Source organism: Rattus norvegicus, chromosome 6 (genome assembly GCF_021556685.1).
Source record: "Rattus norvegicus strain SHRSP/BbbUtx chromosome 6, alternate assembly SHRSP_T2T, whole genome shotgun sequence".
Taxonomy (NCBI): Eukaryota; Metazoa; Chordata; class Mammalia; order Rodentia; family Muridae; genus Rattus; species Rattus norvegicus.
In genome coordinates, this window is record NC_141539.1 from 110,658,720 (window position 1) to 110,945,061 (window position 286,342).

Here is a 286,342-nt window from a genome sequence, read left to right on the forward strand (position 1 = left end):
AGCCCAACAGAAACCAGAAGTGGGAAAGCGATGACAGTGCTTTTAGACTCCCCCTGTACTGCACATTATAGTACATGTTAGTGTCAATCTTTTCTAGTTAAACAAGAGACTAAGCTGTCCATTTAACAGTGGATACTTATCCTCAATTAAATTCAACATAGTCCAAGAGTGCTGTGGATATTGGCATACCATTGTAAGTACTTTTTAAGAGAACAGGGGCCACAGTGGAGCTCACCAGTGGAACGTTTGCAGGGAATTTCGAGACTCTGGGTTCAATCCTTAACACCCCAAAAAGTAATGACAGGAGGCTGTGGAGATGGCTCACCTGGCACAGGGCTTGCTGCTCAAGAATAAGGATCTCATGTAAAAGCTGGACTCAGGAGTGAGAGTCTATAATTCCACTGCCTGAGAGAAGAAAACAGATCCTGGAGGCTCCTACTCAGTCTGTCTAGCCAAAATGGTAAGCTCCAGATTTGGTGAAAGACCTGTCTCATAAGATGGAGAGTAGTGGACAAGGACATCTGATGCTGACCTCTGGCATGCACATGTGCACACATGCTGGCCCTGCCTCCCAAACGCTGGTGGCCATTTTGTAAGCATCACACCACACCAGCTATATCTACCTTTTTTTTTTTTTTTAGAAGGCTTTGTCAAGACACTCTCCCTCCAAACACACAAATTCTCTAACCCTCATATCCTCTGACACAAGCTGTGTTTATAGGTTGAGGATGGACAGTCCAAGTTCCTCATTGAGTGCATGGCATACGCCATGAGCTAAGCTTGTTCCCACATTCACCAACACCTGGCCATGCTTGCAGAGGTCCTGTCCTGGGGCCCCATCAGCTAGGCCTCCTAGACCTCTCTCCGGCACATCTTGTCTCAGTGGAAAGAGGCTGCTCCTACATAAACACGGCTCTGGCACAGATCTAAGACAACTGGAAAAGGCCTGTGGCCTGTCACTGCCCATATGGTTTGTTCTCAGTGAGACAGAGAGAGGGTTGCCAGGGTGAGCTGGTATGTCATGAAGGCGCCCACATTTCCAGCCAAGTGATGGACTTGGCTTTTACCCTGAGCTTTGAAACAGCAGCCCACAGCTTGGCCGGCTCTTGTGCTTTTGCTTTCTTCCATTCTCCACAAGGGCCTGGAGCTGGACACGGGGCTAAGGCTCTTCCCCAAACATTTGGGGATTGAGAGGTGGAAGGATGCCAGCTGCCCTGGAAGGAGCAGCAGAATGTTCAAGCACGTCCCTGAAATGGGCAGTTAAGTCTCGGGGTGTAGAGTGGCAGGATTGGCTGGGGACAGGCCCACCAGATGGCCCCCTGCAGACCCAGAAGTCAGAGGCCCACACGGTCTGCCTCCTTGCCAGGAGGATGAACAACGTTCTGGCCACTCTCTTACAGGGATTCTCTGGACTTGGCTCTCTGCCCCCAAGTCACCTCATTTGAGCTTGTGTGAGGTGAGGTGTTTGGACCAAGCTGACAGAAGACTCATCTAATAGACATGTAACCTTGCAGGTTACTCCTTTGTGCCTCAGTCTCCTCCTGTGAAACAGAAATACTGAATGTAGCTTGTAGACGGACGTGAATACAAACCAAGTCAACACAAGCCAAATGCTTACACATTTTATTCCACATAGGGTCTGTGTGGAATAAACACGATTTAAAACATCACCTGTCATTACACAAGTTCTGAAATTTTCCCTTTAGGTTATGTTCTTTTACTTAGCAATGGTCTGAGAATCAGGACAAGTGCTGGAGAAACAGCTTTAGCCTCCTGAAACCATTAGGGATGCTGTGATTGACAGCTCCTCTGGCTGCTTCTCACTGGCCACCCAGCGGCAGGCTAGTTTTAAGGCTCCAACTTACTTGTGTCTGTTTCAGCTTAAAAGCCAGGCAGAGGTGTTTAAGGACCCATTAGCACCTCACTGCTTGTTTTAGGCACTAACCACCTCTGTGGGCTCCCTGGACTGGCTGAGCTGCCTCTGAAAACTAGGACTGCCGTGGTCCAGGCTTTCTCCAGCTAGTCACAATTTCTTCCCCCTGGACACTCCCTTTACCCAAGAAAGTGAAACAAGTTAGTGGCTAGATTTTGGAGGCACATGTGCATATAAAAGATTGTGTGTGTGTGTGTGTGTGTGTGTGTGTGTGTGTGTGTGTGTGTGTGTGTGTGTGTGCACGCGCACGTGTGTGCAGCTTCCTAGTCTGCTGTACCACCTGAAAGAGATCTTAGGGCAGCTTTACCCAAAACCTTTTCTTCTTCCCCACCCGACACCTGCAGGCCCACCCTCTCTCACTACCCATGGTTTAGTATGCAATCAGGCAGAGAAGCAAGGGCTCAAATTGGAAGCAGATGTTTGGGATGATGATTGAAGCTGGGGTGGGGACAATAGAAAGGATGTGGACCCTTCTAGAACTCTTGCTCTGACGTACTGCCAAGGCTGAGGGAAAATGAGTGAGTGTTCCTGGTTAAATACCCAGCTATTCCCTGTGCCAGGCTTTCCTGGGCCTCAGTCCTTGGAGGTTCTGGCTCCGCTTCCAGAGTTCTCCGTATCCTTGTGCCAACCACTATCTTGGCCTCCTGTTCTCATTGCACCAAGCCCCTAAGCCCAGGCTCACCTCAAAAGTCAGGGCTGGAGTTTTGCTTCCTTTTGTCTCCCCATAGCTGATCCACAGTGACATTTTTAAAATCAAAACTCAAGATATGGTCTGACAAGAGAGATTTATGCTGGTTCCTGGTGTGAGAGGCTGTCTGGAAGACATAACTTAGATGCCAAGACAATAGAATTTTCAAGGTTCTGGGGCAGAAATAGATGAGAATCATTATGGAGTTTGCAGATGGATGGCTGCTACCCGGCCCCTCCCACAAGGTTCCCAGGGCAGCCCACATGAGCCTTCCTGGATTCGTTCAATGTTTATTTCCCTGAGTGAGACACAAAGTACCCTCTACTTTCATTTCCGGGGTCTGTCTGAAGAAACCATGTTGGTACTATCATGAACAAGGCTCCAATGAAATCGTTTTAAGGGAGCAGACAGTATTCTTGAGGTAGGGTCCAAACTAGCACCCATCTAGCTGTTGAATTAACTAGAACTACCCAACCTCCAGGGAGGAACAAGATGGTCACAGCGCTCATCAGAGAACTCAAGACTCATTTCCTGGCTTGACTGACATTATGGGAAAACTGGAATGGAATTCGATGTTCCCACCCATGGTGGCCACAAACCAATGTCATGGCTCTTCAGTGTTGATTCACTTCTTCATGCTTTGGGGTTCACTGAAAATGGCTTGGTCTTTCCTCTGTCATCCAAATTATTTCAACCAAGCACAAATCTGTTTGATTGCTATTAATGTTGAAAATACTCCCTTTCCCCATTCACTCAAGATTTTAATTTCATTCACTGAGCTGCAGGCAACTAGCCAGGTCCCTGCTGCCAAAGTCAATATCCAGGTCTTCTGTGTCTGGGAGAGCAGGTTAGAGGAGAACTGGCCTTCAGATCATTTAGTTCCCTCTTCCTGTCTGGTCCAGGATCTACTAGGTGATAGACTATTTATGGTACAATGAGAACTTGCCCCCTGGGTCTATTTGAGTCCATCTTTATAAGAGTCCTTTCTTCTCTGAAAGTCAGTAAGGAGAGTAATTTCCCTTTGTAAAGAAGCTAGACATTTCATTTGTGGCTGTTACTGCTTGATACTGTCTCCAAACACATAAACATTCCCTACCCCCGTGAAAATAAAACAGAATGTCACACATGGAGACATGTGGCCCTGAGTCTGTATGCCTAAGCCTCAGGGAAAGGGAACAGAACTGAGGTACTCACAGGCTGGGACCACACTCTATCTAGTGTCCAAAGCTTTCTGTGGTGTCCCATATACAAGGCATGTTTGCTGAAACACAGCTGTGGGCAGGACTAGAGGAAAAAGGAGACTACAAGCCCAGGAGTGGAACCAGATTCCAGGAGTCTTCTGCAAAAGTTGAAAATGACAACTTGGGAGAATTAAACCTAGGACTTGGGAGACCCCAAAATGACACATAATCTTCTTACACAATAACCCAACATTCTGCATTCAAAAGAGCCTAAGAGTCGTCCACCTTCTCCAGCTGGCTTGCAAGTTCTGACATCCCTGACTCTGTTAATGGGCAGAGGAATGTCTTGGCAGCTTCTCTGAGTGGGAGTTCTAGAGAGAGGGAACTCTTGGCCTGTAAGGGAGAGAAAGCTTCATTCTCCATCTTTGACAAAACAGTAAACAGTGCAGGTGAAAAGTGGGGGCCATCAAGATGAATTCATCCCCAAGAGGTACAAGTCCCTCTCACCAGAGACTGACCCTCTTACAGCTTCAACAGATCGTGGTGTCGATGGCTTGCTGGGGACGGTTGTTTCCCTTTCTCTAGCACTCTTGAAACTCCGATGCTTGTCAGTGAAGTGTGCTCCAGGAATTTGGCCTCTACTAATTGGTGCTGTTTCATATAAGGAAAGTATAGACAAAAGGTCTCTTCAAATGAGGCTTTCTCTGCAGACACAGTTACCAGAGATAAACATCAGAGTACTGTGTCTGACCTCATTGTAATTATCCCATTTGCATGTGACTAAGGATTTTCCAACATAGAGATAAAAAATAATTTTAGGACTTGTCCCTGCTCAGTTACATCCTCAAGGGTATCTTGTGTTCTTTACGAGGGATCATTTCAAACTTGGCAAGTCTCTTTCCTCAGGTTATCAGCTCACAGTTGTACAAAAGTTCCTTCACACAGATTTTAAAGCCATGACTACTCACTGCACCTCAAATACAGTTCTGGAGCCAAGCACATGGTGGTACAGGACTTTAATCCCAGCACTCAGGAGGTAGAGGCAGGAGAATCTCTGTGAGATCTAGGCCAGCTTAGATTGGACTACACAGAGACCTATTGAGTCTGAAATATTAGCCTAGTCCTCAAGTTCGGGGATAATTTACCATTGAGTCATTTTTCAGTACCATCCATACCCATATGATACCTAATAGCATTCTACTGACTATCAATCACAGAGAATCACAATCATGTCAGACCAGGCCACAGACAGCTCATAAATGCCATGGAGCATCCAATGCAGCCATCTCAGAACATGAGATTAATTAGGTTAGCCCTGTGTCTGGGCTAGATTTTCATGGAGCCAAGATGCTCTGTGAGGGCTTTTCAAATCAACTGTGAAGACTCAATCAAGGGGACAGCACATGGAGGCTGGTGGCAAGTAAATACAAATGATGTGAAATCTCAAAGGCTGTCAAGTGCTGACTGTGTACCTCTGGAGGCTGGGTGACTTATCCTTGGACACTTCTCTTTTATGGTTTTGCTTGGGGCTTTGTTACTGTTTGCTACTAACAGAGTTTTGTTTTATGAGGCAAGGTACCACTGTGTTACTCAGGCTGTTCTCAAGTGACCCTCCTAGCTCTGCCACCCAAGTGGCTAGGCTACAGCATGCAGTAACCACATCCACCTTCCTTGACCCTTCAGGCTGGCCTTTTTTTTTTTTTTCAGTGTATGTGCCTGTGTAAGTTTGTGTGTACCCTGTAGAGATGCCTGAAGACATCCTGGGTCCCCAGGTCCCCATGGAACTGGAATCGCAGGCAGTTGTAAGCAGATTGTACCAGGACCCAAAGCCAGGTCCTGTATGAGAAGCATCCCCAACTGCTAAGCTATCTCTAGCCCCCCTTTAACTCATTTAGAAATTTTCTCTGCTGACTTTCCTGATGTAGAAAACAGCAATTAATGCTTAAAGGCATAAAAGATAAGCCTCTGGTCATATCAAACTAGTTTCTTTCTTAGGCTCTGAGCACAAACATTTTCCCCACTGGGCTGCTATCTACAGTGAGCAGTGTGGCCCTTTCTGGGCCTGAGGACAGGTATTGGAGACAAGCTAATACCAGGACCCCAAGTACACACTCTGTCCACAACAGATTGCTTCCTGCCTCCAAGAACACATAAAGATCTCTAAACAGTTTCCTTCCCATCTTCCAGTTAAGCATGCCCCACCCCCACTCAAACAGTCATTTAGCCCTTGATTATTGTAGGCATTTTATTTACTGTACAAAATATTTACATCTCCAACTGCTGACATCCAGACCTGGCCTGACAGTGCAGCAGAGCTCGGCCTCTGCCAAGTTCTGAATCAAGCTGACACTCTCCTTGGTGGTCATGACTGGTCTCCTTCAAGGACACCGAAAAGCCAAAAGCCAGGAGGGCAGCTAGCCTCCCAAGTACCTATGTCACAAAGCATAAACAAAAGAACTGGCCAAAATAAGGAATACGAATAGAAAATTGACCAAGAAATAACACACCTTTTTATCTGTCCAACATACTGTATCTCTTCCCCACATGGGCTAGTACCAAAGCAGTATTAGAAAAACAAGGTAAAAGAAAATGCAAGAGAGAGCAAAATGCTTCTGAATAGTTAGGAGAGTAAACTGGAAAAATAGAAAACCACACAATACTAGAGGATTTTCTTGTTAAAGACTCTGGTGCCTAAAGTCCACCCTGGGATACTAGCTGCCCCAGTGGGGCTGCAGTAGTGCCTAGGAGACGCTGAAGAAGGGCTATGACTAGAGCTGAAAATGAGAGGTCTAGCCACTCACATCCACCGACCCCCACTGTGTAGTCTGCAGGGGGTGCTGGAGCCAGGATTGTGGACCCAAGGAGGAAGGACCGCCCCAAACAGCCAAGCAGCCATGTACCCAGCTGGAAGCCCCAGCGGAGGCCTGAGAAGCAGCAGGGTAGTGGCTAAATGATTCTGTACGTGTTCCTTGGGAAAGTGTGGGCAGGCAGCAGCACCTTGTCCTGGTCCCTGAGGAAAGCAGTGACCATGTGGCATGGAGGACCCTGGGTGAAGAGGTCCTGATGCCAGGTCCCAAACCCCAAGGATAAGTGAGGTGAGCACCCACGCCAAGAGAAAACAGATGACTGTAAAGGAGGTCAGTCAGGCTTCTTGCAGCTCAGGAGGGCTTGTTTCTCATGATCCCTGGGAACAGGAGGGCTCAGACTGCTTCCAGGAGGCCAAGGCACTGTCACAGGAACTGCCTTATCTCGGGATTCTGTGTACGTGCTGGTTTTGGCAATAAAATGGCTTGTAATATTCTAAGTGCCCCATGGAAAATAGTGGCTTATAGAAAAGCCTTATTAAAGACAGAAATCGGGAAATCCATGCAATGCTGGGCCTTCGTGTTGTTTTCATTCAAATACTCTTCCTTGAAACTGAGTTCTCTGTCATCACCATGTAACTGCGAACTCAGTACAGCATTCTCCCTCCATGGTTCCCCACTTCTTGGTAACTGATGAAGCCAAGCACTTGGAATTGCTAGGTATTTACTGCTGCTGGATCTCCACCTCATCTATCCCCACTGGTTTGACCCAGGACCTGTGATCACAGTTTCTTTGCCTCAGTGCTGCCAGAGATCACCACCAGAGAGCTGTCAGTCTATTTTCACTGTCCCAGTCTGTTGCTCCAAAAGCTCCTCCAGCAGAAGGCTAAAGACAGCTCTTAACAAACTACGTAAGTTGGAGGTCAGGCCAAGTCCTCCTTCAGTGCAAAGAACAAACTCAGAGAAAAGCATCAGTAGTCTTCAAGCCATCCACATGCCTGGACACAGCCCTTCCCCGAGAGAGAAGCGTACCCAGCACTGGAGGCTACAGCACAACCATCCTTCACATTCTTCTGACTGCTTTTCTCACTGGCTCAAATTCAAGAGAAAGCTTACCAAATTCCTTATAGATTAATGATCATCTTAAAAAATGTCCGCAGGGAGTGTCTTTTCCAGTTCTGTCACCATAAAGAGATCCTTTTGTACTACCAGTCCCCATGAGAACTAATGCTGTGCCATGGCCTGTGCCTGCCATCAGGTGGGAGGACAAATCAGATGGCTTGTGCGAGCCACTTTCTAGCTGTGCTTCTCCTGACCACTGGTGAGAAGAGGTGATGGGTTGCCCAGTCTGGTCAAGTAGTGAGATCAAGGAGGGCATTTCCAAGGAGCAGAGGGTGCTGGGATGAAGCGTGGCTGCCGGGTCTCAATACTGGCTTTCCATCAGAATCGAGTCCTCTGTGTCATGCATCTCTTCCAGCCACTGAGGCAGATCCAGCCAGAGGTCTTCCAAGGACCAACAAAATGACAGCAGCATGGTCCTCCTCTCATGACTGAGTAGAGCTCGGATAGGTGCCACATGCTCAAGTGGCCTGTGGTAAATGTGGACAGAAGGTGAGGTAAGAACAGTGCTTGTAGATGACAGAATACTCCTGACACAAGGGAGCATGCAGTATCTTCTGGCTAATGGTTGTGGTTAAGGTCAGTGGTTATGCTTGTTAACATGTGTCCAAATGCTCTAGAGAGCTTGGGAGTCAAGCAGGTGACAGAGGAACGGTCAGAGCATGCCAAAGCCCTCGCAACCCTCACTGATGGCCAGCTGTAGCATCCTGTGTACCTCTTCATATGAGTCATATGTAGGGAGGCACAGTTGGTTAAAACTGGAAAAACAAGGAGGAAGATGATTAATTCATCCTACAAGAAACATGGGCAAGGGCTAGGAATCTCCCACAAGGGATGCTTTGGGTAGCCAGACACCTACCACGTGTGTGCAGTAGGAAGCGTGCTGTGGGTTGGAGCAGCAATAATCTGAAATGAGGGACAGAGGGCAGCAAATCCTCCAGGTGGGAGCTGAGAAGAGCCTGTTGTGAACTGAAGCAGCCGAGCCAGTTCCTCCTGGGTCAGACTGGAAACCACAGTCCAAAACCACCTCATGACCTAGCCGGAAAATACAGGGCTTTAGTCAACATGGTGTGCAGCCTGAGATCTGATTCCTAACGAAGGACCAGGGCACTGTGGGTAGGCATATGTTCCCATTTACAGTACTGTGTGAGGCATGGGTAACAACCCATGCAAGAATTTATATTGTCCCAGAGTCAGAGGGTAATCACCAATTGATTGTGTGGCTCTGTTTACTTGCATTTCCACATACTACCCTAGTGGTAGTCACGGTATCTGTCTTTAGGGCCCTGAGCTCCATAAATTCAGCTTGGATAAGCACCTGTTTTCCCACGTGAACCATCTGTTTGCCAGTTAATGGTCAACTTCTTTGACTCTTCTACTTTTGTCTTCCAAAACCATTCCACACAAGTCAATACCAACCCAACTGTGAAAGCTTAGCCCATTACCTTTTCTCTGAAATGCCAGGATCCACCCACCACTACAGCATGGGCTTTGAAGTCAGACACACTGATGTCTCCAGTCCCACACATCAGCAGCTGGACAGACAGAAGGACAAAGACATACTATTTAGTCAGTTACTTCTTGACATGGGAATGCAGAATAAAAACAGTACCAGGAGAAAGACAGAAGATGAGATCATAGTGCTAGAATGAAAAAACCTACACAGCTTAGACACCACACACACACACACACACTCACACACACCACACACCCACTCAGTAGAAAACAAAAGTAATTACTGTGCAAGTTGACTGAGTTGGATCCCTAGCCACAGCAAAGGGGTGTAACAAACTCCTTGAAGTGGTCCTCTGACCTCAGATGCATCAGGGCACACAATAAGCCCTGCGGCACACGCATGTCTGTATCACAGACTCAGAGACAGACAGATGAATACACTTGCAGCTGTGACCTAGGTATACTGTATTGAATAGTCTCTAAAGTTGGATTATAAGCTTACATAGATGAAAAGGTTTCCTAGGTGCTTCTGACCAGTGTGCCTAGTTAAGAACTGCTAAGGATTCTTTGTAATTACAGAACTAAAAACAGAGTCTGTGTGCTAGTCAGCTGAGGAATGCCAAGGGGAGAGGCCCGTTTATGAGTGTCTCTTTCAGGTCTAGCCTTCTTTTGTGGGTTGAACTTTTACTACTTCCCTTTAGCTCTGCTTCCAGTTGAATAGATAAACTAAAAGGTACGCAGAGAGAGAGAGGGAGAGAGAGGGCGGGAGGGAGGGAGGGAGAGAGAGAGAGAGAGAGAGAGAGAGAGAGAGAGAGAGAGAGAGAGAGAACATTAATGACATCAGAGCCTTAAATATCTTGTTGATGTCCTAATTTGGCTCAAGAGCCAACATGTTACTTAGCAGACTGTGAGTATCCATCCAATAGCTGTAAGGAATGATACCTCTTAATAAAGAGACAAAAAACCCACATTAAGCCCTGGAAGCTTTAGTTTCTTGAAGACCATGCCAAGGCAATGAGTAACTAGGAGCAGCCTAAGGGAGAGCTGTGGGCTGCAGCTTTTCTCCCACTCTTAGATGTGTTGCTTCCAATGCTCATGCTACGAGAAAATATTTCAGTGCCCAAAGCACTAGCACCAGATAAAAGGACTATTAGAAATTTTAGATTGAGAATTCATTGTTTGGATTTTATATCTTAAGGCATAGAAGGCTTTGACTATTCTCTAAGACAGTTCAGCTAGCAGAGTAAGAATTATACAACATCACCTGACACTGACACTAATTTTTTTCTTACAAATTTTCAAGTTTCTCTTTTTTGTTGTTTTGTTTTGTTTCTGTTTTTTTGAGACAGGGTTTCTCTATAGCCCTGGCTGTCCTGGAACTCAGAGATCCAACTGCCTCTGCCTCCTGAATGAATGAGGAATTACGAACGGGAAACATTTTGAAGAAATGAACTCCTCAGAAAAGCTATGGCAAGTTAAAAGTCATAACTTTTACTGTAAATATCATGTGTGAGGAGCAGAAGGAGAGACAAACTGATTCTTTGGTTCCTGACTCGTAAGGACTTTAATTCAGTTAACCATAAAAATGGTAATTACCATCTTATAGCTAACTTTGGGCTGATACAAAATGTGAAATTACAGTTGCTATAGATATGTAAATACATACACATGCTCACACACTCTGTGATACTACAGATATGTAAACACATCTGACTTTAATATAGTCCCATCTTGTGGGTGTCTTTCATTAGCATGTAGCCCCTGAGGGACTTCTGTCTTCTTCATTGCAGTATATCACACACAGTTCATAGTTCACACACACCTCAACAAATACATTCTATAATCCACTTAAATAGGAAGACTGTAATTATGCAAATACTCATTAGTCAATTAGTATCAATAATACTTGATAGATAAATATTAACTACTACTCTTCATAACTACTTGCTGCTCATGACTTTCAACATTCTAACTTTTAAAAGATAAGGAAAAGGTTAATGAATAAAGAGTAACAAAGCTGGGTTCGGTCCCCAGCTCCGAAAAAAAGAAAAAGAAAAAAGAAAAAAAAGAAAAAAGAAAAAAAAAAAAAAAGAGTAACAAAGCGAATCCAGGAATGGAGAGATGGCTCAGTGGTTAAAGCACTGCTGCTCTTCCAGAGGACCTGGGTTCAATTCCCAGCACTGACACAGCAGCTCACAATGTCTGTAACTCAAGTTCCAGGGGATGCAACAACCCGTTCTGGCTTCTGTGGGCACCAGGCACATACAAGGTACACAGACATACATTCAGGAAAAGACTCACATACATTAAAAAAATTTTTTTAAAGTGAATCTAACTCCTGTATAATAAAAGTCTTTCTGGCTACACAGTGCCAATCCTCTCATTTACCAAAAAGAAAAAAGGACTTTCTCCTCACACCACTAACAAAAGGTACAGCAGGCAGGGGCCCATAAGGCATGCTCTCGATAACAGCAGTCTTGGGGCTGGTGCAATGGCTCAGAAGGTAAAAGCACTTGTGGGATCCAGAGAGTAATGTGGTGGAGGGAGAGAACTTAGCTGACAAGTGGCTTTCTGACCTCCATATATCTGACATGGCACCCGTGTGCTCTCCACACAAATAAACGAAAAACAATACAAACGAGATAGGTTCAAATCCTAAGCACTTACCTCAAGCTCATTCTCATCAAAAATAGCCAAAAGGTTCTCAGGAACCAACTCATTCAAGCCTGAAACAGAAGTATCCGAGTTAAAGCCACACTGCAGCTATGGCCCCGGCATCTGAAGGAAAGGAGATGGGAGCCCACCTTTCAGAAAGTGCTCCACCTCCTCTTTCACCTGACTGGCCAGCCGGTACTGAGCCAACAAGTTTAAATAGAAGGTTTTATTTGCATTGGTGACTGGGGTTTGAGCTCCACCTGTCATGAGTTCTACAATCTGAAACAGAAGGCAAAAGATAAGACAAGAGGTTGTGGGTAAACTGTGAGCTGTATCAGCCTGAAATGTTCTACAAGCAGTAACTGGAGTCCCTCAAAAGTCTGTGTTTGTCTTTTTAACACACTTGCTTTTACTTTCCGTTACTGACCTTCAGGGCTCACACCACCACTTCCACACTCTACTAGCTACGACTTCCAAAGTGGGCATTAAGCAGGGTTTTCTCTCAGGCAGTGACCCCGTGGTGATGCAACAGGAAGGTATTATGGTCTCTTGTTAGCAATACTTTAATTCTCCCTTAATTAAATCACTAATGGCCTTTTCTCGAAGAAGCTCTTTCATATCTCTGAAACTCTACTGGGGAAACAGCTGTTCCCACATTCTTCTCCCTCCCAAGTCCACAGATGGAAAGAACAAACGGCCTGATACTAGGAGATTTGGCATCGGAAACTCCGCCCTGACACTAACTTGCTACAGAACTCCAGGCTATTAACTGCTGCTCATTTGTCTGCGATTTGTCTATCTGCAAAGAAAAGCCAAACAAGCTTCCTAAGTCACAAACAATTAATAAACACACTGACACTCAATAAACAACTACCAAGGGGCATTTGAAGAAGTCCCAAAGCATTAACAATTGCCCTGGAGAGTCTGTATGGAAACCAGAGTTGTCTTCGTAGGTGAATGAGCACCTCCATTAGTTGTGAGATCAGATATTTTGAGGACCTTATAACATTTCAATTGTACGGATATGAATAAATCTCAATAACATTTCTTAGCCCATAGCTAGAAGAGCTTATTCACAAAAACACACCAAATTATAGCAGTAATATAATATCCGTAATTATAGAAAAAAGATCTACTATCTTAATCTACTAAGAATCTTGCAGGCAAACATCCTGCTGCTGTCTTTATGGCCACGAACTGCAGCACAACTCTGTTCACTAGCGGCTTTGTTACGTCACTTCACGAGGCAACACAGACAGACCTCACTAGTACAAAGGCAGAACGCTGGCACTCCTAGCTTCTGCAACAGAGCATTTAGTTTTGTTCTCTTGAGATAGGGCCTCTGTATGTAGACCAAGCTGGCCTCAAACTCACACAGATATATCCACCTGCCTCTGCTCCCAAGTGCTGATATCAAAGTGGGTCTTCACACTCAGCTGCCACATCTTCGCAGTCATTGCTACCTTCCTTTTAATCACATATTGATAACCTAGTATTGCAGTGGCAGTATCAAAGCTAATGAGGTTTAATTATCTATTATTATTATGACTAGCTTCACTATTATCAGGTAATACTGCCTAACTCCACAACATAACAAAAACATATTTGCAACAAATATATATCTAGCCAGTAATCTCGGCACTCAGGAGGCAGAGGCTGTGGATTCCTGTCAGTCAAAGCCAGCCTGGTCTGTACCAAATTCAAGGCCAGCCTGAGCTACACAGTAAGACCCTGTCTCAAAACCAAACCAAACCAACCCAACAAGAACAACAAAAAGAGTTTTACTGTGTAGAGCCATTGTGTTAAACAAAGAATCAGGCACCTACAGTACAACTGCTCATCACTGACAGTCAACCCTCCCAAACCCCCTTAGGCAAGGATGCCTCATTAGCATGTTAGTCTCTGTAGTCTTCACTGTAGCAAGTCCTACCCGTGCTGCCTTAGGGGGCGTGGGCTGTAGGGACTTACCCCTCCTGGTCTCTCTCACCTTATCTAGTTGACCTGATTTGTTGTATTTCTCTTCTGCAAAGACCAGCTCCATCTCACTCATGTCATTGTTGAGGATAAAACATACTTTGGATTTATAGAATTCTGGGTCATCTGTTTCAAAGTACTGAGGAGATAGGAAGACACAGAAGTACATGAACACTCTTTTGCCACGAATGAAACTTCAACTGCTTGACACCCCTTACACCTTCAACCTTAAAAAAATAATCAGCTCAGGGGGCTGAAGAGATGGCTCAGAGGTTAAGTACACTGGCTGCTCTTCCAGAGGACCCGTGTTCTGTTCCCAGAACCCAAATGTAAGCTCATATCTATCTGTAACTCCAGATCCAGGGAACCCCATGCTTTCTTCTGACTCAATGGGCACCAAGGATGTATTTGGTGCATATACATAAAGCAGGCAAAACATAGATACATATATACATACATACATACAGAATAAAAATAAATCTTAAAAAATAATAAAGGGAAAGAAGTACTTTAGAAAACTATCGCATGTGGAAAGATCCCAAAGCAGACAGCTAGCCTGTCTGAGTGAAAATGCACACCTAACGTATTACCTTGTAATGCATACGTAGTCCTATGATTTGGGCCAGGAAAGACCGAGTGAAACGGGCACGGACCAACTGCTTGTAGGCTCCTCCTAGAGAGGATTCATACAAACACTTGCCCACCAGCCGCCCTGCAAACTCATACATCTTCAAGCGCAGGTGAGCCGGGCGATTAGGGTTAGGATGCACCTGTCCAAGAGAGAAATGAAAGGCCTTTGACTTGTTTTCATCCATTCTAGCAAGTTCTGGAAAAACCCCAAATTCTATGGATTGCAATTTGGACCTGGAATGTCTCCCAAAGGTGTATATATTTGCAAGCTTTGGTTCGCAGCCCAGAGCGTCATGAGTAGGACTCAGGCTACTGAGGTATGCCCTGGAAGAGAATTGCCTCGTCTCTTTACCTCTGCCTTTTATGACCCAGCCCTGAGGTGAATGATCTTGCCATACTCTGCCACTATGATGTGCTGCACCACCACAAACCCAAAAGCAAGGAGGCCAACCAGCCATAAACTGAAGCCTCTAAAAGTCTGTGGTGACTAAACATTCTCTCTTTAGAAGCTGACTGTCTCGGGCATTTATTATGGTAACAGAAAGCTGACTCATACCCAATGCAAAGGGAATAAAATTTCAGTTGAAGGATCACAGAACAGACACCTGGTGTGATTTAAAGTGACTGGAGGACAATGGCCACTGAAGAACCTTAGATTAGTTTGTGGTCCTTAGTTGACTTGAGTACAGATGATTTGATGCCTGTCCCTAAAGGAGAGCTCTTTTCAAACAGTCATGTACTACCTGTGACTTCTTTCTAGTCAGAGATCTAATACAGAAATCAACTGCCTCAAGCTTTTTCTTTAGATAATAGCTTAATTATTATAAGTGAATAAAGTCACAATGTAATGAACGCTCTTAGCCAGTGCTCAACTATATGTTCCCATTCTACAGATGAAATAATGGGAGTCAAATAAAAGGTAGGTAGCTTGATTAGCTCATTACAAACAGCACATTAAGAGCAAAAATCAACAGACCCATGGCTCCAGCTGCAAATGGCCTTACTGGACATCAATGGTAGGAGAAGTCCTTGGTCCTGCCAAGGCTGGACCCCCAGTGTAGGGGAATGTCAGGGCAGGAGTAGGGGAAACAGTTTCATAGAAGAAGGGGGAGGGGAGATGGGATAGGGGGCTTATGGATGAGAAACTGGAAAGAGGATAACATTTGAAATGTAAATAAAAGAAATTCAGTAAAAAAAAAAAAAAAAAAAAAAGAGCAATTTCAAGCTGTCTAGCCTCCAGGGTCAGCTGTGTGAACCTCTTTGTATTCAGTGCAGCAGCTTTCCACCCGCCACCCACGGGGAAGGCACAGACTCACTAGTGCTTGGTTGTTGTCACTGAACCGGGTGAAGAGCTGACTGGTGGTATCAAACAGTGCTTTGCAGATTAGCTCAAACCATTCCCGGCGAGGCCCTCCCCAATCCAAAGCTGAAAAGCATAATGAAAATTAAAAGTGATGCTGGCTTACATCACCAACGATGACTTTTCTTCCTCTAATCACCACTTAATAGTCTCCCGCTCCTTCTCTCTAGTTCACTACCTGTTTCTCCGATGCAGCTCACCTACATATGAACTCTTCTTGAAATCCCACTTCTTTCTGTAGATTCCAAGGTATTCTGATCACTAAGCTAACAGAAACACAAAAGGTCAGAGATCCAGGAAAAGGACACTCCGCATCTCCAGTGGTTATTCTGTCCTTCTAGCGCGAACTGTAAGCACTTGCCCCCATGTCTCTGCTCTCTAAACTCCACCACACCATCCAGCCAGGCTTCTTCACAGAAGCTGGGTCTTTGGGGGAGCTTGAAGGGGCTGGTCTGAACTTTTTTAGAGAGTAGAAGTAGGAAGGAGAATTAAAAGGATAAAACAAAACTTCAAAACCCACCTTCTTCATCCTGGAAAACCACTTCAAAGTTCTTGCTCCAATCTGAGATGGAAAAGTTCCGAGTGGCCTTCAAAGACTGAAAAGCAGAGCGAGGAAGAAAACTGTTAGGATGACGGCTGGCTTCCCCCAGCTTCTAAAGACAGACCCTCAGGAGCACCACCACTGCCCACTGAGCTAACCACTACGTGGAAGTGATAGATGGCACACAAGTAAAACTCACTGACATTATCTTAAGTTCAAATACACAGATCTCCAGCAGAAATTCATTATTTAAAAAATTAGGGACGACCATACCAGAGACAACCCCAACCGGCTCCATGTAGCCCAGGTGGGCAGACCACACCCAAGACGACCCCTGCCTGGTGCCACATGGCACTGGCAGGGCATAGCACTCCTGAGATGACCCCAGACACCTAGAAGCCCTGTGTGCCAGTAAGATCAGCAGGAAAGTGGTGGAGAGAGGGAAGAGAAAGAGACACAGAGGATGTGGGCACAGTGTAGACAGGTGGAACTGGAGACGCCAGGAACAGCCAGCCTGATGTGAGTAGCCAGGAATGTCACCTAAGGTCAGGGTGAGGTCCTGGCCTATGCTGCCTCCGAGGGCCATGTCTGGGTCCATGGCCCTACAGCAGAATGAGTATGTCACCACCAAAGGCTAGGTGAACACTCCTGGTCTGGGCTGCCTCATCGAACCAAGCTGATGTCTAAGGGCTGTGCAGAGCTGCCTGCCAGCTTGAGGGCATGGTGGGAAAGCTGCGCCCCAACCTCTCCCAGGAAGCCCACAAGTGCTGGCCCTGGTTATGGTGGTGGAGGGTGGAGCGGGTGTGCAGGTGAATCAGTCCTGAGGACCTGAATGTGGGAGAGCTGGTCCTGGCCCTCTGGCGGCAGCACCCAGGAGAGCAGGCCCTGCACCTCACCTTGGCAGCAAAGTGAGTTGGCCTTGCTAGCATGGGTGTGAGCAAACTGGCCCTGAGAACATGAGAGTGGGAAAACTGCCTCTATCCCTTGCCGGCCTCAGTATTGTATGAGCTAGCTGGGGCACTGATGGAGAGCTGGCCCTAGAGGTGTGGGTACAGGAGAGCTGGTGGGCTGACCAGCTTAGCCAGAAACAACAGCCTGATGTGAGTAGCCAGGAATGCCACCTAAGGCCAGGGTGAGGTCCTGGCCTATGCTGCCTCCAAGGGCCACCAAGTCTAGAAGCAGGGCTTTGAGTTGGCACACCCCAACACCTACCCCATCTCTGAACTGCTGGAACACATGAAGGGGCTGGTCCTACAGATCCAAAGCTGCAGGATCTCCATGACACAGGGGAACAACAGGATATCCAAGAAGAGTCCCAGTGAGGATCCAGTATTAATTGTGTAGCAGAAGCCAGAGGCCTCAAATCATTGCAATGACTCACTGTAACAAACATTTGCAAGTATAGAAGTGTGGACAAAAGGGTGTACTGTGGGACACACTGTGACAGACTACAGCTTCCACAGTAATATTTTTTTTTCTTTTTTTTGGGGGGGGGATTCCAAGGGCAAAAGGCATGTAAAAAGGGATGGGGAGGTAAGTGGGTCTGGGGTGTATGATACGGAATTTATAAAGAATCAATAAGGGTTAGAGAGATGACTCAGCAGTTAAGAGCACTGACTGCTCTTCCCGAGGTCCTGAGTTCAATTCCCAGCAACCACATGGTGGCTCACAACCATCTGTAATGGATCTGATGCCCTCTTCTGGTGTGTCTGAAGAAAGCTACAGTGTACTCATATACATAAAATAAATAAATAAATCTTTTTTTTAAAAAAAGAATCAATAAAAAACTAAACGAAAAAATAATCTAAGCATAGTAGCACATCCCCATGATCACAGCAAACATGAGGCTGAAGCAGGAGGACTGCAAGTTCAAAGCCATCCTAATCTACTCTGGGACAACTTCTCCCGGGACAAAAAAAAACAACAAAAAACCAGATAAACAAAACCATATAACCTAGATTTAAAATTGAAAGTTAAAATTGTTTTATTTTTATTTTTTGTCTTTTTTTTCTTTCTTTGGGCAACCTTCATTTTATTAACAAAAAACCTCTTACATAAATTTTGTTTTTAAAAAAGGACTCAAGTAGTAACCTGTAAACAAAAGAGCGAAGGAGTCTGGGTTTTCAGTGGACAGTACGGACTATCCACTGGTCATTTTTATCTTCCACAAAGCAAAGTTACACAGTGAGCCATGCCACATGGGGAGTGTGCCTAAGAAAGGGGTTTCCAGTCACACCTACCAGAGCCAAACACCACACACTTTCTGGACAGGCACCAAGCCTTCTCACTCTGGGGGAATGTCAGGCCCATGCCAGTGTCTGTGGTGGAGACAGACACGCATTAGGTGCTCCACGTTTATCAGTCCAGAGTAAGAATTACTTCCTTCTACCCCAGGGGTAACAGACTGCTTTTCCAACCACGACGTCCACTCCCTACACTGCAGACTGTCCAGGAACTAATCATAATCAGCACAGACCAGAGAGCGGATGGCTGTCAGCTCCCCCACAGGTGCATGCCTCTCACCCAGTGGCCGAAGCCAGAATGATAAAGCATATACTGTGAGAAGAACAAACAGTCTCTAATATGTTTAAAGGCAGACATTTATGTCCATTAAAAGAAAAAAAGGGAAGGAAAAAAGAAAAGGCACGCACTAGGATATCGTCACATACTGAGGAGCTCCTTAGCGGGGAAACTGCACATGAAGACGACATTACATACCGATTCCAACAAGGCGTGTCTGCTGACCTTCAGGGTGACTTTGGAATGAGGTCTCTTCATATGTACCTGCCGAAGCTCTCTCTGAAAAAAGTTCACCTTGTCTTGAAAGGTTTCGGAGCCTCCTGAGGAACAGCAAGGCTCATCATGACTTACTCTTCTCAGACATGTGACGGAGCACCGCTCCACAGACACGCTCCCTCGAGGTTCACCCACCCTTACCAATGTTCTTGTGCAAGGAACGGATGAAAGTGGCTGCTAGAATGTTCCTCTCCTTGCAGCTGAGCTCCACAGGAGGCTGAATGCCGTCATCCACCACCAGTGTGAGCAGCTTGTGAACAGGGTCAGGGCCAAGGTATGAGAACTAGCACGGAAAATTTAGAAGAACGTGTTAATCCAATCTAGAAAGTCCTACAATCCAACAAAGCCTTCCACATGCCTACTCTGCTACACAAACAACGAAAACGAGGCAATCCTGGGTTTTCCAAATATGTTCCTGCCAGGAGTACATATCTCCTTTATCTTAGAGGTTCATTTAGTGCGTGTGTTTGTGTATGTGGGGGCGTGGGCCACATGTGAGGGCAGAGGACAGCTGTGGGCGTTGGCCCTTCTTCCACCACACAGGTCAGAAGACTTAACCTTGCTCACCAGGCTTGGCTGGCACATTCAGCTGCTAACCATCTCATCAGCCCGACGTCAGAGTTCTACAGCTCAGTTTTCTGTTTGTCTCTGTTTCTGTTTTAGTGTGTGCCCAGGCTGTGTATAGTCTTCAGGAGTTGGTTCTGCCTTGCTGGATAAATACCCCAGGATGTCTGGCCCTTAGGCTGCACTGTGCGTGCTGGGATAGGTGCCACCACAGCTGCCTTTTCACATGGCTTCTGGGGAGCAACTCAAGTGCCAGGTTTGGCCGACAAGTACTTTTACCCGCTGAGCCATCTTGTTGGTCCCCTTTCAAGTTTTCACTAAATTTGAATCAGAGAACCTGCCTTTAAATAAGGCTCATAGGCAACTCTGCATTTCCACCATAAACTCTAAGGAGAATACAAGTGAGGACATACAAAACTGCACAGTCCAAAATGCCTGAGGAAGGGGATCTTTACAAACAACACGGGTGGGTGAAAGCTTAGATGTAGGCCCAGAAACAGAATTCTTTAACATATGAGAACACTCCTTCTCACAGAAGGAGCTTCAGCACACGGGACACCGGGTACGGGCATAGGTATGACATCCTTAAAAGTGGTGCTGAGGACAAGACACTGGTAACGCATTCTGAATTGCTATTGGTACATACTGGTAAAGTACCCAGTCTCCTTACCATACTTCTTAAGAGTTATATGTTCATGGCCTATAAGGAGGAGATAACTTTTTCTTTGTTTGAAAATAAATCTGTGCATTGAGAGGGAATTTTCAGAAATGCTGAAAGCCCTCAAGAAAAGAGAAGACTGCAGAGTGGAGTCTGCTCAGCAGAGGCTCGACTTACTTTGGTTCCGGGGCACACTCGGAAGGTGTAGAGGCGCCAGGGGATGATTTTCAGGTAAAATTCCTTCACTGAGAATTGCTGGGGGCCAACAGAGAGAATGAAGTGAGTGGTAAAGAAGAGTGTCCAGTCTGGGTATCACAATACAAACACCAAAGCCTGGTCTGTATTTTTTATAACACCACGAGGATAATTTAGTCAGTACTGAAGTCTGTCCACGGAAGATGAAGTTCAACCCTTACCTGATCCCAGGTGCATGCGGTCCTAGTGCTCCAGTCTGACACTCATTGTGCAATCAGGTCTTCACTTTATGGCCACAAAACATTTCACCTCAGAACAACCAAGACCCGCTCTCTGCCTTGCCTACTGCTGCTCAGTGACTCCCCAAGCCCACACACAAGAGCAAACAGCCACCCCTACCGCTCCCTGTCTACTTGATGCTGCTGGTTTGGTGCCCAGGCTATACTGGGACTCACTAGGCAGCCCAGGCTGTCCTTGACGTCACAGTGACCTTGCTTCCGCTTCTGGAGTACTGAGATTATAGGTGTGAGCCACCATGCCTGGCTCGTGCTTCTGAATGGTACTAAGGCCTTGTCATGGATGGGGGGACAGGAAGAAGGTACATGTATACGTGTGCAGAGAGGGCTGGAGAGAAGTACAGTGGGACTTTCACACAAAAGTTATCTAAATACCTTATCATGACAAGGAAGGCTCATTTTGTGTCATTTACAGAAAAGAATAAAATGCGAAATCTGTTTTTAAATCAGTTATGTAAATGTTGTCATATACTATTCCTTTTTTCAGTGCTTGGACTGCCCCTCACATGCTATAGGCATGTTCTACCTTGAACTACATCCACAGTCCCTCACATGCTATAGGCATGTTCTACCTTGAACTACATCCACAGTCCCTCACATGCTATAGGCATGTTCTACCTTGAACTACATCTCCAGCCCCTCCATTTTCCCCATGACTTAGAGACCAGTGTTCTTTAAAGAAAACTTCCAACAACACTAAAAACCCTTTGCCAATTTTGATAATAATCCAGTGCTGCTCCTCTGCATTGTTCATCTCACTCGTTACCTCACTGCCAGCCCTTCTACACCGAATGAAGGCTCTAGATTTGTAAATAAACGTTTATTTATATTACATTAGAAAATCTTTGAGTTTAAGGTCAGCCTGATCACAGAGTGAGTTCCAGGACAGCCAGGGCTGCACAGAGAAACCCTTGTCTCAAACAAAAAAAAAAAAGAAAAAAAGAAAAAAAAAGAAAAAAAGAAAAAAGAAAAAAGAAAAAGAAAGAAAGAAAAAAGAAAGGAAGGAAGGAAGGAAGGAAGGACAAAAGTGGGTGGACAAAAGAGGGAACTTGAAGCTAGTCTTGATTATTGAGATGAAGACATGTAATAGGGTGTTCCAATAGTTTCATTTTTGTAAGGACTGGATAAACACAGTCAAAAGAAAGTCTCTAACAAGGCCTCTAAGTTCAGGGCGTGGGAAGTTCCCCTTCCTATGCAAAAGTTCCTTTTCCTCTGCAAAAACTTCATTGCAACCTTCAAGCCTGGCAGTGACAGCCACTTAATGTGGCTTCACCTTTTCACTGAATGAAAGAGCAAATTATTTCCATACAACATAGGGGGCTAACAGTGATTTACCCTCACACAAAACCAAGCACTCCAGCAGCAGAGCTGGGACCCCTGTTCCATGCTAGGAAGCCTCTCTTGCTGTTGCAGAAACCCTATGTGGAGATGACCCTGCCCTACTAACACCCAGACTGTCTGTCACTTTAGAGTTTCTACTACTAAATGCTGGCCACACACAGACTCAAGGGTGGGGGTGGGGTTAACGCAAGAGTAGAGGCTCCCACCTTTGGTGACACATAGCAGTACACCTTCTTCGGTTTCTTCACCTTCTCAGGGGTGTGGCACTCTGAGGGCGAGTCTTCCTCCTCCTCTTCAAGAGCAGTGGAGGGCCGGCGCTGAGAAGAGCTCATGTGCATGGGAGGCAGATGCCATGGTGCACTGCTATAGCTGTTAGCATTGTAAAGGTAAGCCTCAAAGTAAATGCTCACTCCTGAGGTGGACACATTTCGTTCAACGATATTCTTCTCATTCTCTGAAATGCAAGGAGTGAGGTTTGAAATAGAACTTAGGGGAGGGCAAACTGTCCCACTGATGGTCATTTAGTGGACTATAAGACCACTAGGTAAGTATGGTTCAGTTATCAAATGTTTGTGGGGTGGGTTGGAGAATAGTCATACAAAGAGGAAATGGCTAGGAAAAGACCATGTCACAGCTTTCAACTCACCACTAAGGACAATGATGTCAAATTCACCATTATTGATGGGTTGGTTCTGGTATGAAATGCAGGCATGGAAGCAACCTCGGGAATGCAGGGTGAGCCGCAAGAACACCTGGCAAGTCTGTCTGTTGGAGGTCACTGACTTCTCAAATGAGACTTCGCTATTCTCTTCTTCTTGAGGACCAAGCTGCAGGAGGCAAATGTGACATCACATGCATCACTTTCTGCTTCACAGAGCGCTTCCCTTCGGAAGCTTCCCTCTAATCTAGGCCTCACACTTCCTAAAGGGACAGGTACTACCAGAGAGAGAATGCTCAGAAGTCAGGGAGGAGAGTGGTTGGGAGTGAGGGTACCAGGAGAACACCGCTGTCTGGACGAGGAAGGGCGGGGGCACTCACCTCATGAATGGACAGGCTGTAGTTGTGCTCTTCTCTCAGGGACATGGAATTGTTGGTCGGATTGTCATACTCATCTCGGGGCACTATCTGCAGAGTGTGTGGCTGCCCACACGTCAACACCAGAGTAGAAAAATGGCACACAATTTTGGTTTTGGAAGGAACTACCATTCCTGAAACAAGACAATGAAGACCAAGAAAAAAGCAGAGTCACAGAAATGAACTGTGAGGATCTGGTTTTGTTGTTGCTTGGGAAGGGCTTTAGTTTTGTTATTTTTAACCACTTTCTGCACCAAACAAAATGAGAAAGAACTGAGAAGCACAAATACAGCACTGCCATCCCTCAGAGAGCCTTGAAGGCAGACCTTTACAGTGAGCGCTAAAACCACGCATTGGCATTGTGACATGCCCTTTAATCACAGCACGAGGGAGGCAGAGGCAAGTGGAGCTCTGTGAGTTCAAGGCCAGCTGTGTCTACATGGTGAATTCCAGGACAATCAGTGTTATATAGGATGACCCTATCTTTAAAAAAAAATGCTAAAAAAAGTGCCAGGAACTGGTGAGAGAGCTTAACAGTGAGGTGCTGTGCAAGAATGGTGACCCAAGCCTGACTCCCAGAACACGTGAGAAAGTGGAAGGAGAGAAAAAACATTCCACAAAGTCGTCCTCTAATCTCTGTATGGATATCAGCCATTGGCATGTGCACACACACACACACACACACACACACACACACAAATAACAACAACAACAACAACAACAATAATAATAATAACTAAAATAAAAAATGAACACTGAAAATGGCGAAAGCAAAACCAAAGGGCATGAGACAGGCGTGAACCTGATAAAGCTTGTGGGCTGTACGTGGAGCACCATTAATGCTATGAGCAAAGAAACACTGATTTAAAAATACACAATTTATTCTTTAAGAATTCCATGGCCAGGCAGTGGTGGCACACGCCCTTTAATCCTAGCACTTTATAGGCAGAGTGGATCTCTCAGTAGAAGGCCAGCCTGGTCTACAAAGTGGGTTCCAGAACAGTCAGGACTACACAGAGAAACCCTGTCTCAAAATTCAACAACGAAAATGTTCATCATCAAATAAAATATATTCTGATCATACCCATGAATACACTCACAATCCCTGTCTGTCCATCACTACCACAGGCCCCTCCCAGCTCCATGTTCTCCTTTTTAACCCAAGAGTCCAATTAGTGCTGTCCCTGGGCACGGGTAAGGACAATCCAAATAAAGAATAGACCACGCTTGTGAATTCAAAGATTCAACACAGAGGGCATGCCAACTTCCCTGTGCTGAAATACAGGCTTAACACAATTTCTATTAAACTCTTAGGAAAAGTTTCACAGAATTAGACATTATACCAAAATGTGTAGAGAAAAGATAAGGAACTGGAATTAGCTAAAGCAATTTTGAAGAAGAAACAATGGAGAAGAGCCAGTGCGTGTGCTCTGACAGATAGTAAGCCAGGCTCAGCTACTGAGGAGGGACAGACACACCAACTAATGCTGTCATGCAGAACCTCATACAGACCACCACACATACACCCACCCAGCTGATTTTTGATGAAGGTGCAAAAGGTCTATTATGAAGGAAAAACAAGTCTCTCAACCACGGTCCTCAGGCATCCAGAGAACTTCGGGGAAAAAAAACAATATCAAAGGACCTTGTCACAAGTGTCACATATCAAAATCAACTAAAAAATGGAGCATGGCTTTAACATAAAATGTGAAACATTAAAACTTTAGAAAAACCAGAGGAGCAAAAGTCATTGGGATCTGGAATTAGCCAGAGACCTCTGACATCAAAAGCATGATCATGAAAAGAAGATATATACATATCTGTGAGCTTTCTCAATATTAAAAGGGTTTTACATGACGGAAAATCCTAAGAGGACTAAGAAAAGCTGGATTTTAACTGTTGGACAAGGGACTAGTACATGGAATTTATAAAAAGAGACTCTCAAAACACAACAGTGGGAACCAAAAATTTCTATTAAAAATATACAAACATCATGAAAAAATATTTTACCAAAGAAGATAACACATGGTTGTTAAATGAGCACATGAAAAGATGTTTATCATCCCTAACCATTTGGGAAATGCAAGTAAAACCCACACTTAAAAAAACCTGTACATGAATGTTAACAGTAGCTTTGTTGATAATAGCTAGGAACAGGAAACAATCAGGATGTCCTTCAATGGTGAATAGTTAAATATTCATACCATTGAATGGTACCCACAAAACAGAACCAAGCACTCATACACTTGACAACACAGATAGATATCCCAGAAATTCAGCCAGTTTTGAAAGGTTACTTTGAACACTCTCCAAATGACTTAGTATGGAGCCATGGTTTGGTTTTAGACAGGTGCTGTGTATCCCCCGGTTGGCCAAGGAAGATCTTGAACTCCTGATCCCCCTGCCTCTCTCTACCTCCTTCCCATGTCTACAGGGATCTGTATCTGGTTTTTGTAAAAGTAAAGAAAAGAAAAATAGATTCCTGAGTGCCCAGGGCCACAGAACAAGCTATAGGGAAAGAAAGATGAACGGAGCTACAAAAGGGCAACATGGAGAGAGCTGTACAATGCCAGAAATATTGTGTGTGCTTTAAAAAACTTTAAATTTTACTTTTATTTTATTTGTATGTGTGCTATGCTGCCTGCATGTATGTATGTGTACTATATACACACATGGTGCTCTTGGAGGCCAGAGGAGTTGTTGGATGCCCTGAACTGGTATTATAAGATGTTTGTGAGCCACAATCTGGGTGCAGGGAATTGAACCTGGGTCCTCAGACAGCTCTGAACTGCTAACTCATTTCTCCAGCCCCATGTACCTTAACTGTATTAATGTCAGAAACATGGCTGTGATGCTGTACTGTATCATCATTCTGCTGCAATCTGGAAAATTAGGTAAGAGCATCTCCTACCTCTTATTTTTCATGCATGAGAATATAATTCTCATGTGAGCAGTTTAATTTAAAACAGCGATGGTACCTAGCGATACAGAAGAGTCTCCATTGGTGGCAAGAAGAATGTGGCAAATCAGGTGGACAGTCTCTGAATGAAGCGTTCAGCAAAGGAGACAGATGCAAACAGCTTGTTCACTTTCCTTTGTTCTAGAGAAAGAGAACTGAGGACCAGTCAAACAGAGAGACTCCAATCATTAGGATTTAACTCCCAAAGTTAGCCAACATCCTATTACTTCTGTAATTACCAAAGCAGCCAGTATCTAATGGCATCTTCAAAAAATGCCCAGAAAGAAATGTACCAGAAAGGTAAAGGCAGACAGGACTCCCCAACACTAAACACTGATATTGTAGAACGTAGAACCAAGAGTCAAGAGTCGGAAAGTAGAGTTTAGACCTCGATGTCAGTGAGCATTTGTTATCTGGCCCAAACGCATGAATCATAGATAGACGCTCTTCAGTATGAACTAAAATACACACTGACAGTACTAATAGATTTGGGCCAAGGTGCTTTTATTTGAAAAGGTCTAAAAGAAAAAAGTCAGAAGACTGTATCTCCTTTCTATTCTAGCATCCTAGGCTCGTCAAAGCTCACAGGACTGACAACTCTATTCCTGGAGAGATACAAACACAGTCCCACACAAAGACTCACACACAGACACTGGGGAGACCACAAAAGTAATACTACTTCTCTTATTTGGAGAGAAAACATTGCCTCCACGTCTGCTGATCTGAGTGTGATCCCCAGAAACCACACGATGAGGAAAGAGCTGACTTTACGTGCTGTCCTCCTACTTCCATGGGCATACTGTGGCCTGGACCTGCCCTCCCCTAGTTAATGAGTTCACAAATGGATCCTGGGTAGGTAGATAGAGAACCTGTACACAAAAGTTTACAGCAGTCAAGAAGTCACATGGGAAGAAACAACCTAGATGCCCACTGCTTACAAAAAGACAAATAATACAGGGCATGTTACTTGGCAGGTAAAAGGAATGAAGAGGGGGCTGGAGAGATGGCTCAGCGGTTAAGAGCACTGACTGCTCTTCCAGAGGTCCTGAGTTCAAATCCCACAACCACATGGTGGCTCACAACCATTTGTAAGGAGATCCGATGCCCTCTTCTGGTGTGTCTGAAGACAGCGACAGTGTACTTATATATAATAAATGAATAAATTAAAAAAAAAAAAAAAGGAATGAAGGACTAAACATGATACAGCACGAATGGCCCTGAAAAGTGCCTGGTTAAGTAAACAACAGTCAGAAAGGCCTCACGGTTTGTGGTTACACTGATAGATCCGTCCAGAGAAGGCAACTTAGTATTGGGGGGTTTGGCAACAACAAAGCTGCTAATGGGTCTTGGGTTTCTTGGTGCCATAATGAAAATCCTCTAAAACGGACTGTGAAGATATCTGCTGAGCAATGAACTTTAAAACCACTCCATTTAAGTTGATGAAATCTGTGTCGGGTGAGCAAAATCTCAATCTAAGTGTTATTTTTTTAAAGGAAAAACTGGGAGTCTTGTTCAGTGGCAGAGCTCATACTTAGCATGAGGCTCTGGATCCCACCACACCCTACCAGGAAAGGAAAGGAAAGGAAATGGAAGGGGAGGGGGAGGAGGAGGGGAAGGGAAGGGAAGGGAAGGGAAGGGAAGGGAAGGGAAGGGAAGGGAAGGGAAGGGAAGGGAAGGGAGCACAAAGGCGGCATGGTGGAATAAAGGGAGAACCAGGGAACGAAACAAGAACCTACCAGGCTGAAAAATTTTGTAGTAGGGACTATAGGCCACATTTAATCCACCGAGCTTCACAGTAATCTCATAGCGCCCAGCCTTGCGCACAGTGAAGGCCACCTTCACCACGTTAGAGTTTGGCTCCTGGAGGACCTCCTGGGTCACTGGAATTTCCACTGCTAGTTCAACGTGAGAGATGTGAACTCGCAGTCCCACAGGTCGGTGTGCAGGGAAAGGCTGTCCATTCTTATAGAACAACTGCAATGAAGGAGAGGGGTGGGCACCCGTTAGTAAAGAAAAGAAAGAGAACCACTTCCCATGTGACCAGGGTGTGGGGCAGAGGAAGCAGCCACCCAAGGTCACAATAGTAAATCCCAGGGCCCACCTTGTCCTTTTAGTATTGGTCTTAGAAACACAGCAAGAGAAAAGTTTATACACAAAGAAAACCACTAAATCATGGACAAGTTCTTTGCCTGTGCAGGGAACAGGGCAGCATACACCACAAAGTCAAGAAGACTCCAAGAACACTTGGGGTTTCTGAACAGTAAATGCCGCCTCCTCACTGTTCCCAGCACTGTTCTAGCATCAATGCTAACCCAAATGTGTAGGCAGCTGGCCAGCAGCATGGCCTCTAGCACTGGCACTAAGGGGAAGGGAAGCACCAGGCAAGGGCTGAGGGAGTCAGGCTCATACACCAGACTTAATGGTACCTAGTGGAGTGCTGCATGGGTTGTAAAGTTCTTTTATAAAATGCCAGAGAGTACATGTTTATGGCTTTGTGGACCACACACAGCTATCCTAACCATGCAAATGAGAAAGTAGACGGAAAGACAGAATGTGGCTGTGTTCCAACTAAAAGGCATCTACAATGCCAGGCAGTCACTGTGGCCCAAACTTTTAATCCCAGAATTTGGGACTCAGAAGCAGGTGGATCTCAGGCTAGCCTGGTCTACATAGTGAGTTATAAGACAGCCAGAGCTACATAGAGAAATCCAGTCTCAGAAACAACAATGGAAAAGGAGGGGTGGCATTTACAGAAACACAAAGTAGGCTAGCTTGGGCTTTCCAGCAACATATACTATCCTGATCTACAATGCCTTTTCCCATCTTCTACCCTTTTCTTTCTTGCCCCATCCTTTTCTAGATAAGGTCATACAACATAGCCCTGACTGTCCTGGAACTCATCATGTAGGCCAGGCTTGCCTAGAACCAACAGACACAGACCTGCCTGTTTCTACTTCCTGAGTGCTGGCATTAAAGAGTTGGGGTTGCTTTTGTTTGTTTTGAGTCAGAGTCCCATACAGCTTAGAATGGGTTTTGAGATACTGATGTACACAGGATGACCTTGAACTCCTGATCAGGGAGAATTCTGCCTCCCATGCACTGGCATCACACACACCACTGCAACCAACCAGCCTCAATACTTTTTTCTTATTTGAAAAAATTAACATTAGGCTTTACACTTCCTCAAAGCTATGTACCCAGTAAACCAAAGGATAGGAAAATTCAAGGCTCTCCAGATATTAACAATTCCCAAGTTCCTGGGAGGGACTGAAAACAAGGGAAAATGTTAGCATTCCAGCCTGCACCACCAAGACAGCACTGGTCTCTGGAAAGCAAATGACTCAGAAACCATGATGGGTATGGAGACAGAAACATTCCCTTACATGCACTCGGAAGGCCATGCTGTGGCCCACCTCATAGGGGTCCTTCCAATCCCAGGACACTTTGCAGGACCGGGGATCCAGGTAATTTCCCCGCACGTAGTCATAAATAGTCCGGTCCCCTCGGCGTTCACGGTCTTCATTCTGAAGAAAGCTGACTACACGTGCGGCAAGCTCAAAGAGGAACTTAATTGTGAAAAAGAATGCAACCACAGACACTATGATTCCACCTACATGAAAGAGAAAAACACAAACCACCTGTCAATTACACATTACAGTGGCTACAGAACAGACTGGCCAGCTCCCAAAGCTTAAAGGAAGTCAGAAATGTTTATGAGATTGTAAAAGGAAAGAAGAGAAGGAAGAAAGGAAAGAAAACACTGTAACGGGTAAGGAGAAGCTTCTAGAGATTGAGTAGGTAACGATGATCTCAGGGCAAACCCCACACTGCTGTTTTCTGTAAATGAAGTTATGTTGGGACACCACCTCGCCAGTCCTAAACAAACTATCTATGACTGCTTGTGCACCACCCAGGCAGAGCAGAGTGTGTGAAAGGAGACTGTATGTTTGCCAAAACAGGAATGTATGTGCTCTTTTGCTTTTTACAAAACTGTCTGCTGACCCTGTTCTCTATCAGGAAGACCAGGCACAGTCCCTTCACCCTTCCTGCCATGCTGCCCTCACAGAAATGGTCAGTTCAGTGTGCTCTTGCTTCTCTCCACTTGGAAGCCTTTGGTGGACGAGAGTCCACTTGGCAAAAGCTCTCCACAAGCCCCATCAGTTAGGGGTTCCTTCTCTTGGGTCCCTTCAACCTTCTGTATCTACCAACTTCTTCCTACTCACCCACCTCCCCCTTCATGCTGTGAACTCCTTACAGGCAGATTTTTGCCTCGACTTGGACTTTACAGTAAACAGTGCCTGGCACAGACTATAATTACTCAATAAATATTTCCCAAATGAAGGAACTCTGCCAACTGTGTGAGGGTATGTTCTGGAACAAGTGGAGGTATTTCTAGCTCCATTTTCAAGGAGAAGGTGAGACAGAGAGACAAATGGGAACTAGACAATATTAACCAAAAGACAAGGAAAAACTATTTGATCACATACCAATAACGTAAAACATCAGGTCTCTTCAATGCCTACAGAAAGCCGAGGATCACAGCTGCAACTGCAAAAGAAAATCTGTTCAGTGTCTTCCGATTCCCCTTAAAGCCACCTCGGGAGATTAAGTAGAGCACATGTCGTAAGCCTCCCAGCTCTAGTCTAGTACCTTAACATTCCCATCCTCTCTGCCAAGCCTGACAGGGGCCCTGTGCCATGTGTCACACAGATAAAGCAAGGCTGTGGCACTCTGCCCAAAGGTTTAGGATCTACTGACCGCTCTCAGAATGTCACAAACAGCCACTTGCTTTGGTGCCAAATACACATGAAATGATATGGTTTTCATCTTCTTAGACTCTAGGCTACCTCTTCCACGAAGAAAGCTGCTAATGAGTACAAGGGAAGAGGATAATGGAGCAAGTGCTTCCCTCAGTTTATCTGTCCTCTGAAGGCAATCCAGCTAAGCAGAAAAAGCAGAAGGTATTTTTTTTTACAAGTAAATATGATCATCATGCTAGCACTATGTAATCAAAGTGAACTCTGGGTCATCCCAATAAGTAGTGGGTACAAAGGAGAAGTCATTCATGACATTACCACATCAGACGAACTGATGGGCCCTAAGGAAGATGACTTCAACAGAAAGCTGAGTGGAGGGAAAAAAGGAGGGGGATGGAACCTTCCATCCTAAGTAGTGTCCACCAAGACCAGAGTTTGAGGGGAAAGTTCACTGTTAACTCAACTTGTTTCCCCTCAATGTGTATGTCAGCACCCAACACTCAGAGACAAGACATCTAAAGATTTCTAGACCTTGGAGAGCACAAAACAATTTGAAAAGGGAAAAGGAGAACAGGCACCTGTGTGCTTTTATATCTGACTGTGCTTCATGTTTTTAAGAGGTGACATATGGCTTGAGACACAAGCCAGACAATAGGAAAATGACTATCTATCTCTGACAACTACAACCTTTCCCCACCATGAGGCAGCTGGTAAACAGCAAGCCAGAAGCAGAAAGTAAGGGCCAGGGCTATAACTGTACAACCTCTGCGGGTGTGACAGGTTTTGCTGCTGTAACAAGTTAGGATTTAGTATTTTCATCTCCTTAGCATGACTTTGGCACAGTTCATCAGAGCAATGACAGCTGTAAAATCAGAATGTAACAAGTAGTAAAATATAGAGGAGCAAGGCAGAGAGGTGTCTTGATCCTGGAGTTGGGACTCATAGGTTTAAACTGTGAGCCTGGCTAGTTTTCTTCTCTGTCCAGTGGGGATAATACTCATGTGTATCTCATTTGGTGTTATTAGGATTTACCAGGCTAACACATTAGCCTAGAACCACACTAGAACAGTGAGTTGTTAGTCTTTGTGCTGCTTATCTACAGAACCAGCATCATAACTCCTTTGCTTCAGAGCTGACAGAAAATTCAGGGAACCTCCACTGACCCCAATGCTCTCCAGGGAGAAATGCATTAACAATTACAAAGGACATGATTTCTCACTGGATCAACAGATCTTACCCTTCAAGGGAATTCTTTACTATTCTAATGTGATGACTGAAAGAAGATCTTTATAAGGTAAGAACTCATATTAAAGCAAGGCATCCAGGGCTGGAGACATGGCTCAGCGGTTAAGAGCACTGACTGCTCTTCCAGAGGTCCTGAGTTCAATTCCCAGCAACCACATGGTGGCTCACAACCGTCTGTAATGAGATCTGATGCCTTCTTCTGGTGTGTCTGAAGACATCGACAGTGTACTTATATATAATAAATAAATAAATGGTTTAAAAAAAAAGGCAAGGCATCCAACAAATACTAAGTGCTTAATGTGTCAGGTACTGGGGAACAGCACAGAGCATAACATCCACTCACGACACCAGCAACAGTTGTCACCTTTGCCTTGTGGAAACCTCGGTCATTATTTTTCCCTATTAGATTATTTCTCAACCAAATTATTAGTACTGGCTTTTACATCACCTAGATCTTTTCCACTAAGTCATTTCTATTACCTCTACCACAATCCTCTTCACTACTTAAAACCCAGGACCAATGACTACTTTTTCCCAAATGACTCTCCTCTTTTTAGAACATATGAGTAAGGCAGGAGCTCTGTCATTTGCACACTCACTGGTCTGACCTTTCTAAACCATCCTCTCCTCTAACACCACAGTCCTAAAGTCTTCCTAAAACACTTACCCTGCTCCGAGTTTCCCCAAGGTCACATCCTGAGCCTGTAATTCTCTCCATCTCCCTCCCTCTCTGTCCTCCTTACTGCTGGCACACAGTCTCCATGACTGTCATGGGTTATCTCTGCCCTGTCTGTCCGGCTCCACCCTATAATACTCTCCTTAGCCACACCCCATGTACTCTTTCATCATTTACGCTCAGATTCCTGTTACCCAGATGAGAAACTTTACACTCGTATATACACCCCTGAATTCCCTGTCTCCATGCCTTTTCAAAAGCCATCTCCTGGCCAAAACCCATGAGTGAGGTCTAAGACCCCAGCAGAAAAGCTACTGCTGTACTTGAACTAAATGGAAACAATGTCTGTTAACTGCCCTCTACGGGATGCTAATATTCACAGGGTCCTGCTGTGGTCATTTATGGTTAAGGAGAACTTTCAATTGGCTGTGGACAGGGGTAGTTGTACTCATGGCTAGTCAAATGATCGGAAGTGTGACTTGAACACTCAAGAAGGCTCAAGGAGCACTGCAGAAGAGAGGCCATAGAGCTAAAGAGCCAAGGATGGAGGGAAGTGGTGGAATCCTGCTGGCCGGACACAGCATGGCTGTTGCACTTCTGACCTCCCAGAAGCTGTGACTACCTGACTAGACCTGCACAAGATGGAGCCGGTTAACATCCTAGCATGGAGAAGGGATGAGCTCACCAGGCCCACCTCTTCCTGAGGACTTATGGGTAGTTAATGGAGGATATCTGGGGAAATGTCACATTTTCTTCTGTGACGGAGCCACTGGTAAAGTGTCCATGGTCCTGAAAATATAACTAAAGTGTATTGTATAGATATGTTTAATTAATATATGCCAATAAAAATTTTGTAAAAAGTCATTTCCACTGTCTACACATCCTCCCATTATAGTTTCCATTCACAGACTAATTCCTGACCTCAAGCTCCCCCTTACTCCCTAAAATTTCTAATTTTCAATTTAGAAATACTTTTTACCTCTGAATTTTTTTCATAACTTTTAAAACTTTGTTTTATGGCATTTACATTTTTTCTTCTTGTTTTGTTTTTCATTTCAAAAAGGTAATGAGACAAAAACTCACCTTAAAACTTCTCCTATGGGAGCTGAACATGGCTTAGTTGGTGTCTTGTGCACAGGCACAAGGACCTAAGTTTGGGTCCCCAGAACCCATGTAAAAGCCTGCAACCCCAGCCCTGTTGGGGCAAAACAAAGCAGATCTCTGAAGCTTACTGGCCGGCCACCCTTACCAAGTGACAACAAGCCCCAGGTTAGTGCGAGATTCCAACTCAAGCACAGAGGGGAAAGCCAGCAAGGACAACACTCATCAACTCAGGCGAGCGCGTGCGCGCGCGCACGTGTGTGCGTGCGTGTGTGTGTGTATGTGTGTGTGTCTTTGTTAGGGTTTGCATTACTGTGAAGAGACACTGGGACCAAGGCAACTCTTATAAGGGACAACATTTAACTTGGGCTGGCTTACAGGTTTTGAGGCTCAGTCCATTATCATCAAGGTGGGAGCATGGCAGCATCCAGACAGGCATGGTGCTGGGAGAGCTGAGAGTTCTACATCTCTATCAAAGGAAGCCAGGAGCAGACTAGCTCCCAAGTGGTTAGGAGGAGAGTCTCAAAGTCCAGCCCCACAGTGACACACTTCCTCCAACAAGGCCACACCTACTCTAACAAGGCCACACCTCCTAATAGAGCCACTCCTTGGGCCAAGCATATTCAAACCACCACAAAGCACATATTTTCACCAGCATGCGCATTCCATACACATACATAACAATAAAAGAAGTATTTTACATCCTCATAAGCAGCCAGTCTAATTGTAGATAGAAACTATAATGAATATTAATAAAATATTGGTTAAATAGATTTTGTCAACTGTCTGTTCTTTCCTTCCTTCAGATGCCTAAGGTTCAAGAGTTTAACAGAGGAAACCTATCTTTTAGGTACAGCTTAGTTTTTTGATTATTGTAGTTCTAGGATGGAAATCACGGCCTTGTACATTAATCAGAAGTCTACCACTAAGCTATACTCCTAACCCTAATACAGTTTTTGTTGTTTTAAGGCAAGGTCTCTCTACATAGTCCTACCTGAACTGGGAACCACTATGTCAAACAAACTAACCTCAAACTCACAGAGATCCACCTGCCTCTGCCACCTGTGTATTGGGATTAAAGGCCTGTGGCCACGACACCCCAAGGCCTAATAGTTTTAAAACATTTACTTAATTACCAGTATATTCATTTGAACCAATATATTCATTAAGCTCTGTAAGGCTCCAAATTCTTAATTACTTCAGCTCAGTAAGTACAGGCAATGTCTGCATGGAGTTTGTGTCTACAGTGCCTTTACCTCCTGCTGTCCCACTCCTATGCAGACTACACTGGAACCTTTCTACTCTTTTTGTTACTTTTTTTTTTATTGGATATTTTCTTTACTTACATTTCAAATGTTATCCCCTGACCCTTTCCACTCTTCTAAGCAGAAGAAACATGGTAAACATACTACTCAACATGACTTATTTCCAAGTTGGCTGACATTCCTCTCTACAGTATTCTGGCCCTTAGAAAGTCTCACTCTAAGCCCAAAGACTAACACTAACTAACTAGTACTGATAATCTAGTAACTCATAGGTATGTACAGCTGCAGTCAGTAGGCTGAATGCAGCTCAAGATAACTCCGAACTTGGCCTAACACAAAACCATTAGCTTACTTAAGCATTGTGAGATTTTCTTTTTCTTTATTGGTAACAATGCCCAGTTCTAGAGTATGACCTCTGTATATGACCAGGTTGCATCACAATATTCAAAGGTTGGACTTGTCTCAGTGAGTGAGGGCTGCTCTAGCACTAAGTACTAAAGCCAACCATTGCCCGGTGGGCTTCACACATTTTATCCCATGAACCTAATTGTGACCACAAGATAAGCACTATCATTCTCACTTCCCAGGCAAAGCAAACAAAACAAACAAGCTGGGCCTAGACACGTTAACTTGCTGAGGCTCACTTGTAAAAGTAATTCTTGGGGTTTCCTCTGCCCCCTTTGTGCCTGAGTACCTGCAGGTGTTTCTTGCCTGTTCGAGTCCACTTTAACTCCTGAATAAAGACACAGAGACCTGGTGTTTTCACTCTGACCTATTCTAACCCAACTAAGCTGCTACTACCCAGCCAAATGTCCCATTTGCTTGTGATCTGGTCTTGCCCTGGATGACTCTGGTCCATCTGTCCTCATGGCTGCAATCTCACAGCAAATCCTTCTGCTTTCTCCATACCTCCTCCCACCACCCCCCCTTAAGAGCCCCATACACACAGTGGGGTTGGTAATCCTGCCCTATTCTCTTCTTTGCCCAGCTATTGGCTGAATCAATTCTTTATTGAACCAATCAGGGGGTAAGACAGAGCCCGTTTACAAAATACTGAGGCAGAAGATGCTTCACAAAAATGAACAAAGTCCAGACTGTTGTCAGCTCTCTATTCTGGGTACAGAAATCAGCATTGAGCAATACAAGGACAATTTTCACACAGTGTCTAAACAAAAGCATCACTCCCACAGTAGTTTAAGTAACAGGCCCAGGTCTAACTGAAGCCCTCCACAGTGAACCTATAATTCTGAACCATGAAAAAGAAGGAAGTAATAGAAATAGCCAAGTATCTGGAGAAAAAGGATTTAAGAAAACAGTTAAGATAAAAAGAGAGAAGTCACCCAACTTAATTGTGAGGAATCTCACAACGAAGCTAAAATCAGGACTACAAATTCCTACAGCTTTTTTGTTCTCGTTTGAAGTAAAAATAGCTCACAGCAACACAAAGCAGACCATGGTGCCAGCCCCCAGTCCAGAGATATCACTCGCTGACTGCAGCGTTCTAAGCAAGCTACGTAATGCTAGAGCTCACTTAGCTCACAGGACTTATAAAAAGGGAGGGGATGCGTGAAAATACTTATCTTCAGGAAATGTCAAAATGAAAACAGACACACATATTCTAAAGTCTACAATAGCCAATACATTTTGGCCACACTCCTGAAGATCAGCTGCAAAAAAAGTCATTTTTCAGAAATGAAGAATTAGTTCAAAACTGTTCTGCTAGAGCCAGTGAATCTCACTGCAGCCTGTGCTGCTCCTGTTCTCTTTCACCAGAGAGGCGGAGGGTCTGATCACTGACCCACATTCTCCATCACAGTCGCTGAGTTTCAGCAGTCTATTGGCTCTCAGCACAGTCTATTATTGGCTCAGTGTAGAGATTAGGTTGTGCCCTGTCCTAAGTTACTCTGTGTTGTATAAAAAAGTGACCCACCCTAAGACACTCTGATTTTATCAGCAGCAACTGACTATCTTGGGAATGGAGGATCAAGGATGACTGCCTCTAGGTGGACAAGTAAGCAATGATCTGTCCAGACCACCCATGAGCATAGTCTGACACACAACTTCTTCCTCAAAGTAGAAAGAAATCTATACATTGATCAAAGTAAGTTGGACTACAGGAGCACATGTGTGGACTTAAATCTTTTTAGGAAACACACCAGATTGAGCAAAGGGTGAACCTCTCTCACATGAACCCGGGGTGTGTGTGTGTGTGTGTGTGTGTGTGTGTGTGTGTGTGTGTGTGCGCGTGCGTGCGTGTGTGTTTCACAATGGTTTCAGCTCTGCTCGCTTCCTACTATTGACACAGCTTACTCAAACTGCCACCTGTCTTGCCATTTCTTCATCTCTCTCTGTCCATTCATCTGGATCTTGTCCCACTCTTTGCCTCTCTGGTCTGCACTTCCTTGTGAAGCTAATCTCAGCTCTGATCCTGCAGTCTGACTTTATGGTGGCAGCAGTAGTAGCAGTGTCCAGCATATTCACATTTTACTCCTATCAGCTGCCCAGGTTCTTTTTCCCAGGCCTCTCTGAAACACTTTGAATCAAGTCAGCTCATTTAACCTTCAACTGGATGAAAATGTGTGTGCATGGGTATATATTCAATATATATTATATACACAATATATAATATCGATATATTTAGATCTATAGATACAGAGTGTTTACTCTATGACAGTAAATATTAGTAATTGGGATTAGAGTGAGAGTACCTGTATTTGTCTTGGTGAGCTAGGAAAGTGGAAATACTTGCCGCCACAGTATTACCACTATACAACGTGAATGTACTGTTCTCCGATCAACAGACATTGCAGAGAGGTACACGCCTATGTTTCTGACAGTGCACTTCATGATACTTACTTACCTTTAAGCGAGGGCCCATGTTCTAAGAATCAAGTTATTCACCAAAGCAGGCAACTTTCTGCTCCTTTCACTTGTCTAACTTGCACATTGAGAAAGAAAGAAAAAATCCCAAAAGTCACCAGAAAGGATCTGTCCATCAAATCTTCATTGAGGTTAAGTGTGTCCCAGGAAACAAAGAGTCAAGCGTTTTTGCACTGAAGCGGTTGAATGCTGGGGCGAAGAAAGAGAGCCCAAGAATATCTCATTCCTGGGCTCCTCCAGTGTAAGACACAACCAACACTGAAAGAGGTTCTGCTCTGGTATACCAGGATCCGCCTAAAGAAAAAATGTTAAGTACAATAAGTTTTTGCTTCTGCAAGAGATTTTACACACACACACACACACACACACACACACACACATACACACACACACACACACACACACATGCACCACCACCAAAAAAGAACACCGCAGCAACGGAGGAGCTGCACCATGCCCTAAGTACACTAAAGTAATCAAGAGTCGGCAAATTCTGGCCAAGCTTTCCAACACAGACTTCATAGTTCTAGGGCTGCTCCACCAAGTCCACAAAGGTCCCCTAGCAACCTCACTGCCTACAAGCACGTCTGTGTGCAGAAGCTCCAGCTCTTCAAACGCCCCAGTCTTTCGGCAGAGGTGAGCTAGGGTAAGGGGACTGGGACACAGGGTGTAGGAAGCATGTGGAGAGAATGGAGAGGGAAGCAGGGCAGAGGCAGCTTTCAGAGGCCCGCCATGGCAAACTCAGTACTCAGCTGGAAAGGACAGCCAGCAGAGCTTTAAAACCGATCTACCCACCCAGGCAGGCTGCGTCCTCCACACTCGTGCACACAGTTCCACGATGTGGTAAAAGATGACGATATCACTACAATTTAAAAATCTGGTTGGTGTTGTAATGTGTGCCAGTAATCCCAGCACCTGGGAGGCTAATGCAGGATGCTCATGAATTCAATATCAAAAAGGGGAGCTATAAATTGTCAACTTTCAAAATAAAGTTCCTAAGTAAAGTCATTTCATAACTCTCAGACATTCAGGGACCAAATGTAGCAAAAGGGGGATTCTGAGTGCACATACACAAAGAGCTTCCATAAAGCAAATGAAAAGGGTTACCAAGCAGTAATGGGAAGAGACAGCGGCCTCACCAACAGCACAGACTATCATCCGCCTTCAGAATCCCCATGCACATGCGGCTCTCCCTATTCAGATTTTACAGTCCAGACACAAGGAGTAAGATACTTCCTCAGTTAACTCACAAAGCAGCAGACAGTCTGATCCCAGAGTCCACACTTTAAATGACCAGTCTCCTATCTTTCTGCTAAGGGAAACCACGGAAGGAAACACAACATGCTAAACAACCCAGAATAGAAGGACTGGAGGCCAGCAGATCAAATAAGTTGGCAGACTTTTATAATTAAAAATGGGTAAGTATATGAAAGTATTTTAACACATGGTGATGGACTTGCCAAGTACATGAGCCAAAACATGGGTCAACCAGCAACTGGAACCAGTTTAAAGGATCTACAAACAGGGAATAGTTATGTAAACTATTAAAGATCTTCATGATAGAATCTTATATGATAATTTAAAAATGAAACTTTTAAGGAACAAAAACATCAGATTGGGAAATGTTCACAAATAAAATGTTGAATGAAAAAAGCAAGCACAGGGGCTGAAGAGATGGCTCAGTGGTTAAGAGCACTGACTACTCTTCCAGAGGTCCTGAGTTCAATTCCCAGCAACCACATGGTGCCTCACAACCATTTATAGGGGGATCTGATGCCCTCTTCAGGCAGGTGGATGCATATGCAGCAGAGCTACTTGTACATTAAATAAATTTAAAAAAATTTAAAAAGAATAAAAAAAAAAAAAAAAAAAACATGGGCTGGAGAGATGGCTCAGAGGTTAAGAGCACTGACTGCTCTTCCAGAGGTCCTGAGTTCAAATCCCAGCAACCACATGGTGGCTCATAGCCACCTGCAATGGGCTCTGACGCCCTCTTCTGGTGTGCAGGTGAACGAACAGAAAGAGCACTCATACATAAAATAAATAAATCTTTAAAACAATCAGAGGAAAACAAAAATGTTACTAGTGGACACCTCCTGGCATATATGTAATTACAAACGATTTTCACGTCCTCCCTATATAATTTTGTTTTGTTCGAGACAGAGTCTCATGCAGCCCAGCTGGCCTCAAACTCACTGTGTAGCCAAGGATGGCCTTGACCTGATGTGCACCACTATGTATGGTTTATCAAGTTCCTCTCTCTCTTTTTAATACTTTAGAGAGAGGATGGATCCATGTGCACGGGGGCAGGTGCTGTGGAGGCCAGAAGAGGCCGTGGGGTCCTGTGGAGCCGGAGTCACAGGAGCTCTGAGCTCCCTGACACGGGTGCGGGAGACTGACCATTCTCCAGCCAGCAGTGCACATTCCCAACCCCTCGCCTCTCTCCAGCTCAGTTTCCCAAACTCTTAATGAAGCAAAGACAATAAAAAGTTCACCCTATTTCTGAAGAATATTTAATTTTGGGAGATCTACTTTCTTTCAAAGAGGGGGTTGAGAATAGGAAAATTATCTTTTGGGGTTTTCTGTTTTTTCTTTTAGACACAGGGTCTCCTGGGTTCAACCTGGCCTCAAACTCTCCATGTAGTTCAAGGGAACTCAAGGATGACTTTGAACTCCCCTCCTGCCCCCTCCTCCCACTGCTGGGATTATACGCAAAGCAAGCACCAGCTTGCTAGGTTTAAGTTATCTATTTTCAAATAATGAAATGACATAAAGAAGTAAAGATAAAACATACTGAAGTTTTATTTCTATTTATTATAATTTTGGTGGCTCTCCAGTTCTCTGATCAGCTACTTGGCTTAATAACCAAGTAGCTCCTAGTTCTAATATATTCTGTCCCTGTCCCTGTCATGAACATGCATATACCCATGTTTCAGTACCTCTAGCGAGCTTCAAGAGTCAATGTAAGCACTGCTGTGTTTCCAGGCCAGCTCCCAAGCGTCTCTGTGGACTCTCCCCAGGTTGGCAGAATCAATCACCTCCTCCTTGTGATACTCCTAAACCAGACGTTTCTATACTACAGCACATATTAGTTTCATTAGAATAACTTGTCTACATAACAGTGACGCAGTAAAAGATGGTAGCTCTAAGGACTCCAGCGTGTCTAACCACTGTTAATACGGTGCTCAGCTCTGCACTTCTAGGGTCTGTGCTTTCTTACAAGTTCCTCCAGTGTTCTACACACTGAAGTGTTCCAGATGCACTGACTCAACTGTAGAGCAGGAAGCCCCAGTGCTCCCCAGGCTCTAACAGGCTTACAGGGGATCCTGGCTGCTGCTGAATTAGAGACCAGACTTTCCAGTCCAAGGGGCTTAAAGCAGGAGTTAGCAAAATATTTTGTAAGTCAAATGTATCTGTTTGGTTTTGTTATTTTTTAAATAGAAACAATAAAATGGCCAAGTTCATTCACTCACATACCCAGTTTACACTCAGCTTTTGTACAAGGCAGAGCCAAGTAGCTGTAGTAGAGATGTATGTATACATCATCTGATGTGTTTGAGGCTAGGACTACAAATACCTGGTTTTGAGACAGGACATCTCTACATAGCCAAGGCTGGGTTTGAACTCACAATCCTCTTGTCTCAACTTCCCAAGAGCTGTATTTATAACCTTGTGCTACTAGACCCAGCCTAAAGTTTTTATTTTAAAGTTATGTAGCTGCTTTTTGTAAATATGAATATATTTCTATAAAAAACTCAAAGAAAGCATAATTTTTCCCATTCTACTATACCCCTTCTAGACAAAAAGCTAGAAAACTCACAAAATTATGCAAAGGTTTCTCATTTCAATTCTTTTTCCTCTACTACAGTTGGAGAACAGGCTTTCAATACGTAATGCAGGCTAGCCTGAAACTCACACCTCCTGTCTCTGCTTCCCAACTGCTGAGCTTACAAGTGTGTATAACCATCCCTGCCTCTTATTAGCTCTTACGTAAAAGCTTCATGTCTGTGTTCATAGGACAACTAAGAATTTTAATCGATCATCTGCAAAGGCTAAGCAAGGATCAAATACATTATTGTTCCAAAAATTATTTTAATATATATTAATGACTTCGTTTGTTTTCAAACTGCTATTCAAGTTTTTAAAATTTATTTAATTTATGTGTATGAGAGTTTGCCTGCATATATGTATGTATGTATGTGTGCACCTCATGTGTGCTTGGGGGAGGTCAGAAGAGAGCATTGGATCACCTAGGACTGGAATTATGAATGGTTGCAAGCCACCAGCTGGGTGCTGGGAACCAAACCCAGGTCCTCTACAAAAACAGCAAACACTCTTAACCACCGAGCCATCTTTTCAGCCCTTGAAATGCTATTCTAAGAAGTCAAGAAAACACCCATGAGAAAGTCCACTTCAGGTGCATTTAGAAGTGATGACAGCATGCAAGAATTCTGTTGTCACCTACTGGTTTCCATAAAACATGTCGGAGTTTAAGAAAAACAGTTCTTTAATGTAATTCTCCAATATTTAAAAGAAAAATCATTCAGCTGGGACAAGGTCCACAGGGTAGGGTGGTCTAACTAAGGAGAGTCCCACAAATAAAGTATTCTATCATGTTTTGAACTGTTAGTTTACAATTATACTGTCTTAATTTTACTCTTGGATATTTTTTCCCCATCCCAAGTCACACCATAAAGGGCTGCCCTCCCCCATCAAGTTTATATTCTTGAGATATTTACTTCTGCTGTCTTGGTTCAGCCAAGTTATACGGTTTTCATTTATACTCTCTCCTCAGCAGTCAGCCTCGTTGGTCCTTTAAGCATCCCTGGGGGTCTCCTGTGAACTCTCTCCAACTGGTCCCCAGCACTCTTGTAATGAGGTGCCTCCAACTGACTGCAGCCTTCCAGGAACAACCCAGTCAATCAGAACAAGATGAGCTCACCCTCGTCTGCCCAATGACATAATACTTCTGAGTGGGCGATCCCCCAAATCACAGAAAGCTAGTGTGTTGCTGTACTAGACTACAACCCCATCCCTTGAGGCCTGTCAGACCTGGGCACTGGGGCATGCAGAAGATGCCAAAAGCCAGAGAACAGATGATATATGTTCTTGCAATATCTCTCTTACTTACTGGAGGAAGTAAGCAGAGAGAAGAAAATGTTTTCAAGTTAAATATGCAGACAAGAACAAAGAACACAAAGTTCCACGAGTTTCTAAAGCTAAAACATGGCATGTTAAATAGTCACACATATTTTATACTTAGGACAAAAGGTCCTTGGTTCTCCACTGCCAGCTTCTGTCCTCTGCCAAGGTCCTTAAAGCTCTTGTGCATAAGAGTCTGAAAAGCACACACCTCTTCTGAACTCAGGTTACTATGCACTACCGCTCATCCCACATTTACACATCAATTTGCTGCCCCCATCCCTAGAGAGCTGCATTTTCCCTTTGGTTAGAATTATGTTCTAAAACTACAGACAGTTCAACATATAACTTACCAACCACCAGCACCTCTAGTTACTCTGCACGACTTACTCTTCATTATACGTTTCTTGAGCATCTGGCCTGACTACCTGCCAAAAGCTGAAGTCCTGAAGCAGGGTTAAGGAAAACACACTTCCCCCTCTTTTTGTTTCCTTTTTCCTTTTCTTTTGCCTTTTTGTGTTGGGAGTCAAGCTCAAAGCCTCAGACATGCTACACACAGTCCTATCATAGAATCACCTCCCTGCACGCTACACATGGCCCTACTATAGAGCTCATCTGGATGCTACATGTGGACCTATCATAGAGCTACCTCCCTGCCCTTGGTTATTTTGAAAGTGCCTTAACCATGAACTCAGACCATGAACATAGTATGTTGCCCAAGCAAGACACAATACTTTCCTTTTTTAAATTAAATTATCTGACAAGCTTATAAATACATATAATGTATTTTGGTCATTTTCACCCTCTACCACCCTTTCTCGGTCCCCTCCCACTCCTGCTGAATCCCCACTTCTTCTTAGCAAGTAAGCCCTTTCCCCATGTCCATGTCTTTCTGTTGCTGTTGACTTCTGTGACCAACTGAATGTAGTTTGGGTTGCTCACATGAGAATGTGTAGGGTTATCACTGTATTGCTGGCAGGTTCCCAGTGGCTATTCCTATGAAGAAAATGACTCTCTTTGGCCAATGGCCATTAACTACCAATGTTTCCTCAGGGAAGGGTGGGAGGACAGGGACTCTGTTAACCTTCATCCACTTGATTCAGGAGGGAAGGTGGACAATTAAATGTGTTAAGTGCAGTGACAGAGGACAAGGCAGGAAAGAGGTAACCTTGCCTTAAGATGACATTGAGGCAATAAGGCCAACTGACTAAGAATGAGGGCTCACAGTTGCGAGGGCTCACGGTTAAGAGTGCACAATGCTAAGTAAAGAGGATCTGAGTTTGGTGCCCAGCGCTCACCCAGTGGAGCAGCTCACAACCTCCTCCAGCTCCAGCTCCAGAAGCTCTGACTCCCTCTTCTGGCCTCTGTGGGAACCTGCATTTTCAAAGACATCTCCCTAGCAGATACACAAATAATTAAAGAATAAATAGTTAATTAATAAACTTAACTTAAAAATAAAATGTTTTTTAAAGAATGAGTGAGTTACTTGCAAAGATAAGTGGGGGAGTCTGATATTCTAGAGATAGATATAAAAAAACAAAACAAAACAAAACAAACAAACAAAAAAACAAAAACCAAGGGGTTGGGGATTTAGCTCAGTGGTAGAGCTCTTGCCTAGCAAGTGCAAGGCCCTGGGTTTGGTCCCCAGCTCCGAAAAAAAAAAAAAAAAAAAAAAAAAAAAAGCGGAGTGATGCCAAATTTCTGCAACATAAAAGCAAAGTACCGTCTCAGGATGCAGAGCAGGAATTTGGTCTTGGATAGTTACTTAGCCTTCCTTTCTCAGCTGTAGATGTAGTGTGGAGACATACTGAGAAGAGAAGAGCGTCCTGAGCTACAGGGAGAGAAGCTGGGAATGGGAATTCCAGGCCAAGGTAGTCTTGTTCTAAAGGTCTGTACTGCCGAATATGACTGTAGCTTCTGTCAGGCCACAGCAGCTCCAGTAAGTTTGGAAGATGGCTACACTCTCCCCGAGGGATTAGCTGGTTTTCTAGAGAGATCCCATGTGGAAACAATCATAGCAACCATCCAAATACTGATGTTCTGAGACTCTCTCAAGGGCCATGAGAGTAACAAGAGTCTCCTTTACTGAGGATTTACTGTGGGCCACGTACTGTATGAAGTCTTTCATCTGCATTACACCAGTCAACCCTCACTTCAACCACAAGTCAAGCATGTCCAGCATGTGATCTATTGGATTAGGAAACAGAGGGACAGAGAGCTAAAATACATTGATAAAGCCACCTATTTGACAGCTGAGAGCGTCAGACAATTTGATTTGAAAGCCTAAGCTATTAACCAGGGATTCTGATGTAATAAAAAGATCCCTCCTCCCTGGCCAGAGGGAGTAGTAGTTGGGAGATAGGTAGAATGAGAGTTCAAATTATATGTTTAATTTGAAAATTTAAAGAACTATTACTCCATTTTAGACTTTAAGCAAAAAGAAAAATGTTCTTTTTAAGGTGTTATTTTTTTTTTAAACCAAAGGAGAAAAAGGATAACAGATTTGAAGAGAAATAACTCTGGGAGTACAAGAATGAAAAGACTGCTGACTGAGAGACAAGATCAGAGCAGTCATGGTGGTACCGCCGTCAGTCCCAGCACTCGGGAGGGTGATATAGGTGGGCTAAAGTCTGAGGTCACTCTGAGCTATGGAGTAAGATCCTGTACTCCACAAAGCCCCCAATTGGCAAACTGAGCCTGAGGGCAGGAGCCAGAGACAAAACAATCAAAAGTGCAAGGCTTCAAAGTAAGCCTGAGTTTACAGAATTCTGTTTCAAAATAGTTAAAAAAAAAAAAAAGTGAGGTGGCTGCAGATACACTTCAGTGGTTGAACACCTATCTCAGACACATGAAGTTCTGGATTCAATTCCCATAACACACACACACACACACACACACACACATACAGACACACACAGACACACACACATACAGACACACACACAGACACACACACATACAGACACACACACAGACACACACACACACAGACACACACACATACAGACACACACACACAGACACACACACAGACACACAGACACACAGACACACACACACAGACACACACACACACACACACACACACACACACACACACACACACACACCTTAAAGGAGACAAAAGCAAAAGAGGAAGAGGAGAAATAGTTGAAGAAATAAACTGTAGTCATGAAATGGAGAAGGGAGAGGCTAGACATTCTTTGTGTTCTTGGAAGTAACAGGATAATGACCTGTGAGATCAGAGGGAAACAAGGGTATAAAGCTAAGTATAAATGCAGATTTTTCTGACCTTGGGAACCTAGACAGACAGTGACCGAAGGATGAAGGGCAAAAGGAAGGAGAGTTAGCAAGTCCAGAAGAGCATGTTAAGCCTGTGTCCTTATAGGATATCCAGGTAGACATATTCACAAGACAAACACATCTGAAAGTATAGATCCACGTGACAGCCTGAAGACCTGAGAAAGACCACATGGAAAGGAGGCAGACACAGGGACAGACTAAGTAAACTTCGAGAAAAATCAATCTAACCCAATAGCAGGGAGGACTGAAAGAAAAACAATACAAATAAGTGAATGAATGAATGAATGAATGAATGATAAATAAATAAATGTAATCGCTGAAGGGCTTCCTGCCACATGATCACACACAAAATCTCAGGATAAACCCACTTGGGAGAGAATTACAGCATTGGGGAGAGGCCAGCGGGAGGGGAAAAGCAGGCAGTGGTGACACAGACTTGCAGTTTCAGCTACTGTGGAGGCTGAGCTGAAAGGTCATTTAAGACTAGGAATCTGAGGTTACCCTTGAGTGCAGGGACCCTGTTTCAAAAAGAGAATGTTATACGGTGGGGGTGGGGTTCTGGAGAGTGGATGCAGAGGTGAGCACTGCTGCTCTCACAGCAGACTGGGTCCAGTTCCCAGCACTCACATGGTGGCTTGTAACTGTCTATAATGTCAGTTCCAAGGGATCCGTCAGATGTCTTCTCCTGACCTCCATGGACACTAGGCACGGGCATGGTGCCCTCACATCCATATAGGCAAACACTCATATACATAAACGTAACTTTTTTTTTTTAAGTGTATGAGGAAGCAGGTACAAGAAACAATGGCAAGGAATAACCAGAGGAGGAAAAAAACTGTAAAAGTGCCTTACTGAAGGTCAAAAGTAAACTTTGTTAGAATCAGGAAAGATTTATGCCAGAGGGTGGGGGTAGAAACTCAAAAATGAAAGTTATTTTCTAGAGTTCTCCTGTTCTAACCTAACAACTCCAAATACACTTCACATCCTATAACCCTTGTTTGTTTTGAGACAAGGTCACTCTACATAACCCTGGCTATTTTGGTAATGTAGACCAGGCAGGCCTTAAACTCCCAGTGACCCCAACTCCACCTCAAAGTGCAGCAGCACACTTGACTCAATGGGAAGGACACTACTTCTCCAGAGGACCCAGGTTTAATTCCCAGTGCCCACATGGTAGTTCACAGACATCTGTAACTCCAATTCCAGTATGTCTGACGACACAGTCTTCTGATTTCACATGCACCAGGCATACACTTGATATATATACATGAAGGTAAAAGTCATACACATAAAAAATTAAATTTCTTAACATAAAAACCACCCTAGAAGTATATTACAGGGCTGCAGAGATGGCAATGCCCGTGTCAGATGTTCTGATGTTCTCTCTTGGCCTCCACAGGCACCTGTGCACTCACAGGCACATATACATACACACACCTGCACACTCATGCACACATACACATACATGCATAAATAAAAGTAAATCTTTAAAAAAACATTAGTCTAAATTTGGCCCAATTTAATGACCAATAAGCTCTTTGCAATTCAATCCAGGGATGGATATTTCAAAATCATGTGTCTCAAAGAAATTCAGACCTAAACTAATTTCAACTCTAATTGGAATCTAATCCTATAGAAATTACAGAATCCCATTGGAATTTTAAGATTGATTTTAAAATCTTATTTATGTGTATGAGTGCTTTGCCTATATCGCTACGTCTGTGCACTATGTGTTTCCCTGGTGACTGCAGAGGGCAGAAGTGTCAGATGCCTGGAGTAGGAGGATTACCAGCAGCTGTGAGCTGCCATGAGGGTGCCGGGAATTGAACCCGGGTCCTCTGAGAGCAGCAAGAGCACCTAGCCACTAAGCCATCTCTCTTGCCCCAAACATGCCAGTTAGATTTGTTCATGCTGCTACTTACATCAGTAAGTAGTTTGTTCTTGACTGCTGCCTAGTAGTCCCTTCCAATGACAGAGTACAGGCTGTTTATCCATTCACCAGACGGACACTTAGATTACGTCCAGTTTGGTGACATTACAGATAAAGCTGCAATGAATCTTCAGGCATGAGTTTCTGTATAAACACGTTTTTACTCCCCGAAGTACATACCCAGGAGTGGAACGTGCTAGTTCATATGAGAAGCATATTTTCAACGTACAAGAAACTTGCCCAGCTGCTTTCCAAGGCAGCTGTGTTAAAGTACTTTACATTTAGAGCAACACGAGAGTCCAGTTGCTCTACCACCAACACTTGATACTGTTAGGGGTTCAAATTTTCCTCATTCTCATAGCTGATCCTCCCTTTACCCACTGGTGTCATTATGTAGCACTGGCTGGCCTCTAACTCACAGATCTGCTTGCTTCTGTCTTCCAAGTGCTGGAATTAAAGGCTTGTGCCACAACAACTAACTTAATTTGCATTTTTTGGAGGGCTAAGAGGTCTGAGCATCCTTTCCAGTATGGATTATCAACTATATGGATTCTTTGATAAAATGCCTATTCAAATATTTTGTCTTCTTACTCCTGAGCTCTAGTTCTTTATAGACTCTACTGTAAGTCCTTGGCTTGCCCTTTGCTTTCTTTTTTTCTTTTTAACCGTGTGTGAATATTTGTATGTGTGCCGTGTCTGACACCTGTAAAAGCCAGAAGAAAGTGTCAGATTCCATAGACCTGAAGCTCCCGGCTGTTGTGAGCTACTCAGCACGTGTGCCAGGAACTGAACTCGGGTCCTCTGGAAAAACAGTGAGTAAGTGCTCCCAGCTGCGAGCCGTCTCTCTTTTCAGTTCCTTATGGAAGCTCAACTTTCTAAAAAGTAGCCATCTCAAATTTTTGATGAAATCCAACTTTTATAGTTTATGTTTATTTTTATTTTTAAATTGTGTGTGTGTGTGTGTGTGTGTGTGTGTGTGTGTGTGTGTGTGTGTGTTTACAGGTGTGAACTGCCTGACAAGGTAGTGGGACTTGAACTACAAGAACAGTAAGTGCTCCTAACCACTGAGCCATTTCTTCAGCTCTGTGTTTCCTGAGTTCTGTATTTTTAAAAGTCTTTGCCTAACTCAAGATCACAAAGACTTTTCCTGCTTTCATCTAACATTTATCTAAAAGTTTCATAAGAAAAAAAATCTCTTGTCAAAAATTTTAACAAGATTTTATTAAAACCTTGCACTCCATTTATCTCATAATTACTCAGTTTTATTATCCCTTTGTTTCGTTCAGAGTCAACCTCCCACACTACTAAGCACTACTGAAGTAAGAGTCTATTTCTGAATCTGGAAAGACTTTTGTCTTTAGCAGATTTCCCCCCATCCACCCAGTAATCGGCATACCTAAATTTAGCCAAGATTTTCGCCCCTGTTCTGTCTTCAGATCAGCCCCAAATCTCTGCGGCTCTGAATCTGCCTCTGTGGACAAATTCTAGAACCCAGGGCACATTCCTTGGGACACAGAAGGAAACAATCGGCCACATACCATTCTGGTGTGAACGAGAAGGTTCCAGCAGATCATTCTTTCTAGTTCAAGTGTCACTCTCACCTATGGGAAACTGGAGAAAGCCATATTCCTCACTAGTTAAATTAAAAGTTAGCTTTCTATGGTTAAGGTGACCAGAACCAAAGCAATTCTATGTTCCTTAATTATCTTTAGACTCTCTTTACATCTTTAAAAGATGACTGAGTTTCCCAGAATCAAAACAAGTAAGTAGCAGATCTACCAAAAGAGCGCCCAGCATTCCACCTCCCTCTGGACCAGTTTGCTAATCACTCTGTGTAGACACAGTAGGACATTTCAGACATGGCCCATAGGAGAGGAGAGGCCTGAAAATCTAACTGCTTGCTCTGCGTGTGCTGTGTGTTTGTTTGTGTGCCTGTGCCTGTGGAGGCCAGAGGTCACATGTCAGGCTTCCCTGGTGGCTGCTTATCTTTGTTTTTTCCAGATAAGTTCTCACCAGACCTGAAATTCAGTGATTCTGCTAGACTAGCTGGCCTTCACAGCTCACACCCCACCTCTACCTCCTTGGAGCAGGAATCTCAGACCTGTGTTGCCACCTCCAGCTTTTTACTCAGACACTGAGGATCTGGACTCAGGTCCTAAAAACTTTACCAACTGAGCCTCTGCCTAGCTGGTCTGTTTGATTTTTTTAGAAGGAAGTCTTGTGTAGTTAAGGCCAGCAGCCTTTATCTCCTGATTCTCCTGCATATACCACCCAAGGGATGAAATTACAGACTCTATGCCATCATGCTTGGCTGAAAATATTACTTTTTAATTTCAGCAAATGTTACAATTAACAGTTTTGCAATTAGCAGTATTTAACCTGTAGCAGTTAAAACTAACTAACAGTTTTCTAAAACAATAGGGGCTTTTGGCTCTACTTCGGTAGCAGTTTTTAATAGGCCTAGGGATATAGCTTAGTGGTAGAATGTTTGTCTCACAGTATGTGTGAGACCCCAACGTGACTCTCCAGTACCCAGTATGGGAACTGAGAGATACAGCTCGGCCATGGACCTGGCCTGACATCTGTCATCACTAACCCTGTCACTATTAAAGCAAGTTCATTAGCCACTGACACCTGTCAGGACAGGGCTACACTTCAAAGACAGAAATGGTATGTCATCCTTAATGCCGAGAAGAACTGCCCAAGCAGTGCTTCCCCAAGTACAGAATGACACTGTGCAATACTGCTTTGCATGGAATTCTATAAAAAGAGTTTCTTCCCTTAAGTCTTCATTGACATATGGCAAGTGGACTACTGTTCCATGTACAGGATGTGGAAGAAACCGTATTTCAGAAACTGTATGTGTGTTTGGCAAAAATCCTAACAGTGATGGGGAGGTGAATGGAGTTCAGAGAACACTGGCCCCAGAAGATATGTTGGAAAATAATAAAACTTCAAACTCTTTTGAACTTTAGAAACAGTTGACAAGGTGCTTAAAGCTTTACAGATGGGGCTGAGGAGAGGGCTCAGCAGTTAAGCCAAGCACCACTCAAGCAGAGGACCAGAGTCAGTTCCCAGCCCCCATGCCGGTGGCTCACTGCCTCCTGTAGCACTAGATCGAGGGCATCTGATGCCCTTTTCTGGTTTCTGTGGGCAATGGTGTGCTCATGCACACACCTTCATATAGACACGCACGCACGCACCATACATATATAATTAAAATAGTAATGCACTCTTGCTTAAAGCTTCACACATTTTCACAAACCCTCTCATTGGTTTTAACTGGGTGAGTTGTGACCCACTTGCTCCTTCTATCTGTTAGGAATTTGATTTGTTTGGTCTTTTGAGCTAGGGTCTCACTCTGTAACCCATGCTGCTTCTAACTCCTAATCCTCATTTCGGCCTTTACTGAGATTAAACACAAGAACCACCACATCTAGAATCTGAATGTATTTCTCTTGGCTTCTTCTTTTATTTTTTAAAGCTTCTTCTTTATATATTCAATCCAGAATATTTGCTGGGACCATTTTCTGGAGCCCCGTTCAGCTCAGAAAGATTAAGGGGTTTCCAAAAACTTTAGAGCTGACACTTTTAGTATTTTTAAAGGAAAAAATAAATTATTAGTTCAATTTATTACTTCCTCTTATTCTGATGTTTTTTCTGTCTGTAAAATAAACTCTTCCACGTAGATCCGCAGAATGAGAACAGGCTCCATGTTCCCAGCCCACGGCAGCGTTTATGCTCAGGTAACCATGGACTACTGAAGCTTGGCTGTAGCAGCAGTATTTCAAAAGTAATTCTCTGAACCTGACAAGCCGTCTCCCTCAATAAGTCTGGGAAGTTGTTACTTTATTAACTGCGCATGAAATGGCAGGCAAATGGCCAGATACACAGCCCAGTGGGGCAGAATTTTGCAATTGTTTTACACACACACACACACACACACACACACACACACACACACACGAGAGTCAGAGACAGAGAGAGAGAGAGAGAGAGAGAGAGAGAGAGAGAGAGAGCGCTAAAATTTCTGCCTCTATTACGATCCACTACTTTCAAGTTACTTTTTAAAAGGAACTTTAAATGTTTACTTATTTGGTATGCATGGGCCATGGCTTGTATCGAGGTCAGAGGAAGACTTCCCTCTCCACTATGGGTTCCAGGGATCAAATCCAAGTTATCCGGCTTGTGTGGCAAGCACTTTCAACCTGATGTACCATATTGCTGGCCCACCACTCTTTTTTTTATTTTAGTGTGAGTGTTTTGCCTGCATGTGTATGTATGCCCTACCTGTAATCACAGTGCCTTTGAAGGTCAGTGGCAGGCACTGAATCTTCTGGAACTGGCAGTTGTGAGCTGTCCTGTGGACGCTGGAAATAGAACCTGGATCCTCTGTAAGAACAGCAAGCACTTGTAACCACTAAGCCACCTTTCCAGACCTCTCCAAGCTTAGTTTTAAGGGAAAATATATATATAACTGAAGGAAAAACAATCTTTTTCTGCTTGTTTGGTTATTCTATGGGGAGAAGGGAAGCAGAGTTCTTTGTAGCCCAGGATAGCCTCAAGCTTGTTATATAGCTGAGGATAACCTCAACACTCCTACTCCTCCTGTCCCCATCTCCCAATTCAGGGACTAGAGCCATTTGCCATCCCTCCCAACTTCAATACTCACACATTCAAAACAAAAGTCCTGACCATTTTGAAGCTATAGATAGCAAGTTCTAAGCTACAAGAGCAACATAACATGACCATGTTCTTAAAAAAAAAATTACACAGTTTGACTGCAATGTGGAATTCTGGATTGGATTCTGCATAGGAAAAGATGGTGAGTTGAAATTTTTGTGATATCCAAAAGTCTGTAGTTTAGTTAAAAAAATAGTCCACCAATTCTTGGATGTGACAGATGTACCGTAGTTATATAAGAAGTTAACACTAGAAAAGCTGGATGAAAAGCAGATAGGAACACTGTATTCCACTTCTCTAAGCACTGCCCCAACTTGGGTATTGCAAGGTTCAAACCTTTATTAAATATTTTTCTACTCTTTTCTACATGCTATTTGCCCACTTGAATTTCCTTCTGTACCAAAATGTGAAAAACTGCTTCATATTTGGAAGATCTCCATTGCTTTTTCTTCCAAATAGCTTTACCATTTACACCTGAAGCTATCCTTGCATTTGAACTTCCCAAAGTAGATGAGGATTAAAGTAACATGGACCAGATCTCTCTTGAAAACTGAAGGAATCACATTAACTTATAGTTAATAGTTAATACTATTATAATATTACACAAAATATATGCTGCTTATTATTAAATTACCATTATCTGATCGCTGGCCAGAAAGTAGAATGAACACAAAATGCAATGAATATTAGCATTTTAGCACTAATATAGCACAAATTGCCGCTAAACAAATACATTAGCTGTAAGCATGCATATATGAACACAGACATGCACATGTACACACACAGGACAACATGTAAATCACCTTAAGAGTCTAGAAATGTTACTATAAAAAAAAAGAAGGCTAAGCATTTAATAACCCTTCAAAAAAAGTCACCAAAACTCCGTAACTGAAATGTAAACCTAAGATAAGTAATGGCGAGAGCCATTCAAAGGTGAAGTGAGGGCCTCTGGTGCAGCTCAGTTGGTAGGCAGAGTTCCTTACCCAGTATGAGGTTTGATCCTCAGCAATGCTGGAACTGGGTGTGCTGGAGCGCACCTGCCGTCTTAGCACTCAGGAGGCTGAAGCAGTAGGACCAGGAAGTTCTAGGTGGCTGGGCACTGTGGCGCACACCTTTGATCCCAGCACTTGGGAAGCAGAGGCAGGCGGATCTCTGGCCTACATAGTGAGTTTCAGAACAGCCAGGGCTACTGGAGAGATCCTGTCTCAAAACAAACAAACAAATGAAGTTCTAGGTTATCCTCAGTTGTTTGAGGCCAGCCTGTGATACACTAGACCTTGTCCTAAAAAAAGAAAAGGTAAAATAATATACTATAGAACTTACTAATGTTACAAAAGCTTAACTGTTGTAGGGTATGTTAAGCAACCACACTCTAGCCAGGACCCTTGCAGAAGGTTGAACATGTGCAATAATTTCTCCAAAATATGTGAATTTATATAGTTGATCACTTGGCACAGTATTTAACTATTTACAAGTTGTTCTTCAACAGAGGCTGAGAGTCTTTTTTGTTTTTTAATGGTAACTAGCATGCTGTCTGGACAGAATGTCTTCTCGATAAATGCCTTGTGAATAAACATGTGAGGTGTCATGTAATCAGTCCAACATCAAGACTAGGAGAGATCTTTCTAAAGATCTTTATGTATAAAGGTTCTCTCTCTCTCTCTCTCTCTCTCTCTCTCTGTGTGTGTGTGTGTGTGTGTGTGTGTGTGTGTGTGTGTGTGTGAGAGAGAGAGAGAGAGAGAGAGTTTAGTTTCTTGGCAAAGCTAGAAGAAAGTGTCAAATCCCCTGGAGCTAGACTTATGGGCAGTTAGTTGTGAGCTGTCAGATGTGAGTGCTGAGAACCAAATCTGGGTCACTGAAACAGCAGCCAGTGCTCTTAACCATCAAGTCATCTCTCTAGCCCTGCTACATTATTTAAGGTAAACAGGTTAAATTAAAAAGTAATTAACAGCAATAAATGTTTGTTGGGGAAACAACACATGTGGCCCATGAGATAAATGTAAAAATGTAGTTTGAAATTGGAAATAATATCTTTAACTTGAAATACAAGATTTCTTTAGGGGCTCTCCCACTAGTCATAATTGCATTCAAAACACATTTAGATCAATTTATAAGGAGAACAAAGTCCAAGGCTAATTAAGTATTCAAACTGTGGACTTGGGGGCATCAAAGACTTTCTCTTCAGGACTACAGAAAATACACAATGATCCTCTGAACCATTGAGAAGGACTAAAATAATTCTTTTTTTGTTTTGTTTTGTTTTGTTTTTTGTTTTTTTCCGGAGCTGGGGACCGAACCCAGGGCCTTGCGCTTCCTAGGCAAGCGCTCTACCACTGAGCTAAATCCCCAACCCTTAAAGATTTATTTATTTAATGTATGTGAGTGAGTACATTGTATCTGTCTTCAGACACACCAGAAGAGGGAATTACAGATGGTTGTGAGCCACCATGTGGTTGCTGGGATTTGAACTCAGGACCTCTGGAAGAGCATTCAGTGCTCTTAACCACTGAGCCATCTCTCCAGCCGTCTAAAATAATTCTTTTCCTCACAGTGTGTAGTCAAAAGTAATTACTTTGCGCTTCCATCCAGCACAGTCAAAACCCCGCTACTCTCCATCCCTATCAGAGGATGGTAAATAATAGCTCAGCGCTTTAATCATAGCCCTCAAGACTCCCAGATTATGACAAAATTACAATGCAGCGAAAACACTTTGCTAACTATGTTCTCAACCCCCACAGTGTTCCTACACTGATTCAGCTCCTTATCAAGTATTAACAATCAAGGATCAGAAAGTTCTCAGAAGCTGCAAACCAATTTAAAATATAAGAAGAAGAAAAAAAAAAACAGTTCATGGATTTCAAACTTAGAGAAAAGGGTTTTTCTTTCAGATCCTGATTTTAAAAGCAAATTACAATTTAAGTGGTTGCAATTTTCTCTTCCGGTGCTCTCAATAAAGTGCACAGGGTGCCGCCTCCCCTATCCCCTGCATTAATCAGTCTCCAGATGTTTTTTTTAAATAACTGACCGTGTTTACTTAAAAGGCTAAATGCCTGATCACTAACATGTTTCATTTTTTAAAATATGGGTAGTGCTAATTCTACCCATGCATGGTAGCTGGGCAGACACAACCTGTTCTGAAAGGATAAGGAACTCCCAATGGGGGTTAAGCAAGAAGTAAAATCTCTGAAGATATGTCAATAATAAAATGATTCCAACACCAAAAATTCACAGCCCACAGATACGTTAAGGTCAGAGACCTGCACACATGTCTGTCTCAAAGAGAACAACAGGAAGGACACCAGTTCTGCATCCAAACCAACATTAAATGACCTGTTTTGGAGACAAGTTCTGAGACTCATCAACACGGTCAGGTTTTAAAACACTGAAAACACATGAACATGCAAGTGGTATGACACTTTGGGTTAGAAAAACAATGACTGAAAAGACTTTAACAGCAAACACTTTTGGGGACTTACTGATTCTGATCATGAAAACACAAGTCCTGGTGACGTCTCCATAATACAGGTGCTATGATATTAGCTTAGCTCTACAGGCAAAGAAATAGAGGTACCAACTAATGGCCCAAAGTAACTCGGCAAGTAATCAACAGAAGAGAGGGTTCAAACTTCAGCCAAACTCCAAAGTTCTATAACCAATGCAGTGTCTTGCAGTGTTATACCGTGAACATCTTTTTAACCCAGTAACACTAGGTCAATGTCATGCATTAAGAAAAACACGAGGGGTTGGGGATTTAGCTCAGTGGTAGTAGCAAGCACAAGGCCCTGGGTTCGGTCCCCAGCTCCGAAAAAAAGAAAAAAAAAAGAAAAGAAAAGAAAAGAAAAGAAAAGAAAAGAAGAGAAAAGAAAGAAAAACAAGAGCTTTAGAAACCGACCGACCCGGGGTTGGGGATTTAGCTCAGTGGTAGAGCGCTTGCCTAGGAAGCGCAAGGCCCTGGGTTCGGTCCCCAGCTCCGAAAAAAAAGAAAAAAAAAAAAAAAAAAAAAAGAAACCGACCGACCCAAACTGACCTCTGAGCATCCAGGGCAGAGCTTCAACATCAGTAAAATAACGGTATCTAAAGTGCCAATTAAAATGAAGTTTACATCATCTACAAGTCTCATAAACTGCACATCCATTTCCAGGAAAACTGTCCCTAGCTTTCCACAGACTTTCGAGGGGTAAAAGAACACCTTCAAGTGGTTAAGAATAACTAGAATACATTCTAAAAGGAAAAAAAAAACAACAGAAAACAAAAACAAACACTGCATAAGTTATCTTTCTCCTCCCCACAAATTCTCCCTCTCCCATTAAGGACCGCACACCAGGCTTCTCAACCAACAGCAATGGTTCCCCATCATATTCCAGGCTTGGTAAGTAGTTGCAGATATAAGCTTATGCACCTGTTTTCTTGTAATCGTCTAAAGAACCCCGCCGCGACCGAGACAGTTGGCTCAATGAGTAAAGTGCTAAGACCTGAGTTTGGATGCCCAGGATCTCCTTAGAAAACAAGACAGGCATAGTGTGCTTGGCATTCCAGTGCGGGAAGGCAGAAATGGGAGTATCTCTGGGGCTTTTTGGTCGGTCAATCAAGCAAAAAAGCGGAGGTGGGGATCTGGAGTGCTTCCAGGATCGGTAAGACAGACTGTCTTTTTTAAAAAAGTGGATAGTAAGATAAAGACAACCAGCTTCTTCTGGCTTCTGCTCTGAATTTCTGCTCTGATGTACCTGCACGCTCGAGTGTACACACACACACACACACACACACACACACACACACACACACACACACACACACAGAGACAGAGAGAGACAGAGACAGAGACAGAGACGGAGGGAGGGAGGGAGAAGGGTATTTATTGAGGGGTGTCCTCAAGCGCTATTACAGTCCTCTCTTCCGGAAGAATCGTACACTGAGCCTCACGTAGTACCATGCCGGCGACGAAAACCAATCAATAACCAGAACCTCGAGGCTGAACTACAGAACCCTGATGTGCCAGAGGAAAACCAGAATGTACTATCAAACTATGGGGTAGCCCAGGATTCCCAACCCCTCTGCCCTCCTCCCTTCTTCTCTCGCTCGCCTTAGCAACTCTGTTGCCTGAGAGTCGGCTGGACTCTGCCTCCGGCTGGGGCGTGAAGAGAAACGTTACCCGAACTGGAGCTGCTGCGTGGCCAAGTCCTAGTTCCGGGGTCCGAGGAAGTAGCCGCTTCATCCAGCACAAAACCTACCCTCCACCCGCCCCCCAGAAAAACCCCCAGTGTAGATCTTCGCCAGCGTTAAGAGCCGGCTCCGAGCTTTTCCGTTTCCCAAAGTAGCTTCCGCCTCCGGGTTGGCCTTTGCCGGAAAGAGCTTGTAGATGACGTAAAGTGTCGCGCTGTGAACGATTCCGGAAGAAACAGGAGTGCGTCGAGAACATGGTGAGGAGAGTGGGAGAACTTTGTCAGAGAGATTTGGGGAGCAAATGGGAGCCCTTGGCCAGATATAGACTAGGCGCTTCCTTGTTTGTTTGTTTGTTTGTTTGTTTGTTTGTTTGTTATTTTAATTCCAGTCTGGTCTTAGTTCGAAGGGACCTATGTTTTAGGGATTAGGGAGAGGGGCAGGGTGCCGTTTGGGGAAAGGAGAAGGGGGAAGGAAAATAGAAGAGAACTTGAAAGGATGTTTCCAGCTCTTTTAATTCGAAAACTTCTGTTTCAAGGGGAAGCAAAAGAAAACAAGGAAATATGCGACTATGAAGCGAATGCTTAGTTTAAGAGATGAGCGACTGTGAGTGGTCAGAACCAACTGGTTTCTTAAACTGATCAGAAATACAGGAGTCACGATGGGCTAAGTAGAAACATTTGATGTTTTTGTTTTGCTTATTATGTCTTAGGTCTGTGTTGCATGGAATTGTAGTCACACGTTTGGTGGGGTAGGGGATGGTATCATTGTGGAAAAGCCGGAGAGGTCATACCATGCTTGTCTCCAGTTTCCAGTTCCTACCACCCAAGTTTAAAAGGGAGTGGTCATTAAAACCTTCAGAATAATTATTCTCAGTTTCTGATGTGGGTTTCTATTTTATATCTTTTAGGAGTAATGTCCCACTGATAACTTCCTTGTGTTAAATCTTCATTTTCTATGTGTGTTATGTTTCAGGCCTTTATAAAGAATGTGGAGAAACTTTCCTACAAAACTTGTGATTTGAGTCCTTTTTAATTTTGTTTGGTTTTTGTTGTTGTTTATTGAGTCTCACTAAGACTCAATAAACCTTAGCTATCCTGGAACTTGCTCTGTAGACCAGACCTCAAACTCATAGAGCTCTGTCTGCCTGTCCTTCCCTGGTGCTAGGAGGGCCACCATGCCTAGCTTAGGTATTCAGAAGTCTTCAGCAAGTTAATACCAACCTCTTCACAGCCTCTTAGAAGTGGATTTTTTATTAGCATTTATTGTACATAACAAATTTCATCATACCAATTTTCAAATGGGTATAATATACTTTAAGTATAATCAACCCCCATTTATACCAAGAAAAAAATTAATAATTAGAATTATTTACTCATTAACAACATTTTGAGTTTATTGGCCTTATTGATTAATTTTATATCTTCAGGCTTCTTCTTGCTGCATTGACTTGTTCTCAAAGTGTATGTCAATATAAACATCACAAAGTCCAAAACTGGATTTCTTTGGTAGCAGAGAGAGAATGGAACTTGAGGTGATGGAGATTGAACCTAGGGCTTCACACAGGCTAGGCCAGCGCTCTACCACTGAGAGACATCTCTAACAAGCTTGAAACTTACAAATGAAAATTTAAGGTTGGGGATTTAGCTCAGTGGTAGAGCACTTGCTTAGCAAGCTCAAGGCCCTGGGTTCGGTCCCCAGCTCGGAAAAAAAAAAGAAAAGAAAAGAAAAGAAAAGAAAAGAAAAGAAAAGAAAATTTAACTGCGTCATTTCTCTCCTCTCTGGATTTGCTTTTTTTTTTTTTTTTTTTTTTTTTTTTTTTTTTTGCAGTAAAGAAAAGGATAGGTTGAAGCCTAAAAAGAAAGAAAAGAAAGATCCTAGTGCGCTGAAGGAAAGAGAAGTGTGAGTATTAAAAACGTCAACTTTCCCCCCTCCCACTCAGGGATCCTAGAGCAGCAGCACCCTTGAGATCCCAGGCTTTCCCTGACTCCTGCGCTTGGCTGAGTGAAAGTGGCATCCAGGTGCACATTCCGGTTTCGGTGCTTTGAGGTTTTGAATCCCATGGACAGTAAATTTTCCCTGAAGGCACTGGGAACAACCTTTTTTTTCTTTTCAAACAATCTTTTAAAGTAAATAATTTCCATTGTTTGCCACACAACAAAATGTCACAAAAGAGAGACTCTGTTGCCACAAGTCGGTGAGGTTATATATTCTGGTCATTCCTTTAAAATAAGTACCTTTAACTTCTGGGGGGGGGTAGGGGGATCACCATGTTTTGCATAGCTTTCTCTTCCTTTAACTTGGGGGGGGGGGATCACCGTGTTTGCTTTCTCTTCCTGCTCTCATTCACAGTCTGTGTCGTCACAGCAGATGCTGGTTCAGGAACTTGGTGATGTGGGTTTTTAAATGAGTAGTGGGCTCCGCTATAGTCCTAATGCTATACGGTCTGTTTCCATTCCATCCATTTTAGGAGTTTGAGAATGGCAGTGTGCTGTAGCATTGATTTTAATCCTGATAACTAGATTCTTTCTGTACCCCAAGACCAGACTCCTGATCGAGGAAGAACTAGGTTTGGAATAATTGTGTTTTTAAAGTTGTGTCAGAGCTTTCTGGTGGACCAGAAAATAGCAGGCTGTTAACTTTCCTTTTTAAAGATTTTTTAAGTTATATGTAAGTGTGGACATGCGTATGTCTGTGTGTAGACGTGTGCACATGAGTTCAGGTGTTTCTGGAGGCTAGAGGTGTGGCACCTTCCAAAGCTGGAATTACAGGCAGTAATGGACACTCAAGGTCAGTGCTAAGAACTGAATGTGGGTGCTCTGAGAGAGCAGTAGTGCGCGCTTTTAGCTGCTGAGCCATTCACTCTGCCTCTTCCCTGCCTTATTTTAAACTCTTACTGGCAATGAACAAGGGGAAAAGACATTTATCTGTAGCAAACTTTCCGTTTTCATTTCGTTAGCATCAAAATTACCAGTGTGGACTTTAGCCTGTGATCATATTTCCTTTCTCCCTTCAGCCCCCAGCATCCTTCCTGCTTGTTCTTCCAGTATAATACACAGCTGGGTCCACCTTACCACATCCTGGTGGATACCAACTTCATCAACTTTTCCATTAAAGCCAAACTGGACTTAGTGCAGTCAATGATGGACTGTCTGTACGCCAAGTGTGAGTATCGTGCTGTTATATTTCTGTGACATCTGTACAAAACAATCATATTTGTCCAAATACATTAAAAGAGGAAAGCAAAGATCCCAGTAAATGACTAATGGCCATTTAGCTTCCAGTATACCTAGCAATGGCGGTTTTCAATACGCTGAGATCTAATGCATACTTGACCAGGAGTAATTAAAGTCTCCCAATTCAGAAAGCTGTGCTTTCATCTCATTAGAGATGTCAGTTCTGAGCCTGGGTTTTAAAATTCTGAACAAATGAAAATCTGTTTTTCATATATACATTTCTATTAAGCAGGGTACATTCTCAATTCCAATCTACTATAAGAAAGCTAAATAAAAGCTACCTCCACTTATGGCGACAGAGAAATCAAATAATAAGGCGGTTCTCCCATTTATTCAGTTAGAATTCATTTGTATTACAAATGAGGTAGTTTATGCCTCAGTGTGCAGAGTTCCCTTGTTTATTTGGGTATCCCCTCCTGTGTAATCATGAGTGAGAAACAGAAAACTTAAGCTGTGTCCGAAAGAATGCTTCCTAATAGTTATGCATGTTACATTTTTGGGTTAGGGAGGTGGCTTAGTGGTTTAGTAGTGGAGTGCTTTCTAATGTGTGAGAAGCCCTGAGGTTAGTTCCCAGCACTGCAAAACAACAGTAACAACAACAAGGAAAAGATCTGCTGTACTGTGTGATGGGTTCCCAGTCATGGGTTATTGCTCTGTTAAAGGTACAAATGACATTCAGAGTGGCACTTTGCCATATAGACTAAATTACTGTAATCAAAGGGAAATCTTACACCTCTAGCACATGTGATGTCCCAAATCTAATACCCAGTAGCACACACACTTGAAGTACAAAGCCAGAGAAACCTAGGGCTAAAAGGTAAGACATAAGACAGGAATGGGAACTGGAAATACAGCTCAGTATAACATTGAGTGATGTGCAGACGATCCCTAGATGTTCTCCAGCACTGCCCCACCACACACCAAAAAAATCCTAGGCCTCCTGAGAACCATACTAAATCCTCTCTACCTGTGGTTTATAAATGAAATTTAAAAGTGAATGCACCAGGTGACTCACATCTGTCTTCAATATGGTTGACAGATAGTTTTCAAGTCTATGTTGAGATATGCTATTCAGCAAAAATGGTTCTCTCAGAAATAAAAGTGCTGCAGGTGGCAGTTATGGTGATGGAGAGGTGGCTTGGGAGTTAAGGAGCACTTATTAGTCACGAAGACGACCTGGGCTCAGTTCCCAGCACTCACATGGTGGCTCACAACTGTCTGTAACTCCAGTTCCAGAGCATCCGATGTCCCCGTTGACCTCCAGAGGCACCAGGCACACACATGATTGCACATATATGCAGGCAAAAACATATATGCAGGCAAAACATTAAATAAATATTTTAAGAGGATAGTTTTAAAAAATACACTGGGCTAACAAGATGGTTCATCTTGTAAAAGCTCTTTGCAGCAAGCCTCCTGAGTGTGAGTGCAGGAGCCCAGGTTTTGGAGGAGAGAACAGACTCATACAAGTCAATTTCTAACCTTCATTCATGCAACAACAACACATGGTCCCAACTCCCCCAAGAAATAAATGAATATAATGTAAAAATTTTAAATGCACACTGATGCTTTTGAAAGACGGGGGAAAAACTGAAAATACATCTAAGTGAGAAGAGAATGGAGATACTAGGTCAGTGAAGTTAGATAGCTATGGAACCAGAAGGCAGTGTGTGCTTGAAGAAGGCTGACTTCATAGCCATGACAGTGAGAGTGTAAGGGCCTACAGTGAAGTAGGACATAGGCAGGCTCAAGGCAGAATCCCAGTTCCTTCTGTTGCCACACCCCACAGTGGGTGGTGCTCCTATTTTTCCTGTCCCTAAGTGACATTAGTCCAGTTCTGTCTCTAGATTTGCCTATTCTGAACATTTCATAAAAATGGAACCACCTCTTACTTGGTTTTCTTGCATTCAGCTTGATGTTGTTCAGAGCCACTTAAAGCACCATTTTGTTTGTGATGATGACTAGAGATCACATTTTAGTTCCCTGTTCTTGGTTTTTGCACTCAATAATATGCCTTCAACACTTTGCCTTGTCTGTTTATATATGGGCCTCATCCCTTTACCTTTCATAGTATTCTGTTGTTTAAACATATACTTTTGTTTGTATTTTGGGGAGACTTTTGTCACTGTTTTGAGACAGGATCTCATGTAGCCCATGCTGGCCTAGAATATATTGTGTAGCTTAAGGATGACCTTAAACTATTGAACCTTTAGCCTCTACTCCCAAATGCTCAGATTACAGTTGTATATCACTCCCACCTCCCACCACCCCTATGGGCTGAGGATTGAACACAGGACCTCCTGAATATTAGGCAAGCACTGTACCACTGAGCTATGTCCCCAGCCCCTTTTACTTTTTGTTTTGAGACAGGGTCTCAGCAAACTGCCCAAGATGGCCTTGATCTATTTCTGGCCCATGGTGGTCTAAGACTTTCAATCCTCCTTTATCAGCATCTGGGGTATGTAAGGTTACAAGCCTTTGTCATTGTACCCAGTTCTCATAGGTTTTTGTTTTTTTAATTATTGTTTTTGTGCATTGATGTTTTTCCTGCATCCAAGTCTGTGTAAGGGTCTCAGATTCTCTGGAACTGAAGTTACACACAGTTGTAAGCTGCCATGTGGTTGTTGGGAATTGAACTCAGGTCCTCTGGAAGAGCAGCCAGTGCTCTTAACCTCTGAGCCATCTCTCCACCCCCATTTCTTTTAGTTCTTACTAGTAATTTCAGTGAACTTAATCTGCTGTCATTGCAGAAGTCTACATAATTTTTACAGACTGAACAAAATATAATTCAGAGGATATCTTTACAAGCTCTCTTACTAATTTCTATGCTATGTTTTGTTTGTTCCTTGCAGGTATCCCTTGTATAACCGATTGTGTAATGGCTGAAATTGAGAAATTAGGACAGAAGTATCGTGTGGCACTAAGGTAAGAAGGACTTGGTCTAGATTTACTGTACTTTGGTATACTACAGATACTTTTAGAATATCTCATCTCTTTGCTGTGATGGTTTGTATATTTTTAGCTCAGGGAATGGCATTATTAGGAGGTGTAGCCTTGTTGGAATATGTGACTTAGGACTTGGAAAGCCATAGAATGTTTTAAGTGGGACTTAATGGGCCATCCTAGTAGGAATATGGAAGACTTCGTTGCTTGATTTGAATTGTTCAGACCCTGCCCAAGAGGTTTCAGAGAAAAATTTCAGTATGTGGCTTAGAGACTGTTTTTGAGGTATTTTGGTGAAGAATGTGGCTTCTTCTTGCCCTTGTCTGAAGAGTCTACCTGAAGCCAAGTTAAAGAGATTTATATTAATTGCATTGACAAAGGAAGTCGCAAAAAAATCCCAGCAGAGACCTGTTCTCTGGTTAAATCTCATGAAGAGCATTTTGAACAAGTACAACAAGCTTAGAAAGGAAAAATATAAAATATATGATTAGAGTTTTAAAGGTGCACCAGGAAGTGAATTGGAGCCGAATCCAGTGCTCTTGGAGATAGCAGATTAAGGGAGTGGGACTTTGGGGCAAGATCATACCCAGGAAAATTAGATCCATGCATGGTAGTACACTCCTTTATTAATCTCAGGAGATAAAGCCAAGCAGATCTCTGAATGCAAGGCCAGCCTGAGACAGAGCAAGTTCTAGATAAAGAAAAGCTTAAGTTCAGGCATGGAGGTTCACAACTTTAATCTCAGGAGTCAGGCATGTAGATCCCTGAGTCGAAGGTCAGGCTATGGAGCAAGTTCCAGGACAGCCAAGCTCAGGCAGTGAAGGAGCTAGAAAACAGAAAGATGGAGATTATGTAATAGATCAAGGGGGCAGTCCATGTTCCAGCCCCAGCAAGCAGCAGAACTCAGCAGCTTTGGACATGTGACTCTGGCTTTAGAGTTCAGAAGGGACTACTGGGACAATTGATGCTGGTCAACTGGAGCTAAGAAATTAGTGGTGATTAAGAAGAGACCAGCATCACTGAGGTGAAATCTTCTGGGAAGTGTTTTCTGAGAGCACAAAGAGGCTGTGTTCCAGAGATAGCCAAGGTTGTACCTCAGCTGCAGCTGGACTTGATAATGTGTGAGAGTCACCCTGGTGGTACTGATTTTGAAGACATGAAGGTGTCATGAAGAGCAGCTGAGGCTTGGCACTTTGAGAGGCCATTGAAGGCCTTGGTGAAGGTGCAGCCTTAGTTGTAGTTGACAGCTCAGGACTGAAGGGGTCGTGCAACGGAGTTGAGGCTTGGCACCATGAAGAGAGCCTATGAGAGGCTATTGGTGAAGCCTGGTTGCAGCGGAAGACCCCAGCATATTGGAGATGCCGGTACCATGGGATGGTCACCAAGAACAGCAACAGCAATGGAGTGGATCAACCTGAGCTTAGAGTGCTACAGAGGGCAGAGCTGGAGAAGTGATGCCAGCCCTTTGGAGGAGCCCAGGATATTTGAGATGCCAGTCCAGGGCTATCTGCTGAGGAAAGCTGATAACAGGGAGTAGAACCAGCCCAGGAGAAAGGAGTTTGTTGCAGTCAACAAAGATGAGAAAGGAGTGGAGACCTGAAGACCACTTTGACGTCAGACATGGAGATGGCGGAGTTTGCCCAGCTGGTTTCCTGTCTTGCCTTGGGGATTACAGTTAAGTGACTGGATGGATCTCAGAAGAGGGTCTGAACTTTGGACTTTTAACATTGTTGAGACTGCTTTAGGTAATGGGCACTTTGGAAATCGGACTAAATGTATTTTGCATTGTGCTATGTTTGGGTATGGCCCCCATAGACTCATATTTGAACAAGTCTATGAGGGCCAGGGAGTGGAATGTGATGATTTGTACATGCTTGGCTCAGGGAGTGACACCATTAGAATGTGTGGCCTTGTTGTAGTGGGTGTGTCACTGTGGTTGTGAGCTTAAGATCCTCATCCTAGCTGCCTGGAAGTCAGTCTTCCACTAGCAGCCTTCAGATGAAGATGTAGAACTCTCATCTCTGCCTGCCTAGATGCTGCCATGCTCCCACCTTGATGATAATGAACTGAACCTCTGAACCTATAAGCCAGCCTAATTAAATGCTGTCCTTTATAAGACTTGCCTTGGTCATGGTGTCTGTTCACAGCAGTAAAACCCTAACTAAGACACTAACCAAAGATTTCCTGGCAAGTTAGTTTAAATTAAATTTTTTAAAATAATGAAGAGACTGGAGAGATGGCCAAGCAGCTAAAGCCAAGAACATCTGCTGCTTTCCAGAGGGGCTGAGCTCAGCTCCTCCTAGCCATGGCCACGTTAGGCAATTCACAGCTGCCTAACTCCTCCACATTCATACTGTTTGTACTCACACAAGAGTGACAGCTGAAAGGAATAGTGAACTAGAAAGTGTCAGGAAGACCCGTCTCCATCTTCTCTGGATCCTACACACTTCACTGACCTGCGTTTCAGTGGGTTAGCAAGGTCCTCTTAGGGTCATACATTCAGTATCTTTTTGTAATCAGACAGACACAGAAATGTTTTAGCTTTTATGTTGCTGGTTGGCTATGCCATAGTGACCATCCTTATGCCTGTCTTGCAGTATAGTTGTGTAAGACAACTTCTAAAAATGTTTAATATGGATTTGATTTTCATTGCTGGGCTTCTCTTAACTCTATAGGTTTGAGCAACTTAATATCTGAATCTCCTTCCCCTTTTGTAAAATAGAAACATAAGAACTTGAGAGTTTGGTGCTGAGTAAATGAGCCCTAGTGCTATCCACCCATGGGCTTGATGCCCTTCCTTATGAAAATGCAAGTATGGAAAATGGTCTTCCAGGGCGAGAACATGCCTTGTAATCCCACATAGAGTACATGAACCATGTTACTTTTGCTTTGCTGGTTGGACAGACAAAATTTTCAGGTTGCTTGAATGTTTTCTTTAATCCACTTTTATTGTAAATCCTGCAGAATCGCCAAAGATCCCCGATTTGACCGATTGCCATGCACACACAAAGGAACCTATGCCGATGACTGCCTGGTGCAGAGGGTAACTCAGGTATCGTCGTCACTTTTCAGATGTTTACCCTGTGCAGAGGTGGTGCTTCAGGGTTAAGAGTACTAGCTGTGCTTGCTGAAGACCCAGATTCAGATGCCAACACTCACAGGAGGTGACTCACAACCTCCTATAATTCCTCTTCCAATGCCGCCTTCTGGTGCACACATACACTGAACACACACAAACACTCCAGTGTGCATATAAATAAATAAACCTTATGGAAAAAAAAGGCACAGGCCAGGTGAGGTAACACATGTTTTTTATCCTAAATCTCAGAGGCAAAGACAGGTGGACCTCTGTAAGTTCAAGTTCAACCTGCCCTACCTGGCTACCAGCTACACAGTGTATCCCAAAACAAGGGATACCAATTATTACCTTCTGAATATTCAAGCTCAGTAAAGTATCTAGGATTTATATATGTATTTATATACATATATATACTTCTTATGGAGTGATATAGTGTATATATATTATAGAGTATATATAACAGTTGTTCATAAGTAGCAGAGATACCATTTACTTGAACAAATCAGATTTTAAAAATTGTGTGCTAACCATAATAGGAAGAGCATGTGTTTGGGAAGGAAGTTTGGTTTTAAATCTCAGGTTCTCGCCTATTTGTAGGAAGACACAAACCAATCCTTTTGAGTTCAAAGAGAGCCTCTGCTACATAGTGAGTTCCAGCCAAGCCAGTGCTACACAGTGAGATCCTGCCTTGGAAAACACAAAAACAATCCTAACGTCTGTATTAACCTAGTATATGATTTGGGCAGTGACTAGGTCTTTATTCCACAAATCCTCTGTAATGTGTTTAAATGTGTTCATGTAGCTATAACACATCACATCCTAGCCTCTCCTCTCCCTGTGGATCTTAAGTAAGGTTCCATTTCCATCCCATGCAGGAATGGTTTTCCTCCCCAACCCTAACTCAGAAATGTTTTCTCAGTTAAGTCTTAAAATATCCCGGGGTGCTACCACATACATACCCTGGGTTAATTCCTTTTTGAATTCTTCCACTCTGAACTGCTCACCAAACAAGACAAGACTCACATAAGAACTGTTCTCAGGTTGGAGTTGTAGCCAGTGGTAGAGTGCTGCCTAGTATGTACCAGGCTTGGGTTCAGTCTCCAGCCACAGCAATGGGGAGAGAGGTGGAGAGGGGAGGAAAAGAAGAAGGAAGGGAGAGAAAAGAGCCTCGTCCTTACAAACAAGCAAAAAAGAATGGAGAGAGGAAAAGCACTTGCTAAGGATGGCTATCTTCATTTAATGAGAGTTTGCCCTTTAGCAATGTGATCTATATATGTGGCCACGTCATAGCTGCCACCATGGTGGTAAATGTTCTATAAAATCAATGGAGATTTGTATATGAAGTAAACTATAGCAAAATAGTTAAGGTTAAGCCTAACTCAGGTTTTGAATCATAGAGATCCTTTTCCTGATGAGGGGCTGCCCACTTACGTCACTAAAGAACTTCAGAGTACACTAAGCCACACAAGCAGAGGAAGGAAGGTCTGTGCCCGCCAATCTAGGCATTTGCATGTAGTCGTGGGAACATTCTCCCACAACTAAGGGATTGTCTGCCTTAACTAAGCAGTCCTTCCCAGGCATGAGACAGAAGAAAGTTAGAAGCTTGTGAACACTTCCTACCTTCCTTCCCTCAAGGCTCGTAAAACCACACTGAAGCCAGGCAGCTTATGTGTTTTATTCTATAAATCTCTTAGGTCTCTGTAGTTACTTTGAAAATGAGAGGCTGCCCAGTGGTTGTATGCATAGACTGTCTGAGTCAGTTGTCAACACCAGTGGGCTTCTCTTTCAGCACAAGTGTTACATTGTGGCCACAGTTGACCGTGACCTCAAACGAAGAATCCGGAAGATCCCTGGTGTCCCAATCATGTACCTTTCTAACCACAGGTGAGAAGTTGCTATTGGAAAGGGATTAGAGGCTCATAGTTGGTCATCAGATATAGTGAGAGCAGGTTATAAAGTTATAGAGGATTTCAAAGAAATGACCCTATCGTGACTACATTTGAAGTTGAAGGAATGAGATAAAATAGCAAGAAGAGGGGAGAAGACAAAGATAGGATTTAGAATGAAGCAAAAATCAATTTGTTACAGTAAGATTATTAGAAATGCATCTGTTGCTTTATACAAAGCATTATTTTAAGTCAAGCTCATCCTTTTGGGTAGAAACATCCTTTTTTAAAGATTTTTTAGGAGGAGCTTGACTCTCAGCATGGAATAAAACTGGGCAGAGTAGAACACATATATTCCCAACACGGAAGACCAGAATCAAGATCATTCTTGCTGCCCAGTGCATTTGAGGTCAGTTCAGATAGAGAGGGGGTTGGGGCAGTAGTCTTTATTAACCCCTTATCTGGGAGACTAAAGGTTTGTCTCAAGAAACAAAACTCTTCTTTATCCTTCTTGGATGTCTGGTGTCTACCATATAAGAACTTCTATGCCGGCGTTTCCATTTGGGGAGCACACGGTATATAGATAAAATACAGACTGACCCAGGCTTACCTGGATGACAAGTCCTAGTTGCCCTTTGCTAATGCTGTGGCTTTGAAGGACAAAGGTAATACAGTCAACATTTTGGTATGGACCACTCATTGTTGGGTCTCTCTGAAAAAGTTTCCTCTGACTTTGAGAAGATTTGAGAGTAACTGGTGGAGTGACTCAGAATGGCTTTGTACCATACCTCCTCTCATAACGGTGTCTGCTTTCCTCCCTGGTCAGATACAACATCGAGCGGATGCCAGATGATTATGGAGCCCCTCGCTTCTAATTCTCACTCCACAGAATCTGCCTGCTGTTCTTGGACCAGCTTTCTCTCATCAATTAATTAAACACTTTCTGATTTTTAAAGATGCTATATTGTCTCAATTTTTAAAAATAGCTGCTGCTTTTTTAAACAATTTTATTTTTTGTCTTTTTTTTTTTTTTTTTTTTTTTCGGAGCTGGGGACCGAACCCAGGGCCTTGCGCTTCCTAGGCAAGCGCTCTACCACTGAGCTAAATCCCCAACCCTAACAATTATATTTTTTAATGTATATATATATGTACCTGTTAGGACCAGAGGCCTCAGATCCCCTTGGAGCTGAAGTTACAAGCAGTAAGGTGCCTGAAGTGGACGCTGAGAACAACTACTGAGCCCATCTGCATCTTTTTATAAATCAGATGCTCCAGTGCCTGTTCACATAATTTGATTTACTTAGCAAACTTTTAAATATTATCAAAACAACAGTGATAGGGTCAAGTATCAGGGGCAAGTTGAGGACAAGGGTTTGGTTTTGATTTGTTTTTTAAAGAAGCCTAGTATGATAGCATATACCTTTAATCTTAGCACTAGGAAGGCAGAGGCAGGTAGGTCTCTGTGGGTTCAAGGCTAGCCTGGTCTATATAGTAAGGTCTGAGATAGCTATGACTTCATAGCAAGGCCCTGTCTTAAAAAAAAAAAATTTGTTCTTGTTGCTGTTATTTACTTCATTCTGTTAGAAAGGGAAAAAAGGATGTTTGCAGTAGTAATTTCAGAGTTTTGTTGATACTTAGTTTGCCTTTGATTTCTAAACATTATCTCATATTTGCCACACTGGCCTCAAACTCCCTGTGTACCTGAATATTATCCTTGAATCTGGATCCTCCTGATTCTACCTCCTCAACATTGGGATTATAGGCATACACCACCACACTGAAACACAGGGAGCAGATCGAGCAGAAGCACGGTGACGTGAACAGTACAGTGGAGTGACATGAATGTTGTTGGGCAGCTCATATAACTGCCAGAGAGATTTTATGACTAGGTGTGGGGAGATGGGAAAATGAAACACATACGTGGCTACCCACCCCAGATAGGGAGCCTACAACAGACCAAAGTGTGGATAACAGCAAAGGCCAACTTGGTGAAATTGAGTTCTGTTGGAGTGAGTTACAAGAACATGGGTGAGACGCTGGGCAGTGGCAGCTCACACCTTAGATCCCAGAACTGAGGAGCCAAGGCAGATGGATCTTTGAGTTCAAAGCCAGCCTGGTCTACTAAGTGAGCTTCAGGACAGCCAGAGCTACACAGAGAACCCCTGCTTTCAAAACCAAAACAACAAGAATATGGGTGAGAAGTTAGAGGAACAAAGATGACTCAAAGACAGCTGCCCATTCAAGGCCCATCCCAGCATGGCTGACAGGTCACAAAAGCTGGGAACCTGGAGCACAGGCACAGTCTGCAGGCAGCTCAGCAGGTTGGAGAGGGTCCTAGGTGCTTCAGTTGGTCTGAGCTCTTTTAAGTAGTTCAGCTAGTTTCTACTATGGTTTGGTTTGGTTGGGTTTTTTTTTTTTGTTTGTTTGTTTTTTGTTTTTTTCAGGACAGGGTTTCTCTATGTAGCCCTGGCTATTCTGGAATTCACTCTGTAGACCAGGAATCTTATTCCATACATTCTCTAGGTCTCAGGGAATTAGAATATAGTAAGCCACTCAATGTTTCTAGCTTATACAATTTTCAAAAATCACAACTATCACACACACACACAAAAACAGGTATGTGTGTAAACAGTCATAGTGGTGCACGCCGTTAGTCCCACCACTTCGGAGGCAGAGGCAGGCAGATCTCTGAGTATGCCTGGTCTACAAATTGAGTCCTAGGACAGGCAGGGCTACACAGAGAAACCTTGTCTTGAAAAACCTAATTCTCTTTTGAGACAAGGTCGAATACGTTCCAGTCTGCCAGCAGATTTGCTGTATGTCCAAGTAGGGATTTGAACTCCTGACCCTTTTACTTTGCCTTCTACACATTGGGATTGTGGGCATGCTTCACCCTAACCAGTTTTGTGGGTACTGGGAATCAGATAGCTTCATTCATGCTAGGCAAGCACTATTAACTAAGCCATATTATAGTTCTTTAAGGCTTAGGGGTTTCTTTTTGCTTGAGTTTTTGTTTTTGAAACAGGTTCTCTATGTAGTCCTGGCTGTCCTGGAACTCACTGTGTAGATGAGGCTGGTCTTGAACTCAGAGAGCTCCACCTGCCTCTGCCTCCCAAGTGCTGGGACATGTGCCACCATGCCTGGCAATTTTGTCTACTTCTGTAATGTGTTACATTAGTATAATAAACATCCATTAGAACTGAAATCACTGTGCACTTCTGTGGGAGAGCATTGAACAGCAGTATGCTATGTTCCTCGTTGCTCTGAACAAGTAACTGACAAGAAGAAAGAGGTTTGTTTTAGCTTACAGTTTGAGGCAGTTAGGGGAGGATGACAGAAAAGGCTACTGAGGAAATTACCAAAAAAACACAACTTTTGAGCCACTGCTTTCCATCTATGCTGGCCCCATAGGCTCATGGCCACCTCATAATGCAAAATGTATTCAGTCCAACGTCAGACGTCTCCATAGTCTCTAACAGTTTCAATATTGCTTAACAGTCCATGTCCCTTCAGACTAAAGGCAATCTCTTAAATGGATCTCTTAAATGGCGTTTTGATAACATCAAAAGCAACTTCCACAGTTCCATATATAATGACAAAGTGAACATTCCATTCCATAAGGAAAAAACAAAACAGGTATTACAAGGAAAGATTGGACCAACACAAAACCAAAAGCCAGGAGAGAGAAACACCAATTCTTGCAGCTCCATGTTTAGATTCTGAGATTTGTGATGGAATCTTCTGGGTCCCAGTGTCGTTGAATGCCCCCTCCTTCTCAGCTCTGTCCCCAGTGTCTCCATACATGGGCTAGCTCCATTCTTTAAATGCAGCCTTCCTCAATGGATTCCTGTAGTCCTGGCATATCTATCATCCTGTTTTGTGTTGGCTTGTGTTTTGTCACCTTGGCACAAGCTAGAGTCATCGGGAAAGTGGGAACCTCAACTGAAAAAAAAAAAAATGCCCCCAGCAAATTGGCTTTCTGGGAAAGCCACGGACAGCAAACCTGTAAGCTATATTCCTCTGTGACTACTTCAGTTCCTGCTTCTAGCTTCCTGCCCTGCTTGTGCTTCAGTGATGGACTGTTTTGGAAGTGTAAGCTGAAATAACCCTTTTCCTTCTTAAGTTGCTTTCGGTCAAGGCGTTTGCAACAGCAGTGGAGCCCCTGATGGAGACAGGCCGTCACTGCTTCACCTCTCCAGCTTCGCACACGGCCTCAGACCTCCTACACATTGCTTGATCTCTGGCTTTCTCAAACTGTGGTACAAAACTGTAACTTCTTCAATCCTGTATCCTTCATGCCTGAAAATCTACCAAGTGGACAATATTGCCAAGTTCTACTAGCAGTTCGTGATAGAGCCTGTCCTATTGGGCAAGGAACTAGCTTCTGAGCGCCGTCCCTGCGCAAACACTTCCCAAGGCAGTTTTTCCCTCAGGAGTAGTGGGTGCCCCTCAATGCATTCTCAGTTTAGGCTGTTTCCTTCTGAATGAGTTTTCACTTGTATAAAATGTAGCTTTTGATGAGTGGAGTCCTGTGTTCAGGAAATTTGTTCCAATTCAATGAATCCGTTTTCTCTTTAATGGTGATAATCTATTTAACAATTTCCTATGCTTTCAAACCTGCTTGTCTTTAAATTTTTATTTATTTATTATATATAAGTATACTGTAGCTGTCTTCAGACACACCAGAAGAGGGCTTCAGATTTCATTTTTGATGGTTGTGAGCCACCATGTGGTTGCTGGGATTTGAACTCAGGACCTCTAGGAAGAACAGTCAGTGCTCTTAACCACTGCACCATCTCTCCAGCCCAAACCTGCCTACCTTTAAGACTGAATTTAAACTTTTTCCATGCCAAGCTGCACTGTATCCTTCAGGTCTGGTAAACAGTAGCTAGGCTGCAGCCTGAGTGCTGCCTCCACTAAGCAAACAGGCCTGCTGCCTGTGACTGCATCCTTAATCAAGCTATCAGCACACAAGCAGAGTACAGCCAGGTCAGTGAGTACTGGTGGCACACACCTTTAATCTCAGCACTCAGAGGCAGGTGGATCTCTGAGTCTGAGGCTAGCCCATTCTACAGAGCAAGATCCTGGACAGCCAAGCTACACAGAGAAACAAACAAAGCCAGACTGTCACAAGAATAGGCTCACCTGGCTCCTAACAATCTTGTTCCTCTTTGAAACCTCATGAGTCTGGCCTCCATTTTGTTTTCCTTGGCATTCTGGTCCTCCAGAAGACCAACAAAATAGTTCATTAAGCTCTGCTTACAGCTTTCAAGAGCTTTTCTAGGCTAAAGTTTTAAATTATTCTACAACCCTCTTATGAACCAGTTCCAAAACATAATTGAGTTTATCACTGCCAATTTTCTAAATTAGTTACATGCCTTGTTGCTGTGACAAGACGTACCTTAAGGGAAGAAAACTTTGTTTCAACTAACAATTTATTACTGTGGTGAAGGCATGATAGCAGGAAGCTGAGGAAGCTGGCTGGTCAACTGGAAGGGAAGCAGAGTATGGTGGCTCTGGATACACAGCTCAGTTTCTCTTTGTATCCTGTCAGACATTTCTGCCCATAGAATGGTATAGCCCTCCTGTAGGGTAGATCCTTCACACCTCAATTTACCTGGTTTAGAAACTCTCACAGAATTAATCCCAAATTGACAAACAAGATTAGCTGTCATAAACACAAACGAAAGTACAGGAATCCTGTGTACTCTAGCTTACAGGTTGTTTTCAGACTGAACTACTTATGTAACTAACGTACCCAAAGACAAAGCTGTAGTGGTTTGCCCTGGAGTTATCTGTATTTTGATGCTAATTCCACTGCCCCAAGGACAGCTGTGTAGTCAGTACTCAGGACTCAGGTGACTTCATCAGAACCTTCTCCCCATTGAATTGGTAAAATACGGGTGAGGGGCAGGTACAAAATAGAAGGAGGCCTGTCACTGGAGGAGAAGGAAGGATGGGTGGGAGAAAAGTTTGAAGGAAGAGTAGAAGACTGGAACGGAAAGGAGGAGAGGAGAGGGAGAGAGACAAGCCGTGGCAGGACAATATGGCAGGTGACGTTAAGATTCTACGCTGTATTACAGGTGGTTACAAATGTCCTTAAGGGATGGATGGTACCAGGCTTTGTATGTTTAGGTGGGCAATTATATCTTACCAATTGGGTCAAAGATTATTGTGTTGTGTGTTCTTTTATGTGATGATTTGAGTGTAGCAAAGTGTGCAGCAGCAGGAGACACTGGGCCGCTGAGGAGTTGGGATGTGTTTCTGCCAAGATATCTAGCAGATATCTTGGGGCACCGCAGTGCCGGACCTAGCAGGGTAAAAGATAACCTTACTTTTTTTTTATTTTTTATATTTTTACAACACAAAGCAAATATTTAGCTGGGCATGACGACACACATCTATAGTCTTCCAGAACCTGAGAGGTAGAGACAGGAAGATCAGAAATTCAGGGTCATCTTTGATGACATAGCAAATTCCAGGTCAGCCTGGGATACATGAATCCTTGTCTCAACAAACAAAATGGGGCAGGAGGTTAAAAAAGAGGGGTCTTCGTGACCCCCCTCATCACTATTTGTGTTAGTCAGCATTGTTCGAGAGACAGAATAAATTGATTGTGTGTGTATGCACCATATTAATATAAGAACTCCTGTTGTGGAAGATTTGGTGCTGCCTTAGGGTTTTACTGCTGGGAGCTGACAATAACCAAAGCAACTCTCTTAAGGACAACATTTAATTGGGGCTGGTGTACCGGTTCAGAGGTTCAGTCCATTATCATCAAGGTGGAGCATGGCAGTGTCCAGACAGGCATGGTGCAGGAGGAGCTGAGAGTTCTACATCTTCATCTGAAGGCCACTAGGAGAAGACAAGTTCCCAGGCAGCTAGATTTGGGGGTATTTAAGCCTATCCCCACAATGACACACCTCCAACAAGGTCACACTTCTTAATAGTGCCACTCCCTGGGCCAAGCATATACAAACCAACAAATTCCATTCCCTGGTCCCCACAGGATTGTTCAAACACATTAGTCTATAGGAGGCCATACCAACTTCCACAGTCCCCATTTAATTTTAACAATATTAAAAGTCCAAAGTTCAAAGCCTCTCCTTATATTCATACAATCACTTAACTGTAATTTCCAAAACAAGACAGGAAACCAGTTGGGCAAACTCCAAACTCTGCATCTCCATGTCTGATGTCAAAGTGGTCTTCAGTTCTCCAGCTCCTTTTTCATCTTTGTTGTCTGCAACAAACTTCTTTCTCCTGGGTTGGTTCCACTCCCTGTTGGCAGCTTTCCTCAGCAGATAGCTCATGGACTGGCATCTTGACCATCTTGGAGTCTCTAAGACATCTTTAACATTACAGCTTCTTGTTCCAATGTCTGGGATCCACACATAATCTGCGCTCCTCCAAGGTCTGTGGCACTTCTCCAGTTCTGCCCTCTGTAGCACTCTAAGCTCAGGTTGATCCATTATTCCACTGCTGCTGCTGTTCTTGGTGGTCATCCCATGGTACTGGCATTTCCAATACACTGGGGTCTTCCACTGCAACCAAGCTTCATCAATAGCTTTTCATAGGCTCTCTTCATGATGCCAAGCCTCAACTCGTTTGTATGACCCCTTCAGTTCTGGGTCATCAACTGCAACTAGGGCTGCACCTTCACCAGTGGCCTTCCATGGCCTCTCACAGTGCCAGGCCTCAGCTGCTCTTCATGACCCCTTCATGCCTTCAAAACCAGTACCACCTGGGTGACTCTCACACGTTACCAAGTACAGCTGCAGCATGAGGTACAACCTTAGCTATTTCTGGAACACAGCTTCTTTGTGTTCTCAGAAAACACTTCTCAGAAGTGTTTCAGAGTTCACCTCAGTGATGCTGGTCTCTTCTTAATCACAGCTAATCAGCATCAATTGTCCCAGTAGTCTCTGCTATTCTTGACTCTTAAGCCAGAGCCACATGGCCAAATTCTGCTTTCTGTGGCTGGAACCAGCTTTCTGTTTTCCAACTTTGTGATGGTTTGTATATACTTAGCCCAGGGAGTGGCACTATTAGAAGGTGTGGTCCTGTTAGAGTAGGTGTGGCCCTGTTGGAGAAGGTGTGTTACTGTGGGTGTGGGTTATAAGACCCTCATCCTAGCTGCCTGGAGGCCATATTCTGCTAGCAGCCTTCAGATAAAGATGTAGAACTCTCAGTTTCTCCTACACCATGTCTGCCTGGACGCTGCCATGCTCCCACCTTGATGATAATGAACTGAACCTTTGACCCTGTAAGCCATTCACAATTAAATATTGTCCTTTATAAGACTTGCCTTGGTCATGGTGTCTGTTCAGAGCAGTAAAACCCTAACTAAAAAAACTCCCTCACTAACTCCTGTCTAAGCTTGGCTGTCTTGGAACTTGCTCTGTAGATTGAATTTAAACTCAGAGATCTATATGGCTCTGTCTCCTGGGATTAAATGCATGTACCACCATGCCTAGATTTAAGTTTTTCTTCACCTAAAACTTGCTCTGCCACAGACTGGCCTTGAACTCAGAGATCTACATGGCTTTGTCTCCTGAAATTAAAGGTGTGTAGCACCATGCCTGGGCCTAAACTTAGCTGAATGAGATCTTGACCCAAGGTCCCACTCCTTTAATCTATTATCTCCTAGAACATAGGATTCAGCTCCATTCTACTTCCGGTGCCCTTTCAATACTTGAACCATATATTTTGTATTTTTTTCTTTCTCAGCTTGCTATGTTTGTTCAAAATGCTCTTCATGAGACTTAACCAGAGAAAAAAGTTTCTTGAGCTTTTTTGAGACTTTCTTTCTTCAATTAATATAAATCTTTTTAACCTTAGCCTCAGGCAGTCTCTTTAGACAGTGGCAAAGAGCAGCCATGTTCTTCATCAAAACATCACAAAAACAGTCTCCTGGCTACATATTAAAGTTCTTTTCTATTGAAATCTCTTGGGCCAGCAGGCCTACATAGTTCAAATGACCCTCAGCACCACTGTCTTCCATATTCATACTATGTTGTCCCATTTTACCCCACTTAAATCATTTCGTGGTTTTCCATATCCAAAGTGCCAAAATGCACATTCTTTCAAATAAAAGCATGGTCAGGCCTATCATAGGAATACCCCACTCCTAGTACCAAGTTCTGTCTTAGGGTTTTACTGTTGTAAACAGATACCACCATGACCAAAGCAACTCTAATAAGGACAACATTTAATTGGAGATGGCTTATAGGTTTAATGGTTCAATCCAGTAGCATCAAGGTGGGAGCATGGCAGCATCCAGGCAGGCACGGTACAGGAGGAGCTGAGAGTTCTACATCTTCATCTGCTGGCAGCTAGAAGACTAACTTCCAGGCAGCTAGCCCACAGTGACACACCTACTCCAACAAGACCACACCTCCTAATAGTGCCACTCCCTGGGCCAAGCATATATATATAAACTATCACAAGTGGTAACTCTTCTTCAGTTTGATTTCACCTATAACTATCCTATTTCCAAATATGGACATACTCTAGCATATTGGAATTACAACTTCTATATGTCTTTTTAGGTACTACAAAATTCAACTCATCTCAAATGTGATTATCATGGACATCTGCTCTTGGTCTTAGTGAGAAAACTAAACTATTCACCGTTGAGCCGGGAGTGGGGGTAGGGGGCAGTCTGCTGTAGGTTTTGATTGTGTTTGTTTTGGTTTTGGTTTTTGATTTTGGTTAGACTCCCAAGGGCTGAGATTACAAGTATGTGCTTTCACACCAGCATCTAGCTGTTTATTTAATACTCTATTAAATTAAAAACGATCTCTATTTTTTGTTTGCTAAATGTATTAGCCTTCTGTTGCTGTGACAAATCCTAGAGATAAATCAATTTAGCTTGGCAGTGGTGGCCCACACCTTTAGTGCCCACATTCCGGAGAACGAGTGGACAGAAATCTGAATTTAAAGCCAGCCTGATCTACAAAGCAAGTTTCATGACAGCCAAGGTTACAAAGAGAAACCCTGTCTCAAAACACACATACACACACACACACAGAGAGAGAGAGAGAGAGAGAGAGAGAGAGAGAGAGAGAGAGAGAGAGAGAGAGACATAAACTTACAGGGTATAAACATTTATTTTGACTCAGAATTTCAGAGGTTTCTGCCCATGGGAACTGCTGCTTTGGGCCTGTGGCAGCACAGGACATCAGGAGTGTGTTGTCACAGTAATTTCTTCCCCAATAAGCCCGTATAAAAAACACACAACCTGGTTATGATATTTATAAGCTATATGCCTAGATTGAGCAGATCTATCACTGTACTTATCTGTTCCCCAGCTATGAGACTCCTTGTTCCTTGCGGCTTCTCCAGGCCTTTCTCTTCCTCAGTTTCCAGACCTCCCATCCCACCTTTCCACTCCACTGCCTTATCACCTCCAGCCTTTATTTGACCAAACAGCATGGGAAGAAGTTTCCATGAGAATTCTTGAGTTCATGAACCACTCCTTGTTGGGTGCAGTCTCTCTTGAGGAAGCAGAATTAACATCCAAACGCAAATAGCACCAGGACAACCCATAGCATTTCCCCCCTTTAATCCAATTAAAAGGCTCTTTTCTCTCAGATATAAATTGAGCATAAACATAACAATTATGTAAGTTATAAAGTATGATATACAATTAACATCTAGTCCATCAGTTTGTTAATTAAAGTACTCTACCACCTATCCTAACTAGAGCTTAAAATTCTATTCCTGAGTTATGTTCTGATTTTAGCTTGTATCACCATCTGAAAACCATCCTTTCAACTCTATATATCTCTCAATGCTAAACAACTTAAGTTTGCTTATGAGAGTATAAGTAGTCTTCAACCCTGTCAGAAATCTGAGAACAAATCAAATATTACCTGAGTATACAGGAAGCAAAATACATAACTTTTAAAAGTTAAATGAATTGTAGAGACAGCTGATTACCTCAACAGCCCCTAATTTCTTATAACCTTGGAGCATCTGTCTTCAGCCTTCTGACCCAGGACCACCTGGCAGACCTTATGTGAAGCAGGGAATACGAAGGACTAGCTTACCCTGTATTGGCAGAGCTTAGCAGTCGACTATCCCATATCTGTTTGTCCATTTTGGACAGTATTTAGTCTGCAGATGATATAGGCAATTTCTGCCCAGTGCCTACTTTACCACGATGAGCAACCTCGCCTGGATGCTCAATATCTTCTTTGAACCATGAAGAGGGTGCTGTGAGGAGCAGACATGCCTCTAGTCAAATTTTCTTTTGAAGACTCTCTCTCTATGTAAAGAATCTCTGAATTGTTAACCTCAACTACTCTTAACCATTTCTTTTATTTTTTTTATTGGTTATTTTATTTACATTTCAAATGCTATCCCCCTTTCCCGGTTTCCCCTCTGCTAACCTCCTATCCTCTTCCGCTCCCCCTACTCTTAGCCATTTCTATTTGAGTAAATGGAAACACTTTATTATAATTAGATCAGAATCTAACATAACTATATGTTTACTATCTGGCCTTTAACTTGTGCTACTGAATTGTCCTAAACAGTCTGTAAAAGCAGCTATTAGAAGGACTGGGTCAAAGCCTTGTATTCTTAAATGATTTGCATAGGCCCATCTAAGAGAAATATTAATTTCAATTTTTGTATCAATATAAGAAATTCGTACTAATGAAAACCTTAAATCTGTATCGATTTATAAATTTTGTACCTATGCCTTTTTAAAACCCTGGGGTGTCTGAGGCCCTGAGATGCATGCAGACTGATTACAAGGTTCAGTCTTTGGTCAGAAAGAGTTTACAGTTGAATATATCCTTATTTATTGAAAAATATAAATATGGAAAAATAAATAATTTAGAAGACAAAAAAATAAATTTTGTACCAAGGTAAAAATTGTAACTATGTGGCAGAGGAGACATGTTCATTGTAGCAACCAAGAAGCAAAGAAAAAGGGTCCCAGTCTCCCCTTGTAGATGTAACAGAGGATGACCTTTGACTCCTGATCCTTCTGCTCCCATTTCCAGACTGCTGTGAAAGTATTGCAGGTGTGTGCGACATGCAGTTTTATGTGATGCTGAGGCACAGAACCCAGGATCTCACGCATGGTAGACAAGCACTCCACTAACTCAAGTACATCTCAAAGTGTTGTGCAGCAGTGTCCTCTGGGATTGAAACATTCCATCTCTCAGGAAAACTCCTTCAGACACAAAGTAAGCAGTAAGTCCTTGAAACTGACCAGATTTCACTAGGCTCCTCCCTCCCAACAGAAAAAAAGACAAAAACAAAACCAAAAAAACCTCCAAAGACTTCCTAGAATCACTCTCAGACAAGCCAGGACAAAGCTGGGCCACAAAGAAGACTCAGACAAGAGAAGCAGCCTGAAAAAAAGCAGAAAACAGGTCACCTCACAGGAAGAGATATAAACAAGTGTTGGAGGTTGACCCTCTCCAGGCTGTGCAGTGTGCTCTAGGTTCCCAGCTTTTGGGAGCTGTCACCCATGCTGGAGTGGGTTTTGGTGATGCAGGTGTCTTTGAGTCATTTCTGCTCTTGAAGCTCCTTAACCATATTTCTTTAAGTAACTCTAATAAAACTTGCTTTATTGGACTTAATGGTATCTACACTTCGGTCTCTTGTGAGCTCCTTCTCTGGGCTGAGTAGTTGTGTATTGTATCCCTTTAGAAAAAGTCTCATCAAACAACACATGGCTCTTGAGCTGGGACAAATATACTTAGGTTGTGAGAACTCAATATGTTTTATACTTATGACATGCAACTTTATGTATTTCTATGCTGAGTCAATAAAACACTGAAAGAAACAATTCCTAGCCCCACACCTACTACCCATATCTACCCAAGACAGGTAATGATCTGGTTGCTAGGAAAAAAAGCAAGGCCACATCTTCAAATTGGCATGCTTATATAGTTAATAGTCTTAAAATTAATGTCTCTTTAATCTCTCTCTCTCTCTCTCTCTCTCTCTCTCTCTCTCTTTCAGAATTCAGTGTACCACTTCTGATTTTCGGTGATTACCCAAACCAAAGGAAGTCTTTAATATCTTGCCTCCAGGGTTCAGAAGATTAGCTTTTAAGTTGCCCTTCTCTGGCTTTGCCTTAGATATAAGGATTCACCAACAGGAAAACTTTTTGAGTTAAAAGATTCTATCTAAGCGGGGTTTGGTGGTGCTTGGGAAGCAGAGGCAGGAGGATCTCTGTGAGTTCGAGGCCAGTCTTGTCTACAAGCGAGTTCCAGGACTGCCAGGGCGGTCACACAGAAACGTCCTGTCTTGAAAAACCAAAAATTAAGGGGTGTGGGGGAGGACCAATCTAAGCAATTCCATATTTTTTTTTCCTTTTACAGTACCTGTAGGAAAGAATCAGGGCCGTTTTCATATTCCTCCTTCAGAATCCATTTTCCATTCTTCATATTACTGTTTCCTGTCAGGCTGTGGATTGACTAAGTTAAATCAATTCAACTTGGGAAGAACTGTCATTTTTACAAAACTCCCTCCTTTTTACTTAGGACTTCTGTAAGACTTTCCGTTAGTTCAAGTTTGATTTTTATTCTCAGGTAGGATTCTGCCGTTTTCTTCATATAATTTCTAGATTTTTCTTACTAATTTCTTGTTTTATGTTCTTGTTGCTACTGTGAACGGTATCTTTCCTTTTCCCCCCATTCAAAAGTGAACCCATAGGGCGTTAGGACTTCTACCACTCCTTTTGGCTGTGAGACTCTATGGTGTCTTGGTTCTACGACAACATTCTATTACCGCTTACATTTTCCGAACCTGAAGGAAGGCGGCAACAGCGAGTACCCGCGCAAAGGTCCCCTCTATCTGGCCTTTGTTCTCCTCTCGGTGCTACTGCGCATGCGTAGTTGCTTCAGCACTGTCCCCCGCCTTCCCCACCGCGGGCCCAGCTCCGTAGCGCCGGCGCACTGGCGCGCTCCGTTCACACGCTCCGCGGCCTGTAGGCACCGCGAGTTCCGGCTGTCGCCGTCACCGCCGCGGCTCCTGGAGGTCGGTTGCAACGAGTAACGGCGCCGGGACGAGCCCCGCGCCTTCATTTCTGATATGTACCCGAATTGGGGCCGGTATGGCGGGAGCAGCCACTATCCGCCGCCACCGGTCCCGCCGCCGCCGCCACCGGTGGCGCTTCCCGAGGCCTCGCCGGGGCCCGGGTACTCCAGTTCGACGGCTCCCGCGGCCCCTTCTTCTTCGGGCTTCATGAGCTTCCGAGAGCAACACTTGGCGCAGCTCCAGCAGCTGCAGCAGATGCACCAGAAGCAAATGCAGTGCGTGCTCCAGCCCCACCATCTTCCTCCGCCCCCGCTGCCGCCCCCGCCGGTGATGCCCGGGGGCGGCTACGGAGACTGGCAGCCGCCACCGCCACCGATGCCCCCGCCACCTGGGCCAGCCCTCAGCTATCAGAAGCAGCAGCAGTACAAACACCAGATGATCCACCACCAACGAGATGGGCCTCCCGGTTTGGTTCCAATGGAGCTGGAGTCCCCTCCTGAATCTCCCCCTGTACCTCCAGGATCCTATATGCCCCCATCTCAGTCGTACATGCCTCCACCTCAGCCACCACCCTCGTACTATCCCCCTTCTTCCGCTCAGCCCTACCTGCCCCCTGCTCAGCCGTCCCCTTCACAGTCTCCACCTTCCCAGTCCTATCTGGCGCCTACTCCTTCTTATTCTTCCTCTTCCTCCTCGCAATCATATTTGAGCCATTCCCAGCCCTACTTACCCCCTTCTCAGGCATCTCCTTCCCGCTCCTCCCAGGGCCCTTCCAAACCCCAGCTACCACCACCACCACCGTCCATCCCTTCTGGGAATAAAACAACTATCCAGCAAGAGCCTTTGGAGACTGGGGCCAAGAACAAGAATGCTGAACAGAAACAAGCTGCTCCTGAACCAGATCCCTCTACAATGACTCCACAGGTAAGAAATCACCTGCTGGAGTCACATCTTTCATTTAGACTTTACTTGAGCAGGCCTTGGGGCTTAACCAGCTTCTGCCTATCATAACTCCAACACCCAAGGACTAGCCCATTCAAACTCCAAAGATCGCTTAGGAGTCAGCCCTGAAAGCCAAGTTTTTAAAAACAAAACAAAACAAAACAAAAGAAAACAAAACTGTGGACTACTAAAAGAACAGTAAAGAGAGGACTAGACACTTGGAGAGTAGTGGGTTGGCACTAGATTTATTTCTCAGACGGATGCCTTGGTTTCCTTTGACCAAAAGCCTAGATTTATTGCACAGAGCTTTTTTGTTTTTAACTAAGATTTTCATGGGGAAGGCAGTGTAAAAGAAAATTCTCCAAGGGCTGATGTTTAAATGCATGTAAACATCAACAAGTTAATTTCTTAGGACAAACAAAACATATAGGAGCCAGAGATAGCTGTCGCTTTCCAGAATAAGGTTCTCAGCACCTAAAAGATGAAAGTCTCATCATGACATCCTAACCAATGTTGTGAGCTCTTGTAGACTATGTAGGTCTCTAGAGACTTGATCCTTGGAGAACCTGTTGGTATATTTCAGGAATTGATTCAGACATTACACCTCTTAAGGATAATTTTACCACATGGTTAATTTGTTACACTTCATTGTTATTACCATTCACTCCAAAATAATAGCCTTGGAATTTGGCTGAGGTTTAAGAAGGGAAGTTTTGTGATAGCTGTTCCTGTGAGAGCCATCCCTTTAGACATCTCCTTGGAAGATGCTGCTTTCCACAGAACAGTGAGAGGTTGACAGAGTTGTAGGAGCATAGAAGCTGGGCATGGTAACCTGTGCCTACATCCAGTATTTGGGCAACAGAAGCAAGAGGATGGAGTTTGAAGCCAGTCTGGGCTATACAGTGAGACCCAGTCTCACTATAGGAATAGATCATGTGTTATGACTATTTGAAATACACAGCAATTCCTCATCTACCTAAGTTCACTAAGAGAAAAACAAAATTGTATGATATGCAAGCTCAGGGTAATGCCTAGGATTCCAAAAGATGATTGTATATTATTCTAATTTTACAGTAGTTCAGTATTTAAATTAAGAGAAGCAAGTTCTTCACAGGACACACTCATAGGACAGTAGAATAATTGATTTTGCTGCCCTATACCAAAGTTACATTGCTCATCAGGATCATTTCCTCCCATTGCCCAATTAATTCAAGCTAAATTATGACCTCAGTCTTGACTTTTTCCTGGGCATGTAGAAAAACAAATGAGTTATATAGTTGGCTTGTCGTTGTGCTTGGGATTGAAACTCAGCACCTTGAATATGCTAGTCAAGTGCTCTACCATTCAACTATAACTTCAGCTTTGGCTTTTTAAAATAAGAGTGTGCATACCAGACTACCTTAATATAAGTACTCACTACGAACACTGCTTTTGGTTTTCTGCTTCATCCTAAATGAACTTCTTTCAGTGTTTGGAACATTTACTGCTTGTGATTCTTGCTGAAAGAGAGAAAGTAGTGGAGGGGTGTAGACCAGATCAAGAACAAACAGCCTTGCCTATGGCTTAAGATGGAGCTCATTGGTTGAGTGCTTGCTAGCATCTCCAAAGCCATGGATTATATTCTTAGCACTGCATAAACTGGGCATTGTAATAAAAAAAACCTGCAGTCTTAGCACTCAGGTGGCAGAGGCAGGAGGATCAGGAGTTCAAGGCCGTCCAGACTATACAGTGAGTTCAAAGCCAGTGGGGAATACAGGGGGAGGAATGGAATGGGGCTTTGCATGTCCGTCCTTCCCTTCCTTCCTTCCTTCCTTCCTTCCTTCCTTTTTTTTTTTTTTCTTTTTTCTTTTTTTCAGAGCTGGGGACCAAACCCAGGGCCTTGCGCTTGCTAGGCAAGCGCTCTACCGCTGAGCTAAATCCTCAACCCCATGTCCTTTCTTTCTTAACTCCATAGAGTTTATCCCAATGTCCTTAACTTCTCTCTTTCCTTTAAATGGAATTCTTTCAAAGCACATCTCAAAGTTTAGTCTCCATGAGCCAGGCATGCAAATTACCCATGTGACGTGGTGCTGTTTGTCTTCCTGATCCTCTGCAGCACCTAGGACAGTGCCTTGCAGTTTGCAGAACCACTGTAAAGATGTGTTGTGTAAGAGTCAAGAGTGCTTGTTCTTTATACCTGAGGTACTTTATTAGATGATAAACATTGTTTATCCTTCTGCATATTTTTCATCCATATTTTAGTTTGGGAAAATGCTATTAAGTTTATTATTATATATGATGGGAGTGTGGGCCTGCTGCACATGGACATGCCACAGTGTGCACATTGAGGTCAGGAGGCGAGAAGACAACTTTTGGGAGTTAGTTGGTGTTCTGGGGATTGCATTCAGGCTGGTAGATTGCTCATCATGCTCTTTTACCCACTGCCCCTAAAAAGTTTATGGTGAAAGACTTAAGCATTAAGTAGAAAAAATATTGTAAACATAATTTTAAATATTTTAAAGCAAATCTTACATCTTCTGTCCCTTGCTCGTGGTTTGTTTTTGTTTGTTTGTTTGTTCGTTTTGTTTTGTTTTTTGTTTTTTTCATAACTGGAATCAAGCCCCAGGGCTTTGTGCATGCTAGTTAAGTATTCTACAAAACTATACCCTCCACTATTGTTTTATATTCTTAATTAGGTTCCTAGTTGGTTTTCTTCAAAAGCATTTTTTCCATTACATTTTATCATTTACTGTGTGTTGAGTGGCAGAGGTGGAGGGGTGCAAGTGTGCTACTGTGTGCATATGGGAGTCAGGACAACCTGTGGTTGTCTGGCTCTCTCAGACGTCTTTAGGCATGGTAACAAACACCTTAACTGCTGAGCCATCTCTAGACCTCAGCTACCTAGTTTTAAAAAGAAGGAAGAGAAGAGGGTGGGGTGACCTTTCATTTCTTTTTTTTTTTAAGATTTATTTACTATATAAGTACACTGTAGCTATCTTCAGAGACACCAAAAGAGGGCATTAGATCTCATTACAGATGGTTGTGAGCCACCATGTGGTTGCTGGGATTTGAACTCAGAACCTCTGGAAGAGCAGTCAGTTCTCTTAACCACTGAGCCATCTCTCCAGCCCCTTTCATTTCTTAAAAAAATAAAACACAGTCTCAGTATGTAGCACTGGCAGGCCTGGAACTTGTTATGTAGACTAAACTGGTCTCCCAACTTACAGAGATCTGTTTACTTCTGTTTACTTCTGTTTACTATAAAGGCATGTACCACCATGCTGGGTCAAGATCTTTTTTAGATTGAGCACATTATAAAAGCTTAAGTCCTTTTGTATTATCTAATGCTCTGTCTCTAGATTTGCCTCATGTCTCCTGGTATCAGGATTCAGAATGATTCCCTGTTAAATAATCCAATTGTCTCAGTAATATTTTGTTGGTTTGTTCAAATTAAGATCCAATATAGGATAAATAGAAGAGTCTTTATTGTGTAGGTTAGGGTTTCTGAATCTGAGCACTGTAAATCTTTGGGACCTCTTTGTTCCTGGTCTCCCAGTTTTGAGAGTCAGAAATGTTTCTAGACATTGGGAGATCACCACCATCAGTTCTGCGGGGAAGAGCTACCCTTCCTCAAGAACCCCTGCTCTATATCACTATTTCCTGTTTCCTTTTTTCCCTACATTATGCCCTGAATTTGATGAAAAAAAATCTATCATTCTTTCAAACATCCCACATTCTGACCCTGCTTCTGTTTTGATAATTGTACCATTTTATTTGTTGTCTTTGATTTCCTTTTTATAATTAAATAATTAATAATTAATAATTTTATAATTAATTAATTGCAAAACACCAGGCTGAAGTTCAAAGTTGATAGTTGTCAAGTGTAGGTGTAGGTGTTGTAGGTGTAGGTGTTGTAGGTGTAGGTGTTGTAGGTGTAGGTGTTGTAGGTGTAGGTGTTACACCCATCATGAGGGCCTGGCTGTCCCATACTTCGGATGCTGAGTTTGAGCAATGGCTTTAAGTGGTGCAATCTGGTCCTCACTGTTAAGCTTCTCTCTCAGTTTTATATCTTTCCTGTGTTTCTCTAGTGACTGACTTATTGATCGTCTTTGTGGGACTCAGTCAGTTCATTGGAATTTTCAGTAGTGTGTTTTTAAATCCCCTGTGCAGTTTCTTCCTAACTTAGTGTATGGAAATATGTAGAGAAAACTTTCAATTGTGAGCTAGAGCTGTTCGATTGGAAATCCATTTAGTATTGGAAAGATGGGACAAATGCTTCACTGTTTTCTTTTTATTCTCTAGATACCTGAGTAAAACAGAACTTAATGGAATATTCCTTTTTTTTAAGAGTTAGTTTTTCTGTGTTTAAGGGGTTGACTAGTTGAAGTGTATAGAAGTCTTCTCAATGAGTTGTGGTTTTATTTCTTTCATTCTCCAAAATACTTATGCAAAATGTTGACATTGAGTATAGTGTTTGGCGGTGTCATTTAAGGTGAAATACTATGCTTAGTACTATAGATAAAATGGTGAACAACATAGATGTGGTACTTGATGTCAATGACTTTTTATTTTAATAAGGAGAAGAAATATAGGATGCTATGAGATTGGAAAGTTTAAAATATTACTAGAATATAAGAAACTAGAAAAGGGGCTTCCTCTTCTAAGATTAAAATACAGTTTGGTCATAGCAAGGAAAAAAAAAAGAAACTAGAAAAGGCAAGGTTTAAAAAGTTTTATTATTGTTGTTTTGGCTTTTTGAGACAGTGACTCTTGTAGCCCAAGTTGGTGTTAAACTTGGTTGTAGCTAAGAATTACCCTGAACTCTAGATCCTTCTGTCTTCTCTTCCTGAGAATTGGAATTACAGGTGTGTACATACACACACACACACACACACACACACACACACACACACACACACTGTTCACAGTGCTTTGTATGCATTGTGAAAAACAGATACCTTTTAAATGATTGACTATTGCTAGGAGCTCTATCCTGATTGAAAAAGCCACCTTTATAAAGTAATATTTAGATGGTTTGGTGGCATATCTCTTTATCCCAACAATCAGGAGTTCAGGGCTATATAGAGAGGTTGAAGCTAGCTTGGGCTACATGAGACCCTGTCTCAAAAACAAAACAAAACAAAACAAACAAAAAAAAAAACCTCATATATGTGAGAATCCTAAAATCTATATAGGCAGGAATTACCCAAAAGTTCAGAAGGGTCTCTGACAGCACAGGTTGAAAATAATAGCTATGTAATAGAGAAGGCTGTAAAGACTATTTCAAAGACAGTGTTTAGCCGTCCATTGAGGGGCTTTATAAAGGCAGGTGTGGTGCACAAACATGTTAGGCTGTACCACTGAGCTACTCCTCCCATCCTAGATTAGCATTGAGAATTCATTTTATTAATTTATATTTTATGTGTATGGGTGTTTTACCTGTGTGTGTATCTGTTTGCTACCTCTATGACTTATTGTTTGTGGAGTTAAGAGGGTGTTAGATTTGCTGTAACTCTGAGTTACAGATGTTTGTGAGCCATCATATGGGTGCTGGGAACCTAACATGGGTCTGATGCAAAAGCAGCCAGTGCTCTTAATCATTTTCACTCTAGCTCTGGCATTTAGAAAGATTGATTTTTATTTTATGTGTACCATGTGTATACACTGCCTACAGAGGCCAGAAGTGGTGTCAGATTCTTTGAAAATGTTATTAGTGGCGATGTAAAGAGGTAGAAATATGGAAGTCATATCTAGCTGCTAGAATCCAGCCAGTTGGATAGTCATGGCAAGGGGAGGCATCAAGGATTTGTGGGCTTGGGGGTGGGCTTCTGAGTGGTTAGTAATACCACTTAATAAAATGGGAAACCTAGAGGAAGAATAGGGAGAAAAGGCTAGGGGATGATGTGGAAAATAGGAGTTAAGCTTTATGCATACTTAGTTTGAGGTCCTTGGGCATAAATTCCAAATGGAGAGATCCATGTAGAAGTTAGATTCAGACATAGAGTCTAGAAGCAGGATCTGGTGAATTATCATATACATATACAGTATGTCCTAAGACATATAATAGGTAAGCTCTGCTGGGGGGTGTACATAGGAAAAGAATGGAGGCTAGAAGACCTGTGGCTAGCCTCGGAAACACCTGTCCAAATAACCAGTGGAGGAAAGACCAACATTAGGAGGACGGGAAGTGAAAACAGAGCAGGGCTACAGACTGTGAGGGGAAGGCACTTGTGGAACAAGATAGCCAGCTGTGTTAAGTACTGCTAATCGGTCAAGCAAGATGAAGATTCTGAGCTGTCTCCCCACTGACATAGAGATTACTGTTGACCTTGGCAGGAGCAGTTTCATAGTGACTGAAGCCAGATTGCATTGATTTGAGGAGTGATGGAAGGTGAGGATGGGGATGGTGAGTATAGAGCACTCTTTTAAGAAGTTTTTAACTGAAGGGGAGCGAGAAAGAATGAGGGCAGGAACTGGAGAAAGATGAAATAAAGGAACATTCTTTTTAAAAATGGAAACTAGGGGTTGGGGATTTAGCTCAGTGGTAGAGCGCCAAGCACAAGGCCCTGGGTTCGGTCCCCAGCTCCGAAAAAAAGAAAAAAGAAAAAGAAGGAAAAAAAAAAAGGAAACTAATTTTACCTGGTGACCTTAGTTCTTAAAGGAGGATGTGAATCTTAATGATATTAAAAGTAGTCATTTTAAACCAAATCAAAAGTAGATATTTGATTGATCAATCAGGTTTTCTTTCATCACTTAAGATCTACACAGATAACAGTCAGTCATTATTACAGGTATTAGTAATAACCTAGACAGGGATGCTACCACTCTGCAGTATTGATCTCTAAAATATCGCACACAGACACACTTAGTAACATTCCCCTTCTGGCAAAATCATGTAGTCCTTGGTTTTATGGCTATGCCAGTAGCAGGTGGTTAGGGCTGCCTGAATAAATGTGCATCTTTATTAGTAACAATGTTTGTGGCAAATCATTCTAGAGTTCTTAATGTCTCAGGTCTCTTCATTCAGTTTCTCTGTGTTGAATGATGGCAGTGGTGGAGTGTGTATACTTGTGTGCATGTACTGTGGAGGCCAGAGGTTGATGTTGGATGTCTTCTTCAGTTGTTCTCCACTACATAAACAGACACAGGGTCTCTTACTGAACCTAAAACTCTGACGTGGCTAGTCTAACTACCTAGCCTGTTCTTTTTCCCTGAGTGCTGGGATTACAGGCAATAAATCATGCCCATCTGCATTTACGTGGGTGCTGGGAATCAAACACAGGTCCCGGTGTTTCCACAGCAAGTGCTTGACTTGCTGAACTATCCATCTCTCTGGCTCCCATTCAGTCTCTTAAAGGTAACATATGTTACCTTTTCCCATAAGACATGAAAGCAGGGCTGGAAAGATGGCTCAGTGGTTAAGAGCACTGACTGCTCTTCCAGAGGTCCTGAGTTCAAATCCCAGCAACCACATGGTGGCTCACAACCATCTGTAAAGAGATCCGATGCCCTCTTCTGGTGTGTCTGAAGTCAGCTACAGTGTACTTATATATAATAAATGAATAAATCTTAAAAAAATAAAAAAGACATGAAAGCATCCCATATGCTGGGATGTTGAGAAGAACTGGCTCCTCGTCTGTTGTTAACCAGTCTAAACTTGATTTTTCCTTCAGGTCACTAAGGACATTTCTGATATCATCCTTATTCATTGTAGGCTTCAGAAACATGCTGAAGCCTAAGACGGAAGTAGTTGTGTTTCTCACTTATTGGGTTCATAATAAATAGGAAATGACCTACAAAGCATACTGTCACTGAATCAACAACTACTGGAACCCTAGCACAGCTTATCTCTTGGATTGGATCTAAGATAAAGATGGGAGGAGTAAGAAGAGGTTGTGTTCTTATTAAAGAATCTGTGGCTTAGTAAAAACATGAGGACCAGCATCCATGTAAAAGCCAGTGTGATGGACATCAGTAATCCCAATAGATAACTGAGGAGGTAGGAACCAGAAGATCCCTGGGGTTTACTAGCGAGCCAACCAGACACAGCTTAGCAGAATTGGCTTGCTTCAGGTTCAGTGAGAGACCCTGTTTTTAAAAAAAGAAAAATGAAGTGGAGAAAATTGGGTACGGTATCTGACATTAACTTCTGGGTGTCATACACAGTATATACACATTCATCTATATCTGCTAACCTTCATCTTTGTAGCCATTATCTTTTTTTTTTTTTTTTTCTATTTTTCAGAGCTGGGGACCGAACCCAGGGCCTTGCGCTTGCTAGGCAAGCGCTCTACCACTGAGCTAAATCCCCAACCCCGTAGCCATTATCTTTTAACTTGTGAAGGAACTGGTGTCTTTGTCTTCTAATGATACTTTAAGCAACTGAAACAGCTACCCATGGCAGCCCAGGCTCCAATGCCAGTATCAGCAGACAAGCAAGAATTTGAGGCCAATTTCTCACAAAAATGAAAATGGTTTCAGTTGCTTTGCTTTTTCATATCTTTGTTTTTCTAGAAATATTATTTTATGTATATGGGTGTTTTGTCTGTATGTATATCTGTGAGCCATGGGCATGCCTAATACTCATAGAGACCAGAAGAGGGTATCAGATCCTTTGGAACTGGATTATAGATGGTCGTGAGCCACCATGCGGATACTGGAAACTTAAAACAGGTCTCCTGGGCACTTCCAACGTGGCCATGGCGGCTAACATGACCACGAACCTGTCTCAACTCCTGCCACTAGAGCTCGTGGACAAATGTATAGGATCAAGAATTCCCATTGTGATGAAGAGTGATAAAGAAATCGTTGGTATCGCTGACTCCGGGGTGTGAAGCCGACCGGTCTGACTTTTCATCACTGCCAAACCCACGCGAACCACAGCCATGTCTGGGGACGAGATGATTTTTGATCCTACTATGAGCAAAAAGAAAGAAAAAGAAGAAGAAGCCTTTTATGTTAGATGAAGAAAGTGATGCCCAGACAGAAGAAACCCAGCCCTCAGAGACAAAAGAAGTGGAGCCAGAACCAACTGAAGAGAAAGATGTGGAAGCTGAAGAGGACGGTGGGAAAAAAGGTGCTTCTGATGACTTAGACGACTTGAGCTTCTTCAATCAAAAGAGAAAGACAAAAAAGATATTTGATATTGATGAAGCTGAAGAAGCTATAAAGGATGTTAAGATTGAAAGTGATGCTCAAGAGCCGGCCGAGCTGGAGGACGACCTTGACATTATGCTTGGCAGTAAGAAGAAGAAAAAGAAGAATGTGAAATTCCCAGATGAAGACGAAGTACTAGAAAAAGATGAAGCTTTAGAAGATGAAGACAGCAAAAAAGATGATGGCATTTCATTCAGTAACCAAACTGGGCCTGCTTGGGCAGGCTCAGAAAGAGACCACATATGAGGAGTTGCTGAACCGAGTGTTCAACATCATGAGAGAAAAGAATCCAGATGTGGTTGCTGGAGAGGAGAGGAAATTTGTGATGAAACCTCCACAGGTCGTCCGAGGAGGAACCAAGAAAACTTCTTTTGTCAGTTTTACAGATATCTGTAAACTATTACATCGTCAACCCAAACATCTCCTTGCATTTTTATTGGCAGAATTGGGTACAAGTGGTTCTATAGATGGTAATAACCAACTTGTAATCAAAGGAAGATTCCAACAGAAACAGATAGAAAACGTCTTGAGAAGATATATCAAGGAATACGTCACTTGTCACACATGCCGGTCACCCTACTCTATTTCTCACAGTGTAAAACTTGTCATTCTCGATGCTCTGTTGCCAGTATCAAAACTGGCTTCCAGGCTGTCACAGGCAAGCGAGCACAGCTCCTTGCCAAAGCTAACTAATTTGCTAATCACCATTGATTTTTCCAAAATGTGGTGGAGATTCGGCTGGACAGGTTACCATCAGAGTGGATGTACCATTGAGTTAAAAACAAGATAGAAACTGCCAAGTTCTTTGGCGAGTGATTGTTCTGAAATCCTTGCAAGATACTGATATTCAAGCTGTTGACATACTCGTTGCCTACTTTAACAACTGTCAGAGAAACGTGATGGAGTAAGGAGGTGCTTTTTAAAATCGTTCATAGACTTCTATAAAATGCAAGATAAATTAAAGTTATTATAACAGTAATTCTTTCAATTTGATCTGTCCTTCAGCTGTCTTTTCTACAATAAGCCGCTCGTTAAATTTTAAAAAAAAAAGAAAGAAAGAAATCGTTGGTACACTTCTAGGATTTGATGACTTTGTCAATATGGTGTTGGAAGATGTCACAGAATTTGAAATTACACCAGAAGGAAGACGAATTACAAAATTAGATCAAATTCTACTAAACGGAAATAATATAACAATGCTGGTTCCTGGAGGAGAAGGTCCTGAAGTATGAGTGGATTTCCTTGACTTATATTAGATTCTGCCTTTTTTGTTTTTCAAACCTTTAATGTTTAGATTCTATAAAATGAAGTTTCTCTTAAAGGGAAACACTTTGAATATATATCCATTTTTCTAAGCTAATCGTTATTTTGGGAAAAGAAGAGTTTTGTTTTGTCTTGTTTTTAAAGACTAAAAAAATAAAGATAGTTTTGGTTGAAAAAACAAACAAACAGGTCCCCTGGGAGAGTAGATATCACTCTTAATCTCTGAGCAGTTTCTCTAGCCCTTAACCCTAACACACACCCTATTTGAGACAGATTCTCCATTAGACCTGGCTAGCCTTCAACTGGCTATTAAGCTTAGAATGACCTTGAATTGTGACCTTTTGAAAAATTGTGTTTGTGTGTCTGTCTTGTCTGTCTGGATGTGGGCACATGTGCTTGGTGCATGTGGAAGGTGAAAGACAATCACTGGGGTCCTTTCTCTCCTTTTGTTTGTATGTAGGCTCCTGGGGTCACCAGGCTTTTGCTCAGCACCTTTACCCTATTTGCTGTCTCCTAACCTTGGATTTCACATTGTCCTGCCTCCACTTCCTGAGTGCCAACGCGATAGGCATGTGATAGACACCCTGCTTGGTTTTATTTTGTGCTGAGAAAAGAATTCAGGACTTTAGTGCATGCTTGTCAAGTACTCTGTCAACTGATAAGCTACATTATCAGGCCCTGACTTAGTTTCTTAAGGTAAATGATGAATCTATTGATATTTCCAGTATATTCTTTGGTTTTTCAAGTCAGGGTTTCTCTGTATCTCTTTGGCTATCTTGAAACTCACTCTGCAGACCTGTTTGGTCTTGAACTCAGATCTGCCTGCCTCAGCTTCCTGCGCCACCACTGTCTGGCTTACTATTTTCTTAAAGTAGTGAAGGAAGTTGAATTCTTTTTTCCTTTTGTTTTTCTGAGATGGATTCTTGTCGCTGAGTCTGATGTTGAACTTACTGTGCTTACTGTGTGGTGAAGATGACCTTGATTCTGACCCTTTTGCTTCTACCAAGTACAGACGGTGTCATGCCTGCTGAAAAATGTTTTAATATTTCATTATTGCTGATTTTTAATTTCTTTTATTTTTTATTATTATTACTATTTTTTATTAATAGTGGGTTATATAGATCAGAGTGGCCTGGAACCCACTAAGATCTGTCTCCCAAACTCTGAGATGAGAGGTGTGCCATCACATACTTGTTTTGTTTTTGTTTTTAATTTGAATATTAAAAGTAATCTTGGGTTGGGGATTTAGCTCAGCGGTAGAGCGCTTGCCTAGCAGGCGCAAGGCCCTGGGTTCGATCCCCAGCTCCGGAAAAAACTAAAAAAACTAAAAAAAAAAAAAAAAAAGTAATCTTGTTCTGGGAACTGATGGTTATATGTATGATAATAAGCTCCAAAATAGAGTAAGATAAAATTTATTCTTGCCAATAAATTAGAAAAGTTCTAAGTCAAAATGAATGGCTTATGGTAGTCAGTATCATTTATTGATATCCTGTTATATGGTTTAGCACTTTGCCAAAGTTAAAAGATCAAAATAGGGGGCTGGGGATTTAGCTCAGTGGTAGAGCACTTACCTAGGAAGCGCAAGGCCCTGGGTTCGGTCCCCAGCTCCGAAAAAAAAGAACCAAAAAAAAAAAAAAAAAAAAGATCAAAATAGCAGAAGAAGAGCTGGGGTGAGGTGGCAATGCCTTTAGGGAGCAGAGCGGGCTCCATAGTTGGACCCTAGCTCAAAAAAAAAAAAAAAAAAAAAAAAGAAAGAAAGAAAGAAGAAGAAAATGTCACTGTGTAAATTAACAAATAACAAGTCAGTCTATTTGGGGGAAAGACATATTATTATGAATATTTTATATATCTTTGCACACAGAAAATTAGGAGAGATTATAAAATAAAATATTTACAATATAGGAACTGCCCCCCCCAAGATAATTAGGTTAGAAAGTGAGCGTGTAGCCAGGTGTGGTGACACCTTTAATCCTAGCACTGAGAAGCAGAAGCAGGTGAATCTCTATGAATTTGAGGCCAGGCTATTTTATAGCCCTAGTTTCAGAACAGCCAGGGCTATGTAGAGACCCTGCCTCAAAAAGCCAAAAATAAATAATTTTAAAATGAGCATGGAAAATTAACCCTTTGACACAGACGAAAAGTTTATTATCAAAAGAAAAAAAAATAGCTGAATGTGGTAGTGTGCACCTTTAATCCCACTACTCAGTAAGAGACAGGTGGATCTTTGAGTTGAGAGCCAAACAGGTCTACATAGGAAATTCCAGGTCAGCCAAAGTTCTGATTCAATCTAGATTAACAAGGTTCTTGAGTTTTAGGAAGAACAAAGAATAATGTAGACTGAGTTGTTTTTTTTTTTTTTTTATCTTATTTTATTTATGTATTTAGTTAGTTTTTAGTTTTTCAAAACAGGATTTCTCTGTGTAACCTTTGCTGTCCCAGAACTCAATTTTGTAGACTAGGCTGGCCTTGAACTCAGATCCACTTGCCTCTGCCTTCCCAGTGCTGGGATTAAAGCTGTGTACCACTACTGATATTAGACTTTTGTTCTAAGGAAAATATAGATGAATCTAAGCTTCTGATCATATGTTCCTCAACATATAACATGCTTTCTCTTTAAAGACACTGTATTTTTTAAGATACTGTTAATTCATTAGTATTCAACTCTTGGTAAACAGTAATGCTTTCTTGAGTGAAATTTAGGGAGCATACATTTCTTGTAAGAGCACTCACAGCCTGCTTAGGCATACTAGACAGTACTAGGCTGTGACTGGGGAACCTTATACTTTGGTTTATTTACTTTTTTTGATTGATTTTTGACGTAGGGTCTCACTGTAGATCAGACTGGTCTGGTCCGCCTGCCAACATTACTACAACATTGGGGGGGGGGTGGGTTTGTGATTTTTAAATTCAAAATAGCTAGCAAAAAATTGTTGGATTCTGTGGGGGTGACTGTGCTATGAAAATGACAGTGTGGCCAGAAGGCTGCACCACCTTGTTCTTCCTCAGCTGGGGATACACCTGTCAGCCACTCAGCTCTCCCACTGTTCTTCTTCCTTTATAAAGTAACTGGGAACACTTGCCATATTGGAGTTAGAAGTAAATTTTGGCAGATAAGCAAATTCACATATATAGAGTCTATGAATAATGAGAATTGAAATTGATTTTTATTTATTTAGTTAGTTGGTACTGGGATGTTTTTTGATTTTTTTTTTTTTTTCTTGGTACAGGGTCTCTCACTGCACTGCAGCTGGGATTTTTAGTTATACTGATTTGCCAGTGAGCTTCCTATTGTAGGATATTTTATTACACTGTGAACCTGGAGATTGTACTAGTTACTGGAAATAACCTGTTTTTAGTTGTGTGTCTTGGCTTGTACATGTCTTTTTTTTAAATACTTTATAATTTATTTTATGTATATGAGTACACTGTAGCTGTCTCCAGACACACCAGAAGAGGGCATCAGATCCCATTACACATGGTTGTGAGGCACCATGTGGTTGCTGGGAATTGAACTCAGGACCTCTGGAAGAGCAGTCAGTGCTCTTAACCACTGAGCCATTTCTTCAAACCCTTTGTACAAAGTTTTCTGCTTGAATATTGTAAACAGGATTTTAAAAAGTCAACCATAGGTCAAGAGGCAGATCAAGCAACCAGGTGACAAAGAAGTGAACATAGGGAAAAAACCCATAGAGAGTAAGAGTCAGAGATGCAAAGGAAGCAGAATGGAGGGACTTTCAGTTTAAGGGAGTTTTTGAACTGGACCAGCTGAGGAGGAAGGTCAGCTGGGTGCTTGCTCTGCCTCTCTGAGCTAGCAGGCGTTCACCACAGCATGTGGCACCTGAGTCTTCATTTGGTAAAGTAAAATGATGGAGATCTTGTTAAAAAAAAAATAGCATCTTCCTGACTGTCTTCTGGCATTGAGGCTGCAGACCGGCACTGTGGTCTGCAGTCTCTTTTGTAGGTTCTGGAAATGTAAGGTCCTGATTTTGCATAGCAAACATTTTCCATGCTTAACTACCTTCCCAGCCCCTCTCTCCATGTTTTTGGTTTTGTTTTGTTTGACAGGCTGGTCTCATATTCACAGGTCAATTAGACACATACCCCCTTCTAGTCTTTTAGGTTTGTGCTACCACCTGTTTCTCAGACTCAGATTTATTTATTTAATTTGATATGTGTTGTGATTTGTGTGTGTGTGTGTGTGTGTGTGTGTGTGTCTACCACATGCATGCCTAGTGTCAAAGGAGGTCAGAATAGGGCATCAGATTCCCTGGAGCTGGAGTTACAGATGGTCATGAGCCATCATGTGGGTGTTGGGAACTGAACCCAGTTCTCCTACTGCTGAACCATTCATTTCTCAAGCCCCGAGAAACATTTTTTGTTTTTGTTGTTGTTTTATCTTTTTTTGAGGCAGAGTTTCTCTGTATAACAACCCAAAGTGTTAATGGGGCTGGAGAGATGGCTCAGTGGTTAAGAGCACTGACTGCTCTTCCAGAGGTCCTGAGTTCAAATCCCAGCAACCACATGGTGGCTCACCATCTGTAATGAGATCCAATGCCCTCTTCTGGTGTGTCTGAAGACAGCTACAGTGAAAAAGTGTTATGTTAGCTGGGTGTAATGACAGGCCTATGCTCAGGAGACTGAAGTTGCTGGGGCTACAGACCAAGTTCAAAGACAGGCTGGACATTTTACTGGGATTCTGTCTAAAAGAATAAGAGGAATTCTTGGTCTATAGCTTGGTGGTGGAACACTCGCCTGCCCTACACAAAACACTGAGCTCAATACTGTACCAGCTGCAGAGATAGGTGATTATCAATTAAAACTGAGCCAAAGATACGGGTCAGCAGGGAAAGCACTTGTCAAGCCTGATGGCCTGAGTTGTATCCCTTAGGACTCACATGGCAGGAGAGAACCGTCTCCTGATCTCCACACACTGTGGCATGCTTGTGCCTATAAACACACATACACATGGAATAAATAAAATAAAATTCTTAAAAATGGCTTGTATTGTAGGAGCAACAACAATATTGGTATCGACAGCATCTGCTTAGCTTGCAGCAGAGGACAAAAGTGCATTTGCCAGGACATAAAAAGGGTCTTGTCACGGCAAAGGATGTACCAGAACCCATAAAAGAAGAAGCTCCAGTGCCAGCTACCAGTCAGATAGCAGAGCCTCTTGCAGCGGAAGAGCCCCCATTACCACCTCCAAATGAAGAGATGCCACCTCCACTCCCGCCTGAGGAGCCCCAGGTGATTGTTCATCGTTTATTCAGTCATTCAGTTTCTCCATGTGTTCAGGTACTTGTAAAAAGTCCACTTTTGAAGTAACGAGATGTCGTCTTATCAGGTTTAAAATTAGCAAAGGAATTTTGGGGAGGTTGTCTGAAAGAGAAGCGTTAAAAGAGAGATGTCCACATGTGTTCATGATCACAGTACAGAGCACTCATTTATCTTTAGCTTTTAGGGTCAGTTGTCCAAACACTGCCACTTGTGATGGTGACTCTGGACAGATTAGCTGATCTATTCTCTACTCATCGGAAGAATGGATATATTCATTTATAGTAACCGTCTTACAGTGTGGAAGCATTGAAAATGACCATCTTTGTCACACTGAGATGGTGACTGGAGAATGGAAAGTCCCCACATTATTGGAATGTTGTTCTCTCAGCTTTACTAAACAATATATTGTACTCTAACAGTGACAGGGAGAGAGTGAAAGGGAAGGAAGGTACAGAGGTTCTCTACTGCTCAGTGGGTTGAAAGTACTAGACCTGTGAATTCTCTTCCTATTGGGGAAATGGTTGTCCTGTCTAAGAATAACTCTAGTGAGATGGTGGCCCTTCAACCCCCTGTCCTACCATCCATAATACCTGTGTAGATAGGGATTTGGGTTTGTCTAATGTGGGATAGCTGCTCTCAGTTAGCCTGAATTGGAGGATTCTGGAATTGATTGATTTGGTTGCTGTTTTATGGCTTACATGTATTTCTTTTATTTAGTCAGAAGACCCAGAAGAAGATGCCAGATTAAAACAGTTGCAGGCTGCAGCGGCACATTGGCAACAGCACCAGCAGCATCGAGTCGGCTTCCAGTATCAAGGAATAATGCAGAGGCACACTCAGCTACAGCAGATCCTACAGCAGTACCAGCAAGTCATCCAGCACTCGCCACATATACAGGTAAGTGTTTCCAAAACAAGTAAGCAGGAAGTGTTCCCAAAGATGCAGAAAGGATTTGTTGCTCCTAAAAGAGATTTAAGTATGAAAAACTAACAATCTAGAAGTATTGACAAGTAGCTATTTCAAAGGATACTCAGGTAATGTGATATATCATTGAAGGCACTGGAAGGAGGCGGTTGTAATGAATTCCTTAAAGAGGGAGGGTTAGATAGAATGGGTCTCTTAAGAGTACAGTTGCTAAGAGATTTAAGACCTATGGATTGTTTCCACATAACTACATTAATCTGATATGTCTAAAAATACCACTGTAGTAACAAATAAGTGTATAACTCATCGGCCAAGGCAGCCAGCACACACACCTACCCCTGAGCAGTGTTAGTGATAACATAGCACCACAGCGTAAGTGATCGACTTAGGTGTTTGTCCTACATGTTTAAGGTATACTCCTTTGGGCTGGAGAGATGGCTCAGCAGTTAAGAGCACTGACTGCTCTTCCAGAGGTCATGAGTTCAATTCCCAGCAACCACATGGTGGCTCACAACCATCTGTAAAGAGATCCGATGCCCTCTTCTGGTGTGTCTGAAGACAGCTACAGTGTACTTATATATAATAAATAAATAAATCTTAAAAAAAAAAAAAAAAAAAAGTATACTCCTATAGGAATGTAGTTCCCTTTTTTGCTTTTTTCAGTCAGAGCTTGTTTGTTTTAGCTCTAACTGTCCTGGGATTTGAGCTTTAAACCAGGCTGACCTTAAACTCAGGTCGCCTGCGTCTGCCTCCCAAGCAGTGGGTGTAAAGGTGAGTGCCACCACTGCCTGGCTGGATTTTCCATCTTCTGAAAGGATCCTCAGTGACAGTGAACCACTCATTGCATGTGTTTGGTTTCTCCAAGTGTGGTGCTGCTCAGCCCAAGGGACGAAATAGTGATCATCACGGGAAGGATCTAGCAGTTTTATCTTTCCCCTTGGACATTTTTTTTTTTTTAAGTTTCCTAAAATTTTATGTAGTCTTGATTTATTAATGGAAATTAGGACCAATCCTTACATGGCTGTCTTGAAAGAATGTCTGTCTTTATTTGTAGACCATGTCTCTCGATGTGCAGCTGCGACACTATGAGATGCAGCAGCAACAGTTTCAACGTCTCTATCAGGAGTGGGAGCGAGAGTTCCAGCTGTGGGAGGAGCAGCTCCATTCCTACCCCCATAAAGATCAGCTTGAGGAGTATGAGAAGCAGTGGAAATCATGGCAAGGACATATGCGAGCCACTCAGACCTATCTCCAGGAGAAAGTCACCTCATTTCAGGCTGTGAAGAACCAGTACATGGGAAACATGGCAATGCCACCTCCATTTGTCCCATATTCGCAGATGCCGCCACCTCTGCCAACAATGCCCCCTCCAGTATTACCTCCATCATTGCCACCACCAGTGATGCCCCCCGCCCTGCCTTCCACCATACCACCACCTGGCATGCCTCCACCTGTGATGCCACCTTCTCTACCAACCTCTGTTCCCCCACCAGGAATGCCTCCATCACTTTCTTCAGCAGTTCTCCCCCCGCCCTCCCTCTCTTCAGCAGGACCACCACCAGTCCTTCCCCCTCCATCTCTCTCTGGGGCACCACCTGTCCTGCCCCTCCCACCGTTATCTTCAGCCACACCTCCCCCTGGAATACCTCCCCCTGGAGTCCCACAAGGGATGCCGCCTCAGTTAACAGCCCCGGTTCCACCAGCCTCCAGTTCTCAGAACTCACAGGTCCCAGAGAAACCTAGACAAGCACTGCTTCCCACACCTGTGTCTTTTGGTTCAACCCCACCTTCACCATATCACCCTCCACCTCAGTCAGAACAAGGGAATTCCAAACCTCTGAACAAGGTGTTCTCATCTGAGCAAGGACTGGGCGAGTCTTCTTCTGCTCTATCTCAATCCGTCATTGCAGCTAAGGACACGCCAGTGAAGTCAGGTGGACTGCTTGCAGACCCTCCTAAAGGCAGTTTCTTAGAAGGTCCGAGAGGTCCAAGGTAGGTCAGTGCTCCTACTGTGGCTAATTTTATATAAGCTGTAGTAGAATCCAAAGATTATCCAGTGTTTGTGTTTCCTTTGTACTTTTCTGTGTACACTCATGGATTTACAGTTAAAATGTTAGTATTATTTGCTAATTCAACCTGACATAACTTAAAAAAGATTGCATATATAACTACTTTTTATCTTGTCTGGCTATAATAGTCTAGAATGAATGTATTTTAGAGTAATGCTGACCACTTTTTACTGACTTTGCAGTTTTAGAAATAATATTTTAAGCCAAGTATAATGGCACACTGTGTAATCCCAGCATTGGGAAGAGAGGCAGGAGAGAATTAGAACTTCAAGGATTATCCTGAGCTATGTGTTAAATCAAACCCAGGCCCCACCTGGGCTGTATGACATACTACCTCATAAAACAAAAAGCATAACACAGAAACAGAATGGGAATAATACTTTAAACTTAACTGTTTTCCTTTTTGTTTGACAAATAATTAAATTAGCAAGTATAATTTGCTAGATTAGTATAAGGGTAAATAGGACCTTTTAGAAAGCCATTTGTTCTATAGATACCAAATGTCTTAGTGTGAACAGACACCACGACCAAGGCAACTCTCATAAGGACAACATTTAATTGGTGCTGGCTTACAGGTTCAGAGGTCCAGTCCATTGGCATCAAGGAGGGAGCATGGTGGCATCCAGGCAGGCATGGTGCAGGAGGAGCTGAGAGTTCTACATCTTCATCTGAAGGCTGCTAGGAGACTACTGACTTCTAGGCAGCTAGGATGAGGGTCTTAAAGCCCACACCCACAGTGACACACCTACAACAAGATCACACCTCTCAACTGTGCCACTCCCTAGGCAGAGCAAATAGAAACCATCACACCAAGTTCCTGCTTTTACTCAACATACTCAACAGAACAAAAGTTACAAAATCCCTGCCATCCTTCCACCTCCGCCACCCTGGAACCTTGTGGTCTTTATATTTTCCTTAGGAAGATGTCTGTCTTTAGACCATATATATATAATTAGAAAAGAAAAAAATAGTGGTTGCTTTTTTTTTTTCTAAAGCATTAAATTCAGTAAAGAATGGTGGCTCGTGCCAGCAAGCCTAGAATACAAGAGGCTAAGCCATGAGCTAGGAAAAAGTTCCTGTTACTGTATGTGATCACCTGAGTTCTGTCTCTAAAACCCACATGATGGGCAGAGAGAATTGTCTCCTGTTAGTTGTCTTCCGAGCACCATATAGGCCAAGGAGGATGTGCACCCACATACGTACAGAATGTAATTTTAAAAAAATGAAAAAACAGTGGCCTGGGCTACATACATAGGAAGGCAAGCTTGGTCCGCATATCAAGTCTCTCAAAATAAACATGTTAAATTCATGTTCCCAAACTTAGAAGAGTCTAGTTTTCCCTCTGGGTGGCATAAATGTCAAATTTTCTATGGAAAATTTTGATTTGTTTTGAGGCAAGTTCTTGCCAAGTAACTCTTGACTGACCTGGAACTTGCTGTGTAGACCAGGCTGGTTTTGATCTATCTGCCTCTGCTTCCCCAGTTCTGGGATATGTTCATCACCACATCTAGCTGCAAAAATATTTTAATCGTTTTTTTTCTTGGTCAAAAATTATAGTAGAAAAATTATATATGTAATTTAATTCTATTATTGAAAGATTTAAAACATATACAGGATTATACTGAAAGTTTTATAATTTGCTTTTTGCCACCTATTTGTATATTACTTAGTTTCTGGTTTTAGTGTCAGTGCATTAATTAAGGTCATTTTAAATTTAAGCCTTTAATATTTAAAAACAAAAATACATGGTTTGGGTATGCGGCTCAGCTAGTGGAATGCTTACCTGGCCCTCACAGAGCCCTGGGTTTGATCCTTTAGCCACATTAGCTGAGTAGGATGGTACGTGCTTGCTTTCCCAGGGTTTAGGAAGTAGAGGAAGAAGGATGAGAAGTTCAAGCCTAGTCCTTGGCTATAGAGCAAGTTTGAAGACAGCCTGGACTATAGGTAACCCTCCCTGTCTCCAAAGAAAAAAATTATCTTTTTTGTTGTTCCCCAATTTAAAGTTCTGAAAGTAACATGATCAAAACTCCATTCAAAATTGAAGCTGAGGAAAATGTTAAGTGTAATTAATATGAATTCCTCTGTGTACTCTGAAGCCATGTTAGAACCTTTATATCCATTTTCCCCTTGAGGAGCCTTGTAAATAACCTGTGACACTAGGTGAGTTATTTCACGTTACCATCTACAAACTGGAGCAGAGAAGAGAGCCAGCTCGCTGGGTCAGGGTTGCTTGCCTGGGACATAGAGCTGAGACGCTACTCAAAGCAAACGCCTGTGTGGAATGCCGTCATTCAGAGTCATGCTGTCGTGACTACATTTGTGCTGTTCGTTCATTGGCAGTATAGTTCATCTTGTTGATTTGAACTCAATGTCTGTCTCTTAGATCAAGCTTTGCCTTTTAGCAACTGGTTGTCAGAAACATGTCGTCTTACCACCACATAAAACGTGCTTCCAGCTCCTCAGCTCCCATGATTTCTCTCATACTGTTTTCCTTTTTGACTCCCAAACATAGGACCTAAAAGTTTTTTTTCTTCCCTCAAAGGTACAATTAATAATCATAGTGCTAAAGAATTTTAGGAACTGTCTATTGTCATCCCTTCTCTGGAGCCCATGCTCATGTTGTACTTTAGCTTGCTGTGAAAGGTCTGGTACATCACCTTATTTATTATACAAATCATCTCAGTGAGCTCATGTCTGTGAAGAGGTAAAGAATGCTGAGACTTGGGCTGATTATAAGTGAGTTACCAGGGTCACTGAGGAGGATTTCAGTGGAAAAGGTGATGGCTCGAGTGTGATCCCCAGAACCTACATACTGATTGGCACAGTTGTCCTTGACCTCCACGTGCTTGCTGTGACTTGCACGTACCTGCACGTATCTGCACGTATGTAATGACAAGAGGTCGATAGGCTATGCTTGAATATTGGCGTGTAAATAAAGGAACATTGGCTTTTGAGTGTTTTAAAAAGGTTTTTAAACATTAAATGTAAATACATTTCTATAATGTCTATCTGTTGTTCTAGATCTGCCTCTGTGGAGCAACACAGAGTGGGTTATTCTTTTTCCACAGTGCATTATTACAGATACTAAAAACTGTTCTATTATCTCACTGCCTTAACTTACCTGTTCTTTTTGCCAGTCATATAAACTTATATTCTTTCCACATTCTCAATTGGTTCTAGCTTTTTCCCACTCCTGTTTTAGGAGCTGGTGATTTGTTGGTGTCCTTCACAGTGACTCAGGGCCTGAAGGATCATGGGCCTATTTACAACCTAATCCAACATATTGTAAATATATGTTTTTAAAGTATTACTTTGTTTGTATGTTAATTTATATGCATATTAACATGCATGCAGGTGCCCAAGGATGCCAGAAGAAGGTACTGGATCTTCTAAAGCTGGAGTTACAGGTGTCTGTTAGCCACCTGATATTTGTGCTGAGTATCAAACTCTAGTCCTATTAACTGCAGCTTTTTTTTTTAATTAGTTTGATTTGTTGGTGTTGTTTCTTGAGACACAGATACAGCTTTGCTACTTAGCTCAGGTTGACCTGGAACTCATTGTGTAGCCTAGAGTAGTTGCAAATTCTTAATCCTCCTGTTTCAGCCTCCTCATGCTGATGTGGTAGGCGTGCATCATCACGCTGCAACTTTGATAAGGTTGGGTTTTTAGCCCTAAAACTGAATTCTGCTTATGCTGTCTTTCTCCAACATTAGTTTACCTCATTCCATTCCATTTCTGCCCATCTTCTTTGACTCGTATACATTCTTACGTTTTATTTTGTTTTACAAGACAAATCTTCTCTGTGAAACCCTGGCTGTCATGGAACCTGCTTTGTAAACCAGGCTAGCCTCAAACTCAATTCTGCTTGCTGCTGCCTCCTGAATGCTGTGATTGAAGTTGTGGGCCGCCTGCTCCGTCCTGCTCATACTTCTCTTACAGAGACAAGTTAGTGACTGTTACTCAGAAACATCTTTTTTCTCCTGTATAACTGAGTTACAAAAACAAAACAAGAAGCTGGCTAGTCAAGGAGATTGAGTTAGAACAATCTACACTGTTAAGGAAACCGAACTTCTTTTATTAGTTATTTCAGATTCTGTTATAAATGCATAAGGGATATGTAAGCCACACTGGGGAAAAAAAAAAGTCTAAAAGAAAACTGGTAGAGAGGCAAGAATTGAGAGTGTTGAACACCAAGGGTCTGTGTGTGTTCTCTTCATTGGTTCTTGTAGATGAAGTACCCTTATGCTTGTCAGCTCTCACATAAGTGGATTTGCATTTCCCAGAACTTGTAACGAAACTTTGAAACTTTGACTTGAAAGTAAATGTAGAAAACTACCAGGTTATTATATACAGCACTATGAATTTTCACAAAGACATGCTCATATCATCACTATCAAGAAATAAAAACTACTAGTGTTTAAGTAGTCTTCCTCGGTGGGCTAAAGAGAGATAGCTCAGAAGTTAAGAGCATTTGTTGCTCTTGCAGAGGACCTGGGTTTGATTCCCAAAACTCATTGTATTAGTCAGGTTTTCTATTTGTGCATAAACATCATGACCAAGAAGCAAGTTGGGGAGGAAAGGGTTTATTCAGCTTACACTTCCAGGTTGCTGTTCACCACCAAAGGAAGTCAGGACTGGAACCCAAGCAGGTCAGGAAGTAGGAGCTGATACAGAGGCCACGGAGGGATGTACTGGCTTGCTCAGTTTGCTCTTATAGAACCCAAGACTACCAACCCAGCGATGTCTCCACCCACAATGGGCTGGGTCCTCCACCCTTGATCACTAGTTGAGAAAATGTCCTATAGCTGCATCTCATGGAGCCATTTCCTCAACTGAGGTTCCTCCTCCTGTGGTAACTTCAGTTTGTGTCAAGTTGACACATAAAACCAGCCAGTACAATTGACCCTTGTCATCTTGACACACAAACACATCATTATTAAACCTCAACCCTTACTTTCTTATTCATTCCCAAGATCTAAACTTTAAAAGTCCCACAGTCTCTACAAATTCTTACATATTAAATTTTCAATCCCTTTAAAATACCCAATCTCTTTTAAAATTCAAAGTGTTTTTTTCAATTCAAAGTCTCTTAACTGTGGGCTCCACTAAATACTTTCTTTCTTCAAGAGGGAAAAATGTCAGGGCACAGTCACAATCAAAAGCAAAAATCAAACTCTAACCGTCCAATGTCTGAGATCCACTCACAGTCTTCTGGTGTCCTCCAAAAGCTTGGGTCACTTCTCTAGCTCTGCCCTTTGTAGCACACACCTTGTCTTCTAGGCTCCAGGTGCCCATACTCCACTGCTGCTGCTGTTCTTAGTGGTCATCTCATGGTACTGGTGTCTCCAAAACACTGCTGTTTTCCGCTGCAACTAGGCTTCACCAATAGCCTCTGTAGGCTCTCTTCACGGTGCCAAGCCTCAGCTCCTTTGCCTGACCACTTCTGTCCTGGGCCATCAGTTGCTACTGAGACTGCACCTTCACCAATGGCCCTCCATGGCCTCTCACAGTGCCAGGCCTCAGCTGCTCTCCATGACACCTTCATGCCTTCAAAACCAGTACCACCTGAGTGACTTTTTTTTTTTGTTTTGTTTTGTTTTGTTTTGTTTTTTCGGAGCTGGGGACCGAACCCAGGGCCTTGCGCTTCCTAGGTAAGCGCTCTACCACTGAGCTAAATCCCCAGCCCCCACCTGGGTGACTCTTACACATTACCAAGTCCAGCCACAGCACAAGGTACAACCTTGGCATCTCTGGAACACAGCTCTCAAATAATAATACTTCCCAGAAGATTTCACCTCAGTGATGCTGATCTCTTTTTAGCTCCAGCTAACCAGCATCAATTGTCCCAATAGTCTCCTCCTCCTGTTGAATATAAAGCCAGAGACACATGGCTGAAGCTGCTGAGTTCTACTGCTTGTAGGAGCTGGAACATGGCCCCCTTGTTCTATAACATCAGTAGCTTCCTCTTTCCTAACTCCTTCACTGCCTAAGCTTGGCTGTCCTGAATCTAGCTCTGTAGATTGACCTTGAATTTAGATGTCTGTCTCCTGGGAGTAAAGGTGTGTACCACCACACCTGGATTTAAGTTTTTCTTCTAGAACTTACTTTGTTTTAGGCTGGACTTGAACTCAGAGATCTGCTTGTCTTTGCCTCCTGGATTAAAGCTAAATTGCCTGGAGCTAACTTAGCTGGGTGGGCTCTTGCCCCAAGGTCATTACTTCCTTAATTCAATTTAATATCCTTAAACACAGGATTCAGCTCCATTTCACTTCCGGTGTCCCTTTAATACTCGGACCATATATCTTGTATTTTCCCTTTTTCAACTTCTCTTTTTTCATTAAAATGTTCTTCATGAGACTAGAGAACAGTCTATGATGGGCATTTCTAAGACTTTGTCAATGCAATTAATCTGGGTCTTTTCACCTTAGCCTCAAGCTGACTCTTCAGACAAGGACAAAAAGCAGCCACATTCTTCACCAAAATACCACAAAAGCAGTCTTTGCAGCAATACCGAAATTCTCCTCTGAAATCTCTTGGGCCAGGCCTACCCAATTCAAATCACTCTTAGTAACAAAGACTTCCAAATTCCTACTAAGATTGCCCATTAGGCCCCCATTTAAAGCATGTTACTGCTTTCCAAATCCAAAGTCCCAAAATCCACATTCTTCCAAATGAAAGCATGATCCCTGGTACCAACTTCTCTTAGTTAGGGTCTTTTGCTGTGAACAGACACCATGACCAATATAAGTTTATAAAGGACAACATTTAATTGGGGCTGGCTTACAGGTTCAGAGGTTCAGTCCATTATCATCAAGGCAGGAGCATGGCAGCATCCAGACAGGTGTGGTGCAGGAGGAGCTGAGTTCTATATCTTCAACTGAAGGAAGCCAGGAACAGACTGAGCATCCCCAGGCAACTAGGAGGAGGGTCTCCAAGCCCACCCCCACAGTGACACACTTCCTCCAACAAGGCCACACCTTCTAATAGTGCCACTCCCTGGGCCAAGCATATGCAAACCATCACAAAAGGATTTATTCAGCTTATACTTCTTTGTGGCTGTTCATCACCAAAGGAAGTCAGGACAGAACTCTAGCAGGTCAGGAAGCAAAAACTGATGTAGAAGCCATGGAGGGATGTTACTTACTACTGGCTTGCTTCTCCTGGCTTGCTCAGGTCGCTCAGCTTGCTTTCTTATGGAACTCAAGACTACCAGCCCAAGGATGGCACCACCCACAAGGAGCCCTCCCGCGCTTGATCACTAGTTGAGAAAATGCCTTACAGCTGGGTCTCATGGAGACATTTCCTCAACAGAGACTCCTTTCCCTGTGATAACTTCAGCTTGTGTCAGGTTGACACATAAAGCCAGCCAGTACACTCATCGTGGTTCACAAACATCTTTAACTCTAGTTCCAAGGGGTCCAGGGCCCACTTCTGACTTCCATGAGCACATGCTATACAAACATACGTGCAGGCAAAACAAACATGAAAGGAATAAATCAAAGTTTTAAAAAAGCTCTTCTCATCTTTCTTCTTAGTCATTTACCCCCAACCCAAAGATGACCACTATACTGTCTTTTATACCATAGGTTGCCTACTTTTTGAACTTTATTATTAATGGGATCATATTTTATACACTTCTTTGAATATGGTATATTTTGCTTAATATTATAATGTGAGATTGTGTCATGCATAATATTCTCATCTCTGGGGATTAGTCAATATGATTTTATCGTAACCTGTTTATTCTAATATTAATGATCAGTTATGATTTAAAATGTTGAAATATGTTCGGTCCCCAGCTCCGAAAAAAAGAAAAGAAAAAAAAAGTTGAAATATATCTTTATTGCATTTATTAGTATATCTATATATGCTTATTTTATGTGTATGAATATGCACTCGTTGCAGCCTGCTGTGGAGGTCAGAGGACAACTTGTGGGACCTGGTTCTCTCTCTCCGTCTGCCATAGGCATCCCAGGGATGGCACCTAGGCCATGAGGCTTGGTAGCAAGTGCCTTTACCCACTGAGCCATCTCGTTGGCCTGCAGTATGTCTTCTGGTGCTGAATACATCTTGACTGTTCCTGAATGTATGCATGTGCTTTTGCTCAGGTGTTTTGTATGTGCAGTTGGAGTCGTGCTCTGTCCATTTTGAGTTTGTCGTTTTCCCTTGGCTCTTGCTGTCAGATTCAGTATTGCTTTGTCAGTATTGCTGTAGTTTGCTCTTTCTTGTTCCCACACAGTTTGCCGTTGCATGGACTTAAACAATTGGAATTGTTTGGCCATAGGTCTGTACATGTTCCACACTGGTACATATTGTTAAATAGTTTTTCAGAAAAGTGGTTTTAATTTATCCTTTCAACAGTATTATTTCAGGTTTTTGTTTTTTTATTTTTCAACCTTCGTGTCAACTCTTAGTATTGTTAAACTTAGAAAATATTAGCTGCCTTAGAGGATGGTTAATGCTATTGTGATAAAAGTTGGAAGTTTTGTTTTGTTTTGTTTTGTTTTTTTTGATACTAGTAGAGTTATACTGCTTTCCATTCAATCATCAATGGGTTAAATTTCCTCTTGTATGAAATGCTAATATTAGACTATTTTTCTATTTCTTACTGATATATATGAATTTTTTATATATTCTAGGAACCAGTTCTTAATCCATTGTATGTATTACAGGTGTCTCAGTCTGTAGCAATTACTTTAACCCTGGGTTATAGCAGAAAAGGTGTCATTGTTGACTGTCTAAATTCAGTGGACCCCTTTTAGTTTAAAATTTGCAATGATTTATAAAAGAATTTAAAAGGATGGTGAAAAACAATTTTGAAGTTTTAATAAGTTTTATTAAGAGTAAATTTACTTTGTATCAAATAGTTTGATATATAAAATCTTAAAGGGTAATTGTCATTGTATCCTTTTAGAGAATCAAGATGGTCCAAATTCTTGCCATGAAATATGCATTAAAAATCTTTCCTGTTTAATGACTAAGAGGTGGCAGGACTGCGTGCCTTCCATTGATAAGAATGTATTGCTATTTAAAGGAAGGGGGTTGCGCTAGAGAAACGGCTCAGCCGTTAAGAGTAATGACTGCTCTTCCAATGGACTTGGGTTCTATTCCAGCACCCACATGGCAGGTCACAGCTGTCTATAACTTGACGAAGTCCAGAGATCAAGTTTTTGACACGCGTGAAAAAAATACCCATACATAATACATAAATAGAATTTATTGTTTGGTTCTTGAGCTTGAGCATATTCATCTGGAATATGGTCATCTGAAGGCTGACAGATTCACCTACATGATGAATTGGATATGACTTTTAGAGCTTGGAATTCTGGTGTCGTTGCACATATCTTTAGATTTTAATAAAGTAATTTTGTGTGTTGGGGTGTTATGCCTACATGTATGTCTGTGTCCCGAGTGTTTGCCTAGTGTTGGTAGAGGCCAGAAGAGGGTGTTAGATCCCTGTGGCTACTAGAGTTACAGATGGTTGTGAGTCACATAGGTGCTGGCTATCTAAGGCAGGTCTGTTGGAAGAGCAGCCATTGCTCTTAACTACTGAGCCATCTTTCCAGCTCCCCAATTGTAGTGAATTTGAAGCAGATTTATCTGTCACCTTTATTACTACAGTAGGAAATGGAAGTTTTAAGTTTGCATTGTGCTTAATGAAGCCCCAAAACAGTGATATTTTGGATAATTCTAAGGTGATATTTTCTTTTATCTTTGGTTCATTCTCTTCATTGATTTTTTTTGTGTTGTAATTATCTCCTTATTTTTGTATTTTAAAGCATAATTAAGAAAAAATGTTATGAGTAACAAATCTAAGATAAGGAAATTATGGAGTGCTTTCAGGATATAGGGGGAAATCACTAAGATCTCAATATTTGTAAGTTTAAGAAAGAACTCAATGAATCCAAATTATAATTGCAAAATAATATACACATTACTCTATTTTTTTCTTACATTTATTGTGTCTGTGTGAGGGAGTGGAGATTACAGGACAACAGGCAGAAATTGGGTCTTCCTTCCATCACATGAGTCCTGAGGATGGCACACAGGATTAGTGGCAAGCATATTTACCTACTGGGCTCTCTCACTGGCCTTATTCTGGGTTTTAAAACTTAGAAATTTTGTTTGTTTATAAGTTATACCTACAAGGAAAACTGTTGATGAAATGTTTTTATATATAGCTACAGCTATTAAGAATTTTTCTGGGGTTGGGGATTTAGCTCAGCGGTAGAGCGCTTGCCTAGCAAGCGCAAGGCCCTGGGTTCGATCCCCAGCTCTGAAAAAGAAAAAAAAAAAAAAGAATTTTTCTAAGGGGGCTGGAGAGATGGCTCAGCAGTTAAGAGCACTGACTGCTCTTCCAGAGGTCCTGAGTTCAGTTCCCAGCAACCACATGGTGGCTCACAACCATCTGTAATGGGATCCAGTGCCCTCTATAAACCTTTTTTTTTTTTTAAAGAATTTTTCTAAAACTAAAACTATACGTGAAGGTTATAGTGATATCCTTTTATTGGTCCATTTTATATGAATGAATGCTTTGCCTGCATGTATGTGTAGTGCACTACATGGAATTTTTTTGTTTGGTTGGTTTTTGGTTTTTTGGGTTTTTGTTTTTTTGTTTTTTTTGTTTTTTTGTTTTGTTTTGTTTTGTTTTTGGCAGGAAAGAAGATTGAGTGAAGGTCTCTCTGTGTAGCCCTGGCTGGCCTGGAACTCTTTGATAGACCAAGCTATCCTCAAATTCAGTGATCAACCTGCCTGCGTCTTTCCAGTGCTAGGATTAAAGGCACCACTATGCCTGGTGCTCTCAGAGTTCAGAAGATGGTGTCAGATCTCCTAGAACTAGAGTTACGGGTGGTCATGTGCCACTCACTGTATATGTTCTGGTAACTGATCCCAGCTCCTTTGCAAAAGCAACAAGTTCTCTTAACCACTGAGTCATCTCTCTAGCCGAGTGGTTCTCAACCTTCCTGATGGCTTTGACCATTTAATACAGTTCCTTGTGTTGTGGTGACCCCCAGTCATAAAATTATTTCATTGGTACTCCATAACTATAATTTTGCTACTGTTATGAATTGTAATGTAAATATCTGACTGCAGGATATCAAGAGAGGTTGTGACCAATAGGTTGAAAACCATTGCTCTAGTTTTTGTGGCTACACCACTGTTAAATTGCTCACAGTTTGATAAATAACTAAATCTATGCTCGTCCAAGCAGCTCTAATTAAACTCAGTGGGATGCAGACATGGATATGAAGGAAGGGGTAATTGTTGGAAAGAAGGGGTTCATTGGAAGGAGTTGGGGCAAAAGAAGGTAATAGGAAGTATATGTGGTCATTATACTTAATACATATTTGAAAAAATTTTAAGTTGTAAGTTCTTTAAAAAGATACATGTCCCATCATTGGTAATCTCCTATGCATCTACTAGTTGAGCAGTTTCCCAACTAGACTGTTCAGGTCTGAATTTTGAACTGAGTTTAGCAAACTGGTTTTTTGGTTTGGTTTGGTTTTTTTTTTTTTTTTTTTTTAAGTTTTATTTGAATACACTGTTTTTGTCTTCAGACACGCCAGAAGAGGGCATCAGATCCCATTACAGATGGTTGTGAGAGCCACCGTGTGGTTGCTGGGAATTGGACCCAGAAGAGCAGTCACTGCTCCTAACCACTGAGCCATCTTTCCAGCCCTAGTGAACAGGTTTTATCAGGGCTGTCTCAGGACAGTGTTCAACACTTTTGACTATTTTCATTGCCACCAACTTGTTCTCCTGGATGTCACACGAAAACCACTCTGAAATTTGTTCCCAGTCCAACTCTAAGATCGCCATCTCCTGGTGAATGAATCTTGATTTTTTCTAAGATGATAGTCTCCAGCACAGAGTGACTCTTCCTGCTCTGAGCAGCCCCTCTAGAGTGGAGAGAGAATGTGGTGCTAAGTGGCAGGTTTTCCTGGGCTTTGTCCGCCTTGACCTTGGCTCTTCCAGGCCTGGATCAGAAGGACTTGCCACTCCAAGACCATTAACCCCACACACGAGTGGCTTGTTGCACCTTTTATTCTTGGAAACTAGATAAACATTTGAACTCCTGTCTTCTCTGCACATCTCAGGTACTGAGGAGTCCTGAGTTTGGATTCTGCAGGCAGCCAGTTACCTTTTTATTTTACCCTCTCCTGTTGCCAGCACAGTTCTTCTGAACATTGCTGCCTGTAGTATGTTGTTGTTTGTCTTCCAGAATTTATAAACAAGGGCCAAGGATATAGTGCAGTTGGCAGAGTATTTCTCTGCCATGTAGAGACTCTTGCTAATCCTCAACTTCATAAACTGGGTGGTGGACTATGCTTGTATATATCGTCCCTGCACTAGGGAGGTAGAGGCAGGAAGATCAAAAGTTATTCTTGACTACATAAGGAGTTTAAGGCCAGCCTGGGCTAGAGACTTAGTCTATAAAGATAAAGCAAAACAAATTTTTTAAAACACCTCAAACCTAAGATTATGGTCTACTACCTTCTCTTTACTGTAGGTTTATATATATTCTACTATCTTGTGATAGGTTTGTAAATTATCAGACAGGTAGGCTGAACTTCATTATCAGAATTCTTTTCCAGGGGTTGGGGATTTAGCTCAGTGGTAGAGCGCTTGCCTAGCAAGCGCAAGGCCCTGGGTTCGGTCCCCAGCTCCGAAAAAAAGAACCAAAAAAAAAAAAAAAAAAAGAATTCTTTTCCATATATTTCTAATTGCACTTGTTCCTAGGGAGATTTTTATTCCTAGTATGAGACTTTTTATATAACAAAAGCACTCGAATCCTTTCCTTGAAAAGAAGTCTTTGGCATATCGTTGGCACCGTTCTATATTCCCTTTACTCTCAGCAGGCACCTCGGCTGAGTCTGAGTTTTTTCTTTTTTCTTTTTCTTTTCTTTTCTTTCTTTCTTTCTTTTTTTTTTTTTTTTTTTTTTTTTTTTTTTTTTTTTTTTTTTTTGGCCCATAGAGAGAGGGAGAGGGAGGGGAGGAGGGAGGGAGGGAGACAGAGACAGACAAGGCCTGTGGTAGTGGTAGTATTGTATGTGTGTGCCAGAAGAGAATTACCGGTGCCTGTGAGTTACCTGACATAGGTGCTGGGAACTGACTCTGGTCCTCGGCAAGAGCAGCTATCACTCTTACTGCTAAGCCATCTTCCAAGCCTATTTTGTCTTATTTGTGGGTGTGTCTTTACATGGTATGTGATGCATATGAGCTGTACATGTGTGGGTATGTATGTGGAAGCTAGAAATTGACATTGGATGTTTTTCTTTCATAATCTGTGTTTACTGAGGCCAGGTCTCTTGCTGAATTCAAAGCTGGCTAATCTGTGTTATTTAACTAGCCAGTCCGTTTGTCCCAGTGATCCCTGACTCTACCTCCTGTACAAAAGTTAACTGCTGTATTCACTCATCATTGTTTGTTTGTTTTTATGTGTCAGACTCTTTGCTTACTGTTTGTATATGTGGACCTCCTGCTCGCCCGTTACCTGCCCAGGTCAGAAGAAGCTATCAGATCCTGGAACTGGAGTTATGGATAGTTGTGAGCCACCGTGTGGGTGCTGGAACCTGAACCCAGGTCCTCTTCAAGAGCAGGTCCTAAAACTGAACCACCACTCCAGCTCTCTATCCAGTTTGTTTGTGGTGCTGGAGCTCTGACCTCCAGTCTTCACACTTGCAACACAAGCATTTTATCCATTGAGCCATCTCCACAGGCCCTCCATTGACTTTAATTATCAAGCATGGAGGTAGTGAGGGCTGATTTGAAGAATCTCTTGCACTTCAGACATACTCTTTACCTCATGTAGTTCAGTGTCCTCCTCCCAAAAGTTGGGATCAGCCGAATGTGGTGGTATGCACCTGTAACCCTAGAATTTATACTGATCCAGAAGGGTCACAGGCCAGCTCTGACAACATGGTAGGACCCTATCTCAGACGGCACCAGCTACTGTCAGTAGCTTCCATTTTGTTGACTCAGAACCTCAAAGTAAAACTTGTAATCTCAGCTTCTGTTTCTTAAGGTTACTGTTGATTTCTTGCTATAGAAGTAGTTCCTCCCTTTGAAACCAAGACTTTTTTACACTAGAAAGCCCAAAGTGACAGAGATTGAGAGGTAAATATTTTGCTGAAATTACTTTAATTATTCATCATTGGTTTCCCACACAGTGAAACAAAAACCCTTCATTAAAGGCATGAAGGGTTAGTCCATATGGACTAGTCCATAGTCACCTAAACCATAAACTTTGCCATCATCCTAAGTGCTTCCCTATCTGTATTCACATATAATTCCCACTGGCTACAAAATGATGTCAGTTCTGTCTTGCTTTACACCGTTACATTGCTGTTACCCTCATTTACCCAAATTGTTGGTCATGAGTTCTATTGGCCAGCTAAGGCTTTATAGTGAGGCCCTGTCTCAAACAAGTAAGATCAGTTACTCTGCAAACTTTCTTCCTCTTCATTAGTTTTTAAAAACTGATCTTTGAAAAATTGGACTGTATTAAGTGACTCTTAAGCAGTTATAAAGTAACTATAAACTCTGTATTAACCAGTTGAATTAATTAATCAACCTTACAGAGATCCAAAGACAGAAGTCTCTAACAGATTCAAACTGTATTCTCTCAGGACTTATACAGTGGCTTAGAATTTGGGTTCTTTACTGTTTGCTTCCATCCCTTTGTGCATTATCCTTATTTACATAGTGCAGTATAATTTGGAAGCAGCATTAAAAAAGGAAGTATGAAGAGGAAGCCCTAATGTTTACAAGGACAAGCCAGAAGGATGTTTCCGATCATTTTTTTTTTCCGGAGCTAGGGACCGAACCCAGGGCCTTGTGCTTGCTAAGCAAGTGCTCTACCAACTGAGCTAAATCCCCAACCCTGTTTCGATCATTTTCAGTTCCTTTGCTAGAGCTTGGTGCAAGTTGTAGCTAGAAGAGGTTAAGAAAGTCTACAGTCTGCATTTAGACTGAAAGTGGAGAAGCTGGATTACAGTTAGAAAGGGAGTGAATTTGGGGATGGTCGGTTAGTACCTGCCATGCCAGGCAAACAAGTTCTTTTGGAGACTGACAGTTGCCTGTCTCTTTACCTTCATCCTTAACTTGCTGTCTTTCTGTGCATCCTTTTCTGCTCCCCTCTGCTTTAGTCACACTAAGCCATTTGCGTTTCCAAACACTATGTGCTTCTCTGTCTTTCTGTCTTCCATACTGCTTTCTTAGTCTGAGGTACCCTCCATACTATTTCTGTCATCACTAACACCCAGACATCTCAAATGCTGCCTTTCAAGTCTCAATTTAAGAATCTGTAAGCCCTTTGCAGAACAGTACTCCTCTCACCTGAGTATTCTCTGCCTGTTGTCTTTTCACCTATTGATACTCTATCAACACAGTTTTTTTATTTGTTGATTCTGAAGGCCCCAGCAACATTTTATTATGTCTTACTATATCACACTGTCCACGGGAAGGAACAGTTCTTTAATTAGTGAATGGTTCAGAGCAAACAAATTTCTGTCCAGACTTTGAAAAACTTCAGAGAAAACTTTTAAAATGTGTGTGCGACATGTATGCACATGTATGTATATGTATGACATGTATGTACATGTGTGTATGACATTTGTTAATGAGGATTTTAGTACTGGCCTCAGTATTTACAATTATATTGTATTTTCCTATTGATTGTTCTACACTTGGTTTTTGGTTATAATTTAACTCTAAAAGTATTTGTGGTTGTGGAATTATTCTTTTTCTACTAAAAAGGAGTGAACTATTCCATGTACCAAGGCGCAATACTTAACAATTGCTTTTAAACACTCAGTATGTCAGTCTTGCTACAGATTGGTGAAGTATGTTAGATAATGCTGACATGATTTCTACACTTGAAGTCTTCCAAGGACTGCTGCCCTAACATTTGACTTTTGATAGGTGACATGGGATTTGCTAATGTCCAAGAATCACTGTTATAAACAAAGTCTAAGGCAAGAGTGCCTTAAATAATCTTACATGGAGAATTTTCTTTTCCTGCTTTACTGTCTTGAGTAATATCTTTTGTTTTACTTGTAGATTTGATGGTCCTCGAAGATTTGAGGATTTAGGGTCAAGGTGTGAAGGACCGAGACCCAAAGGGCCTCGTTTTGAAGGAAATCGCCCCGATGGGCCAAGACCCAGATATGAAAGTCACCCAGCAGAGGGCACTAAAAGCAAATGGGGAACGATCCCCCGGGGCCCAGCATCTCAATTTTATATAACTCCTAATACATCCCTGAGTCCTCGACAGAGTGGACCACAGTGGAAAGGCCACAAAGCAACTGTCGGACAGCAGCATCAGCAGCAGCCTAAGCAGCAACCTAAGTCACAAGCAGAACCTCTTTCAGGAAACAAAGAGCCATTAGCAGACACAAGTAGTAACCAGCAGAAGAATTTAAAAATTCAGTCAGCCGCGTTTTCCATTTCTGCAGATGTCAAGGATACCAAGGCGGCTCAGTCAAATGAGAATCTAAGCAACTCTCAACAAGAGCCACCTAAAAGCCAAGTCTCGGAAGCACCCATAGAGCCCTCTAATTGGAACCAGAATTCTCAAAGTATGGAGACTGAAATGGACAAAGCCCAAGGTGTTACTCAGCCTGTATCCCTTGCAAATAAACCTGTACCTTCTCAATCTCCTTTCCCCTCAAAAGTAGGGAGCATGGAGGGAGGAGCTGCAGTAGCAGCAGCAGCATTGTCTGCAGATGATTTCAAACCTTTGGGTGTTGGTTTGTCCCACTCAGAAAACCACCAAGAAAAAGCTCTTCCTCAGCCAGACAGCAGAGAAAATAGATTAGAAGGCAATAAAGGCAGCAGCTCATCCTACAGAGGTCCTGGGCAAAATAGAGTGGAAGATTCACGGGATAAAGGACTAGTAAACAGAGGTCGTGGCCAGACAATTAATCGAGGTCCAGGTCTGATCAAGCAAGAAGATTTCCACGATAAAATGCTGGGTAGAAGAGAAGACAGTCGTGAGAAAATAAACAAAGGAGAAGGCAGCCGGGACAGGGTGTTTGTGAGACCGGGAAGCAGTCGGGATAAAATACCAGGTGGCCTACAAGACAGTCAGGACAGTAGAGCCAACAGTAGAGAAAGAGGGCCACCTCGCAGGGCTGGCAGTCAGGAGAGAGGACCTCCTCGAAGGGCTGGAAGTAGAGAGAGAGTACCCCCTCAAAGAGCTGGGAGCAGGGAGAGGGGACCACCTCGAGGGCCAGGTAGTCGAGAAAGGGGATTAGGAAGGCCAGATTTTGGTCATGATAGAGTTCCATTCAGACCAGAACCAGGAGATGGTGGAGACAAAATGTATCCTTACCACCGAGATGAACCTTCTAGGGCTTCGTGGAACCATGGAGAAGAGAGAGGACACGAAGAGTTCCCATTAGATGGTAGAAATGTACCAATTGAGCGAGAGAGACTCGATGACTGGGATAGAAAAAGATACTGGAGAGAGTGTGAACGTGACTATCAAGATGATACACTAGATTCATACGGCAGAGAGGACAGGTTCTCAGCACCACCATCTCGGCCTCATGATGGAGACAGGCGAGGCCCTTGGTGGGATGATTGGGAAAGAGATCAAGATATGGATGAGGGTTATGGTAGGGAAGTGGACAGGGACTTAGACAGAGATGTGGATCGGATTAGAAGACCTGTGGATATATATGATAGAAATGTGGATAACGAATGGGACAGAGATTATGGGAGGCCACTGGATGAACAGGAATCACAGTTTCGTGAACGGGATATCCCATCTCTTCCACCTTTACCACCTCTCCCACCTCTCCCACCTTTGGATAGATATCGGGATGATAGATGGAGAGAAGAAAGAAATCGAGAACATGGGTATGACCGAGATTTCCGTGATAGGGGTGAGTTGAGGATTCGAGAGTACCCAGAAAGAGGAGATACATGGCGGGAAAAGCGAGATTATGTTCCTGACAGAATGGACTGGGAAAGAGAGCGGTTGTCAGACAGATGGTACCCCTCTGATGCGGAAAGACACTCCCCCATGGCGGAACATATGCCATCCTCACATCATTCCTCTGAAATGATGGGGTCCGATGCAAACTTAGACTCTGACCAAGGCCTTGGAGGGGTAATGGTTCTCAGTCAGAGGCAGCACGAAATCATTTTGAAAGCTGCACAAGAATTGAAAATGCTTCGGTAAGTTCACTCCTTAAGATCGTTTCTTTTAGTTGAAACAGATATTCATACTGCTCTTTTTTAAATGAAGTGGCTTTGGTTTTGTTTGTTTGTTTGTTCATTTGGTTATTCAAGACAGGGATTCTCTGTGTAGCCTTGACTGTCCCGGAACTCGTTCTGCAGACCAGGCTGGCCTCAAACTCAAGAGATCTGCCTGCCTCTACCACCCAAGTGCTGGGATTAAAGGCGTGTGCCACCACAGCCCAGCTGAATGAGATGTTTTAATGGAACCCTTTAAACCCTGTTTCTTATCATAACTTTGAATTTGTATTTCTGCTTATTCAGTGCTGTTTTGGGGTTAGGATGGGTATTTGGAAACTGTGTTAATTATTCACGTATGTCCTAGGGTGTGCAAATTGATTGCTGTTCTTGGCCATTGTAGATGTGTTGCTGGCATTCCTTGAGTGTGCATGTGTCAAGTGTTAAAACTCAACATTTCAGGATTCCTGGTTTCATTGAGCTTTGTCTATGAGGTTGTTTTCAGGAAGCAGCTCCTGTTCTTTGGCATTGGATCTGGTAGGCTGCATAGTCCCTACTGTTTGATGGAGTGGTGGAAGGTGCTCTATTTTCTCTGCTGGAGTTACAAATGGTTACCTGGGAGTGTCTTCAGATTTTTCTGACTACTGATACTTTGTTTTGGGAATGTTCATCTTTGATTTTAACTGGAAGCAGATTTTCTTCCTATATTTTCGTTGTGAAGTTGGATTTTTTTTAACCTACAATCAACTGTGTGGGCATTATGTAATGTTCCTTATATAGCTACAATAGTAAGGCTTTTTTTTATTCATTTATTTATTTATTTATTTATTTATTTATTTTCCAAACAGGTTTTTGAGAAAAATAAATGGTTAATTTTTTGATAGATTCTAATGTGTTTGCTTCATCTGTCAAATCTGGTCTCCATTTGTGGGTTATACTAATTGAGTTTGTAACTGAAACATTAGTACTAGAAAAATGTGGCAAAGCGTAACCGTAGGTAAGAATGAAAGTCTGAAGTTCCAGGTGGGGAAACAAGTCTCTTTGGACTGTAGTCTGAGGTGGTTCTTGGTCCTTCATTCTAAATTATTCATGACATGACATGAGGCTTGCTGCAGAATCGTTAGCGACTTGCTTCTAAATTGTGGGCTCCTGTGATTGACATAACTGTTCCGGGCGCTGCGCTGGTCCTCCCGTCTTAACCTTGTCTGTCCAAAGGCTTGCAAAGAAAAGCAGTGTCATCCCCATTTCCCAGTAACACTAAGACTCGCTAAAGTTCACTTGGTGGTTAAATGCAGACCCAGAATTTGAACTCTGTCTGACTCTGAAATCTTATGTTTTTCTGAAAAACATAAAACTGATTGGTGATTGGTTACTAAACTGTCAGTTTCTTTACTTTCCTTAGTTAAAATTACTTTTTCATACATTGTTGTGTTGATAGAATCGCTGGATGAAAGGTGCGGCTTGGTCATCCTTTTCTCCTTTAACCCCTTCCTAGACAGCAAAACCTAATCAAAATATATGGACTAACGGATAATAGTTACCATAGTTAGAGCACATAAGTTATATAATGCCTTAATAAAGGCAAGGAATACCATAGGCAGTATTTATATGAGCCAGTAACAACCCTTATGTATTTTGTGTCCACTTGGGTCACAATACTGTATAGAAAGAGGTATTGTAAACATTCTAGAGACGTTGTAGTGGATACTGTAAATGTAGAGGATAGGAATTATAAGAAAAAGTAAAGAGATGTTAGCTAGGGATTAAAATAAAGGAAGGAATATATAATTAATCTTTAGGAATACAGAGTATTATTTTTAAGAATATAGACCTGAGTATTCTCACCATCTATAGCAGGTAGTAAACTAACATGCTTTCAAGAGTCAGACAAGTGGGGCTGGAGAGATGGCTTAGTGGTTAAGAGACTTGAGTGCCCTTTCAGAGGAGCCAGGTTTGTATATATACCCAGCACCCACATGGCAGCTCAGTACAACTGTCCGTATCACCCACCAGTTCCAAGAGGATCCACTGCCCTCTTCTGGCTTCCATGGGCACTGCATGCATACAGTACACATACATGCAGGCAAAACATAGGCAAAATAAAATGTAATGTAAAGAAATTCAAGACAGGGTTTCTTTTTGTATCCCTGGCTGTCCTGGAACTTGGAGATCCACCTGTCTCTGCCTTTCAAGTGCTGGGATTAAAGGTGCGTGCCACCACCACTGGGCATGAGACTTTTAAATAGTCAGACAAGTTAACAAAAATGAATGGAAGTGCGCCAGGAACTCTGGAGTGTGGTGAGGACTGATGGACTGCTTTATCTAACATGATCAGCCATAATAAGCCATGATCAGCCATGGCTCCACATAGCTACTTGTTGACTTGGAAGAATGAAGGTCTAATATTAATCAAAGTGCTTTAAAAACTCAATTTCTATGTAAAATGTTTCCTTTATAAATAATGACAGCTAATTCAAGTCTTAAAATCTGATATGAGAGGTGCATACCTTGTAATGCAAGTTTTTGGCAAGTGGTAGCAAGAGAATGATGAGTTCAAAGCTATTTGGCCAATTTGAGCCTAGCCCAGGTACCTGAAACTATTCCACCCTCTTCTCCCAAACAGAACAAGCCTCCTGCAAAACCCTAAAATGCCGTCTTAGACTGTATTTTACAGAGAGCCCATTTTGTAACTTGAGGAGTATTGAAAAAAATTAGCCAGAAAAAAAATTGGGATTGCTTAAAAGAGAAATATGATAGGTAGGTAATGTACTATCAAGGCAAGTCGTAGAATCAGTTGTTGAGATCATTGATAATTTATGATTCTAGGTCTTAGATGGTTGATGGGTTAATTGTGTAAAAGCAAGAGAATGTTACCACAACTGAAGTGCTGTATGGGCTCTGCATAGGATTTTAGTCTTTAGATGTTTTTCTTTCTTGTATTTTTAAAATTTTGTTGTAATCATAGATGTTTGGGATGATGTAAACGTGCTTAACTACAAAGGCAGTTTCATTTATTTACAGAGAACAGAAAGAGCAGCTTCAAAAGTTGAAAGACTTTGGGTCTGAGCCACAGACGGCTGACCATCTACCACCCCCGGACTCAAGACTACAGAATACGTCAAGGCCTGGGATGTACCCGGTATGGGATGTGTGCTCAGGAAATGAAGTGGGTTGTTTGTTTTTTTGTTTTTTTTTTTTAATGGTGTATGTTTATATGATGTTGGACTTATTTTGTTTGGCTTTAGTTTTGTGTTTCCAAACAGGGTTTCTCTGTGTAGCCCTGGCTGTCCTGGAACTGGCTCTGTAGACCAGGCTGGCTTCTGCCTACAGAATGCTTGGGTTAAAGACATGGGCAGTTAGTGCCTGGCAATGATGTTGGATTTTTAAAATTCCAATAAGCATAAATTTGGAAAGGTGAAAGCTTTGAACATCTTTAAGAGTAGTTGAGGCGGGATTGGGGATTTAGCTCATTGGTAGAGCACTTGCCTAGCAAGCGCAAGGCCCTAGGTTCGGTCCCCAGTTCTGAAAAAAAGAAAAAAGAAAAAAACAAACAAACAAACAAACAAAAAGAAAAAAAAAGAGTAGTTGAGGCATATACAGGAATTACTCCTTTCCCCAGACTTTAGCAGATAGACCAAGCACACCGGAGCTGTGCATCTTCATGGTCACTAGATTCAGTCATGGGTACTACAGTCCTCTCAAAGCCCCACACTTTTACAGTGCAAGGGCCACGGTGCCTCCTGCCAAGCTAATATATATGATTTTCTTAATACTCGTGTGTGTGTGTCTGTGTGTGTCTGTGTGTGTGTCTGTGTGTGTGTCTGTGTAGGAGACAGAGAGATTGATTCATGTCATACCACATGTATGAAGGACAGAGGACAATTTGTAGGAGTTAGTTTTCTCCAGATGACTTCTTTGGTTTTTTTTTGTTTGTTTGTTTGTTTTTTGTTTTTTTTTTTTATTTATTTCATGTATGTGCATACACTGTCACTATCTTCAGACACATCAGAAAGGGACATCGGATCCCATTACAGATGGTTGTGAGCCACCATGTGGTTGCTGGGATTTGAACTCAGGACCTCTAGAGGAGCAGGCAGTGCTCTTAACCGCTGAGCCATCTCTCCAGCCCTTCTTTGTTTTTTTTAATTAATTAATTAATTAGTTAATTTTTCTGAGACAGGGTTTCTCTGTGTAACCTTTGCTGACCTGGAACTCACTTTGTTGATCAAGGTGGCTGACTTTGGACTCAACAGAGATCTGCCTGCCTCTGCCTTCACCTCTGTAGTGCTGGGATCAAAGGCGAGTGCCAAGCAGGGTTTCACTGTGTAGCCGCGGTGGGTTTGGAACTTGGTGCATAGAGTAAGCTGACCTCCAATTCACAGAAACCTGGCTGCCTCTGCTTGATATCTTGTCTGACATTACAAACACTTAAAAACATCAACCTCGCTATGCTGCTCCCTGCCTTATAGCTGAGGATGTAGTTCATTGGGAGAATGCTGCCTAGGATGCATGAAGCCCTGGGGTCAGTCTCCAGTACCACATAGAACAGGGCCTTTATTCTCAGCACTGGAGAGGTAGAGGCAGGGGGATCAGAAATTTGCTACATAGTGGTTTCAAGGTCAAACCTGTGCTTGACAAAACCCTGACTAAAGGAAAATGTCTTCAGGATTTTCCAGTCCCTCTCAGGATACAATCTACTTTTCATTGGTATTTTATGGTTTTCCTGTTCTGTCCTGTCCCCTCCTGTCTACTGCTTGCTACTATACATACTCTCCCTTAACAGTTGTGAGGATGCTCTAGTCTTCCTCTTGGAGCCATCCCTGCATGTGTGTCTCTTTCTCTGTTGCCCTCTCCCTCTGTTTCTGGTTTATCTCAGGGTGTCCTGTCAACAGTTAGCATGTGGCATTGTTCGATTTGTTCATCTCCTTGTCATTATCTTTCTTTCTAAACTGAGCCCCGAGGATAAAAACTCTTCCATCCTCATGTCTTGTGGCAGGTGGTAGGTTCTAGTTCTCATCCTCTGGGCCGCAACCCATTTCCACACATTAGACGTCCTGCACATCATATTTGCATTACAGTTCATAACAATAGCAAAGTCACAGTTATGAAGTAGGAGCGTGAGGAACTGCGGTAAAGGGTCACAGCATTAGGAAGGGTGAGAACCCCTGCTCTGGATTATAGATCCACATTTCTGTTTTGTTCATCTCAGAAATCAGACTTTCCTATATTGCTCCATGTTACTATTTTTATGCACAGTAATTCATTGGACTGTTCTGATCTTCCACTATTATTAGTGCAACTTTAATGAATTTCTCTGTATTGGGTTTTTATTTTGGGTATCTCCCAGATATTTGGGTATCTTCCTAAAGTGGGTATTATTCAGTAAAATATTAGACATTCTTTCTGCTCAAAAAAACATTGCTTTTTAAATCTCTACCTCCCAGGCACAGATAAGAGACAATTGGTCTCACATTTGCTAATAAAATTATGTATTGACCTACAAATAAATAAATAGTAAAAACCTTTAAAATGTTCTTTTAATGCATTCAAATAACTCTCTTACATAGTTGTATGACATCAATGCCATATCCAGACAATCATCAGCTACCTTATATTTTGGAACATAACACCACATTTTAAAAAGATACTTTCTTTTTTCTTTTGTTGGTTATTTTGAGACGGGTTCTCTGTGTCGTACTGACTGTCCTGGAACTCATGCTTGTAGGCCAAGTGGCCTCAAACTCAAAGATTGCCTGCCTCAACCCCTGGAGCACTGGAATTAAAGGCGTGTGCTCGGCAAAGTTTTGGGGGTAGGGTGCAGAATTTCTCCCTGTAACAGAGTCCAAACTGGCCTTGGACTTTCGGTCTTCTTTCCTCAGTTTCCATAACGTAGGCACCACTCTCAGCCTTTAGTACACACTTGTTTTTTAAGTGTGTGTGCATGTGTGTGTGAAGAGTCATTTGCATGTGGATGTTTTAAAAGGCCAGGAAAGAGCTTTCATTGGATCTCCTGGAACTGGAGCTACAACTGGGTGTGAGTCCTGCGGTGCAGGTGCTGAGAACATAACCCATGGCTTCGAAGTGCCGTGAGAGCTCCTAACACACCATCGATAACCATAATGTTAACATTTTTATGTTAATTAATATTCCTTACATACTAGCAAAGTCCATTTTTACCCCAAATATTTCTGTTTTTAAGGTTTATTTATTTTTAATTTTATGAATATGAACATTTTCCTACATTTTTATAAGTATGCCACCTATGTGCTTTATGCACAGAGAGGCTGGGGAAGGACGGTAGGTTCTTTGGAACTGAAACTACACATTTTTATGAGCTCAGGACCTCTGGAAGAGCACTCAGTGCTCTTAACCACTGAGCCACCTCTCCAGCCCCTGGAGTTCTTAACCCTAGGCAGCCTACGGCATGTTTTCTGTCTCTGTAGTTTTACCCTTCTATGCATCTCATAGAAATTCAATGTGTGTGACACACGCTCCTGTATTTCTGGCTTCTTTCACTTAGCATAACATTTTTGAGTTCCTGTCATAGTGTGAGTTAGTACTTCATTTCTTTTTATTGCTAGGTAATACTCAGTATACAGATGTATTTATTGCTGGGTAATAGTGTATAGACGTATTTATTGCTAGGTAATACTCAGTGTGTAGACGTATTTATTGCTAGGTAATACTCAGTGTGTAGATGTATTTATTGCTAGGTAATACTCAGTGTGTAGACGTATTTATTGCTAGGTAAGACTCAGTGTGTAGACGTATTTATTGCTAGGTAATACTCAGTGTGTAGACGTATTTATTGTTAGGTAATACTCAGTGTACAGATGTATTTATTGCTAGGTAATACTCAGTGTGTAGATGTATTTATTGCTAGGTAATACTCAGTGTACAGATGTATTTATTGCTAGGTAATACTCAGTGTGTAGATGCATTTATTGCTAGGTAATACTCAGTGTGTAGACGTATTTATTGCTAGGTAATACTCAGTGTATAGATGTATTTATTGCTAGGTAATACTCTGTGTAGACTTATTTATTGCTAGGTAATACTCAGTGTGTAGACATATTTATTGCTAGGTAATACTCAGTGTGTAGATGTATTTATTGCTAGGTAATACTCAGTGTACAGATGTATTTATTGCTAGGTAATACTCAGTGTGTAGACATATTTATTGCTAGGTAATACTCAGTGTGTAGACATATCTCACATGTTTTTTATTCATGCACCAGTTCCCAGACGTCTGGATCGCTGACTTACAGCTGCTGTGAATATTTATTTATGTGCTAGTCTTAAGTAGAACAGGCCGGTTACACTTACCTCTACTTCCTGAGTGCTGGAATTATCAGCAGCACAGCATTTTTTGAGACAGTGTATCCTAGTCTATGTTGGCCTCAAATGTGTATGTAGCTGAGGATACCCTTGAACTGATTGAATGTCATATCCATAGAAGAGTGAATGGATCTGCCGTCATTAACCATCCTTTGAACCTATGACCAAAGCATGTGAGTTCTGTTACTAAGGTCCTCGTATTGCACAGCAGGCATTTTACTAGCAGAGTTATCTCCTGGCAGGTGTCTTTTATTTAAAAAAAGAAAATTGAGACAGTTTCAGTATCTAACATGGTCCTGGTGGCCTAGAACTCACTATGTAGACTAGGCCAGCCATAAACACATAGAAATCTTCTAGTGTTGAGATTAGAGGCATATACCACTATGCCCTTAGGGGCGTGTGTGTGTGTGTGTGTGTGCGCGAGCGCATGTGCGGGCTCACTCATCTGTTTTGAGTTCTGTGTAAATGTGCGATAGACGTGTGCTTGTAGTTGTCCACAGAGACCACAGTTCTTAGACCTTCCTAGCTCTAGAGTTACAGATGGTCTACCCAGTTCTAGTAAATGAACTTGTCCTCTGCGAGAACAGGGAGAAGTCACTAAGCTGTCTCCCTAGTGCCTACCAGCGTCTTGAAAAACACAACAGTTTGGGGCTGGAGAGGTTGCTCAGTGGTTAAGGACACTGGCTGCTCTTCCACACAACCAGTATTCAATTCCCAGCACCCAAATGACAGCTCAAAACTGTCTGTAACTCCAGTTCCAGAGGATCTGATGCGCTGACATATATGCAGGCAAATCACCAATGCACATAAAATAAGTAAATAACAAACAAACACAAAGGCTTTATATTTTGAATATTTCTTATATATTAGTTTTTTGGTTGTGTTTGTTTGTTTGGGGTTTTTTTTTGTTTTTGGTTTTTTTTCCCCGGAGCTGAGGACCAAACCCAGGGCTTTGCACTTGCCAGGCAAGCGCCCTACCACTGAGCTAAATCCCCAACCCCGTATATTAGTTTTTTAATTGATTAAAAACTAGATTTTAGGTTTTACTGATCTGTAACAATGTGGCAACTAGCTTACTAAGCCATTTACTGTTTTCTCTAGCCTCCAGGATCCTATAGACCACCCCCTCCTATGGGTAAGCCACCTGGGTCAATTGTGAGACCCTCTGCTCCACCAGCAAGATCATGTGTTCCTATGACTAGGCCTCCTGTGCCAATACCACCACCGCCTCCTCCACCTCCACCACCACCACCTCCTCCTCCGGTTATAAAGCCAAAAACTTCATCTGTGAAACAGGAACGCTGGGACGAAGATTCTTTCTTTGGGCTCTGGGATACAAATGATGATCAAGGACTGAATTCAGAATTTAAGCGAGACACTGCAGCAATTCCATCTGCTCCGGTATTACCACCCCCACCTGTTCATCCTTCCATTCCCCCTCCTGGCCCAATGCCTATGGGTATGCCACCAATGTCCAAACCACCACCAGTGCAGCATACAGTTGACTATGGCCATGGCCGAGGTGAGTAGAAATGGTGAATTTATGATTGGGGTTCTACAGGAATTATTTGGTGGTGGTGGTGTTTTGATTTTGTGAGAATCTCTTCGGCAAGGCTGGCTTCAAACTCACTATGTAGCAGAGGGTTTCTGTCCTAGTTAGGGGTAATGGTTGCTGCAATGAAGCACTGTGACCAAAAAGCAAGTTGGAGAGGAACCTTGGCTCACACTTCTACATGGTAGTCCATCATTGAAGGAAATCAGGACAGGGACTCAAGCTGTGCTGAACCTGGAGGCAGGAGCTGATGCAGAGGCCTTGAAGGGGTGCTGCCTACTGGCTTGCCCCTCATGGCTTGCCCAGCTTGCTTTCTTGTAGAACCCAGGACCACCAGTTCCATGCAGAATGGGCTGGGTCTTTATTCCCCAGTAATCACTAGTTAAGAAAATACCCTAGAGTTGTGTCTTACAGAGACATTTACTCAACTGAGGCTCCCTCCTTTGAGATGACTCGAGTTTGTGTAAAATTGACATAAAACTAGCCAGGACAGTGACCTCAAACTCCTGCCCTAACCTCCCACATTACAGGTTTCTACCACAGCACCTGGCAGCAGGAATTAGTTTTCCAGAAAAGAGACTTTTAAGTTTTTCAAGACCCAATCTTAGTGGCTCTGAAACTCCATATTCCTCCAAGCTCTGGGTCCTCCTGCCTTAGCTTTCTGAGGGCTGGGATAATAGGTATATACCTCCAGGCCAGATTTCTATAGGAATTAGTAGCTCGAGATTTGGTTTCCTTAAGCTTCATGCTTACATGTCATTCCTGTTTTTTTTTTTTTTTTGCCAGATATGCCTACTAATAAAGTTGAACAGATCCCGTATGGAGAAAGAATAACTCTACGCCCAGATCCATTACCTGAAAGGTCAGCTTTCGATGCAGGTAGGATTCCCAGAGAGGACAGTAATTTTAAGCTTAACTTGAGGGCCTAATTGTTACAAGATTTTTCTTTTAGCAAGGTTAGTCTAGGCTTTCCTTTAATATTACCGAAAGATTCTTAAATTTAAGACATTGATTTATATTACTTCTCAAGTTAAAATTGTACTTGCTTTAATTTCTGAAAATGCTTCTAGTTCTTACTTTGTATTGTTTTTATAGATCATGCAGGCCAGCGTGACCGCTATGATAGAGATAGAGACCGTGAACCTTATTTTGACCGTCAAAGTAATATGACAGATCATCGAGATTTTAAAAGGGACCGAGAGACACACAGAGATCGGGATCGTGTTCTTGACTATGAGCGGGATCGATTTGACAGAGAGCGTAGACCCCGAGATGACAGGTATGCTATGAAAAAAATACGTACATATAAAGTATTGTGTGTAAATTCAGGGAAAGTCGGTTTTTTTGTTTGTTTTTTTGGACTTTTGGGGGTGGGCTGTTGTTTGTTGTTGTTGGTTGTTGTTTTGAGATAAGGTCTTCTGTATTACATAGCTCTGACTTTCCTGGAACTTGTTATGATGACCAGGCTGGCTTTAAACTCAGATCTACTTGCCTCTGTCTCTTGAATGCTGGGAGTAAAGGTGTGTGCCACCATGCCCAGCCAAAAGTCAGTATGTTGCAAAGGGGTTAGTGACTAATGTACTCTTTCCATTATATGTATAATTTGGAAAAGGAAGAGCAGTTCTAGGCAAGTACATGCTTGAGATCTACTAGCTTGAATTCCAGAGAATTAAATTGGAATGCAGACAGCCAAATTGAAAGAAAGTGAAGTGCAACCAGTCCTTAATTTACAGGCAAGCTATTTATTTTTACAATTCTTGATTTTTAGGTAGATATAAGTGAAGTCTTAGATATAAGCAAGTTTAAAATTTGAATAGACTATAGGTAGATAATGATATGTTACAGAGCAGAGACTTTCCAAATATTTATGTTTACCATAACTTCCACTATACCCTGTAGGAATCAATCATACCGTGACAAAAAAGACCATTCTTCATCCAGAAGAGGAGGATTTGATAGGCCATCCTATGACAGGAAGTCTGATAGACCGCCCTATGAAGGCCCACCCATGTTTGGAGGTAGAGTAATGCCTTAATGACAGTAACTGCTCTCTAATGCACATAAATAGAAGGTCTTCCTCAGTCTAGCCATGCATTTAAACATTCTCGGTACACTGTGCTTGAAGACTTCTTAACCGATGATAGCATTGTTCTAATAAATAGCAACGTATGGCTGAAGACTTGGCTCAGTGGTTAAGAACATGTCCTGTTCTTACAGAGGACACAAGTTCAACTACTAGCACCCTCATCAGGCAGTTTACTACTGCTTGTAGCTCTGGCATCCAAAAGATGCCCCTAACTTTGGGCATCTGCAAATATACAGATAAGCACACATGTACATGTAAATAAATAATAACAAAAATACTTTTTAAAATAATAATGTAATTAATGAAATAAAATTTAATTCTTCAGCTAGTAAAGAAATTTTGAAAAACAGAAAGTTATTTACAATCCCAGCACACACCATACTAAAACATACGTTTCTCTCATTTTCTCTTTAAAAATTAGTGTTTGGTTTTTTATTTGTATCAGTGACCAGGGCACTTTGAAGGGGAGTTGTAATCCACCATGTGGGTGCGGGTAATTGAACCTTGGTCCTCGGAGTGCACAGCCAGTGCTCTTAAGTGCTGAGTCATCACTCCAGCCCTCTTAGTTTCTCTTCGGATACTTGGTTATGGAGTTGTAATCAAGAATAATAGCCGGGAGTTCTGCTGAGTGTTGCTGCACTAGGCGTCACACCCAGAGCCTTACTAGTGCTGGGCAGACACCTTGAGTAAAGTGTCTGTATTGTCCTTCTATTTAATGACTGCTGCTGGCTCCATGACATTTCATGGAATTGATAAAGTGTAAGGCCCTTATAGTTAGACATTAAATTGCTTTTATCTCTTCATTACCATGAGTTGCACTTAAACTAGAAACTTTCACTTATTAAAAGAAATAAGCTGGGCTGGAGAGATGGCTCAGCGGTTAAGAGCACTGACTGCTCTTCCAGAGGTCCTGAGTTCAATTCCCAGCAACCACATGGTGGCTCACAACCATCTGTAATGGGATCTGATGCCCTCTTCTGGTGTGACTGAAGACAGCTACAGTGTACTCATATACATAAAATAAATAAATCTTAAAAAAAAGAAAAAAGAAATAAGCTTTCTTCATCAATGACTCTTTCTCTTAAACTATAAAGTGAAAGTCATGGAACCCACACAGGATCAGTTATGCTTTGATTTATCCAGTAGAATATTCAGTCCTGTATGTCCTGTTGCTGAATGTTTCCCTATATTTAATAGTAAAGGGGAGTTAAGTATTTTACAGAACAATCTGTTCTGTTTTTTGTTTCCCCCAAATAATAGCCCAGTCTTTTCATTTTCTTGACTACAATTGATTTATATTATTAATTAAATTTAAAAGTGACCTTTGATTCATTAGACTTGATCAGAATTGTAACTAAGGTAAGAACAGAAAGGTATCGGATTTCATGATGATTACTTCGTAAATAATAATGTTATTAAACTGCTGTAACTCTAGGAGAACGAAGAACTTACCCGGAGGAGCGGATGCCTCTGCCAGCTCCTTCCCTGGGCCACCAGCCACCTCCAGTTCCACGGGTTGAGAAGAAGCCTGAGTCCAAGAATGTGGACGACATTCTGAAACCACCAGGCCGGGAGAGCCGGCCTGAAAGAGTGAGTCATATAAACTTGACTAGTTTACTCTGAAGAGGGTAAGATCGTTGTTTGTGATGTCCCCACCCCTGCTTTTTTTTTTTTTTTTTAAAGATTTATTTATTTTTTATATATGTGAGTACACTGTCACTATCTTCAGACACCCCAGAAGAGGGCATCAGATCCCATTACAGATGGTTGTGAGCCACCATGTGGTTGCTGGGATTTGAACTCAGGACCTTTGGAAGAGCAGTCAGTGCTCTTAACCACTGAGCCATCTCTCCAGCCCCCCCTGCTTATTTTTAATATAAACACACACACACACACACACACACACACACACACACACACACACATACAAACACACATTTATTTTGAAATTTGTCTAATATTGACTAATCTTATAATAAAGATTTCAGCTACTTGGATTCCACATATATAAATAAATAGGTAATTGTTTTCTAGGTTTTTCTTTCAGTGTGTATGAGTATTTTTGTCTGTTTGTATGTGTGTGCACTACATGTATGCCTGGTGCCCACAGCAGTTAGCAGAGGGAATCAGGTTCCCTGAGACTGGGATTACAGAGGGTTGTGAGTTGCCACATTGGATGCTAAGAATCAAATCCAGGTCCTCTGCTAGAGAAAGTGCTGTAACTGCTGAGCTTCTCCCAGCCCTCTCTGCCTGCTTTTTGTTTGTAGCTGTCCCACGTGTCCTGTGGCTGCTGTTTGAATGATATGGTCGTTCACCATCTTGTCTATGGTTGCACTTTCTGCAGGTCCACTTATCTGAAGTCAACAATGATGCAATAATTTTAATTAAAATATTAAAATCGATGCCTCGTGTGGCGTCACATACTTTTAAACCTAGCAGTCAGAAAGCAGAAGTAGGCAAATCTTTGAGTTCTAAGTCAGCTTGGTATAAGAAGACACTATGACTTAAAAAAAAAAAAAAAGAAAAATTCTAGAAATAATTGATAAATTTAAAATCATATGTGTCAAGGTGACATCTTCTAGTTGAGCCTTTCCTTGCCATATCCACACGTCCCATGGTATTACAGGATTTGAATATTATCCATGCTTTCAGGCATCTGCTAGGAACCCCTAGAATACGTTTCCAGTAATAATAGGGCCCTTGTGTATTTCTTTTACCATCCCTTTACTTTCATTGTGTTTCTTTTTTTTTTTTGGGGGGGGGGGGAGTTGGGAACCAAACCCAGAGCCTTGCGCTTGCTAGGCAAGCACTCTACCACTGAGCTAAATCCCCAACCCTTTCATTGTGTTTCTTAAATTACATGCACCATACTCAGTGGAGGGCAGAGGACAGCCTTTGGGAATTAGTTCTCTGCTTCAACCATGTTGCTCCCAGGGAACAAACTCAAACTGTCAGACTTGGCAGGAAGTACCTTTACCCACTGAGCCATCTCAAGAGACTTCTATTTGTGGAGACCGTGTGCGTGCGTTTAGTGCTGGAGTTTGAGCCTCGAGCAGGTGCTCTATCATTGAGTAATACCACCATCCCAGTTTCTACCTTTTGATTATATTGTTGTTGCTTTGTTTTGTTTGAGATAAAAATCTCAGGCCTGGGGATTTAGCTCAGTGGTAGAGCGCTTACCTAGGAAGCGCAAGGCCCTGGGTTCGGTCCCCAGCTCTGAAAAAAAGAACCAAAAAAAAACAAAAAACAAAAAAAAAACAACTCACTATGTATGTATACTTGGCTGGCCTGGAACTCACTATGGAGACCAGGCTGGCCTCAAACGCAGAGATCTGCCTGCCTTTGCCTCCCAGTTGCTGGGATTGAAGATGTGCACCACCACACCTGGCCCTGCCACCTTCTGTACCGTGGTGGAAAACACAAACCATATCCAGACTATAAAGTTTTACTGACTTTTCTGTTTTATTAGTATTTGTTATAATCTTTATTATCCTCCTTCTGTTTTGTTAGTTTTAGCTTGTTCTTTCATAGTGTTTCAGGTACAAAAATAGGTTTCAATGGTAGATCATTTTTGTTAGTTTTTTAAAGATTAATTTGATTTTGTGTGATGAGTTTTGTCCACATATCTCTGCACACCATGTGTGCCTGGTGCCTTCAGAGGCTAGCAGAAGAGGATGTGGGATCTCCTGGGACTAGAGTTACAACCAGCTGAGCCTCCATGTGGCTGAACCCAGTGCTCTTACCTGATGATCTATTTCCCATATTCACAGAAACATGTTTTTTTTTTTTTTTTTTTTTTTTTTTTTTTTTTTGGTTCTTTTTTTTTTCGGAGCTGGGGACCGAACCCAGGGCCTTGTGCTTCCTAGGTAAGCGCTCTACCACTGAGCTAAATCCTCAGCCCCACAGAAACATGTTTTAAAGAGAGTTTTTAAAAGGCGAGAGGGGTATGCAGTTGTTTGCTAGTACCTCTTAAGATTCCAGCTAAGGGGTTAGGGATTTAGCTCAGTGGTAGAGTGCTTGCAGCCCTGGGTTCGGTCCTCAGCTCTGGGAAGGTGGGGTGGAGTGGAGATCCCAGCTAAGCTATGGCCCAGCCCCTAAATCAGTTCTTGATATAGACATGTATACCTAAAATTTCCCTTCAAGTATTTAGTTTATCCTATGAGCTGTGGTATGATGTGTCTTTATTTTTATTCATGTCAGAGTAATTCTGATACCTTGTGATTTCTTTAAGCCCTTGGTTTTTTAGTAATTTTTGCCACATATTTGTGCATTGGCTTGTTCTGGTTGGTTTTGCTTTGTCTGTTTTGAGACAAGGTCTCAGGTATATCAGGCTAGTCTCAAGAGTCTGTATGTAGCTAAGAATGTCTTTATTGTTGACCTCCTTCCTCTGTGCTTGAGAGCTCTAGGCATGCTCCTTGTTTTCTGCTTGATAGGAAGCAGTTTGTCAGCCCACCTACATTTCAACCCCTCAGAAAACAAAACGTTTTCCCCTCCATTGTGTTTCAGATTGTTGTTATAATGAGAGGATTGCCTGGCAGTGGAAAGACACATGTTGCAAAACTTATCCGGGTGAGTATGGGAGAATAAAATAAGAAAAAGGAAAAAAGTGAATTGCTTGTTAGTGGGTATTATTATATCCATCCATGTGTCTCCCATTGAGTTATGGATGCCCATAGGGCCTCATACATTTTCATCTACTTAGACAAGTAATTTTGCCTCTGATTGATTTGAAACCACCAGAAATTTTTATTTTAGCCACATGTGGGAACTTTAGTGTTCATCTTTTTTTTTTTATTTTTTTTAATTTTTCTTGATTGTTGTATTTTAGGATAAGGAAGTAGAATTCGGAGGACCTGCACCCAGGGTTTTAAGTCTAGATGATTATTTCATTGCTGAAGTAGAAAAAGAAGAAAAAGATCCAGATTCTGGAAAGAAAGTGAAAAAGAAGGTATGTGGCTCCTCCCAGACCTGTTGGTAGGTTGTTATGGAGGATGTGTTCAGGGATACATGGTAGGGTAGTTCATTTGTTTGTTTGTTGAGGCACGGTTTGTTTGTTGTTGTTTGTTTTTGAGGCAGGGCATTACCTAATGTAGCCCTGGCTGCCCCGGAACTTGCCAGGTAGACCAAGTTGGCTTTGAACTCACAAAGTCCTGCCTGCCTCACCTGCTCAGATTCAAGGTGTGCGCCACCACACCTGGCTGGCACTGGGAGGATTTTTTTTTGAAGATGAGAATTTCCTTGTCTTTGGACATAAACTTTGGTGCTTAGGTGGGAAGAAAAGAGTGCAGAGTCATCCTGTTTCAGTTAGCCAGGCCAAGTCTGATTCCTTGCTCCTACTAGCTAACCTCCTTCTCCCTGTGGGCTCTTAGGTAATGGAGTATGAATATGAAGCTGACATGGAGGAGACTTACCGCACCAGCATGTTCAAAACTTTCAAAAAGACGCTAGATGATGGCTTTTTCCCTTTCATTATTCTGGATGCTATCAATGACAGAGTTAGACATTTTGACCAGTTTTGGAGCGCAGCAAAAACCAAGGGTTTTGAGGTATAGTCTTAACTTGAAGCATTTTTAGTGTGAGTTTTATATTTCTTGGCCTAATTGTTACACATTTTCATTTAGGTGTATTTGGCTGAAATGAGTGCCGATAACCAGACTTGTGGCAAGAGAAATATTCATGGAAGAAAGCTTAAAGAAATAAACAAGGTGATTGTTCAGAAGCTGTGCACTGGAGAACCTAGCATCACTCTTTCAGCACTCGCAGCGCTGTCTTCAGTCTTTTCGCCTGCTTTAGTAATGTTCTCCTTTCTGTATTATGTGTATTATGTGGAAGGAGATGCTTAGCTCTTCTTGAAACTAGTGTTAAAGTTATAGCATCAATTGTATTTCTCTTGCTGCTTTCCTTGGTCTTTATTGGAGTAGCTGACTGAGTTAACTTATCCTGAACATCTCAATAGATGGCGGAACATTGGGAAGCTGCACCCCGTCACATGATGCGTCTGGACATCCGTTCCCTGCTACAAGATGCTGCAATTGAAGAAGTAAGTGTGCGTCTGCCTCAGTGCAGTGCAAATAAGCAACACATTCTTCTCTTCTTTACTCTGAAATTTTGAAACTTCCAGAAAAGTTACATGAGCACATATATACCTTTTAATAATCTTAACCAATTCAGTTGTTAATATCTTCCCACATTTTCTTTATACTTGATACTTAGTGACATTATTTCATACCATTACTGTACAATCATATGATAGTTGAGTTGAAAAAACCTCATAATCCCTCACTATGAAATATGTTGTTGATGGCTATCTTCTAAGAACAAGGATATTCTCTAATAAATCCAGTTAATTATAAAATTTAAGAAAGGTAGCATTAGCTGGGCTCATAATGCACACCTTTAGTTCCCCAGAGGCTGGCAGATCTGTGTGAGTTCAAGGCCAACCTGGTCTACAAAATGAGTTCTAGGACAGCCAGGGCTCATAGACCCATCTTAAAAAACCAAAAAAGAAAAAAAAGTTAACATTGATTTGATACTGTAAATTAAATTTTTGTGTTTTTATTTACTTATCCTTCCCTTCCTTCAGGCCATACCCCCAGCCACCTCCTTAATTCAGTCCTTGATCGTGGGTCTGGTCTTCCCCAGAGGAGACATGAATCTGCCCCACCTGATCTTACATCTCCTTTTCGAAGGCTAGCAGTCTGTTTCTTCTCTTTCAGTTTGCACTGTCCTGAGGGATCAGACACAGGGAAGTGGCAGTTGATACCCTCTGGCCAAGACCACTGCTTGGTGTGGGTAGAAGGCCTCCCGCCCTCTGTCTGAACCCTGGCAGCCCGTTTGGGTGTTGGGTGTCTGCTGTCCCCCCCCCCCTTTTTTTTTTCTCCTTGAAAAGACCCTGTTACCCTGTTACACATTGACTAGTTTAAAGCCATTAGGTCAGGGGACAGCTTCTCTGAAATTTGCAAGAAGGCTCATATCTAGAACTTTGGGGAGTTCCCTGTGAAGCTTCTCATGAAAGTTTCTCTCTAACCTCAGTGTTTCAAAACTTTCTGTCATGGGAAAATAGTAGGAGATTCTCAAAACAAAAACAAAAACAAAACAAAACCGATTGCTTCTTCAATCTTGGTGGTTCACTTTGGCCCCATCCAATCTGCCCGTCCCTCCACTGCCCAAGCAGCTCTGTAACCTTCTTCGGTATTCCTGCCATGGATCTGGAGATCCAGGCAGTTCTGCTTAATGTCCACCCCACCCGGGCTGGATCCCTTCTCCAAAGTCAGATCACCACTTTAAAGAGGGAATTTTCTCCATGGGAGCCCAACAGGACAGCCTAGCCAGCAGGACAAAACCATCAGGTGCACCTCTGTATGCCTTTCAAGCCTGGGACAGAATACGGCTCTGAAGACCCCACCCTTGCCAGCGGACCCCTGCCAGCCGACCCCTTCCAGCCCGCCCCTGCCATCCCTTGAGGGGAGGGGTAGGGGTGGCGGAGGTGGTTGTACAGAGGCGTAAGGCTCAGGAGAAAAAAAATCTGCCAGGACCATTGGTAAATCCTCCAAGTCGATTGTACAGAACCCACCTGTTTATTTTTGTTGGAATGTTTTCTGGTTTGCCTCTAATATTGGGAATAACTCAGTATTAAAGATCCCTTTATGGGAAATGTTTTTGTTTGTTTGTTTGTTTGTTTGTTTGTTTGTTTGTTAATAGCGTCAATGGTCCCTCCATGGGAGAAAAAATTTAGAGCAAACTAAACTTACTAGTATAAAACCAAACACATGGTAGAGCGCTTGCCTAGCAAGCGCAAGGCCCTGGGTTCAGTCCTCAGCTCAAAAAAAAAACAAAACCAAACACAATCCAATCAAAGCATAAAGTACTAAGCCAATGCTATTTAAATTTCCAAAGGTGTTAGTCATTCATTGTATGAATGATTCTTACTGGCTGATTCAGATACAGACACCTTAAAGAAAACATTGGATGAAATAAGAAGGAATATTGCATTGTTGGAGATTGTACCTAAAGAAATATAGGGAGGGAGTTCTGTTGGCTATACAGAGTATAGGATAGGTCTATGAGGAATCCAACCACGGAAGGTACAGATCAAAAGAGATTGTTTACAAATTCTTGGTGACTTTGAAAAATTGCTGGGAGATAGTAACTAGCGACAGCCCACTATTGGATTAACTATTCAAGAGCTAAGTACTGGGGTTGGGGATTTAGCTCAGTGGTAGAGCGCTTGCCTAATGAGCGCAAGGCCCTGGGTTCGGTCCCCAGCTCCGAAAAAAAGAAAAAAGAAAAAAAAAAAAAAAAAAGAGCTAAGTACTTTCTTTTAAACCTTACACTGTGGTTAAACAGTCCAAGAGCATTATTGACTGAGGCTGAAAGAACATTGGCTCTGTGGAGACATTACATGAAGGAGGCACACATGCACTGTGTTAATGCCAAGCTGGGTGGTGTTTTAGTTACCCTGCCTTCTCCTCATTCACCCACAGGGACTTTAATACAGAGAGAGGATAATATCTTAGAATTGATGTTTTTAGCCCATAAAGAGTAAAAAATTAAAACCCTATATAAAATAGTTCCTAAATTAACTGTAAAAGAAAGAATAGATAAATTTGCAGCAATCGCATGGCAGCTCATAACAATCTATGATGAGATCTGATTCCCTCTTCTGGCCTGGGGTATGTGGATGCATATTGAGCAGAGCACTCACAAATAAATAAAATTTGGGGTGGGGGACATTCAAATTTATTGAAAAACACAATGGGAAAGCCAGTGTTTTCATTTGGGTTACAGCTAAATTTCTTTTTCATTCATTGAATTAGAAAGCTAGCTAGTAGGATCTAATAAATAAAATTTATTAAAATTATAAATTTATGGGCTTGGGGATTTAGCTCAGTGGTAGAGCGCTTACCTAGGAAGCGCAAGGCCCTGGGTTCGGTCCCCAGCTCCGAAAAAAAGAACCAAAAAAAAAAAATTATAAATTTATGAAATAAATTTAAAAAAAAAGAATTGGACTTCATCAATTTACAAAAATAGACTCAACAGAGATGTAATGCCTTATACTAATGCCGAGATTGCCTAATTATAGGTAATAAAGACTGGCAAAAGGCTTACAATAAGTTTTTTTGAAGAAATTAACAACAAATACTCCAAAAGTACGCAACTTCAGTTTATAAAAAGAACTAACTGGAAGGGGTTGGGGATTTAGCTCAGCGGTAGAGCACTTGCCTAGCAAGCGCAAGGCCCTAGGTTCAATCCCCAGCTCCGAAAAAAAAGAAAAAAGAAAAGAAAAAAAAAAAAAGAACTAACTGGATTCTTCCTTCTTTAGTGAAAGGAACACCAATTTCTAAAGCTTTTACACAGATGCCAGTAAATCAGGAATGGCAGATTATCAGTCAGGAAATAAAAGTCAAGTAATTTAAGGCCCACAGACTTCAGTCCAAAATTCAGAGCTTTATGCTATTTTCACTGTCCTATTAGCTGTTCCAGAATTTCTTTTTAGGTGAGTGCACTGTAGCTGTTTTCAGACAAGACTAGAAGAGGGCATCAGATCCCATTACAGATGGTCATGAGCCACCATGTGGTTGCTGGGGATTGAACTCAGGACCTCGGGAAGAGCAGTCAGTGCTCTTAACCACTGAGCCATCTCTCCAGCCTGTTCCTGAATTTCTTAATGTAGTCACTGACTCTCAAAATGTAGAAAGAGTTGTTTTGTCTAAAAACATGCTAAACTTCTTCTAGACAATTCGAAATTAACTTTGTTATTTATAATCAAGCTTCATTACCTACTGAAAATAGCCCTAAAGGGACCCTAAGAAATGAAATTTGGTAGATGGATGTGGTTCGTTTTACAGAGCTCGGATAATACTACAGGTCAAGCAGTTTGCGGAAAGATCTGACCACACTTCAAAGGAAATGCTCATAAAACAAAAGGGATATAAGGTCTCAGAGACAGAGTAAATAATGCTTTATTGACTTTAAATTTTAAAAATGTCAATGAGACAGGTAGCATAGCTGCTGGAAAAAAAAAAGCACTGGATTTTTAGAAAGGCCTGCTGCATTAAATCATCTCATATACGTTAAGGATGTGAACCTCAGAATGGAAGTTAGGAAGTGTGTGTAATGGGGAAGAGGTTTTGCTCTTACTTCAACAGGAAGCAAAAAGCTGTGGATTCCTTCAAAGTTAATTAAGATTAGATTTGACCAGGAAGACCTTAAAACTCTTGACTTCGGACATGAAAGAAAAAGATCCAAAAAACCAACAAGACAGGTGACACAATTGCTGATGCCCTCCGTAGGAGCAGGCACAGGACTGGCTGAGATGTGAATGTCTCTGCAGAAGCCGACGAACCTCCCCAGCTGCTTACGATTACATGTCCTCCTCTCATATGGCATGGACCCATCACACCTCATACCGATGAAGACTTCTGTTACAGTTTGGTTATTCGGTCCAAACTGACTGATAGTTGCCTTCCACCTGCCAAACATAGAGCAGAGAATCATCATTAGCTGATTTGTGCACACTGCACACTCCATACATGTGCTGATACAAAACTGTCCCTACAATGTTACCTTCAAAAGTTTGTGTGTTTTCAGAACAAAAGGACCAACGAAGGCCTATCTAGGTCCCAGCCAGAAATGTCTGATATCACCCCACCAACCCAGAAGATGGCCTGTATCTCACTGCCGGGTCAGGGAAAGAGGAGACGGAGGAGACGCTACCCCAAACCCCGGACCTGGCCCCGACCCCGGCGGGGGAGAAAACAAGGGACTTGTATTGTACTGGGGGAGGAAAGTTGCTTTTAATTGCTTGACTCCTTCCCATGTGATCCCATCCTAGCTATCGGGACCCTCCTTGTCCTAACCCCCCCACACCCGCCTTATTCAATTCCTACAGTGACAGATAAGCAACATTACCGGGACTGTTTCATTCTGGTCCAATACCAGAACCTCCCAACAAATGGATACCAATATCTATGATGATATAAAACAAAAAGGGGAGATGTGGGGCCAGGGTTCCATGGCACCAGGAGGAGCAGGTCTGGAACAAGAATGGGGTCGAGGCGTGTCCAAACCCCAGGAATGTCATCCTGAGATCAGGAATCTCATCCTGAGTTCGGCAAGAGTAGGACCACTCCCCCGATGCCCTGGGCCTGCATGTCTCAGGCATGTAGTCCTGGTCCCCAACTTTGCCCCACCAGAGGAGGTCACATAGTCTGTAGCCAGGTTAAATTTCCTCTCTTCTTCGGTCATATCCAACAAGCACCTGGAATCTGGAATTCTTCCTTATGCAAACGATGCATCCCCAGTGCACTGGCCCTGAGTAACAATGTCCACCCTCTCTAATATCCCCATTTGCCCACAAAGGTTCACACACACACACACACACACACACACACACACACACACACACACACACACACACTGAGGGAGCAGAGCCAGGAACGGCACTTGAGTTAAATTAAAAATCGTCTGTGTTCATCTCCTGCCCTGATGATGTACTTCATAACACCTCTTTTTGGTGGAGGTGGGATGAAGCATTGTGTGCCCTGCTGTTCTGGAACTCCTTTATAGATCAAGCTGGCCTTGACTTGACAGAGACGGCATTCATCACCATGCCCAGCCTTTGTAGCACTTTTATGCTAGGAAAAAATGGCTCTTTCAATAAATTGCTTGCCATGAGTTTTGATTCCCAACCCTTGCCTGTAATCCCAACGCTTTGGAAGGGAGATAAGAGAGCTCCCCACTGGCTAACTAGTCTAACCAAATTGGTGAATTCCAGGTTTAGTGAAATACCTTGACTCGGAAAATAAGACACACACTTTTAATTCCCCTAGTTTGAGTTGTTAAATATAGCAGAAGGTCTGAGGAGATGACTCAGTGGGTAACGACATCTTAGAGGGGAAAGAACTGCAGATAGTTGTCTGACCTGCTGTGCACCAGGGCAGTGGGCACATGTGTACATTCACACAGACATGAGTGGAGCGAGTGAATGAACAAATAGACGTGTAAAAACAAAACCTTAGCCGGAATGCTACATGAATTCGGTGCTCTCAGTTCACTACATTTGTTTCCCATCATTTGAGGTGACAATTTTAACCCATTGTGATGTAGGCATTGGTCCAACCTTGGCACACTGGTCAGATCTTTTGGGTTTTTGTTCTTTTTTTCAGTTTGTAATAGGTGATTTATATGTATCTATTAATTTCTTGTTCCTACACATTTTTGATCATTGGTAACGTGCATAGTAGTTATTAGTTTGGTATAAGAACATATCCCTGAAAGGAGAGTGACTTTCTATTTCAGTCACTTGTGTGCTTCTGTTTTGTTTTACCTCATTCCTTGAATGGTGCTGTCCTTCCTGAGTATGACTCTGGCTCAGCAGTGGACACTTGTCATGTCGCCCAGACTTTATAGCCCCATGTCATGGATCATCCCTGCCACCTTCCTAAAACACATCTTTCTCCTTGGCCTTCATGAGTCTACACTCTTCTGCTTTCCGATGTCACAGTCTCCTTTTCTCACCTGTGTTTTCCAGGCCTTAAAAAGTCACTTAGGACTCTATCCTCAGTTTCTGAGAGCATAGATTTGCCAGTTTTACAGCCATCCTCGTTTCCTAGGTCGCCTTTTATATACCTTCTAAAGACCGCCTTGTCTACCTTAAAAGTAACAATTTTCATGAGGCCTGATGGTGTCGCCCTTTATCCTAGCGCTTAGGAGGAAGAGGCAAACAGATCTCTGTGAGTTTGAGGAGAGCCTAGTCTACATAGCCAGATTCTGTTGGGGGGGGGGGAGGGGGAAAGGTTACCGATGTTGAATGGAATGCTTTAAATTCTTTTTACAATTATTTTCTGAAGTCTTTCTGAAACATGCCATGTTAGCATAGCACACTTGCTCCTCCTAAGGAGTTTCTGTTTGTAGGTAGTGTTTCCAACCTCCATATTGGAAACATCAGTCTGCTCTTACACTAGCGCCTGACAGCTCTCATTGCGGTGTTGTTATTCTTTTACCCTTTAAGTACTTCTCACATCCATGTGCTCCTATTTTTATTGCAGTCATTGTGGGCCAGCTTCGGCCACACCAGCGCTTGCTTTGTTGTTCTATTTGTTGATGATGTACCCCTCCCTCTTTTTCTCATATTTTGAAATTTGATTAGCGAAGTATTTGTTAAAGGTTTTTAAAAGACTGTAATCTTTTGAGTATTAAAAACCCATCTACGGGGCTGGAGAGATGGCTCAGTGGTTAAGGGCACCGACTGCTCTTCCCGAGGTCCTGAGTTCAAATCCCAGCAACCACATGGTGGCTCACAACCATCTGTAATGAGATCTGATGCCCTCTTCTGGTGTGTCTGAAGACAGCTACAGTGTACTCATATATATAATAAATAAATAAAATATTAAAAAAAAAACCCATCTACGTGGAATAAAAGATTTTACCCAGCTTTACAAGAGTAAAGATGAAAATCCAGGGAAAATTGCAGAAGTGTTGTTCTGAGGTCTTTAGTCCCACAAGTGTTGGAATTCATGTGGTATGTGACAGTCCCTGCTGTCTGTCTTGTGCTCATTCCAGATCCTGGTGAGTCAGCATTTCTTAAATGCTAATGCAATTCTTTTTTAAAAACAATTATTGGCATATTGTAGGTAGAGATGGAAGATTTTGATGCAAACATTGAAGACCAGAAGGAAGAAAAGAAAGATGCAGAAGAAGAGGAAAGCGAACTGGTAGGAGACAGACCAACCACTTTGAGCAAAGTGTCTCTTTGTCGTTCTTAAGGCGTGTCTATATCCAGATCTGTAGTTTGATTATTAGTGTCGATACACACCCTTTACAGTAAAGTTTCCTAACCATCCTCATGGAGGCTATGTAGTCTTTTTATTTTTTCCCTGATCCAAGAAAAGTCCTGTGGTGTTAGGGAAAATTTAAGAGTACTAAGAAACTCATCCTTGTACTCCTCTAGCTGTGGGTGGTTGTAGGGGAGTATACTTTTCAGAAAAGTAAATTCCATGTGAAAGGACGCTTCTTCCACTCCAGCAGGTATGTGGTATAGCCTACCCAACAATCTTGCCTCTCTGCTGTAAGATCGCAAAATTGAGTTCTGTTACCTTGAGGCAGGAGAACTGACTGAGTGAAGAGGCAAAGGGCTGTCACTGGCTTCTGGATTTGTTCTTGTTTTGTCTTGTTAAATGATGGCAAAAATGACTGTGTAGGCAATGGATCTTTACCCAGGATGATGAGCAACTTAATGATGTGAGTTTAAAGTTCTGTGTACCTCCTGTAAGTGCTTGATTACACCCCTGTGGAGATGCTTCCCTTACTCTGTCACTCATGAAGTGAAACCTATAAAATTACTGATGTTTCCGTGTTGGCTAACGAGGTACATAGGTTAATGTGCCTTTGGATAGTGTTACTTTTTAAATCCACAGTATTACTTGGTTTATTTGCCATTTCAGCTCTTGCTAAAGTTGCTTCTCCTTGCTTCTCTTAATGAAAATGTACAAGTGAGATTCCTGATTCCTATTCCCTAAAACATAGTCTATGAGGAGTGTCTCTTTAAAGCCATGTGTGACATAGAAGATTCGTAATAGAAGCTGTGTTTATATAGCATTGGTGTCGACCTCTACATTCCTAGATGTCTTAAAATGTGGATTAAAAACTAAGCTTTAAAGGTAATGATAATTGAGTCTCAGTATGTTTTTTTAATAGTCTTATTTTTCTATCAGGTTGCATTTTGACATACATGATCTGAAATGTGAGGTGAAATTTACATAAAGGCCCACACTGTTCTTAACAGTTAATAACCTACCTCACCTGCTGCTTGTAGCCTGTACAGGAGAAATCAGTGTCATAGTGTTTTGTGACATTGTTACTTTAGGATTTTATTTTATCTCATTTGCTTAAATGTAGACAACTTGGAGCTTTTAATTAAATGTACAATTACCTTATAAAGGGAAGCATGTTGCAACACTCTAGTTTTACATCAGAGAACTGGTAAGGAAGCCTTAAAGTTCTACTCTGCTCTGCTATTTATTTCCAAGGGGCTGCTACTTTAACAGGCAAATGAATGATAGTGTTTAAGAATGAATAAGATAGTTTCCAGCAGGGGTAATGAATTCTCGTTTTACTTCAATCTAAAGCTTCTTTAACCCATTCAAAGCAGAACCCAGCACTTTTACTCTTGGAACCTATCCCAAGGGTAAAGGGTTCATGGAGAATTAAGATTCAACCAAGGTGATGTGGACAAGTTTTGAGTTTCCTGTCATTTAAAACAATTTAACCGCATTCTCAGTAAACTTTGCATTTTCAGTTCTGTACTGGATAAAATCTAAGCTTTTCTTAGGTAAAAGAATCCTTAGGGATTATTGGTGAGACACTTTCCGGCCTTTAGTACGTCTGCAAACCTAGTACACATGGTTCAGAGTCTGTAAATATAACATCTCAGTGATGCTTAAGCTTTCCAGGTGTCTCTAGGTCACACTTGGACAGGTTTTCCCAGTGTTTGTAGACACCATCGCTTTAGCAGAGTTTTTTCTCGATTTGATCTAAAGTGGTTTTAGATAATATGATGTAATTTATAATCTGAAATACTACCTACTAATTCCTAGTTCTGGCGTAAAGACTAGCAATGTATAAGCCTAAAGCTTTCCTGGAGTAAGGGTGCTGGAGAAAACTCTCCTGTAGAGATTGTCGCACTGTCTCCAGCATGTTCCAGCTCAGCTGGGTGTCGGTCTCTTCATGACCTCGAACATTCTCCACAGTAGAGAAAACAAACAAACCTTCGATCAATTGGTCTGGTTTACTAGGTCCTGATATTAGTGTTTCTGTACAATAGGATCTATTTGAAAATGCAGCTCAAATAAAGGGAAGGGGGAACTATAGTGACATGGAATAACCTGGTTAGGAGAATAAACAGAAGGGATTACTACATAGTTATAGCACCCTGGGACATTGGAAAATGTTTGGGGAGTTTGTTGATAAGTTACTCAGTTATCTTATATAAGCTGTACATTGCCTGTGGTAATTTCTGGTTTTATCACATAATAGGAAAATATAATATTATAAGATATCAGAAATGACTTAATTTTCATCTGGTGAAACAGAACTGCTCTGAAGTTGATTCAATAAAATTAGCCTGTGTACGCTCTACCTGGTACATGAATCGAGTCATTTTAAATGAGTGTGAGCTTCATAATGCGGTAGTTGGGCCAGTCTTTCTTTTCAAGTACTATAAGTGACACTGAAATGCTAAGTGACTGTCTTGAAGAGCATTTTTGGACATCATGGTTTCAGTTATTTGAGGATAGCAGTTGTACTTTGAAAGTGCCTCGCTAGCTTATAAATTCTCAGAATGATGTTGATCCTAGCCCAGTGACTGTTCTTACCACAAGTGTTGTCCATCTGCTGTTGAGAGTGCAGTTGTGAGTCTTCAACTGTACTGACCTCAAAGCGCCTTCACGATCCTACACTGAGGACTGAAATCTGAAGTCCGCAGGGAAGTTTGGTGAATTTGGTCACTTACTTTCTTCAAGGATAATAAAGTTGTGTTTTCCATAAGGATATATTTATAACTAGTGAGCGGAAACTGAATCCAGTCCCAGTTTTAATGCTTTTCCAATTCAAACGTGTTATGCATGTATGTGTCTCTTTCTAACCCTTCGAGCTTCTCTCTGTGTACGATTTAGGGTTACATTCCGAAAAGCAAATGGGAGATGGACACTTCTGAGGCAAAGCTAGGTGGGTATTTCCTTTTTCCTGTTTTTATATGTGATACCTGATGGTAATGGTCATAGAGCTTTTCACTGCACGAGGAGTAAGGGCCAGAAACTTCTGCTTAAAGCAAGATTTTGGCCAACCCACATCCTTCAGTCATTTCACCAGCTTTTGCCTTAACTACTTATATCTATGACAGATTAAAGAATATTTTCTACAAAAAAAATGCTTTTGGTATCATTGGAAGTTTTTAGGATAATTAGAAATACTTAATAAGCATAATAGCATACTGTCACTTCTAACATTCGTTCTTTTAGTATTTATTAGAAATGTGTCCCTCACATTTCTTTTTTAAAAGAAAAATTTATCTGTAACCCACAGTTGAGCTTGTTTGTGAGTACTTTAGTAATAACTTTAATAACTATTTGGTTTTTAAAAACTAACTAAAAAGAAAACACTTTGCGTAATAAATCTGAGTTCCTGTGTTAAGGAAGTACATACAGAATTTGGGTATTCAAGGAGACTCCCCTTAAATTCTCCTTCAGGCTGTCTTTACTGCTGTGTTACAAGGTAAACCTTTTAAAATAATTGCTTAAATCAAACATTTGAGTTGCTTGATTTAGTCAGGTAAAAAAAATTATTAAATGGATTCCTTCAGTATTTTAGGGTGATATTGTAAGGTAGTGAGTTTATTGTTGTTAATTTTTTTACTTCATTTAAAGAGACTAATTTAACATGTCAACTAAGATGCGTCAATAAAAATGTAAGGAAGGATGCCAGGCCTTCTGATTATGAAGGCCTTGCTGATTAGGAAAACACACTTGTGTTTTCTTCCTGGTGTATTGTTATCTAAACCAAGCAACCACCTAAACATCCTAGACGTGCAGTTAGTCTGGCTGCCTGGCCGGCAGTCCTGCTGCTTAGCTTTTGTGTTTTATATCAAAGGTTACATTGGTGTACACACGTGCATGGGTCATGTCTTGCATTGTGCCCAAGCTCTTGTGTTAGGAATTGTTGCTTTTCTCTAGTTTGTATATTAAAAGATAAGTTCACAGACTCTACTATAAATGTGTTATGGGAATAGGTGTTTGCTATAAAGTCTAAAAACGTTTTAGCGTGTGTCAAATGAAAATTGTGGTTTATTAACATATTCATCTATGAGTCTTTCTTGAGAGAAATCTCAATAACAGTCAGCTGTCTCTTTCACGTACCAAAGCCACTTATTTGCTTAAATGCAGTTAAATATTTAAGAAAATAATAACTACAATTCTTAAAATGGCTACTTCTTTAAAAAGGGTGGTATTTTAGTTTTGCTTGTTTTGAATTAGGTTAGCCCTGTTTGAAGTTCTGTACTTTTAAAGTAACCCATGAGACTATAAGATTACTTGTTTCTGTTAGTGCTTTATTGGTTAGTTCTTGTGGCAAAGAACAATCATAAAAATAAGCGAATTGTCAGAATGGTACATATTTTAACAAATATTCTTCCAGGGGCTTGTGTAATATGAGATTTGGGATTGTGATTTAAAAAAAAAAATGCTATCCTATTTTCTATTTTCCTTTCTAATTTTAGAGGGGGAAAAGAAAATGGCATATAACCATGATAACTGTTCAAGAAAAATGTTATTAATATTTGTATTCATTTCTGGGAAATATGATTTGTCTTTTATTTCTCAGAAATTGTCTTACACAACCTGTCAATTTTGAAGATATTACACAATAAATTGCCGAAATGGATTTGTCATAAATACTTTCAGTAATGGCACTAATGATCTAGTGATAAATCTAGAAAAGGGGAAGCTTTAATTAGTTTTAAAAAGAGTGACAATGATGTTTTCTATAATGACCTAGCATCTGGCACTGCTGGATTATTTTGAGAGCTAATCCAGTCTTGGAAGAAGGAAAATTGACTATAAGATTTATCAAAGTGTTTACTTTGAGATTGGGCCAGTTGAAAATTCTCTCCTAACTCATGAAGATCATCTGAGAATTAGCCTATTTGTGTTGCCTTTTGTATCAAATTGAATGTTTGGTTACCAGGTAGGGATTACTTCCTGAGTACTGTGCCAGCGATCCTAAATTTCTTTTAGCAATGTAATTATGCTGAGGTGGGAACACGCTTCAGCTTTACCTGTGTGACATATTAGCTGAGAGAGCTGAAACTTGGAGCTGAAGAGTTCTGATCTTAATGAGTCTTCCAGTAAGAAAATACTCTGTGCTCTTTCAAGCAGATTGTCAGAATTCTTTGAAGAATCTTGACTTGCGCTTAATATAAAGGTTAGCCTGTGTCTGTTAAATCGGAAGCAGCATCAATTTCAAACAGTTCAGAACTGGCCTGAGCTGTCCCTAGCATGGCATGATTGACAGCTGCCTGAGTTGCACTCAACTGCTCTTTCCTAACTGGGAGATAGACATGGTAATGCACAAGTTGGGTTTTACACATATCTGCTGGGATTTAGTACTGAAGCTACTTCAGTCCCAGTGATGTGAGCTTAGTTTCTCTACCTGTAAGACCTAGAGTATTGGAGGCTGTTACCATCCTAACAGGCCTCTCCAAATAAAGTGCTCTGCTCTTGTCATCACCTCTGAGTTGAGTCATATTCTAGCCTTCTACTCATCAGACAGATGGAATCATCTTTTCACAGTTCAGATATAATTGTCATTTTTGTGCGTGGTTTTTTGTGTTGTTTTTTTTTTTTTGTAATTGTCATTTCTGTCAACACATAACTCTTCTATGTTCACTTGGAAAAGTTTTCAAATACTATTTACATTTAGAAAGTGACAGATGCATCTGTGGAGTTCTCCTGCTGTGCTGTAGTAATATACAGTGTTTTCTTAAAACTTCATCTTTTGCGACCCAGGCTTCTAATGTGTGAATGGATTGGACAACAGTCTTTCTTCTGTAGCCAACACCCAGATAGATGCCTCTTCCCTTACTTTATACCATCTGAGTGTTTGGGATCCTGGTATTTGTTGGACGAGGTGTTCAGCCTTTCTTTCATACTCAAATGAAACTTGAAACGTGAATGCACAATACAATCGCAAACCAGAGTGCTCTGACTAGAAATGCAAGCTCTGGGGCTTCAAGGTGCAGATACCCAACACCTGGTCTGTGCCTCTGGCCGTTACCTAGAGATCAGGGAAGTACAGTCTTCCACCCTGCCTTTCTGTTTTTCTGCCTGGCCGTGCTCTGGTGTTAGAACTGAAATGTGAAACCTTCCCTTCAGAGTATGTTCATGCAAAGTCGATTGTACTGAGTTTGGAAATCCTTAAGGTCATTTGATAAGCGTACTAGAGCTTCTCACTCTTCTTGTAACGCTGCACATTGTTGAACTAAGATCAGCCTTATTGCTTATGGGGTGCCATGGGTTATCTGATACCGTGTTCTGTGTTCCTATGTAGTCAGGGATCCTACACAATGTGGCCTGTTAGTGGAACCATTTAGTACAGCATTTAGTCAACAGAAGAGTAGAAGATTGGTTCTGTGGAGCCCATGGGGGAAATTTTGTTGATACAAGAAGATACAATTTTCTTGAGTTTTATAAACTATTGTCGTTTTTACATTACTGATTTTTCAGTGATTATTGCTTTTGTGAGGGAAAGGTATGGGAACTAAAAACTTTGCCAGCTATGCAAAATCTTTATGACTTTTTAAAGTTTGTGTACAGTTAGTTGTGTATAGAGTTTGTATATCTAAAAGCAAAACTCCCTGCCCCACCCCCCGAGTGCCCTGCACATCCTGCGCGTTCCCCTTCCCTGCGCCCCTCCCCCCGCCACTGCTTCCACTGCATGCCCCATGTAGAATTCTCTCCAACTTGGTGATAAACATTCCTCATCCTTTATGGAGCTGAATGTTCGGTATGTGTGTCTGAAACAGTTAAGCCTTCCTTTATTAAAAGCCTACTGTAACAGTAGTGTGTTCAGATAACTTCAGGGGGTAAACATTGCTTCATTGAAACTCAAATGTATATAGCTCATAATATTCCACTTCTGTATTCAGAATCAATATCAACCAATAAAAAGAGACAACACATTCTCATTGTGTGTTATTTAAGACACCTAATCTCATATCTCATAATTTCTGAATGTGCTGCTTATTTGATAATAGTAAGCTATTGGGAGGCCAAGTCCTTTCAATTTTATGGTTCAGAAAGAAATACCAGATCTGGTTACTTGGGCTGACTTACCAGCTTTTAGCATGGTAAGTCAGCAGTGCTCTACAATATATAGCCATCAAAGTGCAAGAGTGGTCATCAGTACTTTACATTATGCCAAAAGAATGAACGAACGGGGTTGTAGTCGTCTTACTCATAAAGATTAACTCATGTGTGCTCTCAGGCAAAATCATAATTAAACACATCCTTAAACATGATTATGTTACTGTCTTCCTGCTGTCTGATTTTCATCGGACACATCATACATCATTGTAGATCAACTGGGTGGGATTAACATTGTGCTAAAGAAAAAAGCAATAATTGTTTTTAAAAGAGGCCTGTTTTTCTTTCTTTCAGAGCATGATAGCTGAAGTCTGATTTTTTTTCTGAGGGTAGGAACCTAGGAGAGGATCTTTTCTTGTCTTGCCCTTATTTATTACTAAAAACATCAAAATATAATATAATGACTACCAGTTCAAACACCAAACAGATGGTGGGAATCACACAAAATTATGATGCTTTTTTAGCCAAGAAGATAACTTGAATCTTAAAATGATGCTGCATTGAAATATGTGGATATACCTTCTGGAAACAATCCATCCCTCCTTTTCCTTTGTGTGTCGTGTGCAAATTCACACACTCTTAATGCTGTGGCTCTGTGTTTGTCCCTCAGACAAGTTGGATGGCTTGAGGACTGGTACTAAAAGGAAACGAGACTGGGAGGCAATCGCCAGCAGAATGGAGGACTACCTTCAGCTCCCTGATGACTACGAAACTCGCGCTTCTGAACCTGGGAAGAAGAGGGTAGGAGGCTTTGGTCATTAAAAGGTTGGGGATGAGGGCTGGGGATGTAGCTCAGTGACAGAACATTTGCATAGCATACACAAGGCCCTGGGTTCAATCCCTAGTACCCTAGAAAACAAAGCAACAATAAAAAGCCCCTTAAAAAAAAAAAGTTGGGGATGGAGAAATGGCTGTCCACAAAGGGTTTGTCATGCAAATATAAGGACCCAGTTTAGTCTCTAGCTCCCAGTAAAAACAAAAAGCACTATAATTATAGACATTCCTACTCTGTTCAACACAGATGAGTCAACTCTTAAGAGCTTATTTATTTGTATTTTATTGGCATGATTGTTAACCTACATCTGTGTTGTATGTAACATGTGCATGCCTGGTGCCTGCAGAGGCTAGAAGGAACATCATATCACCTAAATCTGGAGTTAGAGATGGGTATAAGGTGCCATATACTTGACAGACTAAATCAAGGCCTTCACGTGTGCTTAAGTCCTGAGTCTTCTCTCTAGGCCCTCTGTATTTCTTTTAAATTAATTTCCTTAGTGCTTGAATAGAAGATAATATTTTAGTATGAGAGAATAAAAAATGTTAGTAGATTATTTTTACGGGCGGTATTGTTTCAAAGGATCTATACTTTAAAGCTCATTGCTATACTGCAGATGAGTGGGGTATGCTGGCACACCTGTCACTAAAAAGGCAGAAACAGGTGAATTTCTGTGAGTTCAAGGCCAACCTAGTCTACATATGAGTTCCAGATTAGCTCTGTATTGGGAAACAAAAAGTTCAAATACTGAAAATATAGTGTAAATCCACTCTTGTCTATATAGTTTGAGGAGACGGGGAAGGGAAATCCCAATAATGGCCTAAACCTATGTCTAGACACAGGTAAGGACTTCGACATAGAATTGGCTCAAGCTAGGTGTGGTGATGTGCCCAGAAACCTTAGCACCTTGGAAATAAATAAAGGTAGGAAGATTGTCTATGACTTGAGGCCAGCCTGGGCTGCAGAGTAAGACCCAGTGTCACAAACCAAAACAGGTTGAACAGTAGGAGTGGCTCTGCTTGGGAAGTGACTTGGGAGTTACAGTTCTGGTGACAGGGAATAATTTGAAATGGTAAATATTTTTCTTTAATTTTTGCTGAAATTACTATGACTATCTTCAAAAAGTGGTTCTGTAGAGTTGGCCATACTAGAAATTACCTAAACGACAAGGCTCTAACATGTAATTTGTGCTGGTGATGTTACACAGAGTTTGAGCACTTGCATTTTTTCACACATCAACTAGAAAGGACAGTCTCAAGAGGCAGTATTTAATACAACTTCAAAGGTTTAGAAAGTGATTGATCTTCAAGAAGTTTTACTTTTCCTAAAAATATTTAACTAGTAATGGATGAAACACATGTAGTCAAACCTTTTGAGTGTGGGTCAAGTTTTCCTGTACACTGGTTTTTTTTTTTTTTACAGTTAAAGGCAACCTCCCCATCAAAAAATGATATGACATTGTAAAACTCAAAAGTACCTTTAGAAAAATTGGACATACTGGTTTTTCTAGACATAGTTTCTCTGTGTAGCCTGGCTGTCCTGGAACTCTAGGACATCTGCAACACCATACCCAGCAATTTAAAAAAAAAAAACATAGTAAGTTATGCTAATTCAGTGTTCTATTTTTTTACACGTGCCACTGTGTGCGTGCGTGCATGTGTGCAGGTGATTAGGCTTTCACCCATTGACTCAGTTAGGGTTTCTTTTGCTAGAATAAAATGCCCTAAACAAAATTAACTTGAGGAAAAGGCAGGGACTCCCCTAGAATGCTTAGCTCACACTCCAGTCACTGACTAAGGTCAGAGCAGGAACCTGGAGACAGGAAGTAATGCAGAAATTATGGAGGGAGCTGTTTCCTGGCTCTCCATGCTCAGTCTGCATTCGTGCACAACTCTGGACCTGCCCAAGGTAACATCACTTTCATATGGTCTAGCTCCACCCACATCAGTCATAATAAAGAACAGCTTCACAGACTGCCCGTAGACCAACCTGGTAGGGTTCATTTTCTCAGTCCAGGTTCCCTCTTTCCAAATGATTCTAGTTCTGTCAAGCTGGCAAAACAACAAAAAACTAGCCAGCACCAAAATCGGTGTTTTCTTTTAAAATAATAATAAATAAAAATTGACTTTCTGTTTCAGAGTCTATAAACTTTAGATTTAGGGTTGGGTTCCTAATACCACGTGGAGACTGACAACTGTCTCAATTCCAGTTCTAGGGAATCTCATGCCCTCTTGTGGCATGGGACACTGCACACGTGAGTTGCGCATACAGGCTCATCACTGGTACACAGTATAGGAAGCAAATCTTTAAAAGACGAAGTAGCCGAATACAGTTACGTGGTATACTTAACTGTTGAGGATACTCTGCATTTAAATTTACTGTGAGCTGAATTAACTTTTTCTTCATTCAGTGGTCACTGGGTGTCTGCCCATCCTTCCTTTATCACTCTCAGCACTAGTAATAGTTCAGTATTGTGTGTTGACCCTAAGTGGAACCAAGAGTATAAGTATGTATAAGTTACTCCTAGGCATACTTTTTGGCTATAAAGCGCAGTAATAAGACTTACCTAGCATGTACAAATTAAAGATTCCCACCAGTATATCTGAAAAGTGTATAGTTTACTTTTCGTTCTGTCCTGTAAAACCTGACGAGACAGCTTCTGTGTTGGAGCGTGCTATTTGGTACAGCTGGAATCTATGTTCCCAGATCAGAAGTCAGGTAGGTGTGGTGGCCTGCCTGTAATCCAAGTTTATTATAGAGGATGACACCAAAGATCACCTGCTGGCCTCCATATTGACATATGTTTTGCACCAGTGCACATGTGTACATGTACAACCAAAGTAGAAATAAAAATATCAAGTGTTGCCCAATTCTCCCTAATGTTGCTTTGTCTTCCCTCTGACCAGATGTTAGAAGCCTAGGCATTTCATTTTCAGTCTTCCAGATGTTAAAAAGGAAAGTCCGGGGGCTGGAGAGATGGCTCAGAGGTTAAGAGCACTGACTGCTCTTCCAGAGGTCCTGAGTTCAGTTCCCAGCAACCACATGGTGGCTCACAACTATCTGTAATGAGATCTGATTCCTGTTTTCGGTGTGTCTGCAGATAGCTACAATGTACTTACATAAAATATATAAATAAATAAACAAACAAACCTAAAAAAAAAAAGGAAAGTTGGTGTACCTTAAAGCAGTAATGCATTTCCATAGCCAGTGTAAAGAGCATAGAATTTCAGTGCTCTATATTTGGAATTTAAAATATAGTCTATGCTTTGGTACTATATGTGCAGTACAAGTAACAAGATCATAATCTCTCAAATTTTTTGCTCTTAAAGAATGAAATACATGCATGTGTTTTAACTATAAATCCACCTTTAAAAAAGACCAATAGGAAATACTCCTGAACCCATATATCTCCTGTTGAAACCTTACCATATACTAACATTTGAAGTAGTGGTTTCTGTAGTTTAATGAATGAAAATAACACTACTGATTCTTTCAGTTCATAAAGTGTGTTCATGCTGTGTGCATGATGTGTGCTGCCCACTAAACCTTGTTACGACATGGGCACATTGACCCACCTGACATGAGGGGAAAAAAAGAAAATAACACGACTAGCCCCCTGGTTTTTTTCCCCCCTCTGATTAAATTTCAAGCAATAGCTATTGTACAGAAATAAAGCTTTGTCCTTGATCTAAGTCCATATATAGATATGTTTCCATTTATAGAAACATAGTCAACATGTAATATGAAAATTCAAAAGTAGGTATATCAGCTTCCAGACAAGCCTAGAGAGTAATGGTTGATTACAGAGGGAAAGTGGGGAAGGATGTCTGGACCGACACTTAAGCAGACAGGGCTCAGAGCTGTAAAATGAGAACTAGAAACAAGTGTTTTGCTTATATTAGAAATGCCTTTGGCTGGGGCTGGGGATTTAGCTCAGTGGTAGAGCGCTTACCTAGGAAGCGCAAGGCCCTGGGTTCGGTCCCCAGCTCCGAAAAAAAGAACCCCCCCACAAAAAAAAAAAAAACACTAAAAAAAAAAAAAGAAATGCCTTTGGCGCTGGCCAGAGATGCCATGGAGCTGATAGGGTATGTCAAGAGACCTTCAGTGGTAGGACCTTGTCTTATAATTAGGGGAAAGTTTGAAACAGGTAAGAGTCACAACTGTGTATTTTAAAGTCATGATGGCGGAGAGTGGAAAGTTTTTTGATTTGTGATTTTTAAGTCTGTTAATCTACTCAAATAATAACAGATTATCCAGAGAGGTTACCTTTGGGTTCCCACCTCCTACAACCTAGTCCAATGCCTTTTCTCTTCAGGTGAGATGGGCAGACCTGGAAGAAAAGAAGGACGCAGACAGGAAAAGGGCCATAGGTTTTGTGGTCGGGCAGACTGACTGGGAGAAGATCACAGATGAGAGCGGCCACCTGGCTGAGAGAGCCCTCAACCGGACCAAATACATATGAGCCTTGGTTTGAATGGAGTCACTCCTCTAAGGTAAGGGCGCCCGGCCATAGAAATAGCTTGTCGTGCGTTACTTCAAGGTACTGAGGACAGATGCTTTACTAAATATGGTCTTTTCTAGTTGTAAACAAGTAAGTATGTGCTGATTCTAACATTTGCAATGCGGAATATTAGGAAAAAAACAGTTGTTTGTAAGCCAGCTTACTTGTAAAGAGCGTAAGGAAAGCTTGGGTTCTGGGTTCTTGGGGAAGATGGAGTCATGCTAACTAGGATAGATGCTGAAGTCTGCTAAGTCTTCTGTGCACCCTATCCTGAACTGACCCCGTTCTCTTTTCTTTGCAGCTGATTCGATTTGAGGTGACCTGAAGCCAAGACCTCCTGAAGCTTCTTTGTCAGGAAGCTTCTTGTGTCTCCACGTTTCAATCTTGTTTTACCACTTTCATTTTTAAAAGTTCTCCAGTGTCCCCAAGAAAATTTAGAATCTTGCTCTACCCAAGCAAGACACTGTTAATATTTTTTTTAACTGATCTGGGGAGGGAGGGTCAGCTTAAGTGCTGAAGTCAGGTGTGGATCCACAGGACTCCCAACAAGATTCCCTCCTCTGCACCTGTCACAGACTATCATCATTGCTTGGTGGCCGTTTTGTTTTTTACTGTATGTAACTAGTAGCTGATTGTACTTGGATTAAAAACAATAAACTTTCACTATAAAGCCAATGAGATTCATAGGCTGTACAGCATGGGCCCTTTTCTCTTCTTTTCTCAAATGTATTTGTATTGTTAATTAAGTGCAGTATGTCCTTGCTGAACACTCTCAAACCTCTTTACTATTGAACATTAGCACAGCTGTTTGGTACACATTGTAACAACTCAATGATTTCAAAGTGTTCAGTGATAACCAAAGCATTCAACTTTATAGATGAATTTCTTTTTGTGTCTAAGTCTTTTTTTTTTAAGATTTATTTATGTATTATATGTGAGTACACTGTAGCTGTTTCAGATGCAGCAGGAGAGGGCATCGGATCTCATTACAGATGGCTGTGAGCCACCATGTGGTGTGCCTAAGTCTTCAAGTCTTTAACTAACAGAGATCAAGTCTAAATATCCATTCCTTGGGGCATACCTCTCCCTCTCTCTCTCTCTCTCTCTCTCTCTCTCTCTTTCTCTCTCTCTCTCTCTCTCCCCCCCCTCTCTCTGTTTCTCTCTCTTTCCCTTTTTAGGAGGGGTAAATAAGGTGTTGCCTCTTTATTCTTCCTCTTTTTTTCCTCTTTGTACTACTTTATGTTTGACCCCACCCCCTTTAACTGGTTTTGAATATAGGTGAACAGAACGAATCCGTTCCATAGAACTCAAGTTGTTGCCTTACTTTGAACTTGAGTCATTGCTTTCTCAGTCAGGACATGGTGAAGGAGTATGGAAAGCCCACAGCCCTCTGGCAAGCAGCCTTTGAGCCTACCAGTTTTTCAGGCTCTTGCCAGATGGCCTTCTGCACAAACTTTAATCTCCTATGGATAGTCCCACTCAGAACCGAGAAGCAGAGCTTACACTCTTACCAGACAGCACTGTTCCTTACACTGTAGAGAGGACATGCTTTCACCAGTCTTCCAGCCAAAGTTGCTCTCTGTCATGAAGATAGACGTGAACGCCTTTCCTCAAACACCAGTTCTTGGTGGCAAGCCAGCTCAGCAACTTGGCAACGTGTTGACAGAAGACCTCCGCATTGTGTCATGGATGCAGATCTTCTAGTTTTTTGACCTACATTAAATACTGTGCTTGGAGCTATATTTCTTAACAGTTCAGGAGTGTCACTTTGGGTTCAGTAATGGCCTTCTCAGACTGAAGGCATTAATGGAAACCCCAACATCTTCCTGTACTTTTCCCTGAACTTCTAATTGTTTAAGAAATGACTAGGTTCATTAACAAGTTAATATTAAAGGTATAATTTGCTTCATTAAATGATTTCCATTGTTTGTAATGTTTAATAAGCTATTTTGGTGGCTAAAGCCTGTAACATATTTCTGCATTTTGATTCTTCTCAGCTGCCTTTCTTATATTGGTGGATGTTACATGGCAAGATAGCCAAATAGAATTGTTTGTACAGACTCATTTAACAATGTTAGAGCTTCCCCTTTTCTCACTAAAGTAAGACTTGGAAAGTTGTTTTCCTGCTTGAGAAGAAAGGAAGGCCCCTTTGTTCTTCAGTCACCGTTAAAACCTTTCTTTAGCATTTGAAACCCGAGAGATAGTGGTGGTTACCCAGGAATCACAGGTCTCAGCAGCGGCAGCCATGACTTTTGCCAGTTTTCAGAAAGTAGTTAGAAGAGCCATAGGAATGAAGAAGAATCTGCCTGCTCTCAGAAGTGGGTATAGCAGATAACCTCCATCTAAAGAGAGTCAGAAAAAGGAACCAGGAAGCAGTAAGGAAGATAACCAGTTAATACTTGATTCTGCTAGGCCAGTAGGAAACTGTTAAGAAATCCTCATTTTTATTTTCAAAACCAACAGACTAGAAAATCCAATGTATCTTGGGAAAATTTGGGCTGGGTAAACACTTTGTAGTAAGTCAAATCTTGTAAGTTATAATGCCAAACCTAGAGTCCGTGGGTTTGCTGGTCTTTGTAGCTTTATTAATGTTGTCTTTCTTATTTCAGAAAGCAACTGGGCATTCTTTTGCATTTTTATTTAAATCATATTAGTTGTGGTTTCTTTTATCTGGCTGGATTTACTTCTCTTATGGCAGAAAGAGCAAGTCAAAGCAGATACCACCCCTTCCAGAGTCCTGACTACACATTTTAAATTGAACTAAGAGTTTTCCACTTGGGTTTCCTTGGTTTGGGGCCACTTGGAGTTCACGTTAAATGTTTTGTCCTGGTAACTGCACGCCGAACATATTTGTTATGGGCATCTGGGGCCTGGCTCAACTGCTAGGTCTGTAAAAGCAAGTTCTTAGATACAACAGACTGGATATAGGTTTTAGAATTCTAATTGAAGTGTTTAGGCAAGCCAAAAACGGAGAATGATTCCTTGTTTTGTGTTGATTGTCATACAAACTTTCTCTCTCAGAATCTATGTGACTCTTACCTTTCTGAACACCAGTTTCATCTGTAGAGACGAAAATGCAATTATAAACACTGCTGACCTAATGTGGCTCGTAGTAGAACATACCTCAGAGTTATTATTGGGATAATAAACTCAGCTGCTATCATAGGACCAGCCACAAAGTAAAAGTTAAAAGTCAGTAGTGCCTGGCAGTGGTGGTACAAACCTTTAATCCCAGGCAGAGGCAAGTAGATCCCTGGGGACAGTTTACACAAAGAAACATTGTCTTGAAAAACAAAACAAAAAGCAAATCAATAATAAGTGACTTGACTTATTCTTGCATGCTTTTGAAACTTACTTTCTGACCGTCGCCGTATATAGTCAGCTGCTGTAGATTGAGCTGAGCCGTAGGAACCAGTGCAGGATGTGAGGAGGTGGAAGGATGACCATTTCAAAGCATTTGGAGGAAGCTGGTGACCCATCTTCAGGACCAGCATGGAGGCTTGAGAGGCTCAAGAGCAAAGCAGGAGCCATGACAGAATGGAGTCAGACCATAGGCATGAACACAGCGTAACATGAAAAAACCGTGGTGCCTAGGAGTATGTCTCATGTTCATGTGGTATAAATTTGGAACCAACCAAACATGTCTATAAAGTCACTGCCATCTGTCCCCTCAGCTTCCTACTGCAACTATAGCCAACATTAAAAATGTCTTGGGCTGGGTTGGGGATTTAGCTCAGCGGTAGAGCGCTTGCCTAGCAAGCGCAAGGCCCTGGCTTTGGTCCCCAGCTCTGAAAAAAAGAAAAAAAAAGTCTTGGGCTTTTTAGGAAAGTTTTGCAGGTTTGCTAAGCATTCACGGCGTCAGTGGTCTCTGTGAACTACTTTGTATTCCTTTTAAGAGTGAGGTTTAGTGGCCATTCAAATCACACATACAATATTTCTGTTATCTCTATCTAGTTTTCCAAAGTTATCTTATTATAAAGGGTATTTTCTGAAAACTTTTATAAGTGGTTTCAACTATGTCGCTATTTTTTGTGGCATTGAGCATATGATACAGATGTTATGCAGGTCTCACTTGCTGGTTTGAGAAGTCACCCCTGTGGCCTCTTGCACATTTCTGATTCTAGACAGCCACCTGCTTTCCACGTGCATAATCTTGTCACTTAAAGAATGTTATACATGTGAAAGACATTACAGCATCCTTTGGGATTGGCGTCACTGTTTGCCGTTGGCATAGTTCCTTTGAGACCTTTTCAAACTGTCGTGTATATCAGTTATTCCCTTCCATTGCTGACCAGCATTAGATCCCATCCTCTAGTGGCTCTATCATACAACATCATTATGAAAATTGCCCAGGTCTCAATTATTGGACATTCCCGTTGTCTTTTGCCGCTCTAAATTGTGAATTTCCTATGCACTCAATCTGCCTTCTTACACCTAGCTAATTTCTAGCAATGGAGGAACTATACCGATGGCTTCCTTTGCACAGACGTCCTCACTCAGTGCAAGCACAGTGCAGTGGTAGACTGCTATCAAGAGACCATGACTGTAATGAGGTGACAACGACAGACTTGCTTTCCTAGAAGACCCTTCAGGATTGTGACAAAGCAATGAGGACCAGAATGGCCAGAGACTCATGGCTCCCTGATCCATACATGACTTGGGAGTTGAGACCCCAGGTACTATCCATGGGACCTGGATGTTTATGTGCACCAGTACCTCAAGGCGTGAACCGATGTCAGTTCTGCAGTCCGTTGCTTCAAGTGTGAAAGTCAAAGATCCTGGTGCCCTGCAGTGATGGATGCCCTCTGGATGCTAACAGCACTTTGCATTTGGAATTCCACAGGGAACCTGGGAACTTAATGCTTTATGGTGTAGGTAAAGCTTAACTTTGAGTCTTCCACTTACGAAATTTGAATGACCTGCCAGATATCCACAACCTTGTTTTTAATAGTAAATCATAGAGGGTAATAAAAAAATCTTCCTTGAGGAATAGGAACAGTCCATTCCATTGCCATTTAAAACCCCACTCAGGTCTACTATTTTGCTGATGTCTACTTCCCAGTTAGGAATGATATTGTGAAGGATTCTCTTTGTCCCTCCCTCCCTCCCTCCCTCCCTTCTCTCTCTCTCTTCTTAGTGCCTTCATGACTCCATGAGGAAGACATGGAGCCTCCGAGGGATCAACAACGCCTCTCTCCCCTTCCTCAAGAATCAGCAGAATACTTTGGGTCCCTTTATGTGGTTGCCAGAATTGTTGCAAGATTACCACAAATTAAAGACTTGGGTTGTTTGTTTGTTTGTTTTTTAGTTGTTGTGGCAGACCTGGGCACAGGTCTCATTCCATAAAATTGGTTGAGTGCCTCTCCCGCTTATTTCTTTCGAAGTGTGTAGCTCTAGACAGTAGCTCGTATGTTTGCAGAGAGAATAACCAGTGGGATGCTCCTTGTGTACCTGCAGGAATCACATTCATGTGGAATTGACAGGTGACACTGGAGCAGAGGTTGCTCACTGTAGTGTTTGGATAGCATAGCAGGTCTGGTCAGAAGAGGTCAGCACTTTATAACCAGTGAAACTGGCGGTGGGCAGATTTGAATCTTGGCTTGCCCGATTTTCTAGATTTTCTCAAACACTATCTGGGCATAGTGAGCGGCCCATGCTGTAACCTCAGCACTTAGGAGGTGGAGTCAGAAAGACCAGGAGCCCAAAGTCAGCCTTGGGTGTATAGACAGCCTTGATTATGTAATAATCCCCGTGTGTACAGTGAATCTTAAGCACATTCCCGCCCCACCTTCATGTCCTCTCCTTTGTTGTTGCTGGGTTGCTGGCTGGCTGCCTGATGGGATAGCGTTGGGTGGTCTTGGTTTGATCTTGTGCAGGTAACCCTAGCAGCCGTGAGTTCATGGGTTCATGGGCTATGTGTTGAGAAGACAGCATCCCACAGCCTTCTGACCCATCCAGCTCTTACCTCTGTCCACCCCTCTTCCACAGTGTTTCTTGGGGTGGAGTGAGTGTAAGCACTCAATCCCCATTTATTTGACTTTAGATTATTATTTTTTTCTTTTTTTCGGAGCTGGGGACTGAACCCAGCGCTCTACCACTGAGCTAAATCCCCAGCCCCCTAGATTATTTTTTATCATGAGAATTTCAGTATTTTAACAAGAACTTTGTTTTGGAAGGTGGGTTGTAAGTGGCTTAGCTACCTGCCTCATCCAACTCAAGGGCCACCACTTTGAAACACTCGACATTTAATAGATTAGAAAGACCTTTGGGCTCATGCTAGTCACGCACACCCCCACCCCACCTCCTTTTATTTTTAGTTTTAGTTTTTATTAAAACATGAGCTAAACAAAGGGACTTCACTAACTTCCTACAGTGAGTGAAGGGCTGGAGTTTGGGTTTCCTGGTCTACAACTCATTGCTTCTGTTTTCTTTTGCAATTCCTTCATGAGGGTTTTTAAAAAATCTTGGGATGGTAAATTCTAAACTATTATGTGTCTAAACTATATGAACCTGAAAATACATGCTGTAAGTTTCTCTGTGAGGAGCAATGCCATCTATTTAAAACATTTTCCTGAATTCTCTCAATTGCAGGGAAGGGAGCTGTACACCCAGGATCGCCCATAAACAATTGTGGTCTGCTTGATATGCCTTTTTCTTTTTCCTCACAATTTAAAAATTAATAATCTTAAATGTTGTTATGGTACAAAAAACAATGGAGTTTTCTCTCAGGGTAGGAAAATCATGATTTTTTTTTTATTCTCTCTCTCTCTCTCTCTCTCTCTCTCTCTCTCTCTCTCTCTCTCTCTCTGCGTGCATGTGTGCATGCATTATTTTTTTGTTTTTCAGGACAGGGTTTCTCTGTAGCTCTGGCTGTCCTCAAACTTGCTCTGTAGACCAGGCTGGTGTCAAACTCATAGAGATCCACCTGTCTCTGCCTCCCAAGTGCTGAGATTAAAGGCATGCACCACCACTGGCTGGTAGTGGCCTATTTCTTTAGCTCTAGTAATTAGCATCTTATCTACTTCAATTTGTAATTCCCCATTAAGCACCTTATTAAGGACAAGCTCATTCACTTCAGATGGAGGTCTGTTAGCAACCTGGTTCCCAGCACTAGCTCAGCCTCCTTCAAGCTTCCTGCAGGAACACTGTCAGTTCCCTTTTTTTTTTTTTTTTTTTTTTTTTTTCCCAGAGCTGGGGACCGAACCCAGGGCCTTGCGCTTGCTAGACAAACACTCTACCACTGAGCTAAATCCCCAACCCCTCTGTGTTCCCTTTATCAGTTCACGAGTTCCCTCCTCCCTGAAGCTGATCTTCATCTTGACCCTCCTCCGAGCTCTCGTGTATTTGTCCTACTGTCTTTCTTGGTTTGCCTTTATAAGTTGAGTGGCCAGGCACTTGTGTTTCACATCCCCTCTGAGTCCTGAGAACAAACTCTTAGAAGGTAAGAACTTTTACTCCTCTGTCCTGGTATTGGCCTCAGATCTGGTCTCAATTCTTTATAGTTGCTCAGCCTTGGTACCTGGAGAATTTAAATACGATATTAATCCATGTAGGTCAACATATGTGCCATTTACACAACCAGGCTTTGTTTGCCATTTTACTGTCTTGTGTGTCTTGCTGCTGATAGCGTAGCCATTCACATGTGAATCAGGCATCATGAATTCCAGTGTCTTCAGAGCAGAGAAAGACAATGGAAGTAAGGGGCTTGACTGGTACAACAGGATAGTTCTCAAGTTAGTCATCCAGGAATATTCTCATGGAAGAATGCCCTTCCCCAGCCTTGATACAGTACATAGACTGCCTGCCTTTTCTCAACTGGGGACAGTTACAAATGCAAGTATTGTCTTCTGACTGGGAGGAAAAGCATCACCTGAAGTACAGTGATCCATGGCGGTTGGGAGGGAAGAGAGCACGGTGGTACTGGGCTGCTACAAAGCGCGAGACCGTGGCATAGTGATTGCCTTCAGGAAAAGTACCAGCATTCCCAGAAAGAGAATTGGAAAGACAGATTTTTATGTGAAGTAGTGTTTACAAAATATACAGAGACTACTAAAAGCTACAAACTACCTGCCATAATCTTAGGGTTTCTGATCAGTACCTCGAGGGGTGGTGATAATTCTGAAAGGCATCATTTGGAAAGGTTATGTGATAAAACTGCGTATATGAATGTATGATCACTCTGATCTGATCTTTTGGAAAGGGAGTCGTTTTCCCTGAGCAAGGCAGTAGAGTACACGCACAGTGAATTTGCAATGGGCTTACCCTTAACCAATTGCCAAAGATTGAAGCAAGCCGTTTACACGTCCTCCAGCAGTGTGCCACAGAAAAAGGCGCTGGTGAGCATGCCCTTGGGCCCGGTGGAGCGCCGAGCGGCTGTGCTGAGTTGGTGAACCTGACCAGAATATGTGCTGGAAACGTTTTCTGTTTCCACTGGAGAAAGACGGTGTCATTAGAGGTGGTTTCTAGTGCCTGTCACCATCAAGGTAGGTATAATTTGATGTTTCTAGAGGGTTGGGCATTATCTCTTTTTTTTTTTTTTTATTAACTTGAGTATTTCTTATTTACATTTCGAATGTTATTCCCTTTCCCGGTTTCTGGGCAAACATCCCCCTAATCCCTCCCCTTCCCCTTCTTTATGGGTGTTCCCCTCCCAAACCCCCCCATTGCCGCCCTCCCCCCAACAGTCTAGTTCACTGGGGGTTCAGTCTTAGCAGGACCCAGGGCTTCCCCTTCCACTGGTGCTCTTACTAGGATATTCATTGCTACCTATGAGGTCAGAGCCCAGGGTCAGTCCATGTATAGTCTTTAGGTAGTGGCTTAGTCCCTGGAAGCTCTAGTTGCTTGGCATTGTTGTTCATAAGGGGTCTCGAGCCCCTATCTCTCATTTTTTAAATTGATGTATTTATTCCAAGCACAACATATGAATTTATTTCCATTATTAAGGTTAAATATTACAGCAGAAACTTATCGGCACTCACACCCCCCTTTAGGAAGTATTTAGTGATGCCACCGAAGGTTGGTTTCCAAATGTTCTTGTTTGTACAAATGCATAGGAACATGAAATATACAGCCTTGTTTCATCCGAGGTGGCCCTTACCCGTGCTGTGTGCTCACTGTCTTGGATGCACATAGATTCCTGTGTGTGCATTCATGTTCGTTGTTTGCCTGGTTTTGGAGAGAGGATCTATCACTGTAGTCCTGGCTGTCCTTGAACTCACTGCGTAGACCAGGCTGGCCTCAGACTCAAAGATGCTGCCTGCCTCTGCCTTCCTTTCAGGATTAAAGGTAAAGGTGTGTGCCACCGCACACGCACGCACGCACACGCACACACACACAGTTTCCCCCTGGTGAGTTGCTGCCCTGTTCTTGCACTTCGTGTCCTTGCGAATGTTCCTTATGTGCGTTTGTTCTAATTTTCCCAGTGAAAGTAGAGAAGACTAAATCCTGGGCATGGGAATAATTTCTCTCTTCTTCCTAGTAATTACTGTGTTTTAGAAACAGAAAATTAACAATGTTTGAAGAACTTTTTGAGTGGATTTTTTTACCACACAGTGACACCTTTTTTTTTTTTTTTTTTTTTGTCCCATTAGCTTAGAACACCCTTGTTTAAAATAATGCATTACTGTTTTGGATAACAACATTTGTTGTTATTTTTACTATTATGGGAGGGGGTAGAGGTCACCGGACAACCTTCCATGGATCCTGGAGTCAAAGTGAGACCCTCAGACTTGGCAACAGCACCTTGTTCACCGAGTTATCTCACTGCCCGGTACTCTGGCTGTTTTGGAATGCCGGTTTGGGTCTGAAGCCATGGCTCGGCATGTAAAAGTGTGTAGTGCTCTTGCAGAGGGCCTGGGTTGAGTTCTTAGCTTCCTATAGCTACAGCTGCAGGGGACGCAGCGCCTTCTGGGCTTCTTCAGGCACTGCACTCACGCACAAGCCCACACTTACAGATACACATAATTTAAAAGTAAAAATACAGTTGAGTATGGTGATGTGTACCCCGTTAGTCTAGCACTCAGTTCCCTGAGTTCAGGGTATGCCTGATATTCATGAGTTCCAGGACTTATCTTAAAAGAAAAAGTCAGTTTTATGATGCTCTTATTTAAATCTAAGGCTTAATACATGTTTGGAATTAATATAAGTAAGCAGAATATGTTCTAGTTCAAAATTAAGTTTTTAAAATAGGCGTCGAATGGTTTTAAAGGGGGTTCACCTCTAGGATCTTTCTACTTCATGTAGTGAATTCTGGAACACAGCATGGGAACTGTTCATTTATTAGTTAGACATGAAACTTTTTTTATTCTGAGATAAAAGATTTTTTGTGTAGCTCTGGCTGTCCAGGAACTCACTGAAGACCAGGCTGACCTCGAACTTACAGAGACCCACCTGCCTCTGCCTCTGCCTCTGCCTCCGCCTCCCTAGTGCTGGAATTAAAGGCTTGTGCCACCACTGCCCAGCTCACTGGGCAGCTTTTGTTAAGAGAACATGCCCTGAGAATTTTCTCTCTACCAGTCTTGGTGTGTTAGTTGGGAAGTTGCTAATAAGCAGTTTGGGGGAATCTGCTGCTTCTGTTTCCCTAGTGGGTGTTTCCCTTCTGCTTCCCCAGAGGCCACTGTCAGTCTGTAGGGGTGGTTCTTATTGATGAAATTCAATGCCTAGGCCAGTGAATTCTCAACCTTCCTAATGCTGAACACAGTTACCCATGTAGTGGTGATCTCCAGCCATAAAGTTATTCTCATTGCTACTTCCTAACTGTAGTTCTGATACTGTTAAGAATCTTAAGTATCTGATATGCAGGATGGTCTTAGAAGATCCCTGTGACTCCCCCATATATGTCCAGGTCTACTGCAGGGGTTATGATCCTTGGTCTTGGTGGTCAACCTGACTGGACACAAAATCACCGAGGGGACTCATCTTTGGGCAGACATGCGAGAAATTATCTAGATTAAGGTTAGCATCTGTGAATGTCTATGAAGGTCCATCTTAGTTTGGACTGCACCAATCTCTGGGCAGGAATTGTTCAATGGAGACAGAGCTGAGAATTAGCATCCATCGCTCTCTGCTCCGGTCGTGGATGAGCTATGTCCTGCTGCGTTGGCTTTAGTGATGACAGACGATACCCTTCAACTGTGAGCCCGAATAAATCCTTTCTTTCATTGCCTTTGTGAAGGTGTGTATTACCAGTTACTAATGTAGGTCACAGAAGCTCTCTGTACTAGTGCCTGTGACTTACTGTATATCTGATGGAGAATATTGTGAGAAATACCATGTTTGCTATACTGTAAGCTTTTCCCTAAGCATTAGTCTAAAGACAGTTAGAAACTGCAGAGGATTTGCAGAGGGTGTTAGCTCTCCGTGATGGGGTGTGTGCGTAGTACACATGATGCCCTGGCTTCAGCTGCTGAAACCCCTCTCAAAAACAAAACAAAACAAAACAAAACAAAAAACAAACAGGAATGGGGGAGAGAAGTAGAGAGTGCTTTTCAAATGTGAATGGACATCACTCAGCCTGGTAGAGTGCCCACTATCTCCAAGGCATCACGGAAATCTTTACAGTTCTCACCTTCTCAGTGCTGAGAAGGGTGAACTCACCTCAAAAGGGTTGGGGACTAGAGTGGATAATTATGAAAAATCAGACTATAGATAGCTGATAGATAGATAGATAGATAGATAGATAGATAGATAGATAGATAGATAGATGATGGGTGGATAGATAGATGATGGATGGATGGATAGATAGATGATGGATAGATAGATAGATGATGGGTGGATAGATAGATGATGGATGGATGGATAGATGATGGATAGATAGATAGATAGATAGATAGATAGATAGATAGATAGATAGATAGGTAGGTAGATAGACAGATAGGAACTACTGAGAACTGCTCAGGAAACCAGTGAAATTTCAGGTAGTTAGATTCTACTTATTTTTAAGATAAGATCTCGTATAGCCCAAGCTAGTCTGGAACTTGCCACACTGGTCTCCAATTTGCTATGTAGCCAAGAGTAACCATGAATTTATAACCCCACTACCTCCTACATGCTTGGATTTCCAGCTGTGTGCCACCACACTAGCTTTATGAGGTGCTGGGCCCAGGGCCTTGTACATGCTGGACAAGCACTCTCCAACTGAACTACATCCTCATCCCTGAGACTATTTTAAAATAGACCTCCAAGATGGCCTTTGTGGTGCACACCTTTAGTCCCAGCACTTGGAAGGCATCCAGAGCAGCAGGGCTACACCTAGTAAGACCGATTCTGGAAAAAAGGATGTCCATCATGGAGCCGGGATGTAGACCTTTATTAAAGAATATTCTTTTATCTCTGTCCTTTCTTTGATGAAAAATGAATGTGATTCAAGTACTTATATGCCTCGAAGGAGCCTTTGGGTTTGTACTGTTTGAGTCTGGCCAAAGTTGTGAAGTAAAGGTTGTCATGCCAGGCAGGGTGGTGTGTGCCTGGAACTCCTGCGCCGGAGAGGTGGAAGGATCCCTGGATATTTAAGGCCAGCTTGCTTTATACAGCTCAGTCTAGGCAGTTGGGGTTACTAAAGTTCCCTAATGTATCTATCTGTGCTACAGAATGCCAGAGAACTGGCTGCTTTTGGTAGGGAATTGAGCACACCCCACAGCCTATGACTACAGCATTATGCAGTACTTGGCCCGCCCGACTCTGACGATGTCTGACTGGGGAGAGACCAGCACCCACATATACCTTAATGGAAAAATGACCAGACCTTTGGCAGTGTTGTGACTGCTGAAAGAACATAACTGGCTCAGCTCACGCTCACAGGAAGTTCCCAACACTGACAAAACATACTTGGTAGAAACAGAAAACGGGAATAAGACAGAATTCTTCAGCTGGCAGAGCATACATATTTATACATTCTTCTGTGTCGAGCTCAGTGGTTAGAGAATGCTTCCTGGCAAGGCTGCAGTACACAAATGTTTTCAATTTGAGTTAGCACATTTTTTTCCATCTAATTAGCGTTCAGGATAAAGTCCACAGCCCTGGAAATGACTTGGTTCAAGTTTGTAAGACATAGGCTAATGACACTCAGGTTGAGACAGGGGACAGTCGTTTGGACCTGTAGAGATGTTTCCTGCAAAAGTCTTCATAGCTGTGTCACATTGCTCTGGAGAGGTGTTTTGTTTCCAAACAACTGATGCCCTTGCCCAGGCTACTCAGTGCTTGTGAATGTTCAAAACTTAAGTTTGGCAAATTCCTTGGGTTTGATGAAGGGAGAGCCTTGTGAGCACAGTAATAAATGAGAGTGGTGCTTGTATATCATTAGGTACATTAAGGGCATTTAAAATAAGAGTTGCCCTGGGTGTGGTGCATACAGCTCTAATCCCAGCACTCTGGAGGCAGAGACGGGCAGATCTCTGGGGATTTGAGGATAGCCTGTTTGACATATTCCCAGGATGCCCAGGGATACACAGACCCTGTCTCAAAATTCTTAGCTGTGAGTGGAGTTCAGTGACGGAACATGCACTCAGCAAGAGGTTCAACATCCAGTAAAACAGACACCGGAAAACCTCAAGTAGTGTATGGAGATTGGAATTGCTTAAGTATGTGTTGTTTCTTCTCTCCACTATTTGAACAGAAGATTCAGAGGAAAGGCCTTGTTCATATTGGTGTAGTCTGACATATCTAGCAGTAGCCACAGCCACGACCCATCAAGTCCTGAAGGCAGAGGAGCTCGATGTGAAAATCGTTCTGGGCTGAGGGCAGGGAGGGGAGCTATTGCAGGCACAGTTGCACTCACTTAGCACTGGGAATCCTGAAGGCTACTCCATCCTGCTCTCCTCCAGCAGTGTTACCGGCTTGGTTCTGACTGGAAGACACAGTTGTTCCAGTTTATGTGTGCCTTGCCTGGTGCTCAGAGTCTGTCACAATTGTGTCGGACCCATGGGGGGAATATGAATGTCATTTGCTCATCCGTGCGAGTTCAATCATAGACTGTAATCATTTCAAAGTAGGAAAATCTCCATTTTTGCCTTTGTCCCAGCCCTGCCATTCATGGAATGTGAGGCCCTACAAAGTGTATGCTAGCCTGTTTCCTCCACAGGTTACACAAGGTGGATCAGATGGTCTCCAGGGCCCCTTCTGGCCTCCTCATCATGAAGTTCCATTTTTATTTATATATATTTTGTGCGTATAGGCAGTTGGGGCATCAGCACATAGGTCAAGTAGGATGTAGAACTGTCAGCTGACACAGTGTGCCAGCAGACAGATGCAAGCAACAGCGGTGGATGGTGACGCACTCCAGAGTGCAAACCTGGTCGAATGGCAGTGCCACTCTGTGGGTGTCCTGTTGGTATGGATTTTCCCTGAGTTACAGCATGAGTCCAGCATACACAGTCATTGCTTCCTCCACAGTCCTGACCGATTCTGTATCCTGGCATAAGGATCAATGAGGTACCCACACTTCAAATTTTCTTGGGGTTTTTGGGGGTTTTTTTAAATTTATTTATTCATTTATTATATATAAGTACACTGTAGCTGTCTTCAGATACACCAGAAGAGGAAATCGGATCTCTTTACAGATGGTTGTGAGCCACCATGTGGTTGCTGGGAATTGAACTCAGGACTTCTGGAAGAGCAGTTGGGTGCTCTTAACCGCTGAGCCATCTCTCCAGCCCCGGGTTTTTGGTTTTTTGAGACAGTGTTTCTCAGTGTTGCCTTGGCTGTCCTGGAACTCACTCTGTAGACCAGGCTGGCCTCCAACTCACAGAGATCCACCTGCCTCTGCCTCTCTAGTGCAGGGATTAAAGCTGTTTACCACCACCACTTGGCTATAAGCCTCCTTCCAGAGTTATAGAAATACCAGGAGATTATCAGTGTTGCAGCTCTTAATGACTTTAAGTCTTCTGATCCCAAATGTGTGTTCCTTTCCCAAAGGACTGCGAACACACTGATAGGCTTAGTTGATGCACTGTGGTTATCTGATGATTCTGGACAAGAAAACGAGTATTCAAAATGGCAGTTGTACCTACTCAAGTTCCTCTTGTGCTCTCTTATGTGACTACAGCTAAACTGCCATTTATGACAAATCTTGGGCCATCCTGGGCCTGTCTACTCATTTTGTTTGATGTTTGTTTTTGTAGCGAAGACTGTCTGTCCTTAAGTTCCTGATCCTCCTGCCTCCACCTCCCATCTTGGAATCAAAGGCCTGTGCTATCATACTTGACCTCATTTTGTTGGATCTTAACTTGGAAACAGTCCTTGGGAATAGCTGGAAGATTTGAGTATCTCCGGGATGTCACTGTCCAGTTTTGAAATAATTTTGTAAATGGGTTTCTTCCAGGAAGGATCTGAATCTTTCCCTGTGGAGACAGCCCTGAAGAACTCCTGTAATGTCAAGGTGGCAATTTGCAAGAAGCATTCTGGGACCTGCAGCCCCAAAGACACCCCCAGGAAAAGGAAGAAATGAGGCTAGAAGTGCTGGCACTGTGGAGAGCCCTGACGCTGCCTGACGCTGTTCAGAGTATCCTGCTCTGCTGCCCTGGGTTCTGCAGCCCAAGACTGTCCTGTCATCTAGAGAAACACAGACCTTACATGACCTTCCGGGGAGTGTCTTGGGCACAAGTATGAGGACTTGTTGGTTCCACCAAGTGGGTATTTTTTAATGACTCCGTGGGAAATTCAAGGTTTGAGCTTTCTTTCCCTTAGACCTGCTGTGAGAAAGGCTGCCCTCAAGCTTATGACTGCCTTACCTCACCCCACCGTCCTGTTCTTAGGGCACCAACTGTTCTGAGAACACACATCTTAGACTTCGAGGGACCCAGTGCATGTCTTACCTCAAAGTCATTCCCTTTGTTATAGTGTGTATTGAGAACTCGAAAAAGCTCTGAGTCTCGGAGGACTGCTAGTGCTTGGGCATTCGTGACACCGTCTGAAACCGCTTGCCGGGCATACTTCTCCATCTGGATGTAGTAAAACTCACGGAAATTGCTAAACCACTTGATCATCTGGGAGGTGATGCATCGATTGAACTGTGGACAAAGGGTTCATCAGGTCAGACATTTGCAGTGGGGCGCTCAGAACCAGAGCTGGCAGTGTCCAGTCCAGTATGAGGCTGATGCAGATTGGCCCTGAGCACTATTTTTCCTTCAGAAAAAGAAGCCACAGGTACTGGTCAATCATGTGCAGTTGGACTAAAATACCTAGTGTTTTCTAGAAAACAGACGTTTTGTCTATAAAAGACGTTGAGGCTTTTGTCCTGTGTCTAAGCATGGCTTTGGGTTTGTCCCTTAGAGCCCAGGCGGGTAACTGGCCAAGGGGGGATGGTGAGGGTCTGGGTCCGAGAGCAGTCTCGACAAGTGGTGCTCGGAACAGTTGGAAATGTGAGTCAGTGTTCACTGTGGGACCGCAGAGACTGGCCTGAGGTCTGCCCAGTGTGAAATGCCTTTACCTCACACTCAGTAGGGCTCTAGGAAACTGCCTGGGGCACACGCAGGGTTCGGGTCTCACGTTCAGTTTGATCTCCCTAGCATTTCCCTTGATCTGTACGCTCTTCCACTCAGTTCTGAGACACAGCAGCCTGGATGTAAGTTTGATGATAGCTTATAAATATCCTTATAATATCCTTATAAATAGGGATCAACCCGTGTCTTTATGCACGATAGGCACGTGCTGTCCCACTGAGCTACATCCATAGCCTGTCACACTATGTATTTCCTTACTGTCCTCCCTCGAGCTCGAGCTCTCACGCTCTCTCTCTCTCTCTCTCTCTCTCTCTCTCTCTCTCTCTCTCTGTCTCTGTCTCTGTCTCTCTCTCTCTCTCTCTTCTCAGACAAGGTTTCTCTGCATAGCCCTGGTTGGCCTGGAACTCATTCTGTAGACCAGGCTGGCCTCAACTCAGAGATCTGCTTTCCCTTCCTCTGCCTTCTGAGTGCTGGGATTAAAGGCATGCACTACCACCACCTGGTTCACATTCTTTTTCTGAGAGAGAGAGAGAGAGAGAGAGAGAGAGAGAGAGAGAGAGAGAGAGAGAGAGAGAGAGAGAGAAATATTTGGACTGACCCTATAGGTGGTAGAGCTCTTGCCTACCATGCCCAAGGCCCTGGGTTCAATCCCCAGTTAAAAATATTTTTATGTATTTGTATGAGTTACCTGCATGTATGTATGTGCACCGCATGCTTGTAGTACCTACAGAGGACAGAAGAGGGCATCAGATTCCCCTGGGCTGGCGTTAGAGATGGCTGTGAGCTGCCATGTAGGTGCTGGGAACCAAGTCTGGGTCCTCCCCAGGAGCAGCTGTGCTGGTAACCACTGAGCCATGCCTCTACCCTCCTTCATTCTATTTCATAAGCTCTCCATCAAAAAGTAATTCCTAGACCAGAGTCCACTGGCTCCCATCACTTTCCTCTACCCAAACTTCCCATTTGCTTCTGGGATTGTCAACTGCCCAAGGCCTAAGCATTCTGAGACCCCCTCTTTCCTAGGGCAAGGATCTCCCAGGATTTTTTTTTTCAGGCAGTCATAGAACTGGACATTGCATCAGTTCCATCAATAACACGACGGGCGCAAGAAGACCTAGGACTTGCCCTACACTGGGCACAACACAGCAACTAAGGATTACACAGAGGCTGAAGCACGATGTGTGACTTTACCTGAACATCAGGGAAGTAAGCTTTCAGGAGGCTGGAGCTGGGATACCGCGTGAAGAAAAACATTAGCTTGGCCTTCTTCAGGTGACCAGGGCTCAGGCCTTCCTGGATGTGTTTTGGTGTCAAGGAAAAGAACATTTTTAAAACATGAGCTTGCATCCTGTGCTGATGGCATCTCCACAAACATGGAGAACATTTCTGCAAGACATGCGACAAGCACCAGCCTTACCAAGTGACAGGATATAAGAAGTAGGGATTCTCTCTCTATCCGCCCAAGGAAAGCAGCCTTTATGACAGGAAAAGCTGGGTTCTGGGTGGGCCAGCCCAAGCCCTCCACTAGAACTACCAAGAAGACTGTTGAAGGCTGACTGCTGAGGCTAGGCTGCAGAGCTAAGCCAGTTCTGGTGTTAGGAGATGCGAGCATTTGAATGGGGAGACAGTAAAAGGGGGAAGTGATCCAGTCTAAGCCAATTTTGTTATTAAGACAATAAAATTTGGGCTGGAGAGATGGCTCAGCCGTTAAGGGCACTGACTGCTCTTCCAGAGGTCCTGAGTTCAATTCCCAGAAACCGCTTGGTGGCTCACAACCATCTGTAATGGGATCCGATGCCCTCTTCTGGTGTGTCTGAAGACAGGGACATAAAAAAAAAAGTTAAAAAGAATAAAAAAAAAAAAAAACAAGACAATAATATTGTGAGTTTCTTTTTTTTTTTAAGTTTTAAACACTGTGATGATGCCCGCCTGCAGTCCCAGTAACCGGGAGATAGAGCGGGCAGTGCAAGGGCATCTAGCCTTAGAATTCATGAGACCCTGTCTAAAAAAAAAGTTAATAAAATAATAACCAGTTCATCAAATAAATTCACCAGATTATCCAAGTAATGATTGCCTATTCCCTGTAGTTTCTATCTTAGTTTTCCCGTTTTTTTTTTTTTTTTTTGACCAAGTGGGGCATTTGCTGTCTTTTTCTTTCTCTGGAAGCTGATCAGATAAGCTGGAAGCCATCTGCATGGTTCTGTTGCACAGTTTTCAAGTATCTTAGTGTCGAGAGTCACATCACATGGCTTGTATGGCACTGTGCAGCTTCCGTAGCCTGAGTGCTTTTTCAGAATGGGCTAGGAGAAGCCAGCTCTGCAACAGAACAAACTACTTGGACACTCCAGGTAGAGACTTTCCTCCACCTCAGTATTCTATTGGGGAAAGTTTTCAATTAGCAATAATCGTGCCTCGGATAAACCTCATTGGCTACGATGATACTGCCAAGAGGGAAGTAGTCTCCGTGATCTCCGTCTGGCCTTGGTAAGTGGGAGCCAGCAGACATCTAGTCAGACAGACATCAGGTCCTCATGCCCCTGCTCTCTTGAGAAGTCTGTGCCCTGGTCTCTATCTGCCACACCTGGCACGCGGCAGAATTTCCCTTGTCTGCTGAGTCAGTCACAGCTCCAAAGTTGGGTCCCCTATGATACCTACCTTTCCTTACAGAATTAGGGTTTGCTCAGCTGGAGCTCACAAGCTCCCTGTACAAACCTCTGTTGTAACATTAAACTCAGTTACTACAGATACTGTCTCCCCCACTTAGACTGTATGCTCCCTGAGGGCAAGGGCGGGATCTTATCTCTGCTCCACATACCCTTCCCAGTGCCAGGAACACAGTAGATGTTCAGTAAAGGCACATTAAAGGGCTGGGTGGATGGTCAACACTAAGTCAGATATACATACGGAAAATTATACTTCAGGCCACCCCTCCCCTAAAGACAGATTTGCTTCCTTTTAACTCTAGCAGGGCTTCTGTGGTGCTGCCCCCAGTGCACGTGAATGTCTAGAGTAAGCAGGAATGGTCCTAAGGATGATGAGGAACATTCCACAGAGTAACCCTGGCTATCACATCCATTCACTGCAGCTGTAGGACAGTGGTCCCAGTAAGAAAAATCAACTGAATGTGGCTGGCTCAGGTAGCTAGTCTATTGTGTGGAAGACCCTGCCCCTGTCCCTCTGCCCTGTGGGTTCGTAGATGCTGTGAAAATCTAGATTTGGGAACCCAAATTTCCTAAGTGAGGGTACTGATTTGGCTGGTGTGAGCTGGGGCAAGTTACTTCTCTGAGGATCTTTTCTAAAATGTGATCTAGTGGTTAAAACTTGGGCCAGGCAGTGGTGGCCCAAGCCTTTAATCCCAGCACTTGGAAGGCCAAGGTAGATATATCTCTGAGTTCAAAGCCAGCCTGGTCTGTGAAGCAAGTTACAAGACAGTCAGGGCTACACAAAGACAAGCACTGTTGCAAAACAAAAAACCCTTGTGATTGGCCATCAGATCCTGGGTTCGAAACCTGCATTCTCATTTGCCTGTTTGGTAATCTTGGACAAGTTAGTCTGCTCCTTGCAACTGCCTCTCAGATACCTGATCCTCATCCCTAGCCCTTATCTGAGACACTGCACCAAATGGTGTTCTGAGTCCAGAATTTGTTTTTCGTAAAGGGCTAATGTGGCCTCAGGGGCTAAATGGGAGAAAGTCTATAAATGCCCTCCAGTAAGTTACACCACCAAAAAAAAAAAAAAAGTTGCATTGATCTTAGTAGACCTTTTAGCGTGTGGTGTGTGATGAGCACGTTTGTGACCCACCTGCCACAGAGAAAGCCCTCACTAAACACTGCCAGCATTACTCTGCCGCTCACCCGGCTGCTAGGCATGCATAGGGCTATGCACTCTTCTTCCTTTAAAGGTGTGGCTTCCACGGAAAACAAAGCGCATACTGCAGGCGGCAGTGTGCAGGGAAGGAACCGGAGGAAAATGGCAAGCTGCTCCCTGGGGGCCTACAATCCTGTCATTCTAAGTACCCCTTCTGTACCTAGATAGGGACCATGCCTGGGCTAGGGCTGTCTTAGGATTGGCCCCCAAACCTGAAGCCCATCCTCTTTCACCAGGCAGGACGAGCATATATAGGTGCTTACAAATACTGGCAAGTTGACTGCTGTCTTCTGTGGGGGTTGAAGACTCTCATTGAATCTTAAACTCAGCATTTCTGCTAGGCTAGCTAGCCAGCAAGCTCTCAAGCAGGATTGACCTGACTCTTGTCATTGGGTTACAGGCATGTACAGCTGTGCCTGGCTTTGTTATGTGAGTGCTGGAGAGTCCAGTCTAGGCTCCCCATGCTGGAAGAGTGAATACTTACCCACAGAGACATCTACCGAGTCCCAAGAAACCAGCCCTCTTAAGGAGAGCCCTTCAATAGGGAGTCTAAGCCAGGAGCATCTTATCAAAGGCCCAGACAGGTAGCATTTCGTATACTCTGTCTGTGTACAGGATATTCATAATCCCATAGAGGGAATGGTGGAGATTAAAGTGTTCTTAAGCATTGGTTTTAGAGTTTCATAGCCTTCCTGGGCGGTCTGAGCTTTGGGGTGTTCAGGCTACTGCTAGAGACCAGCAGGGGGCGCTCATAGCACTTAAGAAACAACGGCGGCACTGGCGCTGGCCCCCAGGACTTGTAGCTAGCTGCTAAGTTTACAGTTTGTTTACATCTGAACTTCAGCCCTGTGAATCTGAAGGCAGGGCTTCACGCGGCCAGTGAGAAGCTCTCAAGTCAGAGCTTGCTAAATATACTCTCGGGTACACTAAGTCTACAAGACGCTGGTTGGAAGGTACTTTAGCTCTTAAGAATTCGGGTTTCCGGGGTTGGGGATTTAGCTCAGTGGTAGAGCCCTTGCCTAGGAAGCGCAAGGCCCTGGGTTCGGTCCCCAGCTCCGAAAAAGAAAAAAAATTGGACTTCCTACATTCTCTTGAAGCTTCACCTCTGACTTGAGGACAACAAAGGATCTGGGAAGTCTCACAGTTAAGAAACTAACCAAGCTACATATTTTCCTAATTTAACAATTTCCAGGTGGGTGGTGGTGGGGTACGCCCTTAATCCCAGCTCTCAGACAGGAAGCAGAGTCAGGTGCATCTCTGAGTTGGAGGCCAGCTTGGTCTATAGAGTCCAAGAAAGCAAGGGCTACACAGAGAAACCCGGTCTCAAGAAAGAACAACAAAAACCAATATGCTGAGGTTATTAAGGGGAACACTAAGTGGGAGCTGGAGTGTGGTGGCGCATGCCTTTAATCCCAGCTCTTGGGAGGCAGAGGCAGGTGGATCTCTGAGTGTGAGGCCAGCCTGGTCTACAGAGTGAGATCTAGGATATCCAGAGGTACTGTCTTGGAAAAGAAAAGATGGGGAAAGATAGGGAAAGCTTAGATGGCTTGAGGTTCTCCATGGGAAGTCTTTCTCTCAGGTGCCCAGCCTTTCAGCTTTTGCTAGCTGCAGTCCCTACCCCTCTCCCCCCCCCCTTTTTTTTTGTTTGTTTTTAATTATTCACTATATATAAGTATACTATAGCTGTCTTCAGACACACCAGAAGAGGGCATCGGATCCCATTACAGATGGTTGTGAGCCACCATGTGGTTGCAGGGATTTGAACTCAGGACCTCTGGAAGAGCAGTCAGTGCTCTTAACCACTGAGCCATCTCTCCACCCCCGTTTGTTTCTTTTTTTTAGAAACAGGGTTTCTCTGCATATCCCTGGCTGTCCTGGAGCTCACTCTGTAGACCAGGCTGGCCTTGAACTTTGCCTGCCTCGGCTTCCCAAGTGCTGGGATCCAAGGTGTGCGCCATCACCACACCTGAAGGCTGCTTTGGGGGGAGGTATCAGTTCTCTGAGGGACACTACCCTTTCAGCCCTCAGTTCTTGGTCCCTTATATATTCATCATGCTTACCAGGACTGTGCAGACTTTCTGTGTTGAGGACTATATGGTTGGGGAGGTTGTACCTTAGATGAGGTCGCTCCTTTAACCTTCTCTGCCTGAGAGAGTGGGCAGCTGGTAGGCCAATTAAAGACAGAGTTCTTCCTTCCATGGGGCGCTTCTCTTATTTTTGGAAGCTCATTTGAGTTTAAAGTAAACAAAATAAAACCATTTCTGACCCAAAGGAGCAAGTCAATTACAGCAGAATCTGATGGGTCATAAAGTAAATGAATCTTCCTGTGAAGATTCCATCCTAGAACACAGTTTCCACTCGGTTATGAAATCAATAGGCTCTGAGGCACGAGGAAGGAAGGCCACAAGCATATTAAGTAGAACCCAAAGAGCATCATAGCTCACGCTCACAGTCCCACCACTTTGGAGGCTGGAGGAGGAGAGTTGCCAAGATTCAAGGCCAGCTGAGTACACGGTGAATTCCCGGCCAACCTGGTCTAAAGACCCAGACCCCGTTAACAAGACAAACAAACAAAAACAAACCACGGGGGAGTTAAAGCCATTCCCTATATAACTTCAATACTCCCATTCCCTTCCACATTCTAGTTTCCTGTTTCTCTGGGTGGGGACCATGACACATCCACGACCAGTAAAGGATATGTGGACGGAAGAGAAAGGAAGTGAGTCGGCCACGCCCTGCAGCGCGCTCTGCTCCATCTTCACCGCCGCCGGCAGGAGAGGACGGCTTTCCAGGTGCACAGGGGTGAAAGACAGGGGGAGGCGCTGCTGGCTCAACCCCCAGGGTTGCTGGGCAGACTCTGGGGAGGTATGACTTTGGTGAGATGCATCCTGGGAAGGACTGCCACTCCAATGGCCATCAGGCCCACGACCCAGAAGCTGGCTAAGAATCTGGTTTTCCCAGATGTGGGAAGGTACAGTTGTCAAGGGACAATTTGATAGGGGACTCTGATATGATCTGGGAACTCCTCTTGGAGAGACAGGACATATAGGAGAATCTAGAGGCCTAGCCAGTGTTGAATTGCCCAAGGGAACCCCGGCTTGTGGCTGGACCTTCCTGGGCAGGGTGGCAAGAGCAAGTGGGTCCTTATAGGCACTTCTCCCTGGAGGTGAAGGCTGGCTTCTGCCCTCTGATGCCAGCCCCTGGCAGCTCCCGTCCTGCCGCGGGAGCAGGCTCTGTGGGTCAAGTAGCACCTGTTGTAATACTGAGTCCACAGCCTGGGATACAGCCCTGCTGAGTTCTTTCCTCAGAGTCTCCACTAGAGCCCGTGGGCCGGAAGGACAGAACACAGGCTCCTCTGACTGCTGTAGAACTTCAGCGGCTCCGGGCTTGACTGCTCCACCAATGTCCTTGCTAGAACTCTGGTGAGGTTTGCTCTCCACGGCCCAGGCGCTATATGGGAAGGTGTTCCTCGCCTTGGCTCCCAGAGAGCTTCTTGACTCAGTACCTCCTGGGCTCTGTGCTGGTGCTCTGGGCTCAGTGGCCTGTAGGACATGCTCCTGCAAATGTCTTAGCTGTTGCTTCAGTAGATGAAGCTGTTCTTTCACCCGGGTCCCCCCCTTCTTGGGCCCTCGATCCCAGGCAGGGCTAGATTTCAGGGGACCTTGGTGCATTGGAAGACTCTGCTTTCTCTTCCTCTCCCGGACCTTTTCTGGACAGCGTGAGCTCTCCCTGGCTCTGCCTGACACCAACGAACTCGGAGAGAGACACATGCCTCGGACAATGGTCTCTACTCTGGCCCTCTTTGCCTGGATGTGTTCATCCCAAAACCAATCGGCATCAGTGAGGCTGGAGCTGGGCAACTGACCACTGGGAAAGAAGGAGTCACTGCCCACTTCTGCGGTGGGTGGGCTCCTCTCCTGTCCCATGCATGTTTCTGCCAGGTGGGTGCAGGTCTGAGACTGAGGAGAAAGCAAGACAGCAGGTGGATCCATGACCTGCCTCTCCGGGTGCCTGTGGAGAGCTCCCAGAAAGGAGAGCCCTGCTAAATCGAGCAGCGGGAGGTGGGCTAGACCATGCTGAAGGGTCTTCTTCACACACAGAAGGGTGAGAATCAGCTGCTTCTGGGATTCAAGAGGGCCAGGCCAAAGGACTCTCTCGGTCAGACTCCTGAAGCCAAAGACAAGAAGAAAACTATAGGTACCAATTAGAGCTATGCCTTCCAAACACAAATATGCAAAGGAATCAACTTGGGAGCTTGATAACGTACAGGTTTCAATTCAGCCAATCTGGATGGAACAGAAATTCTGCATTTCCGACTCACTACCACTCTAGCTACCAATGTTCATTTGGGCCTCACTTTGAGAAGCTTCAGAAAAGAACCTCTGGGGGGAAGAATGTCTGTTTGGGCAGAATAACAATAATGATAGCAGGGTGTAGTGGTGCACGCATTTAACCCCAGCCTTCATGAGGGAGAGGCAGATGGACCTCTGTGAGTTAGAAGCCAGGCTGGGCTACATAATGAGTTCCAGAATAGTCAGAGAGCACCACACAGGGAGACTGTGTGTCAAAACAACAAAAGATAATGATGGGGCCAACTCAACGACTTACCCAACCTCCCTGGGCTCTGAGCCATGAAGGGGTTACTTTACTACACCATCCATACACTAGCGACAAGTTGAAGGCAAACTAAATCTGGTCAGATCCAGAGTGAGTGAGAGCAACAGAGTCTTTGGGGCACTCCTTTAAAATAACCAGGTCCATTGGTTTAGTCAGAATAACCAGGGCCCTGGAAGTGGGCCAGGAACTCCCCACCTCAAACTGGGTCTTATGTAGCCCAAGGTAGCCTTGAACCTAATACGTAGCTCAGAGTGAACCTGAACTTCTGATTCCCCTGCCTCTACCTCCTGTGTTCTGAGATTACATGTGTGCACTCTACGGACTAAGCGCACCATCTCCAGATTTATTCGAGTTTTGAAACAGTGTCTCCCTGTGTAGCCCATGCTGGCCTTGGCCTGGAAATCCACTGCTTCAGGTGCCAAGTATTGAGAGCTACCACATCCCTGAACCTAAGCATCTTATTTGAAACAAGTTTGAGAGTCATCGACATTTTACTGCAATGCTACTCTGTATCCTTGAAACCAGATGGTGCATTGTTAGCTTCGCTACCTATTCAGCAGCTAGTTACTGAACACCTGCTCCGGCCAGGCCTCTGCGATGCAAGGGTTGGGGTGATTAAGACCGGAAGTGTGCTCTCAGGAAACTGTGGGGCTGGGAGGGCAAGCAAAAACCTGGTTTTAGGTCATGAGGCCTGCGATGAAGAGATCACATAAAGAGCAGAAGCTGGGGGAAGATATAAGAAGGGAGCTGTTTAGGCAAAGCCACTTAGAAGTGTTTTATCCTGCCCCAGTCTGCCGAGGAGGTTTCTAACAGGCAGAACAGATGAGAGCACAATGCTCTCAGACCTGCCGAGCTGTCCCATACGTCAACTCACTGTGTCTCATGCCAATCTTTTTTTTTTTTTCTTTTCTTTTCTTTTTTTTCAGAGCTGGGGACCGAACCCAGGGTCTTGCGCTTGCTAGGCAAACGCTCTACCACTGAGCTAAATCCCCAACTCCTCATGCCAATCTTGAGTTCAGATTACTTTCCCATTTTTGTAGACAAGTAAATTTGGGCTTTGTGATGTCAAGAGCAGCTCCTAGTTACTCGAATCTTCTGACCCCTGCCACACTTCAGCTGCCTCCGTTTGATTGGTTTCTCTGTCCATTAAGCAGATTTACCATTTGCTACAGGATGATAAATGAATTTGCCTTCTATAGACTTCCACCCTTGTTTGCCCCTCTTGAACCAAATACTGGCTGACGAGGGGGCTCAGCAGCAAAGTGCTCAGCACACAAGCATGAGGACCCCCAGCACCCACATAAAACCCAGTTATGGTGGTGTGTACCTGCAATCCCATCCCACCAATGAAGAGGAAGAGACAGGATTTGGAGGGCCTGGCTAGCCGGCCAGTCTAGCTGAATCAGTGAAGTTCAGGTTTGATAATAAACACACACACCGGCACACGCACTCGCATGCACATGCACACACACACGTACGCACACATACACGCACATGTGTACACATACATGCACGCACATACGCACACGTGCGCACACTCACACACACACACTACTGACAGCAGATAGCTGTCTTATCTCTGCCTCCTGTTACCCTGAGGCTTGCTCTTTGGTTGGTTTGGAAGCTTGCCAATGATATATGCCCTCAGCTTCAGCCTCCAAGCCAGGCTTCCCCATGACTGGCAGAGATACTCAAGTTCCTGTGCTCTGCAAAGGAGCAGAGGGCAGTGACATCCGCAGTGCCATCATGGGGAAATACCACTGAGTAGCTCAAGCCTCTAATCCCACGATGTAATGAGTTCCAGGTTATCCAGGGGCCACACGGTAAGACCCTGTCTCAAAAATATTTTTAATTAAAAAATTAAAAATAGCTGGGCTGTGACAGCATGTACCTTTGATCCCAGCACTCAGGAGGCAGAGGCTGGCAGATCTCTGCCAGTTTCAGGCCAGCCTGGTCTACAGAGCAAGTGCTAGGACAGCCAGGGCTACACAGAGAAACTATGTCTCAAAAATAAATAAATAAATAAATAAATAAATAAATAAATAAATAGATAGATAGATAGATAGATAGATAAATAAATAAATGAATGACTTGAAAAATTAACAGAGACTGTAAACTTCATTATTGTTACCTTTGTAATAATGGTTTGCCCCTGTTGAAGAAATGTTCCTTAACTTCTCGTGATAATTTGACAATTTGATCATGAATATTGTAATGTATATATGAAAAATAGTTTAAATATTTACATTATTTCTATTTTATATGTGTGTGCATGTTGCATTTGTACATGAGTGCATATATGCTTGTGAGTGTGTGTGTGTAAGGTGTGGGCTCCTCTGTGTGCTCCTCTGTGTACATACATACTCTCCATGCACAGGTCAGGAGAGGGCTTTTAATTCCCTGGAGCTAGAGTTACGGGCAGTTGCGAGCCTACCTGATACAGGTGTGAAGAACTGAACTCAGGTCCTCTGTCAGAGGAGCAAACTATTGAGCCATCTCTCAAGCCCCTAAAATAATAATTTCTACTTTAAATGTATGAATACTGGCAAGAGTCACCTTCCTGGGCAGTAAGAAGAGGATGAACTCTCTTTCATATGCGGAGTGAATGGCTTAGCTCACCCTCGAGGCACACGTTGGGGGGCGGGTGTGTGTGTGTGTGTGTGTGTGTGTGTGTGTGTGTGTGTGTGTGGCATGTGGTCAGGTGTGTGTTGTAGATGTTGTAAGTTCCCTTGTGTTTGATGCTGCTTTCTCAGTGACATTAGCCATGACATTAATTTTCTAAAACGTGGGTCTACTTATGTCTGCCCATGGAATCAAAGCTTCCCTGGCTTCCCACCAACCGCCAGAGTCTCAGCTCCATGAGCGCGGTTCCTCGGAAGGCTGGCCTTTGTGCTCTTGAGCAGTCACGCCCGCCGTCCTCTTGTCTTTGCGTGGATGGGTCCTTCTGCTTCTACTCTTTCCCCTGGCCTTTAAAAACTCACAACACAAATCTCATCTCTAAAAACATCACCTCAGGGCTGGGGATTTAGCTCAGTGGTAGAGTGCTTACCTAGGAAGCGCAAGGCCCTGGGTTCGGTCCCCAGCTCCGAAAAAAAGAACCAAAAAAAAAAAAAAAAAAATCACCTCTTCCACAGAGGTTGTGAGCTCCCTCTTTGCAGCCTCCCCAGAGGGCCTGATTGCCGATTTCAGCAAATGGATGTTGGCTAATCGTTTGATTTAAGTGCATTGTTGGTAGACGTGATTCTACCAATCTCTTCTTCTTCTCGGTTGTGGCTCTGCAAACCCTCATGTCCCACATCCACAGATCCAATCACCTGGGTTGAAATACTCCTTTTAGGTTGGAGAGATGGCTCAGCGGTTAAGAGCACTGACTGCTCTTCCAGAGGTCCTGAGTTCGAATCCCAGCAACCACGTGGTGGCTCACAACCATCTGTAATGGAATCTGATGCCGTCTTCTGGTGTCTGAAGACAGCTACAGTATACTCACATACATAAAATAAATAAAATAAAATAAAAAGAAATATTCCTTTTAGGAATGCGCTGACAGGGCCTAGAGTGGTAACTCAGGACTCGAGAACCCTGCTCTTGCAAAGGACCTGAGTTTGGTTCCCAGCACCCATGTCAGCCGGCTCACAAACACCTATAACGTCAGATCCAAAGAGATTTAACATCTCTGGCCTCCCAGGGAACCTGCACTCACTTGCACACAGCCACAAACATGGCCTCGTATGCATGCACTTGTGCGCATACACACCCAATTAGAAATAATAAAAATGTAAAAAGCATTCAAGGCCAAGAGAGAGGTTCACACTGGACATCTTAGTTCTTGGGGCATGGAGACAGGAAACTAAGGAGCTAGAGTCTAACCTCAAGTACCTGGTGAGTCTGAAGGAAGTCTGGACTACAAGAGACCTTGTCTCAAGATAAATTGCATCTGTATTGAACATGTAAAGTTTTTTCTTCTAATTATTCCCTAGATAGTATGCTTAACAAATGTTCACGTGGTGTCCATATTGCACTAGGAACTGTAAGTAATCTGGTTGCTGGGGGTGAGAGGCTTGGAACCAATCCCCTCAGACACCAAAGGATCACTGTCCTTTATTTCAGCTCCCTTAAGCCTCTATTCCAGAACCCTGTGCCTGAAATGAAGCAAGCTTTTAGTCCCAACATGTGGGAGGCAGAGGCAGGCCATCCTGGCCTATATAGTGAGTAGGCTAACCCAGGCCTATATATAAGACCCTGTCTGAAAAGAAGTATTTAATTTAAAAAAAGTTAAAAATAAATGACTTGAGGGAGCTGGAGAGATGGCTCAGTGGTTAAGAACACTGACTGCTCTTCCAGAGGTGCTGAGTTCAATTCCCAGCAACCACATGGTAGCTCACAACCATCTGTAATGGGATCCAATGCCCTCTTCTGGTGTGTCTGAAGACAGCTACAGTGTACTCCTATAACAACAACAAAAAAAAGATGACTTGAAAATTGGAAAGTTAGCAGAAATATGAAGACAGGTGGATCCATTGAGCAGTGAACCATGCACACACACACACACACACACACGCATGCATGCACGAGTGTGCACGTGTCCTTTGCCAGATCTCTTTATAGGTTACTTAAGTTATTGCATTGCTTCTAAGGGTCAATAGAGTCTGTGTGCCCCATAAGACAGAGTGCTAAGCTAAAAGACAATACAGTAGTTGTTGTTTTGTGTGTGTGTGTGTGTGTGTGTGTGTGTGTGTGTGTGTGTGTGTTTTGGTTTTACTTTTTCATTGAGGCAGAGTCTCACTGTGTTACTTTAGCTGGCATGGACCTTGCTGTGTAGACCAGGTTGGCTTTGAGGTCACAGACATCTACTTGCTGGGATTAAAGGAACGAACCGCCACTCTGAGCCACGTGTGGGATTCTTTTTTTAAACATTCGTGTATTTAATGGGGCAGGAGAGGAGGCGCATACAACGGCACACATACAAAAGTCAGAGAACAGCTTACAGAGTCAGGTCTCTTCCACCCTGCGGGTCTTGGGGATTGAACTCACATCCTCAGGCTCGGTAGCAAGCACCCAAGGCCCGAGTATGTTTAATGAGACAACAAGGAACAGAGACACTTTGAGGCCGAAAACTGGAAATCCAGTTAGACGCCACATGGTCAGATGTCCAGAAATGTTTACAGCCACGTCTGCAGGACGGTCATGGGAACAAGAACTGTGAGTTCTGAGAAAGCAGTGGCCTCTATGCTGAGGCCGGCTTGCTCTCCAGAGCCTCTGTCCGGCTGAGCACGGCCTAAGTATTGATGCTCTTTGTTTGAAGTTAACTAGCAGTGCTCCTGTATGCGGTGACACGGACAGCAGTGTGGTGGTCACAGCTTCATTCTCTCCCGAGATAAAGAGAGCAACAGGGGATCAGCTTGCTCCAAATACAGAAATGTAGTAGGAAGAAAACAAAAGCCCAGTTACACTGTCTCTCAGGAAATCACCGTGACCACTGTGGTGCGCATTGTTTTCTCCCAAACCACTGTCCCTGTGTACTAGAACTTTACATATTTCTTATAATAGTGTCATTTTGAAAATCAAAATAGTATTCCAGATATAATTCTGTAATCTAGTTTTTCCTCTTTCATGCCCATTTTAACACCAATTTCAACAAGACCATGAAAGATGACAGTAACTATAGGTATTAATTATATATGATAATAAATGTTATCATAATTTAAAGTTCTCTCTTAGCCACATGTAGTGGCTCACGCCAGTGAATCTTTGTGAGTTCAAGGACAGTCTGGTCTACTTAGTGAGTTTCAGGACAGCCAGGACTACATAAGGAGACTCTGTCTTGAAAATAAAACAAAATAAAAACAAAACAGTTCTGTATTGGCAACTAAACTCCTTCCTGTCTTTTGCTAGCATTGTAGTACAAGGCATATTTTGGTATCAATACAATGTAAGTGTTAAAAGCATGGGCCACCAAGCCATTTAACTAGCGGTGAGAGCTCTCTCTGTCTTACAGCTTTCTCAGTTGTACGCTGGGGAAAATCCTAACATCTGAGAATTGTTTAAGGATCCTGTGACCGAACACTGGCTTGTTTTAGAACAGCTCCCAATCCGTACTGATTACACGGAAGTGTTAACAGGTCTGTTATGAATAATATGAATAATACAGTATTGCATTAGCGTTCACACATATATCCCTGAGAACTTCATTTGTGTATTTGGTTGAGACAGTACCTCACTGCGTAGCCCCGCCTGACCTCCCAAGTAATGGGATTAAAGTCCTGAGCCACCAGCCCCACCTTTAAATTTTTTTTAATTTATTTATTTTATTTTATGGGCCTGAGTGTTTTTTTCTTCTTCTTCTTCGGTGCACTATATGCCTGTCTGGTGCCTGTGAGATCAAAAGAGGCCAGCAGATCCTGGGAAACAGTAGTTACAGACATCTGTAAGCTGCTATATGTGTGTTAGGAACCAAAGCCAAGTCTTCACAAGAGCTCTAGTGCTCTTATGTGCTGAGCAGTCTCTAGCCCCTCTACTTACTAATTTGGATACATTTCTAGAAGTAGTAATACTGTATCAAAGACTAAATATCTATTAGACTTTTGAACTTTTTACCTGACTGCCCCCCCCCAGAAATATACCAGCTGACCAAGCAGAACTGAGGGAAACTTTTAGCCTTCACTCTGTAGCGTGATTGAAATTTTGCAACAATGTGTTTGTGTGTTTGCTACTTGCGTGTTTAAATGCACATATGTGTGTAACAGTTTACTCTGCTAATATATATCTATTAAAGAGCCTGCAACCTCTACTTAGCAGTGCAACAGACATTGTCATTTAAGTCGTCACTTTTTTTTTCCACGTGGAGGAGTTTAATGAAGAAGAAGAGAGGAGAGGAGGGTGGTAGGAAGGGGGAAGGGGGCAAGAACAGAGAAGAACAAAGAGTAAGAACAGTCTTTATCACTTTGATGGGTGAAATTTTAAGGCATGAAATCCTGAGCGAAGGTGTATTTTTGACATGGGTACGGCCATGCCAAAGACCCCATTGCCTCAGCCCCATGGGAGTGGCAAAGCCTCCCCTGGGTAAGCCTCAAGGGGAGGGCAAAGCTTGCTCTGGAGTGCAAACATTGACCGTACATGCCAGGCCGTGCAGAAAATTCCACTGTCACTTCCTCCTTCCAGATGTTCACAGAGTGCTCCTTCCAGATTAACTAAACCTGCCCCGTGTTCAGCTGTGTACCAGCCCCTCCTCCTTGTTTATCTGTATGTAATAACCCTGCCTTCTTGTTCAGCTGAACTCAGTAACCCCTTCTCTCTGTTCAGCTGGATTGAATAAACATGCTAAGCTTCTGGGGATGTTGCAGCCTCTCCATCCAAGAGCTCACCCCACAGGATTCCAGATGTTCTATGTTTGACATTTCTTCATTGCCTCGCTGCCCTCCTTAGGTCAATCCCAGAAGCTGTGCACATGTTCATCACAAATTATCGCATTAATTATGTTTCTTTTATTTTCATTAACCTTGATCATCTATTTTTAGGTAAATATGCTATTATATATGAAGAAACTTGGGGCTGGTGAGTAGCTCTGTGGTTAAAGAGCTTGTTGCTCAAGCATGGAGACCAAAGTTCATTTTCCCAGCATCCTCATAAATGCCAGGTGGATGTGGTAGCCCACCTGTAATCCCAGGGTTCAAGATGCAGAGGCTGGATCCCTAGAGCAAGCTGGCTAGCTAAACCAACCAAATCAGTTATGTTATATACGGTGGATAGCAACCGAAGAAAACAGTCTACATCAACCTATGGCTTCCACATGCACAGGACCCCACACACAAACGTGTACTCACATACATGCAAACATGCATACACATGAGCATGCACACTGTACAGTTAGACACACACACATACACACACACTTGTATAAGTCAAAAGGAAACTTTAAGACATTTTTGCTATGAGTGAATGATTTTATGCATACAAAGTTAAAAGAAAATTACCATGAGTTTATGTCAAAGATGGGCCATCCCATATTAATTTAAAGCAGGGAAATGGGTTAAATTTATAAGCATGAGACTGTCTACATGACTATCTTGTGTAACCATTTAAAAATTGATATTTAAGCAGAATTTATGTATGTCTTGGAGGATGAGAGAAAATTAGATATTAAAAATATAACAAAATCTGGGCGTGGGTGTTTACACTTTTAATCCCAGCACTCAGAAGACTGAGTGAAGGACAGTGAGTTTGAGGCTAGCCTGGGCTAACAGTGAGTAGCACCAGACCTTATCTCAAAAACACACATAAGCGTTGGTAAGGTGGCTCAGGAGGTAAAGGTGCCTGCTATCAAGCCGGATGACCTGAGTTTATTCCCAGGATCCACATGGTGGAAGGAGAGAATTCATGAAACAGAATTCCTGAAATAGTGGGAACTGTACACAGGATTTTGTAGCTAACGAGTGTAGAATGAAGCTGAGATTGAATGTCAAGTAAATGACAGACACAAGAGCGGCAGTGTGCATTTTCCCGGGCAGTTGGGGCCCCTGGGCAAGCTGTGAAAAGGAACATCTGGAGTCTGCACTTTCCACAGCTGCTCCCGTATACTACAGGCCCTTCTCCTTTCAGATATCCAAGCTCTCAAAGCTCTGCCGGAGTTGGGGGAAAGGATGGCTGCCCAGGGGGCCAGCTCAGGCATGAGCAGCTCCTCTCAGGCCATGTCTCCCTTCTGTGGTGAGTACAGATTTAGACCACAGCATGCTTCAACCAGGACACGGGAACCAACTGGAAAAGCAGATGGGTTCGGGGGATCTCTTGGGTGAAAGGCATCTTGGGAAGCCATGAGAGATACTAACTCACTTCCAGGACTGTCACTGAAGCGCAATTCAAGTTTATACAAGAAAGTTTATTCTTACTTCCTTGATGGAGCTCTTGACAGCTTCCTGTTAGGACAAAATAGGATTTGCTTTTGCTCATTCTTTCCCTTGACTCTTTATATTTTAACTGGTCTAACCTTGTGTCTCGGTCATTGCCAATCACGATTGCATCCTGAGAAATAGGAAGCAAACTGTCTTACCCTATGCACACGGCAGAAGGACCTAAGGACCCCTCCTCCACTGGTGAGTAATTCACGGTAATGACCGGTCAACCTCATTTATACGAATGTCCTTTTTCTTCCCCTACTGTTTGCCCAACAAACCTCTCGCGTAAATGGCCAAATACCAGCCTGCTTGGGGTAGTGCATCTCAGTCAAAGTCCTGCGGTACTGTCTGGCTATACTGAGGTGTTTCCATTCAAAACCTCATCTCTGTCATTCTCTACTGGGAGAGGCCCTGGGCACTGTCCTCACCTCAAACTGTACCAACGGTAGGAATGGGGGGGAGGGTCATACTTCCAGGCCCCATCTGCACAGCCCCATCCACGGGCAAGTATGGACCCAACTGAGTGAGAAGCCCTGGTGGCCTGGCCTGGTGGTGATTTTTTGGATCAAGGATCCTGGGCTTACCCCAGAATGGTTAACTCTTTAGTGACCTTATGCAAGTCCTTTCTTCCGGCCTGTTTTTGTTTTTGTTTTTGTTGTTGTTGTTGTTGTCTTTGTTTTGTTTTGTCTATAAAACAGGACCAACCGTAGTCGTCTCCTAAGCTTGCGTCTCCTCAGGATACCATGTAGTTAGGCATATCTAGAGCCAGGGCTGGGAATAGGTGCTGCCCCTTCCATTGCAGTCTCTTCTCTCTCTGTGCTGGTTCAGAGACACCCCCCCACCCATCCATACCCACAGAACTGTGGCACCCATATGGTCTTACAGAGCAACTGATAACGGCAGTTTCCAAGTCTTAACAAACATTGACCATTAACAAAATGGAAAGAGAGAGAGAGAAAAAAAAAAAAAAGAACAGTGGAGGAATTGTTGACATTTTATTTGGGTAGTAAGGGCATATATATATATATATATATATATATATATGTATATATGTATATATGTATATATGTATATATATATATATTAAAACTATAATCTTCTATCATCTATTCCATAAAGGAAAATCTTAACCATCCTGTTTGTTACAGGAGGAAGAAGGAAGGGCATTACATACAGAATACGGGGAAATGCCTGTCCTGCCTTCTGTTATTTGTCTGGAAACGGACACATACATCGCAGACTGTGGACCATCATGGCAAACCTCCCCTTAACAGGAGCCCAGAGAGGTGGAGCAGCGTGTGAAAGAGGCAGACCTAGGACGATACTTCTGGACACCAGAGATGGTTTTGCGTGACTGTGCGGGAGTTGTACGGGAGTCTGGGAAAGAAGTAGGAGTCTGGGCTCTGCCCTCAGGAATTGGCCCTGGAACCTAACTTTCTTACAGTCCCATTTTTCTGAAGTGGAGATGTGATAACCCAAAAGATGGTGTGAGACCTTAAGGAAAGAGGAGCTTCAGTTTGTCTCAGATATTGGATATGGCATAGTTTGTGGGAGTAAACTGTCTTCGGTGACTAGAATTCACTTGAAAATACCCCCCCCCCCAAAATAGACACAGCAAATGTGATACAATAAGTTAATATTTGAAAAGTTTCATAATAAGCATTCAATAATAATGAATAAATAATAATAACAATAACAATAATAACAATAATGGATTGTAGCAAGGCAAGTGGAAGGGACAGTATTACTTACTGAGAAGAAGTTCTCAGGGAGGTCTGTTCTCCATTAGTGTCTTCACCAGCCTTGGGCAAACAGAGCGAGGGTCAGGAAGTGATTTTGGTTTCCTTTCTCCCTCCCCAAGTCAGCCAGGTGCTGTGGCTGGGTGAGGGGAGCCTCCTGTCTCTTCTCAATACAAGTCACTATCTGACAGACCCAACCCTACTGGGGCCCAGTGGGCTGCTAAGCACAGCCAACCAGCAAGGGGGGCTTATGAATATGCAAATTGGAGCCCCCAAGCTGGTTGGCTGACCCCTGTCATTTCCCACCTCCCTCCGTGGCAAATCAGGTTCTCTGAAAGCCCAGCTCAGAGGGTTTCTCAAGATGCCATCTTCCCCGTCCTTGCTAAGAATTTTCAGAGCCCTTTGAAGGTTTGGAGCCGGGATTGCTCAGCTTCCCCCACTGCTCTGTCAGCTCCTGACCTCTGCCTCCAAGTTCCGTTGTGAGACGCCTCCAAAGTGATCACCTTTCTTCAGACCCCTCCAGCAATCTCAGGGGTCTGAATTCTATCTTGCACCAAAATCTCCTCAGATCTCAGGAAGAACAGTCCGTGAGGCCTGCCCCAGCAGTAGAGGATACTGGATGCTTGCTGATAGGCCTATGTCTGATAGAGCTGAGGAGAACTGGCCTACACCCAGACCATCACCCCAGAATTTTCCGTCTTCTCCACTTCACCCTGGGAAGTGGAGCGAATGTCGCAAGACGCAGCAGTGGTATTCAGTGCGCTAGGCTGTTAAGAATGGCTCCACGGTTAAGAGCATCTGCTGTCCCTCTAAAAGTCCCGGGTTCCATCCCTAAATAAAACTTTAAAGCTTGAAAAAGAGAGAAAAATCAATGCACTATCGCTCATCTTATCAGCATGAATTAATCCTCAAAACAAAATGCAGAGTGATAAAAAAAGTCGGTCACGTCCCCAGCTCCGAAAAAAAAGAACCAAAAAAAAAGTCGGTCACAGAGTTTCGGAACGAGGACTGTGATCCTATTTCTATTACGTTCAAAAGTAGCCCCGCCCCCCCCAAAGGGTGTGGATTTTCTTTTTTTTTTTTTAAGATTTATTTATTTATTTATGTATTTATTCTATGTATGTGAGTACGCTGTAGCTGTCTTCAGATACACCAGAAGAGGGCATCGAATCGCTTTACAGATGGTTGTGAGCCACCATGTGGTTGCTGGGAATTGAACTCAGGACCTCTGGAAGAGTAGTCGGGTGCTCTTAACCACTGAGCCATCTCTCCAGCCCAAGGGTGTGGATTTTCACCGTGGATAGATCTACTCGTTGTTTTAAGTTATAAGTGCATATATCGGTAGAAGAAATCTGGGTGTCATGGGTATACACAGTGACCGTACGTATGTAGGCCGCATTTAAGGAGTCTAGAGATGGAAGGACAGGCTAGATAGTTTCATCCAGTAATATTCATATAGGATGTGTGTGTGTGTGTGTGGATGTGTGGATGTGACTGTGAAAGCGTGGTTCAGACCACATACACAGTTATTAGAGAATTTAAGGTGAAGAGAAAGAAAAAAAAGAAGAAAGTTGTGTGTATGATTCAAGGTGAACTGATCACCTAGCCACGTTTTCCACTCACGGAACTAGCTAATCCTTTCTAGAAATGACAAAATTTTGGTGTAGTTTGAAAGTGTATGTATTCTAAAATTTTAAATATCAAAACTGTAAAACTGAAAAATTATGTGCAAATATACATATTGAGACTGTAATGGAAATTTGAACGCAGAATCCTGAACCCTGCTACCATTTGCTTTCCTGGGTGCATGTCCTTGTAGGCCAGTGGTTCTCAACCTGTGGGTTGCGACCCTTTGGAACTTAAACAACCCTCTCATGGGGTCACCCAAGATCATTGGAAAACAGATATTTATAATACGATTCATAGCAGTAGCAAAATTAGAGTTGTGAAATAGCAACAAAATAACATTATGGTTGGGGTCACCACAACATGGGAACTGCATTAAAGGGTCACATCACTAGGAACCACTGCTAAAGATGGTGCTGTGCCCAGAGAGATTCCAAACCAGGAGAATGCCCTAGCTTATAGGACCACACCTTGCAGACCATGGAAGCTCATGGGTAAATCGCAAGGAAGTCAATTTCAACCTTTATTCTCAGAAGAGGACCTTGAAGGCTATCATGTACAAAGGTATGTATTAAAAAAAAAACATTTTTGGGGGGTTAGGGATTTAGCTCAGTGGTAAAGCGCTTGCTTAGCAAGCACAAGGCCCTGGGCTCGGTTCTCAGCTCCGGAAAAAAAAAAAAAAAACATTTTTGGCAGTCCCGGGGATTAAACCTGAGGTATTCTACATGCTAGGCTTTGGCAAACAGTCTAACCACTGAGCTATATTCCCAGTTAACTCTTTTTTGAGAAAGGATCCTACTTCCTTGCCCAGATGGGGCTTGAATTTATATCCCTCCTACCTTGACCTTCCTAATTCTTGGATTACAAGCATGCCGTGAACAGGCGCAGCCTAAGACCATAGAATCAAAGAAGAAAGTAGGTGATCAGTAAAACTCTGGGCGCTAGGCTTCCTACATCACACCTCAGCTTGGGCTTTTTAAACCTTAGAGAAGGATCTCAAAAATTAATCATTGGGGTTGGGGATTTAGCTCAGTGGTAGAGCGCTTGCCTAGCAAGCGCAAGGCCCTGGGTTCGGTCCCCAGCTCCGAAAAAAAAAAAAAAGAAAAAAATTAATCATTAAAACCATGAAAAAAATTATGTAACTATGGGAGGGGAGGTTGGGGGTGTGTGGCCTAGTGGCAGAACTTAGCATTCTCGAAGCTCCAGCCTCAACCCCCAGCACAAAACAAAAGGATTAGGCAATCTAGGAAATGTCAGCGGCAACCTCAGCAGCTAGAGATGAACCTATCTTGGCTCTTGTATTCCTCAAAAGTGTTGTGAGTGTGGAAGTATGCAGTCATTTCTCAATTACTTGTCGGCTAGCTTTGAACAGACAACTCAGGAAGAGAGTGGTTTCTTTGCTTCCCTCCTGGTTAGACAATAGAAGTGACAGGATAGTTGCGTTTTTTTTTTTTTTAAGATTTATTTATTTATTATATATAAGTACACTGTAGCTGTCTTCAGACACACCAGAAGAGGGCATCGGATCTCTTTACAGATGGTTGTGAGCCACCATGTGGTTGCTGGGAATTGAACTCATGACCTCTGGAAGAGCAGTCGGGTGCTCTTAACCGCTGAGCCATCTCTCCAGCCCTTTTTTTTTTTATTTTTATTTTTATTTTTTTTGGTCTGGTTTTGTTAATTTTACTATTTTTAATTATGTGTTCTGGGGGCAATGTGCAGGTACCCATGGAGCCAGAGTAGTTTGATCCCTGGAATTAGAGATAAAAGTGGTTGTGGGCCACCTGATAGGGCACCAGGAACAGAACTCTGGGCCTCTGGAAGAGCAGTGAGTGCTCTGAACCACGGAGCCATCTCTCCAGCTCCAAGGCAGTTCTAAACAAGCCATCACAGTAGCGATGCCCTGTAGTAGTAGAGACAGAGTACCTGCTCACTCTGCCAGGGGGGAATAGGAAAGGTTTCAGGAAGAGATTTAAAGGGGAGTTTAAAAGCTCCGAGATAAATAGGAAGGAACAGCCCTCACAAATGTGGGGGATGAAATAGTATAGGGGGTGTGGTGCGGTAGGGTAGGGTGGGGTAGGGTGGGGTGGGGCGGATGGCCAGCAGTGACTTATGGCTTATGCTCAGCATCTGTGAAAATAAGGATGAAACTCCGAACCCACAAACCGGATTATCAGGCACTTGGGCTAGCCGAGGAGTTTGGGCTTCATAGACAGTCAGTCAGCAACTGGAAGACTTTAAGCAGGGGAGTGGCAGGATTAACTCTGCATGATTGACTCTGTCTTTGACAGAGGAGTCGAGAGAGTGAAAGCGGAGCCTTAAACCCTTTAAGGAAGCTTTAGAACTAACCAAATGAAGGGCATTACAGGCCCAATAAGAAGCAGCAGCTGGGGACGGGTGATGTCTCTATTTCTAGTCAGGGATTCTGCTCAGTGCTCCAAGATTCCAGTGGCATGGTACCCAGGCTTTGGCAAGTGGAGGCTATGTGAAGGTTTTGAGAAACCCAGGCAAAATTACTCAAGTAAAAAGAAATCAACAACACCAAGTGGTTCGTCCATTCATTCATACATTAATTTGTTATTTATTCGGCTGAAGCTTATGGAATACCTCTTCTGTTAGGAAGCCAGGGTTTAAGAGAGAGCAAATAAGGAGGAGTAAGGGTTCCATGTGCTTTCAATGTAAGGCTATGGGCAGAATGTTGTACCCAAGGCTGGCGAGCAGGCTACAAGGGTTTCTATAACCTATGGCAATGGGGCATGGCACTGAACAAAAGTTTAACTCCCATAAGATTAGTATGTCACATTCCCAGAGTTGGATAACAAACAACTTCCAGAGTGCACAGGATGGGTGGAGAACAGTTAGCTTGGCTGGAGAATTTGCTTAGGGGCGGGAGACGATCAGGAGGAGATGAAGCACAATGAGGCTAGTTGGTGAAGTCTTACAGCTCCTTCAATACAGTTCCTCTTCTTATGGTGACCCCGGGGTCATAAGATTAGTTTGTTGCTACTTCGTTGTAAATTTGCTACTGTTATGAGTTGTAATGAAAGTATCCGATATGCTGGATATCTGATATAGGATCCCGCTGAAAGGATCATTGGACACTCTAAAGGATCGTGAGATCCACAGCTTGAGAACCGCCTGTCTGGAAAGAGCCCTTTACGAGTTTCAAGTACCTCTAGTCTCTTTGTGGGGAGGGAGGAGCAAGGAGAAAGGGCAGTGTAAAGTGCATGTAGATACTTGAGGAGTTCAAGGCTCAGAGAGGCAGTGTCACCTGCCCAAGTCCACAGAAGTGTAACCACTGGACTGAGATCGGAGTTCTTACCCAATGTCCTCTTTTCCTAGGGTGCAGAAAGGCTGGGAGAGTGGGGGTTGGAGACAGCAGAAAAGGGCGCCAAACAACTAGCTCTGAGGAAAGGTAGGTTAGGCTTGAACCCAGGGGCGCTCCGGTGGCGGGATGGTTGTCCTCGAAGAATACTAACCCAAGCTAGCCCGCTCTTAGAGCCACAGATTCCCCAGCGCTGGGACCGCTAATGATACTAGCCCGGCTCACCACCCGCCACCCAACACGGTTAGTGGTTCACTCCGAACACCCCTCGCTGCTTGGCTGGTGCTGCGGCCGGCCTCACTTCCGGTTGTTGCCGGGCCCTATATCCGGTGTCCGCCCGCCCTCCATCCCGCTGGCTCCGCGATGCTGTCCCGGTCCCGCTGCGTGTCCCGGGCGTTCAGCCGCTCGCTTTCTGCCTTCCAGAAGGTACGGTCTGGCAGGGCCGGGGCTCCGATGGGTGCGGAACCTGGCTGTGGGTGGACCGGCAGGCTGAAGGGCAGGCACGCTGTGTGCTGGCCAGGCCGGGCACCAAGGGCACCGGGACGCGGAGGCTGCCGACGCCCTCGGAGCCGCCCAGCCGCGTGTGTGGAGTCCCGGAGCCCTTGTCCTCTCCCACGCAGCCCGTGCCGGCCGTCTCCTGCTGTCCCGGACCCTTGGCTCCGGGGCTGGGAGCCGCGCCCGCAGCGACATTGAGTTAGAGTTAATAGAGGAGGTACGGCCCCCAACCGTATTCCGCGGCCTGTCTCCTCCAGGTTTCAAAACCAGCGCTTGTCAGTCTCGCGGGGAGGTTGACATAGTTTAGCCGACTCGGTGTTTAGCATTTACTTTCGGAGTTAAGAGATTGACCTGTCAGCAGCACGATAAACGTGCACTTAAAAAATGTTTTTTTTTCCCCTCTTTTCATTTTGGGTGACGTCGATAATGTCTTCTTTCTCAACAGGGGAACTGCCCTCTAGGGAGACGTTCCCTGCCTGGTAAGTTCTGCCCTTGCGGTCACCTAAAATGCTCTTCTCGTGGGCAGAGCAGCATGTGAGGAAATCTGATGTTTCTTCTCGTGGTATTTAAAGACAATGAATTCAGATAGATGCGAAGCAAAATACTCCCTAAGTATAACGGGCTGTCGTTTATTCACTCGGCACACACTTACTGGGTTTTGTTCAGCTTTTTTTGTGGTGCTGGGGATGGAACCTACCTAGGTCATGAGAGGCTAGCATTTAGCCACTAAGCTACACCACCGGCCCATGGTTACTGAATTTACACTGTCAGGCACTGAGCTAGGTACTCATTAGAGATGCAACAATTAAAAGGTCTTGTCCTCCAGAAGCTTAAGACTTAAGAGTAGGCAAGGTGTAAATTGCTAAGGAAATGATCATCAAAATCGAGTAAGTGCTCGGGAATGGACAGAACAGGTTTCTTTTCAGCAGGTGACATTAGAGCCATGGCTTGGAGGATGTGACAGGGTCAGTGAAGAGCAGGAGAGAGAAAGAGAAAGGGGTAGGATGCATGAAGTCAGTGAAGAATGAAGCAGGTGCGGTATTCTTTTGGAATTGGAAACAAAGTGACTTGCCAGAAGCCATTAGTTGAAGGAAACAGTATCTGGAGGTAACGGATGGTGTAGAGGCTGTTGGAGGTTTAGATGTTTTCCCCTTTCATTTATTTTTCTTTATGTGTGTTGTGTGCGCTTGCTGGGCATTATGTGCCCACGGAGGCCAGAAGAGGTGTGGGATCCCCTGTAATTGGAGTTACAGGTTGGTTGTGAAATGCCTGATGTGGGTTCTGGGAACTGCGCCTGGGTCTCTGCCGGAGCACTGAGGTTCTGAACCCCTATGCCCAGAAGTTTTGATTTTCATTCTCATAGCTGTGTGTGGGTCGTTGTCTTTGGTAGAGGGAGAGAGAGAAAGTCATTAACAACCTTCCTTGGGTTGCTTTTAATCAGGTGCCTGGCAAATATGTATTTATCCGTCTGCCCACCCCCTCTTTATTTTCGGAGACAAAGACTTGCTGTTTAGGACTGGCTGGCCTAGAGCTCACTATGTATATACCAGGCTGGCCTTGAACTTCTTCTTGCCTCTCTCTGCCTCAGAGAGCTGAGATTAAAGGCTTATGCTACCACATTTGGCTCTGGCAAAATATTTGTCATAAGAGTCAATCTTACTGTAACAGGATTTCTTGTGCCAAATGTTGTCTGAATGCTTTCCGTGCAATTTTGGCTTAATCATAACCAAAGGAGATTTAGTAACATATTCCTAGATTTCCAGGCCAAGGTCACTCAGCCAAAACTATTGGTTAAATAGTTTTGGCCCACCTGACTCCTTCCTCAACCCAGGCTGCTTTGCCGAAAGAAGTGTTGTCATTTACTTGCGGACTCAACAGAGTACGACTGTGTCTGAATGATAGGGTCTGATATAGCCCAGGTTGAACCCAAACTCGATAAGTAGTCCAAGGCTGACAGTTCACTCTCGATCCTTCTGCCTCTACTTCTCAAGTATTAGATCACAGGATTGCACCGCCGTGCCTGGCTTTATACAGTGCTGGAGGTCAAACCCAAGACTTTGTACGTGCAGGGCAAGACTCTGAGCAGTCATCCGAGCGGTGTCCCAGCCCTGTCAACAGACGACAGTGCTCACTAGGTTTGCTGCTGTGCTAGGTGGTAGGGATACAGATGAGGTGTCTATCTGCAGGAATCTCTTGGGCTAGCTGGATAGACAAAGTAAATACACATTTTTGTACACATGAGGACAAAATAACAATGTGGTTACCAGGAAGTACAGGATGAGACATGAGGGTACCATGATAATAAAGCCCAGCCTGGGAGGGCTGGAGAGTAGAGGGCCCAAGGAGGTGACAGTTAGGATGCGCCGTAAAGAATGCAGGAGTCAGCCAGGGAAATGCTATTCCAGGGAAAGGGAATTACTTGTGCAAACGTTTCTAAGCAGGAAGAGACTTGAGCAGTTGTACGAATGGTAAGCTGGGAATACAGAGAATACAGAGAGGGCTGTAAAGTGCTTGGACTTTATCCTACACTCGAAGGACGTAAGGCATCAAGCACAGTCCATAGTGCACTCTTAGTCATGACCTTTCTGGTCAGCTGGGAATGCTGGGAGATGCCACAAGTATTTTCTCCACTTTTTAAGCTGTGAGGAAAAGGAAAAGCCTTGAGCTTAGGGGTGGGCATCTTAACTCAACTATTCTAGTTAGGCTAGTCACTAGCCTAGTTGTACATGGAATAGAAATAATGGCAGGTGGCCATTCCACCACAGGGAATGCTATTGAGAGTTGGGAATGAAGAGGCCATTGTGTAAAGAAGTCTCCTTATATAGCCTAAATAAAACTTGTTATAGGATAAGTTTTGTATTGGACTTCAGTTTCCAAAAAGCTGGGTGGGTTGCAGTGTTCAAAGACAGGCTCTGCTTAGAGTCAGCACTCACTCATTGGCTGCCGAACATAGAGATGACTGCTGACCTGACTCTGGGGATGTTTGTGTGGCAGGGCGTGTACATGAGGGCCAGCTGTCTCTCTGTTGACGTCGTCTGCACCCCGGGTGTAGGAAGGGTTGTTAATAGACACAAATAGTAAAAAGAAAACATAAGTAATATACTCTGAAGAAGCAGCTGCGGCTAGAAGATACTGAGATACTGGGGAAATGAATTTATGATAAGGACAGTCGGTCTAGTGGGTAGGGACTTGTCTCTCTCTGTCTCTCTCTCTCTCTCTCTCTCTCTCTGTCTGTCTCTCTCTCTCTGTCTCTGTCTCTCTCTCTCTCTCTCTCTCTGATCATTTTATTGGAGTTTGAGAGAAAACCAGCAGGTCAGGCAAACTGAATCTAACATCCAGGAGGAGGAAGATGACCAGGCCTTTTGAACTAGGGTCCAGGGAAGCAATCATGTTCAGCAGTGGAAGTAGTGTGATAGCAGCTATAGAAAGGGCAGGGAGGGGGGTTGGGGATTTAGCTCAGCGGTAGAGTGCTTGCCTAGCAAGCGCAAGGCCCTGGGTTCAGTCCCCAGCTCCGGAAAAAAAAAAAAAAAAGGAAGAAACAGAAAACTCAGAGTGTCATGAAAAGCATGCATAAGCCTTTGGCCAGTGTCAGAAAAAAGGGCACATTACCCTTTTTGAATTGGAATTCACAGGGACTCATCTTTTATTAAGAGTGACCACATGGAAGACATACATCAGAGGAAGATAAACTGACAGGGAGAGAGATGATTTTTGCTCAGTTGTAGGCCAAGTGGAAGATCCTAGGCCTAAAGCCGCTGATAAGAGTCTTTGCCGCTAGGGTTCAGTCAGTGCACTTTCTAGTCTCATCCACTACACCCAGATCAGCTCTTCTGCCTCAGGTTATATGAAGTCACAGGACAAGCTATCATATGTCTTTCAAGTTTCAAGGGTAATAGAGACATTTTACTATGCAGACATAGTAGGCTCATGAAAATTAGTGACTTTTTAAGGCAGGTAGATTAGGGCTGTACAACAGATCTCTTTCCCCTCCAAGTGCACATCCACTCTTAATCTCCCAGACCTATTTGCTGCCGATAAGGCAGATAGAAAATTTGAGAGGCAGGATTCTAAATGATAAAGACGAGGTTATTGTCTGAAGCTGGTCCACTGTCTGGGTTCTCTGGGATGAATAGCCCCATTTAATATCCTGTGTAGATTAAGAGCTGTTGGTTAAGAGTTGTTTTGTTTCTTGCAGGGGTCTCCTTATGTCAGGGACCAGGTTACCCTGACAGCAGGAAGATGGTGTAAGTATTACTGGGTAACGCAGATATGTGGCCGTGGTTGATTTACTTAGACACAGATTCTAAATTTAAACACTGGATGTTTTCATAAACCTCCAGTTCTAGAAATGGAGGGCATTAGGTTGAACCCATAGACCTGGATGGTCACGGTTATTTTTATTATAATTACCTTTGTCATCAGTTCAGTGGTTAGGTGTTGGACCAAAAGTATTCTGGAGCCTCACAGGAAGTTAAAGTATAATGAGTGTTAACGTGAAACTATCTTAATTCTTATTGTTTTCTTAAAAATGAGGATGGGCATCTAAGAGAACCTAATACTATTCTAGTTGAACAGGAGCATCTGAGGGCCGGAGGTCACATTTGTTACAGGAACTGAGAGAACTCTGTCTTGGTAGCATGGTTACTAATCCTAAAGTCAGTCAATGCAAAGACCTGCTAAGCCCTAGGACTTTGACTGTTTGATAAGAATGCTGTTATTGCCTAACGAAGAGTCTGGAGGACGGCCATCCACGTGCGGCATGGATTAACTTGTGCTTGTGAGTGTTGTTCTGAGCTGCTTCGCATTCCAAGTATTTTTAGGGTGCTGAGAGGCTGCTTTCTAGTACCCTCTTCAAGAACTGTGGGGCTGCCCTGTTTACAGGGTGAAGCCTTGGCAGGAGCGAGAGCTTTCTCTTTACACAGCACAATAAGTTTTGCTTTCATTCCAAATTGTTTCATTAGCATTACAAAACTCTTGAAATTTTTGTTGTTTGTTGATTCTTTTTTTCAAGACCAGGTTTCTGCCCTAGAACTAGCTCCGTAAACCAGGCTGGCCTCAAACTCAGATCCTCTGAGTGCTGGGATTAAAAGCATGTGCCACTAGGCCTGGCTCTGAAATGGCATTTCTAAGAATCTGTACTGAAGGATTTATATATTCAGATATCTCTCAAAGAGAACAAGCAGCCAATGGTTAAACTATAGTGTTTAACATGTTCCCACTATGATAAGTAAGAAAAACGATTTATAGAATATTCCATTTTTATAAATGTAATTCCATTATTCTTTTTTCTGTTTCTAATACTCAGCAGTAAGCAAGTAATGCTTTCATAATTTAAAAAATGATTCAGAGAGTCAGAACATGATTTGTTCAGTTAACTGGAGCAAGGGGTACTGAGGAGCAATCGTGGCTTTATAATAAATACACACGTAGCTAAAGTAAACCGTGGGAACTCAGAACTCTCACTTGAGTCACCCTCAGCTGTGTCATGCTAGTCACACCGTCTGTGTCACGTGCTGCCTTTTCCTCTATGCCTATTTTGTTCAAAAGATCTTTACAAAAAAATCATTTTATTGGTTTATTCGTGTAGTAGCGGTCAAGAGAGGGAGTGCCCGTGCTGGGGGACTTGTCAGAAGTTGCTTTTCCCCCTGCTACCTGCGTCACAGGGGATCAAGCTCAGGCCATCAGGCTTGGCAGACCTTATCCACCACGCCATCTCACCTGCTTCAGAGATCTTTTAGTGTGAAACTTATTTACTTAATAGGTAATTTCATGTTTCAAAAGGCACAGAAAGGCTATGACTTTTGTTTTTTGTTTTCCAAATAGGATTTCTCCCTGTAGTCCAGGCTGTCCTGGAGCTTGCTCTGTAGATCAGGCTGGCCTCAAACTCAGAGATCCGCTGGCCTCTGCCTCCTGAGTGCTAGAACTCAAAGCATGAGCCACCACTGCCCAGCAGTAAATATTTTATCCTTGTCTTCTACACATTGAACACCTCCTCCAAGACAGAGCCAACACCAGCTTCCTAGGCGTCTGTCAGAACAACCCCTTCTTTTCCACATTAGCATTAGTCTTTGCCCATGGACATATGTTTTTATTACATTCTAATAGTGTATACAAACTTTATACACAGCATTCTGTGTTCTATATTTTTGTATTGTTCCCCTTGATACTACACATATACATTTTAAAGTTATCCTGACATAAAAGAAAAAAGGCCAAAAGGCAATTGAGTCTACTTATGTAGTGTAAAGACATTCTAGTGAGGTATAATGCCTCATGCCTTTAATCCCAGCACTGGGGAGGTAGAGGCAGCGCAGATCTCTGAGTTTGAGGCCAGTCTAATCTACAGATTGAGTTCCAGGACAGCCAGGGCTACGTAGTGGTACTTAGTCTCGAAAAACAAAACAAATAAAACCTGTTGAGATCCCCTAAATCCTGTGTAAGAAGCACATTTTCATCAGTTTAACTCATTCCCTAAATAGTATAAATAACCACTGAATGACAGACAGCCTTAGTAACCGGGTGGATCAATATCTTCACTCCCCAGAAGCAACTTAATAAGTCTGCACACAGGCGATCGTTACTGGCTTCCAGCTTATACTGTCCCAGGTTCTAACGGCCTGGTTTTGAAGTTCCTTTGCAGCGAGTCCAGGGAGGGCAGATATGCTGCCTTTTACAAGGGAATGTTATAGGAAATACCACGTAGCTGGCTCTTTTTGGTTTTTGTTCTGCTTTGCTTTGTTTTGGTTTTCGTTGCTGTTTTTAATTTTGGGGGGGGGGGGATGGCCTAAAACTCTGCTTTTTGCATCTGAGTTTACTGTCATTTTGCTGCCTTATCTAAATTTAGTCCTGAGGATAGTAACACATTTGTATTTGGCATATCTGTGTGGTGCTGAGGTTTTGGTTAAAGAAACCTAATCAGGAAGAAACATCATTTGGTTTAGTTTGCAAAGGACCAAGATTCTTTTTACTTAGTAGAACCGCCGTGTCTCACTCTTGAGAGGTGACATTTCACTATAGTACTGAGCACTGTTTAAGGCACCTAGGTCACCATGCTTTGGTCCTACTTCTGAGTTAGAATGTGTCCAGGTCTGCCCTGACCTGTGTGCTTTGACAAGATGCCCTGCGTGAGAGTCTGCTTAAGATTCACCAGTTTAAAGAGGTAACCCTTGTACCTGGAGTAGACTGAAATATTAGTGGTTCATGATCTAAAAGAGTTAACATTTATGTTTCTTTTGTAGCATTAACAACAGTAGCGTCTTCAGTGTTCGCTTCTTCCAAACCACGGCAGTGTGCAGTTAAGTACCTGATTTCTTGTGAATGGACTTTTACTGGAAAGAGAAACAATTGACTGAGTTTATCAAAGAAAACCATTAAAAAGACAGAATGGGCACTTATGGTTTTCCTGTTTTGTTTTTCCCTAGAGAATGATGTGATTACAGTCCAGACCCCAGCGTTTGCAGAGTCTGTCACAGAGGGAGATGTCAGGTGGGAGAAAGGTAAGATTTTATTTCCTCTCATTTAAGTTAAAAAACGAAGGTCTCCTCATGAACCACAACAAGTGGAAACTGTGGCTCCACCATTTCTTTACACACGTATCTACTTCCTCCCAGTCTTGTAGGAAAGCGATCTTTTAACACAGTGGGCTCAAAGGGGACCAGAGGCTCCTGGCTAACAGGTGTCCTTTGACTGTCTTTCAGCTGTTGGAGATGCAGTTGCAGAAGATGAAGTGGTGTGTGAGATTGAGACAGACAAGGTGGGCTTATCCTAAAGACTTACTACAGCCTAATTTTAATTATTCCCTTGGTACTTAGTATGCACACTAGTAACTTTAATCGGCAGCTACTTTGTTTTCTTTGTGGTTCCTGGGCTGCTTTCCGTCTTCTTCCTTGTATCACTTGGAAGCATAGTAACTAAAGTATGTGTTAGCATTTCTAAGAAAGGACAGAAGGTGAACCCTCTCATAGCAATGACTCTCTTTTCTGACTGAAATGTGGCCTTATAAATGTGGCCTTAGGTGTTTCTGTGTGTGGAGAAGTGATATCCAGGTGTAAGGGAGCTGGAACTCCCACTGCTCATCCTGCTTGACTGATGCTGATACAAATGTGAATCCGTCTCTGTCTCTTTCTTTTCCAGACTTCTGTGCAGGTTCCATCACCAGCAAATGGCATCATTGAAGCTCTTTTGGTACCCGATGGGGGCAAAGTTGAAGGAGGAACTCCTCTATTCACACTCAGGAAAACCGGTGGTAAAGAAGTTTTTCTGGTGGTCAAGGTCTCCAGTGTTTCCTGGTGGGGTTGAGGCTGAGCATACTGTCCTAGCAACTCCCCTTGCCTCAGACTGGTGTCCTAGTTACACCTTTAGTTGAGGGATAGGAGAAATCCCGTTGACATGTATGGTGAACTTTTAATTGTCAAGTTCTAAGCCAACAGGGTAATTGAAAAACCCACAATACTCTGTTCTTCTCCTATTTCTTAGATTAGATCTTTTTCTTAAAGAACTAACAGAAGTCAGGAATCTGAAGAGAGAAATTTTCCTCCCATCGACCTGGATCACATGAAGCTTTAAAAAAATACAAATGGGGGTTGGGGATTTAGCTCAGTGGTAGAGCGCTCGAGCGCAAGGCCCTGGGTTCAGTTCCCAGCTCCAGGAAAAAAGAAAAAAAAATACAAATGAAAAGGCTTAGCTCCTGAGAGTTGTGATTTATCTCCTCACTATAACAGTTGGATCCTTGTTAGTTTTGTAGCATTCCCCTAAGTGATTCTGACATGCAGTCAGGCTTGAGAGCCACTGTTGAAAAGTGAGAATTACAATTTTATGGTGTGTGTTGTGGACAATTGAGTAGTTTCCTTTTTTAACAGTTACATTTGTGTGTGTGTCTGTGTGTGTGTGTGTGTGTGTGTGTGTGTGTATCTGTGTCTCTGTGTGTTTCTGTGTGTCTCTGTGTGTGTGTCTGTGTGTGTGTGGGGGGGGAGTGTATACAAAGGCATGCATGTGGAGATCAGTGGATAACTGGACAGTCAGTTTCTCTTCCTGTCATGTAGGCACTAGGGCTTGAACTCAGGTTGTCAGACTTGGTATCCTGTGTCTCTACCACTGAATCCTCTCCTTTCCGTGTAGTTTCTTCTCACATGTAACTTCTTAGGAAAATTGACATTTCTCTTTGGAAGATGTCTGTACTCGACTTTATAGTCAATATTAGAGATTAGAAAATCTGCTTTTCTGACTTGTAACTGAAGATTTTTCGTAGTTAGAGCATTTTACTATTAAAATAGTCAAGCAGAAAGATGGTAGATTGACCATTGAGGTTGGTCAGGGCAAGAGTAAGTTCAAAGAAAGGGGGAAGAACGTAAAGTAGCCAGGAAGAAGGAATCTGTCATTATGCATGCTGGGAACTGAACTCAGGTTCCTGTGGGAGCAATATGTACTATGGGCCCCTGAGCCATCTTTCTGGACCCCAAAATAACATTTTTATGAAATGCTCATTTAAGATTAAAGAGTTCAAAGGCTGGAGAGATGGCTCAGTGGTTCATAGTAGACACTGCTCTTTCAGAGGACCAGGTTCACTTCCTGGTGCCATCTGGCATCTCATAATTGACTGAATAAAACTCCAGCACCACGGGTTCCAGTGAGCCTCTCCAGGTACCTGAATGCGCAGACCCTCATATAGATACACACTGATACATAGTTAATAATAATTATTTAATTGATTTATTTAAAATATTCTTTTTTTTTTTTTTTTTTTTTTTTTGGTTCTTTTTTTCGGAGCTGGGGACTGAACCCAGGGCCTTGCGCTTCCTAGGTAAGCGCTCTACCACTGAGCTAAATCCCCAGCCCCTACAATAAACATTCTTTTAAGAATTATTTATTTTATGTATCTGAGTACACTATAGCTATCTTCAGACACACCAGAAGAGGCCATCGGATCCATCTGGTGTCAACAGCTGGTTGTCAGTGTTAACTGCTGAGCCATCTCTCCAGCCCTCCTCCCCCTTTTTTAAAATTTCGAATGGTTAAGAGTATTCCTTTTGCCTGGTGGTAGCAGTGCACACCATTGATCCAGCATTCGGGAGGCAGAGTCAGGTGGATCTCTGTGAGTTTGAGACCAACTTGGTCTACCGAGAGTTCCAGGACAGCCAGAGCTACACAGAGAAACCCTGTCTTGAAAAACAAAACAAAAAGAGTATTTCTTGAACATGTTATGTTAAAATAGAAGATGATTAGCAGTGTGTCACATATATGTGTACATTTTCATTTAAACATGTTAAAACATTTTAATTTGCTTTAAACTGTGGTTCTCGAGCTGGTTGCAACCCCTTTGTAGTTTTTGGGTTTTTTTGTTTTTTTTTTTTACACTTTTCCTTTTTTCTTTTTTTCAGAGCTGGGGATCGAACCCAGGGCCTTGCGCTTGCTAGGCAAGCACTCTACCACTGAACTAAATCCCCAACCCTACCCCTTTGAAGTTTTAATGACCCTTTCACAAGGGTCATCTAAAAACTTCTGCATATCAGATATCCATATTATGATTCATGATAGTAGGAAGATGACAGTTATAAAGTAGCAATGAAAATAATTTTATGGCTGGGGGCAGGTCACCATAATATGAGGAACTGTATTAAAGGGTCACAGCATTAGGAAGGTTGAGAACCATTGGCTTAAGTTTCATTTCCTTGGGCTTAGTATGTGCTTTGAAAGTACTTGCTGCATTTGAAAGTTAGTAGATGTTAGTTAGTATTTGAGAATTGAGAGTAGCGGCTTATGTCACTGTGTATCATGTGATGCTTTGTACACACACACACACACACACACACACACACACACACACCCCCAGCAGACACCTAGGAGATGTTCGTTAGAGGATTGGAAATAGACCTTTGTCTCTAAATCCCCTGTAGTAGCTGAGTGAGTTGCCTTCCACTGCCCGTGCCAATGGCAGCTCTTTTTTTTGTGCAGCTGCTCCTGCTAAGGCCAAACCAGCTGAAGCCCCTGCTACAGCCCACAAAGCAGCGCCTGAAGCACCGGCGGCCCCTCCTCCTCCTGTAGCACCAGTGCCCACTCAGATGCCACCTGTGCCCTCACCCTCACAACCTCCTTCTAGCAAACCAGGTAAGACCCTGAATTGCTGAATTGCCTCATTGCTGTAACAAAGCACCTCATGGAAAGCAACTTAGGGAAGATTTATTTTGGCTTGTTTTGAGGATGAGAGTCCTTTGTGTCAAGAAAGCTGTGGTGTCAGAGTGCAAGGCCACATGGCCTTCGCCGCCAAGAAAGATCTCTGCTACTCCATTGACTTTGTTATTTAAAAGCTCCTCACTCCCAGGCCCCAGCCTACAGTATAGTATAGCTGCCTGTATTCTCAGCGAGTCTCCCCACTCTGAGAGCAAGAACTCAGTTCCTCTGGAAACACTGTCATAGACACTAATGGCCAGGGCTTTAATTCCCAGTGGCTCTAACCCTGTCAAATTGACAGTCACGATCATCGTGTGATACCATGTTCCCTCAGGTACAGTCTGATGCCATGGCTCCGAACACACTAGGTTGGGTGCTTTGTAGAAAGCTCTCTAGATTCTGAAGAACTGGGCTTGCAAGCCAGCTTTCTGTTTATTTGCTAACCAAGGACACGAGTCTCATTACTTCTGTGAGCAGATTGTTCATCTGTGAGTTTGGAATGATGTGATAACTTCTGTACCTTGAGGTTAAGGTACATGTCCGCTGTAGCTGTGCCCTCTCTTCATTTTCAGTGTCTGCAATAAAACCCACTGCTGCCCCTCCACTGGCTGAGGCGGGAGCTGCTAAAGGCCTGCGCTCAGAACATCGGGTAAGCCTCTGATGACTTCCAGGACACTGGCAGAGAGTCGATGTGGAGGGTGTAAAGTGTGATGTCACCTTTAGAAAAGGATGCTGCCTCATTGCTGTGGTCTTGAGAAGGGGGAGAAGTTACTTCTTTATGGTCTCGTAACAGTCAGAGGGTCTAACTAGAACACAATGTCTTCTGAGCACTTGTCAGTGGGTTTCCTGCTTATACTGTGCTGCTGGTGAAATACTTCAGATGAGTAAAATATCTGTAGAGGATAGCACATTCCTCTTCTCCCCGCAGTGACGTTACCTTCACAGAGGAAGTCTGCTGAGGGTTCTCTTTCTAGACTTCCGGGATATTTTGCCACAGCTGGGGGACTGGTGGGGGCCGGTTTGTTGCACTGTAACAATATTCCGTTAGAGCAGACAAAACCCTCAAGGAAGTATGGTCAAGAGTGTGGGTTCTTTGCCTGAGAATACTTCCTAAAAATACCATAGCCTCAAAAGCTTTTTTTGAGTTTCCGTTCCCCAAGTAGGTATTCTCACGCCAGTCTTTATCAAGAGATGTTGCCCTTTCTGAAATGACTCTTAAGCTGGCTGGATCTATACCACAGTCTTCCTTTTGTAAATTGGTTTTGGTTTTTAAATCACACTATTTCCTGAGCCTCTGTTCTTGGTCAGATTTCAGGTACATCTGAGTGAAAACCTTGGTCTCTGAGTGTGTGTTTTTGCTGAGGCCACTCAGGAAAGGGAAAGCCTCTAGCTTTAACTGTAGTGATTGAGCCCAGCATTGTGACACACGCCATGAATCCCAGTACTTCAGAGGCAGAGGCAGGAGGATCTCTAGTGCTGTCATCCATTGCTGGCAGGCTGTCCTCTCACTGACTGGGGATGGTCAGATGGTCAACTTGTTCCCTCCCCTTTCAGGAAAAGATGAACAGGATGCGGCAGCGCATCGCCCAGCGTCTGAAGGAAGCCCAGAACACCTGCGCAATGCTGACGACGTTCAATGAGGTTGACATGAGGTGGGATCCCTAGTCCTCGTCCCCCACCTGTGGTTCTAGCAGTAGAACATGGGAACTTAGCCTAATCCTTACCAAATGCGGATTCCAAAACTAGCTTGATCCAGGAGAGGTATTTCTCTGCTTCACTCTTTGTTGACTTATGCATATGAGCCACTGGTTTAATTCGCTAGTTTATTTTCTGATACTGTGGAATGTATTAGAAAGTATGTAAGGAAAAGCGAGCCTGATTGCAATGTGAAAGCTTAGCCTTTCAGACTTTCTTGCCTGAACTGTTGCAGTCTCTGGTAAGCTAGCCTAGTGTAATTGGTTTTGTTTAGGTTTTTATATTTATTTTTACTTATGTGTATGTATGAGTTTGGGGTGGGGGGTGTGCCCACAGAGGTCAGAAGAGGGCATTGACTCCCTTAGAGTTACAGGTGCTTGGGAGCCCCTGATATGAGTACAAGAAACCACACTTGGGTCTTTTGGGTCTAGCTCTGTAACTCTGAGATTTCATGTGTGTGCCACCAAACCCAGGTCTGTTCGGTTGGTTGTGCTATCTTCTCATCACTACTCCAGGTCCTGTTTGATTTTTGAGACAGGGTCTCAACTATGTACTCCTAGCTGGCCTAGAACTCACTCACTGTGTACACCAGGCTGGAACTCACAGATTTGCTTGCTTGTGCCTCTCAAGTTCTAGGATTAAAAGTGTGCTACTGTGCCCACGCTGGTTTGATTGTTTGTTTTGAGACAGTGTCTCGTGTTGCGTGGGCTGGGCTTGAACATGTAGCTGAGGACGATGGTGATGGTGCCACCATGTCCTGCTGCTAGGAATTGCCCACTTCTTGCTATCCTTTGGAATGGGAAACCCTTCACAACGTGCCCAGGACACCACACTCTGCTTCTAACAGTGACTATTTCCTGTGTATGTTCCCAAGCAACTCAGATTCCAGCAGGCAAAAGACAGAGACTGCCACTTCTTCTCCACCAAGTTTTGATTATGTGATTACGAAATTGGAACTAAATTGAGTGTGTGCGTGTGTGTGTGTAGGCACATACATTCATACATACACGCATGTGCCCACACACATATGTGGGAGTATGTAGATGTGCATACATGCACATCAAAGCCAAAGATCAAGTTCAGTTGTTGTCCCGGGAGTCATCTACCCTGTTTATTAAGGCAGGTTTCTACTGGCCTAGAGTTTGTTAAATAGGCTAGGCTGGCTAGCCAGTGAGTCCCCGGGATCTGCATGTCCCCTAGCTCTGTAACTCTGAGATTTCATGTGTGTGCCACCAAACCCAGTTTTGTTCAGTTGGTTGTTTTTATGTGGACTTTGGAGTTCAAACTCAGGTCTTCATGCTTACCTGGGAACAAAGGTGTCTTCCCTAGCCCCCAAACAGTTAAATTCTAAAATATAAAAACCTGAGTTCACTACACCCATCCCTGTAATGGCCTAATGGTTGATTTCCTCGTTTTCTTCAAAATTTTGTGTATCCAAATTATCAGCATTGTGGGAAAGAGAAAATAGTTTTATTTATCAAGTATTTTAAGTGTTTATCATATGCAGATGACTAAAGTATGAAATTCAGGGGACTATGGAGATGAGTGTAAAAGCTTTTTGGAACTTGTTATCATTTTGGTGAATATTAAATAAAATCTAGAAAAAAGCATCAAAAAGACACAAATGAGAAGGAAGTGGAGAAGGGAGTGTGTTTGCTTTTGGAGTTTGAATGGGCTATCAAAAGTGGTAAGGAAGCTGGAGAGGTGGTTAGGAGCACTGACTGCTCTTCCCAAGGTCCTGAGTTCAATTCCCAGCAACCACATGGTGGCTCACAACCATCTGTAATGGGATCTGATGCCCTCTTCTGGTGTGTCTGCAGACAGAGACAATGTACTCACACACATTAAATAAATCTTTTTTTAAAAAAGGTGAGCATGTAAGCCAGGTATATAAGGTGCATATTTTTCACCCTGGTGCTTGGGAGGTGGAGGTGAGAGGATCAGCAATCACGGTTATTCTTGGCTACATAAAGTTCAAAACTAGCCTGGACTATGAGACCCTGTCTCAACTGCAAACAGAACACCATGAAAATGTGAAATAGTGTTAGAGAGAAAGTCGTTCTATGTAGTTTTAGCAATTTGGATCATGAAACTGTCAAAAAAGGGCAAGAAACAGAAAACATCATTTTTGCCATAGACAGTCTTTAGGATAGAATGATGAGGGTTGGATCTGTGTTTCGGGGTGTTTTGAATGTTAGTGTAAGAATGAGTTAAGACAGAGATCACATCTCCAAGGTACCCATCTCCCTTTGCTTTGAATATGAAGTCTCTCCGTCTGCTTCTCAGTGAGAAAGTTTGTTTTGAAGTATGTAGGGATCTGGTTAGTTTCACTAGATGTCATTATTTTATTGGGAAGTCCATAATGTGGGGAAGGACTTTTCCTAACAAATCACGAAGGCTGCAGCTGTGTTTCCTGCATTAGGGGCAAATGGAACACAAATTAAATTGAACTTTGAAATTTTACCCAGTTTCTTAAGACGAAGCATGTAAATATTTATGTGTCTGAAAGATACAGTTGGCCCAACATCCTTGATTGAAGTCCCTGTAATAGCTGGATCTTCTTTCAGTAGCTTAATGTAGTGTCACTTAGCAGTGCCCTGAGGCCTCGCTGTAGCCAGTAATGTGGTTTGGATTGAGTGCCCTTTGGGTCTTATGCCTATCAGCTAACCCAGAGGAGCCTTTCTGAGACTTGCTCCTTCCTCCATTGTCCCAGCTTTGCCTCCAAGGGCTGAGCTCTGAAATAGAAACTCCTTAATGACCAGAAAATGGCATTCAGGCAAGTCGGAGAACTGAGACACCCACCACGCCTCTTTCCTGTAGTAATGCCTTTAGGGTGGTAATTCTAGCACTAAATGAGGTTAGACTCAGGAAAATAAACATTTTAAACCCAATCAGTCCCCTTAGGAAAATTTCCTTTTTTAAAAAACAAAAGGTCTGAAGTGGGCAGTTAAAGGGTACCACATCTTATCTTTCCTGCTAATGTTGAATTAAGCCATTATAGGGGGAAAGGGAGAAGTGAACTTTTGGGCCTGAGATACAGTTAAATTCAATTTTCATCACGGAATGTTACTCCTATAATCATAGAAGTTCCTGTGGGAAAACGATGGGAGAGCTGCGTCTCACTGACTCTGCAGTGCATGTGTGTCTGTGTGTGGGTGGGGACCCTAGCTTCATAGCCCAGAGGATGTTCAAGCTGCAGTCTTCTCAGGCAAGTTCTGCGCTGAATCTGAAAGACAGGCCACAGCCCACATGAGCCACTTTGTAAATACCAAGGAAACCACAGTCGGTGACACTAATCTTGATCACCGACTCTGTGTGCTGTTGTGTCTTGGTGCCCGGCCCAGTCCTCCCCCTCACATGTGACGGGCATTAGTAACTGCTTCATGAACAAGTAGAGAGAACTGCTAACTCAGAAGTAGTGAGTCTGCTGACTCTGCACAGCCTGGAAGAGTATTGGGCTCACCTCCTGCATGCAGTTACGATTGTGGAGCCCACACTTCACAGGGGCCAGTTTTTCTTCTTCTTCTAGTTAGGTAGGAAAATTATTACAAAGTAAGAAGCTTTAATTTTTTAAAATGTGGATAATTGATGATTTTAGTGTAGAGAAATACACTGTGTGGTGTGGTGGTATCCACTGTGATCTTCAGACACACATGCACTGCAGAGTATCACTGAAGTCTGTGACTCTTAGAACTCAAAGGATTGCCTTAAGTGGGCCTAAGGACAGGTTGGCGCTGATTTTCTAGGTCAGTGTTTTGTGGTAACTGTATCACATTACATTCACCAGTAGGGAATGTTTCAAAGCTTGAACTTAGATGGTCCAGGCCAAGGGAAAGCCCATCCATTTATATACATGGATAAAACCCTGTGAACGGGTTGGGGATTTAGCTCAGTGGTAGAGCGCTTGACTAGGAAGTGCAAGGCCCTGGGTTCGGTCCCCAGCTCCGAAAAAAAGAACCAAAAAAAAAAAAAAAAAAAAAACAAACCCTGTGAACATCCAAAATAGGGCTCTAGGTGTCCCTGCCAGGCAGCTCAGGCCTGTCATCCCAGCTAGTGGGAGATCAAAGCGGAAGAATTGCAAGTTTAAGGCTAGACCATACAATTTCAAGACACTTAGTATTGAAACTTTAAAAGGGTGGGATGCTGGGCGGGTTGGGGAGCATAGCTCAGGGTACAGCCCTTGCCAGCATTGCTTAGGTCATCCACACAGCCTGTGGCTGTATTACCTGTGTACACACACCCCCCAAGCTTCATTGACAGTTTCATTGCATTATGTGTTTACAGTAACATACAAGAGATGAGAGCTCGGCACAAAGATGCTTTCCTGAAAAAACATAACCTGAAATTAGGCTTCATGTCGGCATTTGTGAAGGCCTCAGCATTCGCCTTGCAGGAGCAGCCTGTAGTAAACGCAGGTACGTTTCTTGATACCAGTGTGGCAAAGATCTTTGGAGCTGAGTGTATGAATACAGACCTGTTGTCAAATTTAGGGGTCACCAAGGCTTTTTATTCACAATCTGTAGAAATGTGATCACTGACACCAAATACTAACCTGATTGTTTTCTCTGCACCAAGTGGGTAGAAAGGTTTCCCCTAGTGTATAACTTGGCAGTTGCTATGGCAGCAGGCAGATCTGAGATAGCCCAGCTTCCCAGCCGGTCTCATATCATGGGCTAGCTCAAGTTCTGGCTGTAACCCCTCCGTCCCCCTCCCCCTGACCATGCACCCTTTACTTGGAGGCTTTCATGTTTGGCATAGGCTCCAGGTTGGCCTTTGACCTTGGGTTAGGGGCCTCATTGGGAAGGCTTGGGTTCCGTACTCATTTCCTTTCCTCTTTGCTCTCATCGTTGAAGTGTTGATCTAGCTTACAGTTCTTGTTTCATATTGAGGCCCTCTGTGTTCCTTGGAAGATAGGAGAGGGGACAGTGACACTTTGCAGTCCTCAGTCTAAAATCCCTAGTCTCTCCCCGATTGAGTGCTGTGCTCTAGGTACACAGGGGGCTTGCTTTGCTCTTGGCATTTCTCAGACTTGTCATTCACTTGACATGGAACAATCCAGTGTGACTCTGGGAGATTCCCACGCCTGCTTTTCTTATAGGGGTTGGTGTCTAGTTTAAGATGGTATTTAAAAGCCAGACCTCCTCCACTGCCACCTGGATCTCTAGAGAGAGGAAACTGGGCAGCGTCCTCTGCACTCCTTTGCCTTTCCCAGAGCACTTGACATCTAGCCGCTCTCTGCTCAGGGAAGACTTCCATAGATTAGTGGTTAATGTCCTTCTACTGAGTGCACCTTGTGTGAGCTCCCATGTTCAGGTTGATTCAGAGGCTTGGGAAACACTGGTATGAACTGAGATGGGAGCCAGGAGAGTCGCTTACTTGTAATGCAGTTATTGTCATGGTGATTAGTCGGCCCACACCGCATTGGCTACCGAAGACTGACTTTGTTAGCCTGAGCCTTGGCCAAGAGGGTTGTGTGTAACATACGTTCTCTCTTTCATAGTGATTGATGACGCAACCAAGGAGGTGGTGTACAGAGATTATATTGACATCAGTGTCGCAGTTGCTACCCCAAGGGTATGTTGGGGTGAGAGTTGGAAGTGCTTGCCTAGATCCTGTCTTAGTTATTTCTATTTCTGTGCTAAGACACCAGGACCAGGGCAACCTAGAGAAGGAAGAGTGTTGGGTGGGCTTCGGTTTCAGAGGGTTGAGAGTCCACGGCCATCGTGGTACAGAAGGTGGCAGCAAGCGTGGTACTGGAGCAAGTAGCTCAGGAGCTGAGCTTACACAAAAGACAGAAACTAACTGGGAATAGCATGGCGGCTTTGAATGTCAAAGCCTGCCGCATCGACATACCTCCTCCCAATAGGAGGCCACACCTCCTAATCCTTCCCAAACAGTCACACCAACCTCAGACCACATGTTCAAATATATGATACTGTGGAGGCCATTTTGTTCAAACCACCACAGATCTCACCTTATTTATATTAGAAAGATGATCATATAGAAGGAATTATTTCCATAGTTATGTATTTTCAGGAGATCATTAGTAAAAGTACATTTTTAAAAAAAAATACCACGGGGCTGGAGAGATGGCTCAGTGGTTAAGAGCACTGACTGCTCTTCCAGAGGTCCTGAGTTCAAATCCCAGCAACCACATGGTGGCTCACAACCATCTGTAATGGGATCTGATGCCCTCTTCTGGTGTGTCTGAAGACAGCGACAATGTACTCATATATATTAAATAGATAAAATCTTTAAAAAAAAAATCATGGGGCTGGGGATTTAGCTCAGTGGTAGAGCGCTTACCTAGGAAGCGCAAGGCCCTGGGTTCGGTCCCCAGCTCCGAAAAAAAGAACCAAAAAAAAAAAAAAATCATACCACATTCCTTATCTTAGTGTAAGTCTTGTCAGTCAGTGAGTTTAAGTGTTCTGGTCGGGGAAATTGAAACTATACAGAGTGCTGTTATTTGCAACTTAAAACAACTTTTCACTCCAGGGTCTCGTGGTTCCTGTCATCAGGAATGTGGAAACTATGAATTATGCAGATATTGAACGGACCATTAATGAACTAGGAGAGAAGGTACAGTAGAGGAAGTGTGTGCATGAGCGGGTGGGCAGTTGAGGGAACAAAACCTGCAGAGGCCGGCGTTGCTCAGGGATCTGGAGTCTGCTTCTCTAAGGGCTGCACGACCTCCCAGGAAAGCAGTGGCCACGTGGGCTAAGGAGAGGCATCTGGCAGAGTGACTGAAATCTCTACATTCAGTGTTTTTGGTGGGAAGAAACGTTGATTGTAGAGTCTTGGTTTCTCTGAAGGTGGTCACAGTCACCTTAGCCGAGCCACTGTTTGCTGGAGTTTGCACTTCTGATCTTAGATCAGAGTTTTCTAGATTGACTGTTTTGGAGCAGAGAGCCCTGGTTTGACTGCTGTTTCCTGTTCTTAGGCCCGGAAGAATGAACTTGCCATCGAAGACATGGATGGGGGCACCTTCACCATCAGCAATGGAGGAGTTTTCGGCTCACTTTTCGGAACACCCATTATCAACCCGCCTCAGTCTGCCATTCTGGGCATGCATGGCATCTTCGACAGGCCTGTGGCTGTGGGGGGCAAGGTAGGACCCATAATTACTGAGATCTTTAATCGCTAAATGGCTGGCTGTAAGACAGAAGCCTAACCAGATCCTTACTGTAAAGCGTCCACTGTAATTTCAGACTTAAGGTTCAGGTCTTAATTACTAAATGATGGTTAAGGCAGTGCTTTTCAGACCGATGGGGATGCCGACATCATCTGGGAACTTGTTAAAGAAGCAGGTGCCAGACTGGAGAGAGTCAGCACAGGACACGAGGCTGCTCTTGGCAGAGTAACTGGATTCAGTTCTCAGCATCACCTAGTGGCTTGCAGCCATCAGTGATTCCAGTTCTTAGGTGTCGGGTACCCTCCTCTGTCCTCCTCCGCTGTAGGCATGCCCGTGGTCGCAATGCATGCATGTAGGTGAAATGCTCATACACGTTAAAATAGTAATTTTTTTAAAGTAAATTCTTAGGGCCCCCCCCACACACACACACACACACGGTCTGCTGAAGCAGAAATGCATGGTTCTGATGCATGTTAAAGTTTCCTGATTCTCACTGACGCATTGTCAGAGCGCCTCAGCGGGTCAGAGATGGGCAGATTTGACCCTGGGAAACAGGGCACAATGTGCAGCAGTCTGTGGACTACAGAATTATATGAGAAAGCTTGTAGTTTTTTGACAAGTTCAAGGTATGAGGGAGGCCAAAGGGCTTGAGTCAGCTATTGGAAGATAAGTTAGTTTAAAAAATTTTCTGAGACTTCTGTACCTAAGATGTTTCTGAGTCATTGACTCCTTTATCAATCCAAAACTCATAGATCTTTTTCTTGGGAAACAGTTACACACCTAGCTTTGCACATAGCAGACTTATTTTTTTATTCATGGATTTTAAAGACAGGGATTCTCTGTGTAGCTTATTTGACCCGGTATTATCTATGTAGACCAGGCTGGCCTTGAACTCTGAGATCTGCTTGCCTCTGTCCCCTGAGTGCTAGGATTAAAAGTGTGCGCCACCACACCTGGCAGATAGCAGAAAATTTAAACTCAAGATTAGTGTTTTCCTCCTCAGATTTAGGGATGGTGAGCAGTGGTAAGTGTTTGCCTCACATGTTCTGAGCCCCACGCTTGACAAAGCCGGCATGGCAGGCAGTACATGCTGTGATCCCAGCACTCGGGAAGCAAAGGTCAGGGAGCAGTGGTGTGGTGTCTTCCGTGGTTTATGGCGAGCGTGAGAACAGTCTGTGCCACATGAGACCAGTTTCAAAAGCAAATAGAATGCAGCTTTTAAGCTGTAACTCGAAGGCAGCGGCATTGCGTAGAAGTAGGGCACTTGTGCAGCGTACAGAAGGCCCAGTGTTGGGCCTACACATGACTCTACATCCCAGAGCTTTGCATGAGAGGACATAAACCTAAGTCACCCAGAGGCAGCAGAGGTAGGAAAGACTGGAACTAGAGGCTTTGCTTTCTCCCCTCCTTCCCTCAGCGGGGCCTTTTCTCTGATCTGCTGGATACAGGTCTGTTGATCTCTCCTCTGCAGGTGGAAGTCCGACCTATGATGTATGTAGCCCTGACCTACGACCACCGGCTGATTGATGGCAGAGAGGCTGTGACTTTCCTCCGAAAAATCAAGGCAGCAGTAGAAGATCCACGAGTCCTCCTCCTAGACCTTTAGGAGGAAGCCACACACCCTACCTACTGATCATGCAGGAACTGAAAAACCAGTCTTCTCCCCGACCCTCCTCAGTCCCAGGTTAACCTGAGGGCAGGCAGGCACTACCATTGGCCTCGAGCAAGGACTCCAGGGCACTACGTAACCAGCTTTCATGGGTCTTTTTTAGTGTTCCTTCTAGGCTCTTCCTCTCTCCGTGTGACTCTTACCTTCTGCTCTCTTGGGCCTGAGCGAGAGAGAGAGAGAGAGAGAAAGAGAGAGAGAGAGAGAGAGAGAGAGAGAGCCCTGTGGATGCCCATCAATAGTCCTGCCTTTATTCCAGTCCTCTACAAAGACACCTTTGCTTCTCTCCAGTAACAGTATGCTATAGGGATACCACCAGGGACCATGTGATTGAGTTTCTGTCTTTGGAAAGTGTTCTCCAAAGATGCCTAGGGGGAAGCTTTGCCTCCGGGGCTCAAAGCAGCCTCTGTCGCAGCTGTTCTTGGTCTCACTTGATGCCCCCTGTGTGGGGTATTGAACATAGGCAAAGCGGGGCACCCTCATCCTAACCTGTCAGCGGCTTCAAGGTGCCTCTCTACCTCTGACAGGAAGCACAGGCTGGAGGATTTAGGGATAGGCACAATTGTGCTGGGTCCCTGAGGCTACCTGTTGTAGTCACAGATGGGAGTTGAAACTTGGCTTGCCTTTACAGGCTCCATTGTATGCTGGCACTGGGAAGATTCATGTTGTCATAACTACGTACAACTGTTGTCCATCATACCAACCCTTTCCAGCTTCTAGGAATCATTCTAGGACGGTGTTCTCACGTAAAGCAGATTTTAGCATATCATGGCAGTGGGACAGCCTGGTGAACGGACTGTTCTCACCAGATCAGGCTGATGAGAGCTTTTAAATTCAAGGTGGTACGAGCATGTGCTGGGAAGGGCTGTTCTCTCCCTTCCTGGGATGTGGCCTGTGGGGAGCAAGGCCTTGGTTCCTCTGGTGAAGGACACAGATAAGGGGAGGATGGACTGTGGCGGGAACCAGCCTCAGGAGTTAGGAGAGTGAAGAGATAATGACGTCATCGCTACACTCACCCTTCAGGGGTAGGTGGTAGTTAGAATATTTTTGAAGCATGGTGAAATGTAATTAACTGGTTATGAAAGCTCCTAGCCCTTGTGTCCTTCACTGAGCCTGAGACTGCTGACAGCTGACATGGGGCCATTAGTGCTGAATGCCCTTTTTTCTTGTAATCCAAGACTTGCTGGGGGGAGGGGAAGAGGTCAGTATTGAGTGCCTGCAACATCTGCTACTATAGCTATACCATTCAGAACTTGTAATGAAAATATTTAAAGAGACTGATTTTGAATGAAAATTAAAGGGCAAATGTTCTCAAACAGGGCTCCAGGGTCTGTGGTCCTTTTGACCCTTGAGTCTGTACAGCCCCCGTCATTGTTGGCAACCACAATGTCATTACTTTATCCTGCGTTGACTGTCCTGGTGGAACCCAGGATATCTTTGTGTATTCTTGTCTCTGAGCAGCACACCAGGCCCCCAGCCAGCCAGGAGAACCCACTGTCTCAGTACCCTGGGTTCTTTTCAGGGAGCCCGTGACCCTGACAAGCCAACTCCTGAACAGAAAGTGTGGCTCCTACCTATTGAAGCCCCTTCAAGACACCAAGGGCAGTTTCTCTTTGAAGGGCTTACATAATTTCCTAGATAAAGTGGGGAGGCATGAACACTCCTAATACCATTTGGACTTGGTTGCCACATATGCACCATTATAACCACATCTGGCTATAATGAAGTGAGGGGTCGTCTCCTAGGAGCAGTAGTAGTATTTGAGGAGCAATGGACAGGACAGGGTTGGTCACCAACCCAGAATCTCCCCAATGGATAGGCAGGATGGAGCAAGAGGCTTAGGCACAGCCTTGCTTTCCCACACATCTGCTGACCGTTTGCAGAGGGGCCCTCCCTCTGGTGGCATGTCCCAGGAAGAAATGAGGTCCTTGAGCAATTGCAGCTGGTAGGTGGGTTCATGAATTATGTATCTGGTCTAGTGTTTTGATATGTTACAAGTTTTAAATTTTTCTACCAGATTCCTGGAGTTAGCTGCCCTAGTGTATTGAAAGGCCATCCATAAGCCCTGTCAGGACCAGGACCATGGTATTCCAAACGTATGGCTCGGCTGAGTGCCAGACGTACAGTGTATTGGCAGGGCAAGCCTGGAAGGGACATGTACTCTGTAAAGCAGTGGCCAAAGTTGCCTGGCATTATGGGTTACCACAGAAGGAACCTACACTTGTGAGCCAGCTCTGCCAGGTTCTAAGCTAACCTCCCAAGAACCTCTCTTCTCAGGAGAATCTTCCATGAGCTGACTGCAGATTATGTGCTCCTCAGGCACCATGACCAGTTGAGGTGTCTGTCTCCTTCCTCCCTTTTTTCTGAGGCTGTTCTCAGGCTGCTTCCTTGTAGGCACTGTATTGATGCAAAGATGCCACAGAAGGATTAGGCTTTATTAGAGGGTAGACAAACCCTAGGCACTTCGAGGGCCAGCGCACTCGTGGGCACGCATGCACGCACGCATGCACGCACGCACAATCTAGGGATTGGTCAAGGGAAGTTTTGCTGCACGCGCACGCCCCAGTGACTGGGCAAGCCCTCAAACCCAGGCTGTCTTTGGAGATAACCTCTTCCTTCAGAGACCAGAAATGCCTGTCTGAAGGCACTGGGTAAAACTGGTCCCTGTGCTCTGTGGTATCTCATTCTAAGTCAGCAGGCAGTGAAGCAAACAGATGCTCATACCAAAATGCACAGTGGGAAAAAACAAACGCCTGAGAACCAACTGCTGGTCCTGTGGAGCAAGCTCTTCTGACATAGGAGAGCCAGCCAGAGAATAAAGCACTTTATTCTGTTTCCAAACTGTCTAAGTGGTACAACTGCATTCTAATCCCTCTCTTAACCCCACTGGCTTCCTCCCCTTAATTCTATTCTCCAAAGTCAGAAATCAGAAGTTAAGGTCAGGACTGGGGAGTGGATCATACTATGCCCCCCTCCCCACTTCACCCTACAGACTAAGCACCTCCCTAGCACCCAGACGCCTATAGGAACAGCCTCTGGTTGTAGCAGCCCAGTAGTTGCATGACTAAAGTGGACCCAGGACAGTCCTGGTTTGGGGCTACTGAACCAGAGGTCCAGTGTCCTGAGATGTCTCCAGATTTGCCCTGCGTGTTAGACAAATGGCAGTGTCCCCAGATTCCTCAGTTGGCTCTGCAAGTGTTGAGCGGTTCGGAACTAGAGCAACAGAGGGCGCCCTTTAAACACGACGGTCCCGGCTCATGGTACAAGCTGTGCGTTCAACAGGTATCTGTTGACTGATAAGTGTAGGTTGTTCAGCAGGGTGCACCTCACTGCCCTTCCAGCAGCTTCTCCAGGCCTGTAGCAGTGCTCAGTCTGAGGCCCAAGCAGGTCATAAGCAGAAAAAGTGGCTGCTGCTCCACGATCTTCCCCTGAAGTCCACTGATGAGAGGGGCTGGCCCAGCTGGTAGACAAGAGAACTGGGCCGGCTGCTTTGTCCACTTACCAACCTCTTACCCCGTTAGCCTGCTCCACTGGATAGAACTGAAAAAGGGGTGGGACTTGAGTTTGCTGGTGCCACCACCTCCGGCACCTAAGCGCCGCTGGGGATCGAACTGCAGCAGCTGTGGGGAGAGATTCCGTCAGCAGGCTGCAACCCTTCCCCATCCTGGAGTTTCTCCCGGGGCTATCAACGGGATCCCGGGGCTGGGGATTTAGCTCAGCGGTAGAGCGCTTGCCTAGCAAACGCAAGGCCCTGGGTTCGGTCCCCAGCTCCGAAAAAAAGAAAAAAAAAAAAAAAAAAAAAAAAAACGGGATCCCGAGGGTGCTCTTTCCTTGTTAACCCGGTCAGTCAGCCCCTCCGCCATGATTTTGGCGGTAGCAGACACGGGCATTCGTGGGCATTTTTGCTTCCCAGCAGCACTTGAATTATCACGTACAGGTGGTTCCTTTCATCCCTCACCTCAGTCAGCAGAGAGGCTGCTGGGCGACTGAGCCACTCAGGCAGCTGAAGTTGGGTGTGGGCTTGGAATCCTGAGGGGTGGCTCTGGGACAGCGCCTGGAGAGGTGGGGGACACAAGGAAAGGCCACTTTAGGGATGCTTACACCCTAGTGGCAGTCAAGACTTGCACACACGCACACACGCACAGACACACACAACACAGTCCAAGAGGAAGATCTTGGTAGTTACCTTGGCTAGAATCTACTACTGACTGTTGGGAACGGCATTAAACTTTCCTCACGTCTCCATAACTACATAGGCAATGGCAGGCCTGCCAGGCGGCCATTGAGGCCAAGGCAGGAATGTGATGACAAGCAGAAGTATGTTGAGATTAGGATGAGCTGCAGGAAGAGGGCAGGAGAGCCATGTGGGCTTAGGTCGTCATTTTTATAATGGGTTCTCAGAAACCCTGAGTTATGACCAAAGGCATGTCAGGTCTGGCCTTTGGTCACTCACACTGTGGTCTTCTGGTCCCATGTCAGCCATTTTCCTGTTCAGATGTAGTTGGTTCCCTCTCTTGCTTCCCAACCTGCCTGGCCCCACATGTCGTTCTGAGCTCATCTGAGCGGAGTACAGAGTGTAAAGCCTGGTCATGTGGGTGGTGTGTGTGTGTGTGTGTATGTATGTGTGTAAATATGTGTGTATGTATGTGTATGTGTGTATGTATGTGTACGCATGTGTGTATGTGTATGTGTATATGTATATGTGTATGTGTGTGCATATGTGTGTATGTATATGTGTGTATGTATATGTGTGCATGTGTGTATATGTGCATGTGTACATGTACGTGTGTGTATGTATGTGTGTGTGTATATATGTGTATATATGTGTGCACATGTGTGTATGTGTACGTGTATGTGTAAATGTGTGTGTATGTATGTGTGTGCATGTGTGTGTACATGCATGTGTGTGTGTGTGAGAGAGAGAGAGAATATGGAGGCAGGAAGTTGAAGTGGGGTGTTTTTCCCCTATTTCTCTCTTATTTTATTCGGGGTCTCACTGAGCCCAGTTGGCTGACCAGCTATCTCTGGGAATCTGCTGTCTCACTCGAGACCTGTGTTAGTGTTGGGGATGTGCGTCATCACACTTGACTTTCACATGGGTGCTGGGGATCACACTCGAGTTTTCATGCTTGAGCAGCAGGCACTTTACCAACTGAGCCACCCCCCACCCCCGCAGCTTGCAAGTGGGCTTGGCTGACCCCGCTGATACGGCAACGGCTGACTTGTAGAAAGAGCCTTCTCCCATCTCAAATTGAGGTCTAGGCATTATATAGCCTTGAAGGGTAAGGGGGACCAGATAGTAGGAAAGGGAGATTTAAGTTATAATCCAGAGGCCTCCAGGGAAAGGTTGCTGCTTTTCCAAGCCTCAGGCCAGACATGCTCTTCCATAATCCTCTGGTTATGCCAACTCACATAACTCACAGAAGCCAACGAGTCTCCTTAGCCACAGGCCCTCATGCAGTAGGAGTTCTATTGCCGGTGGTCTGATGGGTGGAAGGACATTCAGCCCAACGCTCAGGCAGGGAGAACCAGGTAGCCTCTGTTTTGACCCTAGCCAGCTGGCTAAGCCCCTGCTCAGCCTAAATGGACTCCACCAGGGCTCTAGACCCTCCCTGCGCAGCTACTCACCATTCCTGTGAGCAATTCATACAGAAGTGACCCGTAGCTCCACCAGTCACAGGCTTCGGTCAGCTCAGAAATGCCCCCAACCTCTGTGAGAACAAGAACACATGCATCCCTCACCTCACATTAAAGGGCCCTTCCTGTTTGCATTCAAGCACCCACTGCCCATCTCCTGTCTTTAACCCATGCAAAGGCAGCCAGGATCTAGAAACCTCCCCCGACTTCCTTCTTGCCTGGAGCGCTGTACAGACAGTCCACAGCTTCCTGGCTGCACTGGGGCTCCACTTCTGACCACTGGCCAAAATACGTGAGTTGGATGTGACCTTCTTGTCCAGTGTGCAGCGAGGATTGGTGGGACAAAGGTTGAAAGAAGCATCACTGAGCAGCTGGAATCTCCAGGCAGTCCCAACACAATCATGTCTGGGGCCAAAGGTCACCCCAGATGGAGTCTCCCTAGGAGTGTGCCCCCTTGCTGCCCAAGGTCCAGGGGTGTTCCTAAAACTGCCCCCCAGCCCTGTTCATATTTTCTCTAAAGGAACAGATAAAGGGAGGGGAGGAGGGAGGAACAGTATGTAGTTTATAATCTTGGAGGTGCTGTTGATTCTGGGCTCCCACGTGAGGAGCGGGGTTGGAGTAGAGAGGCTGGGCATCTTACCTGCCTGGTCCAGGAGCAGGTTCTGTGGGTTGAGGTCCCTGCACAGCACCCCCTGCTCATGCAGTGCCTCCAGTGCCAGCAGCATCTCAGCCGCCCACTGCTTCACCTGTCCCTCCCACAGGCTCCAGGCAGCTCTTCCGCTCCCCAGGCTGGCCCTGTTTGCTGATGGGGGGTTCTGAGCCCTGCCTCGGCCATAGGCCCCTAGCACCCGGTCAGCCCCTTCTCGTACCCAGTGGAGCCTTTGACTGGGTGCTGGGTTCGAACTCTGGCCAGCTCGCCTGACTTGACTGTGCAAGTGGCCACACGGGGCCTCTGTGAGGTCTGAAGAGCAGACAATACTGGTCCTGGGTGCAGGTTCACCGTCAGCCTCTTTCTGAAGCTGGAGGGCTGGGGGAAGGCTCTGGGAAGTCCACGGAGGCTCCACTGGGGTTCTGTCCTGCCTCAAGGTGTGGCCTGGTGGGAGCTTTGCTGGGGTCGTAAGGTTGTGGCCAGTGCTGAGTTGGACTTTGCACTTCTCCTGGGCAGAGCCAGACTTGAGCCCCGAGTGTTGAAAGTGGTCCTGGGAGAGTAGATGTGACCAAAGGGTGCCTCCTGGGCCAAAGAAGGAGTGAGAGTGTAAGAAAGAAGACGAGCCCAGGCCAAACCCTACCTTCCCTCCATTTCATCAAACCCCCGTCTGCCTCTGCAGTGATTGGATCACCCTGCTCTGACCCACGCCCGGGGAGCTCAACTTCACAGCCTTCATACCCCATTGTAGGTGAGCTTGGATGGTGGAGCTCCAGTGGTCAACATGTTGCGCTTCCTCTTTCATTAGGGAGAGTGGCATCACAAAAGGTAGAGGCCACACATGGATTTATAGTGACCATATCATGACCCAAGGATGTGCCTCGCATTTTAGAATCACTAAACATCTACTGCGAGGCTTGGTTCCTGCCTTGACAGTTATAGTCACCAGCCTTGCCATGTGGCCATTCAGGGATGGGCACTACCAGGAAAGCCAAGACCAGAAGAAATGGTGACAAAGAAGACAACTGAATAAATGTCCCCATTCACCTGCCTAGGATGGGGACATTGTGCCCAGGATGTCCCTGCTCCCTTAGTGCCATACAGAGCTCCACGGCAGCCTGGTCCCGCCCTCAGCCTTCAGAAACTTTGTGCTCCCTGTCTGTGCCACATGTGTAGAACAGCTATATTCCTCCTCAGAGCTCAGAGTTGGGGAGAACAGTAATACCTCAAGGCTCAGAGGAATTGATGGCCCTCACAGGTCCCCTCACCTTGCACGTGCTCCAGGTGCAGGAAGATGGAGTCCTCGCTCACGAAGTATCGCAACAATTTTGTCATGAAGGGGACGCCGTGTGGGATGATGGTCAGCCGCTCCCGGCTCACCATGTGACACCTGGGAAGGCTCTGGGGAGGGGACAGGGTATGTAAATGAGCTGACATTGCCCAGGCTTTGGCTTCAGGACACTAGGATATGAAGTGGGAGACCGGCCGAGTAGCATCTGCTCCCACCAGTTCCTGGCCCAGCCTGCACCCCAGGAATCCCATGGAATCCATGTCGGAGGGTGAGACTGTGCGTGTATGTCAGTCTTGGAGCCCTGGGCAATGCTCAGAGGAACAGGCAGATTTGGGCTCTGGAGTGTGGCATGGATACCATATGCATGTTGGAGGGGAGGGATAAGCAGGGGTGTCAAGAGCTCTGAGAAAGTTCCAAGAGGAATGCAACATGGCAGCAGCTGGGCAGCACCTGCCTTCACGACAAAGGTTCCTCCGGTTGCTGGGTCCTGGACCACCTGCACCTGCCAAAGTCCAGGAGGCACTGGTCAAGGTACGTGTTAGTTCCGGCTAACGTCCATCCTGTCCTAATCCTCACCCTCACTAGACCCAAACATCCAAGCTCTGGTGCTTTTTTCTCCAGCAGCTGGGACTCCTACCCTCAGGGGAGCTTTCTCACACCATCTAGCCTCCTGTCCCCCCTGGTTGTGAGCTCCACAAGGGCAGAAACCATCCTGTCCAGCTTGGAATCCCCACAGTCCTGCATAATGCAAGGATGGGATCGACGCTTTGCTTCTGACAGCAAGAGGTCACGAGTACCCTCTGTGGGTTTGCCATAACCTCATGAGAACATCTCTCCCCGCTACCTACACTAGCCAGGCCCTGTGTGGCCTGAGGACAGCCAAGATCAACACTTCAAGATCAACACTGTAGGCTTTGGCCAGACGCCATCGTCCCAGCAGGGACTGAAGGTGGCATCACGGCTGAAGCATCTCGGAGCTAGTCAGTTCTGAGCTTCGCTTGCAAATGACGCTAGGCGAGGCGAGGTGGCACACGCCTTTAACCCCAGCAGCGATGGAGAGAGAGGCAGAGGCAGGCAGATCTCTGTGAGTTCAAGCACAGTCAAGGCTACATGGCGAGCCCTTTTCTCAAAACAGAACAAAACAAAACCAAACCCCCAAACACGTGAAGAGCCTGAGGCTTCTGAGAATGTAGTTCCAGATCGGCAAGGCTGGCTGCAGTAGGCTCGGCGTGCTTCAGGGATATCTCTCCTTTGCTACACTTCTTTTTAAATAAAGTGAGAGTGGTTGTGTGTACACAGCAACCACCTGGGAAGTGTCCTTTGATAGTAGCCCTCTCCTTCTTGGGGTGGCTTTGGTAAGTGGGGATCTGGGTCCACACTACTTGACAGTGGTGAAAACAGTAGCCTAGGGATGGAGTAGGGGAAGAGTTTGTAAAATGGCGCTGGGCCTCATACATTCTAGGATACAGCTCTGTCACTGATTTATATCCCCTAGCTCAGTGCCCCAGTTTTAGAGCTTGGGCAAGGAAACTGGCGTTCTTAGCTATCAAAGAGGAATCATAAATGCCCACCTTTGCTATGTCGCTGGTTTGTTAGGCCATAAATAGGAAAGTCCCTAATGAAAGCCATGACAATATCACATGTCTGCCAGGTCACACACCTTCTCTGAACCCTGTGCTTGTTTCTGGGTTGTGTGCACTTGACGTGTGTGTGTGTGTGTATGTACTATGTGTGTATGCAGTGTGTGTGTGTGCAGTGTGTGTATGTGTATGTATGTACTATGTGTATGCAGTGTGTGTACAGTGTGTGTATGTGTGTGTATGTATGTATGTATGTATGTATGTGTGTATGTGTGTATGTGTGTATGTGTGTATGCAGTATGTGTGTACAGTGTGTATGTGCAGTGTGTGTACACAGTGTGTGTATGTATGTATGTGTATATGTGTGTATGTACTATGTGTATACAATGTGTATGTGTGTGCAGTGTGTGTACACAGTGTGTATGTATGTATGTATGTGTATGTGTGTACACTATGTGTGTATGTGTGTGTGTGTACACTGTGTATGTGTGTGCGTACACTGTGTGTGTGTCTGTGTGTGTGTGTGTAGAGGCCAGGCTTGATGATGCTGGATATCTTCTTCCTTAGCCATTCTCCATCATACTTTTTGAGGCAGAGTCTCTCACTGAGCTTGGAGCTCACCTTCTCAGCTAGGTTTACTGGCCAGCAAGCTCCAGAGATCTGCCTGTTTACTGCCTCGGTATTGGGGTTACAGGCATGTACCCCACTTAGTCTTGCTTTTTATGTAGTTGCTGGGACTCAAACTCAGATCCTCAAGTTTGCATGGGAAGTACTTTGCCAACGGAGTCATTTCCCTATGCAGCCTAAAAATGGGGATCGCGCAGGCAGTTCGTACTTTATACCATCATTGTAAAAGCAGAGGATCAAGTGTAAATCTTCCTCAGCCTTGGCAATTACCAATGTCATTGTAGAAGAAACAGGCATCGTTCACTGTGTGCTAAGGGCTTCAGGTGGCTCGTGTCATTGCGTTCTCCCCACCAGCTTTGTCGGTGACATTGAGGTTCTGAGAAGTGTAACTACTCACTTTCAAGCCTACGGCTGAAAAGTGGTAGCATCAGAATTTGAATACTGACAGACTGACTCGAGAGTGGGGTGAGCAAGTGCCTGCTGGGCTGGGACTTATTTTCTCCATGAAAATGAAAGTAGGGGGCTAGGCTCACCCCACACCTCCTTCCTACACCAGGGCAGCAGGATCCCCTCTGACCACAAGGGGTCTCCCTCTAATGTCTAGAGACCTAACTCAGGCTGGCCTTGGCTCCCTGACCAAACTTGTGCAATGTTTAAAGACAGAGGCAGAAAACACTGGGGTCATTTAGGAAAAGATTCCCACAAGTATTGCCCCCCGCCAGCTAGTTCCCCACCATCCTTCCCCAAGTGGTATTCCCCGCCACCACCTCCTTGGCCAAGTCCTCTGATTTACAGTCAGAAACTCACTCAAGGATGGGAACCAGAAACTAAAAGAGGACCCATTCATCAAAAACCTGTATATTCAAAACATATTAAAACCTATTTTCTTTTGGAAGGAATTAGACCTAAACATTGACAACGATGACTTTGAAGTTAGGTGGGGCGGTGAATTGATTTCTTTTCCTTCTTTATTTTTCTTCCTTTTTTTGTTTTAAACTCACCACTCTCTCAGTCTATTTCTAGCAGAACAACTGATACAACCAAGCAAGCAAACACACCCTCTCCCTCTGATAAGTGGCCTGGAGGACAGGACAATGGCCAACACCTGACTTCCTTGGATCTTAGTTGCCTTCTCTTTGAGGTAATTATTAAGGAGCTGGAAATGTAGCTTAGTCGGTACAGTGCTTGCACAGCACACATGAAACCCTGGGTTTCCTCCTCAGCCTCACGTAAACTGCGAATGCTGATATACACCCCAGTACTCAGGATATGAAGGCAGGAAAATCAGGAGTTCAAGGTCATAGTTGGCTACATGGCAAGTTTGAGGTCTGAAAAGTGGGGCAAGTATTAAACTACAGCACTGTCAAGCACAGCTTTCTGTGGGATGAAAGAGGTCGTCCCGCACGGTACCACGGGCAAGCCATCGACCCCAGTGGCGGTGGAGTCCATGCAAGCGAGACACAGAGCACTAGATTATAATTAATCCACAAATGGGAGGTTAGCCTTATAATTGGGAAGATGGAAGGTGATTGTGGCGACTTTTGAGTGTGTGCATGTGTGCACATGTGCACACACACACACACACACACACACACACACACACACACCCCTAAGGGGCTAGAAGAATGGCTAAGTGGGCAAGAGTGCTCACTATGGAAATTTAAGACCTGGGTTCAAATCTTCCTCACCATGAAGAAAGCATCACCATTGAGCAGGGATAGGAGACTCACTGGGGCTTGCTGGCCATCAGCCAGCTCAGTGAAAGACCCTAAGGCGTTCTGGTGGAGAGTAACAGTGGGACACCTGGCATCCTGTGTGCGTCCATGGGACGTTCTTGGAGCACTGAGATACACCGTTGGTGAAAGGTATGATACGGCCTGTTTTTTTTTTTTTCTTTTTAACATTTTATTTACTTACTTATTTTACATAAGTACACTGTAGCTGTCTTCAAACACACCAGAAGAGGGCATCGGACCCCATTACAGATGGCTGTGAGCCACCATGTGGTTGCTGGGAACTGAACTCAGAACCTCTGAAAGAGCAGTCAGTGCTCTTAACCGCTGAGCCATCTCTCCAGCCCCTGATAAGGCTGAATCCTGGGTGGAACCTCTCTTGAAGCAGGCAAACCTCAAAGTTTCAAAGGTGTTCTTGATTTTTGTTTGTTTGTTTGGTTGTTTTTAAGACAGGGTCTCTCGGGGTTGGGGATTTAGCTCAGTGGTAGAGCGCTTGCCTGGGAAGCGCAAGGCCCTGGGTTCGGTCCCCAGCTCTGAAAAAAAGAAAAAGGAAAAAAAGAAAAAAAAGAAAAAAAAGACAGGGTCTCTCTAGACTGACCTAGAATTGTTATGTAGACCAGGCTGGCTCCAACTCACAGAGATCTGCCTGCTTTTGCCTCTAGAGTGCTGGGATTAAAGGTATCTACCATGCCCTCCCCAGGTCAAACAGGTTCTTAAAGGCTTAGAGGGGAAGCTACTCTTAAGCAAAGTTGGAACAGAGAGTGGGCAAGGTCAGTGCTCCATTTGAAGTGGGCAGCTTCTTCTTGGCCCCCTAGAGTTACATGGGAATGTGAGCCCCACATCTCAAGAGCTGATTCCCCACCCCCCAGGAGATGCTTGACTTTCATATAAAATCCACACATTTGAAAATGCTGGTAACAACGACAAGCCCAAAACCTGTATTTGAGCCAAATAAAACAAGAAGCAACTTGGAAGTCCTTTCTTCCTCATGCCCAATTCAGAGTACGACTCTCTGAGGAGGTCCAGAGAAGGGTGGGGACAATCGCTGACAAAGCCCCCAGGTGTCCCGGCTGCTACCTAGCCCTCACATGCCCACTTCACTCCTCCCTGCCACCTCCGTCCCTGCCAGCACTTCTGCAGCCCTGTCAGCCCCACAGTCAGAACCTTTCAAGGGCCCAGGACTGTCCTGAGCAAGCCCTTGGCTTCCTTCCTGGGCCTGAGGGTGGCCACTAACAGACACTAGCATGGCTTTGCAGCCTGGATCTGCCTGGGCAGAGCTGTGGAATGGGACTGATGGCCTAACACGTTTCCTAATTTGGGGAAATTTCTGTCCCTGGCTGGGACATAACCTAGAGGAGGAAGAAAGACCCCGGGAGGGAGCTGGCACTCACCCCTTGAGTATCTGAGAGAGCATAACAAGGGAAAGAGTCAACCTAAAGATCTTAATGTGTCTTTCCCCTCTGCATAGGCCTCAGGGCCCTGAGGTTTAATTGCTCTGCACATGGGTATGTCCAAGGGTTGAACAAATCAGTGCGTTCTCTCACAGATTTCCACTTGGCGGTTCCTCCTATATACCCAGCTCTGGGAATGTCTAAAGTTAAAGTACCAGGGGTGTAACTTTCATTGAGTGTTTCCCAAATGTATTTAGGTCAGAGTGCCTCTCTTCAAACCTGGCGTTTCACTCAGAGATATGGTGTCAGTCGGTCTGTCTGTGAGAGCAGCTGTGCTTAGCCAAGGTCAGCCCTTGGCCACTGTGCAGTTCAGTGGGAGGGGAGACTGCAGCAGATGGGAAACTGCCCGGACCTTCCCTGAGCCTGGGGCCTGTTCCAGGGACCCAGGAGAAGCAGCTGGAGCAAGGCCTAGAGATGGGAACTTAGCCCTCCCTGCTCCTGTAGCTTGCACTCAGAGCCATCAACCATGCATTAAGTGTCTTAGTGTGTGCCAGGCCTTTCCCAAAAGTTGTTTCATTTCCTTCTCAGATCACCACTTTGGGGGGGAGGAAACCAATTCTCAGAGCTGTGAGGGGACTTGTCCAGGGTTCACTGGCCAAACCCAGAGCATGCTTCCCAGGTGGCATGCTGCCCTACTATATGACAGAGAGGCACACACTGCTCTCTCTTTTCTCTATGGGCTCCCAGACCCACCAAAATTGCCCAATGCTTTAAACTACACACTCTTGGTTTCAGCCCTAGAAATTCTAACTCCACAGGTTTGGCAATGGGGTCCTGATATCTATGTTTGAGAAACTCACCAGATGATTCTTAGAACTGTGTAGGAAGCCCTGGGCTAGAGGCAGAGGGCAAACTGATAGAGGCTCAACTCTTTTTTTTTTTTTTTTTTTTTTTGTTCTTTTTTTCGGAGCTGGGGACCGAACCCAGGGCCTTGCGCTTCCTAGGTAAGCGCTCTACCACTGAGCTAAATCCCCAGCCCCGAGGCTCAACTCTTACACGGCCTCTTTGTCCCTCAGATTTCTCCACTTTAATAGGGGTTGGGACATCATCTCCTGTCTTCTTGTCCACTCTGGATTAAGGGAAAGGGGAAAGGGAAAAGGTGCGAGATGGTCACAGGATGAAGACAGGACTACCAGAAGAGAAAGGGTGGAGCTGCCAAGGCCCTGGACGATCCAAGCCATCTCAAAGAAATGCATATGTCCACTGGTCAGGCTGGAGAGAGGGACCTTTCAGTACAGGAAGTGCTCAGCTCTGTGTGTGTGTGACGGGGTGGGGGCTGGGGAGAGCTGGGGCTGCAGCCTGGCAGGCAGGAGGAGGGCTGTGGGAAATGGGCGGATCCCTGGGCATAGGGTGGGATCCTCCCACCATCTCTGGGAGCTTTCTGCCTGACTGCCTGCCTCTTCTCATTCTCCACTTCCTCTCTAGAACCTGACAGGTATTTTGGGAGAGAAGAGGAGCCACTGGACCCGGCTGCTCTCCCCTCCGATGCGGGCAGCACAGTAGATGCCCTCCATCCTGTCCTACCACTCCCTCATCTGCCGCCCCTGACTGCCCACATCTGCTTCCCTTCCCACAGCCCAGGGCCTGCTCACCTTCTTGATGATCCCAACAACCCTGCATCCCTTCAGCTGCTCCAGAGCAGAGCTCAGGGTGCGGATGGGCCGCAGCCTCAAGCTGCTGAAACCCTGCAGAGGAGAGAGACAAGGCCTCAGCTGTGGCTGTGGGCAGGGTTTCTGGGTGTCAGGACAGTGGCTAGGACTTGTGGTCCAGGCAGACCCTGCCTCGCAGGACAGACTGAGCTCTTGATTCAGAGTTTGGGGCACACAGGTTCAAAGCACCCCAGCTGGCTCTCGCTCAGCCCCTACCCAGCCATATTAGGACTGCTTCCAGGGGCTTTAGAATCTCCTCTTCAAAAGTCTTGTCCATGAGATGCCGAGGCCTTCGGGATTTGTGGAGTGGGAACATGTGCATCTCGGCCTCAAAATTTAGACAACCTACTTTTGTGAGAGGCAAGCTACAGGACACAGAGGACCGTGACACGGAGAGTACAGTTGGCCACTGGGTCAGAAAAGCAACAGGAGGGGCTGGAGAGATGGCTCAGCGGTTAAGAGCACTGACTGCTCTTCCAGAGGTCCTGAGTTCAATTCCCAGCAACCACAACCACATGGTGGCTCACAACCATCTGTAATGGGATCTGATGCCCTCTTCTGGTGTGTCTGAAGACAGCTACAGTGTACTTATATATAATAAATGAATAAACCTTTAAAAAAAAAGTAAAGGGGGTTGGGGATTTAGCTCAGTGGTAGAGCGCTTGCCTAGCAAGCTTAAGGCCCTGGGTTCGGTCCCCAGCTCTGAAAAAAAGAAAAGAAAAAAAAAAGTAAAAAAAAAAAGCAACAGGAGGAACATTAGATTCAAAGGTGTGTGTGTGTGTGTGTGTGTGTGTGTGTGTGTGTGTGTGTGTGTACGCACTCAGCAGAAACAGAATTTAGAGACTCTGGGTACTCATGTGAGAAAGGCACACAGAGTCACACACAATGGGGTGGGTGTTTAAGTCACAGGTGTTCTGTGAGGCTGAACGAGGCATGAGGGTGTGGGGGAGGGAGGAGGGATGGGAGGGCAACCCTGCCTCACACTCAGATTCATACCCACCCCTCCCACCCCCCCACCCCCCCACCCCTCCCACCCCCCCACCCCTCCCACCCCTCACCCCCCCACCCCGCTACCCATTCTTCCCTGGGGCAGGAGGGGAATGAGAGCTGCGGAAGTGGTTGTTTCTCTCCAAAGTCCTCTTTCTCTTCCTCAGGGATCCAGGGCGGTTTTCCTCACCGTGTTGGGACTGGTTCCACTGCCCAGTGTCCGCTGCAGGTGGCAGTTGAAGATCTCCTCTGCCCTCCGTAGGTACTTGGTAATTTTCAGTTTTACGGCTTCACACCTCTCCTTGTTGGGGTCAACTGTGGAGAGCCAGGAGTCATCATCCGCAGTCACCAGGACTGTACTCCACCCTCTCTCCTGGGCTTTACCGGTGGCTGAGATGCCAACTCCATTAACTACGTCTGCCTGTCACAGCCGATGGCTCCTAACTCCCAGATGGCTTTAGCTGGTTCATCCCGCAGCTCCGTGTTTGAGAGCAGGGGCCGAGAAGAGAGATGCAGGAGCAAAGGGGGAACCACCATGGCCCTCAGATGGTACCCACCACCTCACTGGCTGTTCTCACATCCTGAGAAGGAACTAGGTGGAGATTTTCAAGTCCCTTTCCTTCAGAAGAGGAGAGAGAAGCTTCTAGAGTCCAATGCTTCCTGTCTCTGCCTCCCAGTATGAAAAAGGCCAGGGTGGAGACCAGATTAGAAAGACAAGAAATGAAGCCTGCGCATGTCAGGTGTCCTCAACAAACGGGTCTGGTGACGCTAGTCACCATAGCCTGCCACAGGCCCTTGTGTCTCAGAGTTAGCATGGAAACGCCTCATTCTGCCCTTATCAGCCCTTCCCTCTCCCCTACAAGCCTGGGCCTCCCTCCCTCCCTCCTTCCCGCCCTCTCTGTGGAACACTGCTAGGCAGTAGACATCACACATACCATCCTTCAGCAGTCACATCTAGAAGATGTCCCTTGCTAGTCCCTCTGATTCTCCCTTTGCTCTTCCCACCCAGGGTTATAATTGCATATCCACCTGTCAGCCAGCCCCGCCCCCTCCAGCTGTCAGTCATCCCCGCCCCTCCACCTGTCAGTCAGCCCCGCCCCCTCAGGAGTGCAATCTCCAGAGGCCACTGCCCAGCTCCGTGGCCAGCCATGAGCAGTGGCCAAGTACATAAGCCACAGGAGCTGAAACAGTCCCACCCTCCGGGTGTACCCCTTGATAGTTATGGAGCCTTGAGCAAGTCCTCTAACTGCCCCATGCCTCAATTTCTTCACCTGGAAAATTAGTTCCTGCTGGCATTGAGAGACAGCTCATCTGTTAAGAGTACAGGCTGCTCTTCCAGAGGACCTGGGTTCGAGTCCCAGCCCCCCATGGCAGTTCACAACCAGCTTTAACTTCAGTTCCACGGTATCTGACACCCTTACACAGACATATATTCAGGCAAAACACCATTGCACATAAAATAGATAAACAAATGAATCATTACAAGAAGAAGAAGAGGAAGAGGAGGAAGAGGAAGAGGAAGAAGAGGAGGAAGAGGAGGAGGAGGAGGAGGAGGAGGAGGAGAAAAGTTGTTCTCACCCAGAGCCACACACACTTGTAGCCTGAGCAGTCAGGAGGCTGAGATAGGAAGATTAGCCTGGGCAACAGTGAAAAACCTATCTCAAATGATGATGATGCTGATCATACTTTGTCTTTTTTCTTTTCAGAGCTGAGGACCGAACCCAGGGCCTTGCGCTTGCTAGGCAAGCACTCTACCACTGAGCTAAATCCCCAACCCTGACGCTGATCATACTAATAATTCCTAGATACTTGTAACTATTAATGTGAGGCTCGATGAATTAATATAGTAGACACCTAATGGGATCTGCCAGTAGAAATGCCTTAATAAATTCAAGTCCTCAAGTCCTCATTACTGTCCTTCATGGAGGCCTGGCAGGGTTAACCCCGTGCCCTAGTATGGACAGAGACAAAGAATCCTTCATTGGCCCTCTCCTGTCCACCTTCTGTGCGGGCACATCCCCATCGTCTCACCATGCACACCGCGGAGCAGCACGTCCACACCATTCTGGTAGTAGTTGAAGGCAGCCTCGTAATCCTCGCTGACGTCTCGCTCCAGCGCCAGGTGGATCTGTGTCGCCGCGTCTACCAGGTAGTCATGCTTGGTCATGTCAGCCGTCCCTGCAGCTACCCGGTGACGAATCTGCTCCAGGTACATGCAGGCCTGGGACCGTGCCCGTGAACAAGGCTCTGGCTCCAGGCCTGGGCCTGGTGGACACTCACAGGCTACTAGGCTCATAGTGGCCCTGCTGCGACCTGCAAGAAGCAAATGCATTAGGGAAGCACGTGTTGGGAGTCACACCCCTGCCTGTACTCCTGCTTTCTCCACCAAACACTGGAGAGACTTGATATTCATATCCAAAGGTCCCGTCTTTGAGTCGTGTCCTACCTCAATGACAGAGTAAACACAGTGAGGGCCTTTCTTTTCTTTTCCATTCAAATTCAGTTCCACAAGTACCTTCCCATCATATTGTACACTGTACGTACAGAGCAAGGAGAGCTGGGGACACCTGTGACCCACAGTTGCCTTTAAGGGGTGTCCACAGAGCAAACCCAGTGTCAAGTGCGTAGTAAATGTATGGAAGTCACACACACTGACTGGCTCGAAGCTTCTGGTCTCACTTCTCCCCCTCCTCCCTGCCTGCCTTGTAAAGTTTCATTCAGATCCACAGTAACTGTCCTCAGCCAAAACACAGTTTGATACCTTTGGCCCTGAGAGGTCTTGAGTCAGTGAGTGGGGAACGCCCCCGCCCCCTACCCAGGCACCAAGCTGAGAATGCGGAGCTCATCAAAGCCCCTTGGGAGGTGAGGTGATTGACTGATTAGATGCCAGTTCATGTGGAGTTCAGTGAGAGGGTCAGGGTGACCCAGCCCTATGGAGGCTATCCCAGAAGTCCAGGGGCCAGTAAGCCTTCCCAAGGACCTGACAGTAACTCCTCCCCAAAGGCTCATGGGATAAGAATGGCAGCTGGCAAAGGGGAAGGGGCAAAGAGAAATAGAAATCAGCCAGCAGCGTGGCCTCTGTCCCTCACAGCAGCATAGCAGCCACCTTTGCTGTCTCGGGTGTCCTGGAAAATGGCCTTTTATCCCCGAATGTTTTCCGGCTCGGCAAAAGACACAGGATAAAGGAAGAGGTGGGGAGGAAATGCACAAATCCAAGCAGCCAGGAGCTGAGAGTCTTGGCCAAGATGAGGCCAGGAGATGGAGAAAGGCGGCTTTCCTGCTCTGCCAGGCCCAGCGGGACAGACAGCTTCGAGGCCTGTGCTGGGGCATCGACGCCTGCTGCGCAGGGCTGCGGGTTTCAGGTCCATCTCTTGGATCCGCATGCGGGAGACTACAAGTGTCAATCAAGCAGCGCGTGCATGCCCCCTCCAACCCCCCCCCCCCGCACACCCTCCCCCCCCCCCCCCGCGTACTCAAGGTGCATCACTACAGGGAACGTCCAAGGACGTCGGGTTGAGGCAGGGAGGGGAAGGCTCCTCCTCCCCTGGGAGGATGGCTGAAGAGCGGAACAAATACTCTACCTGTCCGCGTGCCAGAGCTCCACGCCAAGGCTGTCCCTTCACCTCTGCAAGGCTCTCTGTCTGTGCCTCCCACCCTTCCGCAGGTGCCTGGGGGTGGGGGTGGGGCGTCTAGCCGGGTGCCTGCCGGCCATTGGCTACGGATGAGCTCATCCTCAACCCGTTAGAATAAACCTCCAATCACCGCCTTCCTCGGCTTCTGACAGCCCTTAAAGCCCTAGAGTATGCAAGCCCAGGAACTCGGAGCTGGGAATGGGAGTGGGTGGGGATGGACGTGGGTGAGTGAGTGTAGGGTGAAGAGAAGAGGTCTATTGTCACCTAGGGTTGTGGGAGGGGCCGCCTCAGATCTCTAAGCCAATGAAACTTACCACAGCACTTCCAAGAGACTTTCCTCATTCCCTACTTCAGTTAGTCAATGTTTCTCTGTTGGATGTGTACTCTGCCCCAATGCCTAGTGTGGGTATGACTCTATGGCTTCACAGATCAATCTGCCTAAGTCTTCCTGGGCTCTAAGGTCGGGCGAGTGGCTCGGAGTTGAGCAGCATCGAGTTGAGCAGCATCGAATCCTAACCTGGAGTCGGAAAGGCATTCCCAAGAAAGCCACAATTGGCCCAAGCCCCTTATTTATCAGAAGCCACACTGCGCTTTGCTGTGGCCTTGTCTCTTTGATGTTTTTCACACGTGTCTCCTCTGGCTCCTCTTCCTCCTCCACACCCCCTCTGACCCAGAGCTGCTGCCTTCTCTGGCGATCAAACTCGGGTCACTGGGTTCAAACGGCAGCACTTCATGCCCCGAGCCACCTCACCAGCCCCAGATTCATCTCTTTATTAATGAATGTGATGGTTTGTATTTGCTTGGCCCAGGGACTGGCACTATTGGGAGTTGTGGCCCTGTTGGAGTAGGTGTGTCACTGTGGGCGTGGGCTTTAAGACCCTCATCCTAACCACCTGGAAGTCAGTCTTCTCCTAGCAGCCATCGGATGAAGATGTAGAACTCTCAGCTCCTCCTACACCATGCCTGCCTGGATGCTGCCATGTTCCTGCCTTGATGATAATGCACTGACCCTCTGAACCTGTAAGCCAGCCCCAAATATCGTTCTTTTTTTTTTTTTTCTTTTTTTCGGAGCTGGGGACCGAACCCAGGGCCTTGCGCTTGCTAGGCAAGTGCTCTACTGCTGAGCTAAATCCCCAACCCCTCCAAATATTGTTCTTATAAGAGTTGCCTTGGTCATGGTGTCTGTTCACAGCACCTGAGTAAGACATAAAATAAAACAACTTTTAAAAATGAGTTATTTATTTTATTTTATGTACATTGGTGTTTTGCTTGCAAATACGTCTATGTGAGGTTTGGATTCCTTGAAATTGGACTTCAGACAGCCTTGAGTTACTGTGCAGGTGCAGGGAATTGAACCATGATCCTTTGGACAAGCTACCGGTGCTCCCAACCATAAAGCCATCTCATCAGTCTTAATAAAACATCTCAAATCTGACACTCTAGAGCTAAAATAAGGCATAACCCACAGAAAGGGAGGGAATAGTTGGAAATCATATATTTGATAAGGGTCTGGTATCCAGAACATACAAAAAGTAATTCTTACTTTTTGTCCTAGTCACTGTTCTCTTGTTGTGAAGAGGCGCCATGACCATGGCAACTCTTCTGAAAGAAAACATTTAATTGGGGGCTGGCTTACAGCTTCAGAGGTTCAGTTCATTATCATCATGGGGGGGGGTGCATGGTGGCACACAGGGAGACACTGGAGCAATAGCTGAGAGTTACATCCAGACTCACAAGAAGAGAGAGAGAGAGAGAGAGAGAGAGAGAGAGAGAGAGAGAGAGAGAGAGAGAGAGAGAGAGACACTAGCCTGGCATGGGCTTTCAAAATTTCAAAACACACTTCCTCCAGTGAGACCACACCTCCTAATCCTTCTAATCCTTTCAAAGAGTTACACTTGTCACTAAGCATTTAAACATATTATTCTACGGGGGCCATTTTTATTCAAACCACTATACATCTTAACAAGTCAAAGACAAAAAAGTTCAAAACTGAGCAAAGGATTTTAACGATTTCTTCAAAGAAGATAAGAAAAGAACCAGTAAATAGATGAGAAGGTTTTCAATATCATTGATCCTTATGGGAATGCAAATTAAAACCACAACAGCATACCATTGATGCCCGCTGGATGGCCGTAGTAAAAGAAATCACTGTAGCAAGGCTGGACAATGCTCTGGAGAAACTGGGACCTTACCCTGCTGTTGAGGACGGAGCTGATATGGCTCTGCAGAAAGTGAGTTAGCAGATGCTCGCACAGTTAAATTTACAGTTACATATGATCCAGCGTTTCACTCCTATGAAAGTCCGTACATAAATGCTGTCAGCAGCAATGATCACAACAGACAAAAATGCAATGTTAACACATGACTCACACTCACAGAGCCCTGCCTGTCTCTGCCTCCTGAGTGCCCGGACACTAAGAGTCTGTGACATCGCTGCCTGGCTGGTTTTTTCTTCCTCCTCCTCCTCCTCCCCCTCCCCCCTCCTCTTCCCCCTCCTCCTCCTCCACTACTTCTTCTTCTTCTTCTTCTTCTTCTTCTTCTTCTTCTTCTTCTTCTTCTTCTTCTTCTTCTTCTTCTTCTTCTTCTTCTTCTTCTTCTCTATACATTTTAAAGAAGAGTATATGTATTTTGTCTCATCTTATTGTGTAAGTTTTTTATTATTTATTTAGTAGTTTTTAAAAAAAACGTATTCTTTATTTCTGTGTTTGTGTGTGTGTGTGTCTGTGAATGTGTCCAAGGAGGTGAGAGAGGTGTCAGCTTCCTGAAGCTGGATGATACCAGACTGTTGTGAGCTGCCTGCTGTGGGTGCTGGGAACTGAACTCAGGCCCTCTGCAAGAACGATATGTGCTCTTAACCACCGAGCCATTTCTCCAGCCCTATTACACATATTTTTAAAGTGACATGATGTGTGCTTGCATGTATGTTTGTGTGATGCCTCAGCATGCAGTGGGAGGTTAGAATGCAACTTGCAGAAGTATACTCTCTCCTAACTTTTGCATTTCCGGAATCAAACTCAGGACATTAGGTTTGGTGGCCAATGTCTGTATCTGCTTTTGCTGAGCTATCTTGCCTTTCTTTCTTTCTTTCTTTCTTTCTTTCTTTCTTTCTTTCTTCCTTCCTTCCTTCCTTCCTTTCTTTCTTTCTACCTTCCTTCTTTTTAATTTGTCGTCTTGGTCCTTTTTTCTTTTTTAATGATTTATTTATTATTTTTAAAAAATGTTTTATTTATTATATGTATGTGAGTACACTGTAGCTGTCTTCAGACACAGCAGGAGAGGGCATCAGATCTCATTACAGATGGTTGTTGCTGGGAATTGAACTCAGGACCTCTGGAAGAGCAGCCAGTGCTCTAAACCGCTGAGCCATCTCTCCAGCCCTTAATGACTTATTTTAATTGTGTGTCTGTATGTGGGTATGTGAACATGCCTGCAGGTGCCATGGAGGTCAGAAGAGGGCATCAGATCCTCTGGAGCTAGAGTTACAGGCAGTTGTGAACTGCCCAATATGGGTGCTGGGAGCTACACTGGAGGCCTCTGCAAGAGGAGCCAGCACTCTTACCGGCAGAGCCATCTCTCCAGCTCTCTATCCCAATTTTTAAGAGTGGTCATAACAAAAAACAAAGACTCCTTGGTCCTTTGAAACTCTTTCTATCAACATGGGGTCCCAACTCCATCCTGTGTCCATCAGAGTCACCCACTTCAGGACCCTCACTGTTGGAGCCATTCCAACTCCTCCTCTCTTTTCACACGCCACCTTTTTAGTCTGTTTGAACATCACGATGGTTTTTCCCTCCAGATCCAAACATTTCTTCCCCACCCACTGCACTGTGTTTGATGGGAACATAAATGAAGATGTTCTCCATTTACTGTAAGAGCATTGTCAACTCATTTTGTTTCTATCTCTTTTTTTTTCATTTTTTTAAGTGTGTGTGTCTCTGTGTGGGTCTGTGTGTGTGTTTGTGTGTGTGTGTTCTGTGTCTGTGTGTCTGTGTGTGTCTGTGTGTCTGTGTGTGTCTCTGTGTGTCTGTGCGTATCTGTGTGTGTTTCTGTGTCTGTGCGTCTGTGTGTGTGTCTGTCTCTGTGTGTATCTTTGTGTGTATGTGTGTGTGTGTCTCTGTGTGTGCATGTGTGTGTGCATGTGTGTGTCTGAGTGTGTCTGTGTGTGTCTGTGTGTGTGACTGTGTCTGTGTATGTGTCTCTGTGTCTGTGTATGTGTCTCTGTGTGTATGTGTGTGTGTCTCTGTGTGTGTTTGTGTCTGTGTGTCTGTGTGTGTGTCTATCTCTGTGTGTATCTCTGTGTGTGTCTCTGTGTATATCTGTGTCTGTGTGTCTGTGTGTGTGTCTCTGTGTCTGTGTATGTGTCTCTGTGTGTATGTGTGTCTGTCTGTGTGTGTGCATGTGTGTGTGTCTGTGTGCATGTGTCTCTGTGTGTGTGTGTCTCTGTGTGTGTCTGTGTCTGTGTGTCTGTGTGTGTGTCTATCTCTGTGTGTATCTCTGTGTGTGTCTCTGTGTATATCTCTGTGTGTGTATCTGTGTCTGTGTGTCTCTGTGTGTGTGTCTCTGTGTGTGTGCATGTGCGCGTGCGTCATGACACATATGGAGTGCAGAGGACAACTTACAGGAGTCAGTTCTCTCCTTCTACCTCACAGGTCCAGGGATCACACAGCTCAGACAGCCATGTTTGGCAGCAGGTGACATTCCCACCCTGAACCAACTCACTGTTTCCAGTCTTTGCTTTTAAAGCAGGATTTCCCTGTGTTGTCCAAGTTAGTTTCCAGTTTATTGTCTCTCCTGACTCTTTTTTTTTTTTTTTTTGGTTCTTTTTTTCGGAGCTGGGGAACGAACCCAGGGCCTTGTGCTTCCTAGGCAAGTGCTCTACCACTGAGCTAAATCCCCAACCCCTCTCCTGACTCTTGAAAGTTGATATTACAGGCTTAAGTTACCTTGCCTAGTTGTATTAATTTACTTTTCAAAAACGTAAATAAATTGGAAGCTGCAGAGATGGACCAGTGGTCAAGAGCACTTGCTGCCCTTCCAGAAGACTCAGGTTCGATTCTCCGTTCCCAGCACCTACAAGGCAGCTCCCAAGGGTCTAATTGCTCTGGTCTCTAAGGGCATCAGACGTATCCATGGTAAACAGACATACACATAAAATAAATAACCATAAGACTTGCCCATATTAAAGCTCACAAATCAGAGCCAGGCTGTGCTAGAAGACTCCTCACCTCATCCTTCTCTTTCTACTCTTTCCTGAATGCAATGGGCACTGCCATCCTGGGAAGCCTCTCCAAGCACTAGTCAGATTCTGTCCCTCCTTGCTCACATCTGCGAGAGTTTCCATCTAGCTCCAAGATGTACTCGGGGCTTCCTGTGACTCCCAAGAACTTCCTTCACTGCCCTTCCTAATTTTCCTCCCTTATTGACCTCACCCACCCAACTTCAGCTCCTGATCATAACAAGCATCTCTTACCCTGGAGCCCCTACCCTGCAGCTGCCCCCTTCTAGAATCGTCTTCTTTAGAAATCTGACTAGCTCTTCTCTTTCTGAGTGTGTGTCCTGAAATGCTTTTCTTCCCAGTCTGAGACCGTCTCCCTCTCCCATTCTCTTCTCTCTATCTCCCTTTGTCTCTCTGTGTCTCTGTCTGTCTCTTTCTCTCTGTCTCTGTGTCTCTGTGTCTCTCTGTCTCTGTGTCTCTCTGTCTCTGTGTCTCTCTGTGTCTCTCTGTGTCTCTCTGTCTCTCTCTCTCTGTCTCTCTCTCTCTCTCTCTCTCTCTCTCTCTCTCTCTCTCTCTCTCTCTCTCTCCCTCTCTCCCTTCTCTACCCTAAACCAATAGCATGGCCTGTACTCTACTCGCATCTTTCTCTGTGCCTGTTTCTTTTCCCCTCTGGACAGGGGCTTTTGTTCACTGCTGTACCCAAAATGCCAAGCACAGCATATGTCACACAGGATCACTCAAGAAATGTTGTCGAGGGGATGCGTGGATGAGTGGGCTCTAAAGCTTAAGAAGAAATAACGAGGGAATGCAATTGAGGAGGGCCATGGAGAAGGTGGCTCTGGACAGAGACAAGATAGGAAGGAATGCCCCGTATAAAGTAAGGGGGAGCATGGCATCTGCTGACCAGACAGAAGGCACGAAGTCACTGACTGACATTAGAACCACTTCCTGAAAGAGTCAAACCCTTCTTCACAAGCTCTAAGCGAAGCTCCCGGATTTTCTTCTTAACTTGATAATGGGTTATCTTCCAGGCACAGAGCAAACCCCATATGTAACTTAGAAGCGTTCCCACAGTCTGTCATCCTGGCTTGAAGTAGGATCATACTTCCCCACCCCTTTGCAAGTTGGGCTGAGTCATAGAACTTGCTTTGAAGTGCTCAGGGATGAAGCATGTGGTAATTTAGGGTGGGAACTTCAAAAGCCAGTGGATAATTCATCTTTCTCCTTCCTCCCACCAGAGTGAGCTTAGGAGCAGACAGCCTAGATCTCTGGGAAATAGCAGTGTGTAAGATCTCTTTCCTCCGAGCATGACCTGTGTTGGATATGATTTGTGAGTGACAGAGAAGGTTTTATTGTACTGAACAACCGGATGGAGATTGTGCACTAGAAAGATGCCTTTGATTTTCATGGCCCTTGCTGTTTTTATGAAGTAAGAGATTTCTGCACACAAAGAGCTGTCTTATAAGTATGCCCATCGCAGCTTTCTTAATAGTGTCATAGGAGATAGATAATGTTATTCGAAACAACCCACACCAGATGGTGTTTAAGGTTTTGTTTATTTTTATTTTATGTGTATGAGTGTTTTGCCTGCATGTATTTAAGGGTACCACATACGCACCTGGGAGCAACAAAGAGGCCTCCGATTCCCTCGATGTGGAGTTACAGAGGGCTGGGAGCTGACGTTTGGGTGGGTGCTGAGCAACCAGTGTTCCTAACCACTGAGCCATCTCTCCAGTCTCCAGATTAAGTATGGCGAAATAAACCACCGTGGATCTCGCTTTCATCTGGGTCTTAAGCTAAGAAGATTTGGGAGGACTTCCCACCTCTGGCTTCTTCTCTGTCTTCACCTGGGGATGACAATGGGTAAGAGAGGGGTCTTTTATCATGAAACATCCTCATAAAATCTATGACAAGAGGCTGGACCTGCTTTGTCTGAAGAGGTTGAAGGCGATGTTTGTTTGTCCTGTATGTGACCTACACGGGGACAGAGGAGGATGGGCCACAGTCGTTCTGCCAGGATTGAGCAGGGTTCTGGTGGAGAGGGTAGAAAAAGGAAAAGGTAGGCTTGGGGAATAATTGTTGTCTGCAGCCTTAACATGAATAAGATGAATTTTGCTGCTTGCTCTTTGGATTTTGGAAGAAATCGTGGTAGACCGGAGGGAAGATTTTTGGAGGAGAATATTGAAAGAAGATATCACCGCCAATTATGTGGAACAAGAGGCATTTGCTGCTGCTTAAGCAAGGGAGAGCAGTACTGGCGAGGCACAGCGTCTCCGAAGAGTAGAGTATCCCCCTTCCCCCCATGGGGTAACTCCCAGCAGATGTCTGAAAGCCTGCCTAGTACCAAAGCACATATAAGCACCGTGACACCACCATGGTAGAACTGCAGTGACTAACGGGGAGGGTAGCACATACAGCGTGGATACACTGAAGAAAGGGACGGTGCACATCTCGGGTGGGGTAGTGCATGACAGCCAGGGATTTCATCACACTACCAAGAACAGCCTAAATTAAGGGTTGTTTATTTCTGAAATTTTCCACTTTATATTTTGCAATTCTAAGTAACAGAAACTCCGGAAAGTGAAAATATAGATGGACTATTTATTGTAGGGGGTTTGGGGAGAGGACAGTGTTCAGGAAGGAGCCAACTTTAACCGCCTGTTCTTTGACCCCAGGGGCTCGGCCAGTGGAGTAGGCTGTTGCTAAGTGTTATTGTCAGAGGCATGAGGCTGTTACAAACCAAGTGTGAGTATTTGGAGCCTCAGTACTGGACCAAGTGGCCATGTTAATCAGGTTTATAATCTGTCCTAAGAGATACCTGTTATCATAGCCACACGATGATTAGGCTTTCTTAAGGGTATTAGGTTTTATATCCTCATGGGGAAGCAAAGTGAGGAGCAGAAAAGTCTCCATTCCTAGAAACATGGAGTCACAGTGAAGCATTGTGGATCTTTTTCTTTTTGAAACAGAGTCTCCCTATGTTGTCCTGGCTATCTTGGAACTCACCTTGTAGATCAGGCTGACTCACACTCACAGAGATCCTCCTGTCTCTGTCTCTCTAGTGCTGGGATTACAGGCGTGAGCCACCACATCCCTGTCACTGTGTGACTTCAGTGGAGTTTATTTCCACTAGCCAGGGCTTCTCTCTCAAGAAGGAGCCAAGGACACCCAGGGCCCCCTAGATATTCGGACATGAGAAGGGTTCTCAGGATTCCTCAGCTTTCTGTGGGATGAGAGGTTGTGTTTCCAGGTTTTCTGGAAGCACTGTTCTAGGATTTAAGAAGTTCTAGCTGTGTCCCGCCCCATCTACCAAATGTGAACTCCATAACCCCACAGCCCTGGCCCTGATGAACGGGGGAGGGAGGCAGGACACTACATGTGAATCCCAGCCTGCTGGGCCTGGCTCTGCTTCTTCAGGCTGTGGCTTCGATGTCTGTGTGGCAGCCAGCCGTAGCCAGCTGTCAGTTTCTGACCCTCCAAGACGCTGGGGAAAGAATTTCTGGAGCTGATCTCACCCCTCTGGGACTTCTAGCAAGTGAGAAGAGTCCACAGGCTTCAGGGACCCTCTGATGGTGCTGAGAAATGGGCTAACCCCATAGGGGGTTTACCTCAGGCTACACCTCAGATCCCTGCTGGGCTACCATGCTTCTTACCACTATCAATGTGGGCTCAGAAGTCTGAGGATCCTGTTACTTCAGTGGCCTTATGGTGTTGGGTGGCCCTGGCTGAGGCATGAAAGGGTAGGGCCACAAAAATGGGAGCAGGGAAAGACAAAGCATGGGTCTCCTGCACTGAACAGCTTTACAGAGGGGCCATACAGTGTCTCACCTGCCATCCAGGTGACATCCCATAATCTAATTCAATGAGGATGCCTTGACCCCTTCCCAGCCTGCTGGCCATCTGATGTTTTCCATGGCAACAGGGACCAGAAACACCATCTTTTTGGCCCGGAGTTTTTGAGGTGGGGCCTCATTTACCTCAGTCCAAAGTCATGGGAGGGGGCCTTCGGGCTTCCCTCAGGAAAGGGAGGGGCTCGGCTTCTCCAGAAAAACAGCTGTTAAGATTTGTTACTGACAGACAGCCATCTTTCCACACCAAGACTTGGCCCTGCCACTGCCCCGTCTGGAGCCTTGATTTCCCACCCGAGTTTGTGGGAAGGCCTTTTCTGTTGACCCACCCAGGCACACCTCACAGATGGTTTGGCTAGCTCCTCCAGAGGGAGCACAGTTCTCTCCTCCTCCTATGGAGGAGGTGCTGTCTGGAGGAACAAGAAGCATCAGCTTCAGGTCTGGATTCCATCCCATCGCCGTCCTTCCTGGGAAATTTGAAAATTCTGGTTCACTCAATTTACATAGCTTTTGACAACCCAAGCCTCAGAGTCTGTATTTGTATAACAAGGGGGGGGGGAGGGGATTCCATCCCATCTCAGTCTTTCCTGGGAAATTTGAAAATTCTGGTTCACTCAATTTACATAGCTTTTGACAACCCAAGCCTCAGAGTTTGTATCTGTATAACAAGGAGGGGGAAATTCATAATTTTTTTTAAGGCCTGTGTAGCGTTTGTTTGTTTAAAAATATCAGTGACTCCCGCCTCACCAGCCCCAGAACTACTTGAGAATGGATGCTGTCAAACCATGACTTTCCCAAGTCCATCAACAGTTCATCACAAGTGGGGCTGAAGGTGGGGGAGGGGGAGTGGGAGTGGGAGGGGGAGGGGCGATTTGCTTTTTCTTTCTTGTTTGTTTGTATTGTTTTATTTGTTGAAATAGGGTATGACTATGTTGTCCAGGCTGGTCTTGAACTCACAATACTCCTGCCTCATCCTCCTTAGTGTTCATGCCACCACATCTGATCCATGATGTGCCTGTTCTTTAAGGAACAACTTAAGTGTCACCAGTTCTCCCTCCCCTCCAATTATAATCTTATTCCTTTGACTAAAATTTTCCCCTAGTACTGAGAACTGGACTTGGACGTTCTGTGTGCCAGACAAGTGTCCTACCCCTGAGTATACCCTCAGTCCTTTAAACAAATATTAATATGACTATAGTGTTAATGTAAATATAATTTTAATAAATATTCTTTAAGTTTTAAAAAATGGAATTTTTATTTTATGTGTAAGCCTGAGTGCACCATATGCATATCTGGTGCCCAGGGAAGCCAGAAGATGGCAAGTAATTCCCTAGAGCTGAAGGTAAGGATGGCTGTGAGTCCCCGTGTGGATGCTGAATTCTATCAGGAATAGCAAGTGCTCTTAACCACCGAGCCAGCTCTTCAACAAAGATTCTTTAACAAAGATTCTAAGGGCAGAGACCGTATCTCACCTTCCTCTCTGTGACCCTGCTGGGCTTAGCCTCTGTGTGGTACCTGGTTGAGTAGACTCTCGAATCCCACTAGCATACAGGGGAGCACAGCACTGTGTTCCCAAAGCCCTTCTTTCATGATCCAAGTTGTTCTTCATCATTGAAGGTTCCTTGACAAAACTCCCAACAACTCTTCCTCTACTCCCAGCAACCCTCCTCAATTGCTTTCTCTCTGTAACTCCTAGGTAGCTCCTAGCTTAGCCTCTCGGCTATGACCTCTCTCTGGCCTCCTAAATTCTTTCAGAATGGAATTCCCTTTCGCATGTGGGGAAGTAGGAGGGCATTTGCTCAGACATCTTGTTCTGTCACCAGTCCATCTACTCCAAAACACCTGTTCCTAGCACTCAGCTGATGCTCAGGAGGCAGTAGGAGAGACAGCACAAGCAGGAAGGCCCTACGTCTCTTTGTACCCTGTCCCTCTTACTAGAACCACCTATCCTAATTGTGTCCAGTGTTTTACAAGAAACAGGTAGAGTGATCTTTCACAATGGTACCCAGTCATAGCTGGGCAGCTGATGGTAGTGGTGCACATTTTTAATCCCAGCACTCAAGAGGTAGAGCAGCCTGATCTCTGTGAGTTCAAGGCCAGCCTGGTCTACAGAGTGAATTCCAAAACAGTCGGGACTGTGTAGAGAGACCTTGCATCCAAAAGGAAAAAAAAAAAAGGTATGCAGTGTTGTTTTCTTCTATGGCTTGACACCCTTCAGTGGTTTCCTGTCACATTATACCAAACTTCAGACTCCCTACCCTGCCTTCAGGGTGAAGGTCTGGCTCTTGAAGACTTCCTCTCTTCCTCCTTCACCCATTCACCCATCATGCTCCAGCCATCTTGGACTCTTTCCTAACCTCGTTGGTGACATCCTCAGTTTGGAGCACCCTTGTCTCTGATCTTTATATGACCATAATGTCATAACTGCTGTGAATGTCCCCTCCATAGTGAGGCTTCCTGTGGCCTGGTCTACAGCATCTCCCTCAAACACTGTCCCCTTTGCCCTTTCTGTGTTTCTGTCCTGTTACTGTTACAGAACAAACTGCTCTAAAACAATCTGCTGTTGTGGAGTCTCCTGATTCCAGCAGTTAGGAAGGGAAGCAGGACGTGGTGGGAACAGCTTGTCTTTGCTTTGTGAGTCTGGGCCCTCAGTGGAGTCTTATAAACGCCTTTCTAATTTTTCTTTCTTTCTTTCTTTCTTTCTTTCTTTCTTTCTTTCTTTCTTTCTTTCTTTTTTTTTAAAAAAAGGTTTGTTTAGGGACTGGAGAGATAGCTCATCTGTTAAGAGCACTGGCTGCTCTTTCATAGGACCCAGGTTCAATTCCCAGCATCCACATGGCAGCCCACAACTGCCTGTAAGTCCAGTTCCAGGGAATCTTGCATGGGCACACAGATATAAATGCAGGCAAAACACCAACGCATATAAAAATAATTTTTTAAAATTTTGTTTTGTCTTTCATGTATGGATGCTTTGATTATATGCCTGTCTTCCTTCCTTCCTTCCTTCCCTCCTTCCTTCCTTCCTTCCTTCCTTCCTTCCTTCCTTCCTTCCTTCCTTCCTTCCTTCCTTCCTTCTTTCTTGCCTGGTGCTTGCAGAGATGAGAAGATGGACCAGAACATGAGTCCCCTGCAAGAGCAACAAGTGCCCTTTCCTGCTCAATCTGCCCTATAACCTTCCTTGCAATTATGTGCATATGTGTGGGTCTGTTCACTCCAGTGCCTTGTATCCTTGTGGCCTGGAATTTCAGGCAGTTGTGAGCCACCCAAGGTGGGTTTTAGGACTTGAACTCAGGTCCTGTGCAAGAGCAGAATATGGTCTTAACCACCGAGCCCTTTATCCACCGTCCTGAGCATCCGCCGAGATGGCCATGATGGATGGAGACAGAGGAGCTTGGGGTCAGCTGGCCGTTTCCCTCTGCTCCCCATCTCTATGGTCAGTCTGAGCTTCCTTCTACATGGTGGCCTCAAGATGGCTAACGCCATAAGAGCGCAGAGTTCCAAGTAACTGAGGTGGAATACCAATGGCCTTGGAAACTGGGATAAGAACCACTGTCTGGGTCAAAGCAGAGCAGAGAGGGCAGAGGGAGGGAGCTGAAGGGTCCCCCCGGTGGATGTTCCACAGCTGCACTTTGGAGAGGCACAACCCTTCCTCCCTTCTTTCCTTCCTTCCTTCCTTCCTTCCATTTAATTTTGACAGAATCTTACTGTGTGGCTCAGGTTGACATTGAACTCTCGATTCTCCTACCTTGGTTTCCAGAGTGCCAGAATTACAGGTGTGTTCTACCTGACCAGCTTCAACTGGCCTTCAACTTTAAATTGAAAACTTCAAATTTAAATATTTATTATTTCTACTGTTGTTATTATCATCATAAGTGTGTGCACATGCATGATGTATATGTATATGTGTGTGGCACATGTGCCACAGAACACACGTGTGGAGGCTCCAAGACAACTTAGTGGGATTAGTTAATTCTCTCCACTCTTTTGTGGGTTCCAAGGATTGAACTCAGGTCACCAAGTTCGGTGGCTTGAATAGGAGTGGCCCCCATAGACTCATGTATTTGAATGTTTGGCTCACAGGAAGTGGCACTATTAGGAGGTGTGGCCTTGTTGGAGGAAGTGTGTCCCATGGAGGTGGGTTTTCAGGTCTCAGTTATGCTCGAGCCATGCCCAGTGAGACAGTTTCCTGCCACCTGCAGATCAAGATGCAGAACTTTCAGCCCTTTCTCCAGAACCATGTCTGCCTGCCTGCTGCTATGGTGATAATGAACTAGACATCTGACACTGTAAGCCAGCCCCAATTAAATATTTTATTTCATAAGAGTTGCCATGGTCATGTCTTCACAGCAGTAGGAACCCTGAGACACCACATTTTCAAGATAAGCAACTTTACTTGATGAGCCATCTTGCTAACCCCTCTTAAAGTATCTCTCTGTCTCTGCTCCCCACCTTTTATCTATCTATCTATCTATCTATCTATCTATCTATCTATCTATCATCTATCTATCTATCTATCATCTATATCTGTCTATCATCTATCTATCTATCTATCATCTATCATCTGTCTATCATTTATCTATCATCTGTCTATCTATCTATCATCTATCAATCTATCATCTATCTATCTATCTATCATCTATCTATCATCTGTCTATCTATCTATCTATCTATCTATCTATCTATCATCTATCATCTATCATCTGTCTATCATCTATCTATCTATCATCTACCATCTGTCTATCATTTATCTATCATCTGTCTATCTATCTATCATCTATCAATCTATCACCTATCTATCTATCTATCATCTATCTATCATCTGTCTATCATCTATCTATCTATCATCTATCTATCCATCTATCTATCTATCTGTCTATCTATCTATCATCTATCATCTGTCTATCATCTATCTATCTATCATCTACCATCTGTCTATCATTTATCTATCATCTGTCTATCTATCTATCATCTATCAATCTATCATCTATTTATCTATCATCTATCTATCTATCTATCTATCATCTATCTATCTATCTATCATCTATCTATCATCTATATCTGTCTATCATCTATCTATCTATCTATCTATCATCTATCATCTGTCTATCATTTATCTATCATCTGTCTATCTATCTATCATCTATCAATCTATCATCTATCTATCTATCTATCATCTATCTATCATCTGTCTATCATCTATCTATCTATCATCTATCTATCCATCTATCTATCTATCTGTCTATCTATCTATCATCTATCATCTATCATCTGTCTATCATCTATCTATCTACCATCTACCATCTGTCTATCATTTATCATCTGTCTATCTATCTATCATCTATCAATCTATCATCTATTTATCTATCATCTATCTATCTATCTATCTATCTATCTATCTATCTATCTATCTATCTGAGTATGAATCTTTTGCCCATGTATGTTTGTGTACTGCATGGGTGCCAGGTCCCTGAAAAAACCAGAAGAGGGTGTTAGATTTCCTCGAACTGGAGTTACAGACAGTTGTGAGTTGTTGAGTGTGGTGCTGGGACTCGGGTCCTCTGGGAGAGCAGCCTGTGTGCTCTTAACTGCTGTACCATCTCACCAGATTCCTCCCCATCCCCTTCAAGTCCCTAATGAGTCTCTTAGGTAAGTGTTTCTGGCTCCAAATTGTTTCTTGCTTTAGAATCTTGGGTGCTCAAGAGCCCCCCTTTTCCTTAGCTTTGAGTCCAGTCATCAATTTGAGCAATTAAAACGAGTCCCTGTAGCCTCTAACACACAACTCTCTGTGGAAGGAGAGCCCAGGGAAGGGAATGCATGCTGCTTTCCCCAGGCTGCTCAGAGCCTATGACTCAATGGTATTCCACCAATGAGTGACAAGCCCATTACACAGGTCCCTGGGGGACCCAGGTGACCTGAAAGGACCAGCAGTTTGGTCAAATGTATCATCACCATGTTCCTTCCCTAATTGTTCCTGCAGTGAACTCCCTGGCCAAGGACAAGGGTTTCTTCTTCTAACCCAGGAACTACCCCGCTCTCTGTCTAGGTTACTGCAGAGGTTGCTGGCCTGGCTGGGACCTGATGCTCTGGGTGGGGTTGGGGTCCTCAGGGCCCATCCAGAGGCCTGAGGGGGAGAGGGGAGGCTGCTTCCCTCAGAGAATGTAGCCAAAGACAATGTCTTTGAACAGCTGCAGCTGAAGAGAGAAGTAAGAAGGTCATTTCTTTAGCTGCTGAGTCCTCTGGGGCCAGCCCACACCCTCTCTGATCCCGAGCCAGGAACACATGCTGACCGAACCCCGGACTCTCCTCCAGGGCCCCAAGCCTCCATGAATAGAGAAGTGGAAGGCAGCTGCCTGCTTAGAGCCCCTCTGCCCTGTTCATCATCATGGTCTCCACTCAAAGCTATAGCAGTGCTTCTCAACCTGTGGGTTACGGCCATCGGAAAGCACTTAGGGTGCACTAACACCACTCGGTAGCAAAATTATAGCTATGAAGTAGCAATGAAAATGACTTTCCATGGAACTGTATTCGAGGGTTGCAGCATTGGGAAGGTTAAGAACCACTAGCCTATAGGCAAGCTCCTTTCTGTCCCTGAGCTCTTGTGTGTTTCAATGTCGAGAGATACAGTAGGGCTCTTCCACCAGTGAGCACACACCACAAAAATGTACCCACACCACCTCACGGGTCAGGAGCAGCTAGGTGTCTGCTAGAAAATGGTTTGGACTCAAAGAAGGAATACATCCCTCCCCACCCCCGAAAGGAAGGTGAAGAAGTTGAGGGGCAGAAGGAAGAAGTTGGCCACAGATCCAGGTATTCAGAGGCCCAAGTCGTAAGAGGACATCATGCTTCAGCAAGCCTAGGACAGTGTGTCCTAGGGACTGAGGACCCTGGGAAACCCATTTATTGGCTACCCAGAGTCTGTGCTCCAGGCTGGGTGTGGTTGGCCTTGGGTTAGAAAAACAAGGCCCAAGGGGCTGGGGACTTAGCTCAGTGGTAGAGTGCTTACCTAGGAAGCGCAAGGCCCTGGGTTCGGTCCCCAGCTCCGAAAAAAAAAAAAAGAACCAAAAAAAAAAAAAAAAAAAAAAAAAAAAAAAAAAAAGAAAAACAAGGCCCTGTTCTTGTGTTTGATGGGGCTTAGAGGAGCGTAGAGGAGGCTCGAGCCAGATCTGTCCCCAACTTTTAGAGTTGAGACTATATGTTTGGGGCAGGGTGTCCTCCGGAGCTATTCCTGAAATAGTTTCTGTGGAGACAGTCTCTGAAGACCATCCAGGGCCACTGAGACAGTAGCAGGTTTCTTTTACCAGCGTCAAAGCTGGAGAGGTCTATCCAAGCGTGAATGCAGGGAAACTCAGCGTCACTTGGCAAATCTGGGATAAGGTTGGCCTAACTCTCAGCCCAGTGCTCCCTTATCCCTGCATCGCACATTCTGCTTTCTCTGGCCTCAGTTTCCCCAGCTGTCAAAGGGGAACATATATGATGTCACCCATGACATGTCCCCTCACAACCTGAGAAGGCTTTCTGAGATGAGGAATCGAAGCCTGGCTCTGCCTCTACCACACCCTCTTATCTGCCTTGCCTCCACGTTCTGCTTGCCCCCTACGGCTCTGGAAGACATATATCCTAGACATGTTGGTTCCAGACTAGAATGCTTTATTCAAGAGAATCTGGCTTGGCAGTTAGACAGTCCCGGAAGAGACAACTGGTGGGCTGCAAGGGCCCTCCAGGAATTGGTTCGCTTTTCATAGCTGTGCACATGGCCCAGACTTGCAGTGGTCAAAGTCCATGGGCTAGTACTCCTCATGCAGCCTGCCCTCTGTTCAGCCCCGGGCCACTCTGCCTGTGTCCCAGAGAGGGGACAGCTTGGTGGTGCTTTGCAAAGGGTGAAGCGTGAACTTCTAGGCTGACAGGCAAAGCCCACAGGCGAGCTCTGTCCTCCAGAGCCAAATATCCCGTCCTGATCTCCAGGATACAGTAGACTGGGTCCCCTCCACATGTCTTCAATGCAGCCAGGGCCGGAGCTGCTGTCTGGGTGGAACAGAGGACCAAGGCAGGCTCTGGGTCTCCTCTTTTCTTCTCCAGTTCCCTGGAGACCCAGGGCCTCTGGGGTGTGGCTTATCCCTAGTACGGCCATGTCCGTGTCTTGCTTCTTCCCAAGCCGAAGGAAGCTCCCACGGAACCGTGGCTGGCTTCTTCCTTTCTCTCACGTTCTGTTTTAAGGCACTGAATTCCTGAGGGTCTTGTCCTTCCATGCCCCTTATCTTGGAGGGAGCAAGTCATTCAGCAGGGACGAGTTGGCTAATAAATAGAGGGTAGGTACCAGCAGGGAGGGTTCTGAGAGGGTGACGGTAATAAATATATGAGCTGGGTGTGGGTCTCTCCTCTGAGTGGCTGGTTACCTCCGGGAAACAGCATCACCTGCCAGAGAACAAACACAGACGAGTCAGGGAGAACAGGGTGCTGTGGAGGACGAGGTCCCCTCCTACAGAGAGGGCTGGGCCCAGAGGGACAAGAAACAACAGGAAGAAACAGCACCCCGGGAAGCCTGCTCATACTCAGACCAGGAAGCACGCATCTCCCTTGCCAAGCACCTGCTTAGGTGCCCAGTTTTGTGCCAGGCACTGTCTCCTTCGCCCTTCGCAACACCCCACAGGAGTGTTTCTCTTTCACAGAGGCAGAGCTCAGGCCCAGAGAAATTAAGAAACTTGCCTGAGATCACACAGTCGTTCAGTAGCAGAGACATCTGAAACCAATCTGGCATTCCGTAACAGTGACTCTAGTTACCCATCCCAAGACAGCAATCTTCAGACAGACTTGGCGGGAGTGGTTTTGTTGTTCGTACTTTTTTTTTTTTACTAGGTGTTTTGTGGCGCTGAGGGTTGAGCTCGGGTCTTACACATGGTAAGCCAGCTCCCTACCGCTGCGCTACATCCCCACTCCAAGGCAAAAAAAGGGGGGGGGAGGTGTTTTTAAAGGAATCAGTCCTCAGCCTCCTCGGACATTTGATTAAACTTTGGGTGAGGGAGCGCCAGAGGCAGCTGTCCTCGCTACATCTGCTCTTCCCCCTTGAGAAGGATTAGGTGTTCCAAACCCAGCTTTTGCTAATATGATTTTCAAAGGTAAAGAAGAGCCCAGCAGTGGTGGCCCACGCCGTTAGTCCCGCGCTCAGGAGGCTGAGGCAGGTGAATCTCTGTGAGGCCAGCCTGGTCTACAGAGTGAGCTCCAAAACAGCCAGGGCCTCACACAGACTAATCCTGTCTCGACAAACCAAAATAAATAAATAATTTTAGAAATTAGAAAGAAGGGAAGAAAGAGAAAAGGTTCACAGTGGCATGTGAGGCAGGATTGCTGTGAGTTTAAAACCAGCTTGGACTACATAGCATCCTATCTAAAAGAAAAAAAAACAAAACAAAACAAAGAAAAACCCCAAATGTTCAAGGCAAGGCCAACCTAAAATTAAGCAGGAGCCCCAGGAGCTGTTGAAATTCTTTCGGGCGATACCTGAACAAGACCCCTGAAGACCCGTATCTGAGGGACGGCATAGTGGCACTTGATCTACGTGTGTGGAACCTTCAGCTCTGGCTCCCTTGGTTCCCAAGTAGGAGGGTTCCTTCCCTGATCCCTGTCTTCCAGCTCCACCAGTTAGTTACTCTGTAACCTGGGACTCCAGCCTGCTGCCCCCCAAGGTGAAGCAAGGATGGGCATGGAAGGGAGAGAGGAGGGGGGGGGAAGGATCCAAAGACAGAGGAAGACACTGGCCTGGGAATTTGAGAGCAGCACACTGCACCTGCCCCCGGGATGCCTAGAAGTGGCCAACTATGTAGCAAAAGGCATACCCTGGAAGAACAGGGCAGGGGGTTGTCACTCAGGTGCCTGGCACTCAGCAGTGCTTGGTGACGACCTGCAATAGCCCATTGCTTGCTGTATTCCCAGCCCCATCGATTTACAAGGAACGTGATTTGCTTAAGGCCACAAAGAGATAAGGGACAAAAACTAAATTCCCTCAATGCACCTTAGACCTTACAAGACATGGATTCCCTGTTCTTGCCCCAAGACCTCATCCCAGCTTTGCCTCACACCCCTCTCTGGCCATTGCTTCGTGCTGCCAGGGCAGCTCCCCCACCCACCCCTTAGGCTCAGCATACTCACAGGTGGGGTTCCTCAGTCTGTGGGGTTTTGCTTTGCTTCCTCTTCCCCTTGGTTTTCCTCCTGCAATAAGTCAAGCATCAGTACATGGGGCTCCTGGTGCTAAGACAGCGACTGGCAGGTCCGACAATCTCCCCGAGCAGTACACTTACCTTTCTGCCTTTGTCGTCTCCAGAATAGGCCTAGGGAAACAGAAAGATGCAGGGGAGAAGGGTAAATGGATGTTTCCTGCTAACACCCACTTCCCCCAGAGTTCCTAGGTCCTGGTAACGCGGTTGCTCCAGCGCCACTAGGGGGCAGCACGGAGCTGGTGAAGAAGCTGTGGCAGGGGCGCCGGGGCTTGCGCTAACATTACCCTAGGTCCGGGCAATCCCGAGAGGTCCAAGTTTGCCCCTGGGGCTTTTCATCACATGTTTCTGCTCGCCCTAGCCTCTTGGCATCAAACCTGGGATCTTTTGACTCTGCTCTCTGCTATTTTACCTTTTCCCTGTTCAGTTTCCCGTTCCTTCTGGGGTGCCTTCTGGGAGTCCCACAAGAGAGTAAATGATGAACAAGACTGTAGACAGGGCAATAGTGACTACCAGCTACCGCCTGGGCTTAGCCCCGCCCCACCGTGGCAACAGCAGGGAGCCTGCTTCACAGTCTCCAGGCATGTCCCAGCTCTGCCTTCTGGGGCCGTGGCTCTTGGCCCAGAAGTAAAAAGAAAGGTGTCCCTGTTGCCTGGTCTGCTGGAAAGAGATCTCTTCAAGAGTTCCCAAAAACAGGGTTCCAGGCAGGAGGGGCCGCACGGGCCCTGGATGTATGTTGTCCTAAGCTGGCCCACTTTCCCTACTTCTAAGCAGATGGGCAAGTTGAAGTAAAGGTGATATAGAGGTGAAGGTCACTGGGGGAGGGGGCAGGGAGGGAGTCCTGGCTGAACTATTGGTGTCTGGCTGGAAGTGAACAGGTTGAGTCAAGGCCTCTAATACTGGCATAGTAGAGAGGGCCTGGAGCCAGGGCTCAGGTTCAAAGAGGGCAGCTAGAGTCCTAGGCAGAGCCGGGCAGTGTAGCTAACTGTGGCTATGGAGACTTGGTAACTGCCAAGAAAGGCAGCAGGAGTGAGACAGGCCAGATCCAAATCTAGAACCCTCTTCCACGCTGGCTAGTGCAGCGAAACACAGAGCTGCACAGAGCCTGGCTCGCCTGCCTCATCTGTGCAATCTGTGGCCACAAACGCGCGGCCGACCTTGCTCTCTTGCTTACCACTGTATCCCAGGCACTTAGGCCAGGGTGTGGCATGAGTGAGCATTGAGTAAACACAAGTGGAAGGTGGTCCTCTCCCCCTTCTTCCCGCTCCAGTCTAGGCTCCTGACCTCTAATCTGGTGCCTTGTCCATGACACAGAGAAGCACCAAACCTCTCATGTTTCCTGGACCTGGATGGCACTCTGGGCTGCTGTTCCTAGCAACAAGTGGGCCAAGAGCCCGAGGAACAGACAGCAAGGCTAAGTGTTAGCCAGAGCTCCCAGGGACCGTTAGCAGTGTGCTGCAACTCTAAAGACACCGCCATACCTCCTTTATCTGTCCCTTTCCTTCTACAAGGGTTTTGTGCTGTATTCTTCTTGATCCAGTTTGCCCACACCCACCCCCAATGGGCAGGCAGTGTGGTCCAGAATCAAGCACAGTAATACCTTCGTCTATAGAAACCAGTTCTAAGGACCTGTGGCAGTTGTGTGACAAGTGCCGGGGCTCTGCAAATCTAGGAGAGACTTCCTTTTCTACTGTGATATCTTGGCAGCTGTGTTCCAGCTGCTGGGGCCAGCTCCTCAGGGTGAGTTGGCTCGCAGGGAGTATTAAATGAAAAGCATCTCCCCGGGACCACTTGCTTAGGGAAACAAATGCAGCCTGCCGCAGGCTGGCAGCCTTCCTTTTCCCAGGGGCCTGGCGAAGATCTGCTAAGGCCCAGGATCTAAGTGCACAGGGTCTGTCCCTGCTGCCCACCTAGGACTTACCTGCATTCGCAGAGCACATCCTGAGAGAATGTCATCTCCACGTAGGAATGTGGATCCCGATTGGGGGGAATCTTTAAGATCTGCGGGGGAATAGAAAGTTCATACCCAGTAAGGAGCCAGTGAGGAGCTCAGAGTTGGGATGGGGGCTCAAGAAGGCTGTTCTGGAGTAAGGGACCCTGGCTTGGAGTTTGGTTCCCATTGTAGGTCCCTGGCCTGCCTCTGTCCCTATCTGGGTAATTTCTAGAGGTTCTGTGGGCATCTGGATATGGTGGGCTATGGGCAGGCGGTGACGTGTGGGGAGACCTTCCTTACCTGCATAGTGATGTTGGCTGTCTTTAGCGCCACACAGTGCAGACCCTCGTCACCACAGCAGCCACTACAGCGACTCAGAAGGACACATGACGGACTGAATATATGAGACACTTCATTAGGGTGTTCATCTGCAATGTACACCAGCTTCTCCATTGGCCGGCAGTAGCTGCGGCCCCACACTTCATTGAAAGGCACCACTACGGGAAGACAGAAGGGCCAGGTCAAGTCAGCAGGGATGTCCCAGGCTTGGCTCTCGGGTTCAGTTCACACAAAGTTCACTTCTTCCATAAAACCCCTGGCCCTATCTGGGTCCCTCTGCTCTGAAGTATTGCTGCCTTCACTCTGAGATGCCTTAGCTGCTGCTGGCCTCTCAGCTCTTCGGGGCTCAGATTCCAATGGAGCAGAAACTCTCAAGGTCCCAGCTTCTCAATCTGTCTTTCTCGCTGGTTCCAAGTCTTCCTTAGAGCTTTGACGACTATGCTGTGGTCACTCCTCAAGCTTGTGGGTCTTTCTCCACCTGACCTAGTGCTTCCTGAGCCTTGGAGAACTTGCTGGAAACAGTATACCAGGAAGCATATAGTATACAGTATACTAGCCTTCCCTTGGCCTCTGCCGCAACCCCATTATGGCTTCCTTGTGTCCTGCCCCACTCAGTGTAACTCCCCTTCAGCCAAGAGCATGCCCCATCCATATGGTCCAGCCTCGTGTCTATGGGGTCCCATCACGCTTGAGGGAGCCAAGACATATCAGTATTGACTGCACTTTTGCAGTCTGGATCTGCATGGTCCAGGGAGACTGCATGCCTACACACTCAGCCCCCACTCCTCCCTGAAGGCTTCTCCAGCTATCCCCCAGGAGTGGTGCTCCTTTCTGGAGCATAGCTTGGGTCCCCGGCTCAATCCTCCATCTCTAGTGCTTCTTATCTCTGCTGGAGCCAAAGTGAGGCTCTGGGAGCACAGGAGCTGACCCCAGTAAACACAGGCCAAGTGACTCCTGACAGATGAGGTGACAATTGGCCCAGGATTACCAGGAACATTCCCGATCCCTGTGACAGCCTGGTAGTGGTAGTGGAATCTCTGGGGGACTGCTCTGAAATCCCCCCAAAGGCACTGTTCCTTCAGGGGGTAGCCTGGTACCAGGGACTCCAACACAGGCTCTCAGGGAGCAGCTGACACCAGACCATCTGGCTTCAGTTCCTATACTGGCTGAATGACCTTGGCGAGGTCACTTAGCCACTCCAGGTATATCGGTTTCCTGCCCTTCGGAGAGAGAGGCAGGCCGGGAATAGATGGTTGCTAAGGTCACCTATGCCCTGACAGACTGTCTGTGATTCAGTGCCCTGTAGCCCCAGCCCTGGTCAGCCTTGAGACCATGCCTGGGTCAGCCTGTACCACATCTAACGACCATCCTCAGCTCATGGAAGACTTGGGACCTGGGTTTCCTACAAGTCTTTTCACCTTAACAGAGAGCTGTGGACTTCCCTAGCAGATCCTCACTTCCATGGTCCTTCCTAAGAGGCAGAGGGGGCCAAAGTCCATCTCACAGATCCTGTGAGGATATGTGTCTCCGGGTAATCTCAGAAGAAAAATAAACTTCAGACATAGCAGAGGCCCTTGGGAAAGGCTGCAAACTGGTGGAAAATACCCAAGAGGCGGTTCATCCATGTGGAGCTGGCGGAGCGGCCTCAGAGGCAATAAACCGTACTTGTCTAGGCGTCTGGTGTTTCATCCCATCCTGCTCTGCTTTGAAGGTACTTGGGTTAGACCAGGGGCTGCAGGGGGATGTGGAGACCCTCTGACACTACTTTTCTAGGCCACTGGACACTCTCCCTGGATCCAAGTGGGAAAAGCCAGGCAGGGAAAGCCTGCTTTTGCAACATGGGTCAGAGGCCACCTCCCTTTCCCCAGTGTCGAGAGCTTCGTGTTTAGTCTGAAGCCTTCTTGAACATCAAACCACTACTAACATTTAATCTCTGCCGTGGAAACATAAATAAGGGAGAGGAGCAGTCAGCTACAAAGTATCACAGAAAGGCTTAGCTGCTAGGGAGGGGCAGCAGTGAAGGGGGCCTAGCCCCCCGACCAGCACCCAATCTCCTATCCCACATCCTAAACATCTTGGATTCCACGACCCTCCCCAAATCCCGAGACCCGTTTTTTTTAGCATCCTAGGAAGGCAAAGAAAGAGCTGAGCTGATGTCTGGAAATAGGGAAGTTGATCCCTGGAGCTGCCCTGTCTGGGTGAAGAGGAGAAATAAAAGCAGGTAAAGGGTGAGGTGAGATCTCTGGTTCCCTGATGCAGGAAACGTTCCTTAGGACAGCACTGTGCCCTGTTCCTTCAAAGAGAACTTCCACTAACCTCAAACTTCTTCTGGGTAGGAAACGGGTGGTGAGAGGCCTGGGAAGTTGCTCCTGCTAGAACTGGTCCCTCCTCTGAGGGCCTCTGTGGGGGCCAGAATGGGTTCCTCAGCTACCTGTCTAGCCCTGTGAGTGAGCTGTCATCTGTCCTCAGCTGCATGCTACACAGCATGGAAGAACCCCAAGAAGAAGACTGTTTTATCCTGATGGAAAGCTTCTGGAAAGGCCTGTGCAGTAGCCACTGGCTACCAGCTGGGGCCTAGCTGGTGTCCTCCTCACTGGCAAGGCACGCAGCCAGCCTGCCACAAGTGATACTTTCCTCAGGCCTCTTCAGCTCCTGTGCAGCCGGGAGGCCTGGAGCTGAGTTTGCCGGCTTTGCCGGATACACTGAAGACTGCATAGAGCTTTGACTGCTTTCTGGGGCTCGCCTCCCCTTCCCCCTCCCTCCCCAAGCCTCATGTACATCATCTGTGACACACGGGGACCTTCCTCCTTCACAGTCTATGGTCAGGCCAAGTAACAGAGCATGCCCATCCCTAGATCTGAGAACAGTAGTAAAAAATTGATGCCCACGGCTGTACCACACTGCCTCTGACTCTGGTGTTGGCAGGAGCGGATGGTAATACCAGATTTGAATAGCTGGTGTTTCCTCATCCACACCGCAGGCCCGCTTGCCTGTTAGGATTACGGGTGAGCTGACCTACATTCTGAATGTATACCTCCAAGTTTTCTCACCCAGGATCTTGGGAAGTAATATACATTCACGTTTCTTCCAAGGACTCAGGATCTCACAATGTTAGAAAAGAGTCTTTGATTTCAAGAACTTAGTTGAGCTCTCCCATTTTACAGATGAAAAAACAGAGGCTGAGACATCTTTGAAAGCTGGTGCCTGCTCTACATACAAAAGTCCTCAATAATGGATATGGTGTAGGGGTGGGAGATACGACCCTCCTCAGATCCGGGGGAGCATAACACTGTGCCAGTTCCGGAGGGCTCAGAAAACGGGCAAGTTCCTAAAGCTGAGGCAGCTACCTCTCTACCCAGTGGTAGAAGCCCAGTGGTCTGGGCTTCAGATGTGAGAGCAGGCAGAAGAGGGGCTGCTCCCAGGGGGCTGGTGAATAGACAAGAGAGCAGGCAGTTCCCAGCCCCAAAAAGCAATCCAGCTATTATCTGTGCCTATGAGGACACTGCTACAAGTACATCCTTCCTCTCTCCCGTGCTGTCAGAAACCTCGAAATGGTATGTGGCCATCATCCACGTCTCTGAGAAGCAGGAAGGGAGAAGGAGAAAGGGCCTGGAATGATCTCCCTCCCTGCCTTCGGCGCGCTCCTCTCTTTGGCAAAGGTCCCACTGCCCTTTGAAGATTATGTCTTGACACAACCCAGGGCAGAGAGTGAAAGGGCCAGGGAGGGTGTGACAGAGCCCGCCTGTTTGTAATCAATGGAAAGGCCTGGTCAGCGCTGCACAGCTCCACCAGGGTTGGAATGGTAGGGAGGACTCTTCGTCCTGACCAAGCCCCTTGACTGCTTTCCTATGATATCCAGCTCCCAGACTCCAGTCTGGCCTCTGGCACTCAACACAAATCCTGTTCACCAAGACTCCATCTGCACCTTACTGCATGCTGGGCAGGGGCCCTCAGCCAGCTGGAAGAACCCTAGCCATCACGTCCTGCGCTTTCTGTGTGCTTGGTGACCCTAACCCATGACTGCACCTCTCTAGGCTGCGGGGTCACAAGAGGTGAACTCTTGGGCTTCAGCCATGATATCTAGCTTACAGACCCTCTCCAGCTTGCTATCGGCCTGTTCCCACCCTTCAGACCAATCCCTTCTCCTCTGCTGGGGCTCAAGAGGAAAGAAGAGAGGGGCTCAGCTTGCATAGCTGGCCTGGTTGGCTTACCTTCCATTTCTGTTGAGTTGTTCCCAGCAGACAGGGCCCCCTGCGGTGGACACAAAGGTGGAGCTGTGAGGAGGGAGCATCTTCTTGGGGCTCAGCTCTTTGAGCCCACCCTGAGCTCCTTCCTCCCCATCTGCCGCTAAAAACCACCTGACTCTCTGGCCTCAGTTTCTTCAGTTGGAAAAGGGTAGGAGGAGGTTTCTGGGGTTCCAGAGTGCTTGTAATCCTGTGGGGTCTCTCTTCTACCCAGCCCCCAGGCCAGCCCTGCTGGGCCTACTACAGCCCGCCTTGGCTGGGTGCCAGAGCCCAGGGGGAGGTGATCAGCTGGTGGGAGCTCAGGGGCTGGAGAAGGCGGCGCCAGGAGCTGGTGTTGCCTGCCAGTAACGTTACACCTCGAGCGAACACTGCAGCAAGCAGGATGATGGCCTGGCTGCTCGGCAAGGGGGACTGTACAACCCACCCACTCCTGGGCTGGGGCTGAGGGCTCTCAGGGCAGTGGGCAGTGCAGCGGGCAGTGCAGCAGGAAGGGAATGCATTGGCTTTGTCAGGATTTTGCTGCCCAATCTGGCTCGCAGCCAGACTCACCCAGCTCCTGGGAAAAGGGCCCTGCTCGCTTCCCCAGGCCCTGCACTCAGGACCTTCTGACACCCACCAGGAGGAAGGGCATGGCGGGATCCCTTGTCCTATCTGAAGCCCACCCAAGAGCCCCCTGCTCAACTGGAGCAGTGGTGGGGGAAGGGCCTCATCTCCCCACCACAAGCTTCTTTAGCTACAGCTCCTTCCCCACTAGGCCAGGTCAGAGGTCCTGGGGGCGCCTGGTTGGTCATGGGGCCACAACCCTGACCACAGGGCCAGGGAACTGAGTAGGATTAGTGGAAGGATGGTTTTTGCAAAGCCACTAGGGCTCCAGGGGCCAGACAGGAAACCTCCTTCATTCCCTGTGGCTTCCCTGCCCCCACTAAGACAGCCCCCAGGAATTGGGGACAGCCCAGCCAGAGGTCTCCTCCCTGAGGTCCAGCCCAGCCCCTGGGAAATATGTGGGCATCCTAGCAGAAGCTGCTCTCTAAAGTGAGTCTGTAATTTAAGACCATAGCCCCTGTTTCTATGGCTGGGATGAGATGGTCAAGAGGAAGCCAGGCCAGGTTCTTACCTGGGAGTGCACAGCCAACCCAGCTAGGACCTGCAAGAAGCAAGTGAACAGCTTCATGGCCAGCATCTTCTCAGACGTCCAGAGCCAAGGTCCTTCAAGGCAAAATCACCATGCCCGTCCTCCTAGGAGGAGACGCTGATAGGGGAGGAGATGGGTGTCCCGTTCACTGCTGTCCTGAGTCTCTGCAGTCTGCCTGAGCATCCACTGGAAGCCGGGAAAGTCCGGAGCTCACAGGTAGGGCTGTGGCTGAGGAAACTAGTGAGGAGCGTCCCGGTGAGTTGGAGAGATGTGAAAGGGTCTCAGGTGTCCAATGACCCTAGCTCCTCTCGTGGGTGAGCAGAAGTCTGAAGACGCAGTTTCCTTCTCAGACTGCAGCTTCCCTATGAACTGAAGCTAGTCGGCCGCTGGTTTTCAAGGCTGTGCATGGGGCGGGGCTGCAGCCTGCCCCGCCCACTGAGCCCGAGGCCCCAGGAGCAGCTCGGAGCGCTGAGAGCTCGGTTGGCGGTGAGACCTGAGTGCGCGTGACCCCCGCAGGGCGCCGAAGGGGCGCTGCGGGTGCAGATCTCTAGGCCCCTGGAAGCTAGGCGTTAGCTTGCCCCGGGGTCAGCCCGCAGCGACGGCCAAGATTGCACCTGGCTCTTCTAGAGCTTCCAGATGCGGACGTCCAACATCTGCCCTGGAGATGGCTGGATACTTTAGTGGCTTCCGCAGGGACTGCAGTCCTAAGAAGGCAGCATCTTGCTGTGGCCCTTCACGACCAGTGCTGTCCCCATACAACCCCGGGAGGAGGGGGTGAAAGGATTACTAACCCCATTTTATAGACTAACAACCCGATCCGGTGAGAGGGCACCACCTGCAGATGACGAACAATGTTCATATTCACGCTAGGAAAAGTGTCTGTGTGCCCGCGGGCATCTGCCTGCGTGGACAGAGATCTGGCAGAGAAAGAAGGCAAGCTACGTGCCTCCAGAACCGTCCCTCTATTCCATCTACTATCTGACCCGGTAGGCAGGCACAGGGCAGCCCAGCTGTGGGTGGCACACAGGAAACACCCCGGGGCACCTGGCTAGACCCAGCTCTACAACCACTTCCTCTTGTCGGGCCAGGCCAGCCTATCAGAGGTAGGGAATGGACTAACTTGGCATCGCCTCCTGAGCCCAAGTAGAAGAAGAAGTGTTCTAAAGCAGTAGGGACGTGCTGAGGGAGGGTGGTGTCTGCATGGGCATTTGTGTATAACTATGAAGCTGTGTGTATGTGACACACCGTGTGTCACAGATCTGGGTCTTTGGGTATCTCTGCGTACTTGTGTGAGTGTGTGTGTGTGTGTGTGTGTGTGTGTGTGTGTGTGTGTTCTGTGTCTGGATTATGTTTTGATGGGATAGTAAGTATGTTACCTGCCAGTGTGTGTCCTGTGTGTTTGAATATCTGGGCATGAAGATGTGACCTAAAGCAGGTCTGTGCTTTTTTTTTTTTTTTTTTTTTTGGTTCTTTTTTTTTTCGGAGCTGGGGACCGAACCCAGGGCCTTGCGCTTCCTAGGTAAGCGCTCTACCACTGAGCTAAATCCCCAGCCCCTGGTCTGTGCTTTTTGTGGGGACCGCCTTTGCTCTTCATCACCTACTGCTCTAACAAACCTCTGTGACCAGCTTGTGGGCTGCCTGCAAAAACCTGGCAGCGTTCAGAGTCAGAAGTTGGTGGGTGGCTGTGGGGGAGGAGATGGGCCTGGGAGGTGGCTCTTGGATCACATTCCATTCAGAGGCAGGGAGGCCAGGGCAGTCCTGGCTCTCACCCCCAGTGACCTCTGCGTCTGTGGCCTGCTGCCCACCCACCAGGGGCTGCCAGAGATGCTGCCTCTCTGTCTGGTAGGCCCTGAGCCTGCAGGTCCAGGAGCCAGGGGCCAGTCATTGGCCAGCTAAGCGGGGGCTGCAAAGAACATTCTGACAAGCTCCAACATGCTGGGGATCGGACAGTAGACAGATTGGCTTCCTGGCTCCAGAGCATGGTGCGGGGTCACTGTGCCTGTGGATGAGGGTGAACCGACCCGAGGATGCTGTGCATAGCCAGGATATACACGTGCTCGCCGCATCTTGTGTACACGTGGGCATTGAAGTGTGCCTATTCCCAGACGGGATTTGTGTATGCGGGCACAAGCGTGTGTGCTCTTTAAACATTTTTTCATGGTTACTTTATTTTTGCGCGTTGCTATGGTGCACATGTGGATGGGAGTGGTCAGAGAACATTACCTTCTGATTGGCTCTCTCCTTCTACCACGTGGGTTCCTGAGACCAAACTCAGGTTGTCAGGTTTGGACACGCGCCCTTACCCGTTGAGCCATATCACCAGCCCAGGTGTGTAGCTAATTATCTGTGTGATATATTCTTGTGTATACTGACTCTCTCATGCACTCGTGGATTGGGCATATTTGCCTGTCACTGTATCTGAAGATGGATGCGTACACTGTGTGTGTGCGTTTGTTTATCCGTTACTTCATTTGACATCTTACTTTAGCTCTACGAAGCTGTAGGCTCTGCCCCAAACGCTGGGGGATTCAATACAGATGGATTCAGTGCATTTCCATTTGCACAGATGGCTACAGATGCTCCAACACACCTCTTCATTCCATTCCTGCATGAACTTAGCCCCCTGGGTAACCTCTGGGTTCCCTACAAGTGCCTCTCAGTCTCTCGTCCCTAAACTTCAGCCCCATGTGATTTGGTTCGTGAAAGGAATGAATAAAGTGGGTAAGGTAGCAGGAACCAGGAAGACTCCAAGACCTCCGTGGCGTGAGGATAGCTCATCTCCTTCAGAACAGGTGGACTGACGTCTCTGTTCCCGTGTACTGAGGCTCTACTTCTGGACAGGCATGCGACTAACTTCAAGCTGTGGCTTTCATTTTCTGAGTCCTTTCTTTCCGTCTGCAAAGCAAGAAAAGTGACAATACTTTGCTCAGTAGGGTCACAGAAGACTATAAAGGTACTGTGTGTGTGTGAGTGAGTGAGAGAGAGAGAGAGAGAGAGAGAGAGAGAGAGAGAGAGAGAGAGAGAGAGAGAGAGAGGAGAGCTAATGGTAGGGTAGTTCTTGGGCATGGTCTCTAATTCAATTTTGGATTCATATTAGAAAACTAGAGGGCTGGAGAGATGGCTCAGCAGTTAAGAGCACTGACTGCTCTTCCAGAGGTCCTGAGTTCAATTCCCAGCAACCACATGGTGGCTCACAACCATCTGTAATGGGATCTGATGCCCTCTTCTGGTGTATCTGAAGATAGCTACAGTGTACTCATATACATAAAATAAATAAATCTTAAAAAAAAAAGAAAGAAAACTAGAAATGCTACAGTTATAGACTAGAATCTTTCAGAGCACAGGCAAGACAAAAGGAAAATAAAGATTCTATCTTCTGCCAGTTGAGGAAGAACCAGTGGATACAGGGGTCTGTACACACTAAAGCACATGCCTGTACGCACAACCTTTCTATCACAGTCCATTCCATCGGCTCTCCACACAATCCTGGCCATCCGCTGTCACCGAGATCCTTGGAGTAGATTCACCTGCTAAAAGGATGACAGTCCATATTCCCAGTTCAGCCCTTAGCTGCTTATCAATATGTTTGGTGTTGTTTTAAGGGAGAAATGATAATTTATTGAATACCTATAATATGCTAAGAAGCAGCCTGGTGCTTTCAACATCTTAACTCATTGAATTCTGCCCACAATCTCATGATGTAAGGTCTAATTGCTCCACCCCTTGCCTTGTCCTGGTGCTTCTGCAGACAGTTAGTATGTGGGACGGGGAAGGCCCTGGTCTGAGGAGCTCAGCATCCCAGGGTGCTGAGCAAATGTGTGTTAACATTTGGGGTAAGGCAGTATGGATTCCCTGAGCTACAGGTCAGCCCCTGGCTCCTTCATTACCGTTTCTCATAGTCTTCCTCCAAAATGCCTGCCCTAGTCCACCTCCACTTTGACATAAGGTTTTCTCATTCAGATGGTGTTGGCTTTTCATTCCAACCCTAGGGACACTGAGGCAGGGGGGTGGCAAGTTGAAGCCATCTGGACTGCACAGCGAGGGCTGTCTCAAACAAGCACCTCTCTGACTTGTTCCTAACTTTCCTAATGTCATGATCCTTTAATGAACCTTTCCCTTACTACAGCCTCTCTTTCCCAGTAGTGACAGTTCAGCTCCTGCCTCTGGCAATGTGTCACAACAGCCCTGGAAAAACACCTTGTCCTTCGGCTCTTGGACCCCCTAGCCCTAACCCAGAACTTTTCCTGAGGCTTATCCCAAGCACCATCTATAGTTCCCCTTATAGGTGACATTTCCCTCAGAGGTGTCATGACAGCCCTGGAAAAGCATCTTGTCCTTCTGCTCTTGGACCCCCCAGCTCTAACCCAGAGTCCTTTTCCTGAGGCCTACCTCAAACACGATTGTATAGCTTCCGTCACTCAGGTTGCCATAGCACATGGGCTGCCCCTCCATAGTGATACCCAACACCACTGCCCTGTTACACACCTGCTTGCCTCAAAGACTATAAAATGTACGAGAGCAAGTACTATAAATAAACATTAAAGGGGGAGGGGGCTGGAGAGATGGCTCAATGGTTAAGAACTCTGACTGTTCTTCCTGAGGTCCTGATTTCAATTCCCAGCAACCACATGGTGGCTCACAACCATCTGTAATGGGATCTGGTGCCCTCTTCTGGTGTGTCTAAGACAGCTACAGTGTACTCATATACATAAAATAAATAAATTTATCTTTTTTTTTAAAGAGCAACTACTGTCTTTTGTCTGTCTGTGTGTCTCCAGCACCTTGCTCAGGAGTAGAGCACATAGTAGGGGCGCAATCAATATGAACCAGCCCTGCCCTCCGAGGACCCGCCCCTCCCCACAGGGAAGATGTCTCGAGTCGGCCAAGAGATCAGCTTCTACATTCAGGATGTTTCATTGTGGGTAGATGTCTCTGGAGCACAGGCAAGTGTGGGAGAGTCATCTCCCATTACTGTACAATCATGTCCCGTGTTGGTCACCACAGACTTGCGAGCCACTAGAGGACAAAGCTCTTGATTTCAGCCAGAGCCCAAGGCCCTGTGGGAGGCCTTGAGGTGGGGTTGAATGGAGGTGGGGACAGAGATGAACCCATGGGTGACCAAAGGGTTCCCAGGGTGGGAAGCAAGATGGCACCCACCGCAGGGCTGGGAACAAGGAGAACCAGGCGAAGTGCCCGAGGCCTTGTCCCAGGCCTCTTGGGCGATGTGCTGTCACCAAAGGAATGGTACCCTGTATTTTAGGAACTTGGCAGCTGGGGCTAGGTTTTTCGTGTTTTCTGTAATTATTTTCCTTTTGTTCTTCGTTGGTGTTTAGTAAAGCCCTTTGTGGAAATGCCAGCTGGTCTCAGCTGTGCTAAGGAGCAGTGACAAAGGGGAACTGTGCATGGTTGGCCCTGTGTTTTAGTAGAGGGCCTAGTAAAGTCAAGGACCAGTCAGGCCGTGAGGAGGCTCTGGAGGTGACTGCCAGGATCATGTGTCCAGATAGTCTCTGGATGCAGATCCTTCTAGACTCTTACAAACTCCACCAGAGACAGTCAGCTTTCCTGAAAGCTAGAGATCTGGCAGGCTAGCCCACCCTGGTTGCTTTGAAGGAAGGCATTTGGACTCCAGCCAGAGATGTGGAGAGCTCTGGTGAGACCCAGAGGCCAGGCACCTGCTGAGTTATATCTATCCAGCGGTGGTGGGGGGAGAGAAGGGGGCTCTCCACAGCTGGAAGCTGCTGTCGAGGAAACAGGATAGGAGCAGATGCTTACAACTACTCCCTTCCAGCTAGCCCCGTTGTGGTTTTTTTTTTTTTTTTTTTTTTTTTTTTTTTTTTTTTTTGCGCCTGGGAGCCCTGTCTGTCTGCTGTGCATGGGTGTGAACCTTCAGCTGATCTGTCCACCTGCCTGGGACCCACCACATGCTCATTTCCTGCGTCTGCCCTCTATCATCCCCCCGCCCCCCTTCGTGTTAGCTCTCAGCGATGCGGGAGAGAGGGGCCCAGAGACCATCCCCGGAGGAACAATCACCCCTTTCTCTCTGTGTCAGTGATACATGAGGTCTCTGTAACTAATCAGTTGTGATGTGGAACGGAGCCTAAGGAGAACCCGATGCTGTCCCGTCTTTGGATGACAGCTGGATGGCTCTGTAACTCAGTCTTCTGATGGGGACAGCAGGTCACCCCCTTCTCCTCTCCCCGCTACCCTGCTGAGAGGCCCCAAGGATGCTGGGGGTGGTGGTGATGGCTCATCTCTGCTTCTGCTTGCTCGCTGGGTTTTACACGTGCAGTCTGCAGAAACCCTCTCCCACCTTCCAGGGAAGAATTATCGTCTGTACGTTTCAGCAAAGAAAACAGGAGAAGTGAAGAAAGTCACGTGGGCACCACAGGCTGTGTAGAGTAGCGAGCAGTAGAGGTGAGAGGGAAAAGCAAGGAATCAAGAGTCTACCCTTTTCAAGATGTATAAACTTGGACAAGTCTTTTCATCTCTCTCTCTCTCTCTCTCTCTCTCTCTCTCTCCCTTTCTGTCTCTCTTTTACTCTCTCTATCTCTTGCTTGTTCACTCTCTTGTTCTTTCACTCTCTTGTTCTCACTCTTCCTCTCTCCCACTCTCTCTCTTGCTCTCACTCTTACTTTCTCTCTCATTCTCTCTCTGTCTCCCTCACTTTCTGTCTCTGTCTGTGTCTCTGTCTCTGTCTCTCTGTGTCTCTGTCCCTGTCTCTCTGTCTCTCTCTATGTCTCTATCTTTCTGTGTCTCTGTCTCTCTCTGTGTCTCTGGCTCTGGCTCTTTCTGTCTGTCTCCCTTACTTTCTGTATCTGTGTCTCTGTGTCTGTCTCTCTGTCTCTATGTCTCTGTCTGTCTCTGTCTTTCTATATCTCTGTCTGTCTCCCTTACTTTCTGTCTCTGTGTCTCTGTGTCTGTCTGCCCCCCCACACACACACACATCCTGTTCTAAGCTCTCCTCAGAAGCTGGCAGTGTGACTTAGTAGGAAAGCAGAAGCTGATCGCTAAGCTGGCACAGCTTGGTGACTTCAGCTGTCATGACTGTTGCTGTAGGAGGGCGGAGGCCAGCTGGCTTCTTCCCGCCAAGGTCTAGCAGCCCCTTGTGGGTGCTGAGCTGGCAGGGCTATCCCCACAGACTTCAGGCTTCGGTCTATTCCTTCACTGTCAAGGGTTGAGGGCATGCATCTCTCTCTATGGAGCAAGGAACTGAGGAAGAGTGAGGTGAAAGGTGGTACCCTTACAAACTAGGTCCCTTCTCTTTGATGAGCAGGTAAGGAGGCAGAAACGACCCTGGCTTATAGACAGTTAGAGTCAACTAAGGATTCCACCTTGGACAGATATAGTGAATGGCACATACCTGGAATCCCAGCACTCGGGAGACTGAAGCAGAAGTGTGAGTTTGAGGCCACTCTAAACTGCAGAGTGAGATTCTGTCTTAAAAAGAAAGAATTTGAGGGCTGGCAAGAGGGTGCACTGGGTAAAGGTGATTGCTGATAAACCTGAGTTTGATCCATAGGGTTTACACTGTAGCAGGAGACAGTTGACTTTTGCAAGTTATCTTCTGATCTACACACACACACACACACACACACGATTAATAAATAAAATGTTGGGCTTCAAGATGGTGCCTGACAAGGGCCTTGCTAACAAGCTTGATGCTTGAATTTGGTCCTCAGATGTACGTGGTAGAAGAGAAACAACTCCTACACGTTGTCCTCTGACCTCTGCGCGCACACACACACACAGAGATGGGGAGATGAAATGAATCCAAATTCCCCCAGCTTAGTACTTCTGATTACTGTTTCCCCAGGAGAGATGACTCCCTCTGTTGTAAGAGTCTCTGAAAGGCTAGAGAGTCAAGGCCCAGGGCCTTAGCCTTCTGTAGGAAGGAGTTCTAGGCATCCCAGATGCCTTCAGGTAGCAAAACACCTCTGTGGGGTGAAAACCAGAGTCTCCACAAGCAATTCATCCACAGGGAAGGGACAGCAGACTCTTATCCCAAGAACACTGGGCCAAAGGCCAGTCTGAGTGGCTGCCCGAGCTAGCAGGGTGAAGCATCTGACTCTGAGGCAAAAAACAAACAAACAAAACAAAAAACAAACAAAAAAAACCCCAAAAACAAAACAAAACACAGTGTTTGCTGATCCCAAGAGTCCTGGGCCTTCAAGGGGCCAGAAAGTCAGGCAGATTTAGGGGTACAGCCTCAGCGACTGAATGGAACATCTAGTTGGATTATCAGCCCTGGCCAGTTGTCTGTCCTTTAAAGAAAGGGGGGTCAGAAGGTCCCTTGATCTTGCTCTGAGCCTGTGTCCATTCCTTGGATGATCCATGCTGTCAAGTGGGTGGGCCGGATCTCCTAGGAGATAGCATCCTCCACTCAACTCCTGATAGACGGGGATGCCCACGTGATAATGGTGATCAAGGGGCTTCCGGTGCAGAGGGAGAGACTTACTGTTGCCTTCAAAGATACCAAGTCTCCAGGGCTTGTGATACAGAACCCTGGTTCTGGCAGTGAACAGTCCCACACCTTCCAAATACCTGACTCTTAAGCAATTTGGTGATGTAAAAGAATGTTCTAGGACTGGGGTGTAGCTCACTTGGAAGAGTACACGTTATCGATACGTAAACCAGGTGTGGCGTGTGTTTATAGTCCCAGCACTCAGAAGGTGGAGGCAGGGGGATTAAGTTCAAGGTCATCCTTAGCTACATTGTAAATTTGAGGCCAGCTTGGGTTATATGAACCCCTGTCTGAAAGAAAGAGGAGGAGACAAGGGAGGGAGGGAAGGAGGGAGGGAGAGAGGAAGGAAGGGAGGGAAAGGAAAGAAGGAAGAATGTTCTAGGAACTTCCAGAAGATAGAGAAGATCCACAGAGCAGACAAATCAGAGTGGAGAAAGGTTTTCCTGTGGCGAAGATAAAGGCCGTTAGCCTTCTACAGGATGGACCAGGATGAACCAGGAGCAGACGGGTGGATTGGCCAAGAAGGGTGGGCTGGCTGACAAGGTGTGGGGTGTTTAAGGGTTGTGGTCATCTGTGCAGGGAAGTCAGGGAGGGCAAACTGTGCATAGATGTGAGTTTGGAAGGGAAAGCAGGGAAGTGTTTTGAGGAACTTGAAGACCATGTTGAGATTCCCTGGTTCTTGAACAGAGGAGTAGCATGGTGTGACCACACGTACCATTTGCAGAAGCATCTTGAGCAGACAGAGAGCTTAGCCTACAAGTAGGCTTAGCCCCAAGGTCTCTTGGGTAAAGAATTTCCTGCCTCAGCTGTCTTTTGAGGCCGCTGTGGCCTGCTCCTAGCTGCTCCCTACTTGTTAGGCCTTCTTAGGGTTATGGTTGGATGTGGCAGGGTTAGATTTAACCTCTTGCAAGTGTCTGCCGAGTTTTGCCTGACACTTGACCATGCTGGTAGGAGCCATGGCAGTCATCTTGGACCATGAGTTACGGACAGAGTAGAATTACCTCAAAATATCATGAAGTGTTCATATTTCCCAGTTCAATTTCCACCCAGAGTTAATTTATATTAAAAGGCAATAAACTTCAATGTTGTTAAAGCTGGTGTTATGTCATAGTTTTCTATTAAAATGGTCTGTTTTACATTTGCTTCCCCAAGGTGGGACGATGAACTCCTTTATTCTATATGAGTTTTACAGGAAAAAGGCTGGATTTGCCTTTGGCTTATCCCAGGGAATGAGTCATATCTCTGTCTCCTGGGAGGAATGGGGCTGTCCCATCCCCTCCCAGTTGGAAGCAGGAACGGAGAGGCCACTGTTGAGGATACAGATATGGGGGCCCAGCTGAGCTGGATCAGCTCTCCCAGATGCACCCCTCACTCCCCAGCCCCATCTTCTCCCAGAGAGCAAACGAAGGCAACTGATGTAGGCACTAGGTGCAAAGGGAAGCCAGATTAGTTCCTCTTATGCTTGGATTCCCAGGGGTAGAGGAGCCAGAGAGTCTAGCAAAGCCTTTAGCAGACAGACAGTGGACCTCCAGCTGGCTCCTAGGGTCCCCGACCCTTCTGAGTCAAGGAACATTTGGCTGCTCCTTCCAAGATCCTCTCTTTCTTCAGCTTCCCTCATCTCAAAGAGTGGGGCCTGGAGTCTGCAGCCCAGGAGGCCCCTGGGAACAAAGAGCTCTGGAACCCACTTTGGTGCAATGAGGTATGACTGGGAGGCCAAGTTGGTTTGGGAGCAGACATCTGTGATACTCCTCAACGATCCAGCCTTGGGCTCGCGTAAAGAATGTCTCAGAGAGTTTCCCCCAAATGATGACTCATACTCGGAGGAGATGACACCTCACATTCCAGTCACTTCCTCATCTCTTCAGGAACCTGAGGAATTCCCTGGAATCCCCACGTTCACTGAATGCTACGTGGCAGGCTCTGTGTGTCTCTGTGTGTATGTGTGAGCTCATTCTACACAGGGGGCCCTAGAGGTTGACATCAGCTCTGTCTTAGCCACGAGAAAAATATGTCACATACAAAATAAGTAACTTTCCTTGAGTTATCCAGTCAGTAAAAGCTTGAACTGGAGTCCTAATCAGATGACTCTGAAGACTGGGGTTTCTAAACTAGACACCCCTGGGAGCCCCAGAATCAAAGACACATGGTGGTGTCTAAAGTCCCAGCTGGTGGCTTCTGCCAGGAGGTCCCAGGCCCTAGGCAGAATGAGAGAATCTGGCATTTTCCACATTTACTTTCTCCTCTCTCTCTCTCTCTCTCTCTCTCTCTCTCTCTCTCTCTCTCCCTCCCTCCCTCCCTCCCTTCCTTCCTTCCATTCATTCTACCTTCCTTCCTTTCTCCCTTTCTTTTTTTCATGTGTGTGCATGCATGAGTGCTGACAGCCATGTGCATATATGCTAAGGCTAGAAAAAGAGATCCGGCATCTTCCACTACGACCCTATATCTTATTCACCACCACCACCGCTGCCACCACCACCACCACCACCGCTGCCACCACCACCACCACCACCACCACCACCACCACCGCTGCCAGCACCACCACCATCACCACCACCACCACCACCGCTGCCACCACCACCACCATCACCACCACCACCACCATCATCATCACCACAGCAGCAGCTTCTGTGTGTGTGTGTGTGTGTGTGTGTGTGTGTGTGTGTGTGTGATTGTATGTGCACATGCCATGACATGTGTGGAGGTCAGAGGCCAACTTTTTCTTTTTCTTTTTTTTTTTTTTCCGGAGCTGAGAACCGAACCTAGGGCCTTGCGCTTACTAGGCAAGCGCTCTACCACTGAGCTAAATCCCCAACCCAGAGGCCAACTTTTTGAGTGTCAGTTCTTACCTTCTGTCATGGGTTTTGTTTCTGGATCTGAGGATGTAGCTCAGAACATCAGGATTTTACCTGCTGGGTTGTTTCACCTTGTGGGGTTTTTTTGTTTTGTTTTGTTTTGTTTTGTTTGTTTTTGAGACAAGATCTCTCTTTTTTTTTTTAAAGATTTATTTCTTTTTTTTTTTTTTACATTTTTTTTTGGTTCTTTTTTTTTTTTTTTTTTTCGGAGCTGGGGACCGAACCCAGGGCCTTGCGCTTCCTAGGTAAGCGCTCTACCACTGAGCTAAATCCTCAGCCCCTAAAGATTTATTTCTTATATATAAGTACACTGTAGCTGTCTTCAGACACACCAGAAGAGGGCATCAGATCTCATTACAGATGGCTGTGAGCCACCATGTGGTTGCTGGGATTTGAACTCAGAACCTCTGGAAGAGCACTCAGTGCTCTTAACCACTAAGCCATCTCTCCAGCCCGAGACAAGATCTCTTTTTTTTTTTTTTTTTTTTTTTTTTGGTTCTTTTTTTCGGAGCTGGGGACCGAACCCAGGGCCTTGCGCTTCCTAGGTAAGCGCTCTACCACTGAGCTAAATCCCCAGCCCCCGAGACAAGATCTCTTAATGGATCTCAAACTCACCTCAGCGAGGCTTGTTGGCTAGTGAGCTCCCAGGACTCGTGTGCCTCCACTCCCAATGCAGGGGTCACAAGCATTCACAGCCATGATAGCTTTTATGTAAGCACTGGGGATTTGAACTCAGTTTTTCTTGCTTGCACAGCAAGCACTCTTGCCCAGTGAGCAAGGTCTCCCTCTGTTGTCCAGGATAGCCGGGAACTTGCTATGTCACCTAGGCTAGGCTTGAGCTCACAGCCCTCTTATGTGCTGAGATCATAGGTAGGCGCCACCATAAAGGTTTAGTATATCTTTTAGCCCTTCCAAGTTGAAAATATTTTTTCAAAAAAATTTTAAGACTTATTTATTTTATGTATATGAGTACATTGTCGATCAATGTCTTCAGACACACCAGAAGAAGGCATAGGATCCCATTACAGATGGTTGTGAGCCATCATGTGGGTGCTGGGAATTGAACTGAGGACGTCTGGAAGAGCAATCTCTTAACCACTGAGCCTTCTTTTTTCCAGCCCTTGAGAATATATTTTTAAAAGAATTTTTAAAAGATTTATTTATTTATTATATATAAAGTACACTATTGTTGTCCTCAGACACCAGAAGAGGGCATCAGATCCCATTACAGACGGTTGTGAGCCACCATGTGGTTGCTGGGATTTGAACTCAGGATCTCTAGAAGAGCTGTCAGTGCTCTTAACCACTGAGCCATCTCTCCAGCTTGGAAATATATTTTTAGTAACATTGTATCTTTACCTTAAGTAAAGGCCATGTACAATTAAATTATGACCAGCTTTCCTGGTGAGACCCCAGCCTGAGGCCTGTTCTCTCTCTCTCTCTCTCTCTCTCTCTCTCTCTCTCTCTCTCTCTCTCTCAATTTATTTATTTATTTCATGTATTGAGTACACTGTAACTGTTTGCATGCACACCAGAAGAGGGCATCAGATCCCATCACAGATGGTTGTGAGCCACCATGTGGTTGCTGGGATTTGAACTCAGAACCTCAGGAAGAGCAGTCAGTGCTCTTAACTGCTGAGCCATCTCTCCAGTCTGCCTGTTCTCTTTTTGTGAAAGAAAACTTGGCAAGACTAAGTGAGGTGCTAGAGGCTAGCCTATTAGAAGGCTGAGATGAGGACGAGAAAGGGGTCAGCTTTCTCATGTGTGATTCGTTGTTTTAGACATCTGTGAGTCCAGCTAAACATCCTCTGCTCCCATCTCGTTTATTTCCACTTGCTGTCCCAGAAGACACAGATTGGATGATTCAAAAAGGGAAGAAGTAAATTTAGGTTCATAGTCCTGGAGGCCAGAGACGTGGCATGAACATTTGTGTAGGCATGTGGCCCAGTAATATAATACATATCTCATCTTAATTAAATAATTAATATAGCCAGCAGTGACCGTGCATGTCTTTAATCCCAGAACTTGGGAGGCTAAGGCAGGTAGATCTCTGTGAGTGCCCAGCCATCCTGGTCTACAGAGCCAGTTCAAAGACAGCCAGGGCTACACAGAGAAGCCCTGTCTCGAAGAACCAACCAACCAAGAAGCCACTATCAACAAAAACTACAACACCCTCAAATAATAATTAATACATATTTGTCATAGAAAATGCAAATTAGCATAAAGAATAAAAGTTTTAAGACCACAATCTTATCACCCAGCAAATCCCTCCTGTTATGTTATAGGTGGCTGATGAGTGGCTTAGAGGTGAGCACTGTTCATCTGGCAGAGGTTCCGTTCCCAAGAATCATAGAGTGGTTCACAACCATCCATAGCTCCAGTTCCAGGAAATCTAGTGCCCTCTTCTGGCTTCCAAGGGCACCAGGCACACAGCTGGTTCACATACATATCTGCAGGCAAAGCTCTTGTACAAATAAAATAAATCTTTGAAAACTTTAAAAAGCAAGCTGGGCAGTGTTGGCGCTTGCCTTTAACCTTCAGAGGCAGAGGCAGATGGATCTCTGAGTTTGAGGCCAGCCTGGTCTGTAAAGGGAGTTTAGGATAGCCAGGGCTATAGAAAAAGTTGTGTGTGTATATGCGTGTGAGTGAGTGTGTGTGTGTGTGTGTGTGTGTGTATGTGTGTGTATGTGTATATATGTATGTGTGTGTATGTGTGTGTATGTACATATGTGCATGCACACACACATATATGCAAGAAAACATCGCTTGCATATGTTTTCCTTGTAAAATGGAAACCTGTTGCTTTGCAACATACTTTTCTTCAGCTAAACGCACTTGTGGGGGCTTAAGGGGAGAGCACCTACCCAGCATGTATGAAGTCCTGGGTTCCATCCTCAGCGCCGTATCGGCCTGGATGCGGTGCCGTGCACCTGGATCCCAGTGCTTGGGAAGTGGAGGCTCCGAGCACAGGCTCATCTTTAGCTACAGAGCCACACTGCCCCAAAGTGGTGCGGCATCTTTCTGTGCCGACACCGCTCTCGCAAACATGGCGAGTGTTCCTAGACTCATCGGCCTCTCTGCACCGCCCCAAAGTGATACAGTACAGGACAAACAAGGGTTCTGTGTCCGCCAAGGGAAGCGGCCTTCTGACAGGGAACAGAGTTGGTGTGGTGGCCAGCCTAGGTCTATTTTCTGCAAAAAGGTTAAAATGACAGAGAAGGTTTGCTGAAGCTTGAGTGTGTGGAGTCCAACCTCAGACCAAAGAGCATGCTGGGAGGCGATGGGCAGAGACAGCGCCAAGTGATCAGCTCTAAGTGATTGTCTTGCGAAGACAATAAACTCACGGACATTAACACAGAAAGGAGGAAGAGGAGAAGGTGATGGTGGAGAAAGAGGAAAGAAAAGAAAAAAAAAAACAGGCCAAAGGGGAGTTGGAGAGATGGCTCAGTGGTTAGAGCACTTGTTACTCTTGCAGAGAACCCAGGTTCAGTTCCCAGCACCCACATAGTGGCTCACAACTGTCTGTAACTCCAGTTCCAGAGGATCTGACACCCCCTTCTGATTTCTGTGGGTACCAGGCAAAACATTCACACATATTAAATAAATAGATAGATAAATAAATAGCAAAACTGCAACATAGTTTTGGAACATCAAGCTTTGGAGGGATGGCTCAGTGGTTAGGAGCACTTGCTGCTCTTGCAGAGGACCCAGGTTCTGTCCGCAGTATCCACATGGTGGCTCACAACTGTCTGTAACTCCAGCTCCAGGAGATCTGACTCTCTCTTCTGGTCAGACGTTACACACACCATATATACACAATGTAGGCAAACGCTCATACACATAAAAATGAAAATAAATAAGCTGTTAAATTAAAAACATTTTTAAAAAATCAGGTATGGCCATGCATGGGCTGTAACTACTTCACTGTGGGGGCCAGAAACAGGAGGGCTTTCCAGCTGCCAGTCTAGTTCCAGGTTTGTGAGAAGCCCTAACCCAAGGGAATATGACAGAGAGTGATAAAGCAAGACACTCAATGTCCTCCTGTGGTCTCTCCTCACTTCACACACACATATAACACCACACACACACACACACACACACACACACACACACACACACACACATACACAAATGCCTCATAGACTTGTTGAATCAGAGTCTGAATTTTAATACGATTCTTGGGCAATTCTTGTACACATTAACATTGAAGTGTGTCACTATTTCAGTTTTTTGGGGGTTTGGGGTTTTTTTTTTTTTTGCTTTTTTGCTTTTGTTTTTGTTTGTTGCTGTCATTGTTTTTTGTGGCTACACACTCAGGGAGGATTACACTATATGATTAAAATGTATCTTTTCATGTCTTTCCCACAGCTGGGCATTCAGCTCTTGTCCAGTGTTCTCTCTTTTCTTACCAATGCTGGGTGGGGCCTGTGTCCCTTAAATTCTATTGTTTGTTTTTTTTCAGGACAGGGTCTCATATAGCCAGGCTGGCTTCGAACTTCTGATCCTCCTGCTTCTCTACCCCGCCGAGTGATGTAATTACTACAGCACGTAGTACCACACTCAGTTTTATGCTTGAGCCCCGCACAAGTCTTGTGCACACATTGTTAGGTAGACATTGTGCCAACTGAGATGCACCCTACCGCTGCCCCTTAAATTCTGAAGACTGGGATTTTTGAGTAAAAGGACCTTAAAGTTTTTTTTTGGGGGGGGGAGAAAGGTGGAGAGGACAGGGATATAGTGGCAGAGTGGATAGGGATCAGGTGGCAGAGTGTTTGCCCAACATTTGCAGAGGCCCTAAGACCCTAGTTCTGTTCTAGTGCCTTTGAGGGCAAAAGCCTCAGTTTACCCTTCTGCAACTTTCTACACTGCCAGCCCTGGTATTCTCTGATCTTTACCCAGCAGATGCACGAAAGCCTTACCTCGGAGTTGGTGCTGGGTCACCAACTCTCTGGTGCTAGCTCTCAACTCATCAGGTTGCCATTTCTCTATGTGATGGCTAGCCATTTCATTGCTTCTGGCTGTACATCCACTGCAAGCCCACCAAGACAGCGAGAGGTGCTGCCAGGGAGGAGAGCCACGCCCATCCTTGGTACAGAGTCTGGCAGTTAGAGGACATTAGTGTTGCCTTCTGGCTGGAGCACAATGAGGGAGAGCCAAAACTCAGACTGAGCCTCGTGCAGTGTCCAGGCTCCAGGATGAGCGCCCAGCCAAGGCCACACCTCCTGGTTTGGCAAGGTCTGGGTGCCTGCTGCCACCCAGGCAGGGCACCCTGTGGTTCCCCAGACCAGCAAGCAGGCCAACTAGGTGTGCTGGGGGAGCAGGCAGCCAGGACAATTCAGGGAAGTGCCCCTCTGCTTTTCAGAGTGCCTGTCCCGGACAACTTTGTGAACCACCACCCACTGGCCACGGTTGCTGTGGCGGGGCTTGGGGGGGAGAGGAAGTGAGGCGCTTACTCAGCCCTCTAACTGCACGTGGCTGTGTTTGCAGCAGTCTGTCCCCTCCTCCCTGTGACACAGCTGGGGGAAGCAGTATGGGGAGGAAACAGGAGGGGGTCACACCCTTCCCCCCATCTCCTGCAAAGCTGCACCTGTGCCCCACCGACCCTGCCACCTGTTGCCCAGCTGAGCATGAGTCTCCCATTATCTAACCCGATCACTCGAACTCTGTGTGGTTTTTCTCTCTCTGACAAACAAGAAAATAATAGCTTAGATAATATGCCAACCTGGAGATGGGAACGTAAAGATGTTAGGACCTCTGCCGAAAAGTTCTTTACGCAGTAGATACAGAGCCGAGGAGATGGTGCTCTCACTAAAGTACTTGCTGTGAAGACAGGAAGGCCTGAGTTGGAGCCTCGGAACTCGTGTGAAAAATCAGGGCGCGGCAGTGCCTGCCTGGGATGCCAGCCCCGGAGGAGGGAAGACAGGCAGATTCCTGGGGTTTGCTGGCTGATCAGTCTAGCTGAACTGGAAAGCTCCAGATTCAATGGAAGACCTCATCTCAAAAAATAATATGGAATGGTTGAAGAGGTATCCCAGCGGTCAGGAGCACTTGTTGCTCTTCCAGAGGACCTGAGTTTAGTTCCTAGCACCGATGCTGGGAAGCTCATAACTGCTTGTAACTCCAGCTCCAAGGGATCTGATGCCTTCTTCTGACCTCCTCGGGCATACACAGAATGCTAGGCGTTCATTCACACAGCTATACCACACGCACACATGTTATGTGTCCCACTGCCTGCACATGTACACGCACAGGTGACATGCACGCACACACAGGCTCGGGGGATGAAGGAGGTTAGCAGGTACACTTACTAGATGAGAAAAGGTCTAGATAGGTAAAAGAAAGCACTTGCTCTAAGTCAGTCTCAACCTCAGTGTTTGGTGCCAATGCTCACATTCTTAACTGCTCTTACCTCACCAGGTGAGCCTTTCAAAGCTCAGTGGGCAGAAAGAAGGCCCACTGTCTTCTGGATTCAGTTCCAGTCACCCATCGTCACCGTGGGACCCCAGGCTGCCTGTGCGGTCCATCTGATCATGGGCTTTCCTGCCTCATATCCTTTTCTGGGTGGTCGGGCATCCTCAGGGGCGATCCCTAAACACTCTTTGGTGTGTGTTTCAGGTTCCTCTAGGGACCAAGAGGACATGTGTATGAAGTGTGACAAGTTCCTTGGCAGTGGACTTTCTGGAGGTATTTCTTGTTGAGGAAACCCAGTTGCCACAAAAAGGAGGAGAGCATCTCCCGGCTGTGAGCTGAGAGGGACGAAGGAGAAGCTGGGTGTAAAAGAAACAATCACGGGGTTGGGGATTTAGCTCAGTGGTAGAGCGCTTGCCTAGGAAGCGCAAGGCCCTGGGTTCGGTCCCCAGCTCCGGAAAAAAAAAAATCACTTTTTCAGGGCTGGTGGCTGAAGCAGGGGCCTGAAGGAGGACTGGGGCCTGCCTACAGAGAATGAGGCAGCCCTGGGCCCCTCCTTGCCTTTCACCATCAGGCTGGGCAAACCCAGAGCGGTAACAGCAGCTGCCAATGAGGCAAACTGTTGGCTTCTCTGGAGGGCAGGAGAAAGGAAGGGTTGCTCTCAGAGTTGGGGCACTCCGCATCTCTAGCCTGCATAACCATTAATTCTCTGGGTTCCTAACCAGAGTCCCTCCTGTCCCCAGTAGGGCTCCAAGCCAGGCCTCCAAGGTCTTTTGCAATCAGGATGGAGTCAACCACCAGATGTCATGGTAGCATGCTTCTCTTTAGCACATCCCAGAAAGATCGCCAGAAGCTCAGAGCTGTGTAGTGATGGGTAAGCCCACGGGTGTGCCAGGAGCGATCTCATAGACCAGGCCTCACAGAGGGGCCCTGCTTTCTTCCAGTTCTTGCTCTTCCCGGCAAAGTCTCCTGGGTCTGGCCTAACTAAATTGGACAGCAGCCAAGCTGGCTGGCCTCCAGGTGGATTCGGGACAGACAGCTGGGATGCTGTGTTTCCCGCTCCAAAGAAATGGGGCCTGGAGATGGGGCCACAACAGGGCTGCACAGTTCTAGCCAGATGATGAGGTCAGGGATGGGTGGACTGGCTCTGGTGGAAGTTTCCCAGGGAGGAAGTGTCCAAGGGTCAGAGGCAGGTTGACCTGGGCACCTCTACCTGTCCTCTGTCTGGGTAAGGAAGCACATGTCTGCTTTCTCTGAGACCTGAGTGGGTTTCATGGTCTTGGAACACTCCTCAACCCTGTGTCCTCCTGATGGTTCTCACTCAGGAAG

General features: G+C 44.7%; 7 protein-coding genes, 1 long non-coding RNA gene and 4 pseudogenes across 34 annotated transcripts; 7 read left to right on the forward strand and 5 right to left on the reverse strand.

The window, feature by feature from the left end:
* Nucleotides 1-6,032: 6,032 nt before the first annotated feature.
* Nucleotides 6,033-58,525, reverse strand: Arel1 (apoptosis resistant E3 ubiquitin protein ligase 1). Of its 14 annotated transcripts, XM_087552807.1 has the most exons (24): nt 58,355-58,525; nt 44,588-44,685; nt 43,643-43,727; nt 42,887-43,047; nt 41,087-41,223; nt 38,128-38,441; nt 30,711-30,771; nt 29,607-29,833; nt 27,960-28,197; nt 23,229-23,398; nt 22,837-23,017; nt 22,397-22,644; nt 20,536-20,613; nt 19,278-19,419; nt 19,059-19,180; nt 16,320-16,395; nt 15,756-15,865; nt 14,400-14,579; nt 13,823-13,948; nt 11,985-12,114; nt 11,848-11,906; nt 9,171-9,260; nt 8,585-8,760; nt 6,034-8,483 (listed from the first exon to the last, which is right to left on the reverse strand). In XM_087552807.1, exons 7-24 carry the CDS (start codon nt 30,724-30,726, stop codon nt 8,381-8,383), a joined length of 2,472 nt encoding a protein of 823 aa, XP_087408933.1. In that variant the 5' UTR covers nt 30,727-30,771; nt 38,128-38,441; nt 41,087-41,223; nt 42,887-43,047; nt 43,643-43,727; nt 44,588-44,685; nt 58,355-58,525; the 3' UTR covers nt 6,034-8,380.
* A 72-nt stretch (nt 58,526-58,597) lies between these two features.
* Fcf1 (Fcf1 rRNA-processing protein) lies at nt 58,598-70,461 on the forward strand. The gene is given in 8 exon segments (NM_001044235.2): nt 58,598-58,622; nt 58,901-58,968; nt 60,193-60,264; nt 61,379-61,527; nt 64,451-64,523; nt 67,506-67,593; nt 69,410-69,504; nt 70,333-70,461. Coding segments are annotated over 8 exon segments (597 nt in total). The 5' UTR covers nt 58,598-58,619; the 3' UTR covers nt 70,382-70,461.
* Nucleotides 70,462-83,418: 12,957 nt separating this feature from the next.
* On the forward strand, nt 83,419-159,189 carry Ylpm1 (YLP motif containing 1). Of its 8 annotated transcripts, none has more exon segments than NM_001271258.1 (21): nt 83,419-84,434; nt 99,861-100,097; nt 100,845-101,024; nt 102,106-103,043; nt 119,183-121,306; nt 124,346-124,463; nt 129,764-130,184; nt 131,001-131,093; nt 131,310-131,493; nt 132,114-132,232; nt 133,736-133,890; nt 136,807-136,869; nt 137,129-137,248; nt 137,670-137,846; nt 137,922-138,005; nt 138,257-138,340; nt 145,935-146,015; nt 148,974-149,025; nt 153,826-153,956; nt 158,306-158,483; nt 158,793-159,189. In NM_001271258.1, coding segments are annotated over 20 exon segments (6,378 nt in total). In that variant the 5' UTR covers nt 83,419-83,564; the 3' UTR covers nt 158,453-158,483; nt 158,793-159,189.
* On the forward strand, nt 90,968-94,367 carry LOC134479233 (eukaryotic translation initiation factor 2 subunit 2-like; annotated as a pseudogene). Its single transcript, XR_015623216.1, has one exon. The product of XR_015623216.1 is annotated as a eukaryotic translation initiation factor 2 subunit 2-like (transcript).
* LOC134479504 (U6 snRNA-associated Sm-like protein LSm5) lies at nt 94,487-94,864 on the forward strand (annotated as a pseudogene).
* LOC120093483 (small nucleolar RNA U13) lies at nt 157,477-157,571 on the forward strand (annotated as a pseudogene).
* Nucleotides 159,190-172,064: 12,875 nt separating the features above from the next.
* On the reverse strand, nt 172,065-199,285 carry Prox2 (prospero homeobox 2). 4 transcript variants are annotated; one of them, NM_001191771.2, is given in 7 exon segments: nt 172,065-172,830; nt 173,692-173,893; nt 174,301-174,495; nt 176,116-176,223; nt 181,491-182,958; nt 194,049-194,748; nt 199,141-199,285. In NM_001191771.2, coding segments are annotated over 4 exon segments (1,782 nt in total). In that variant the 5' UTR covers nt 182,784-182,958; nt 194,049-194,748; nt 199,141-199,285; the 3' UTR covers nt 172,065-172,830; nt 173,692-173,707.
* On the reverse strand, nt 177,252-177,375 carry LOC120093503 (U4 spliceosomal RNA; annotated as a pseudogene).
* Nucleotides 179,703-193,992, forward strand: LOC148005390 (uncharacterized). The gene is made up of 4 exons (XR_015623217.1): nt 179,703-179,744; nt 181,437-181,583; nt 192,004-192,494; nt 193,445-193,992. It is a non-coding gene; the product is annotated as an uncharacterized LOC148005390 (long non-coding RNA).
* Nucleotides 199,286-199,306: 21 nt separating the features above from the next.
* Dlst (dihydrolipoamide S-succinyltransferase) lies at nt 199,307-222,461 on the forward strand. Of its 2 annotated transcripts, NM_001006981.2 has the most exon segments (15): nt 199,307-199,412; nt 199,927-199,960; nt 203,677-203,725; nt 206,720-206,775; nt 206,903-206,977; nt 207,179-207,234; nt 207,615-207,726; nt 210,432-210,584; nt 211,220-211,296; nt 212,202-212,299; nt 216,627-216,757; nt 217,843-217,916; nt 218,838-218,921; nt 219,283-219,450; nt 220,946-222,461. In NM_001006981.2, coding segments are annotated over 15 exon segments (1,365 nt in total). In that variant the 5' UTR covers nt 199,307-199,349; the 3' UTR covers nt 221,081-222,461.
* A 1,481-nt stretch (nt 222,462-223,942) lies between these two features.
* Rps6kl1 (ribosomal protein S6 kinase-like 1) lies at nt 223,943-240,429 on the reverse strand. Of its 2 annotated transcripts, none has more exon segments than NM_001371379.1 (11): nt 223,943-224,760; nt 225,099-225,194; nt 226,769-226,851; nt 226,996-227,085; nt 227,418-228,008; nt 228,692-228,824; nt 229,169-229,216; nt 235,698-235,790; nt 236,932-237,056; nt 238,773-239,054; nt 240,323-240,429. In NM_001371379.1, coding segments are annotated over 10 exon segments (1,635 nt in total). In that variant the 5' UTR covers nt 239,038-239,054; nt 240,323-240,429; the 3' UTR covers nt 223,943-224,649.
* A 16,633-nt stretch (nt 240,430-257,062) lies between these two features.
* Nucleotides 257,063-267,644, reverse strand: Pgf (placental growth factor). The gene is made up of 7 exons (NM_053595.2): nt 267,275-267,644; nt 266,128-266,167; nt 261,878-262,074; nt 261,566-261,645; nt 259,729-259,758; nt 259,580-259,639; nt 257,063-257,848 (listed from the first exon to the last, which is right to left on the reverse strand). The coding sequence occupies exons 1-7, from the start codon at nt 267,338-267,340 to the stop codon at nt 257,845-257,847; spliced, it is 477 nt and encodes a 158-aa protein (NP_446047.1). The 5' UTR covers nt 267,341-267,644; the 3' UTR covers nt 257,063-257,844.
* Nucleotides 267,645-286,342: the final 18,698 nt, after the last annotated feature.

What these genes read in the sequence shown, in the direction of transcription:
- Arel1 (XM_087552807.1), bottom strand. An exon ending in ACTGCTATGTGTCACCAAAG is followed by an intron (nt 20,614 to 22,396) that starts GTGGGAGCCTCT and finishes GTTGGCCCCCAG; the next exon opens with CAATTCTCAGTGAAGGAATT. An exon ending in TTGATGAGAATGAGCTTGAG is followed by an intron (nt 9,261 to 11,847) that starts GTAAGTGCTTAG and finishes CTGTCTGTCCAG; the next exon opens with CTGCTGATGTGTGGGACTGG.
- Ylpm1 (XM_087552811.1), top strand. Translation starts at nt 83,565, where the DNA reads ATGTACCCGAATTGGGGCCGGTATGGCGGGAGCAGCCACTATCCGCCG. An exon ending in GGGAGAGCCGGCCTGAAAGA is followed by an intron (nt 133,891 to 136,806) that starts GTGAGTCATATA and finishes ATTGTGTTTCAG; the next exon opens with ATTGTTGTTATAATGAGAGG. An exon ending in AGCTTAAAGAAATAAACAAG is followed by an intron (nt 138,006 to 138,256) that starts GTGATTGTTCAG and finishes ACATCTCAATAG; the next exon opens with ATGGCGGAACATTGGGAAGC.
- Prox2 (XM_087553325.1), bottom strand. Translation starts at nt 182,783, where the DNA reads ATGGATCCACCTGCTGTCTTGCTTTCTCCTCAGTCTCAGACCTGCACC. An exon ending in TTCCTTTCTCTTCCGTCCAC is followed by an intron (nt 176,224 to 181,490) that starts ATATCCTTTACT and finishes ACACCAAAACAC; the next exon opens with ATCCAGGAAGGCCTGAGCCC. An exon ending in CTTACTTCCCTGATGTTCAG is followed by an intron (nt 174,496 to 176,115) that starts GTAAAGTCACAC and finishes CTTTGTCCACAG; the next exon opens with TTCAATCGATGCATCACCTC.
- Dlst (XM_087552814.1), top strand. Translation starts at nt 210,539, where the DNA reads ATGCCACCTGTGCCCTCACCCTCACAACCTCCTTCTAGCAAACCAG. An exon ending in TTCAATGAGGTTGACATGAG is followed by an intron (nt 212,300 to 216,626) that starts GTGGGATCCCTA and finishes ATGTGTTTACAG; the next exon opens with TAACATACAAGAGATGAGAG. An exon ending in TCGCAGTTGCTACCCCAAGG is followed by an intron (nt 217,917 to 218,837) that starts GTATGTTGGGGT and finishes TTTTCACTCCAG; the next exon opens with GGTCTCGTGGTTCCTGTCAT.
- Pgf (NM_053595.2), bottom strand. Translation starts at nt 267,340, where the DNA reads ATGCTGGCCATGAAGCTGTTCACTTGCTTCTTGCAGGTCCTAGCTGGG. An exon ending in GGTTGGCTGTGCACTCCCAG is followed by an intron (nt 266,168 to 267,274) that starts GTAAGAACCTGG and finishes TGTCCACCGCAG; the next exon opens with GGGGCCCTGTCTGCTGGGAA. An exon ending in CAACTCAACAGAAATGGAAG is followed by an intron (nt 262,075 to 266,127) that starts GTAAGCCAACCA and finishes GTCTTCCCGTAG; the next exon opens with TGGTGCCTTTCAATGAAGTG.